Source organism: Balaenoptera borealis, assembly GCF_965194805.1.
Source record: "Balaenoptera borealis genome assembly, chromosome: 15".
Lineage (NCBI taxonomy): Eukaryota > Metazoa > Chordata > Mammalia > Artiodactyla > Balaenopteridae > Balaenoptera > Balaenoptera borealis.
The window spans coordinates 28941479-29225973 of NC_138871.1; the positions used below are offsets into that span (position 1 = coordinate 28941479).

The following is a 284495-nucleotide window of genomic DNA, read 5'->3' on the forward strand; positions in this document are numbered from 1 at the left end:
CCCCCCCCCATAACTCCCAAATCTTACCCACACCATTCCATTTCTCAACGTGTTTCTTTTTGAGGAGCTTTTCCTCTAAGAAGGAGGGGCTGTGTTACACCCCCACCCCACCCAGGACCCACCCAGAACCCACCCAGACTGCAGTGCCAAGGCACCAGAAGCAGGCCTTGTGAGCCTGGATACACACACCCACTTTTTCGGGCCCACAAAGACAGCAGCTTATGCAGTCAGGGAACAGTGGAGTAAGATGATGGAAAATGTGGATTTTGGAGTTGGACAAACCTGGCTTCAAATCCCAACTTTGTCACTGAACTTTTCTGTGACTTCAGATAAGTGGCCTATTCACTCTAAGCCTCAATTTCTTATAAATTGGGAATGGTCTCTTAAGTGAGAAAATAATACCTAATGGGATTCTTACAAGAGTTGAATGAGATTGAATTTTTAGCTACATGCTAGCTATTTTGGGGAGGAGAGAGGCTATTTACAATAACAGCATGCACCCTGGAATCAGGGGAAGTTGACAAAGAACAAGAAAAAGCTTGTAAGATGGAAGGTGTATGAACATTTTGTTAAGTATGTTTGTGCTGATTTTTAGGTAAAAAATATGGTCACTGTGTCTCTAGGTCTGGATTTTCCATACATAATTCACTGTATTTCAGTACGTAGTTATCTATATTCTGTTGTTTCACTTATTTCTCCTCAAACTGTAAGCTCCTGAGGATATAGACATTAATATCCTCAATTTACATATAAGTAAATAGAGCAGGAGAGGTTAACAAACTGCCTAGGTTCAAATCCCCTAGCTATTTGACCTTTAGCAAAATGTGTTTTAATTTACATTTATTTCCCTGAAGACTGTTCAAGTTGAGCATCTCTTCTTAAGCTTATCAGCCATTTGGATATCCCCTTTTGTGTGAAGCGCCTGTTCCAGTGGTTTCCTTATTTTTCCATTGGGTTACTATCTTTTTCGTATTAATTTGTAAGAATATTTATGTATAGATAGAGATAGATATTTTGGAATCAAGTCTTTTGTTACAATATATATAGAAGCAAATATCTTCTTCCACTCTGCGGCCTGCCTTTTCGTTCTTTTAAAGTTTTCTTTTGGTGAACAAAGTTACTGATTTTAGTAAAGCTTAATCATCTGCTTTTGTGTCTTTTAAAAGAAACCTTTGCCTATCCAAAGTCATGAAGATATTCTTCTGTTATTTTTAAAATTCTTTGTTATTTTGCCTTTTATGTTTAGGTCTGGAATTGATTTTTGTGGAGGTGTTAAAAAAAAGACTTTTCAAGGATGAGTCAAAATCTGAAGCAATAAAGGAAAATATTGATTGATTCAAATACACAAAAATTTAAAAATTAATTATAATAATGGTTTGTAACTGTACTTTGTTTTCTAAATGATTTGAGACTAGCACATTTAAAGAAAAAATTATTAGTGTAAAAGCTAGTATTACTGTAATTTTGATTTGTAATTCCAAATCTTGTTTTCTACATAATTTGAGATTAATGCATTTAAATAAAGTATTAGCTTATGTTTTGGGGCACACACCATATAAAGATGTAATTTTGTTACATCAGCAACTTAAAGAGGGTAGGGATGGAGCTGTGAAGAAGCAGAGTTTTTGTATGTTATCAAAATTAAGCTGGTATAAATTCAAATTAGAGTGTTATAACTTAGGATGTAAGTTAAATGTAATGCCCATGGTAACCACAAAGAAAATAGCTATAGAATATACATAAAAGAAGATGAGAAAGGAATTTAAACATTTCACTACAAAAAATTGACTAAACACAAAAGAAGACAATACTGTAAGAAATGAGGGACAAAAAAAGCTATGAGACATACAGAAAACAGCACAATGACAGAGGTAAGCCACTCCTTATCAATAAAGTAATAATCAGTTACTTTAAGTTACTTTAAATAGATTGAACTCTCCAGTCAAAAGACAGAGATTGGCAGAATGGATAAAAACACATGAACCAACTATATGCTCTATACAAGAGACTCACTTGACAAGCAAAGACATAAACTGGTTGAAAGTGAAAGGATGGAAAAAGATATTCCATGAAAATAATAACCAAAAGAGAATAGGAGTAGCTATACTAATATCGGACAAAATAGACTTTAAACCAAAAAAAAAAAAAAAAGGTTACAAGAGACAAAGAAGGACATTATATATTAATAAAATATTCAATACAGGAAGAAGTGTAATAATTATAAACATTTATGTACCTAATGACAGACGATCAAAATATACAAAGCAAAAATTGACAGAATTGAAGGGAGAAATAGTTCAACAATAATAGTTGGAAACTTTAATATCCTACTTACAATAATGGATAGAACAAACGGAGAGAAGATAAGTAAGGAAATAGAAGACTTAAATAACACAATAAACCAACTAGATGTAACAGACATATACAGAACACTCTACCCAACAACAACAAAAAATTTAAAAATTTTGTGCATCAAAATATGCTATAAACAGAGTAGAAAGGCCACACAGGATGGGAGAAAATATTTGCAATTGTGTATCTGATAAGGGATTAATATCCAGAATATATAGAGAATTCCTAAACTCAACAACAAAATAGCAAACAACCTGATTCAAAAATGGGCAAAAGACTTGAATAGACATTTCTCCAAAGAATATATATGAAAGAACAATAAGCACATGAAAAAATGCTCAACATCACTAATCATTAGGGAAATACAAGTCAAAACTACAGTGAAGTACCACCTCATACCCATTGTTATCGAAAGAAAACAAAACAAAACAGAAAATAACAAGTGCTGGCAAGGATGTGGAGAAATTGGTACCATTATGCACTGTTGGTGGGAATGTAAAATGGTATAGCCACAGTGGAAAACAGTATGGCAGTTCCTCAAAAATTAAAAATAGAATTACCATATGATCCAGCCATTCCACTTCTGAGTCTATACCCAAAAGAACTGAAAGCAGGGTCTCAAAGAAATACTTATACACCCATGTTCATAGCAGCATTATTCACAATAGCTAAAACATAGAAGAAACCCAAGTGTCCATTGATGGAAGAATGGGTAAGCAAACCGTGGTTTATACATACAACGGAATCTTTTTTCTTTTTTTCTTTTTTTACTGAAGTATAATTGAAAATGATCACCACAATAAATCTAGTTACCATCTGTCACCATACAGAGTAATTACAATACTATTGACTATATTCCATATATATATATATATATATATATATATATATATATATATATATATATATATTCCCTATATATAAATATATTTCCTGAATATATTCAGGAAAAAACGCATACACCCTTTTTGGCCAACCAAGCAAGCCGGAAATGCAAATCAGCACTACAAAGAAGTCTCACTTCCCATCGGGCAAAAGGGCCATCCTAAAAAAGTGTAAAAACCAGAAATGCAGGACAGGCCAGGGAGAAAAGGAAGCCTTGTTACACTGATGGGTGGGATGTAAATTGCCAACGGCCACTCTGGAGAAGTGTACGGTGTGTCCGGAAACATCTAAAAAACACAGCTAGAGAGCATAGGGCACTTCCACTCATGGGCATATAAATTGGGAAAACTAAAAATCAACAAGACACAGGCACCCCAAAGTTTAGGGCTGTGACTAACCTATTTTATAACTGGAAGTTTGTACTTCTATTTATTTATTTATTTATTTATATTTTTGGCTGCATTAGGTCTTTGTTGTGGCACGCGGGATCTTTTTGTTGTGGTGCGTGGGCTCTTCGTTGCAGCGTGTGGGCTTCTCTCTAGTTGTGGCATGTGGGTTTTCTCCCTCTAGTTGTGGCGTGTGGGCTCCAGGGCATGTGGGCTCTGTAGTTTGCTGCACGCAGCCTCTCTAGTTGAGGTGTGGGAGCTCAGTAGCTGTGGCGCGTGGTCTTAGTTGCCCTGCGGCATGTGGGATCTTAGTTCTCCAACCAGGGATCGAACCCATGTCCCCTGCACTGGAAGGCGGATTTTATACCACTGGACCACCAGGGAAGTCCCTGGAAGTTTTTACTTCTTAATCTCTTTCACTCATCTCCCTCCCTCCACTCTGGAAACCACCAGTTAATTCTCTGTATCTCTGAGTCTGTTTCTGTTTTAAGTTTATTCATTTGTTTTGTTTTTTAGATTTTACATATAAGTGAAATCATATGGTACTTGTCTTTATCTGACTGACTTGCTTCACATGGCATAATACCCTCTAAATCCATCCATGTTGTTGCAAATGGCAAGACTTCATTCTTTTTTATGGCTGAGTAATATTCCATTGTATATGTATATATACCACATCTTCTTTATCCATTCATCTATGGATAGACACTTAGGTTGCTTCCATATCTTGCTGTTGTAAATAATGATGCAATGAACATAGATGTGCATATATGCTTTCAAATTAGTGTTTTTGTTTACTTCAGAAAAATACCCAGAAGTGGAATTGCTGGATTGTATGGTAGTTCTATTTAAATTTTGTGAGGAATCACCATACTGTTTTCCATAGTATCTGTACCAGTTTCATTCCTACCAAAGCACATGAGGGTTCCCTATTCTCCACATCCTCACCAACATTTGTTTTTGTTGTCTTTTTGATAATAGCCATTCTGCTAAGTGTGAGGTGATATTTCATTATGGTTTTGATTTGAATTTTCCTGATGATTAGTGATGTTGAGCATCTTTCCATGTGTCCGTTGGCCATCTGTTATGTCTTTTTGGGAAAATGTCTATTCAGGTCCTCTCATCATTTTTTAATTGGGTTGTTTGTTTTTTTGCTATTTAGTTGTATGAGTTCTTTGTATATTTTGGATATTAACCCTTTCTTGCATATGTCATTTGCAAATATCTTCTCCCACTCAGTAGGTTACATTTTCGTTTTGTTGATAGTTTCCTTCACTGTTCAAAAACTTTTTAGCCTTATGTAGTCCCACTTGTTTATTTTTTCTTTTGTTTCCCTTTCATGAGGAGACATATCCCCCCAAATATTGCTATGTCAAAGAGCATACTGCCTATGTTTTCTTCTAGGAGTTTTATGGTTGCAGGTGTTACTTTTAATTCTTTAATCCATTTTGAGTTTATATTTGTATATGGTATGAGCAAGTAGTCCAGTTTGATTCTTTTGCATCTAGCTGTCCAGTTTTCCCAGCACGATTTATTGAAGAGGCTGTCTTTTCTCCATTGTGTATTTTTGCTGGCTTTGTCATAGATTAATTGACTGTAAGTGTATGGGCTTATTTCTAGGCTCTCTATCCTGTTCCACTGATCTATCTGTCTCTTTTTGTGCCAGTACTATACTGTTTAGATTACTGTAGTTTTGTAGTATAACTTGAAATCAGGGAGTATAATACTTCTAGCTTTGTTCTTCATTCTCAGATTGTTTTGGCCATTCAGGGTCTTTTGTGTTACTACAAAAACTTTAGAATTATTTGTTCTAGTCTGTGAAAAATGTTGTTGGCATTTTGATAGGAATTGCACTGAATCTGTAGATTGCCTTGGGTAGTATGTCATTTTAACAATACTAATTCTTCCAATCCATAAACGTGGTATATCTTTCCATTCATTTGTGTTATTTTCAGTTTTTTTCATTGATGTCTCAGTTTTCTGAGTACAGGTCTTTAACCTCCTTAGTTAGATTTATTCCTGGGTATTTTATTCTTTTTTATGCAATTGTAAAAGGGATTGTTTTCTGTATTTGTCTTTTGGATACTTCTTTGTTAGTGTACAGAAATGCAACAGATTTCTGTATATTAATTTTGTATGCTGAAACTTTGCCAAATGCATTGATGAGCTCTAGTAGTTTTCTGGTGGCGTCTTTAGGATTTTCTATATGTGGTATCATGTCATCAGCAAACAGTGACAGTTTTACTTTTTCCTTTCCAATTTAGATTACTTTTATTTCTTTTTATTGTTTGATTCCTGTGGCTAGGACTTCCAATACTGTGTTGAATAAAAGTGGCAAGAGTGGGCATCCTTGTCTTGTCTCTGATCTTAGAGGAAATGCTTTCAGCTTTTGACCATTGAATATGATATTGACTATAGGTTCATCATATATGGCCTTTATTATGTTGGGGTATGCTCCCTCTATACCCACTTTGTTGAGAATTTTTATTATAAATGGATGTTGAATTTTTTTTTTTTGGATGTTGAATTTTGTCAAGAGTTTTTCTGCATCAGATAATCATATGATTTTTATTTTCAAATTGTTAATATGGTGTATCACATTGATTGATTTGCAGATATTGAACCATCCTTGCATTGTGGAATAAATTTCACTTTATCATGGTATATGATTCTTTTAATGTATTATTGAATTTGATTTGCTAGTATTTCATTGAGGATTTTTGCATCTATGTTCATCAGAGATATTGGACTGTAATTTTATTTTTTTGTGGTGTCTTTGCCTGGTTTTGGTATCAGGGTGATGCTGGTCTTGTAGAATGAGTTCGGAAACATTCCTCCCTTTTTAATTTTTTGGAGTAGTTTGAAAAGAATTTGTGTTAATTCTTCTTTAAGTGTTTGGTAGAATTCACCTGAGAAACCATCTGGTCCTGGACTTTTATTCATTGGGAGTTTCTTGATTGATGATTCAATTTCATTACTGGTAATTGGTTTGTTCATATTTTCTATTTATTCCTGATTCAGTCTTGTGAGGTTGTACATTTCTAGGAAATTATCCATTTCTTCTAGGTTGTCCATTTTATTGGCATATAATTGTTCATCATAATCTCTTATGATCCTTTGTATATCTGTAGTGTCAGTTGTAACTTTTATTTCTGATTTTATTTATTGGGACTGTTCTCTTTCTTTCTTGATGAATCTGGCTAAAGGTTTATCTATTTATTTAGCTTTTCAAAGAATCAGCTCTTAGTTTCAGTGATCTTTTCCATTGTTCTTTTAGTTTCTTTTTATTTATTTCTACTCTGACCTTTACTATTTCTTTCCTTTTATTAACATCTGGGTTTTTTTTTGTCCTTCTTTTTCTAGTTCCTTTAGGTGTAAGGTTAAATTGTTTATTTAAGATTTTTCTTGTTTTCTGAGGTAGGCTTTTATCACTATAAACTTCTCTCTTAGAACAGCTTTTTTAGTATACCATAGATTTTGGATCATTGTGTTTCCATTTTCATTTGTCTTCAGGTATTTAAAAAATTTCCTCTTTGATCTCTTCAGTGACCCATTGGTTGTTTAGTAGTACTTTGTTTAGCATCCATGTGTTTGCATTTTTTGCAGTTTTAAAAACTGTAGTTGATTTCTAGTCTCATACTCTTGTAGTCAGAAAAGATGCTTGATATGATTTCAAGCTTCTTAAATTTATTGAGACTTGTTCTGTGGCCTAGAATTTGATCTATCCTGGAGAATGTTCCATGTGTGCTTGAAAAGAATGTATATTCTACTGCTTTTGGATGGAATGTTCTATATATATTTATTAAGTCGATGTGGTCTAACGTGTCATTTAAGGCCATTGTTTCCTTATTGATTTTCTGTCTAGATCATCTGTCCATTGGTGTAAGTGGGGCATAAAAGTCCCAAACTAGTATTATATTTTTGTTAATTTCTCCCTTTATGTTTTGTTAATATTTGCTTTATATATTTAGGTGCTCCTATGTTCGGTGCATATAACTTACAACTGTTATATCTTCTTGTTGGATTGTTCCCTTGATCATTATGTAATGTCCTTCTTTGTCTCTTGTTACAGTCTTTGTTTTAAAGTCGATTTTGTCTGATATAAGTATTGCTAACCTAGCTTTCTTTTCATTTGCATTTGGATGGAATACTTTTTCCATTTCCTCACTTTCAGTCTGTGTGTTGTCTTTAGATCTGAAGTGAGTCTCTTATAGGCAGCATATATATAGGTCTTGTTTTTGTATCCATTCAGCCACTCTATGTCTTTTTTTTTTTTTAAAGTTACTTGCCTTTCTTTTATTTATTTATTTATTTATTTATGGCTGTGTTGGGTCTTCGTTTCTGTGCAAGGGCTTTCTCTAGTTGTGGCAAGCGGGGGCCACTCTTCATCGCGGTGCGCGGGCCTCTCACTATCGCGGCCTTTCTTGTTGTGGAGCACAGGCTCCAGACACGCAGGCTCAGTAATTGTGGCTCACGGGCCCAGTTGCTCTGTGGCATGTGGGATCTTCCCAGACCAGGGCTCGAACCCGTGTCCCCTGCATTGGCAGGCAGATTCTCAACCACTGCGCCACCAGGGAAGCCCCACTCTATGTCTTTTGATTGGAGCATTTAATCCACTTATATTTAAAGTAATTTTTTTTGGTCATGCCGTGTGACTTGCAGGATCTTAGTTCCCTGACCAGAGATTGAACCCATGGCCCCTGTAGTGGAAGCGCAGAGTCCTAACCACTGGACCACCAGGGAATTCCCTAAAGTAATTATTGATAGGTATGCACTTATTGCCTTTTTAATTGTTTTATGGTTGTTTTGTAGTTCTTTTTTGTTTCTTTCTCCCTTTGCTCTCTTCCCTTTTGATTTGATGACTATCTTTAGTATTATGTTTGGATTCCTTTCCTTTGTTGTGAGTGTCTTATGGGAGTTCCCTTGTGTATAACTAATGCTTTTCTCTTGCTGCTTTTAAATATCTTTATATTTATGCCAATTATTTTATATCTAAATATAATTAAATATCTTTAATTTTTGCCATTTTAATTACAGCATGTCTTGGTGTGGACCTCTTTGGGTTCATCTTGTTTGGGACTCTATGCTTTTTGGATCTGAATATTTGTTTCTTTTCCCAGGTTAGGGAAGTTTTCACTTATTATTTCTTCAAATAAGTTCTCTGCCCCCTTTTCTCTCTATTCTCCTTCTGGGCCCTTGGAATGTGAATATTACCATGTTTGATATTGTCCCAGAAGTCTCTTAAACTATCCTCATTAGGCACTTCCCTGGTGGTGCAGTTGGTAAGAATCCACCTGCCAATGCAGGGGACATGGGTTCAAGCCCTGGTCTGGGAAGATCCCACATGCTGCAGAGCAACTAAGCCCATGCACCACAACTACTGAGCCTGCGCTATAGAGCCTGAAAGCCACAACTACTGAAGCCTGCGGGCCTATAGCCTGTGCTCTGCAGCAAGAGAAGCCACTGCGATAAGCCCACGCACCACGACAAAGAGTATCCCCCACTCACCACAACTAGAGAAATCCCACACAGCAACAAAGACCCAACGCAGCCAAAAAACAAAAAAAACAAACAAAAAAACCTACAGGAAGAATTATATTTCAAAATGAGACTTCAGAAGTAGCCCTAATTAAAGTCAGGAATAAGATGTATATCCAGTATTGTAGTGTCTATTTATCATTGTACTGGAGATACAATGCCATAAGACACAAAAAGAAAGATGTAAGAATTGGAAAGGAATAGATAAAATTACTCTTATTTGTAGACAATATGACTACCTACAGAGAAAATTCAAGTAAATTCACAGAGAAACTATTAAAACTAATCAGAAAATTTAGTAAAGTTGCTGGGTGTATGATCAATATATAAAAATTGGTAAATGTAAATATTATTAGCAAATGTAATAGAAAAATATATCTCATTCATAACTGCAACATAACCTATAAGGTACATAGGAATGAACTTAGGAGATGTGTGAAATATTTAAAGAGAAAAGTAGAAAACAGTATTGAAGGACATAAAATAAGACCTTAATAAATGAACGGGAAGACTCAAGGTCAAAAGATGACAACTATTCCCAAAATTATCCAAAAATTAAATGCAATTAGAATTTTTAAAAATCCCAATTATAGAGCTTGACATACTGATTCAAAAACTGTAGAACAAAACACCAAGAGTATCTAAGACAATTTGAAAAAAGTGAATAAGGTAAAGGAACTTACCTTACCCAATATCAACACTTCTAATAAAGCTATAGTAAAAATGTAGACAGATTATTTGGTTATGAATATGTATAAAGAAAAAAGGAGATTTCTTTTTTCAAAAGGGCATAGTTTTATGACCTCAGGATAAGGAAGACTTGCTTAAATACAAGAAACACAATAAATTTTGATACATTCAAACTTAACACTTCTGTACAATAAAAGACACCATAAACAAAGATAAAAGCCAAGTCACAAACTGAGAGAATATATGTACAACCCCCAGAGCTGACAGGGTTCAATCAGAAAATCCAAACCACTAGGGGTGACATGCCATAAGGCATTTATTATGGAAATTTGATCTTATATAATTATGGGAACTAGTTAAACAGTTCACATACAGCTATTGCTTCTGCATCTAGTACTGAGGGCTCAACTAGGCAAGGTAGGCAGTGAGGAATGAAAAGTGAACATGAAGTGGGGAGGATCGGGATAGCTGGAACCTTCGAGGAAGAGCTGAAGCTCTCAAGAAGAAACTGGAACTCACTTCTTTCTTTCACTCCCTCCAAGCCTCCAACTTCCATGATGCAGGAGATCAGTAGAAGAATCTGGTGTCTTTCATCCCAGAGCTAAAAATGCACCTAGCCCAGGAGTTGAAGAAGCTGAAGGAGGAGATCCAATGAGAGCTGAAAGAGCTGCAGACTTGGCTCTTGCCTCACGCCAGTAAAGTGAACCAACAGGTCCTCAACACTGTGCTTGAACTGCAATAACACCTGACCCTACAGCGACCTTCCAAGTATAAACATAGCTGCTTCACTTCTACCTTTCAAATATCATGGAAATTTCTCCTGTGGCCAACCCTAGCCCAGAACCATAGAGGAAAGGGAATTCTAGGAAGTATGATTCCAGCTTAGTTAAGGTGATACAGTCCAAAGCCATCACCGTCCACCCTTTGTCAACTTGGCATCCATAAATACCTGTTTTCACCAGACGTAACTTTCAAATAAAGTTTGAAAGCAAACTACAGCGAAATTCTGTTTCCGCTTAACATCATATACCTACCCCTGTACGATGAAAATATGTCGGAGCAATTGGTTATCCATGTGGAAAAAGAAAAAGTTCATTTCTAACCCTCCCCTGCCAAAAGAAGATACAAAGTCTGTAAGTTCATAGTTTTCATAGTTTGGTGATGTTCACCTCTCTTCTAGCTATGTCACACTGCCCCTGTGATATCCTGTAACAATTACTGATGAATAATGTTAAAAACTTATTTAGACAGTAGGGGGATGGGAAGGCGAAGGGAAATTTTGGTTAAAACACAAAAATATTTGCATTGAAATAAGAAGAAAAGTTTCGTCCTCATTCCTGCAACTGGTTGTGTTGTGTTAGCTGATATTTAAAAATACGCTTCCACTCCCCATTTCATATTCCCTGCCTGATGGGGTGACCCTTGTTTCTGCCAATAGCACTCCTTCCTGCATTAGTTTGTAGTAGTTTTGCTGTCAGTTTTAATCACAGGAGGTGAGAATACTTGGTAAAGAGACTCCCCTTTCCCCCCTTGATTGTCAGGACCAACCACCCCAGGCAGTACAATAACCTTCTTTGCCTGTTGATTCACTGGTAAGAGAAGCCCAAAGTAGCCAGGGCCAGTCTCAATTTACAGTTCAATGGAACCACTGCTATGTTTCCTGTGGAAATATTTCTCTTTGGGGAACTAATACTCTAGATTAACATAGCCCAAAGTTTCAGAGACAGAAAGCAACAATTCTGCTAGAGAAGTACTGTGTGCTATCTCATTTATACTCTGTTTCCTGACTCACGAATCCTTGCTTTGGGAGAAACAGCACCCTATGTCAGTTGCTCATTTAGAGCACATCCTGCATCCTGAAGGGCATTACCCAAGCCCTCAAGGTGTTGCCACCCAGCTGGAACCATAACTGAGTCTCCAAAAGACCATTCTACTGTTCTCTCAGGCCAGCTACTTTAGAGTGATGGGGAACATGGTAAGACCAGTGAAGACCATGAGCCTGAGCCCATTGTTTCTCTTCATTTGCTGTAAAAGAAATTCTTTGGTCAAAAGCAATGCTATGTGGAATGCCATGACATACAGATAAGGCATCCTGTATGTTCACAGATGGTGATTTTGGCAGAAGCATTGTGGGCAGGGAAGGCAAATCCATGTCACAGTTACTGGATATTCCATTGAGAACAAAGCCCTGCTCCTTCCTTTGTAAACAACCTGCCACCATGTGGCTGATTGATTTCCAAATTGGGAACTCAGTGTTGGCTTCTACTGTTGGCAGGTTGGGCACTCAGCAGTGGCTGTAGCCAGACTGGCCTTGGTGAGTGAGAATCCATGTTACTAAGCCCATGCATGACCTCTATCCCTCCCACCATGGCCACATTTTTCATGAGTCCATTAATAATAACTCTACCTACTTTGTCTTTGGTGACTAAGTACCATTACTTGGTCCCTGCTAACCTGGGATTTCATCATCCCCATTGAATTTGGGGAGCCAGATTCAATAGTGTAAATTCCTACCATTATTTTTGGCCTACATAGAATAGCCACCATAGAGCTCTTCAAGGATATCAGGGCTCTCCTTGTGAATGTGCTTCTCACAGGCTTGGGGAAAGGAGTGTCCTCTGGACTTTCCTGAGCACATTTTTTAGGAGGTAGGTAAATAGGTCTTATATGATAAATCTACTGTAGCATTCCAATCTTCCTTAGCCTTTGAATACTTTCTTCTACTGTATACCAAAGAAGTTTTGACATTCTAGCTTCCAGATTTCAATCAGCCAACTGAGCAAATGGTTGGAACCACTCAAGCTAACACATTGAATCAGAAATTTCTACATTAATAAATAAATGTAGCCTAATCTGACTTTATATTCCTTCCTTCCACCCTGAGTCTGCACCTTAGGGATCCATATCTACACATTTCCCCAGGTTTCCATTGATATAAATTGGCAAAGTCATGAAATTATTTTGGTGTATATCACACCTTCTCTTGAATCATGCTTTGTACTTCACCCTTTGGAGTCTGTTTGGACTTGAGCCTATAAGCAATGGAGGTAGATCCTGAGAAAAATCAATACTTCTACTTCAGGGAAGGCCACTACAGGCCCCACAGGCAAGGGAGACTTCCTCAGATAGGGGTGGAAGCGCCATTTCTACTGAAAAAAGAGGTTCAGCAGAACTTAGGGACTCAAGGTCCCCAGGTTCATGGGAATCTGTCAATACATGTCTCCATCCTAACTTTCATGGTCCCACTCCTTCCCAATCAACTACCTAATTTTAACAGAAGAGAATTCTGAGGACACAAGCCATAGTCCCTACATGGACCTTGAGATGGGAATGTAAAGCCCTGACTCATCATATTCTTTCCCCAAGTTCTTCAGGGCACTTTAGCAACCTACCAATCTCATTCTAATTGTTATGCTCAAGCAAATACTTGATCAATCAAAGTATTGACTTCTATAGGCACTTGATTGCAATTGTCTACAGGTGATTATTTTTTTTCTTTCCTTCTTTCTTTTTTTTTTTGAATTTTTTGGCCATGCCACAGGGCATGCAGGATCTTATCTCCCCAACCAGGGATCGAACCCACGCCCCCTGCAGTGGAAGCGTGGAGTCTTAATCACTGGACTGCCAGGGAAGTCCCTACAGGTGATTATTTTAAAACATTTTCTCCTGTTATATGCCATGGAGTAACAGTGATCCCTTTACCCCTGGTAACCCTTGGTGACCCTTGGTAAGGGTCATGTATGCCTTTAGATCTAATTAGATCACAGAATCAATTCTAGACAATTTAGACCAAATTTAGAGAACCCATCACTCACTAAGGTTCTGTTCTTCTTGGAACTATGTCTGCTAGCAAATTCTATTCCAGTCAGGATCCAGTCTGTGAAGCAGAACCACTAGGAGTGACAATAGGATAAGGAATTTATTATGGGAATTTGACTTTATGCAATTATGGGAGCTGGTTATAGAGTCTATGTGAGGCTGTTACTTCTTTTTCTGGGGCTGGGGAATGAAATCCCCTGGGCAGGCAGTCGAGAAGGAAAGATGGATATGAAGTGGGGAAGCAAGGACGAACCAGGATCCAGGAGGAAGAGCGAGAGGGAGCTGGAAACGGCCCCAATCTCACACCACCTCCAAGCCTCTAACTTCGTTGATGTAGGTGACCTGCAAAAGACTCTGGTGTCCTTTGTTCTAGAACTAAATACATACTTAGCCCAGGAGTTGGGGAAAGTGAAGAGGGTCTGGGGACAGATAAAGGAGCTTTGTGTCCAGCTGCTGCCCCCACCAGCAAGGGGAGCCAGCAGCTCAGCCGCGGCGCGTGAGCCACCCCAGCGCCTACCTCACACAGTGTGAACGTGCTGCCTGCAGCGTCACTTCTGCCACACAAGTATCATGCGGATTTCTCCTGTGGCCGAACCTAGCCCAGAACCATGTAAGGAAGGAAATTCTGGGAAATGTAGTTTTAGCTTAGCTAAGTTGACCCGGTACAAAGCCACGATCCTATTTATAAAAAGGTTTAAACATGTATAAGGGGCTTCCCTGGTGGCACAGTGGTTAAGAATATGCCTGCCAATGCAGGGGACACGGGTTCGAGCCCTGGTCCAGGAAGATCCCACATGCCGCGGAGCAACTAAACCCGTGCGCCACAACTACTGAAGCCCGTGTGCCACAACTACTGAAGCCTGCGCGCCTAGAGCCCGTGCTCCACAACAGGAAAAGCCACCGCCATGAGAAGCCTGTGCACCGCAACGAAGAGTAGCCCCCGCTCACCACAACTAGAGAAAGTCCGCGTGCAGCAACGAAGATGCAACACAGCCAATAAATAAATAAATAAATAAATAAACATGCATAAGATAAAACATAAATAAGTGGTACAAGTATAAAGACATTCTTGAGTATGATAAATATGACAATTAAAATAAGGATAAGCTCCGGGGAAGAAGAAGGGAATGGGACTAGGGAGGGGTACATATGCTGTTAATTTTCTGTAATATTTCTTAAAACAACTAGAGTAAAAATGTTTGATAAAAGTGGGTGGTGGTGGGCATATGGATATGCTTTGTATTATTCTCTATACTTGTCTATAGGTTTTACATGTAGAGAGGAGGAAGAGGGGGAAAATGGTAATAAGAATGATTGCTAATACTTACTGATCACTTAAGCTTTACACTTGGATTATCTCACTTAAGTAGAGAACTAGTTTCTTTCTCTGGACTGAGGGGAGAAACATAGCTGTAGACACCAATATTCTGAACCCTAGTCAGGACCCCAGGGCCACCGGGGACCGAGGAAGTTGGAGAAGGTATGTTGGGAGACCCCTTGGCTGCCCTTTCCTCCAACACCCTCGAGAATCCTTGTCCCTTTTCTCCTTTTCCACCTTCTCTTTCGCAGAGTCTCTCTCCATCCCTCTTTCTCTTTCATCTTGCCAAAGGGAGACTTTTTCACCCAGAAGAAAGGTGCTAACTAGGGAATATGGTGGTCATTGCCGCTGAGATGCAGGGCCCACACACATCAGGCCTCAAGTCCAGCCCAGCCTACAGGAAGAGAAGGCCTGAGGGCCACCTCGGGGGAAGCCCCACACCTCCTCCCACTGCCCAGCTGTCTCAGCTCCCCCCACACCTGCTTCTCCCCTCCTCTGCCCCTCCTGCACCCCCTTGCACCTGACAGGCCAAGAGCAAACAAGTTGTTGTTTGTTCCTCTCTCCCAGGAATGCACAGTGACACAGAAGAGGCGCACATTGCTCACACATTGCACTTTGCAGTTACCTACTGTTTCCTAGCTTTTTCTTATGTATGCTGCTTTTAAGACTTTCTCTGAAATCCTGTGCTCTTTAATTAGACTGAAGTCAACAAACATCTATTTGTTTGAGACCTATTTTATGTGCTGGGTTTATGAGGGGTGCAGAGGAATGAAGACTACCGTTTCTTCCCACTGGGAACTCACAATCTCATGGTGGGGGAGATTCACAACTAAGTAATGTGACTGTCAAACTAAAAGGGCAGATTCTATGTGAGTATGAAGGACAGAGATTAGCTATAGCTTCAGAGATCCAGGAAGGCTTCTTGGGGGAGGCTTTCCTCTGCAGATACTTCCAAAGAGAGGATAGCCTACAAAGGCAAGGAGTGGGGGAGATTATGCAAAAAGAATGTGCTGTGAGAGAAGAGAGAAGGGCTAGCTAGTATGGACCCGTGTGGACTCCCAGCTTTAAGGATGGGCAAAGGCAGAGGGAAGAAGCAGTGATCAGAGAGGAAGTGTAAGGACCAGGGCAGACAACCCTCATTCAGTGAGACTAGTATGTTTTCTACCCACTTAGAGTACTTTAGAGCTGGTTGGGGCCTCCGCAGCCAACTAGTCAAAGCCCTTTGTTGTACTGAAAGGAAGGACATTGAGACTGAACTAAGTGGGGAGAGATTTGCACAAAAGACAAAACTTGGTCCAGGACTCAGCTTCCAGCTCACTGTACACCATACCCCTGTGACAACCCCAGACCCAGGTCAGCAGCTTCTTTGTCATGTTACCCACCAGCCACGCCTACCACAGTACCCAGCACACAGTAAGTACACACATATTTGCTGAATTGAATTCTATTTCTCCTTTATTCCTCCAGTTTCTAAAGAAAGGAACAAGAAAGAGGGATGGTCCTCTACCAAACCCCTATTTATACCACAGGCACTGGGTAAGGGGTGTATCTTGTTGATCCCCATGATTCTGCTGTTATTCCCATTTTATAGATGGGGAAACTGGATCTTGAAGAGCTAAGATTTGTTTTACAGCTAGTGAACTGTAAGAATTCAAACCCAGGTCCATCTGACGCTAAATTCCACACTAAGAGTGTCAACTTAAATGGCTGAAATTGAATTTAATTGAGTTAATTTCTCCTCTGTGCCCCACAGCCCTTCAAGGGGGGAGGATTATTTTTTCCCTTTGGGGGTGCATGGGGGATGGAGCTGTAGTAGAAGGGTGTGTGTGTGTGAGAGAGAAAGTAAATCCTTTTAAAGACCGACTTGTTTCAACTACTTATAACTGACTGAACTTCCAACGCCAGTAGAAGAGGTGAACAAAGGTATCGGTTCTTTTTAAAAAGTCACTGACAGTCAGGTTCAGCCCGTCTCTGCATCATCACATTCAAACCTGGTCTGAGGGTCCAGAAACTCAGGGGTGTTGTTGAAATGGAAAAACACAGAAGGAGTTGGGTTATCATGTGTGTCATCTCTCCAAGTGTCTTGTAAGCAGATGGAGTTGGAGGGGGAGAGGATGAAAGAACCACCTAGAAAGCGGTTTCTGTGTTCAGAAGAAAGGAAAATAGAAATGATGGTGGTGGTGGTGGTGATGGTGTGTGTGGTTTGCAGGCAGATGTCAGGGGTGTTGGGCGGGGAGAAGAGGACAGACTTGTCACAGGCCCTCACACCAGCCCAGACCTTCCCTCATGCCCTTGTAACCTTTTTAAGGCTCTTCCACAAGTGGGCTTCTGGGGTTGTCACCAAGCCTCTGCCATCCCCTACTAAGGCTGAGGAGGTCAAGTCCAGGGATGCGGAGAGAACTGGGTGGAAGGGAGCATTGGCAGTCCTGGGAAACCTCACTTTCCAAGCCAGGTGCAGAGGCTGGTCCTTGCCACCAGCTGGGGGTCTAGGAGTCGGGTGGGGGCTCTGGCTGCCTGTTTGTTCAGCACTGAACTGAGGTTCCTGTTAGGAAGTTACCTTATTTGTGTTCAGACTGATTTGTTTGCTGTTCACACTCACATGGAGAGCTGCCCCTTGGAGTCCTGGCTTCAAACGTAGGCGTAGGCATGGGAAGTGGGAGTAATGGCCAGACTCAGAGCCTGCAGGGTCCAGAGAGTACTCTGGGAAAATCAATGCCTACAAGCTCCTGATGAGGAGAGGGAGGGTTGGAACCCACTGGAAGCTCAGCCCTGGCTCCCTGCTTTCCAGAAGAGAACCACATGGGGCTCACCCCGTGAGGAGTCCTAAGGCAGGAAGCGTTGGAGTTTGGCTTCCTCACTCACCAGGGGAAGTGCCTAGTGAGGAACAAAGTAACCTAATGCCAGGCTCCCACCTTGAAATGCTGATTTAGTTGGTCTGGGGTGTGCCTGGGGCACCGGGACTTGTACGACTTTCCCAAGTGATTCCACTGTGTGGCCAAGGTGAGAACCTCTGTTCTAGAGTCTACTAGCTTCTCAAACTTTAATGTGCATACACATCACCCAGGAATCTAGTTAAATTGTAGATCCACCTCAGTGGGTCTGGGTTGGGTCCTTACATTCTGCGTTTCTAACACATTCCCATGTGATGCTGGTGCTGTTAGCCTGGGGCCCATTCCTTGAATGGCAAGCCCCTAGACCTGCTTTCAACTCCTCCTTCCAGTTACCAGGGGGAAGGGGGTGGGGCCATGTCCCCAAGCTTTCTGCACCTGTTTACTCGGCCCACCCTTTCCCCACCACCATGCTTGGTAAAGTGATCGGCATACTTCACAGCCTCTCTGGCCAAGGCCAGTCCTCTAGTCATTCTCGGAGTCTAAGTGGACAAAAGAGATCCCTTACCCTACCTGAGACAAACCAATTCAACTGGCTGCAGCTGGGGAGTGTGGCAGAGGTAGGGAGAGGGCAGGAGCAGAAGCAGCAGACACATCCTTCTCTTGTCCTCTTGGGAACGCAGGCCCTACGGGCAGATAGGACACAAACATTGAGTGGTAGGGTATGTGTCCAAAGATGGCTTCCTTCCCACATGCTCTGTTTGCAGAGAGGCCTTGCCATTTCCCTAGCCCCACTTGTTGGATCTGGGCTAGCCCTATGACTTGTTCTGGTCAGTAGACTATGAAGAAAGTGACACTGTGTAACTTCTGAGGCAGGACCCTATGATCTGAAGTTTTCCCTTTCCCATTTGGGGTGCTCGCCCTTGGGATCCAGCTTCTATGTGAGGAAGCCCAAGCTAGTCATGTTGAGAGAATGAGAGAGTCCCAGCCTCCCAGCCAACCCTGCCAAGACACTAGATTTGTGAATAAAGCTATCCTGAACGTTCCAGTCCCAGCCACCATCTGATTGCAAGCCAGACCAGCTACATAATTTGTGGAGTCCAGTGTAAAGTAAAAACGTAGGGTCTATTGTTCAAAAATGGTGAAGAATTTCAAGACAGCAAGAGTAGAGCATTAAACCAATTGCAGAGTCTCTCTCAGCGTGAGGCCCTGTGCAACTGCATAGGTACCACACCTAGGAAGCCAGGCCTGATTGCAACCTCATAAGAGATCCTAGTTGACACCCTGTGAGGAAGAAGAACATCCCAGCTGAGCCCTGCCCAGATTCCTGACCCCTAGAGTTGTGAGCAGGTAAAATAGTTGTTTTAAGCCACAAAGTTTTGAGGTGGTTTGCTATACAACAGCAGATAACCAAAACACATTGAATGGTTTACTCTGGTAGAATGGGAGACTCATGAGAGGAGGATGGGGAAGGTCAATGATTTGGGAATCTCATGGGTTAAGACCAATGAAAAATGATAATGCTTGTTCACTAAACGGACAGATCTTTGAAGATGAAGACAGCTTACAGAATGCAACAGAGTCAAAAACTAACTACAATCCAGTGTTTGAAGGTGTCATTTCCCCACAATATGCTGACCTGACGAGGGCAGAGGAGGGCAGGGGTAGGACCCCTCTTGCTTTGCCTTTTCTCTGGGGCAGGCAGTGTGGAGGAGCTAAAGAAGAAGGGTCTTTGGAGTCAGACAGACGTAGGCTTACATCAGGCTTGTGCACATTCAAGCTGTGAGAGTTTGAGGGGCCTCCCACCTCCCCACCTGTCTCCATCCTGCTCCCACTACAGCCTTTCCCACCCCAGAAAATGGCAACTTCATCCTTCTAGCTGCTCAGGCCAAAAAACTTGGAATCATCTTTGGATCCACTCTTTCTCTCATCCTCACATCCAGTCCATCAGCATACTTCTCATAAGGCTCTACCTTCAAAATATATCCAGAATCTGACCTCGCCCAATCACCTCCCCTGATATCACTGTGCACCAAGCCTCCTGTCTCTTGCTAGGATGACTGCAATAATGACCTATCTGCTCCCCTGCTTCCACCCTTGTTCTTCTACAGACTTCAACTCAATGGTTCTGGTAAACAGGGTAAGATCATGTCACCCCTTTTCTCAACTCCACTGACTCCCCAAGTCACCCCAGGCAGGGGCTGACAAGGCCCTCCACTCTCTTTATTTCTCTAACCTCATCCACTACTGTTCCCGTGTCTCACCCTGCTCCAGACACACTGGCCTTCTGGCTTTCCCTTGACTAAATACACTCCTGCCTCAGGGCCTTTGCACTTGCTGTTCCCTCCTCCTGCTTGTCCTTCAGCTATCTGCATGGCTCATTCCCTCACGTTCTTTCAGTCCTTGCTGCAATGTCACCTTCTTTTTCTTTTAATTTTTTTTGGGGGGGGGCTGCATTGGGTCTTCATTGCTGCACACGGGCTTTCTCTAGTTGCGGTGAGCGGGGGCTACTGTTCGTTGTGGTGAGTGAGCTTTTCATTGTGGTGGCTTCTCTTGTTGTGGAGCATGGGCTCTAGGCACACGGGCTTCAGTAGTTGTAGCCTGTGGGCTCAGTAGTTGCGGCACATGGGATCTTCCCGGACCAGGGATCGAACCCATGTCCCCTGTATTGGCAGGCAGATTCTTAACCACTGCACCACCAGGGAAGTCCCAATATCACCTTCTTAATGAGGCCTTCCCTGCCTTGTCCTATGCTCCTTATTTCCCTGTACTGCTTAATTTTTCTCCATAGTACTTATTACTATCCAACAAACATATATTTTCCTTATTTATTTATTTTTATTAGCTCTTTTCAACAATAATGTAAGCTCCCTAAAGAGCAGAGGTTTTTTTTATCTGCTTTGCTTACTGATTTTTCTCTTGGAGCCTAGAACTGAGCCTGGCACAGAATGGTCAGCCCACAAATATTTGTTACATGAATAAACCAATGAGTGAATGAATGTAACTGATGGTATTAGCTTCACCTAATACAGCCCACTTTGTTGGGGTTAGTGAAATCTAAAACAAGTAATAAAGATACAGTTCCTGGCACGGAACAGAGGCTCATGGGACGTGAGCAGGGCAGGGACACATCATCAGCCTGATCAATGTCTGCCCCTATGGCCAGGTGTCCCTCTCAAGGGCTCTAAAGGAGCCAGGTGAGCTGCTACCAGCCTGAGTTTCTGGCCCAGGATTACCAGGGCTTCAGATTTTACTTAAGGAATTTGGGATAGGGATTGATTTAGGCAAATACATTGCCATATTTCTTCAAATGTCACTTTTCTAAGCAAAAATAAATACCTGATCTCAAGTTCCTGCAAGCTCTCCTTGCCACCTCTCCAAATCCTAACTCATCATTTAATCCATTGCCTCTCAACCTTTTTTCTGAATTTGGGAACACTTTTCTTTTGTAATGATTTTTTCCCCCCTTTTGGACCTCAGGAGCAGAGGGTTGAGGTAATCTTTCCTACCTGTTCATGGCCATTACCATCTGAGGTCCATACCAGATCCCACTCTTCTTTTTGTCTGTCTTTTCCTCTTTATCCTCATCCCCTTGCCAATTCCCCTGCTCCCCTAATAAACCATTTGTTATTGACTATCTATGGACCCATGTAAAACATGTAGGGCTGTTTTGTATATTTGTTTTTAATTTACATAAATGGTAAACCTTTCTTTTTCTTTTCCTCTTTACTCAAAACCATTTTAAAGTTCTCTCTTTGGTGCTCTATGGATAGAAGTTTCATTGCTTCTAACAGCTGTTTTCTAGTATTTCACATTGCAGATAAAAAGTCTGCTGTCAGGTTGATTTTTATTTGTAGAAAAACTTTTCTAATGTTAAAAAGCTTGGAAGATCTTTTTATTTATCATCAGCATTCAAAGATTTCACCAAGATGTTTGGGTATCTATCTTCTCTCAACATGCATGTCCTTCCAGCTGTAGGCTGCAGGCAGTTGGAAGGGGGTACTTTTGGCTGTATTGAGGGTGAGTTTTCTGAGAAATATTCCAGTAGGGACATCTGACAAGAAGTTAGGTAAGAGAAGGTGTCTGGGCTGGATTTGGGAGTCATCTGCATTTGGGTTCTAGTTTGAAAAGAAAAACATGGATGAATGAGATCAAAGATGGAGGAGAATAGGTCAAGTGGGGAGGTGAGTGGGTGGGGCTGCTGGAAGCAGGGGGTTATCATAGGGTCTATTATTAGGTAAGCAATTGTTTTCTTCTCCTTTTTTATTACAATAAAATATTTCAAACACTAAGAAAGTTATACATAAAAATATGATAAATACCCAAGAACTCAACATCCAACTTTATCGACTGCAGCTTTTGCCACGTTTACTTCAGTTTTTGTTTTTTTAAGTAAAACTACATTATGGACACATATGTAGCCCCTTTGCACCTCTCACCAGTTCCATTCACTGGAGTTAATTACTATTCTAACCTGGCGTTATCATTTCCATTCATGGTCTCATACAATTGCTCCATAGTTACTTACCCATAAGCAGTATATAGCATGAAATGTTTTGCATGCTTCTAAACTTTATATATGTGGCATCATACTGTACTTGTCATTCTTCAGCTTGTCTCTTTCACTCAGCACTATGTTTGTGAGTTTTATATACATAGCCATAGTTTATTAATTTTCATTGCTATAGAGTATTCCAAAAATGAATAGTCTACAATTTATTTTTCCATTACACTGTTAATGGACATTTATGGATCATGTGCTATGTGCTGGATATAGCAAAACTGTAGCAGTGAATCCGCATCTCAACCTGTGAAAAATCATGAATGCTACTTTACAGATAAGGAATATAAGGCTCAGAGGGGGTAAGCTACTTATCCAGGTGACACAGCTAGTACATAGTAGAAGGGCACCCTCTCCTCCCTCCAGGATCCTCTGGCCCTGATCTTGCATTGTCTCTTCTTCCGCAGGGAACTCATAGCCTCAGCCCTGGGGGAGGAGGTGCTTCTGGAGCTTTCCTGAGCTGGTGCTTTTCTGTTGACTGGAAGCACACCTGGACTTGGTACTGGGGAGGCCCTTGTCAGTGCTCATCACCTGGGTAGGCCCAACCCAGTGACAGAACAGGTACACTCACAATGCTGGCCCCTGGCCTGTGTGGGCAGCTGACAGGACACAGAATCAGTCCTGCTCCTGCTCTGGGGCTCTAGGTTTTTGGAAGGCAGGACCCCGTTTTCTCAGTCTCCTCAGAGCTTCTCATACAGTGCCCTGGAGAATTTAAGCCCTCTGTCCCCTCAGTGCTTTGTAGAGGTCTGGACATGCGGTCAGGAAATGTAGGCTCTGCTCTGCCCGTGTATCTAACTTGCGTGATGTGATGCAGCAGGCACTTAGGCCTCCTCTGAAGTGGGATGATAGCCTCGGGGGCACCATTTTGCTTTTTAAGTGCCTGTCCCTCCTGGGCTCTGTCCTAGCAAGGCCTGGGGAACGCAAGTAATAGGAGAGGTTCGGGGTGGGGGGCGGGGTGTGCTTGGCACTCAGGGACTGAAGGGCCAAAGGGCCAGGCCAGAGGGGTGTGTCATTTCTCGCGGCGGGCAGCAGGGGGCGCGCGCAGACCGTGGGATGGGGGCGCCGCCTCCGCTGGCCGTCCCCTGCAACCGCGCCTGCGGGGTCTCAGCAGCCCGGGCAAGGGCGCGCGAGGAGGCTGTGCGAGGAGGGAGAGGCCCCTCACCCGCGAGGCTAGGAGTTAGGATCAGCTTGTACACACCCCTCAGAAGCTCCGGGAAATGAAGCCCGATTCGGGAGGTGGCGCGCGGCGCTGTGCCCAGAGGGCAGGAGAGGGGGAAGGAAGGGCGTTAGTTAGGTCGGGTGCCTAAGATCACTGCTCTCTGGCTGGTGGAGTCAACGCTTCTTAACTGCGGGGTAGAAACAAGCATGTCCCCCTCCTCCCAGGGGGAAGAGGATAGTCAATTGCAGGAGATTCCCAAATGTTAAAACGAAAAAGACTACAATTTTCGTCTGGTTCCCCTCCAGACCCTGGGGCGCGGAGGTGGGGGGGTGGTGGGGGACGGAGGTGGGGGTACTAGGAAATCCACCCTCCTCCTACGCAGTCACACCTAGGAGGTGGCTGTGTGTCAGTGGGACCCATCTTCCTGCTCTTAGACCACAACCCTTGCCAGCCTCAAATGTGCTTCCAGCCAAGACCCTTCTGTCCTGACAAGATGGGTCCATAGACTTATTTTCCTTTTCTAATTCCAAACATAATATATACATTTTGCATAAAAATTAAACAATACCAAAATTACCATTAAGAAAATGAAAGCCCCTCCATAATCCACTAACAAAATAACCACCTTTTTTCAGGTTTACTTCTATTCCATACATATACTAACATATTTATTATAATGATTTTTACAAAACTCATTGAATCAAAGTATTTTAAACTGTTTTTAAACTTGCTTTATTTCTCACTTAATACATATTGGACACGTCACTGTGTCAGTGTATATACCTCCACCAAATTTTTAACAAATGGTTGCACAGCATGCCAATAGTTGAGCCAGCCCACCACTGATGGGCTTTAAGATGGTTTTCCCTTTCCCCTCATGGCAAGCATCCTTACAGGCGCTGTGCTCCCTGCAAGTACTTTTTAGGAGCGATTCTTTTTTTTTTTTTTGTCTGCATTGGGTCTTCGTTGCTGCGCGAGGGATTTCTCTAGTTGCAGTGGGCGGGGGCTGCTCTTCTTTGCGCTGCTCAGGCTTCTCATTGCAGTGGCGTCTCTTGCTGCAGAGCACGGGTTCTAGGCATGTGGGCTTCAGTAGTTGCGGCACGCGGGCTCAGTAGTTGTGGCACATGGGCTTAGTTGCCCCGCGGCATGTGGGATCTTCCTGGACCAGGGATCAAACCCGTGTCCCCTGCATTGGCAGGCGGATTCTTAACCACTGCGCCACCAGGGAAGTCCTGAGGAGAGATTCTTAAATGTGCAGTTCCTGGGATGAGAGAGAGGCTCATTTGAAATGGCTGATGTTGCTGCACTGCCCTCCACAGGCTGCACTGTCTGTCTGGTCGGTATATCCACCCATGGTGAGGGCAGGTTCCTGGTGGGTTTAGCCAAAACCTTACTTGAGGTGAGGGCTTAACCTCCCAAATCTTGGAACTTGCCTGAACTGGTCATTTCTGGAGGTTTCAGCAGCTCACTAAGGACCTCATGAGACGGTGAAAAGAAAGCTTGTTTGTTCAGTTCAGAGGTGTCAATAGCAAGAGAAAGGACTTCATAACCTTTCCAAGAACAGGGGTGATTACAAAGTGGCCTTACCTCCCAAGGGATCATGGTGGGGTGGAGGATAGAGCAGAGGAGCCAGTCAGAGGAGTGAGGAACTGGGTGGGGTTCCCTGGAAGAGAAACTGTGTCACTCCTAAGGGACCAGGGCGCTCCTGGGCACAAGTGCCTCAGGGACCAGCCCACTAACCTTTTAAGCTCCAGCTGTCTGGAGCGGGGGTAGGGGGTGGGTGTGGGCAGATCCGGTCCCTGGCCAAAACCACTCAGTTCCAAGAGAACATATAGCCTGACTGGTTCAAAGAGCCTCTGAGCTGGAGCAGCCCTGGAGGGCTTCCTGGAGGAAGAGGTTGGACGCTAGATGTGCCTTGGTAGGTGGTCAGGATTTGGACCCTCCCAGAAACCTGAGCAAAGGCATGTTTGTAGGAATGGTCAGTCTGCTCAGGGAACAGGAAGCAGCACGGATTGAGGGTGAGTTGTGGAAGGGCAGGAGGAGCTCTAGCTGGGGATGTGGCAGAAGCCAGTGTAGGGGTGAACCCTACAGCTCCCAGGAGAGGAATTTGTTCTGGGGTCCTAGACTGTCTTTCTGACCTCTGGGTGCCTGGAAACTCTGGCTTAAGAGTCTGGACATGTCCTCCAGGGCTCCTGGAGGCCTATCAAAGGCTCACTTCCCAGGGCAGCGAACTCAGACCTAGGGCGGCGGTTAGCGCCGGGCAGCGCGGTCTCCTGGACACCAGGAGGCGCCATCCCCTGCCGCGCGGGTCCGGGGCTGCTCCGCCCGGGGACCGCTGCATTTTCCGCAGTGCTGCTAGCTCCCTGGTGTTCCCCCCGGGCGAGGGGCCCACCACTCCCACACCTTCACTTTTGCCTCTTTTTCCTTCCCCATCCCCAACCGGGGGCTCTTTCCCCTCGCCCCACCAGGCAGATGGGGAAGTAGGGGTGCGAGGAGGAGGGTTTGAGCCAGGCCTGGGGGGCGAGTCATGGAGGGACTGAAGGAGACCGTGCCTGGGTTTCCTCCGTTCGCCCTCCCTCTTCCCCTTCCTCCGCCCTTTCCTCGTCCTCCCGACTCCACCCAAGCCCTGCTCGGTCTCCGTGCCCTCCTTCTTTTCCTCATTCTCCCACCATGATCTTTGGTACCAACCCAATTTTTACGGGAGTTGGTCCTCCACGTGTAAGCTCATTAAGGAAAAGATGCAAAATTCATAAATATTTGAAGGAAGAAAAAAAATCCATTGCTCCCCCGCCAGGTGCCTGTCGGCCCTGCTAGCTCAGCACCCCGCCCCCGCCCGCTCGCGAGCCCAGGCGGAGAGTCCCCTGAGGCGGGCGCGGAGGCCCTGGGCGGGGGCGGGGCCGCGGCCTTCCCAACCCGCGTCCGCGCGTCGCCGAGTCACGGCCCGGCCAGCGTCGCCGCGGGCGGAATAGAGGACGGAGGATTGAGGCGGCCGCCGCGTGTTTGTCCAGTGCCCGCCCCCGCCGCCGCCGGCCCTAATCTCCGATACACTTGCGAGTTGGCTTCCTGCCCCGGGGCCCCCACTCCCCGAGCAAACAGGGCGGGCGCGGCGCTGCATCCGAAATGTGGCATTTGAGCAGCGCAGCGGACGAAATCCGGAGCTCGGCCGCTCGGCTGTAATTGCGCTTCCCCGCCCTAATCCTCCGGCCCGGCCCCGCCCGCCGGCTGCGGCCCATTGATTGTTAGCGCAGGAGCCGGGGTCTCGGCCCAGCTCCGGGAGGGGCGCCCCACCCCCTACCCGGGGCCTAGGAGGCAGTCCGGACCCACCTACCCGTCCCCCATGTCCTGTCCCTAGCGCCCCTCTCTAGCCGAGGTCAGTCCGGACTTGGAGGTGGAGAATGTCCTTGGAAAGGGCATGGAGGTTGCCAGGGGAAAATGGGGGGGAGGGGCGAAGAGGGGAATACCCGCAAACTTGCCCCGGCCTGCCAGGCTGAGGGAGGTGAGATCCCAGATCGCGCCGGCCTTTGTTAGGTGAGGCAGGGGGTGCAGAGGACCCACAGGGGCCTGGCTGGGCTTGACCCCCTGAGAGCCCACTATGGAGCTGGGGATTGAGAGGCCCCTGTGTGCCCCAAACCACCCCGTAGGCCCCAGTGCTTCTGCAGTGGCGGGGACCCACTTCCTGGGGTCTGCCAGAGTGGCCTGAATCTCACTGCAACCGCATTCAGTCATCACTGAATATGGGGTGCAGAGTGCCAAGTGCTCCAAGCTGGGAAATAGACATGGTCTCTTCTACAAGTTCTTAATGAGAGGGGTCAGTGCCAGGGGAAGAGAGAAATAGCGTGATATGCGAGCCTTTGGGGGCAAACCCACTGAGGCCAAGTGATGGCGTTACAGGGACAAGACTCTGTTCCTCGCTGGGGTGAGTTTGCTTTCTTCCCAGCCTCCCATCCAGGCCCCCACAGTGCACCCCTTCCCCTCGCAGCACAGCCACCGCAGGCCAGGGAAACTGAACCTTGGCCTTCTGAGCGACCTCCCTGGGCCTATGCCCACAGTTCAAAGCTTGGCTTCTCTGTGCGGTGGCAAGCCTCGGCGCTCTGGTGGTGGTAGTGGGGGGGTTTGGTGGGAAGGGAGCAGGGGCCTTCTCTGACACCCTGAGGCCTCGGGAAGGAAAGCTAGGGCTGGGGCCGTAGGCTGGGCCAGAGTAAGTGGAGGTCTACAGAAATGGAGCACAAAAACAGAGATATAGGAGAGAAATCAGGCTGCGAGGACTTGACAGCAAACTAGAGGCTCATGCCTAGGTGCCTCCCCTTAATGCCCTTGAACGGGGCTGGGATGAGGGTGAGGCAAGTGAGGCACCACTGAGGGCACAAATTTAAGGAGGCACTCCCTTTCAAGGTCGTACACTCCTGAGAGGGAGTGTCTCCTTGCTTCACCCTAGTCCCAGGCCTGCCCTCATTGCCCTAAGTGAGCCCTCCCCTGTACAAAGGTGGCCCCAGTCACTGCCCATTACCTGCCGATTTGTCTCATAGCCTGACACCACCTTGATATCATCCTTACTATTCACTTGGTTCATACTGACAGTCTCTCAGCTGGGACAGAAGCAGCAGGAGGCAGGGACCTCATTCCTCAAAGCACTAGGTAGGCAGTAGGTGCTGAATAAATAAATAGCTGATGGATGAATAAATGACTGTATCTCCTACCCTCCTTGACCCCAAGTCTGAATTCTTCCCTCTGGACATGGCCAGCTGCAGTGGCCACCCCGCGGTTTCTTGTTTTACCTCGAACCCCGTTTAATCCTCAGGCCCTCTGCCTGAGAGTGAATTTGCACAATTGGTGTGTGTTTGTTCTTACATCCTCTGATACTAAGCCCTGCTTCTCTCTCCAGCCTGACGCTGACTCTCTGAGGACAGGGACCAAGCCTGGCCTGGAATTCCTTATCTGCCCTGCAGCACCCAGGCCAGGGTGGCCCTCAACATATGCTGTATGATGAACAGCCGGGGCCCTAACGCCCATCTGAAGACTTTGTACAAGTCCTCCTAATGCCTTATTTCTTGTTGTGGAGAGGGTGATCCAGGTCACATGTCTCTGTAGTGACAGAACTGAGCTAAAGCCAGGGTCCTGCATCCCAGAAGCAGTGGAATTTCCTCCTCCTGTTTTGTAATTTCATCAGGCAAATTATGAAGGTACAAGGCTCTCCACCTCATGCATTTAGGTACGGCCTGCTGGGGGCTTCTCAGCTTTCTCATATCATACCAGGTGCATGGCCACCAACTGTGATAAATGTGACAGAGCACGTGTGAGCAGGTGGGCTTGTATATAGTATCTGTTGGGTGTGTGTGTGTGTGTGTGCCTGGGAAAGTGTGAGGGTGTATATGGCTTCTGCTGGATATGAGCATAGGTTGGTGGGGGGGTGTTGGCTGCGTGTGTGTGTCTGTTGAGTGTGGGTGTGTGCGTAGTATCTCTTGGGTTGTGTCTATGTGTTGGTAGTGTTTGCTAAGGGTGAGGGCAAGTGTTGTCTGTGGGGTGGGGTGTGTCTGCGGAGTGTGTGCTGTGCTGGCTGGGATGTGTGTATGTGATGTCTGCTCTGTGTGCATGATGGCTAGAGGGCCTATAGGCTGTTTCATGATACTGCCTTCCAGAAGCCTCTGTGCAAAATGGCTGATGATATCCCCTGACCAATGACCCTGTGCCTGGCCAGAGGCTGCTGCCCCTAGGCCTAGGCTGGCTAGGGAGCAATGCACGGAGGGTCTGGGGAGTCCAGTGTCTCAGGAGGTCAGGAAGCTGAGAGACAGCAGTAACTACTGTGACCAGAGGCATGGAGACCCAGGCAGGGACAGGTGCTGGCTGCAATAAGTGGACAGAGGCCAGTGCCTGCAGGCCTCGAATCCTGTTGAGTACAGATGGCAAGGCCCCACACACCACACAGATCCAGGGTGGGGGAGGGGAGTGGACACATCAATCTGGGTCTCGATCCAGTCAACACATTCAGGCTTAGGACAATTCAGAAGGAGAAGAGCCCTGGGAGAAGGCTGAGCTCAGATAGTTAGGGCCGGTGGGGCAGAGAAGTGAGTCAGCTCTGAGCGCTAAGGAAGCAGGGGCTGGATCTCAGCCCCACTGCCGACCTGACCAGTGCCCTCGTACAATGTACAATCTGCCCAAGTGCACGCGGTGACCCGGGACCTTGGCCTGGGGACCTGCAACTTCTGCTTACTCTGGGGTAGAGAAGAAGAGGACGGCTTTCTCAGGCTTTGAAGGAGGTGGAAGGCCTGGCTGGCTGAGGAGGGGATGGCTTTGGGGCAGGATAGCTGGAGGCCTGTTGGCTGGGCATACTGACTCCTGGGTCCTGGGCTGACCTTCACAGGGAAGGCAAGGCAGAAGGCACCAGCAATCCAGAACCTCTCCGCTCCACAGAGCGCAAGAATGGCCACTCATTGCCCACGGAAGAGCTAAGACAGGGAATGGATGACAAAAAAGTAGACGGAGGGCTGACCAAAAAGGGCATCCAGAAAGGAGTTTGATAGAGGAGAGGAGAGAAGCCTCCCAAACAGTAATAAGAGTCACCAAGATGACCCACTCACTGGATTTGCAACCTCCGACTGCTAACTTCTGTCCTCAGTTTTGTCATCTGGTTTTGGGGGTTGAACTAAAACAATTTTAAGGTGCATTTCCCTGTGACTCTAACCACAGAGAAATGGCCTGGCCTCGGCCTGACCCAGTGACGGCTCACACAAGCTCCTGCCCTCAGTCACGGGGAGGCTGGGAGAGAGTGTGTGCCGCTCAGTGGAGTGGAAACCCAGCCCGGGGCCCAGATCTCGCTGTCTGGAACATCATGCTCACAAGTGAACAAAGACTTGAAAGGACAGTTACAAACTTTTAGCTCCAAGGAGGGCTGTGTCTTTCTAACTCAATTCTAGAATCAAATTTGGAGCTCACATCTTTAAGACTTCCAGGGCTGAGGTTCTGGGAAAGTCCAGCCAAACTCCAGAGCTGATGTGAGTAACCTGCGACCATTTCTTTGGTCACTGGGGCCTTTAGGACAGAGAAGGGCAAGAGGCAGAGAACACCAGACCTTTGGAGGTCGGGAGAATGTGGTGGAGGAGGAGGGAGCGGCTGCCTCAGCACTGAAGAGGGAGGGGGGAGTGGTGAGCGAGATTTTCCATCCCTTCAGTGAAACAAAAAAAAAAAATTATTTCTCCTATTTCCTTGGCTGAGATTAATGATAAACTGTCTATCCCCTAAAAGAAAATGATAAAGACTCTAATTTTACTTGGAGGCTCAGAAATGCCATTTCTACGCAAAACAGGGAGCCCATAATCAGACTTGAGCGGGGCAGAGCTTTGATAGAAAATGTTTTCCTCTCTCCCTCTATTTCTTCCCCTCCTTTCCCTGCGAACCAAGATGCCCGACAGCTAAGAACAATGCTCAATAAAGTGAAATAATATTTTAGTCAAAATAGGCCGAGACTGCTCCCAGCCAACTGTAAATTAGCATTTTGAGGGCAAATATGCAGACAATTTGAGATAATGAAGCCTGATTATTCAATCCAATGAATGTTAACTAGGGAGCAGAGGCTCCTCTGCCTTATCTCACTCTCTTCGATTTATTTTTTTAATCGTTTCACATTTGAACTCTATTTGTTTCTGTTTTATGTGCGCCCTCCCTCCCTCTGTCTCTGTCTCTCTCTCTCACACACACACACACACACACACCCGGTCTCCCTCCCTTCTCTCCCCACTCCACTCCCGCCCAGGCTGCAGAAGAGGACCATCGGAGATGGTCAGTCTGTCCACCCCGTCCAGCTGGCCTTCACGTTGGCTCAGCAAGCCCCGTGGAGCACCCACCACGTGCATGGCTCTTTGTGGAGTTGGCAGGGGGTTGGGGACCAGCGTGCACTAAACAGTTGATACAGCCGCTGCTTCTCAGAGCTTAGAGCAGGGCTGGGTACAGGATATGGGAGAGTCACACGCACTTATAGAGGAATATACCGGGGGCATGTGAGGTGCAGGAATCCAAAACAACAGGAGGAATGCCTTTTAAGGCCTTCAGTCACCCTCCCTGAAAGTTCCATGGGGAGCCCCCACCCCGATCCCAAGGAATCATGGAAACCTTTCTTAGATTATTCTTCATTCCAGGCAGGACTAACTTCATAATTTGTGGGCCCAGTGCAAAGCGAAAATGCAGAGTCCCTTGTTAAAAAATTATTGAGAATTTCAAGGTGATGATGGCAGAGCACTAAACCAAGCATGGGGACCTTCTTCTGAGCATGGGGCCTGGGCAACTGCACAGGCCATACATGTAGCTGGCCCTGGCTCCAGGAGCTCCTGGTGGAGGTAATCCAAGAAGGCTTTCTGGGGGAGGAATGAGGCCATTCTTAAGCAAGGAGTGCTGTTCCTGAGACCCTGGGGAGGGTCCCAGCTGACCAGGGCTAGCCCTGGCTGGGTGGAGGGGACAAGGCAGGAACCCCCAGCTCCTGAACAGCTCTCAGCACGGCTGTGTTTCCCCTTGGCAGTGCCTGTTCTCCAGCCCAGAAATGATGTTTACTTGGTGGTGGAGCTAACAGCTCCCACCTGGGCAAGGCTGCCCCCATGCTCTGTTGCTCACCTGAGCCTCGGCTTCCGCCTTTGACCTTGGCCCCGCTCTTTCCCTCACCAGTGCCTTCCTCCAGTTCCTGCCCCTTTCCCCATGGGCTCCTGCCCACGCAGTGCCAGGCCCTGCAGCTCCCCTTCCCTCTGTGCTCAGCGAGTGTCCCTCATGGTGTGTGCAGCAGGCAGTCTCCTCCCGAGCATGGCCCACCCCTTCTCCACCCTTCCCCTAAGCATGCCCACTCCCTGCCAGACCTCCTGCTCGCTGCTGCACACATCCAGCACGCTCAGACACCTCAGCGCCTCTGCTCATGTGGCTTCCTCACCCGGAGGGTCTTCCTTCAGCCCCCTCCCACCTCCCATCTACTCTATTTCCATCCCCTTCTTCATACCCAGCCAAAGAGCTTTGGTGTCAACCAACCCTGGTTCTGTGCCCTATTTTGCCCTTTACCTGTGTGTGCTCTTGGGCAGACTGCTTAACCTCTCTGAGCCTCAGTTTCCCTGTGAGTCAATGGGGATGTACTCAGCCCTGTCTTATGAGGTAGGTGGGAGGATGGAATGAGCTGTGCAGGGGGCTGGCCCTTGTGACGGTGTGAATATGTTAGCTTACCACTCTGGGAGGCCATAAGGTGAGCTGCCCTCTCAGAACCTCTGTGCCACTTGGAGTCCCCATCACACTATGTGGCCTGCAGTCTTGCACTGTCTCCTCCATCTGAGTTTCCCACAAGTGGGGTGGTGGACACTGAGAATGGGCTCCCTCAACCTCCCATGTCTCCTCCCTCCTTTTGCCTGGAGAGGCTGGGAAACTAAAACCTGCATTTCCCAGTCTCTCTTGCAGCTAGGGCTCTAGAAGTGAATAGGATTCCACCAATCAATTACATTCATGACATTTGGAAGGTGGATGTGCGGCTGAGGCTTTTTTCTGTCTCTGGTTGTTTCTGGGTTTTTGTTTGTTTTCTACAGCAGCTTCACATGGTCCCTTCTCTAGCTTCTGGATGTCAAGAGGCAAAGACAGTGGTGACAATGTCAGTAGTGACTTGATTCTGGTTTCTTGATCTCTGTATTTTAGCTACAGTGGTTTTGAACCCATTCAAAAGATGAGACCAATAGACAGAGGTTGTAGTGCCACTGGGGTCAGTTTAGAATTCTTCTGAAAATCACTCCTGGGTGTTCCGTCTCAAATTTACTATTCTGGCCCTTCCAGCAATTTGGAAAACACCTCATTCTCCGTACTAAATCTCTCCTTGGTTAAAATGTCCGAAGGGTTTTTCTACACAGAACCTTGACAGGCACAGGTGCAAACCAGGCCTTCTCTTTATCCTGCATACCCACAGCGCAGCAGCTACAGGGTCTCTGCCTCTCAGAGAAAGCCTTACCCTTCACACCTGCAGACCCAGCACCACATGGGCTTCATGTGCTGGTCATTGCCCGTTTGCACCTCCATTCACCTCCTGCCATTCCCCTGCTCTGCCCCGTATGCAGGGAGCTGACCCTGCAAATTATGTTTCCCAAGCTGCTGTGTCCACTGGTTTCCTGCTGGGTTCAACCAACGTGAGGCACTGGTGGGACGCTGGAGGGCGGGAGGAGGGAAAAGCCCAGAGTATTTCTCATCCTCTCTGCTTCCAGTGGCATCTATTCTGTGTAGCCAGCTTCTGCCAGGCACCACCCTCCCCCAAATGGCTCCAGCTCCCAGCTGTTGGCCCCTCGGAGTTGTAGCTCTGACCTGGCAGCCCCAGCCTCTGGCTCTGGTCAATACCACCTCCTCCCCTGATGGTCCAGCTCCGGGGTCCTAGCAGCTTCCTGCAACAGTTCATCTTTCAGTTGCCTCGCCCTCCCCCGTTTTCATCACTTCCAACACTCCTGTAACTGGGTTCTCGAATTAAATCCCCTCTGTAGTGAGCTATCTGGTGTGAGTGGCTTTTCCTGACTGTAACATTATTCCCCATACATGCCAGTAGTGGGGCTGAGGGCCCCGAGCCACATCTTCCCTCCTCAGGGACACAGCCTGTCTCTGGGGCCTGCCTGGCCAGCTTGTCCTGGTCCAGGCTGCAGAAGCATCTGGGCAGAGTCCTGCAGGCTCCCCTTCCCTAGCCGGGGAGTGGGGGCTGGGGGAGGAGCCAGGGTGAATGGCAGCTTTCGCCAACACCTCACTCTTCTTGACATGTTTACTCACAGGCTGTCTGGAAAGTGAGAATCCTCCCTAATGGATGTTTCGCCCAATTAAATAATTAACTCAGAGTGTAGCAAAGCATCTTCCAGTCCTGGAGGCTCCCCCATGCCAGGCCGTGGCTGCTGCCAGCCAGGGTCTGGCCACAGCAGAGACTAGGGAGGCTGGTGGGTGGAGCCAGAGGTTGGAGAGGGGAGGGAGCCCCAGATGTTTCAGGGCCAGGGTAAGGGAGAGGAGTGCCCTGGAGAGAGAAGGGAAGAGGAGTGTCTAGAAAAGGGAGGCTAAGGCTCATAGGAGGGGACAGCAGACAATAGGGTAAGGGACCTACAGGCAAGAGGCTAAGTACGCTGTGGTTCATTCATACTGTGGAATATCACTCAGCCCTTAAAAGGCATGAGATAAATTTATATGTACAGACAGCAAAAGATCTCTATGATATCATAAGCGAAAAAAATGCAGAGTTTAAGTACACACGGTTTAAGTAAAACAATGTGCACATGTGCACATATACCTGCCCATCTATGGAAGAGGGCCAGGGAAGTGCAACACACTGTTCTGGGGTGACCTCTGTGCCTGGGAGTGGAGGGAGAAGAAGGCAAGGTTCTTGTTTTACTCGGCACTCCTGAAATGCTTGACTCTTACAACCAGAATGTATTCTTATATAACTTCTATAATTAAAACGAAAAGAATATAGTGAAGAATACTGTTAGGAAAAAAACCAAATAGCTATATTTTTAAAAAAATGGCCCAGAGGAGGATGTAGAGGTTAGATAAATTGAAGAAAATAGATCCTTAATCCCAGGAAGTCTAGACTCTCGAATCAGTAGATTTGAGATTGAAAAAAATCATTTTGGCCTCATGTCATAGTGAGAAATAGGTTTTTAGCGGATCCCAGTACACACATGTATATATATCTGAAATTCCACAAAATGATATTTGCATTTAGTATATGTCATACACCATAGTATTTTCTATTCTTTTAAAATTTTCCCTTTAAAACTATTGGTTGTGATCCTCTAAATAGATTTCAAGCGTTAATGGGTTCCAAACTGCAGTTTGGAAAACACTGTCTAAACTGATGGGGCTCCTGGGCCCTCTTAAGAAAGTCTTGGCTGTCAAGGGTCCCGCCAGGTCTGGAGAGGAAGCGAAGAGACTTTTCTGTTTCAAGTCCTTGAGGGAACTGGGAGAGATGTTCTTTGCCGGTATGACCACAGGGTGGCAGCGCTGCCTGCATTCACTACCAACCCAAGCGTCAGCCCAGAAGTTTATCTTTAAAACAGAATTGAACCATCACCTATGCTCACCCCCACCTCCCAAGGGGCCCCTGAATCGAAAGACATTACAGGCAGGCCCCCATATAGAAAACAAAGCAAAAACTCAAGACACTCCACAGTGAGCGGCCCAGACTCCCCCTCCCCCCATTGGTGTAGCAAAGTCTTAAGAATGGAACCAAATCCCACCCAAGTTCAAAAGTGGCCTTAGGCAAGTTCCCTAACCTCTCTGTGTCTCAGTTTCTTCATCTGTAAAATGGGCATAGGTAATAATACCTCCTTCCCTCAAAGAGTTTCAAAGATCAAATGAGTTAATACGTATAGAGCCCTAAGAACAGTGTCTGCAGTCAGTAAGTGTAAGCTATTATCACACTTCTTTCCCTCCGATTGCTCCCACTCTGGAGATGCGACTGGCGGGCGGGCAGCCCTTTAGTGGTCAAATAACTGCAGACATGAATGAAATCCAGGAGAGTCTATTTCCAGCCTTTCCCTTCGGCTGGGCAATGGGCTGGAGCAGTTGGTCGGGGTGAGGGGTGGTGGAGTGTGGCAGGCACCGATGAGGTTGATAAGCCACGAGTTCCGCTCCCTTGTGACCCAGCCTGGGGGGCCTGGCCACTGACCCCTGACTCCTCCCATCCCCCCGCCCCAGGCAGGCCTATCTTGGCCAGCACTGCCCACCCCCCTCCCCTAGCCAGTGGGGCGGGAGACAGTCACGCCCTGCAGACCTGGAATGAGTGCGCCAACCTAAGGTCGCTTGGCAAGGTGGGAGCAGCCCGCCACTTCCCTCCTGCGCAACTCTGCTCCTCCCCTCCACCAGGTGCAGCACTCTTGCACAAGCTCACCTCTCCCCAGGGCTTTCGTCCTCAGGTCAGCCTCCTTCCTCTCTTCTCTGATCCTGCTAAAAAGCATCCAGAATGCACTTGGCTCCCCAAAGCCCTTTCCCTGACCTGGGTTAAGCCAGGCCCATCTCAGCCATCACTGGCCAAGAGGCCAGCACCTTCAACTTCTTCATCTTTAGAAACCTGAAAAAAGCATTCAAAAGGGCTGTTTGTTTGTTTGTTTAACTGTCTTAATGGAGACAAACAACACAAGGGTGGAACAAAGAAGCACCAGAGAACTAGCCCCAGCATTTAAATTTGAATAAATTGACATTTTTCTCTTTCTGGCATATAGTTTTATGGGTTTTGACAAATGCAAAGAGTCCTGTAACCGCCACCAAAATCAAGATATGGAACAGTCTATCACCTCCCCAAATTTCATCCTCCCTCTTACTTTACTCAGCTTCTCCTCCACCCACCCCCTTGCAGCAACTCATTTGTTCTCCTTCCCCGTAGTTTACCTTTTCCAAAAATGTCATATAAATGGAATGCTAGAGTATGTAGCCTTTTAAGCCTGACTTCTTCACTCAGCATAGCTCATTTGAGATTCGGTCATGTTATTGCATGTATGAATAGTTTGTTCCTTTTTATTGCTGAGTAGTATTCCATTGTATAAGTATGTCACAGTTTGCTTACCCATTACAGGTGACAGACATGTGAGTAGTTTCTAGTTTGGGGCTATAATAAATAAAGCTGCTATATGTATGTTGGTGTACAGGTTTTTGTAAGAACATGAGTTTTCATTTCTCTTGAGTAAATACCTAGGAGTAGGGTTGCTAAGTCACAGGCAAGTTATTTCAAAGTAAAGAGAACAAATCTCCTTCCCAGTCCTCTAGCTCCCCGGGCAGCCTCCGTTACATTTTTCTTTGTATTTTTCCAAAGATGTGTGTGCATGTGTGTGTGAGAGAGACACACACACACAGAGAAAACATATAATCTTTTTTTTAAAAATAGAAGTGATCAGATAATACACATATTTTGCTTTTGTTGCCTTTTTCACCTAATGGATCTTGAAGATTATACCCTCCTAATTCATATAGCTCTGTCTCATTCTTTTCTATGAGTACTGGATGTACCATACTTTACTTAACAACTCCGTATTGATGATTTCTGATTTTTTTTTTAAATTACAGTGTTTTAACAAACATCCTGTACAGGTTTTCCTTGCTGTCTGAAAGTAAAGTGTTCTTATGAAACCTTTTATAAGCTGAAATGGTGTAAAGTGAAGAAGCATATACCTTAGGACACATCTTGCTAACAGATGCACAAAATAAATGGAGATAAAGCACAGATGCTCACGGACCCAGTTCAGAGCTATGGCAGCTGATGCTGAGATGCTGAGAGTAGTTCCAGGGGAGGAGCTTGGTGGTGCCCCTCTTGCTGCTGAGGGTGCGAGCTGCCTCCAGGACAGCTCACTGCAAAACAAACGCAGAAGGCTATTTTCACTTTTCACCGTAAAAGGGGAACTCCTCTTCAAATTTCTTTTGGTTAGCAAAAACAGTTGCCAATGCCCCTCTTTCGTAAAATCGTAAGATCGAAGTGGCATGGGGTGAGCTTTTGAAAAGTGGGGGACACCTGTATATGCTTCTTGCGCTGTGGTTTGAGCACGACTACAGGATAACTCAAACGAGGAGTTCTTAAAAGAATAGTGTACATCCCAACTGCCAGTTGCCGCCTGCCTCCGCTCCTGCCTGGCCCATAGCAGTTTGGCCAGTGCCCCCAGCACACCAGTGAAATGGCTGTCACCAAGGCTACCACCGGCCCTTCACACTCATCCTCCTCGATTTCTCAGAGGCCGTCAGTGTTGCTGACACCACCCTTCTGTTTGAAACATTCCTTTCGGGGTTTCTGGTCTCTCTTGGGTTCCTTACTTGTCTGATGATCTCTTCCACATTTCTACTTCCTCCCCACAGCCCTTGCAGACATTCAGCATGATACACTCGGCTCTCTCCTGCGCCCCTTGCATCCCACCCCCATCTTCAGCTGCACTTGCTATCAGGCAGCTCCTGCTTTAAAGTCCACGGTTCTGAGCTCTGTTCTCAGCTCTAGTCAACTTCCTGCCCACATGGTGAGCCCAACATCCCAAACCTGACTCAGCATCTTGCTGCCCTCCACAGCTGTTCCTCACTTGCCAGCCCTGGCTTTATTTATGCAGCTGCCATGCTTCTAGGAAACTGGAGGGCTTTGTGTCCCCTCACTCTCTCCTCCTACTAATTAGTCACCCAAAGTTGCCCCTCGCATGATTCTTCCCCTTCTAATTCCACGACCAATCACTCTGGGGCTGGGCTTCCCTTAACAGTAAGGGCTGACTCTTACTGAGCACTTGCTGTGTCCCAGGCATGGTGCAAGAATTACCAAGAGAATGTAAACCTCACACAGCCTTCAGGAAAGATTCTATTAGCCTTTAAAGCTCAGATTCAGTAGCACATCTAGGAAATGGTGAACCCAGGATTTGGTCCCGAGCAGTCCAGAGCCTGTGCATGTGACTACATCATCGCACCACCTTACTCATTGAGATTGTTTTATAACAGATTGTCTGGCCTCCAGACCTTACCATATCCAACTGATAGTCGGCTCACAGATTGATATCCCTAAAGCCTTGCTCTAACTAGGCCATAACTTGGATCAAAACCCTTCACTGCCTCCAAATAAAACCTTGATGCCAGCCTTGCCATACAAGGTCCTCCATGCCCTGGGCGCAGCCTGCCCGTCCAGCCTCCCACACGCGCCTGAACCTCCGGTTGTCCGGGTGTGCCCTCCTCAGTCCCACGTTTCCATCTCGGCTCACGCGTTCCTTTGCTGGGAGTGCCATTGCCCTTCATTTCAGCCAGGTCAAATCCCTGCCATCCTTTATGGCTCAGCTAAATGTTACCTCCTCCGCAAAGCCTCCCACTTCACAAAGTAAATAGTGGCCATGAAAAGAGAATACCCTCAACTCAGACTTCTCTCCTCCTTACCAGCCTCTGTACTCCCGCTCTAACCAGCCCCACCTGCTCAGAGGTCTCTTTTAACGACTATGCTGGACTGAAACCAGTTTGATGGAAAAAAAAAAAAAAGGATATTCCAGAGTCATTTAAAATTCATTTGTTTATTTTTGGATAACGAATAGATTTATATTGTTAAAAATTCTGCAGATAGAAAGGGTACGAAATAAAATTCTCCCTCTCATCTCCCTGCCACCCAGTTCTTATGCTCACAGGAAACAAATATTATTAGTATCTTGTGCATTTTTTTCAGAGATAGTTGGTTGTGGTAGTTTAAAAATGTCTAAAAATTCTTTGACACTCCTCCTTTGAGTGTGGGCTGGACTAATTGACTCTCTTGTGGTAGTGGGTGGACTGCCAAGACTAGTTTGTAAAAGGCATTTTGGCCTTCTCCTTGTTTTGCTCTAGTGGATCTAGCTGTCATGTCATAAGGACATTCAAGCAAACCCTCTGGAGTAGCCTGCATGACAAGGAACTGAGGCCTCCTGCCAACAGCCATGTGAGGGAGGTGTGTTGGAAGCAGAACTTCCAGCCTCAGACAAGCCTTCAGATGACTGCAGTCCTGGCCCATGACTTGACTGCAACTTGACTCATGAGATACCCTGAGCCAAAAGCACCCAGCTAAGTACCCAAATTTCTGGCCTACAGAAATTGAGATAATACAGTTGATTGTTATTATTCACGGCAGTTATGTTCTATAAAGTCACCAAGAACACTGAATTTTCATATACTAAACCATTGCTCCTAGGGGAAATATAGTTAGGTTCCTGCAAACTTCTGGTCACATTTTCATCAACTGATCAATACATAACCTGTTTTATTTGTGTTTCTGTTTAAGGATACCTTAATTTAACATATATTGTTGATTCATTAGCACTGAATTTATGGCCAACAGCACTGCAACTCATGTCTGAACAAAGCTTCTCTCACACACGTGCTTCCTCTGTAAAGCACGTCACAGTCTTCTTATGCCTAAGGGAGCCATTTCAAACGGTGAAATCACCAAAAAAAAGCAAAAAATACAAAAAACGTGGCACTAAATAGACCAAGAAAAGGACACTTGTTTAAGTATAAAAGCTGAATCAGGACACCCTATTCAACCTCAGCTGGGAATATGCCCACAGGGCAACTCAAACTTTTTGCTGCTCTGTATATATATACACACACACACACACACACTCACACACACACACACACACACACACACATAAATGACCATGAAAGCACTTTGAGTATTGATTTTGGGATTATAAATTAATTTTCATGAGTAGGTGAGTTCACAAATACAGAATACACAAATAAGGAGGACTAACTATAAACAACTTTTGTTTTAGTCCACTAAGAATTGGGATAACGTACTCTGCAGCAGGAGATCAATAATATGCATACCCTAATATGTGCACTATGATCCCAGTTTTTGCCGAATAATGATAAATGCATAGAAGAGGATCTGGAATAAAAAATGCCAGTATAAGTACCACTCACTTTGGGTGAGTGATTATGGGTGTTCTTTAAGTGCCTTCGTTTCATGGCATTTTCTGATTTTTCCTGAAATAAGTATGTATTTCTTAGTTATAAGAACACATAACAGAGACTTCCCTGGTGGTCCAGTGGTTAAGACTGTGCGCTCCCAATGGAGGGGGCCCAGGTTCGATCCCTGGTCAGGCAACTAGATCCTGCATGCCACAACTAAAGATCCCGCATGCCACAATGAAGATCCCACAGGTTGCAACTAAGACCTGGCACAGCCAAATAAATAAATAAATATTTTAAAAAAGAAAACATAAGAAAAGAAAACATTTAAAATTATATTGTTAGATGTTGTGTTTGTTCCAATTAGTTACCAATTTTTAGATGAATATTTTGCTATAAATCCCATATTATTAGACATTTATTTGACCTAAACAATCCCTTTTTGGATATTTAAGTGATCCCATGCCATCTCAAACCAGATTACTTTTGGCCAAATTGTTTGGGGCCATATGTTATGTTACCTATTCTATCACCAATTCTTGTCCTTTATCTTCTACTTTCTCTCCCTGATTTCCCAGACCCCACTCAGGTTTCTCTCATTAAGACAAACAGCACTCTTCTTTCCCCAAGAATTCGTACATTCGCTACTTCCCCTTCCTCACTACCAAATTCTCCGTCCACTGCAGTGCACCTGCTGCCTGTATCCATTCAACAAAACCATTCCCTCCTCCATAGTCTCCTTGTGGTTAAGTCCTAGCCACTTCTCTGTACCTTTATTACCCTAGGACTTCCCACTGTTGCCCCCTTCCTCTTTCTTGAACTACTCTGTCTGGGTTTCCATGTCCACACACCTTCTCCCTACCTGTCTGCCCACTCCTCTGTGGCCTCTTTCTCAGGCTCTTCAGAGTGAATGATCTTGGGGCGTCTCTCTCCTTGGTCCTTTTCTCTCCTCACTCTACACCCCCCTCTCCGGGGAGCCCACTCACCATGGCTGCAGTCACACCTGTACGTTGAGGGCTCCCATGAGGTCCTGTGAGCTCCCTGCTGTCACGTCACACCTGAGCTCCAGCCTGTCTGTCAGCTGTCTGCTGGGCCGCTCACGTGGAGGTCTCACATGCACCATGCACTCAGTTTGTCCCATTATCTTCCTCCCCTAGCCTTCTAGTCTGTCCTTTCCACTTCCCGGTTCCAGATTCTCACACTAGGTACTTGGGAGTTCCCCCCGTCCCCTGCCCCCCTTCTTCAGACTCCACACAGTGTCCAGCACTCAGGAACATTCAATTAATACTCATTTAATGATTTTAATCAACCACCAAGTCCAGCTGATTCCACTGTCTGAATGACACTAAGACCTGTTGGCCCCCCTCCACCATCCTCTATTGCCTGTTATTTGTTTGTTCCTCCATTAGACTGTGGAACCCATCTCGGAGGTGGCAGAGCTGTGAACCCAGGACACTTTAATAAGATGCTACAGGAGAATGAAACCCAGCCTGCTCTTAGGGCACCAAACTGTGGGACCTGGCACAGGGCTTCCTCTTATGCCTCCCTGGCCGCCACCCTCCATCCAAGGGGAAGGGGAGCCTTTAAATCTGCGTGTCCTCAGGGTTGCACCAAAAGGGGCAGCTCTTTCTAAACACTCAAAGGCAAGATCCATCCACGCCCAGAGTCTGGTCCAGCAGGCTGCATATCCAACTAAGCCCAAGGAAAGCAGGGGACTCCTGCTTCGGGGAGGTCCCATTCTGCGGTGAGCCAGGAGAGGTGGGAGGAGGGGAGGGGAAGGGGCAGAGGGGCGGTGTGCCTCGTGGAGCAGTGGGTGCAGTGAGAATGGCCAGCAGCTGGAAGAGGGGGGAATGAGCGACTTCCTCACTGCTCGCAGACCTCCCTGGGGGCGGCCTTGCTGGTTGGGGCAAAGCAACCAAATTCAATGGAGAGATCCAAGTCCAAGTCCAGAGCGACTCAAGGAGCGCAGCTGCTCGAAGGAGTTGTAGTTCTTCAAACTACCAGCAGAGGGCGCGCTCAGTTCACCTCTGCTCCTTGCGGGAGGGGTGTGCCAGGTAAGATGTAATGGGAAGGTTCTGATAAGCTATTGAATGTGGGAAGCAAGTGTGAGAGAGAGGTTAGCTGACTTCCACGTTTCTTGCATGTATAACATCCAAAAGTCAGGAATGCAGGAGAGGAGCAGTGTGGTGGTAGTCAGGGAAGGTGAGTGGGGTTCTCATACCTGTGGAGTACGAGGTCCTGAGGGACACCCTGTGGGAGATGTGTACTAGGCAATTGATATACAATTCTGGAGTGGGGAGAGATCTGGGGTAAACATGCAGATTTGGGGTCATCATTGTGTACGCAATGGTGCAAGATCTGAAGTGGCTGAGATTGCCCAGGGAGCATGAGAAAGAGACAGCCGAAAGGCAGAGGCCTGGGGACCCTCAGTATTTCAGGGGCTGGGAAGAGAGGGAGTGGATACATCAGAGAGGTTGGAGAATAACCAAGGGATAATGTGGTAGATGCAAGGGATGAGACAGTTTAAAAGTAGATGAGTGTCCCAACTGCTAGTCCTCTAAAGAAGAAGCTGCCAGCCTGGTCCCAAGATCTTTTATGATGTATGGCCCAGAGAGTAAGAAAAGAGAGACAAAACCAAGAGGCTGGAGGGAAGGTGGGACCCTTAGGTTGAGAGGCTAAGTACCTAATAAAAACAGTACATTTTAAAAATTAGAGAAAGAAAATCCATGCAGGGTGGCGGGGCGGTGTCACTGCATTGGTGCTTAAGAAAAGCTTTGGGTTTGGGAATGTTAAGGTCTCCAGAGTAGCTCCAGGGTAAAAGAAAACTGGAGGAAGGAAAGAAAAAGGGGCTCTTGGAAAGTATGTTCTTCTAGTAGAATATAAATAGAAGTTTCTTCTTGATTTCTATTTGGAGGCCAGATAACACATCTTTGAATGAAACACATCTTTGAATCACATAGGATCTCAGCTTTATTAGAATTCATTAGACTTCAGCAAGCTAGAAATAGAAAAAAATATTCCTTTACACGACAAAGGGAAACTACCAGAAATCAGTAGCATACTTAATAGTGAATTGTTAAAAGCATTCCCATAAAACGTAAGACCAAGACAAAAATGTCCATTATCATTGCTATTCCTCAACATTGTACTGAAGGTCCTACTTTGACAAGAAGATACAAAGAAAGTCTACTTTTTGGAAAGGAAGAATCAAAATATTATTATTTGCAGATGTTGCTATTATGTACCTAGAAAAGAGAGTTAACTGAAAGACTATTATAATGAACAAGAGAATTAAGTGGCCAATACAATATCAACATACAGAAATCAACAGTTCTCCTACAGACCAACAATAAGTGATTAAAAAACATGAGTCAAAAGATACCATTTCCAATAGGAACTAAAACCTGAAACACTGTATTGTGACTTCCCTGGTGGTCCAGTGGACTCCACGCTTCCAATGCAAGGGGCAAGGGTTCAATCCCTGGTCGGGGAACTAAGATCCTTCATGTTGTGTGGTGTGGCAAAAAAAAACCCCAAAACTATAAAACACTGTGCATATACACCTTAAAATGGTTAAAACTGGTAATGTTATGTTATTTATATTTTACACAATAAAAAAATAAAAAACACTATACCTAGGATTTAAATTAATAAAAAAAAGAGCAACACCTATATGAAGAAAACTCTAAAGCATTACTTAAAAGAAGAAAAGCTAAACAAATGGAGAGATACACCACATTCCTAGATACTATTGTTGTTTAGTATTTTAATTATGTTTTTAAACCACACAAATTAGACATTATTAGAATTATTTTATACAAGCAACATTTGTTTACCTACTTGTTTACCAATTTCTTTGCTCACCATTCCTTCTTAAATCTCTGACGTTCCTTCTTGGATCATTTTCCTTCTTCCTGAAAGAGCATTCTTTAGTACAGGTTTATTCGTGCTAAGCTCAGTTTTTGTTTATCTGTATATGTCCCTAATTCACCTCATTCTTCAAAGATAGTTTTGCTGAATATATAATTCTAGCATGGCAGCTATTTTCTCTTAGTCCTTTGTATATATTGTTCTACTATCTTCTGTTCCCCACTCGTTGTTGATCAATCTTTGTCAGCTTAATTATTGTTTCTTTGTAGGTGATAAGACTTTTATTCCTGATTGCCTTAAGAAAACTTTTTTTTCTTTTGGCCATACCATGCAGTTTGTGGGATCTTAATTCCCTGACCAGGGATTGAACCCCGGGCCCCAGCAGTGAAAGCGCCGAGTCCTAACCAATGGATGAGTAGGGAATTCCCCAAAAAACTTTGTTTTATGGAAAATTTCAAATGTATCCCAAAGCAGAGAGAAGAGTTTAATGAACTTCTACATTCCCAATACCTGACTTCCAGAAGCATTTTTTGTTTTTGCTGGAGAATTTAAAGCAAATTTCAGATTATATATGGGTTGGCCAAAAAATTCGTTCGGGTTTTTCCATAAGATGCTATGGAAACATCTTATATGGATCAGATTGTGTCTTTTTAAAAAATATTTATTTATTTGGCTGTGTCAGGTCTTAGTTGCTGCATGTGAGATCTTCGTTGCAGCATGCGGGATCTTTAGTTGAGGCATGCGAACTGTTAGTTGTGGCATGTGGGATCTAGTTCCCTGACCAGGGATTGAACCCTGGCCCCCCTGCATTGGGAGCATGGAGTCTTAGCCACTGGACCACCAGGGAAGTCCCCAGACTGCGTCTTTGATAGATAAGGACTTTTTGCTTTATTTTAATGTTAATCTCTTAATGTCATCTAATTCCTCATGCATGTTCAAATTCCTCTGTTCCAAAAAGGTCTTTTACAATTGGTTTGTTTGACTCAGCGTTCAAAGTCCACTGTGCATTTGGTTTATATGGCTTTCAAATCTGTTTTCATCTATAATAGCCCCACTCCACCTCCTTTTTCATGTCATTTATTTGTTGATAAAAACAGGGTATTTGTCCTATAGAATTTCCCACAAACAGGATTTGCTGATTACCTCTTCATGGTGTCATATCACTTGTTCCTCTAGCCCTGTATTTCCCATAAATTGGTAGTTATATCTAGAACCTTAATTAGATTTAGGTTAAATTATTTTGGAAAACCTGCATAGGTGGCACTATGTAGCTCCTGGTGCATCATGACAGGAGGCACACTGTGTTTGATTGTTTCACTTTTTTTTTTAAAGAATTGGCTTTTTACTATTTTTTATTTTATTTATTTATTTTTGGCTATGTTGGGTCTTTGTTGCTGTGTGAGGGCTTTCTCTAGTTGCGGCGAGTGGGAGCTACTCTTCGTTGCGGTGCATGTGCTTCTCATTGCGGTGGCTTCTCTTGTTGCGGAGCACAGGCTCTAGGAGCACGGGCTTCAGTAGTTGTGGCACAAGGGTTCGGTAGTTGTGGCTCACGGGTTCTAGAGTGCAGGCTCAGCAGTTGTGGCACATGGGCTTAGTTGCTCCGTGGCATGTGGGATCTCCCCGGACCAGGGCTCAAGCCCATGTCCCCTGCATTGGCAGGTGGATTCTTAACCACTGCACCACCAGGGAAGTCCCTGATTGTTTCACTTTGATGTTAAATTTATCCGTTACTGAATTAGGGAGTGCAAAATGGCAATTTCCTTCTAATCTGTCATTCCTTCTCCATTTATTAGCTGGAATTAATCTATCAGAAACTTTTCTTCATTGACTACTTGATTGAAATGCAGTTGATGTACCCTCAAGGTGACTGATGAGGGGTGTGTATATGTGGGATTATGACATTATGGAAGTTTCTGTATTCTATGTGCTTCAATATACAGTCATTATTATTTATTATTTTTGATGCTGAAATTATTCGATCTTTAGCCAATGTCCCTTCAAGCTGCCTCCCATGATCTTTTAAAAATTCCTCAGGTAGTTGTTGACAACTTCTTTACTTTATGGTTCAATAGATCTCCTAGGTTCAACTTGAACATTTCCTGCCCTAGAGCTGGAATCATACATTTCTCCAGGGAGCCCTGGTTCCTTTTTGTGAGAGATGGTATTTAGAGAGCAAAATTTGGTCACTAAAGGTGCTTATTGCTACTGGATTCTCATTTCTTCAGAAGACAGAGCTGGAAAATACATGTTATTTTTTAAAGAAGTAAGCCCTGAGTTCATATTGATATTTCCAATTCAATTTTAAGATTATAAGATTTTTAACTAAACTTAAACAATTTTTAATTTCTGGCTGCTTTTACAACTCTTTCTTTGTCTTTAGTATTCTTCACTTTCCTTCCAAGCATCTAGGGGTGGATTTCTTTTTATTTATCATGCTTGATATTATGCTGTGCATCCATCCTGTATCTGTGTATTCATATACTTCATCAGTTCTGGAATACTCTTCCTCTATCTCTTCATATATTGCTTCTCCTATAGTCTCTCTATAATGCCCTTCTGGGATTTCAGTTAGACAAATTACAGGCCTTTTCATTCTATACTCCAAGACTCTTAAAACCTCTTTCACATTTTCCGTCTCCTGTTTCTCTTTGCTGCACTCTAAATAATTTCTTCAGCTCTTTCTTAACTATATCTCTTTTCAGCTGTGTCTAATCTGTGGCTCAGCATACCCAGTGAAGTGCTTTTTTATTGTAGTATTATTTGTATTTTTTTAACATAATATTCTTTTCCATATTCTTTTCCATTATGGTTTATCACAGGATATTGAATATAGTTCCCTGTGTGGTATTATTTATTGATGGAAAAACTGAAGGAAGATTAAATTCCACCACTGGGGAATGTTTAAGTAAATTATTATATGTACATAAAATGAATATTATGAAGTCATTTGCATGGTATTGATAAAGTTTTAAAAATAGTGTACAAAATTATCTTAAATAATTTTAAGCAAAAAAATCAATATATCAGTTATATACAACTTATCTCAATTATATATAAATTATGCACAGAAATAAAAGTGTGATCCATTGAAAGTAGGGTAAGAAAAATAGATAAGACTGTGGTCCTTGCAACACAATAAGGCAGTGAAAAATAAATGCAATATAGCTACACAAATCAACACGAACAAATTTCATGACCATGAAAAAGCAAACTACAGAAAAATACATGCAGTATGATTTTATAGAAAAGTCAAGACTAAATGAAACAACATATTGCTTAGAAGTGGGTTCCAGTTTGGACCATGTGGAATTGCTTAATACATATGTGGTAAAACTATAAGGAAAAGTGAAGTGAAAACACAAAATTCAAAACACATTAATGTTGTTGGGAATGAAAGGGCTGGGATCTGGGAAGGGCAGCAGGGATTTCAAAAGTTCTGGTTTATTAACTGGGTGGTGGATCCACTGATGTTTGCTTTGTTTTTATCCCTTGTATTTTAAACATATGTAATAAATATTCTTTTATAATTATTCAGTATTTAATAAGACCATATGTTTAAAAGAATAAAAGGAGATATATCACAGTGATATTCATTACTGCATCTGGGCATTTTGATTATGTATGATTTTTTCCCCCTCTTCTATATTTTTATATGTCATTAAAATTTTATACAGCAAGAATGTATTACTTTTATCATCAGAAAAAATCTCCTAGCTAAGTTGGAAAGTTGGCAGGAAAAAGAAGAATGTTTTTAGAAATGAGCCTCATGGACTTCCCTGGTGGTCCAGTGGTTAAGATTCCATGCTTCCAATGCAGGGGACAGGGGTTCAATCCCTGGTCAGGGAACTAAGATCCCACATGCCGTGAGGCACGACCAAAAAAATAAATAAATAAAAATTAAAAAGTTTAAAAAAAAGAAATGAGACATATTGGAATGTTAAAAAAACCCCGAAAATTTAGGTGAGATGTTTTACTGTTCCTCATGCATAAGAAGAAAACAACATGTTTTTTTTTTTTTACATGATGGCAATAATATGTACCTCACAAGATTATTGCAATGATCTCAAAGTGATGACACTTAGAGAATGCTGCACAGTATTCTACAAGTATTAATTATTGTGAAAAATGAATTAGAAAGACTAAGCATAGAATTGTTCATATAGAATTTATAAAGCATTCTCTAACAGTAAAATTTGGGAGATTTTATAAATGTTAACAAGATATGTATAATATCCTTCTCTAGAGATTTAAAAGTAATTTATTATGGACAATTTCAAACATACCTGAAAAATGGGGGAGAACAGTTTAATGAATTGCCATATATCTATTACCCAGAGCCAACAATTATCAAAATTTTGTCAAACTTGCTTCAGCTTTTCCCCTTGTGTGTGTGTTGATGAACTATTTGGAAACAAAATTTAGACCTAATGCATCGCTAAAATATGTGAACTTTTTCTTACATAGACATAATGCCATTATCACATTTAACAAAATTAACATTAATTCCTTGGTGTTCTCTAATATCAGGTCATATTCAAATTTCCCCAATTTTCTCAGAAATGTCTTTTCATAGTTGGTCTGTTTGCATTAGGATCCACATACTACATTTAGTAATTGTGTCTTATAAATTTTTCTTAGTCTAGGGCCATCTCTCCTTTTTTTCTTTGTTGTTTGTTTTTCTCGTGACAGTGACATGTTGAAAAAACTGGATCAGTTGTCCTGTGGAATGTCCCAATTTTTGTTTTTATCTCTGACCTTCCTCGTGTTGTGGTATTGTTTAATTTTTTTTTTTTCTGTCCTGTGTTGCTGTAAACTGGAAATCAGCTCTGAAGGCTTGATCAACTTTGGGTTCTTGTTTTGTTGAGACCACTTTGTACACAGGGCTGTGTACTATTTATTGCATCACATCAACATGCTCATATTGTCCATTTGTTCCATGTTCACTGTTTTCTCACTTTAACAATTCCATTTTTCTTTTCTAGAAGCACTAATTTTTTCTATTCTATTTTGTCCTTTTCAAAAAATTCTATCTACATATTTAATTTTTTGGCTGCACTGGGTCCTCGTTGCTGCGTGTGGGCTTTCTCTAGTTGCAGCAAGCGGGGGCTACTCTTCGTTCCGGTGTGCGGGCTTCTCATTGTGTTGGCTTCTCTTTGTGCAGAGCACGGGCTCTAGGCACAGGGGGCTCAGTCGTTGTGGGCTCAGTAGTTGTGGCACGCGGGGCCCAGAGCTCGCGGGCTTCAGTAGTTGTGACGCGTGGGCTCAGTAGCTGCAGCTCACGGGCTCTAGAGCTCGGCCTCAGTAGTTGTGTTGCACGGGCTAAGCTGCCCCTTGGCATGTGGGATCTTCCCGGACCAGGGATCAAACCCGTGTCCCCTGCATTGGCAGGCGGATTTTTAACTGCTGGACCACCAGGGAAGTCCTATTTTGTCCTTTTAAATAGTCTCTTTTCTCTTGCTCATTTGTGATTCCATCTCTTATTTCCTTAGACATTTCATACATAGGAGTTTCCATTATGTAGCTGATAATTCCACTTTAATTGAGAATCTACATCTGTTGTTTATTGTTTCTGCTGACTCCCACTCTTCGTGGTTTGCGTGGTACTCTTTGACTGTTTAGGTGAATAGGGATGCTTTCCTCCAGAAAGGGGCTGGCTTTGCTTCCAGGAGAAACTGTGGGCACCAGGGCCTGGAACCACCTTGGTTCCCTTATAGAGTCCTGGCCTTGATGTTGAGCCCTAGGCTCGGGTGCCCACCTGCTTCAGTCCTGCAGATTTATTGAGGGCTGCTGTTGGCATTTGGCTCAGGCAGCCCTGACTTGAGTTCCTATCATTTACCTTTCTGGTTTGAGCTTAAGGTTTTTGCTTCTTTGTGTTTTGTTTGGTTTTGTTTTTCTTTTCTTTTTTGAGATTTTTCTTGTTTTTAAGTGAGCTCAGAAAAAATTCATGTTTTATGTAACCTCTAGTTGTTTTGTAGTAAGAGGGCCCTTCATAAGTATCTAGTAAGCCACACTCCTGGAAGGAAGTGGGAGCCGACAGCACAATTTGTAGAATTAAAATGTGGAAACAACCTGAATGTGCATCAGTAGGGTGACAATTTAATGAATTATGGAACATTGCTACAATGGAACACTATGGAATAGTTTAAATCAAGAAGAGATGGGGACTTGGCAGTCCAGTGGTTAAGACTTCGGCTTCCAATGCAAGGGGTGCGGATTCGATCCCTGGTCGGGGAGCTAAGATCCCACATGCCTCGTGGCCAAAAAACCAAAACATAAAGCAGAAGCAATATTGTAACAAATTCAATAAAGACTTTAAAAATGGTCTACATCAAAAAACGTCTTAAAAAAAATAGAAGAGATGGATCTACCAGCAATTCCACTCCTGGGAATATGTCTGAAGAAAACAAAATTTGAAAAGATACATGCACCCCAATGTTCATAACAGCATTATTTACAATAGCCAAGACATGGAAACAACCTAGGTGTCTATCAACTGATGAATGGGTAATGAGATGTGAGATAATATATATATATGGAATATTACTCAGCCATAAAAAAAGAATTAAATTTTGCCATTTGCAACAACATGGATGGACATAGGTCAGAAAGAGAAAGACAATACTCTTATGTTATCATTTATATATGGAATCTAAAAAATAAAACAGACGAGTGAATATAACAAAACAGAAACAGACTCACAGATATAGAGAACAAACTAGTGGTTACCAGTGGGGAGAGGGGAGGGGGGAGGGGCAAGATAGGGGTATGGGATTAAGAGGTACAAATTACTATGTATAAAATAAATAAGCTACAAAGATATGTCATATAGCACAGGGAATATAGCCAATATTTTACAATAACTTTAAATGGAGTATAATCTATAAAAATTTTGAGTCACTCTGTTGTACACCTGAAACTAACATAATATTGTAAATCAATTATACCTCAATAAAAAAAGAGATGGATTTATGCATAATGACTGGAAAATCTCTTATACATGTTTAATGAAAAAGCAATGTGGCATTATCCAATTTATATACTAGAAAAAGTCCAAGTCAATCTATATGGAGGTACATAAATTTAAAAAGCCCTTGAGGAAGCCACGGCAGTCTGTTAATAAAAATTACCTCTGGGGCAAGAAGAGGCAGGGGTGGAGGCTAAGACTGAATTTTACCCTTTATCTATATCAGTATGGTTTTGATTTCTTTCTTCTTTTGGAATAATAGAATGTACTTACATATTATTTGTGTAAATTCCCTTTTAAAAAGGAAGTTGTTGGCTGTGTCAGTTGCCTCAGAGAGGCCAAGGAAGGACTGCAAAGTATCTACTGAATTTGGCAAATTGGAGGTTATTGGTAACTTCAGGACGAGCTGTGGGTGAGGTGGACGCCAGACTGCAGGGGTGGCGGGTGGGTGGGTGGGAGGAGGCAGGAAGCTCACCTGTGAACAGAGTGAGACAGGCAAGGAAGCCACCATATAGGAGCAGAGTAAGTAAAGGTCCTAATAGGTTCTGATAGGATGGAGTCTGAGAGGAAAGACAGCAGGCCGAACAGGTGTGAGGGGCAAGGTGTGGTCCTAAACAGGCAAACAAGGAACCAGAAACTGGAAGTCTGAAGGATTAGGAACAGGCTGGGAAGGGTAGATGGGTCAGGATGATTTGTTGTGGAAGCTGTGAATATTATTCAAGGACGTTACTGGCTCGTTTCTCTCTGAGTGTATGTGCTTGTGTGCGATGGTTGGGGGCTGACGGTGTTGGTGCCTGATCAAAGGACCCTTCCAGAGCAGGATTAGGTTTTTTTTTGTTTGTTTGTTTGTTTGTGTTTTTTTTGGCCGTGCTGTGTGGCATGTAGATTCTTGGTTCCCAGACCAGTGATGGAACCCATGCCCCCTGCAGTGGAAGCACAGAGTCCTAACCATTGGACTTCCAGGGAATTCCTTCCTAGCAGGATTGTTGAAGTTGGGTGGTGGACCTTGTTTGGGGCAGGTGCAGTGGAAGTTTGAGGGGTCAGGTTGAGAGTGATACTCCTTGGAGCATCCAATAGGAGGGAATGAGGAAGGAAAGCACCTAATACTGTACCTGGCACATAGTAGATACTCAGTGAATACTGGTGGACTGTTGTCAAGGGATAGAAGCCTCAATAAGATTGAAGAGCAAGCACTGAGAGACTAAGGGTACAAGAGTTGGAGGGGTAGCAGGTTGGTGTCAGAAAGTGGGATGTTGAGAGGCCAGGGTTTCAACAATGGTTTTGTGTTGGCCATGACAATATTTTAGCTATGGCTTGATGGAATGGGGTGGAAGATAAGGTCTTTTGAAGAAATCACAGGATAGTGAGGGTTTTTGAATGCTGGGAGATCTTAAAATTTGGAGTGCCCTCCTTTGCCTACCAGGGTCTCAGATTTCCAGGCTGTGGTCTCCGATCTCCCTACTCACTGGTCTTTGATTGCACATTCTCTGCCTGTGCCTTCACTCAGCCTTTTCAGTTAACTTCCTGGCTGAGTGGGAACCTGCCTGAGCTCCTGGGTACCCCAAGCAATGACAACAGCCCAGTTGTGCTCTTCTGTGTCTCAGGATCTGCCGTCACCTTACTCATGGATCTTCAGCCTGTGCAGGAGCTTGTCCTCGAGTCCTGAGCATCCTGTGAGGATGTGAACACATCTATTTGCCCACTCAGAGAGAAAAGGAACATCATAGTTAGAAAGATCAGGTATTTTACAATTGTTCAGACGCTATTGATTTCCAAAACTTTTTTATAAGCACCGTTTTTTCTACCCCTCACATTATCCCAGGAAGTTAAACTAATACAGGAGATATGAGCAGAGGGAGTCTGGTGGTGGGGACAGGGGATGGCACATGACCACGGAGACATAATAGGCCAGGTTCTGAGCCTTAGATTTGCTGAACCAGACACTTGAATTTTGTGAGATCCCCAAAGTGAGCATTCTCACCAGGACTGATTCACACTGGCCAAATTGATAAGGGATTAATGTACAAACCAGATTTAGAATTTTACTTACAGTAAGGAGTATATTTTTCAAAATATACTCCTGTATCTATACAAAATGCCTCCTGTATTTATACTCCTTCCCCAGAGGATTGCACCCAGACTCACGGCTTGAAAAACCACCTATGCCCTGGTGACTCAGATAGGTATCTCTAGCCCCAGTCTCTCCCCTTACTTGTCTATCCAGCTGTCTAGCTTACCTCTCCTTCGAACTGACTAATAGACATCTCATGGCTGCCCCAGTTCCTGCCAAGATGGGAATTCACTTGAGCTGCTGGCTCCCTTCCCGAGCTCAACACAGGAGGAATTATAGAGAGAAATATGAAATCCTGGAAATAACAACAAAGAAGAAACCACTGGGGAGCTAAACGGCTACTTAGAATTGGACTGTGTGTTTGTGGTTGTGTGTGTGTGTGTGTGTGTGGGTGGAGGATAGGTACAGTCCAAGGCAAGGGTAGCTGTAACCATAAGGATAAAAGAAAAGTGATGGACTTTTTAAAATTTATTTTTTGCTTTTTTTCCATTATAGTTTATTACAAGATATTGAATTTAGTTCCCTGTGCTCTACAGTAAATCCTTGTTTTTAATTTTATTTATGGTAATGTGCTGTTTAATCCCATACTCCCAATTTATCCCTCTCCCCCTTCCCCTTTGGTAACCATAAGTTTGTTTTCTTTTTTTTAAATCTTTTCTTTATTAATTTTTATTGGAGTATAGTTGCTTTACAATGTTGTGTTAGTTTCTGCTGTACAGCAAAGTGAATCAGCTATATGTATACATATATCCCCTCTTTTTTGGATTTCCTTCCCATCTGGGTCACCACAGAACACTGAGTAGAGTTCCCTGTGCTATACAGTAGGATCTCATTAGTTATCTATTTTACACACAGTAGTGTATATATGTCAATCCCAATCTCCCAATTCATCCCACCCCCCATAAGTTTGTTTTCTATGTCTGTGAGTCTGTTTCGGTTTTGTAAATAAGTTCATTTGTACTATTTTTTAGATTCCACATATAAGTGATATGATATTTGTCTTTGTCTGACTTACTTCATTTAATATGATAATCTCTAGGTCCATCCATGTTGCTGCAAACGGCATTATTTCACTCTTTTCCATTGTGTGTGTGTGTGTATATCTATATCTATATCTATATCTATATATATCTATCACATCTTCTTTATCCATTCATCTGTTGATGGACACTTAGTTTGCTTCCATGTCTCGGCCATTGTAAATACTGCCGTTATGAACATTGGGGTGCATGTATCTTTTCGAATTAGAGCTTTTGTCTTTTCTGGATATATGCCTAGGAGTGGGATTGCTGGATCATATGGTAACTCTGTTCTTAGTTTTTAAAGGAACCTCCATACTGTTTTTCACAGTGGCTGCACCAATTCACATTTCCACCAACAGTGTAGGAGGGCTCCCTTTTCTCCACACCACCTCCAGCATTTATTATTTGTAGACTTTTTGATGACGGCCATTCTGACTGGTGTGAGTTAATACCTCATTGTAGTTTTACGTGCATTTCTCTAATAATTAGTGATGTTGAGCATATGAGTGTCGGCCATCTGTGTGTCTTCTTTGGAGAAATGTCTATTTAGGTCTTCTGCCCATTTTTTGATTGGGTTGTTTGGTTTTTTGTTACTGAGTTGTATGAGCTATTTGTATATTTTGGAAATCAAGCCCTTGTTGGTCACATCATTTGCAAATATTTTCTCCTGGTCCGTAGGTTGTCTTTTCATTTTGTTTATGGTTTCCTTTGCTGTGAAAAAGCTTATAAGTTTGATTAGGTCCCATTTGTTTATTTTTGCCTTTATTTCTATTGCCTGGGAGACTGACGTAAGAAAACATTGCTATGATTTATATCAGAGAATGTTTTGCCTATGTTCTCTTCTAGGAGTTTTACGGTGTCATGTCTTATACTTAAGTTTTTAAGCCATTCTGAGTTTATTTTTGTATATGGTGTGAGGGAGTGTCCTAACTTCATCGATTTACCTGTGGCTGTCCAGCTTTTCCAACACCACTTGCTGAAGAGACTGTCTTTTCTCCACTGTAGATTCTTGCCACCTCTGTCAAAGATTAATTGACCATAGGTGTGGAAAAGTGATTGACTTTTTGCTCTTGCCTCTCCCACACCTTTGCGTTGGACAGTCATTGCTTGTCCTTCGCTGCAGAACTGCAGATGCAGTGGCTCAGACCACTGGTCAGGGTGTCTGTGGGGATGAGCTCAGGGCAGCATAAAGCCCTGCCGGTGTCAAGAGTTGATAAACTGGGGGAACAACTGTTTCTGAGTAATCCCTCACTCCTCCACCCTTTGTCCTCCAAACCCCCAGGCTGGCCCTTCCAATCAGTAGAGGCAGCTTCCTTTCAACACAGGGGCAAATGCAAACAAGCAGGAGTGATGACCTGTGATTGCGTGATGCCTGGGGTACTCCACTCGAGATCTGAGGAGTCCCTGTCCTCTCCTTGAACTTAACAGGCTAGCAGACACTGAGTGGCCTTCTGTCTTTCCCTCAAAGTCAGTGTAGGACAGAGCAGCCAATATCCCCAGGGAATATGGGCTAACAAGCCAAAATGTTGAGATACTCAAAGAGTAAAATTCAACCAAAAGAAAAATAAAATCACAACATGTAAGATCAGAAACAGCAGGACAGAAGCAGAAATATTCATTACAGATGGGCCAAGAATTTCAAATCAGTTCTATAAATACACAGAAGAGATATTAGCAGTGTAAAACAAAAACAAGAAAAAATTTGAAAGAATCAAAGGAAAAAGATAATAATTGAAATAAAGAAAACAATAATTGAGATATATAACAGATAAAAATAGATTAATTAGTCAGAATATCATATTGAGATATGAGTCCAAGAAGGACTCATTGAAGAATGAGGAGATAAAAAATAAAAGTTAAGAAATAAGGAGGAAAGAAGTAGAATGCCCACATCCATATAACGGGAATTCAGAAGGAGAAAATGAAACTGAAAAGAAGAATATATTTGAAGAACAATAGATCTACATTCTTCAGATTTAAAAAGGATGAATGACCTCAGATTGAAAGGGCCATAGAGTGGAAAATAAAAGAGAGAAGGGAAAGCCCACATGAGATTTAAAAATAAAAAATAAAAATAAATAAAATTTTAAAATAAATTTATAAATAAATTTATTTATAAAAAATTATTTATAAATTTATTTATAAAAAATAAATAAATTTTTTAAAATAAAAAAATTTAAAAATACCAAAGAGAAAATTCTAACAGTGTTAAATTGATATTAGACCTCTCAGTCACAGCATTGGGCACAAGACAATGGAGTAATATTTGTTAAGTATTAAAAGAATATAACTTTGAACCTATAATTTTATATCCAGCCAGCTTGTCTTTCAAGTGTGAAAAGACTTTAAAAAAAAAAAGATCTCAGGAAAGGGAACCCTCCTGCACTGTTGGTGGGAATGTAAATTGGTGCAGCCACTATGGAAAACAGTATGGAGGGTACTTTAAAAACCAAAAATAAAGCTACCATATGATCCAGCAATCCCACTCCTGTACATATATCTAGGAAAAAAGAAAACTCTAATTTGAAAAGACACATGCTCCAAAATGTTCATAGCAGCACTGTTTACAACAGCCAAGACATGGAAACAAACCCAGTACCCATCAACAGACAATTGGCTTAAAAAGATGTGGTCTATAACATACAATAGCATATTACTAAGCCATAAGAAAGAATGAAGTATTGCCATTTGCAGCAACATAGATGGACCTAGAGAATATTATACTTAGTGAAGTAAGTCAGAGAAAGATAAGTATTATATTATACCACTTATATGTGGAATCTAAAAAAATAATACAAATGAATCTATATATAAAACAGAAACAGACTCACAGACATAGAAAACAAACTTATGGTTACCAAAGGGGAGAGGGAGGGTAGGACAAATTAGGAGTACGGAATTAACAGATACAAACTACTATACATAAAATAGATAAGCAACAAGGGTTTACTGTATAGCACAGGGAATTATATTCAATAACTTGTAATAACCTATAATGGAACATAATCTGAAAAAAAACCCTGAATCACTATGCAGTATGCCTGAAACTAACACAATATTATAAATCAACTATACTTCAAAAAGAAATTCTCAGGCAACAAGGCTTCAAAATGCTTGCTGTACTAAGAACCACATTAAAAAATGTCTCTAGGGGGGACTTCCCTGGTGGCGCAGTGGCTGAGAATCCGCCTGACAATGCAGGAGACACGGGTTCCATCCCTGGTCTGGGAAGACCCACATGCCACGGAGCAACTAAGACCCGTGTGCTACAACTGCTGAGCCTGCGCTCTGGAGCCTGCAAGCCACAACTACTGAAGCCTGTGTGCCTGGAGCCCGTGCTCCGCAACAGGAGAAGCCACTGCAATAAGCCCACGCACCACAACAAAGAGTAGCCCCCGCTCACCACAACTAGAGAAAGCCCGCACACAGCAACGAAGACCCAATGCAGCCAAAAATAAATAAATAAATAAATAAATAAATAAATAAATAAATAAATAAATAAGTATCTGCCTGCCAGTACAGGGGACATGGGTTTGATCCCTGGGCCAGGAAGATCCCACATGCGTGGGTCAACTAAGCCTGTGCATCACAACTACTGAGCCCACGTGCCACAACTACTGAAGCCCATGGGCTCTGGGGCCCTCGTGCCGCAACTACTGAGCCCGCACGCTGCAAATACTGAAGCCCGCGCACCTAGAGCCTGCGCTCCGCAACAAGATAAGCCACTGCAATGAGAAGCCTGCACACTGCAACGAAGAGTAACCCCTGCTAGCCGCAACTACAGAAAAGCCCGCATGCACCAACAAAGACTCAGCACAGCCAAAAAAAAAAAAAGTTCAGTCCCAGAACATTTCACTGGTGAATTCTATTAGATAATTAAAGATGATATAATATTATCTTTCACAAATTCACAAATTCTTTCATAAGACAGAGGAGAAGGGAACACTCCCCAACTCATTCTATGAAAACAGACCCTTATGAACATACTTGCAAAAATCCTTAACACAACATTATCAAATAAAATCCAGCAACATATAAATAGAGTTATACACCATGGCCAAATGGCCTTTATCCCAGGAGTGCAAGGTTGGTTTAACATCTGAAAATCAATGAAGGTAAATCACCATATTAATAAAATAAATGACAAAAACCATAATGTCATTTCAGTAGATGTGGAAAAAACATTTGACAAAATCCACCATCCATTAATGATAAAAGCTCTTAAGCTAGGAATAAAAGGGGACTTTCTCAACGTGATAAAGTGTATCTAACTAAAATCTACAGTCAATTTTTTAAAAAATTTATTTTAATTTTTTTGGCTGTGTTGGGTCTTCGTAGCTGCACGTGGGCTTTCTCTAGTTGTGGCGAGTGGGGGCTACTCTTTGTCGTAGTGCGCGGGCTTCTCATTGCGGTGGCTTCTCTTGTTGCAGAGCATGGGCTCTAGGCATGTGAGCTTCAGTACTTGTAGTACACAGGCTCAGTAGTTGTGGCTTGTGGGCTCTAGAGCACAGGCTCAGTAGTTGTGGCCCACAGGCTTAGTTGCTCCACAGCATGTGGGATCTTCCTGGACCAGGGCTTGAACCCATGTCCCCTGCATTAGCAGGCGGATTCTTAACCACTGAGCCACCAGGGAAGTCCCTACAGTCAATATTAAATGTCGTGGTGAAAGACTGAATGTTTCCCTATAAATTCAGGAACAAGGCAAGGATACCTGCTGTTGCCATTGTTTTTTTTTTTTTTTTTTTGAGGCTGCACCGGGTGGCATGTGGGATCCTAGTTTCCCAACCAGAGATTGAATCTGTGCCCCCTGCAGTGGAAGCACAGAGTCCCAACCACTGGACCTCTAGGGAATTCCCTGTTGCCACTTTTAATCAACATTGTGCTGGAGGTTTTAGTTAGTGTGATAAGGCCAAAAAGTAAAAAATAAAAATGAAGCAATTCACATTGGAAAAGAAGTAAAACTGTCTTTATTCAAAAATGACACGATCCTGTATATAGAAAATGCTAAGAAATTCACAAAAAACTACTATTGTTAAGATGGTTATACTGCCCCAATTGATCTACAGATTCAGTGCAATCCCTATCAAAATCCCAGCTGTGTTTTTTGCAGAAATTGACAAGCTAATTCTAAAATTAATATGGAAATGCAAAAGATCTAGAATAGTCAAAACAATCTTGAAAAAAAAAGTTGGAGCACTCACAATTTCTGATTTCAAAACTTACTACAGAATTACAGTAATCAACACAACATGGTACTGGCATTAAGATGGACATATAGACCAATGAAATAGAATTGAGAGTCCAGAAATGAGCCCTCACACATAAGGTCAATTTAGTTTTGGCAAAGTTTCCAAGGCAATTCAATGGGAAAAAGATATTCTATACACGTGTTGGCAAGGACGTGGAGAAACTGGATTCCACATACATACGTGATGGGAGTGTAAAGTGGTACAGCCACTTTGGAAAACAGTTTGGCAGTTTCTTAAAAAATTAAAAATAAGCTTACAAATGAAAACATATGTCCACACAAAGCATTGCACATGAATATTCGTAGCAGCAATACTCACAATAGCCAAAACTAGGAAATAATCCAAATGTCCATTAACAGCTTAATGGATAAACATAATGTGATTTATTCATGCAATGGAACACTACTCAGTGATAAAAAGGAGTAACTACTGATTACTGACACACACTATGACAGAGATGAACCTCAAAAACATTATACTAAGTGAAAGCTAGACACAAATGACTGTATATGATATGATCCCATTAACACGAAGTATACAGAAAAGGTAAATCTATACAGACAGAAGTAGATTAGTGGATGCCTGGGCTGGATTTAGGGGTGGGGATTGACTGCAAAAAATCTGGATTGTTGTAATAGTTGCATAACTCTATAAATCTACTAAACATAATTGAATTATGTATGTACTTACATAATTACAATGGGTGAATTTTAGAGTATATACATTGAACCTCAGTAAAGCTGTTAAAAAAAAAGTATCATAGGTTTAGGGACCAGAGTATTGGGATAATTTAGGGACATTTTATTATTGTAGCTGGGGGAAAATCTGAGATAGGTTCAAATCTGAGGGCTATATTCAACTATACACCTGTGACAAAATGAATAATGGCCCCAAAGATATTCAGATACTAATCCCTGATACCTGTGAATATAATTTTACACATATAGCAAAAGGGACTCTGAAGATGTGATTAAGTTAAGGATCTTGAAATGGGAAGATTATTCTGGATTATCCACGTATGTGGGCCCTACATGTAATCACAAGTACCCTTATAAGAAGGAAGCAGGGGGTGATTTGACTACAGAAGTAAGAGATGTGAAGATGGAAACAAGAGGCTGGAGGAAGGGGTCAGGAGCTAAGGAATACAGGCATCGCCAAAAGCTCTGAAATGCAAGGAAGTAGATTCTCCCCTAGAGCCTCCAGAAGGAACACAGCCCTGCTGATGCCTTGATTTTAGACCAGTAAAACTGATTGCAGATATCTGGACCCTAGAACAGCAAGGGAATACATTTGTGCTGTTTTAAGTCACCAAGTTTGTGGTAATTTATTGTAATGGCTACAGGCAACTAATAAAATATCCAACCTCAAATGTATTTGATTTATATTTTATAAATTAAAAAAAATTATTTATTTATTTATTTATTTATTTTTGGCTGTGTTGGGTCTTCGTTTCTGTGCGAGAGCTTTCTCTAGTTGCAGCAAGCGGGGGCCACTCTTCATCGCAGTGCGCGGGCCTCTCACTATCGCAGCCTCTCTTGTTGCGGAGCACAGGCTCCAGACGCGCAGGCTCAGTAGTTGTGGCTCACGGGCCCAGTTGCTCCGCGGCATGTGGGGTCTTCTCAGACCAGGGCTCGAACCCGTGTCCCCTGCATTGGCAGGCAGATTCTCAACCACTGCGCCACCAGGGAAGCCCAATATATTTTATAAATTTTGAATTCGCTGCAAACACTAAAAACTTTAAAATTTCATATTATAATCTGAATTTTTTTTTAATTGGAAAATTAGGCAGCACAATTCCCCATCAATATGGCAGAACTTACTCAAAACTTACCCGTTTCCTGCACCCCATCCCCACCCAAGAACACCATCAGTGTACCTCCCAGTGTCTGGATTCATCTGTCTGGATTATAGCTTGTGCACAGCCTCACAAAACAGCCCCACCGATGTGCTCTGGCACTGCCAGTGGGGGCCCCTCAGGGTCTCCGTACTGAAGAGGAGATTCGCCCTGGAGTACTTCTGGCTGCCTTCCTGGCTCTCCTCCCAATTTCCTGTGGGTAACTGTTTTGACCAGTATATAGCCACACCCTTGCCCAAAACTCTGGAGACTGCCTGGTCTGAATCATATTTGTTGAAAATAAACATTTTCCTAATCCACAAATAGTTTTGCATTGCCCTTAGTAGAAAATCCCAAATCCTTAAAGTGGCCCACAGGCTCCTGCCTTTCCCTCCTGCCATCCCACTCTGTACTCAGGCCACACCAGCCTTTTTTTAATGTCATAATTGTTCCCAGCAATTCCCTGCCTTGGGCCTTTGCACAAGCCCTTTCCTTTTTATGCAAACTGTTCTGGGATTCCTTTCTGCTTCTCACCTTTCTTGGGTCTCACCTAAGGCAATTTCCTCAGGGAAACCTTCCCTGACCAACCGAAATGAAGTCTAGCTATATTCCCTATACTGTAGACTCCTACATATAAAGCCCCATAATACAGGCTCCCATATCCTATGCCATCCCTTCCCAGTGCTTACTGAAGTTTTCAGTTTTGTATTTTTGTGGTTATTTAATATCTCTTCCCTCACGAGAGTTCCTCCCTCCGTGAAGACAGCTTCTTGAGAGGCTGTGTCTGTCCCTCATTTGTTGAATCAATACATGAATGAAAGGGAACCATTTACAAAGACGCTTTTCCCCTCCATCCCCGGCAGTATAAAATATGCAGAGATTCTTACTGTTTTAAACCTTTTTATTTTAAAATAGGATGTTGGATATATCTTTATAATTTGCCTAACTAAAAGGCCTAGGGCTTAAGTGTTTTTCTAAAAATAAATGAGAAGTTAGTCACCAAAGCTGAAGTCGAGCAGTATAAAGAAACTCTGGCACTTGGAGACCACAGGTCACCCTGGATGGAACTGAAGGTCTGAGTGACCCTCAGACTCTCAGGCCAGTAGTCTCTGCCGGAAATTTTCCTCAGCATAGGGCCAGTGAGACTACAGCTCCCCTTTCCTCAGCAGCCTGCAGCGCTCACGGCCTTTTCTCTGATATGCTATGACTTCATCTCTATTAATGGATATTTTAGGCTCCATCCCAAGTGGTTTGCTGTTTTAAAGCAGAAATGAACATCCTTTTACAATGTTCTTTGTACATTTATGTGAGGATTTCCACAGTGTAAATTCCTTGAAATGGACTTGCCAGATTATAGGGATAACTTGTTTTAAATTATTGATAGATATTGCTGAATTGGTCTCTAAAAAGGCTTTGCCAGTTCATACTCACTCCAAGGGTATCCTTTCGCCCCCCACACTGGGTATCACTTTGTATTAATTTACAATTTTAAGCTACCAATGAGGTTAAACTTTTTTGCATATGTTAAACTGCCCTTTGTATTTCCCTTGTGAACTGTTTATTCAAATTCTTTGAGCAGTTGAGATGGAACCCCAAATATAAAAGTAAACTCCTATATTTTATTCTATTACTTGAGTGGGGTTTTTAATGTGTAGATCTTTAATCTATCTGACATTTTTTTTTAATGAGTTGGAATTCTAACTTTGTATTTAATATTTATGACTTTTTTTTTTTTACAAGTGGGAAGTAAAGTTGTCCTTTTCTTAATATTTAAGATATCATCTTTATCATAGATTAAATCCTATGCACATGTAAGGCTATTTCCAGACTTTCTATTCTGTTCCTGCTGACTCTATTTGTCTACTTCTGGCTCTATCCTACATTGTTTTAATTATTGCAGCTTTAAAACACATGCCTGGTACCAAGTAGGCACTCAACAAATATTTGTTACTCTCTAAATGTACTCTTCTGAATATAATTTAGAATCAATTAGTCAAGTTATTTATTTATTTATTTATTTAAAAAGACACGTTTATTCAGCGTCATGATCAGACTATTACATTTAGCAATCAACAGCATGGGTGCAAAAAAAAATCTACATTAAAACCCTTTGTTGAAATGCTTTACACTTTCCACAGAACAGAAACTAAAATAACCTGTTATACAATTAGTCACAAATACAGTCCTCGAGTTTTTTTTGCCCATACACATGAGTATTGTCTAAGACATGTCTTCTTTGTAGCAGCTAGGCCCTACCACCACTGTGCTTGGCTGAGTTCACAAATCTGTTGTACCCTGTAGCTTCCCTGTCACTTCTCTGGCTCTCCTCTCCTGCTAAGCTTTGTTTCCTGGCAGTAATTAAAACCTTCTGCCACTGCCATAGCTACTGCTGCTGCTGGAACCACCATAGCCACCTTGGTTTCGTGGTTTGGCAAAGTATTGGCCTCCACCACCACAGGGGCCAGAACTTCTGCCTCCAAAATTTCCTCCTTTCCTGGGTCCAAAATTTAAAGATTGATTGTTGTAATTGCCAAAATCACTGTAGCTTCCACCACCTCCAAAATTGCTTCCATCATTACCAAATCCATTATAGCCATCCCCACTGCCACCATATCCACCACCACCGCGGCTGCCACCAAAGGCATCTCGACCACTGAAGTTTCCTCCACGACCAAAGCTGTCATTCCCACCAAAACCACCTCCAAGACCACCACCAAAGTTTCCAGAACCACTTCGACCTCTTTGGCTGGATGAAGCACTAGCCATCTCTTGCTTAGATAGAGCTTTCCTTACTTCACAGTTGTGGCCATTCACAGTGCGGTATTTCTGAATGACAATCTTGTCTACAGAGTCATGGTCATCAAAGCTTACGAAAGCAAAGCCTCTCTTTTTGCCACTGCCTCGGTCAGTCATGACTTCAGTCACTTCAATTTTCCCATACAGTTCAAAATAATCTCTTAGGTGATGTTCTTCAGTGTCTCCTTTAATGCCACCAATAAAAATCTTTTTCACAGTTAAGTGGGCACCAGGTCTTTGAGAATCTTCTCTTGAGACGGCCCTCTTTGGTTCCACAACTCTTCCATCCACCTTGTGTGGCCTTGCATTCATGGCCATATCCACCTCCTCTGCAATGGCATAGGTGACAAACCCGAAGCCTCTGGAGCTCTTGGTGTTTGGATCCCTCATTACCACACAATCTGTGAGCACTCCCCATTGCTTAGAATAGCTCCTCAGACTCTCATCGGTTGTTTCAAAGCTCAAACTTCTGATGAAGAGCTTCCGCAGCTGTTCAGGCTCTTTGGGAGACCCTGACGTAGACATGATGTCAGTGGAGGGGGGAGACGTCAACGATGCTCACTTGGCGGCGTCCATGGGCAAAAAGCCGTCAAGTTATTTTAAAACCCACTGAGTTTCAATTCTTTTACTTTCAAACTCCTTGAGCATTTTTATTTTAGGCATATCTTTTATTGATAGCATATATTTTCATTTAGTTTTTTAAAACTGTATCTGAAAGTATTTTCTTTCAGTTGGCAAGTCTCTCCCATTCAATTATTGTTATGCAGATAGATTTAGTTGTGTCATCTTTTATAGATTCAGATTGCTTTTTAATACCCCCTCATTTTCCCTCATTTGCTTTCTGGTCTGTGTTTTCTTTGTTGTTTCTCCCCAACCCCAACAATTTGAAAAATGTATAATTTTTAGAAATTAATCTTTATCTTTTTACTTATAAATAAATATCCTTAAGCCTGTGTAACTCCAAAGTCGCTCCTCTTAGAAACCTAGACACCAACAGAGCAAGACAAAAATTAGAGATACTGATGATCTAAACAATACAATTAATAAATTTGATCTATTAGGTATAATAGAACCCTACACCCAACAGAGAATTCACATTTTTTTGAGCGCCAGAAGAACATTTAAACTGGCCAGAAGAAGCTGTAATAAATTTCATAGAATCAATATCATACAGACCATGTCATCTGCCCCTAATGCACTAAAATTAGAAACTAATAACAAAAGTCGTGCTTAAAAACACATGCCTCTTGCAATTTTGCTGGTTCTGCTGTCCCCTCTGATCTCTTCTGCCTGCCCCTCCCTCGTGGATTGCTAGGTGGCTGTGGGAAACTTGAAATTCTTCTCACTCTCCCCAACAATTCAGCTTCTCTAGCCTCTCCTTGAAAACTCAAACCAGTGTAGCATTGCCCCTGTGGACAGCAATGAGAGGCTGTGGTAAGGATATTCTACACAGCTAGGGAGGCCAGGCAAGGCTGGACTGCATGAGAGATGCTGAAATGATATCAACAGAGGAGCAGGAGTTACCTTGGCAAAGAGGAGGGAAGAGTGTGCCAGGGAGAGGAAATAGCAGGTGCAAAGGCCCTGTGGCAGGAAGGAGCAAGGTAAAATACAAGAGATGGAAAGGAGGCCGGCTTGACTAGGCCACTACGAGTCAGGGAGAGGCTGTAGAGGTAGGTTGGCACAAGATCATTTGGGCCTCACTGGCCAGGCTGAGGCTGGCTGCCCTTATTCTAAGAGCAATGAGAAACCATTATGACTTTTTTTTGTTTTTGTTTTTAATTTGTTATTGTTAAATATAACACAAATTCAGAAAATCATATAAAGCAAGTGTATCATTTAATGAATTACTGTCAAGTAAACATCACAGATGGGAGAAAACTAAGGAGACATGATGACCAAATGCAATGTGGGATCCTGGATTGGATCTTGGAAAAGAAAAAATGATGTCAATGGAAAAACTGGTAAAATCTGAATAAAGTTTGTAGTCTAGTTAATGATATTGTACCAAATGTTGGTTTCTTAGTTTGGACGAATGTACCTGTAAAATGTTAACATTAATGGAAGCTGGGTTAAGGATAAATGGGAACTCTCTGTACTATTTTTGGAGCTTTTCTGTAAACCTAAAATTATCCCCAAAGTTAAAAAAAAAATTAAGCTGACAAATACCAAAAACATCCTCAAATCCAGAAAATAATGTAATTAAAAAATCTAACCACCTCACATACTTTTGTAATACTTTTCTCCTGCTGCTTTTGGTTTCATTTGACCATGTCTTCACATAACAATGATTTTGTAATATTTTCTAAAGATAGAATGAAAGGTCTTTTCTCCTTCAGACTGTACTACAAAGCTACAGTAATCAAAAGAGTATGGTACCGGCACAAAAGCAGAGATGTAGATCAGTGGAACAAAATAGAGAGCCCAGAAATAAATTCATGCACTTACGGTCAGTTAATCTACAATAAAGGAGGCAAGAATATACAATGGAGAAAAGAGAGTCTCTTCAATAGATGGTGCTGGGAAAACGGGACAGCTACATGTAAAAGAATGAAATTAGAACATTTTCCCACACCATATATAAAAATAAACTCAAAAGGGATTGAAAGTCTAAATGTAAGGTCAGAAACCATAAAACTCCTAGAATAAAACATAGACGGAACACTCTTTGACATAAATTGTAGCAATATTTTTTTTTTTTGGCTCTGTTTCCTGAGATAAAAGAAATAAAAGCAAAAAATAAATGGGACCCAATTAAGCTTAAAATCTTTTGCACAGCAAAGGAAACCATCCACAAAAAAAAAGACAACTTACTGAATGGGAGAAAATATTTGCAAATGATATGACTGATAAGGGGTTAATATCCAAAATACACAGGCAGATCATACAACTCAACATCAAAAACAAACAAACAAACAACCCAATTAAAAAATAAGCAGAAGACCTGAACAGACATTTTTCCAAAGAAGAAATGCAGATGGCCAACAGACACATGAAAAAATGCACAACTTTGTTAATCATCAGGGAAATGCAAATCAAAACCACAATGAGACATCACCTCACACCTGTCAGAACAGCTATCATCAAAAAGACCACAAGTAACAAATGTTGGTGAGGATGTGGAACAAAGGGAACCCTTGTGCACTAAATGTACAAGTGAAAAGGTAAGTTGGTGCAGCCACTGTGGAAAATGGTACAGAAGTTCCTCAGAAAACTAAAAACAGAACTACCATATGATCCAGCAATTCCACTCCTTGGTATATATCTGAAGAAAATGAAAACATTAATTTGAAAAGACATATGAACTCCCAGTGTTCATAGCAGCATGTTTACAATGGCCAAGATATAGAAGCAACCTAAGTGTCCAACAATATACATACAATGGGTGCTCGCTTCGGCAGCACATATACTAAAATTGGAACGATACAGAGAAGATTAGCATGGCCCCTGCGCAAGGATGACATGCAAATTCGTGAAGCGTTCCATATTTTTTAGACATTTCTCCAAAAAAGATATACAGATTGCCAACAAACACATGAAAGAATGCTCAACATCATTAATCATTAGAGAAATGCAAATCAAAACTACAATGAGATATCATCTCACACCAGTCAGAATGGCCATCATCAAAAAATCTACAAACAATAAATGCTGGAGAGGGTGTGGAGAAAAGGGAACCCTCTTGCACTGTTGGTAGGAATGGAAATTGATACAGCCACTATGGAGAACAGTACGGAGGTTCCTTAAAAAACTAAAAATAGAACTACCATACGACCCAGCAATCCCACTACTGGGCATATACCCTGAGAAAACCATAATTCAAAAAGAGTCATGAACCAAAATGTTCATTGCAGCTCTACTTACAATAGCCAGGACATGGAAGCAACCTAAGTGTCCATCAACAGATGAATGGATAAAGAAGATGTGGCACATATATACAATGGAATATTACTCAGCCATAAAAAGGAATGAAACTGAGTTATTTGTAGTGAGGTGGATGGACCTAGAGACTGTCATACAGAGTGAAGTAAGTCAGAAAGAGAAAAACAAATACCGTATACTAACACATATATATGGAATGTAAAAAAAAAGAAAAGAAAAGAAAAGAAAATGGTCAGAAGAACCTAGGGGCAAGACGGGAATAAAGATGCAGACCTACTAGAGAATGGACTTGAGGATAGGGGGAGGTGGAAGGGTAAGCTGGGACAAAGTGAGAGAGTGGCATGGACATATATACACTACCAAACGTAAAATAGATAGCTAGTGGGAAGCAGCCACATAGCACAGGGAGATCAGCTCAGTGCTTTGTGACCACCTAGAGGGGTGGGATAGGGAGGGTGGGAGGGAGGGAGATGCAAGAGGGAAGAGATATGGGGACATATGTATAACTGATTCACTTTGTTATAAAGCAGAAACTGACAAACCATTGTAAAGCAATTATACTCTAATAAAGATGTTAAATATATATATATATATATATATATATATATATATATATATATATATATATATATACATACAATGGAATACTACTCAGTTCTAAAAAAGAATGAAATTTTGCCTTTTGCAACAACATGGATAGACTTGGAGGATCTTATGCTTAGTGAAATAAGTCAGACAGAGAGAGACAAATACTGTATGTTATCACTTATATGTGGAATCTAAAAAATACAGCAGACTAGTGAATATAACAAAAAAGAAACAGACTCACAGATATAGAGATCAAACTAGTGGTTATGAGAGGAGTAGGGGTAGGGGTAAGATAGGAGTAGGGGATTAAGAGGTACAAACTACTATGTATAAAATAAATAAGCTAAGAGGATAGATTGTACAGCACAAGGAATATAGCCAATATTTTATAATAACTATAAAAGGAGTATAAACTTTAAAAATTGTGAATCACTATGTTGTACACCTGAAACTTATCTAATCTTATAAATCAACTATATCTCAATAGAAGTAAATAAACTAATTAATTTTTAAAAAGTCTTTTCTTCAAAATAACAGGTAAAACTAAAACCTAGTGTTTAAGGATCGCACTTGGGGGATGTGTTAGGGACGTACACAGCTCAGGTCCCCTCAAGGAAGGACATGTCTCATAAATTTCCTCCCATCTCTGATGGTTATCATGACCTTGACACTTTTGAAGGGTCCTACTCAGGTATTCTGAAGGATGCCCCTCAATTTGGATTTGTCTGTTGTTTTTCTCTTGTGTAGAAAGCAGCTATGAGTTTTTAGAAAGGCACAGAGGTGAAAAGCCCTTATTGCGTTGGGCACATGCTAATCAATATGATTTATCACCAGGGATGTTAATCTAGATCACTTGATTAAGGTGGTGTCTGCCAGGTTTTGTCACTGTAAAATTTCCATTTTTCATACTCTATTCTTTGAAGGTGAGTCTCTGAGTCCAGTCACACACAAGGAGAAGGGAATTAAGTTCCACTTCTTGGAGGGGGCAGTATCTATCAGAATTCTTCTGTAAGGAAGATTTTTCTCTTCTCCTCATTTACTTATTTATTCATTCAATCATTTATTGATATAACTTTAGACTTATGGATATTTATTTTATTTTATGGGTTATAATCCAATACCATTGTGATATATTGTATTACTCAAATTGTTCCAGCTCTGGCCACTGAGAGCTCTTTCATGTTGGCGTCTGTGCTCTTTTGACACTACCCCTCTACTTCCCCTGCTTTTCTTCCTGAGGATTTCCTTGTTTTCTGGCTTTACAAAATCATACAAGCTCATCTTGTATTTTCCCTGCCCTAGTCCTAGAATCAGCCATTTCTCCAAATAAATCTCCAGGGAAAGTCTGAGGAGTGAAAAGAGAAGAGGGCTGAGAAGTAAACCAATGTTAAGAAATGGGGGAAGGAAGAGAAGCCCCTGAAGGAGACCTAGAAGTAGTGAGTGGAGGAAGAGGCAGGAGCAAAAGCGTAGATGAGCCCAGGGACTTCCCTGGTGGTCCAGCGGTTAAGACTCCCTCTGTGCTCCCAATGCAGGGGGCCTGGGTTCGATCCCTGGTCAGGGAACTAGATCCCACATGCTGCAACTAAGAGCCCTCATGCCACAACTAAAAGATCCCGCATGCTGCAACTAAGTCCCGGCACAGTCAAATAAATAAAAAAAAAAAAAAAAAAAAAAAGAGCAGGCCCAGAGGCAGAGAGTGGGGTTGAGGGAGTTTGGAGAAGGGAGTGATTAACTACTGAATGCCAAAGAGAGGTCAAGTAAGATAAAGACTGAAGGAGGGTCCTGGAATTTTGCAATCACAGATGGGGTAGGAGCTTGGAGAGCCAGGCTGCTGTGGTTTGGGGTGTGAATGAGGAAGAAGGGGATAAAGACGAGGAGGGTAAATCATCTTCAGAAAACTTGAAGGAAAGGAGGACATTGTACAGACTGATAGAGAGGGGGAGTTGTTGTTTTCTCTGTTTATATTGGGAGAGACGAGCATATTTATATGATGAGAATGAAGGAGCCAGTGGAGAAGAAACACAGAAATGAAGGAGGAGATGGAAGCTTAGAGTGCCTCAAGGCACAGAGAGGAAAATGAAGCACACAGGAACACCTCTTTCTCTGAGATAGGAAAAATGCAGGTGGGCATAGGTTTGTAGGTTTGAGGTAGGAATCTGGGAATGAATATGCATGCACACTTTTTATGTAAGATGCATGTTTTCATTTCTCTTGGGCATATTTCCAGGAGTGAAATTGCTGGGTCATATGGTAGCTCCCATGTTTAACAATTTGAGTAACTGCCAAAATGTTTTCCAAAGCAGCTGTACCACTTTATATTCCCACCAGCAATGTATGAGGGTTCCAGGGTCTCCACATCCTGACAACACTTGTTACTATCTGTCTAGAGGGAGTGAAGTGGTACTTCATTGTGGTTTTGATTTATATCTCCTTAATGGATAATGTTTTTGATATCTTTTCATGTATGTATTGGCTATTTGTATATCTTCTTTAGGGAAATATCTATTCAAATCATTTGCCCATTTTTAAATTGGGTTGTCTTTATTGTTGAATTATGAGTTCTTTAAATATTCTGGATACTAGCCTCTTATCACATATATGATTTAAAAATATTTTCTCTCATCCCATAGGTTGTCTTTTTACTTTCTTGATGGTGTTCTTTGAAGGACAAGAGTTTTTAATTTTCATCAAGTCTAGTTTATCTATTTTTTCTTTGGTTGTTTGTGCTTTTGGTGTTGTATCTAAGACGGCTTTGCCTAACCCAAGGTCATGAATATTTACTTCTACATTTTCTTCGAAAAGCTTTATAGTTTTAGTGTTTATATTTAGGTCTATGATCTATTTTGAGTTAACTTTTGTGTATGGTGTAGCGAAGGGGTTCAACTTAATTCTTTTGCATGCAAATATCCAGCTGTCCTAACACCATTTGTTGAAAAGACCATTCTTTCCCCATGGAATGGTCTTGGCACCTTTATTGAAAAATCAGTCAGCAATAAATATAAGGGTTTATTTCTGGAATCTCAATTCTTTTCCACTGATCTATGTCTATCCTTATGTCAGTTACCCCATTGTCTTGATTTGTAGTAAGTTTTGAAATCGGGAAGTGTGAATCCTCCAACTTTGCTTTTCGTTTCCAAGACTTGTTTGGCTATTCTGGGTCCCTTGCATTTCCATATGATTTCCTGGATCAGCTTGTCAATTTCTGCAAAAACAGCAGCTGCGATATTGATGGGGAATGTGTTGAATCTGCAGGCCAATTTGGGGTGTATTGGCATCATAACAGTATTAAGTCTTCCAATTCATGAAAGTGAGATGTCTTTCCATTTAATTAGGTCTTTGTTAATTTCTTTCAATGATGTTTTGTAGTTTTCAGTGTACAAATCTTATACTTCTTTTGTTATATTCTATTCATTTCTAAGTACTGTATTCTTTTTTATACTTTTATAAATGGAATTGTTTTAATTTTATTTTTAATTTTTCATTGCTAGTTTTAGAAATACAATTGATTTTAATATATTGATCTTGTATCCTGTAACCTTCCTGTACCCATTTATTAGTTCTAATAATTTCTTAGTGGATTCCTTAGGATTTTCTATTTACAAGGTCATGTAATCTGCAAACAGAGATAGTTTTACTCTTCCTTTCCAACCTGGGTAGTTTTAGTTTGTTTTCTTGCCTAATTGCCCTAGCTAGAACCTCCAGTACAATGTTAAATAGAAGCCGAGAGTATGGCTGTTGTTTGTAAAGATGTCAATTTTTCTCACAACAATTTCTCTCACAATTCCAAAAAGAATTAGAGCTCATATGGATGAATACACAGGTGAGAGTAGCTATAAAAATCTCTGAAAAAAAAGAAATGAGTAAAGATTTTCTCTTCCACTGTATAAAGCATTTAAAAGGCAACAATAATTAAAACAGAATAGCACTGACAAAAAGATATAAATCTCAGTGGACTAGAGTACAAAGTTCAGACTCTGTCTATAGTATGTATATAAAAACTTACATGAGAAAATCAGTGGCAAAGGGATAGGGTTTTTCGATAAGTATTGGGAAACTTGGATAGCTGTTGGGGAGAGAAGGTTAGATTTTCACCTCAAATCATTCACCAAAATAGTTTCTAGAAGAATTTAAAGAGAATGAAAGAACAAAGAAAAAGCCAAACAATTTAAAAACTAGAAAAACTATGAATGGATATTTATTGGACCTGTGAGTGTGGAAGAACCTCAGCTTGAAACAATGGAAGAAATTCAACGATTTGACTACTTATGTCAAAACATATTTGCAATAAATATAAAAGACAAAGTGTTATTATTAACATAGAAAGGGTTAATATAAATTGATAAGTTAAGGCTTCAAAGAAAAATGGACATAGAAAATAGACAATTCAGGCAATAGACAATTCATTAAAAGAGGAAATATAAATGACTAATAACTGAAAAAATGTTCAATCTAACTAGCAATCAAAGAAATGCAAATCAAACAATAAGGAGGTACAACCTTTTGCTTTAAGCAAAGATTTCTAAGATGATATTACTCATCACTGCTTAGAGTATGTTGAGATACCTCTCATGCTAACCTTATGAAGTGATTTCCCATCATTAGGCCCATTTTATAACGTGGAAACTGAGACTCTGGGGTTCAGTAATCTGCCCAAGCTCATACTGCTAGTAAGTGGTGGCACGAAGATTTGAACCCGGGCTGTGTGACTCTATTACAGTGAGGGGCCTAGAGAACAGATGTGGGAGGGAGGGCGAAGGACAGGAGGAAATGTAGCTTGAAGAGTCAGGCAAATATATTTGAAGTGCCTGTCTGGAAGGGTTATGATATTGCAGAGGGAAGCAATGAGTGGAAATTACACAAAGGACCACTCTTTCAAAGCAAGAACTGTCCCTAACGGACTAGAGAGGCCCAGGGAGGCGGTGAACACATCCAGCCCTGGGGAGGAAGAGGAAGTAGGAAGGTCCTCTCTGTAACCCTCACATCAAACTGCAGTGGGTGGGGATGGGTGGTCTCATCTTCCAGAGGAAAAAACACCTCTAGGTAACCAAGACCTCAGTGTCTTCAGAGTTTCTGCTCTTTTCTCAACTGCAGACAGCTAGCAGAGCCTGCCCTTTCTCCTAGGGCCAAGTGACCTGCAGGGAAGCCTTTCCTGGCTTCACTGCCCTCTTGCAGCTGCAATCCCGGGCCAGCAGGAAGCCTGACCTTGCCCAACTATGAGGGCCAGGGCAGGAGGAAGGAGAGCGGGAGTAGCCCATCTGAGTTCTCTTTTGCCCTTTCCTGGAGCCTTGCCACTCCATGGGGGAGGCAGAGGGAGGCGGGAGGGAAGAGGCAGTCTGGTCATGTTGAAGAGCTGAGAAACAGATGAAACAGAACCATTAAAGGACAGTGACAAATATGTTAGTTGTGGTTTGGTAAAGATATCTTCATTTGCAAAGCCCCTGGGGAATCCATTCTCAGGGGCTTCATCCTGACTCTGTAATCTTGGGTAAGTCTGTTAACCTTTTTTGTACCTCAATTTCTTCATCTGTAAAATGGGTATGGCAACATTTCCCGCTTTATTGACTTCAGATGATGTAGTGCTTAGATGACCAACAAGCTAGCGTGAGGGCAGAGTACCAGAGGCAGTAGAGTCACTCAGACCTGAGTTCAAGTCCACTCTTTGCAATTTTTCAGTTAGAAACTTGGGGAAAATCATCCAAACTTTAGCTGCTTTAGCTTTCTCATCCGTGAAGCTGAGAGTAGCAACAGCACCTGCCTTAAATGGTTGTCTTCAGGGGTAAATGAGATAGTACACATAAAGTAGATGCTAGGACCAGGATTCCACAGCCCACAGGTTTAACCATTACAGTACAGTTGCCTCACAACCATAATGCATATAAAACAACAACATATAGTGTAGAGAAAAGACTGGAAAGCAATACAACAAATTGTTAACAGTGTTTATTTCTGAACAGTGAGATTCTAATCTATTTTTATTTCCTTCTTTATATTTTTCTATATTTTCCAAATAACTTATAATCAGAAAAAAAACTATATATGATGTTCAGATGCTTTGAGATCATTTGTGATGGCTTCCACTGCGTTAAAATCTTTGACAATATTTTCTCATGTCATCTTCTCAGCAACTGTTTAAAGCAGGAATCATTATCCCCATTTTCTAGATCAGGAAACAAGGCTGAGAGGTTAGAGAGCTGACTTAATCTTCAGGTCTTCTTGCTGCTAAGTGGCAGAGAGCCAAGATCCATAGGCAGATCTGGCCGTCTCCAAAGCTAGGTGCTGTCCACAGGGATGCTGGGCTATGGGGCTCAGTGTGGAGAACTCCTCCACCCCATTCTGATCACAGTTAAGGTGGAAGGTTGTTAGGATTGAGCCTTGGTGCATATGCTCCCATGAGTCTCAGGTGCCCGGTGTACAACCATATTCCTGGCAGAGGACATGGCCCGGAAAGTGGGATTTTGGCATCCTCTTTTCACAGCATAAAAAGTCAAGATGTACTGTGGAGAGTCTCCCCAAGAAGAAATAAAGGTTTCCACTATCAAAGTATCCAACAGAGGAACTAAAAAAAAAAAAAAAAAAAGCATAACTACATAAGATTGAGGGAGGGAAGTGGGTGTGAGATAAATCATTACCTATCACAGGAGGAAGACAATAGATAATGGCCAGTCCTGATAACTCTAGATATAGTTATGTAAGCATTTTATGTAGAAATATGGAGGTAACTACCAGGCCTGAAAACACAAATGGCTATAAGTGGTTATCCCTGGAATGAGGGGTGGAAAGGGAATTTTTTGCTTTTCTCATAAGCGTTTCTGTCCCATTTGATTTTTTTACTTTATTATTTTGTTTTTAGCTGTGTGTTACATGTTTTTTTAAAAATACTATTTTTAATACAGGCTCTGAAAGTTAAAAAGAAAAGTACAGACTTTGGGGTCATCTGTGTGGATTCACATCCCACCTCTGCCAGTTACGGATCTTGGGCAGGTTAACCTCCCTAAGCTGCAACTTTACCTTCCTGAAAATAAGGATAAAAACCATACTCACCCCACAGGGTTGTTTTGGGGATAAAATGAGGTAACGCATGCAAAGTACACGGACCAGCATTGGCCGAAATTCAGCATCTGTAATTATTAACCATTGTTATCATTACTAATAATAAACCAAGCGTGCAAGTAATACCCAGGGCTTTGCACATAGTAGGCACTTAATGGGTGTAAGTAATTGTTTAAAACCTCCACCAGCGCCTATAATTTCCCCCAACTCGTGACGCATAAGCCCCAGCGGTCCGAGTGAACACTTAAATACTGATGTGGTTACTCATTTATTCATCACTCTGTTCTCCGCCGCAGTGTCCGCAGAGGGCGAGCCCAGCTCCCTGGACTCCCGCGCCAGGCTCTGGCTGCACACGTGATTCCTCCCGCGCGCGGAGGTGGGAGACAGCGGCAGCTCACCCGCTTTCAGGTCGCTGATGCGGGGCCATCACGTGGCGTAGCGTGAATCACTTCTGGTTTCACGCTGGCATCTTCCCAGGCAGGGGCGGGCTGGAGGAGGGGGAGTGCCGCTCGAGACTGGGGAGCAGCCCGGGTCCGCATCGCTCCCACTTGCCAGCGCCAAGGGGATGGCCATGCCGGGAGGGACGGGGCGGGGCAGTTTTAGGGCGACAGCTTTCCGGAGCAGGGACGTCTTGAAGGACGACTTGGGATTGGCCGGGAGACGCGGAGCGGGCATTTCATACCCGGCCGAGGGTGCCGCGCTGCCCGCAGGCGAGGCGGGGTTTCCTGGGGACCAACGCGGGAGCCCCCCCCTCCCCCCGCGGAGGCCTTGCGCCCCGCCCACGGTCCTCGCGGCGCTCAGCGACCCTCCAGCTCCAGGCTGGTCTGCAGCAGCCCGGGCGAAGGCGTGGGGGCCACCGTCCCCTAGCTCTGCCGCACCTCCGCGCGGGTACGGGTTAGGTCGCGAGTCGCAGGACGCCGGCCGCTAGGCGGGGCGGGAGGCGGGGCGCTGACGTCGCGGCGCGGCCGGCGGCCGGGAGGCGGGGAGGCGGCGGCCGGCTCGGCCCAGCCCAACCCGCAGCTGCGGCGGCCGAGCCTGTGGGCGGCGGCGGCGGTCCGAGCCGGCTCCTGACTGCCCTCCGCCGCTGCCCAGTTTCTCACTTGGTCCGGGTGTCCACGCCTGGTTCGGCCAGCCCTCACCCGCCGCCGCTTCCCCCGCCATGGCCCTGGTACGGGGCGCCGAGACGGCGGCTGGGCCCTCCCGCTGGCTACCCACGCACGTCCAGGTGACGGTGCTGCGGGCCCGCGGGCTGCGGGGCAAGAGCTCGGGCGCGGGCAGCACCAGCGACGCGTATACGGTGATCCAGGTGGGCCGTGAGAAGTACAGCACGTCGGTGGTGGAGAAGACGCCGGGATGCCCCGAGTGGCGCGAGGAGTGCTCCTTCGAGCTGCCGCCCGGCGCCCTGGACGGCCTGCTGCGGGCGCAGGAGACCGACGCGGGCCCGGCGCCCTGGGCCGCGGGCTCCAACGCCGCCTGCCAGCTAGTGCTTACCACCATGCACCGCTCGCTTATCGGCGTCGACAAGTTCCTGGGCCAGGCCATGGTGGCGCTGGACGAGGTCTTCGGCGCAGGCCGCGCCCAGCACACACAGTGAGTGAGGGGCGCGCGGGAGCGGAAACGGTTAAGGGCCTTGCGGGGCGTGGCTGGGGAGACGCAGGACCCCGAACCTCGGCCTGGGCGGTGCGCCCTTTTGCCTAGCGCTGAAGGGCGTAAACCGACAAGTTGGTTCTTCGCATATCGGGGTCTCCTTCCAATCCCCAAATGTGCGCTGGGCTGTGCTTGGCCGCTGGTGGGTCCTTGGAAGGCGGGGGGGGAGGTGAGAATGGTGGCCTACTGTTAGGAGTAGATTGTCAAGTAAAGTTAGGAGTGGGATCCAGAGGCTCTTGGACTGTGGGAACCTCAAGAAGGAAAATCTTGGGGCCATTCCTAGGGCCTCTGGCCCTGTTTCACTTTCCTCGAAGGGGAGGGGAACTGCCTTCGGGTCCACACCAGGCCTGCAGGGGAATGGGGAGGCCCTGCCTCGCCCTGTGGGGGAAAGAAGGTGCAGGGTTGTCCTCGAGGAGGGCAGAGGTTGAACGGAGGCGCCCCACCAAATCTAGAGACTGCAGAGGGGATCTGCTTCTTGCCTGGTACTCGGATGCCCTCTGTTGCTTAGAGACGCCCCCGATTCTTCCCTTCTGTGTCTCTGGTCTGAAAACAGGAGACCCTCTAAGTAAAGGAAGGAAACGCTTTAATCAGGCTTCAAGCATCTTGCTTGAGGTGGAGGCAGCACGTGCCTAATGGACAGCAGGAGACAATCTCCCAGTCACTTAAACCTAGAAGGGCCAGAGGGTTTACCAGTGGGTTTTTAAAAATCATTTATTTTGGCAGCGTTTAACTTTCCCTGTGTTAAGATCAAGGCTTCAGACTTGGAGCCTCATTTCCTGTTTTGGGCTTGGGCAGGATCCGGAAGCCTGTCCGCAGGGCTGACAACCTGCCGTGGGTCACTCAAGTGGTTAACTGGGGTGACGCCACCCCTAGGCCCATGGGCCCTGGATGGGGAGGGTAAGGGGTTGGGGACAGTTGCTGGAAAGGTTTACCCAAGTGGAATGGCATCCAACTGAGTAAATCTAGGAAGGCTTGCTGGAGAAGGATGAGCCTGGTACAGACCCAAATGAAAGCAGGATTTGGATAGAAAAGGATCTGACCTTGAACATTTCAAAAATGTGGGTAGAGAAGGCCTTCATGGCCCTTTGCAGCCTAGGGTGGGAAACGGGTTAGCACAGGGCAGGTTTGGGCAGGGCTGTGACTTAGCTCCATCTCCCCCTCCCCTGGCCTTCTCTCCTTCTCTCATGACTTGCTGTTTGGTTGCTGGGTGTGGATCATGTGGTATAGTTTGGCCCTTGTTTTGTTTTTTTCCTCCCCTTTTCTGTCCTCTCCCTCTTGCCTGGCTCAGGGAGCCCAAGGGGGTGGGGGTGAGGCAGAAAGCTCTCCTCTGGCTCTCCTAGCCCTTTCTTCTTCTGAAGAGGCTCCTGTCCCCAAATTCATTCCACCCCTTTCCCAGTCCTTCAGTCTCCACCTCTCAGCTAATCTGACCCGACTGGTAGATAACACATCTCGGTCTGGGGGTTGAGGGGGGGGCACTAGAGGGGAGACTAAGGGGCAGACAGAAAAAGTCTCAGCTTGTGGGGAGGGGCTTCTGTGAGGTCAGTGACTTGCGCGGGGGTGGGGGAGGGGCTTTGATTTTTTTTTCAGTTCCTGCTCTTGCTTTCTTCTTGGCCTCTGGATCTTCCTTAACTGAGTTGTCTATGTCTGTCGGCCCGTGTGCGCCTGTTTGCAGCCAAGGACAGTCCCCTTGATCTGAATGGGAGCCTTAATTTACTTTCTAGAAGTCATCTTTTCCACCAGGATCTTTCCACACCCACCTGGCTGCCTTTCCTCTGATGCATTGACCTGGGTTATTTATAGAACCTGGAGGGGGCAGGAGGAGGGGGACTTGTAGTGGGCAGCAGAAAAGTCTGTGAAATCAGCCTGATCTTTTAGTTTACTGGACCAAACAGCATGCCCACTGACAGAGGGTGAGGGCTGCTGCCCCCACTCCGGTTTGCACCTTCCACCTCTGGCTCTCATGGCCACCCTTGGTGGCCTTTCCTGGAGCACCTTGGTGTGAGCTGCTAAGATAGTGAGTCTGCACATTTTCCAGTGGGGAGAGGACTGGCGTGTGCCCTCCTCAGCTTTGGATAATGGTGGCAGAGAACTCCAGGAGAGCACATGATAGCCCTGTGTTGCCCAGACAGAACTCCATTGGGAAAAGGCAGCCTCACGGTTAAGAGGAGGGGCCTGTTTAGTTGCAGATTCCCTTCCAAACCTGCCACCTTGTGGCCAGTCAAGTAAACTCTTGGTGCCTCAGTTTTCTCATCTGTAAAATGGGGCTAATTTATACCTTGACAGGATTGATGTAATGGATGAAATGAGTATGTAATTAAAGCATCTAGTGCAGTTCCTGGATATGGCTGGTGGTCAGTGAACAGCAGTGATGGTGGAGGGAGGTTTTAGTAGCCTGGTAGCTGTGATCTGGGAGATGTCCCCTGTCTCAGAGGAGCCTCTCATGTGATAGGAGGAGGTAATACAGAACTTAGCATAGTCCTGGAAAGCCCCAGGACTATGGTGGCAGGGTACTCACAGAAGTATGAGAGCTCCTCATGAAATGAACTGGCCCTTCACAGCCCTCCACTACTCTCTTTGCTGCCAGACGCTTGAGAATTGGGGCTCGTCTTGTGAGGCCTCTGCAGTTCTGAAGCCACGCTCAGATCAGCTTGCAGCTTTGCAGCTGTCCTCTGTGGCAGGGCAGCGTAGTGTTTAAGAACGTGGAGACTGAGGTTTCACTCCCAGTTCTATCACTTACTAGCAGGCAAGTTACTTAACCTGTTTCCTCATTTCTGAAAAGGTAACACATGATAACAATCATAGAGTTGTACAAATTAAATAAGACAGCATCTCTAAAAGCCTTAGTATCATTCTAGACACATAGCAAGCTTTCAAGATATTAGTGTTGGGCTACTCTCAGGGCCTTCCTTATGTGAGGGTGGTGATGATGGGGGCTGGGGTTCTAGGTGCCTCAACAGCCCCTGAAGCTCCTTTGTTAGTGGGGTGCTCTTTGAGGTGAGGGATTTCACTGGAGGCTTCCAACTGATTGAAGAGAAAATTGTCAAAACAACATGTAATGTAATACACAAGGAAACTAATTATAACCGTCTCCCCTCAGTAAAGCCATACACGGATCATCATGGGTCTCAAAATCCCAAGAGCTGCTTCTTTCTTTCTTTCTTTATTTGGCCATGCTGTGCTGCTTGCAGGATCTTAGTTCCCCAACCAGAGATCAAACCCGGGCCCCTGCAGTGAAAGCGCCGAGTCCTAACCGTTGGACCGCCTGGGAATTCCCTCTTTAGCTTCTTTAGATGCGTCCTTTGTGGTTTTTACTTCAGCACCATCCATAGTACTCCCCAGTGTGTGCTCGTGTGGAGTAAAATGGTCCCTTCTGTAAATAGCCCCCTTCCTGGGCCTGTTGGATGGATGGTTAGAGTCTGGCCCCTTGGGAAGGCCAAGTCTGTGGGCTCAGTTTGGGTTAAAACGTGACCATGGGCAGGCTGCAAGTGTGGCCCCCTAAGAGGCTCTGTCAGCCCTGGTCAGACCTGTCTCATTGATTTTATGAGGGCCTATGGGAGGCCTGTGGCTGAGGAGGACTTAGGTTGGAGACCAGAGCTTTCTGCCTGGCTGGTGGTGGTGGCCTGAGACCTCCTCCAGGAGGGTGGGCTTGGGGGCAATGGGAGAGGCAGCTGAGGCGAATACAGCCTACTGGCCTAGGGTAGACCTAAAGTGGGCATGGTCTTTGAGGGCTTCCATCTGTCCCTTAGCCTCCAGATGGCCTGTGCATTACTGTTGTAGGTAGATGGTGCATGACCCACAGCCTTATCATGTTTCCAGATGTGACTGCTCCTCAGGAAGCAGCTGAGGCCACGAGGGTCCTTGGCTTTGGCTCCTGCTCCAACCCCCGACCTGGCTGATGGGGAAGTCTGCTTTGGCCGCCGGGAAAGGTGTGGCTGTACTTAAGAGCAGTAGTTAGGACGGAGGCTGCATCTCCCTGAGTTATGGGGCAGTTTTTATCTGGGGTTGCTTGAGCAGCAGCGTCTGGGGAGTGGGGAGTGACTCTGCCGTCAGACTGACCGGCTTACCCTTCCCTCTGCATCTGGCCCCGTTCTCCCCTCCCTGCAGGCAGCCAGGGACAGGTGCAACTCAGCAGAGCTCCATCCTAGCGACCTTGAGGGCTGTCCCTTTCTTCTGATGGGGGCTGTCTACCCTCTTTTTATTACTGCCACCCTGGTGCTGTGACGCGCTCTCCAGCGGCGCTAAATGGCTGGTCTGGCCTTGTCCAGATGTTTCCCCTGCCCTTCCCACCCTGTGCTGGGACAGATAATTAACACAATGACAGGAGCTCTGTGTGCTCTCTGGGAATCAGTACCCTATTTTTTCCTGTGCAGGGCCGACCTCTGCAAAATAGTGTGGTCATGAAGAAGCTTTGCCCTTCCCCACAGCCAAGTAATAAAAATAAGTCTGTGATGTGGGTCCTTTATGCACCTGGCAGTCCTGTTAAGGAAGAGTCTGATGGCTCTGCCCTTACTGAGCTGGCCTGTGGGGGTGGCCCTGGGCCCAGGTCTCTCCGCAGTGAGCAGGATAAGCAAGTTCAGCTCCCAGGAAGCAGCGCTGCAGAGTTGCCGGGAGGGGCTTTGTCACGGGCCACCTTGACCTTCAGCTGACCCTGGGGGTGGTGAGGGGAAGCACAGCCCTTAATCATGGAATTCTGATGTCAGAACTGGAAGAGTGCTTAGAAGTGTGGAAATTGAGGCTGGGGAGGGAAAGTGACAGGCTCTCAGCTACTCAGCAGTTAGGGAGGGTGGGGCTCTGTGTGGTTTCTCTTAGGCCCTGACAGCCTGAAGAGCTGTCGGATTTGGGATAAGGAAGAGATGGCATTTGGGAACCTGAGCGCATCCCAAGGTTTCTGTGGAAGTGCCTGAGGGTTTTTAGGGAGAGAGGGACATTTCAGCTGGGAGGGGGAGGGAGGCTTGGGGCTTCTCTGAGACCTGGAGGGACGCCTAATCCACAGGCCTTTCTGCCTGGGCAGAGGCCACTGGTTGGGTGGGAAGTTCAAAGGAGGGGAGGACATGGACACACCAGCCCGCATGCCCAGAGGGTGCAGTCTTATTAGGAGGACGGACCCCCACATTTGGAGGAAGGGCCATAGCCAGCGGCCGTACTTCGGGGCCTAGCCAGGGAGCGCTGGAGATGCTCAGAGCAGACGGAAGCCCTGCGCTCAGCTCTGGTCAGGGAAGGCCTCCCTGAGGAGGAGGTGTACCCCGGGCCTGTCAGGCTGGCCATCAGAGATCCCGTCTGCCACCCCACCTTCTCTGAGTTCCCCTGTGGACAGCGTGTAGCACTCCTTTTTGGAGGATTGTCATTGCCTTGTTTGTCTAGCATATCATTTATTAAGCCCTTTTTAGGTGCTGGCACTGTCCTAAGGATTTGACTTGCATCAGCTTATAGCAACCCCTGGGGGTGTAGGTATTGTTACTGTGTTCAACGAGTGAAGAAACTGAGGCTGTCACATAGAGGTGAAGTGACTTTTTTTTTTTTTTTTTTTAATTAATTTATTTTTGGCTGTGTTGGGTCTTCGTTTCTGTGCGAGGGCTTTCTCTAGTTGTGGCGAGCGGGGGCCACTCTTCATCGCGGTGCGCGGGCCTCTCACTATCACGGCCTCTCTTGTTGCGGAGCACAGGCTCCAGACGCGCAGGCTCAGCAGTTGTGGCTCACGGGCCCAGTTGCTCTGTAGCATGTGGGATCTTCCCAGACCAGGGCTCGAACCCGTGTCCCCTGCATTGGCAGGCAGACTCTCAACCACTGCGCCACCAGGGAAGCCCACTTTTTTTTTAAAGATTTTTTTCTTTTGATGTGGATCATTTTTAAAGTCTTTATTGAATTTGTTACAGTATTGCTTCTGTGTTATGTTTTGGTTTTTTGGCCACAGGGCATGTGGGATCCTAGCTCCCGGACCAGGGATCGAACCCGCACCCCCTTCGTTGGAAGGCACAGTCTTATCCACTGGACCACCAGGGAAGCCCTAAAGTGGCTTTTCTAAAGGCACACAGCACATGGCAGTCAGGATTTGTACCGAGACAGCCTGGCTCCTGGTTCTGTGCTCTTCGCCACCATGCTGTAACACCCATCTGAGCCTTCTCCCATGTTTCCCAGGATTCAGCTTTGCATGGAAGTTGGTGCTCAGCAGCTGCCCTCCTTAGGGTTCCTCTCTCCTCCCCAAAGCCCATCTCTGTGGTTAGGCTTGGGGCCTCTGGAAGCATGACCTGCTTCTCCTGTGTGAGGCCTTGGCTGGTAGGGGTAAGTGCATTCAGTCTGCAGCTCCATGTCTGGTCATATCTTTCTCAGGGGATGGGGGTGTTGCCTGCTACATTGGGAAAGAGGGTATCACTGCCACTAGACTGTCTCACAGGAGCCATTGGCTTGTGCAGTAGAGCTGGGCTTGGGATCATCAACAGATATAAGACTTCCTGACCTTTCCCAAGAAATCACATGCTTGTTTTACTGTGACAGAACACTCTGAGCCATCCATCCCTCCTCCTACAGTCATGCAGTGGTTTGCTTTTTTTTTTTTTTTCCCCCTTTCTTTTGTTCAACATCTAGGAAGCAATTAGTGGGCAACCACTGTGCCTAGGTCAGGGATTTGGAGGAAACATGAGAAAGAAATTATATAGCCCTTTCCGTAGAAGGGCAAAAATATGTTTGAGACAAGACTTAACCCAGGAAGGATAATTAACCAACAAAGCAGCATATACAAAATATGAGAGAAGGAAAGGGTCAGAAGAAGGACCAACTCACCAGGGTTGGAGTGATCAGGGTGGGCTGCCTGTAGGAGGCTGGACCTTGAATGACAGGTGGGGCGTGGTGGGGGCTGGGTGAGTTTCTGGGAGGGAGACCCAGAAGGGAGGGAAGGAAGGGAAGGTGAGTGTGGTGGGGCTGAGCCAAGAGAGGGAGTGGAGGGGAGCCAAGCTTCGTTTCCTATGTGCTTCTCTCAGCAAAACAACCTGACTTTCTTTACTTCTTATTTCTTTTTGAGTAGTTTACCTGGTTCAAAATTCTAAAGATACATAGGGTACATACACAGTGAAAAATCTCCCTTGTCCTGCCCTTGAGTCACCCAGCTCCTCTCTTCAGGAGCAGTCAATATTACCAGTTCTTATATGCTTTTAAAAGCCAATGCGTTATAGATTTCTTCTCCCTCTCCCATTGTGTTTGCACAAGTGCAGCCTTCTTCACACACACAGGTCTGTACCTATGATAAGTCTGGCTTCCCCACACAGGGATATTATTGCTTCTCTCCACCTGTTTCAAGTCTGAACTGAGACCCTGGCAGGAAGACAGCCACTACTTAGTTTTGTCCTCCGTGACTCAAGACCCTGTTTGGGGTGAATATGGGGTTAGGAGCAAACTGGGGAGGGGAGTTTGGTTAAGTAGAATTTCTTCCTTATTCCCTTGTCTCCCCTGGGAGAGGTCATCCTGCTGGTTTTCTCCTTTCTCTTGGGCAGGGTCATCACTCTTTGGTCCTGGGCCACCTTGCTCCCAGGGGGCTGATGACAGCCTATAAAAGGCCCTGACAGACAATAAACCCAAATCTTTACATGTGGATTGGCCTACTTTTCAGAGTGCTTTCCCAGCATCACCTCACTTCCTTCTTCCCTGAGGGCAGGGAGGGTGACCCCCATTTTTACTGATGTGAAGACTGCGGTCTCAGGAATGGAATGACCGATCCAAGGTCACATGATTCATTCGTGGCAGCCAGATTTCTAACCTCCCGAGCCCAGTGCTTTTTCCCTACATCATGCTTTCAACTATACATACTTCTATTGCTGTGTGGTTAGACTTGTCTCCAAGCAGGCATGGGTCCCTGGCCTCTGTCCGAGGCAAGCTGACAAAGAAACAAACCTTTGGAGCCTACAGCAGCGGGAGAGATGAGGACTGGCTGAGATGTTTGTGCCCAGGAGGGAGGGAGGCTGGTCCTGGCTGGGGTCTGAGGGGAGCTGAGCAAGCCATGCCCATGGAGCCAGGGGTAACTAATGAAATGATGGTGCTGGGCTCCAAGGACTGTTGGTGCCGGCACAGAGCCAGAGTAGGTGACAAGAGGCCTGATAAGAGGCACTGTCCTCTCCTGCAGTTGTGTCTGGCTTGCAGTTTTACCGTCGATACCAAATCAAAGGCAGGGTGAGGTTGTGAGTGTTGGGAGCCATAAGGGATTGGCCTGCGGCCCACACATCTCCTATCTGATCGTGTGTGAGGAGAACTGCCTGAGTGGGGGATTTGGAGAGGAGGGAAGGCATCTAGATGGAGGAGCCTCTGGGGAAAAGGCTTTTCCAGCTGTCTCTTCAAACTCCATGTAATACAGTTTTAGTTGACATTTCTCCCTCTCCCTAACTAGCTTATTTTATCACCCTTCTTTTACAGAGGTGAAGTGGGTGGTTGAAAGCCACTTTGTAAGTCAGATCCAGGACTAGAACCTGGGTCTCCTGTCTTCCAACCCTTGCGTTTTTCCACTATTCCTTTAAAATAATTTTTTTTCCATTTATTTTTGGTACTGAAGCTAAGCCCTGCCAATGCCATCTCATTTATCCAGCAGGTGTTAGAAGGTATTCCATATATCAGGCCCTTTCCCTGGGTTGGGGGGCATAAAAGGTGAGTAACATTTTGTGCAGTCAGTAAGCAGTGAGAGCACAGGTGGAGTGGCTCTGCCTGAGTGCCACTGCAGGGGACGAAGAGGGGCACTTGGAGAAGGGCACTCCGGCCCCTCCTACCTTCCCCATTGCTCCTGTCCTAGTTTAGGCAGGTTTTTTTTTTTTTTAAACATCTCCTCTAGACTGTTAGCATAGCTGCTACAGCTTTTTTGTAAGCCAGAATGCCAGTTTATTAATTTGTGATGAGAAGTAACTGCTGAGGCACAAGGAGTTGCCTGGGTCAGCCTGGCCGTGGGACCTGTCCTGGGTTGGCCGGCTCTGTGCTGGTTTCTGCTGCCTTACCTCTCTGCTGCCCCTTTCCCTGCTGTCCTGGGCTCTTCCTACAGCACAGCAGCCATAGGTCTTATCCTTGTTTCCTACCCTGTAGTGCTCTTCCAGGCCCAGAATAAGGCTACAGCTCTTTAGCGTGCTGTTTGGGGCAGTCTCCTCTGCTCCAAAGCACCTTTCTGCCCATCTTCACCTCTCCAGCCCTGGGCATCTGTGTATTCTGTTCCTCCCACCTGGAATGTCTCTTCACCTGCCTCCTTGCCTCCTGACCCATTGTTCAAGGCCCAGGATGAATGTTACATCTGTCAACGAAAATCATCAATAAGCAACCTATAATAAGAAAAGAAAAGAGTTTTATTTGAGCCAAACTGAGGACTAGCCTGGATGCCCACTTCCCAGATTACTCTGAGAAACTGCTCCGGAGAAGCATGGTTTCCAGCACAGTTTTATATCTTGTCAGAACAAAGAACATTAAATAAGTCAGGGTTACTGTACATTTCAAGAGAACACACACACACACACACACACACACACACACACACACAGATCAGCATCATGTACACAGCAAGTCAGCATGGCCTTGCACCTGGGAAAGGAGTCTTATCAAAGGAGTACCAGCATTGGTGTCCCAGGAAGATAAGCATTTAATCTTTATTTTTAAAGAATGGACATTCTTTACTTTTTGTCAGTGTGTCCTTTTCTCTAATAATTAAAGCAGATGTACAGTGTGTGTTTGATAGGCCACAAACAGGCTATTTTAGTTAGCATAAGATTCAAGTTAACTCATAGATAAGCCAGAATGACCTCCCTATATCTCAATATGTGAAAATTTCTTTTATCATGTCCTTCCCTGCTCCTCCCGAAATTGTCTTCCCTTTAACCTTCCTGTGCATTTTATCTGTGCATTTTTGTGGTGTTAATCACCTTCTTCCTTTATTTATGTGGCTGTCTTATTTCCCCACCATGATGTAAGCTTCTCGAGGACACTCCCTTTCTTATTCTGGCAAATACTTGGGAAACGTTTTGAGCCTGGCTGAGGCCTCCTCTGGTTGGATGGGATTTCAGTGGCGAGTTCCCTGTGCCTCTGAGACTTTGTGAGTGTCAGGATGGGCTGTCAGGATCTCACATGCCACGCCCTGTGCTGAGGCTACGGAGATGAGTAGATAGTTAGCACAAGGCTCAGGGATTCAACCAGGAGCAGGGCTCAGTCATAGGACAGGGAGAAAACAGCCTGTGTCCTGGCCAAAGGCTACCCGCTGGCCTCCACAGGGATCTAATAGAAAGACCCTGTTAGTCTCAAGTGGGACCAGAAGGGGAGTATAGATGAGTCAATACGTGTTTCCAACCATCTCCAACAGATGCGGGTGCTTTTTTTTTTTTTTTTTTAATAAATTTATTTATTTTATTTTTGGCTGCTTTGAGTCTTCGTTGCTGGGCGCGGGCTTTTCTCTAGATGCAGTGAGTGGGGGCTCCTCTTCGTTGTGGTGCGCGGGCTTCTCATCGCAGTCGCTTCTCTTGTTGTGGAGCACGGGCTCTAGGTGCGCAGGCTTCAGTAGTTGTGGCACACGGGCTTCAGTAGTTGTGGCTCGTGGGCTCTAGAGCGCAGGCTCAGTAGTTGTGGAGCACAGGCTTTGTTGCTCCGCGGCATGTGGGATCTTCCCGGACCAGGGCTCGAACCCGTGTCCCCTGCCTTGGCAGGCGGATTCTTAACCACTGTGCCACCAGGGAAGCCCCACGGGTTCTTTTTAAAAAACATAATCATGATGCTTGTATCACACACAAAATCAACAGTTCCTTAATAACCATCCAATCAACATCCAGTCCGTATTTAAATTCCCTTAACATCAGAACTATCTCTTCATAGGTGGTTTGTTGAATCAGGATCCAAACAGGGCTCCCTCCCGTACTGTGCCTGGTTGTTAAGTCTCCCAGGGTAACAGTTCCCTCTTGTTTCATACCCTTACCTGATGGAGGAGCTGAATCACTTGTCCTTGAGAACATCCCACATTGTAGCTGATGGGTTTCTGCCAAAGCAGAAATTGCGGGGCCTTGGGAGCCTGGGGAAACGGGGACAGGGTGAACAGTCTCTGAAGGCTTCAGGCCTTTTGAGAGCAAATGATTTCATCAATACAGCGTTGCTTGAAGTGACTGATGGCTGGCCGGCCTGGATTAGGAATTTGGGTTAGACTGTTAATGTCCATCAGAATGTTATGGACAGATATCTTGGTGTCTTCTCCCAGAGTTTTCCCCAGCATCTACTTTTTGAGTTGTGGTCTCTTCCCCTCTGGAACCCTGCAGCCCCTATTTGTACTGAGTGCCTAGAGAAGCTGGATGGGGAGAGTGAGGCCAGGAAAGGAGAAATGGATCAGCATGTCTTTCCTTCACGTTGGTTCTTCACTTTTCATTCTAGAAGATTCTCCAGCCAGTACACTGGGCAGCACAACTGTCTTCTCAGGGCCTCTTGGCTTCCTTTGTCTTGGGGTGGGGTTCAATTCCTACAACCGTCAGATTTGCAAGCGCGCCACCCCCAGCATGGTGGGAGCTGTTCCGTAGCCTGAGGTAAGACCTGTCTCTGAAGAGGCCAGGGCAGCCATGGCCAGAAGAGAGAAGCTGCAGACCTGCTGGGCTACGGCCATAGCAGGTAAGGCCCAGGTGAGCACCAGCCCAGTTAAGCTGGAGATGGTGGTATTGGGGACATGAGGAAAACAAGCTACAGGAACAGCCTGCTCCCTGACTGGCAGGTGCACCCAGCTGTTTTTGTTTCTCCGGAGTCACCTTCATTGGCATGCAGGGTGTTTGAGGGTCAGACTGAGCACTGTGGCGTGACGCTCGGGAGCCGCAGGGCCTTTGGCCAGTTTCTCGCGCCTTACCAGGCCCCTGGCAAGGCCCTCTCATACCCGGTGGGACATGAGGTGCAGTATCTGTCATCTGATTTGAGATCTCAACCTGGGAGCCGTGCGTTGGGGCAGGAAGGGGAAGACATGCACTCAAGCGTGTGTTTTGCAGTGAGCCTTACAGAGGCAGCACATCCCAAGCAGTGAGAGTGGCGCCGCCCAGCTCCTTCTCTGGGAACTACGTTCAGCGCCTCACATCAAGCCCTTGCCTTAGCTTTGAACTGTATCTGTAAGCGTCTGTGCTTTATCTTTATTTATTTTGTGCATCCGTTAGCAAGATGTGTCCTAAGGTAACTGCTTCTTCACTTTATGCCATTTCAGCTTACAAAAGGTTTCATAGGAATGCTCCACTTTTGGATAGCAGGGGAAACCTGTAACTTTAAAGTTCAAAGTAGTGATGAGTATAAACAATATTTTGCGACATCTGCAGCAACTGTAATGTGGTATGAAAATATCGGTTTCTCTTGGTGACTTATTCATAGGTACTGCTGCTGTACCACTACTGTTGCAAAAATTCATAATTGAAAGAAATACTAAATTTCAGTTAGAGATTAGGGGAAATAAAGATGTAATTTTTCTCCCGTCTAACACAGACCCCCTGTTTTAGAGAAATCCTTTGGTTGGGCAGGGACATGGGGTTTCTGGGCCCGGGTATGTGGTGTGTTGTACTTGCAGAGGGAGGCATTCTAGTGCAGTGATCAAGGCCGGAGGCCCTGGAGACAGGGAGCCTGGGTTCAAATCCTGGTTCCCTGTGTACTAAAAAGAAGCATCTGACTTAACCCTATGGACGTCTCTCTGCCCTAGTGTTTGCATCTGCAAAAATATATAAGAACTAACATTTGTGTGGCGCTTCCTGTGTGCCAGGCCCTGTTCTGAGTGCTTCACATGTAATCTATGCAATTGTCAGAGTGGTCTTGTGAGGGGATTGGACACCCATTACTCCCATCTTATAGGCAGGTGTGGAAATGCAGAGAGAGACTGGGTGACCCACTCCAGGTCGCTCAGCTGGCGTGTGGTGGGCTGGGGCTTACACCAGGCAACCTGGCTCCAGAGTCCATGCTGGAGCCACTCTCGAGGTCTGCTTCCCACACCTGCCTCCTGGGGCTGTTAAGAGGATGACTGGGATCTGATTTGGTGTGTTGAGTGCTTAGTATAGCGCCTGCACACAGTAGGTGCTAAGAGAGAGGTATGGTTGTTAATGGTGATAAGATTAGTGCCCTAGTGATGGGCTAGAGTGGGGTCAACACCTGACCTCCATTCAGGAAGTGGGCACTTCCCAGATCTGGTTGGTGTATTCTGTCAGGGAAGTTACTGAGATTCTTTGGTGAGGAATGGGGGATGAGGGCTTCAGGGTTAAAGAAGGTGCCCTTTTGGAACTGTCTGTCCCCATGAAGCCTGGCACATGGCTCCTTCCTTTCTGGGGACAGGGGGCACCCTCTTTGCTCTGGGAGCTTCTGGTCTCACAGTTAAGACCTGTGGGTTTGTGATGATAGAAACATTACACAGTTGTTCAGTTGTGAACAGGGACAAACAAGTTGCTAAGTTAATTCATAGATTAATTTGTTAGTTCATTGAAAATATATTTGAGTGTCTGCTATTTTACGTCTGGTGACACACAGACGAGCAGAATAAAGTTCCTGCCTGTAGAGCAGGGGAAGACAGACATTAAACAGCCGTGTATACATACATCATTTTACTGTGTGGGATACACACACACACATACACACACACACACCCTGTGTCAGGTAGTATTAATTATGCTAAAGAAATAAACTGGGTAAGGGGCAGCTGTAGTTGGGGTACTCAGGGAAGACTGAGGAGGTTCAGATGAACTGAGACCTGATGTGAGTGAGTAAGTGAGTGAACTGTGGCCTGAAGATCTGGGCCTGTGTCTCAGGCAGAGGGAAAAGCAAGAGCAGTTCGCTGGAGATGGGAACACTGAAGGCCAGTGTGGGATGAGAAATGCAGAGAATCAGAAGAGCCAGCACCCAAAGGATGAGCCCTTTCTGCCATGCTGAGGAGTGGGGTGTGATGTGCTCCAGTTTCACCTACCTGCTGGGTGAAGCATGGATGGCAGGGAGGCAGGTGAGCAGGGAACTGTAATGTTCAGCAGGGAGATGTTGGTGGACTGTACTATAGGGTGACAGTGGTGAGAGGGGTTGAATTCTGGGTATGATTGGTTGGTAGAACTAAGTTTAGATGTGGGGTGTGAGGGGGAAAAAGAGACAAGGATGGTTCCTGGGTTAGGGGTGTGAAATAAATGATGTGTGGAGGCTTAGGAAGGGGCACCATTATTTGGATCTTAAGCTGAACTTTGCACTGATAATGTTACCGAACTGAACTCAGGTCTGCTTGCCTGACGCGTAGCAAAGCCAATCTACTGACACTGAGTTGTGGTGAAGGAAAGTACAGTGTTTATTTGCAGGGCACCAAGCAAGGAGAATAGGCAGCTCATGCTCAAAAGACCTGAACTCCCTGATGGCTTTCAGGCAAGGATTTTTAAAGACTGTGCTAGGGGAGAGGGTCGTAGGATGCCTGATTAGCTCATGGACCTTCTTCTGGTTAGTTGGTGGTGAGGTAACAGGATGATGTTTTGGGAATCTCAGTCATCAACCTTCTGGTTCCAACCAGTCTGGGGTCTACATGCTTGTGGTCAGCAAGTCGTCACCATCCTCTACCAGGTTGGGGAGGGGTCTTAGTTTCTGCAGAACGTCTCAAAGATAGGCATCAGATTGTTATCTACATCCCTTCTGGAGGAACTCCTGAAGTCTTGCAGCTCTGTTGTTCTAATCATTAACTACTTGAGTCTGCTCTTTGGAACTCAGGGAAGGCCTAGGAGACTAAAGCCTTTTTTTCTTCTACAAACAAGAAACAGGGGGCACAGAGGGGCTTTTGTGTCCCAGAAGGCCCTGCAGAGTCCTGCTTGGTTTCAGCTTCTCTTTTTCTTTGATACTCCTCAATCCTGAGGGGAACAGGGGCAGGACAAGGAAGGGAATAAAGTTTTGGATAGAGAGATTAATCATAAACTCAGCAGGTTAACTCAGTTTTAAGGGGACCAGTTTCAATAAGAACTGGAGACAAGTCAGGTGTGTGCCTGGGCCTGGGGCTCTCAAGGGCCCAGCACCCCCAGAGTGACAGGAGCCACCTGGCACTTAACATGTGTGTGTTTGACATCTGCCCTAGGTCTGCTTCTCAGAGTGTTGAACTTTTTCAGTTATACTATGTGGCAGCTGTTAGCTAGCCCAGCTCTGTTTACTGAGAAATGGGTGGAGAGCTGGGTATGGTGGGCCTGGGAGCCCCACTAGCAGGAATAACTAGGGCCATAATCTTGGTAACAGGTGAGGCAACTACCTCCTCCCTTTATCCCCCCTTTGTCCTCTGCCCCTGCAGAGGGTGGGGGTGGGGCTGGTCCCACAGGGTAGGAGGCTGAGGGCTCCTAAGTCCACACTGGGCCTGCTGAACTTTGTCAGGCAGAGGGAGCCTGGGGGAGGTACGGCGGCTGAGCAAGGGCCCTTTTAGAGCTTTTCTGTGGTTCTGCATCTGCTGGGGGAGGCTTGACTGCTCTCAGACGTGGTTTTAATGGCCTGGGGACCGGACAAAACCCTGAGGTTCCCTTAGTGACCTTTCAGGGCTCCATCCTGCTGGGATTGTGCCAACCCTTTGAAGGGGGTTCTGGCCTTCATACGCCACCTCCTTGCCTCTTTGGGCCTCTGTGGTGTACCTTTTCCAGCCTCTGTCCTCTCAGGGTGTCCGGAGGCCCAACGTTTGCATTCAGCTTGATGACAAATGCTGTCCCTCGAAGGTTAAGACCGTGGGCTGGGAGTCAGGCATCTTCATGTTCAAGTCCCGACTGTATCCCTTACTAGCTGTTTGACCTTGGGCAAGTCACAAACCTTCTCTGTAACTTAGTTTCCTCATCCACATAGTGGGGATAATGGATCTCATCTCCTGGACTGTGTGGATAGTAAAAGAGGTACAGAGTTTGGCACACAGTGAGCATGCAGTAAGTCTAGCTCTGCTGATTCTCTAGCACCAGTCATTTGTCCCGCCTCTCAGGTGTGGTCCACAGGCCAGCAGCCCTGGCATCCCCTGGAAGCTGGGTAGAAATGGAGCCTCTCAGGCCCATCTGCACCCATTGCATCAGAATCTGCATTTTTACCAGACTCAGCGATCCGTTTGTACTTTGCAATTTGAGAAGCGCCGTTGTACGTCACTCCTGAAGAGCAGCGTCTGTAGCGGCACATACCTCTTCCACGCAAGGAATTCTCTCTTACTGCTCCTTTCCTGATGGAGCATGTCTTGGCTGCAGTCCTACCTGGGACAAGTCCCAGATAATGATCATCTTTGTCAAAACCTGTTTCCTGAGCACATGCTTCCTGGGCTTTGGAGAGTTCAGGTGCTCAGGCAGTGCAAGGGTTGAGGTGGGCGCCATGTAGGTGGAACAGTTCAGTACCTGCAGTGAAGGATGTGCAGGTTGTTGTTTTACATGCTGTCGGGGCCGAAGAATCTAGGCTTTGAGAGCTGAGTGGGTGTCAGGGAAATTGCACTGGGGCAGAATCACTGTCCTTCCTGTCCTGGTGAGTGCTGTTTCAGAAGCAGCTTTGTGGAACAGAGGCCTTGTTCATTTTAGCACTCTTTTTTCATAGAAAGTACTTATTGATGCCTGGCCCTCCCCCATGTATGTGTTCCTTTGATAATTTGTCCCGGCTTGGGGGGAGGGGGGGAGGGATGAGCGTTTCTAGGGTCAGTTCTCTCAGAAGAAGTGGGTTCAGTGGACTTTGGAAGGCAAGCCTTGGCTGGGCAGGGGAGAGACGCAGGTTTCTTCTGTGTAACAATTGAGTGTCCTTGATGATGCACCCAGGTGGAGGGAAAGTTGGCCTCTGATCCATGAAGGGATGTAGAGCAGGCAGGGGACCATCCTACTGTGGTTCTCACACTGGGTCTGGTGAATTCAGTCACCTGAGGAGGTACTCCCTTCCACCTTAAAATATAGATTTCTAGGCCTGGCCCTTCTAATTCAGTAGGTTTTAGGTTGTATCTTAGTATGAATAGATAAAAAAGAAATCCCACACTGATGCATGCAGGTTCGGGTGCCGCAGCTCTAGGGCTCTGAAGATAAGTCTGTCTCGTGAGCCACCATCTAGATATGTGCTGGGGCCGTGGTCAAATCCTAATTGGTTCTGGCCAGGTCTCAGCCACGGATGGGAGTGACAGGCCTTTGTCCACAAGCTGTTGGTTGTGTGGCCTTGCCGTTGCCATCTCAGCCTGTCACACTTCTGGGAGAAGCCCTGCTCCAAGTAGCTGGCGGGGTCCAGTGAGTCCTGCCCCTGACCGATAGGGAGACAGATGGCGACAGTGACTGAGGGTCCAGAGGCAGGTCCCAGCCATTCTCAGCCTCACTCCGCTCTGGATGGGGGAATCTCAGAAAATGGTGAGGAAAGTCTTCTTTTCCCTCCTGGCCTCCCTGAAAAGCAAGTCCAGAGAAGAACCCCAAATTCCCTGGGGAAGAGCAGGAGAAGCAGAAATGACCTTATGGGGAGGGGGTTGGGAAGGGCAGGGGACAAGGATCCTTTGGGCCGAGGACCTGAGCCTCCGCTGGGCTAGTAATGTAATGCATCCTCTTTCATCGAGGGGTCGGAGGGAGAGGCGAGGAGCCCATTCTGTCTCAGCCAACTGAGAGGATAAAATAGGAACGGGAATTTTCTTTTGTCTCTTTTTCCTATTACGACAGTAATATATGGCTCTTCTAAAAAATTCAAACAGGACAAAAATAGGCAATGCAGGAAGTGATAGTTCCCTGCAACCTCACCCCGCAGAGATAACCACTGTTACTGCTGTGGTGTGTGGAGTGTGACCAGCTGGGGCTCAGGACCCCTGACCTTATGCCCAAGTGAAGGATGTCTGTGCGTGCGGATTCCCGTCGCTCAGGGCTTGGTGGGGTTGCGGCTGGAGTCCATATACTTCTCTTTGCCCCACCTCCCAGAATCTTTCTGTGCTAAATGAGGCCCAGTCCAGGTTTGGGCAAGGTGACTTGGCCCTGAAAGAGTTAAAGGGTCAGGCCCAAAGTGGACGTTGGGTTGCGAAAGCAGGGGCGTGAGGATGTTGATGGTAGCTGGTTTGTCTTTCTATTAAATGTCTCCTCGCGCCCCCAGACACATCCTCACGCGCATCCCGTCAGTCTGTCTCTCAGCTCTCTTCCCCGCTCCCTGCCCCTCCTCCCCATCTTTCCTCCCTGTGCCTGCTTATCGCAAGAGCAGCACGGAAACACCCACACACCCTCTGAGCATAGCCCTCCGCCCTCCCTGCTTGTGCCACCGTCTCTCCTGACCCAGCCTTACCAGGGAGTGGTCTCTCAGGTTTGGGAGGGAAAACCAACAGCCCAGGCTCCCTTCACTCAGGCCATCCAGTGGTCCCCAAGCAGAGGCTGGGTGCATAGCCCGCAATGGGCACCCAAGAGGTTAGTCATGGTGGACTCTTCCAAAGGGATGCAATTGGAAGTGTCCCTGGGAAGACCTTTTCTTTCTTTTTTTTTTTTTTTTTTAAAGTCACAGCATTTAAACCTACCACCACTACCAAGCCCTTGCAGTGACTTAATTCTGGACATTTGGATGTGCAGGGACTTTCATACAAAAGATCTCCCACTTAATGTCCGTGAGAAGCTCAAGGAGCTGGTGTTGCGGGGTGAGCAGATCCTAGGTGGGAGATGACCCCCATAGCACGGACTGAGGCGTGTGGGGTGTGGTACAGTGTGTAGTGTTTGTGTGGGGTGTGGGGTGTGTATCCTCTGAGGGACTTGGAGCCCTTCAGTGACCAATTTGACCACCTCCACCGGGCTTTATTGCACGTTCATGCTTGGTTGGCTGAGTCCAGAATTCTGTGCTGGAAGCTTTTCCCTCAGAATTTTGAAGGCATGACTCCATGTGGTGCCCAGTGTTGCTCATGAGGACCTGATGCTATTCTAATTCCCGAATGTGCAAACCTGTCTCCCCTCTTTGGAAACCTTTAGGGTCTCCTTTTTATACCTGGTGCTCTGAAACCTTGCAGTGATCCCTGCTGGCTGGGTCTTTCCTTGTTCATTGTGCTGCATGCTTGTGGGCCCTTCTGTGCCGGTGTGCATGTCCTTCAGGAGAACTTTCTTGTATTGTTTCTTTCATGATCTCTTTTTTTTTTTTTTTTTTTTTAACATCTTTATTGGAGTATAATTGCTTTACAATGGTGTGTTAGTTTCTGCTTCATAACAAAGTGAATCAGTTATACATATACATATACCCCCATATCTCTTCCCTCTTGCATCTCCCTCCCTCCCGCCCTCCCTATCCCACACCTCTAGGTGATCACAAAGCTCTTTCATGATCTCTTGCTCATTGTGTTCTCTGTGTGCTCACTGTGTCTTCTTTTTTTAATTAATAGAGTTTAGTTTTAGTTTTAGGTTTACAGAAAAAACAAGTGGAAAGTACAAAGAGCTCCCGTATGTATTCCCTCACACCCGCTCCTGCTCTAGTTTCCTCTGTTATTAACTTCTTACATTAGTGTGGTACATTTGCTATGATTGATGAGCCAATAGCAATACATTATTATTAATTAGAGTCTCCTTCCTGGCTGCTTGTTCTTGGATAAGTTACTTCACCACAGAGCTTTGACCTCCTGATCTGTAAGATCCCAGGTTTGCTGTGCGGTGTAAATGGAAGGGAGATGAGCACCCCCGCATTCCTTTGTAACACACGGTCGGTTGATGCTTACAGATGAGTGAGTGCTCTTTCCCTTCCCTGGGTCTCTTGCTTAAGGCCCCTTTATGCCTTCTTGTCTGTTCCTCCAGCTTGCAGAGGTGTTCCTGGCGGGGCTTGGGGTGAGTAACTGAGCGGGTGAGGTGTGTGTGTGTGTGTGTGTGTGTGTGTACATGCACTAGTGTTCCTGGCCCTGGGCCTCTGGGTTAACTGTTCTTTCCTGGACTCACTGGTGGCTCAGCGCAGAGCTTAGGCTGGGACTAGCCAAAGGAGATGATGTAAATGGGAAAATGTGGGTAGGTGCGTCTGTACCTGGGGCCTGGAGTTGAAAGGGTTCCTCCCAGACCCGGCCTTGCTGCTCTGGGCCTCAGAGTTTCAGATGTGGGGGGCTGGGGCAGGGGAGGTCTCTGAGCTCCAGGGAAGGTGCCGGGGCAGGAGGGTCACTTGGCTGCCCTGCCTGGTAGTGCTGAAGAGCTTCCCCTACGCGGGATGTGGTTTCCTTCATCATGGAAAAGTTGTGGGTAGTTTCTTAGCTGTTCCTGTGGCCTGGAAGGCGGCAGGGCTTAAGTGTCAGAGCAGAAGCCTGTGCGGGGAGGCTGTCGTGGCTCCCGAAGCAGAGAGGGGCTCTGAGAGGTACCTGTGACCAGAGCCCCGGCACCCCCTTCTCACAGGTGGTACAAGCTGCACTCGAAGGCAGGCAAGAAGGAGAAGGAGCGTGGAGAGATCCAGGTCACCATCCAGTTCACGCGCAACAACCTCAGCGCCAGCATGTTTGACCTGTCCGTGAAGGACAAGCCTCGCTCCCCCTTCAGGAAGATCAAGGACAAGATGAAGGGCAAGAAGAAGTTTGACCTGGAATCCGCCTCTGCCATCCTCCCGAGCAGCGCCCTGGAGGACTCCGAGCTGGGCAGCCTGAGCAAGATGGGCAAAGCCAAGGGCTTCTTCCTCCGCAACAAGCTGCGAAAGTCTTCCCTGACCCAGTCCAACACCTCGCTAGGCTCGGACAGCACCCTGTCCTCAGCCAGTGGGAGCCTGGCCTGCCAGGGCCCCGGGGCCGAGCTCCTCACCCGCTCGCCCAGCCGCAGCAGCTGGCTGTCCTCCGAGGGGGGTGAGTGGTGGGGGGGAAGGGGAGGGGAGGGGGAGAGGGAAGGGGAGGGGAGGGGGGAGAGGAGGGGGAGGGGGGAGGGGAGGGGGGAGGGGAGGGAAGGGGGGCGGGGAGGGGAGGGGAGGGGAGGGGAGGGGAGGGGAGGGCGGGCCCCCCCTCAGGTGTAGGGAAGGCCGGGGACCGGGCAGCGGGCTTCTAACTCGGCGTGTGCTTCCTTTCCAGGCAGGGACTCTGCACAGTCCCCCAAGTCGCTCACCCATAAAAGGACCTACAGCGATGAGGCCAGCCAGGTGCGCGCCGCTCCTCCCCGGGCCCTTCTTGACCTTCAGGGCCACCTTGACGGGACCTCCCGCTCCTCTCTCTGTGTCAACGGGAGCCACATTTACAGTGAGGAGCCCCAGGGGCCCCTGCGGCACCGCAGCTCCATCTCGGGCCCATTTCCGCCCGCCGGCCCCCTGCACACTGTCTCCTCCCGGCCCTCTGAGGAGGGGCCGCGCTCTGCGGACGAGTCCTGGGGCAGAAGCAGCCGCCGCACCGGCAGCTCAGAGGCGGTGCCTGGACAGGAGGAGCTAAGCCCGCAGGTGCTGGCCGTTGGGGCCCGCTGCTCTGGAGAGGAGGAGGGGGCCTGGCCCTCAGAGGGGAGGCCGGTGCAGGTCGCCACACCCATGGTGGCCTCCTCTGAGCCTGTGGCCGAGAAGGAGGGAGCCCGGAAGGAGGAGCGGAAGCCCCGGATGGGCCTTTTCCACCATCACCACCAGGGGCTGAGTCGGAGCGAGATGGGGCGCCGAGGCTCTTTGGGGGAGAAGGGGGTTCCCACTCTGGGGGCCTCCCCGCACCACTCGTCCAGTGGGGAGGAAAAGGCCAAAAGTAGCTGGTTTGGCTTGAGAGAAGCCAAGGAACCAACTCAGAAACCCAGGTACGTCTTTGGCAAGACCAGCTTTGATCCCTGGGATGGATGCTGGGGTGTTTGCACCGAACCCCGGGGCAGGGAGGATGGAGCAGGATGGAACCCTTGGGCAGGCTGCTGGGGCTCTGGCTTTGCATGGTTGAGCGGGAACCCTGTCTCCCTAAGCGAGGCTTGTTGTCTGTACGTGGATGCAGGTGAGTTGAAGGGCACAGCGCTCTGGGGGTCCTGTGGGCCTCACTTCCGGAGTTGGCACACCCATCCCCTGAGGGAGGGGGAGGGATAGGACAAAAGCAGGAAAGGCCGTTTGTATGAATTCTGTGCTTCCCAACCTCTACCTCTTGCCCGCTGGCCTCAAGGTCACCCAGCTTTGGCAGGTAGAGAGGTGGGGACCGAGGACTCACTTCAGACTTCCCCCACCCTTTCTGAAGCTAGATGACTTCCCACCAGCTGTCCCAGCTGGCTCTGTGCTCTCTTCTCTCTGAGAGATGGGAGTTGAGTAATTGTCCACCCCCTCCCCTATACACTCACCCCCGGTTGCTCCCCGGCCTTGGCCAGAGGCTGTGGGCAGCTCCCCTGAAATCTGTGATCTACCCTGTGTCCTTGGAGACTCTTGGGGCTCTGGCCCTCTCTGGTGTCTCTTGGTCTTGGGGTATGGCAAGTGCTGATGGCAGCTGCTCTGTTTTGAATATGCTGAGTCCCACCTGGGAGAGGAGTGCAGGAGTCCTTCAGCCTAGGCCTGGGACAGAGTCCCTAGCCCTCACCCTGGCCCTCTGACCTCCTCGTAAGTTGGAGCCAGCGGAGGCTGCTTCACTGTCCAGCAGGGCCCAGGGAGGGGCTCCGGGCTTTGGCCAGGAGCAGGTGTCCCCCGCCGCTGCCAAGGGCCCAGGGCCAGCCCTGGACAAGAGCATCTGTGACAACCCCAGCCAGTGTGGCAAGGGCGGCCGTTACTGTTCTCTCAGCAAGCCTGCCTGTCCCCATCGGTGGATATGTGGGCCGGAGGCGGGGTGGGAAGAGTGGGCGCAGTGGTAAACGGCCAGGAGATAGGGCAGAGGGAGGGCCCCTAAACCTCTTCCCCAGCAGAGGGGAGAGGACTCCTGAAGTCCTGGTTCTTCTCTTTCCCTGTGAAATTCTGAGTTTGCTCAGAGGAGCAGGGAGAGGAATGCAGGGCCTTTCAGGTTTGAGCCCTGGCCGTCTGGCAGCTCTCCGTACAGCCTCATAGATGGGTGTGTGGGGTGGCTCCGTCTCTGGGTGATGTCTCCCCTGCTTAGGAGCAGCTTCGGTTCCCCGCTGCCCAGCCCTGCTCACTGGGGCCCAGGGGAACCGCTGGCTACCTGCAGCCTAGAGGAAGAAGGGGACGGGCCTTTCTCAGATGCCCAGGCTGAGCTGGTGGCCCTGTGACAACTCAGAGATTGTAGGTGGTGTGGTGGAGGGAGGGGCACAGAGCATGGGCTCAGCGCTCTTGTCCATGGGGTGTCTCTGGGCCTCTTCCAGGATGGGATGGATGTGGGGGACATTCCTCTGTGAGGCTGTTTCTAGGCGAGTGCCAGGCTTTGGGCTCAGAGGTCTGCAGGCCATGACCGAGTGATGTTGCGGTTGCCATTGCTGGTGCTTTTACAGCCTCTGTTTTCCTTCTGTTTCTCCATGTCTCCTGATGGCCTTTCAGAGGCAAGAGAAGTTGGGTGATGGATGAACATAAGGAAGCTGAGGGTTTTGCCCTTCTCGTACTTGAATTCCGAGCTCGTCCTCTGCAGGTTGGGGGGCAGATGGGGCCTCCTGCCCTCCCTGGGACCCATTTGCTTACAGTGGCTGAAGGGCAGACTCTGTGGCCTTGCGTCCAGGCGGGGTGGGAGGGACTGTTCTTGGGGTGCAGTGACCTGGCCTGCAGAGGTGTGAGACCTGGACATTGAGCCCTGTCAGCATCACGCTGGCCCTGTGTGCCTCGGAGGGAAGGGCTGGCCTGGAAGAAACCACCCTTGGTGCTTGCCCAGAGGTCTTGGGGCTTTTGAGGAGAGAATAAGAGGTGAGCTGACTTGCGGCAGGAAGCCATAAGTTGGACACCTAGAACTGGAGTGACCGACTGTAGCTGCGAGACACCCAAGGGGATCCTGTCCACAGGCCCAGAGGTTTGGGTGCCTCTGCCCTGGGGCTGCCATTGCAGATTGCTGGGTGTTCCTCACTAGGCAGGGCAGCGGCGCCCTCTAGTGCTCCCACATGGCACTGAGGCCCCGTGCAGAGGCCAGAAGCAGTATGTGCTGTGCGCAGTATCCAGAAAATAAACTGTTGCTGTTGGAGAAGGCAGCAGCTGGGAGAGGAGGAACCAGAGTCTGAGAGGCCAGGAAGATGGTCCTCCTGTTCCTCCTGACCTGTCCCTCATCTGCCAGGTCCCATGACTGTTACGCTAGCCCCCACCAGCATGTGGGCGGGGGGTGGGGGGGAGTGGGTGGTTGAGGTCTGGGCCACAGAACTCATCCCTGCTCACCAGCCCTGCTGTGAGCCGTTCACCCTGAGCTGCAGCACAGGTCACTTTAGTGTGTGTTTAGGACCATCAAGACCATGTGTGTTAAAACCGCCAGTGCCAAAACGAATTGTCTTTGTGTCTGTCCCTTTCTGACCCTTTTAGGGTATGTATAAGCTTCCTGAGAGCAGGTCATCTCAAGCTCCCCTGTTCCCTCCCCTCACACTAACCATAGAACTTTGTGCACAGTAGGAGATCGAATGTTAGATACAGACATTTTTTAAAATTGGGGGTAAGCGTGGCCCAACACAGAGGCAAGTGTATCGTGGTGGCCTTTAGCAGACTCTGCATCTGCCCCAGCCCCTCACCAGGTGGTGAACAGTGAGGTCCTGATGAGCCTGGAGTGTGCGCTGGCTGCGGAGAGAGCTGAGGGTCTCAGCGGCGTTCGCAGTGGTGTAAATGCGTAACTGTGATGTGTGCCAGTGACTTAGAGTTAGTGTGGCCATAAATCCTGTTTGTGCCTGTTTTCCTGGCATCGTTAATAGTGCCCCTTTACTCTATTAAAAACATTCTGGTTTGGAAGATAAATTATGTGGTCTTCCTACTTAGAGCATGCAGGGCCCCACTGTGTCACCTCACTGTGCCCAGATGAAGGGAGAGGATGTGTCCAGTCATGTTTCCTGGACATCGGGGCACATCTCAGACACCAGGAGACGGAGCCTTAGGAGGGCTGGCTGAAGGCACTTTGGCTGGGGTGGGTATGCCTGAAAGGCTGGCTTTAGCCTTTTCAGGGAGTGCCTGTGGGAGAGTCTTTGCAGATCCACGTGCCACCTCTGGGACCAATGCATGGAAATAACAAGGACACATAGCTCATCTCAGTCTAAGGAAGAGCTAGCTGTTCACCCGTGAAACCTGGCCCCTAGCTACAGAGGTGTCCTGGTGTGTAGTGAGTTGCCCAGCAACGGCTGTGTTTAAGAAGAAGGGGGGCTGTCGGAGGGAACAGGTGATAGCTGTATTAAGTGGCAGGTTCCTCCAATTGCTCTAAGGTTCTTAAGCAACAGTAAGGCCCTGAAGTTTTATTCTGTCAAGTCGAAGGGGCAGAGACATTTGGACTTCTGATTTCTTTCCCCAACTTTTGGTCCTAAAAGAGAAGATAAGTCAGCATATGTTGTAGCGCCTGCTGCTTGGCGGGGGGACAGCAATGTGCTGGGCTAGCGTGGTGGGTTCTGTCCTCTGAGCATACCCTGCAAAGATAACCACACATGGGAATGTGTCTCTGATCCGATCTGTGCCAGGTGGAATGGTAGGGAGGGGACTCTTTTTTGTTTTTTGGCCGCGCCGCACAGCTTGTGGGATGGTAGTCCCCTGACCAGGGGTTGAACCTGGGCCCTCAGCAGTGCAAGTGTGGAGCCCTAACCACTGGACTGCCAGGGAGTTCCCAGGAGGGGACTTTTTAAAGTAAGAACTTTCAGAATGTGCGCCTGATGTTGAGCAAGGGTGGGGGAGGCGTGGGGGCAGGGGGACGTGTTACTGGGTAGGAGGGATGGTCAGGAGGCTCTCAGAGGTTGTGCTGGCTCTGGGGAGGCTGCCAGGCTTGGCACCTGGGGCACACCTTCCTCCAGGGAAAGCCCTTTGCTGGTTCCATACCAACGGGTTTGTGTGCACCTCTGGGTAGCCAGTGCGGGGAGGGTTGCCAGCCAAGCCTGGGGCTCTCAGCCCTTCCCCTGCCCTCCCCTGCCCTGCGGTTCTGACAGTCAGCCAGATTGCTGCAAGACTGTAAGAGTGAGTGGGGCCAGGCTGGGGCTGAGGGACGTAGAGCTAAGCTTGGTGCTATTTAATGTTGATGGAGCTGCTTCCATCTGACCCCTCTGTCCTCTTGTCATACAGGGTACTGGGGAGAGACAGCTCAGAGTCCCCCAACCCTGTTCCTGGGGGCTGAGTCCTGCCGGCAGGCAGGGTTGGGCTGTGTCGGGAGTGGGTGCTCCAATGGTGGGGGTGGGCTGAGGGCAGGATCTTGACCCACATGGTGGTGGTACATTGCTCTCCTTGGTCCCCAAGGTAGACATATCTCGATGAAGGGAGAAGGGACCTTTGGAGGTGTTGGGACTCTGGGCCCAGGATCCTCCCTCTTTCAGTGTCTCTACCGTGCCTTGACCGCAGAGGCAGAGCTGTTCTGGGAAGCCCTGGTGCGGTGGGAGAGGACGGGACTTTTTATGCCCGCCCTGGCCAGGAGTTATTGTTGGGCAGAAACGGGATCAGGAGAGTCTCTGGAAGCTAGATTCTTAAGAGAAACCCAGGGGTGGGGACCTGGCTGTGTCTCGCCTGTGAGGCTGGGCTCATAGACTCCAGCCTGTCTGGGTAGCCCGCCTGTGCTGCTGGTTGAACTGGACTCCTTCCCACTGCCTGCCCCCGGTGTCTGCGGATGAGCGGGCCCTGCCTCTGCCCAGCTCTGTGTGGGACCTGCTCCATCTGGCCCCTGGGTTCCCAGAAGAATCCTGGCTCCAGACTTCTGGGCCTCTTTCCATAGGTGCCCCTCCTACCCCAACCATCATTCCTCGTGGGCTGATTGGTGAGCCTGGCTTCTGGGACCTCAGGGCTCGCCCCGAGCATTTCCCCGTGGGAAGAAGCAGCTTGAGTGGAGAAGATGAATGTGTAGGAGTTCTTCAGGATGTTTCCACCTGGGCTGGCAGGGGTCAAGGAATGGGGGTCTTGGGGCTTAGAGGGGGGCTGAAGATGGGGGTCAAATAGCAGGCAAATCCAGGCCACTGACAGGCCACTGAGGTCTGGACTCAGCTGCAAGGAGCCGCGAACCATTGTCAGACTGCTGAAAGCAGGGGTGTTGGGTCCCCCTTTTCCCCTGCACTGTCTTTCTGGACTTCTGTCTGTGTCCTGGGGTTGTCCCGGGGAAGCCAAGAGCTCTAATTTTAGAGTCTATTCCTTCCCATTCCCCTCGAGTCAGCTGCGTGCTGTAGATAAGGTACAAGTGCAGGACATGCTCCCTCCAAGAAGACCCTGGAGGGGACATCTGAAGGCCAGCGCGTATCTTGGGGAGTGTGAGTGTATTATCAAGGAGTGGCTTTCCCAGGGGGGCCAGGGATCTGTGTGGGGGACCCTGGGAGGCCCCTGGTGACATCCAGAGTCGCTGCTGCCGCCTCTGCTGCCATATCCCAGCCTCTGTCCCCCCAGCAGCGTTGCTTCCAAGGCTGGCCTGTGGGTGCCCTTGGTGAGGGAGGCTGCCTGCCACGTGCCAGGCCAGGTGGATGCCTGACAGCTGACATCCTCAGCAGCGCCGTGTCCTCCTTGGCCGGTTACGGTACCCTTCCCAGAAGCGAAAAGGCCACGTCCTCTCCAGCTGACACCTTGCCATGCCTGTTAACAGCCCCGTCATTACCTCCCACTTGTGCAAGGGCTCAGGAGAACCCAGGCTGTTTCAGGAGTCAGAATGTCGGGCACCAGCTGGGTTCTATTAGTGCTGGCTTCATCCAGCCAAATACCTGGGCCTTGCTTTTCTCTGGTCTCTTTATCCTGTCCAAGCCAGCTGGTATTTTCTTTCCTGTGTCTCAGTCCATAAAGGGATGTCAGGTGCTTTCTGGTTGGTTCTTCAGGTGTCAGTCTGGCCTCGAGTAGTCGTCAGCATGGGGTAGTCGTTGGGATCCCTCCTGTAAAGCGGGATTCTTGCTCCTCGGGGTTGGTGTGAGGACCAGATGAGCTCTGTCTAGAGCCTTCGTCCTTGGGTGACGCCTCATCATGTACACGTCGGGGTCTCCCCTCCGTCCCCTGGCCCACGTCCCCGAGCCCAGCCCGGGGAGCACTGTGGCACCTCTTCCCCGGGCAGGCGGGGGGCAGGGGTGTGGTGTTCAGCAGGGGAGTTTGCAGTCTCGGCATTAACCAGGAGGCTCACGGTTTTGTCTCCCCCCACAGCCTGGACGTGTCTCCTCAGGTAGAATCTGACCCAGCTGCTCTTCCTCACCTCCTCCCCTGCTCCCCCTGTGCTCCGGCCCCCCCCACTCCTGCTCCCACCGCTGCTCCCATGCTAAGCACTAACCTTTTTGCAGCCACCTCCCCCGCTGCTGCCACTGCTGCCGCTGGCTGCCACCGCCATCCCTGAAGCCACCCCATGGGGATTCTTGGGTCTTACCAACCCGTTCCTCTCCTCCCTGCAGAGCAACCCTTTCTTCGAGGAACTCATAGCCGACATAGCACTAAACTCTCCTTCACCTGCTCCCTCTCTCCCCAGTGCCTCGAGGGCCAGCCCCACTCCCCTGGCCTCCCCTGGGAAAGCCCCGCCTGAGTGGGACGACACCTTCAACATCTTTGCTGCCAGCAGGCTGCGTCCAGAGGCCAGGAGTGAGATCTTGGCCCCAGCAGGAGTGGGGCTGGAGGCGACTGGGCAGCAAGACCCAGGCCCTGGGGCCGTGACAATGAAAGCAGCTGAGCCCCAGGGGGACCCTGGGGGAGGAGAAAGAGGTGGGAGCAGCGTGTGGCTGGAGCCCAGAGTTCCTCTGGACTTGGGACTGGACCATCAGAGCACGAGTGTGGTTGACCAGGGGCCCCTCGGGGCGGAAGGGGCCAGCCTGCCCTCCGCGTCAGCCCGGCCGCGCCCGAGAGCCTCAGACTCTGAAGCAGACAGGGAGTTGCCAGCCCCAGGAGGGGAAGCAGGGCAGAGTCTGGCAGACAGTGCGACGTCTCTGTTTAGCTCCCCAGAAGTGATCAGTGTGTGGGAGAGGCTGCCTGGCCCAGACAGTGCCCCTGAGGGCCAGGACGAGGAGGCCTCCCAGGGTGGCAGCCAGCTTTTCCATGAGCTCGACACAGTCGACGATTCCTGGCCGTGGGATGTGGTCACCGTTTCTCCTGCAGCTGAGGCTTCCTCACCCGTCCTGCGGGGAGAGTCTGATGAGCCGCCCACTCCCCAGATGCAGCCAGAGTCACCAGAACCTGTGAGCCCCAAGAGGCGTGCGGGGCTTCCCCCACTGGAGCCGGAGTCAGAGCCCAAACCTGAGTGGGTGTCGGACAAGGGCCTGCAGCCCAACACACCACCTCCCAAGCCACCGCGTCTCTTCACACCCTCAGATTCCCAGGAGAAGGAGGCAGCGATGGAGGAAGAGAAGGAGAAAGCGGCAGGGGGGCTGAGTAGCAGGGGGTCAGAGATGGGAGGAGAAGATGTCTTCCCAAGTGCGTTGACTGCTGGTCCCCCGGAGGCCGAGGAGGATGAGGGCGAGAAACCCGAGTCGGAGTCGGACAGCCGCTCTGGAGCCACGCTGGGTGGGCCAGGCCTGGAAGATCTAGCAGAGGATGCCAGCCCTCCTGTGTCTGGGCCCTGCCTACCTCGGCCCACCAGCTGCCCTCAGGATCCTGCCCCGACACCCTCAAAGACCTTGGCTCTTCAGAGTCAGCAGATCTGGGGGGCTCCAGAGAGAGAAGAAGGCCCTGAGGCTCCTGAGGCCCAGAGCCAGGAACCAGTAGGAGAGGCATGTGGGTTCCTGTCAGGCAGCTCCCAACAGGCTGACTTGTGGGTCTCAGAAGAGGATGCCTTGAACCCCTTCTTGCCTCAGGGGAGCCAAGATCCCCCCAGCCTCCCGTCCACATCCCTTCCAGGGTCCAGGGACCCTTCCGTCCACTGTGGTCCTGAAGAGCTGCCCACCCCCGCAGAACCTGCCTTTCCGCGGCCCCCTCTCCCACCCTGGGCCAGCCGCCACCACGGGGGGCCCAGCCCTCCGTGCTCGCCCCTGCCTGGAGCCTGGCCCCTGACCTCTTGCTCCCCGCCCCCCGGGGAGCCAGCCTCCCCCACTGGGGGGAGCTCCCCCCCTCCACCTGGGGAGGACCACGCTGCAGTCACCCCAGCCTCCCCGCTTGCGCTTCTGCCCTTGGAGACACGCCCAGTTGAGGAGCCACAGCCCAGTGCCAGGTGAGCGGGCACCCAGAAACCACTCTCCAGGAGGAAGGGGGGCGCAGAGCAGCCCAAGGGCTGAGGTGTTCACATTCCAGCTTCAGCTCCTCCAGGGGTGGGTGAAGGGTTCCTTCACCCCAAGGCAGGACGGCGGAAGCTTTGGAGACACGAGCCTTCCGTGGTACTGGCTCTGAAGGTGCTTCCTCTTGGGACCTTGGACCAGCAGGTGTCCCCATAAGCCAGGGGTTTGGGGGATGATGATGATGATGAGGTGTAGGGGGTGAGGAATGAGGTGGGGAGAAGTGATATGGGCCAGCAGGGGAAGGGGGATGCGAGCTCAGGTTCTCAGCACAGGAGGGCCTGGGGCAGTGCAGCTTGTCAAGTGGCGGCCCTTGGGGGAGCAGACTGTGGAAGGCAGAGAGCCAGAGGGGAGGGACTGGTCCTGAGGTCAGAGAGGAGAGCCAAGATACCTTTAGAGGACAAAAGAAAAGCTAAGATGCTCCCCACATACGTGACCCTCAGAAAAATGTTTTTTTTCCTGACCCCAGCAGGTGCCTCATTGGTTTGCATTTGTGCCTTTCAGGGGGTGGTCCCGACGTGCTTAGGACTGTGCTGAGTGGACAGTGGATGCCTGTGTGACTGTGGTCACTGTGGCATTGGTCTCTTTGGGAAGAATTATGAGGCCATGACCTCACCGGGTGGCTGGTGATGGGTGACCAGAGCTGAGGCCTGGAGAGACAGGTCACTGTGGGGAATGGCGTATGGCTTAGCCGGGGCAGCAAAGTCCAGAGGGAGTCTAGCACTTCAGGAGACCTGAGTGAAGAAGTGGGGTGTGGGGAGGAGCAGAGGGGCACAGGCTCCAGCACTGGCCTCTGGGAGGCCCCCAGCCCACCAACTCATACCTTTGGTCATCCAGATTCACTGAGTGTCGACTGTGTGACAGCCACTGAACAGAGATGAAAGACACTGTTCCCACTGTATTCCCAAGGAGTTCCCAATCCAGATGGGGAAGACAAAAGTGAACCGGGGAAGGGAACCCCAGGGGGCCAGTGCTGATAGGCGAAAAGTGGGTGGGAAGGAGTCTGGGCTGCTCCCGATGGCTGTTCCAGCGGGAGGCGGTGATGCTGATCCCAGAGGTGAGAGAGAGGAGGTGGTTAGGGCTTCCTGGCTCTGACGACGGCATCCTCAGCTGGCCCTGCCACATTCCAGCACCACTTCTAATTATACTCACCACTTTCTGGAAGTTTTATTCTCTTCAGAGTTGGCATCACGTCTGTACTTGGCAGGTTCCTTCCATCTCATGACGTTGATGGGCCAAGGAGAGCTGTCCCCATTTATCAGATGAGGAAATGGAGTCCATGAGAGCTGCAGGGTCCAGGGTCCCTCAGATGTGGGGGGGGCAGTCAGACTGAGAGCCCAAGACTCCCGGCCCCCCACCCCGGTGCTGGGGGTGTTTATGCCGCACCGGTATTCCTGCCCTCCCTCAACACAGCCCAAAGGTGGCATGAGAGCTGCCTTTACATCCTCATCCTTAATGTAAACTCCTAGATGGGCAGGAGGGGCTGGGATGTGTTCTTTTCCCTACCATCTGCCCCCGCCTGGGCTCTCTGCCTCTCCTCCCAGTTTGTGACACTGAATCCACAGCCCTGTCCTGAGTATCAGAGCTGGCTTCTCTGGGTCTGGGTGGGCCTCCCTTCAGTGGTGTTCGGGGGCCTTGGGATAAGCCGTTTTGCTTCCTCCTCCTGAATGGTCCACATCCTCTGTGAAGTAAGTATAAATTTAGGAGGTCCCCTAGAGGCAGGTTAAGTTGATTTGGAGGCTGATGCTTGCAGTTTGGGTACTCATGACAGGTACAGGGTGCTGGGGGATCCCGGAGGAGAGTCACCTTAGTCAGCGTGGGGGAATCAGGAAGGTTTCCTGGAGGAAATGGACTTGCACAGCTTTGAAACATGAGTAGGCGTTAGCAGGCCAGCAGGCAGAGGCGCAGTGTTCCAGACAGAGCAACAGCTTTTACAAGAACCTAAAGATGAGAGAGAGCACGTTTTCCTTTGGCTGGAGTGAATGAGGGAGTAGGGGGCCAGGAAGAAAGGGCAGGGGCCAGGTTGTGTTAGAGATTGTGTTTTCTTACCTTGATAGGGAGCCACTGGGGAGGCAAGACCATTATCCCACAGCAGAATGGAGGAGTGGTTGGAGGTGGGCAAGATTGCCCGGGAGGAGCTGATTTAGCAGTTGGGTGTGGCTGGAAAAAGGTTTACCCAACGCTGGCTTGGAGAGGAGGGGATAGTGTGAGAGAAGGTGAGAAGGTAGCAGGGCTTGATGTTTGTCAAGGCTGAAGTGGGAGTGGGGGGCGTTCCGAGGGGTTCCCAGGTTTCTGACTAGAGCCGTAAGAGGCTAATGGTGCCTGGCACTCACCGTGAGGGAGTGTAGGAAAGGGTAGGCAGGCTGGAGGGGAGTGTGGATTCCGCTGGAGCCAGCCTGCAACTGTCTGCCTAGGCCTAGAGCTCAGGGGTGAGGTCTGGGCTGGAGATGGAGATTAGAGGTGGAGGGGAGAGAACCCAGGAGCAGACCCTCAGTTGAGCCTGGGAAGGATGTCAGGTGTCAGGAAACCAGACGGAGGTCTTGGGGAAAACCAGGGAGAAGGAGAGCCGTCCAAAGGAAAGAGTGAGTGAGCAGTCCAAGGGTCAGCTCTGCAGAGAGGTCAGTGAGGTGAGAACTGAGGGGTTGGTGGCCTCAGCAGGAACACTTGTGACGGGCCGGTGGGGGCCACTGTCCTAATGGGTGGAGGAGTCAACGGAAGGTGGGAACTTGTAGACACAGAACGCGGTCCTCATGCTCTGGAGAGGCTGGGTGAGAAGGAAGAAGAGGTGGGGATGACTGAGGGTGATGGCTAGGCGAAGACAAGGTCAAGGGAGGGTTTCTCAGGCCTATGTAAATGCTGATGGCAAGCAACTGGTAGAGGTGGGCGAGTGACCAAGCACCCCAGTTTGCCCAGGTCTTCCTTGGCTTTAGCACTGAAAGTCCCACATCCTAGAAATCCCCGGTCCTGGGAAAATTAGGAAACTGGGAGGATTGATCATCCCCCTAGAGAAACGTTACAATAGAGAAGAGGAGGGAGGGGGGCTGTCTGGAGGGGGTGGCTCTGGCAAAGACTGGGATTAGGTACAGAGAAGTCTGCAGGACTCTGCTGTCCCTGTGAAGGGCGGGCGGGGGGCGACCCAAGGGAGTGAAGCGGGGAGGGGCAGGCGGTGGAGTGAGGAGAGCAGTGAGGGCAGGGGTGCGGAGGGGCAGCCGCCGCCAGGTGGTGAGACCTGCTGGCCCCACAGAGAAGGTGGCCCCCCTTTCCTTGTGCCACGCATCCCTCCCCGTAACGCATCTCCTGTCTGTCTTCACAGTCCCCACCCTGTGAAGCCCCTCAGTGCTGCCCCAGTGGAGGGCAGCCCTGACAGGAAGCAGCCCCGCTCCAGTCTGAGCACAGCCCTGAGCAGCGGGCTGGAGAAGCTCAAGACGGTCACATCTGGCAGCATTCAGCCTGTGGCTCCGGCCCCCCAGGTTGGCCAGACTGTGGACGCCAAGAGGCTGAAGGTGAGGCCCAGCAGGGTCCCTGGGGCGTCAGAGCAGACGTGTGGTGCTGTGAAGAGACGTCAGGTGTCTCGAGCTCAGGGGCCGGGTGCTGGGCAGGGTGGAGCAAGGAGCAGGCCTGGCCCCCCCACACCAGAGCCTTGAAGCCAGTTAGGCTGTCCCTGGCATTGGGACAGAGGCAGCTCCTAGGGCCTGTGTGGGGAAACGGGGGTGTTGGTGGGCAGGTGGGCAGGGGGGCCTGAGGCTGTCCTGCTCACTCCTACTCCCTCTGGCCTCAGGACTCCGGTGTGCTGGACCAGTCGGCCAAATACTACCACCTGACCCACGACGAGCTCATCGGTCTGCTCCTGCAGCGGGAGCGGGAGCTGAGCCAGCGGGATGAGCACGTGCAGGAGCTAGAGAGCTACATCGACCGGCTGCTGGTGCGGATCATGGAGACCTCGCCCACACTGCTGCAGATCCCCCCTGCTCCCCCCAAGTAGCCCTCTTCACCCCCCTCCCCAGAGGCTTGGCGCAGACCCACTACCCAGCAGGGCTCGCGCCCTCCCTCCCTCCCTCCCACTGAACTCTCACCTGGGTCTGGGTGCAGCCTGTCCTCTGTTGTCACCCCTTGTTCCCCCTCTCCCCTGCCTCAAACTGGGGCTGCTGGCAGGGGAGCCCTTTGGACTCCCATTGGCGCCATCAAGTTCTGTGCACAACTTGTGTCTTTGGGAGCCCTGAGTCTTTCCCATCTGCCTATTTTCATACCCCTTAGCTTTGGGGGCTCTAGGGAATTGGAGCAAAGAACTTAGCCCTCAAGAGGGAGCAGGGGTGAGCTGCAATTCGATGTGGTGGTATCTGGGACATACTTTATTACCCGCATTTCTTCCACGGCTAAACCCTTGTCCTCTCCACCTCCCTCCAGCTTCTGGAGGTCTCCTAGTAGTACTGGGGCTGTGGCAGGGACCAAGCGCCCAGTTCTCTGTGAGTTATGGGCAACCAGGGCACCTACTCTTCAGCCTCACGTCCAATTCCCCTAGGAGCAGGGAGCCTGTATGGTCTAGTCTTGTCTCTGCCGTGTCCCAAGTCTGATTGCTTTCAGCTGTTTGCTGAGCGAGTGCAGCGTGGATGGAGGGAGATGATGAGGGCCGCTCCCCGCCCTCATCTTCTGACTTTTGCATTGAGTGTCATGTGTGAATGTGTGGAGAGCTGGGACAGGAGTGGGGAGAGCACCTTCTCACCCACCTCCAGGCTTTGGGCTGCTTATGTTTGGGGATCAAGCCTCCAGCTTTGTTCTCATTGCCCGTCCAGATGCCAAAACTCTGTGCTGCTGCAGGGTTTGAACTTTTGGAAACCAATTAAAATGTGCCTTTTGTGGGTAGGGTCAAAAGCCTCTGGAGGTAGACGTCTCCCCCTAGTTGGCGTCCCCCTCCCCTCCTGTTGAGCACATGGGGTTGGATCTTTTGGGGCCCTGGCAATGGGAAAGGAGGGTGGGGGCAGCCCTGCTGCATGCTCTGCCCCTCCCCTAGAGTTAACTTCAGCTAAGGTTCCGGCCAGGCTGCTGCTGCTCCCTCAGCATCCCTGCCTCCTCCTCCTCCTCCTCCCTCAACCCAAATTGAGGAGGGTCCTAGGACAAAAACTACATTCTGGGAGTGGGAGGTCCCCCTCTGCCTATACTTAGGAAAAAGCCTTTCTTGCCTCCCATTCGCCCACTAGCTGCTGACCAGCCTGTCCCTTCTGCTCCACGTCCTTGCCTGGCTTGGCTGCAGTGCACTTTGAAACAAAGTGTCTGTCCTTTGGCCCGGCCCCTGGTTTGCTTGCAGAAAACATGACAGACTTGCCCACGGCATCTGCAGGGAATCTTTGGTGGCTGGGGGGTACTCTGCCTTAGCGTTGTGGGGTGAGGAGGTGCTGAAGGGGCATGCTTTTGGCCCACCGAGAAGGTGAGAGCTCCTCTGTGACTACCTCTTCTTCGTGAGACGGCCTGTGGGGGTCACTCGGACAGCCATGGAAAGGGATGTGCTCTCTGGCTCATGTCTTCCTTCCACCAGGATGAAGCCGAGGAGTCCCACCCATGGGGGAAAGCCCCTGTCATGTTATCTACCTTAAGAATCACTCGTCAAAGCTGAGGAGTGTTCACAGGTGCTCAAGACTTTGGTCATGTTTTGGGAGGGTCCTTGGGGGTTGGATGGGTGTCTCTTCAGGAGGAAGGGGATCACTCCTCCACTAGGTGTTCCTCTGGGCTCTGTTCAGTCTCAGTCCTGATCCTGGTCTTCCACTCACCCTTGATTATGGGCCTCCAAAATGCCCAGGGCAGGGGTGTCTTCAAAGAGTTTTGAGCTGAAGCCCAGGGTTCTTGTGGCTGTTTTTGCTCCTAGCCATAACTTGGAGGAGAGCTGCAGGTGGGGTGGGCAGGGAGCAGGCACAGTTCTGCTTTGCTGTTTGTCTTCCTAGTTGTAACGCCTGTTTATAAAGAGCTTGTTCTTCATGTTTTGAGCACTTTATGAAGAATAAAAAATTAACATACTGCAGGTGGCTCTGTTGTGTTACTGTTTTGATAAGTGTATGAAGGAGGCTTCCCGGAGGAGAAAGCAGCCTTAAATCAAGATGATGCGGTTCTCGGATGATACCGCCCCTGCCCTAACCTCAGGGGAAGCAGCACAGCGTTGCTGAGTGGGCCGGGCTCTGTCTTTTCTCACTCCCGGGAAACCCACATTTACTGAGTGATGTGGGGAATACAGAGGGATTTTAAAAGACTTGATTCCTACTCTCAAGCCACTTAGTCTAGTAGGGAAAGAAAAGATACAAATCCAAGATACAAATGGTTTCTTCACGGCCAGCTAGACTTTCTCCAGCTAGGAAAAGTCCGTTTCTTGTGGTTTGACGTGCATGAGGAACTGACTGCTACAGATCATGCAGTGTCCAGAAGGCATGAGCTAACCCAGCACTTCACCATAAGCCTAAGGAGACTCAAAGTGCGGGGGTGGGGGGCGGTTAGGTTCCTAAGATCAAAAACCAAACATTTCTGCTGTCCTCTTGGGCAAAACAGGCAGCTGTCCCTCAGTCATTCCAGTAACCCTTCCCCCCCAGTCTGGCTCACTGACTAGATATTTCAGCTAGGAATCTGCTACTCTAATCTGCAGGGGTGTTTATTATCCCTGCCTAGTGCCTTGCTCTACAATCTGCAGTACTCCCCCTTACCTAAAGTCCTTGTAGCTGGTGCTTGTTAAGCACTTCTGAAACTCCTCCCCCTCCCCCATCCCAGTTTTCTTCCAGCCCAGGAACTGGGCCCAGGAGAGATCTTCGGTTGGCCAGAGGAAGTGAAGGCTGCCAAGGCTCTTTCTTAAGTCCTTGCTGTTTAACTCATACAGCAACAAATACTTGAGTCTCTGCTGTGAGCCCTCTCAGCTAGCACTAAGGACTTCGCAATGAATCCAAAAGTCACAACTCCTGCCCTGTGGACCTCACACTAGGAAAGGCATATAGTCAAAACCACAAATAATTATAAATGCAAGGGCTGCGAAAGCAAAGTGCTGGCAGCTATAGGAATATGTGGTGGATTTTGCGGAAGCAGGGCGAGGATTGGCAAATGCAATATTTAGGCTGAGACCAGAAAGAGTCAGCATCAGGCTAAGATCAAAAAGTTAAGGGCTTTTGGGTCAATGGCGCGGCGAGCGCCCACCATGCTCCAGGAAGTGAGTTGGAGAGCAAGGGGCGAGGGGCAGGGTGGCGACGGAAGGACCTGCATGAAGATTCTGCAGTGCAATTCTTCGCACAAAGTTTTCCAGGATTACCCTATTGTCTGGAGTCCTTGCCCATCTGGTCCAAGGGTCGGACCCACTTCAGTAGGGCTCTTCTGGACTGCAGCTCCAGGAGCGACGCCCACCGCAGCAACTCAAACTTCTAGGGGCAGGTAACCAGCGAGGGGTCGCCCGATGGCCCCCTATCGAGACCTTAAGAGTCGTACACGCACACTCCTCCCGGACTACCGACGCCTGCAAAATTAGCGGCGGGAACCGAGACCCGGTCTGAGTCGGTGCAACTCCCCGCAGTCTAGGGTTGTCAAGCTCCGTGACAAGAAAAACTACACTCCCCACAACCCCTTGCGCCTCCGGTTTGCTGCGGTTGCTTGCGGCCAATCGGGAGAGGCAGCTGTGGCGGGGGCCGAGGAGGGACATTTTAAAAGGGCTGGAGATTGCGGGCGTCAGTGGCCATGGCGGATACAGCGACTACAGCATCGGCGGCGGCGGCGGCGGCGGCTAGTGCCGCTAACGCCTCGACCGATGCACCGCCTTTCCAACTGGGCAAACCCCGCTTCCAGCAGGTGAGGACCGGGCTGTGGCTTGAGGGTCGGTGGGTAGCATAGGGAGGGCGAGCAAACTCCTCTCCAAAATCCTCTTTAGCCCTAGGGTCTCCGACCCGCGGCCACCAGGGAGCCTGCAGCTACTGCCTGGGGGAAACCTCGGCCACAGCCGCCTTTTTCCCATTGGTCAGCGGGGTGGGCGAGGGCTCCCACCTTGGCTCCCTATTGGCCATCGGCGTCGTCACTCCCCATCCGCCCGCGCCCTCCAGGCCTTCCCGCCCGAGGCTCTCTGTGATTGGCCACTGCCCGCCGCGGCCCGGGATCCGAGCTCCCGGGCCCGAGCCGCTTGTGCGGGGTCTCTTGGGCAGTGCAGCCGCCCGCTTCAGGCGGAAAGTTCGAGGCCCTGGGTGAGAAGTTGGCATGGCCGAGATGCCTTCTAACTTTTTCCCCGGGTGGTGACCGACATTCTTTCCGAGCTGCCCGCGGAGCCTCTGGGCAGCATCCGTGCCCCGCGGCCCCGCTCCAAGCCCTCCACCCCAAGCAGGGTCCGCGGTGGGGATGGGTGAGGGCCGCGAGCCGAGGGGTACCCGCCGCCCGGCGACCCCTCTCCCCTCCGGCGGGGGATTCACTGACGCAGCGAGTCGGCCGGCTGGTGCCCTGCCGGAGATGGAGCGAGGACGTTCGGGGAGAGCCGGGGGGCCGAGGAAACGCTGTGTCATCCCAGGGGACCGCCGGGCGCTCGGAGGGTCCGCGTCCCCGGGAGCCTGCCCCAACCCCCTACCCCGCTGCGACTTCCACGGAGCACTCTTCTCTGTCCGACCCGATATGGCTCTTCGGGGCACGGTGACAGTCGTCCTTTTCCTTCGGAACCCCAGACAGGGCGTCTCTAACTCGCCCTCGGCCCAGGAGACGGGGATAGGGTCCGCAGCCGGGACGTGCGGCCCGGGCTGGAGGCTGGGAGGGGCCGTTCCCACGCCGCCTTCCCGGGCCCCCGCTGCCTCCAGCGCTGAGGAAATGGACTTTGTTAGGAAAAGGGGCAAAGAGACTCGGCTGAAGTGAACCAGGCTTGCCGAGGGTGGGGGGGCAGTGGAGGCAGACGGAAAGAAGTTTGCAGGAAGAAAGGAAGTTGTACAAAGGTCGGTGCAGTGGTTGATTGGTTGGTTGTTTTCATGATGGTGGGAGAAGGACTGGTTCCAGCAAAGTGGTGCACTGAGCTTTGCTGATAATTAAGGAGTTGCGCTTATGAGCCTTCTGAGAAAATGTCCCCACTGTTTTTAAACAGGACTTTAATTCTTTTAAAAAATAAACCATCTCAGCATGTAGGTATCTGAGGCGAGACTGGTGTCATCCTGTCAATGCTGGGTGCCACCTGGAACTGCCTGTCAGGGGTTCCTCTGCCTGGACTTGAGTGACACTTCATTAGCTGACCCCCGTCTCCGCCCTCCACACACATTCTGTTGTACTAGTCCTTCAAGACTCAGGCCCGCCTCCTCCTAAACACTTCCTCCCTTCTTCCCCTTACCCCCTGGTGGGACCAGGTCTCAGACTCCCTCCTGCCTGCCTCTTTGGCCACCCCAAGTGGGATCCTCAAAGGTCAGCCTTTACAACAGTCTGCCCTGTGGTTCTCTAATACTTCTCTGTGTGATTACTTGGTCTCCTCAACATTTGTGAACACCTTTTGAGAGGAGGGGCTGATTATGCCCTTCCCTTGTCTCCATCCTACCCTGAGGTGGGGCTTGGCACATAGTAATGTGCTGCATAAAGATTTGTGGGTTCATTTTTTCCCAGTACCTGTCCTGGGACATTCTGTCACACAGCAGATATTTGAGAACCTCCTAGTGGCTTTAATGACTGAGCCCTTTGCTGTGATCACCGCTGGAGCCATAAATGCATATTTGGGGCTACTGTTCAGGCAGCCATTGCTGGTACCTCCTTTTGGCACCACTCCTGAGGGCAGCAAGTGTTTGTTATATTTGCTTTTGAAGCACCTCTCCCCAAGCATAGTGACCTGCATAAAGCACAGTGCATGTGGTATTCATTCATGTTAAGGAACTTCCCTTTCCTCCAGATCTGCTCCTCCACACGACTCCCTGGTTGTGCAAGCAGCCCAGCCTGCCACCCAGATGACTCTCAAGAAACTGGGAGTCACCTGTATACTTGCCTTCCTCTCCTTCACCCTCTAAATACAACCAGAGGCCCAGGGTTCTCATCTCAGATAGCTCTCAAATCCACTTGTCTCCACTGCTGGAATCCTAGACTGAGCCCCCATCATCTATCTCCTGAGCCACTGCAGAATCCTCCTAACAGGTCTCCCTAGTTGCACTCTGGCCCCCTTCCAATCCCTTCCTTTTCCGCACGGCAGAGTCCCAACAATGCAGGTCTGATCAGGTGACGCCCCACCCTCTCGCCCAACACATATGTTCTTAAACACCTTCCAGTGGCTTCCCCTACTTCTGAGATAAAGACCTCTGTTTGGAAGGCCCCAAAGGCCTGCATGGCCCACCCCTGCTGACCTCTTCTTCCTCCAATGGAAACCCCACGCATCCCCTTGAATCCTGCTTCCCACCACACTGGCTACTTTCAGCCCCTTGAACCCTGAGTGGTTCGTAATCCAGGGCTCAGTCCCAGAGCCCAGTCCAGGGACACCACTCTCAACCCCCAACCAGTATCACCGCTTTCTGCAAGACTGGGCAGGGTCTTTCCTTACTCCCTGGGGTCCCCTCAGAACCCTTCTTCCTTTCATTCCTCAAGGATCTCCCTGTGCAGGGGGTAGTAGGAGGAGGGGCACTGAGCAGTGTCAGAGGGTGGAGAAAGATAGCTTGCCTCGATGGGCTTTGGTCTGTTACCGTCTTTCTCGCCATAAGATGATAATGCTAGCCAAGCATCGTTCTGACCTTTTTGTGCATTGACCTATTTAATTTTCATGATGACCAAGTGAGACAGGTACAGTTATCCCATTTATTATAGGTGAGAAGACCGGCACACAAACAGATTCAGTTACTTCCTAGGCAGTCTGGCTCCAGAGTCTACGTTTGTCTGTTTATTGTCAACTTTTTTATTATGGAGGCTTTCAAACATGCAAAAGTGGAGGCAATTGTCAATGAACTCCTGTGCACCCGTCACTCAGTTTCAACAGTTGCCAGTGTGAGGCCCACCTCATTTCACCTATATGCCCCCACCCCAACCAATGAATTATTTTAAAGCAAAGCCCATTATTTCATTGTACCTGCTGTAGGTATCTCTCAAAAGTAAAGACTTTTTTGGTTAGCTTTTCTAAATAAACTGTAAAATTTTTGAAAAAATTTTGTGTGTACAGAAGTCAAGTAGCAGAATTCCTGTATAACCCTCACCCAAGTTTCCCCTAGTGTCATCATCTCAGATTACCACGGTACATTTGTTAGAACTAAGAAACCAACATTGGAACATTACTATTAACTACACTCCAGACTTTGTTGGATTTCACTATTTTTTACACTAATGTTATCTTTCTGTTCCAGGATCCCACATTCCATTTGGTCGTCATGTTTCCTCAGTCTCCCCTCGGGTCTATGACAGTTTCTCAGACTTACCTTGTGTTTGATGACCTTGACAGTTTTGAGAAGTACTGGTCAGATATTTTATAGAAGGTCCCTCAATTTGGGTTTGTCTAGTGTCTTTCTCATGGTTAGATGGTTATGGGTTTTAGGGGGAGAATGTCACAGAGGTGAAGTGCCTTCTTTTTCACATGGTATCAGAGGGTTTTTTGATTAGTTTTAACATAACCATCATACCAGTAACACACCTAAAATAATTATTTCTTAATATCATCAAACCAGTCATTATTTGTCTTAGTCTGTTTGGGGTGCTATAACAAAATACCATAGATTGGGTAGCATATATACAACAGAAATTTATTTTTCACAGTTCTCGAAGCTGGAAGTCCAAGATCAAGCCACTGGCAGATTCACTGTCTGATGAGAGTCAGCTTTCTTGTTCATAGATAACATCTTCTAGCTGTAACCTCCCATGGTAGAAGGGAGGAGGGATCTTTCTGGGGTCTCTTTCACAAGGGCACTAATCCTAATCATTAGGGCAACCTCATCACTTCCCAAAGACCCCACTTCCTAAAACAGTCACCTTGGAGGTTAGGATTTCAACATGTGACTTTGGGGGTGGGGTGGGGACAAGCATTCAGTCCATTGTACTATTCACATTTCCCTGATTGTCACATCATTTTAAAAATAATTGGTTTGTTTCAATCAGGATCCCACAAGGCCCACGCATCATATTTGACTGATAGGTCCCTTTCATCTCTTCTAATCTATTGGTTCTTCCCTCTTTCTTTCTTTCTATTTGTTGAAGAAACTGGGTTGTTTGTCCTGTACAATTTCCCTATTCTGAATGTGACTGAAGGTATCTCTGTGGTATAAGTTAAGATGTTCCTCTGTCCCCTGTTGTTCCTGTAAACTTCAAGTCCATACTTTTAACCACTGCCCCATATTGCCAGGTGAAGGGAAGATGGCAGGAGAGCCTGGGGGAGCTCTGTGAACTAACTGCTCCCTTTCCTCCTCCTTTTCTGCTCATTTCCTTTCCTGAACCCACTCTTTTCTTCCTTCAGGACTGACATGGTTTTTGGCAATTTGGGGCCCCAGGACAGGAAACAAACACACATGATTCTTCCCATTTGTGATTCAGTCTATCCAGAAATAAGTTTGCTTTATTTTTTTTTAAACTTCCTTGTTTCTTCAGAAATCTCACTTATCTGCTATGACGACTGGGGGTATGGGTGTGCTGTGTGTGTCCTGGGTCCAAAATCCACCAAAGCCTACGAGAGCAGAGCAGGTGGGTTGCATAAGGCTCTCTCTGGGGTCCAGGGAGCTTGTGGGCCGGAAAATGCACTCTTCACTTCAAGACGGAGAGGTTTGTGTGGGCCGAGAGTCAGGAGGCAATGGGGAAGTTTCTCATATAGTTTGCCTGAAATAAGTTCTAAAGTGAAAATGCCTTGCAGGTAGTTATACATTTACGTTCTGTAGGCTAGAGAGCGACTGTTTCCCAGGGCTGGTCCTGGGGCTTGTTTGTGCTGTGGACACGGTCAACACCTTCCCGTCCAGTGGCTCTCAACCCCTGCTGCACAGTAATCACCTGGGCAGGTTTCTAAACAGACACCGATGCCTGGAGCCCACCCCAGGCCAATAGCATTCGAACCCCTGGGTGTACCGCCTGGATTTTAGAAAACCCAGGTGATTCAGTGTGTAGCCTGGTTGAGGACTACTGAGCTGGTCCAGCCTTTCCGCCTTTGGGCTGCAGGTTCAGTGATTTAGGGGTCTGGGTGCAGGCGGGCTGTCGGTTTCTTCTCAGGCCTTTGCCCTCAGTTGCTGCTCCCGAGGCAGCTCTCTGGCTCTGCTGTCCTGGGCCAGGCCCCAGAGTTAGGAAGGCAGCAGGCCTCGAGCCCCTGCTGAGAATTAGCTGGCTCACCTTTCTTGTGAAGGGAAACGGAAGGAATTACTTGGCTGACTCATTCTTCCAGTGAAGCAAAAGGGAAGGAAAAACATCCACTGATTATCTGATGGGGTAAAAGTGGGGTCTGAATTTTGGAGGGCATAAAAAAGGTCATACATATTAAACTATTGAGAAAATAATAAAAACTAACCAGGCCGAGAAGGTAGAAACCTTCCCTGCTGTGTCGTGCATCAGGCTGGGAAGACAGACACATAAAGGCAGCTATAAAGAAGAGTGCTTCTGACCAGGGCCTGCTCAGCCCTGAGGTATCCCAGCCACCTCCTTCTTTGGGTAGCCACTCGTTCGTACTCACTGAGAAATCACATTCTCCAAGGTCATAGATTGCCAGAAACTTTGCTGTTTAAAATGTATCAGTAGTGTCGACTTAAAAAAAAACAAACAAAAAAACCCCACAAAAACACAGAATGTAAGAACTGTGAGTTGAGTTTATTTAGTGTCTTACTGAGGACTATAGTCTGGAAGACACCCTCTCACAGAGCTCTGAGAAACTGCTCTGAAGAGGTAAGGGAGGAGGTCAGCATGTATATGATTTTGGCAAAGGGCACTTGTAATCAAGCACACATCTCAGGAGAAGGTTGCTGCCACGCATGAGGAACAGATATCTTAGTTAATGGTTTTAGTGCTTTTCTAAGTATGGGAAGATGCAAGAATCCACGTTCATAAAAGATTTCTCCTGAAAATATTTAACTCTCTGAAGGCCTGTTCTGCCAATTTTCCCAGAGCACAGAGAGCCTCCTTCCTGATCTCTGCCCTGAACTCCTTTCAGGGTGTCTTGAAGGTTAGGGACTGCAGTGGCTAATGGCTCAATCCTTGTAGAACCAGGTGACAGTAGGAATGACACATCCCCCTTTTGATTGGTGGGCCTATGGCACTTTGACTCAGAGAATCAACGCAAGTGCAGAGCTTCAAATAAGGAGCTTTAACTTTATAGTTTTCAAAAACAAAAAAAAACCCTACGTCTACTTCTCAGTCCAGACCTATGTGGACCCCCTTCCCCACAGCCCTGCTTTGCTTCCAGCCTGTTAATGTACTGCTTCATTTAAATTTTACTCTATCTTTCCCCAGAATTCTGCACTAACTCAATTTTTTCCCTTTGTTTGACAAAATGCCTTATAGTTCCTCTACTTTGTGGCCTCCCTCATTGCAGTGAGTCAGTAAGCCTGACTTTGTCCCGGGGTAGTGGGGGAGGTTAGTCTGATTGGGTTAGGACACGTATGCCTCGCATTTCCAACTCAGAACCCCTTTCTTGAATCTCAGGCCTATATGTTTAAGTGTTTGTTGAGAGGTTACATCTGGAAGGCCCTTTAAGTATCACAAGTGTACATGACCAATCCAGAACTGTTATCTTCCTCTCCACTAAATCAGTATGCTTCTTGCTTTCCTTATCCTGGTTAACAAGCATTAGTGTCTGACTAGAGATCTAGGCATTACCATGACTGTGTTATTCCTCATTCCCCCCAGTCAGTTAACCTTGCTCTACTCCCAGGACCTAGCACAGTCTTAGGCACATGGTAGGTCTTCAATAGCTATTTGGTGAATGACTGAAAAAAAACACAGGAGCCTGGTGCAGTTTCTGACCCGAGCCTTCATGCCTTTGAGCTCTTGCTGATACCCTTCTCTGCTAGGTAAACTCATCCATCCACTCATGCCAGCTCCTCTGGGAAGCTTCCTGACTCACTAGGGAGAAATAAACTGTGTCCCCTGTGCCCATTCTGATGCCTCATTTAGGCAGGGATCACAGCGTTTTATAGTTATCTGTTTACTTGTTTGTCTCTCCCGATGGTCTCAGCTCCTTGCGGGCTTGTCCGTTGTGGTGTTCCCTCAGCTAGTCCAGTATGGGTTTGTAGGTATCAATGGAGCAAAATGTTTTACTTAGGACTGTCTCCCAGTGGCGGTGGTGGAGAGTAATACAAGAGGGCTAGCAGGGCTGGGACAGGATGAAGGCAGTGACAGACCACAGGGCAAGTCAGAGGCTGGATGTTTGCACTGGGTCATGTTCAAGAAGCTGCTTCCCTCAGGCCGTTCTCCTTCAGGCCCTCACCTCTGCCCCTGCTGATCTTCTTCCCTCCTTGGGCTGCTAACTGCCATACTCTTGTCCCTTTCAAATCCTACCCTCCCTTCAAAGCCCAGCTGGGCCTCCATCACTCCAGGAAGCCTCCAGGCCATTGGCTGTTCACCGGCCCACTCATTCATTCCTGTGGCCAGTGTGTTTGTGGAGCCTCTTCTAGGCGTGTAACACAAGACCAGGAGCCAAGGAAGATAATACAGAAAGAATATCCAATAGCCCACATCCTTCAGGAGCTTATAATCGAGTAATAGACCAGTTTGTATTTTAATTTAAATATATATTTAAAAAATAGGATATTACTTATTTATATTATACATAATACTGATTTTTTTTTCATTTTGAAAGCAATATAAAAGATATGGAAATAAAAATCCTATTACCGAGAGGCAATCTCTGTTAACATTTTAATATATTTTCATCTAGCTTTTTAAATAATATGATTTTGAAATCCTAATTTTGAAACAGTTTCAGTCTTACAGAAAAGTTGCAAGAAGAATACAGAGAAATTCCATATACCCTTTGCTTAGATCCACTAGTTTTCAACATTTTGTCACATTTCCTATATTATTCTTTGTCTACAGATGATCATAAAGTCCAGAAACACAGCAAATATACATGTTACCAAGAACATCTTCAATCTGTAAACAGAATAATAGTGCCTACATTTCCAGATTTTATTACCACCCTGTGTATTTACACGTTATTTATTTACTTTAATATTTATTTATTTATTTATTTTGGCTGCACTGGGTCTTAGTTGCAGCACGCGGGATTTTTAGTTGCAGCATGTGGACTTCTTAGTTGTGGCATGCATGTGGGAACTAGTTCCCCAACCAGGGATCGAACCTGGGCCCCCTGTGTTGGGAGTGCATAGTCTTATCCACTGGACCACCAGGGAAGTTCCTATACATGTTATTTTTTCTCAACCATTTGAGAGTAGATTATATTCATTTATCCCTTAATACTTCAGTGTATCCTTAAGAACAAGGACATTCTCTTACATCTCTTAGTCTGTTTGGGCTGTTATAATAAAAATACCATAGACTGGGTGCCTTATAAACAACAGAAATTAATTTCTCCCAGTTCTGAAGTCTGGGAAGTCCAAGAATAAGGCACTGGCAGATTCAGTGTCTGGTGAGGGCCTGATTCCTGGTCATAGACAGCTCACTGTGCTCTTACATGGTGGAAGGGGCAAGGGATTTCTCTGGAGTCAGTATAACGGCATTAATGCCATTCATGAGGGCTCCCAAAGGCCTCACCACCAAATACCATCACCTAGGGACTTAGGATTTAACATATGAGTTTTTTTTTTTCTTAAGGGAACTTTATTTTTATTTATTTATTTATTTTTGGCTGCATTGGGTCTTCATAGCTGCGCAGGCTTTCTCTAGTTGCGGCGAGCGGGGGCTACTCTTCGTTGCGGTGCGTGGGCTTTTCATTGCTGTGGCTTCTCTTGTTGAGGAACACGGGCTCTAGGCACGTGGGCTTCAGTAGTTGTGGCACAAGAGCTCAGTAGTTGTGGCTCACGGGCTCTAGAGTGCAGGCTCAGTAGTTGTGGTGCACGGGCTTAGTTGCTCCAAGGCATGTGGGATCTTCCCGGACCAGGGCTCGAACCCATGTCCCCTGCCTTGGCAGGCGGATTTTTAACCACGATGCCACCAGGGAAGCCCTAACATATGAATTTTGAGGGGACACTAATATTCAGTGTATAGCAATAACCACAGTACAGTTACTCAGGAAATTTAATTTGAGTACACTACTTTTATTAATCTATAATCCTATTCCAATTTTGTCAGTTTTCTCAGCGATGTCCTTGAGTGCATTTCCCCCTCTAGTGCAGGATTCAGTCGAAAATCATGCGTTGTATTCAGTTGTCTTGTCTCTTTAGTTTCTTTTAATGTGGGGGCAGTTCTTCAGTCTTTCTTTGTCTTTATGACATTGACATATTTGGTGAACAAGGCCAGTTATTTTATGGAATGCTCCTCAATTTGGGTTTGTCTGATGTTTCCACATGATTAGACTCAGTTCCTTCAGAATACTATGTGAGCGTCCATTTGCCTCTCGTTGGTCCTTTAAACATGCCCCATCATTTTGGGGTGTGGCACTTCATTACTTTCTAGCACAACAATAGTCTCATCGTATACCTTCCCTGCCCCAGCCCTGGAATCAGCCACTTCTCTAAGGAACCCTGGTTTATTCTAGTGGATGTCATCCCGTCTCTTTGCTATCCATTTAATATCCATCTAGCTCTATTTATCTCCTGTCTATTAGGTTGGAATCATGCATTTTACATGCATTTCACAAATCATAAGCATTTTTGCATGTCATAAACATTGTCTGAAAACATGATTTTATTTTATTTTATTTAGTTAGTTTTTAACAGTTTTTTGGGTTCTGTTTTTTAAAATTATTTATTTATTTATTTATTTATTTATTTTTTGGCTGTGTTGGGTCTTCGTTTCTGTGCGAGGGCTTTCTCTAGTTGCGGCGAGCGGGGGCCACTCTTCATCGCGGTGCGCGGGCCTCTCACTGTCGCGGCCTCTCTTGTTGCGGAGCACAGGCTCCAGACGCGCAGGCTCAGTAGTTATGGCTCATGGGCCCAGTTGCTCCGCGGCATGTGGGATCTTCCCAGACCAGGGCTCGAACCCGTGTCTCCTGCATTGGCAGGCAGACTCTCAACCACTGCGCCACCAGGGAAGCCCTGAAAACATGATTTTAAATGGCTGTGTAGTGTTCGATCACGTAAATGGATCGTCATTTTAACAATCCGCCTTTATAAATAATGCAGCCCTGAGTGTCCTCAGCGTATACCCCTGACCACACCGCTGAACGTCTCTGATTGAGCATCATGTATAAGTTGGGAAATAGTTTAGGCCATTTGAGTTATAAGAGGTTAGAGAAGCAACTGTTTTAGTGAGGAATGGTGTGGAAGCTTGATGGGTCTGTGAAAGGCTGGGGGTGCCATGGTGAGCAGAGAGATGGAGGTGGCCTGGGGCCTGGTGTGTGCAGGGGACCTGTTGGTGACCCGGCTCCTACTCTGGTCTTTATTGGGAAGCGGAAGGAGCAGAAATTGGGTGCAGGGTCTGGTGCCCCAGTGAGAAGGGAAAGGAGTGTGGAGGCTTCTTCCTCCACTGAGCGGGGGATGAGCTTGGAGAGCTGTGGGGCTCCAGGGAGGATTTGGGACGCAGCCTGAGTGTAGTGAGGCATGAACCCCCGGCGTTTGCAGCTTTCCCCTTTGTCCCCTAGCTCGGTGCCTTCTCTCCTCCCCTTGAGCTTGGCTTTGCCAAGCTGGCCCTGTCCTGAGGGCACAAGGCCCAGCAGCAGTGTTGCTCGGTTTCTTTTCATTGTGCTCTAATGCCTGTGGCCTGTTTAGCACAAAGCCCTCCTTTTCCAAGGCCCCTGCTCTGGGGCAAGGATGGGGGAGCTGGCCCCTTGTCCTGGGCCTCACAGCAGCAACGGGGCTATGGGGGAAGGAAGGCCTGAGGGCTGCGTGCTGGGCACTACCGTGTTTGAGTTCCACCTGTGGGGAGCTTTCCCTGCGGGCAGAGCCTGTGCTGGACTTTGGTGAGGGACCCTACCTCCCTCGAGGGTCCTAAGTAAAGCAGAGAGGCTGTGGTGGGCAGGAGAGACTGGGAGAGGGCTGGGCACCAGACCTCCCCTCCAGCCTGCATGCTCAGTGGCACCCGGGAGCTGTTGAAAGGCTTGGCGTAGATCTCAGGGCCTTGGGAGGAGAGGGAGGAGAATGGGAGGCACGTGGAAGAGACATTGGGACAGTCACTGAGTGTCTTAATGGTCTTTCTGAGTTGACTTTAGAAAGCCCTCAGACCTGGGAAAGCTGCCCTCAGGTCACTGAGAAGCAAGGCCTCACTGGTGTTCCTCACCCGCACGGGGAGTCCTGGGGACTGTGGGACACTGAGCTGTGGGTGTTGTTCCCCATTGTCTGGAGGACGGGGTGCAGAAACTAATCCAGTCTCCTCTCCCACCCCTTCTCCAGACATCCTTCTACGGTCGCTTCAGGCACTTCTTGGACATCATCGACCCTCGCACACTCTTTGTCACTGAGGTAAGTCATGGCTGCCAGTCTCAATGGAGGCCCCTTGGCCTTTATACCTTGTGACTTTGGAAGGTCCATAGGTCATCTGTGTGTTTGCCTTATACACATTATCTCATTTCATCTGAATCTCACCACATCCCTTCAAGGTAGATATATGTCATTATTATTATTTCAAACTTCAATAAAATTATTACCAAGTACATGGATTATATTACAAAAGTTCATGCAGTACAGATGCATTTAAGTAGAACAAAAAAGGATCCTTCGTACCCTCTCCCTACACAGTTCCCTCCTCTGATAGGTAAGGCTGGGTATAAGGTATAATTTACCTTTTATGTGTGAACCATCCTGTGAGTTTTGACAAACATATTGAGTCGTGTCCACACCATGATGAAGATGTAGAACGTTTCTATCACCCTACCATATTCCTCATGCCCGTTTATAATCCATCGCCCCCACCCCATGCTGAGCCCCTGGCAACCATTCATCTGTTTTCTGTCCCTGCTCTTTTGCTGTTTCTAGGATGTCATATGAGTGAAATCCTACAGTATGTAGCCTTGTGTGTCTGGCTTCTTTCCCTTAGCATGGTGCTTTTGAGATTCATCTATGTTGTTGCATCTATCAGTACTTCATCCCTCCTGACTGCTGAGAAGCATTCCATTGAGAGGATGGTCCAGAATTTGTTTATCCATCCACTTGTTGATGAACACCTGGGCTGTTCCCATTTTCTAATTATTATCAATAAAATTGCTCTGAGCATTCTGTGTGTGGACGTATGCTTTCATTTCTCTTGTGTGAATAACTAGGACTGGGATTGCTGGCTCATATGGTAAGTGTGGTAAGTATATGTTTAGCTTCATAGGAAACTGCCAAACTGTCATTTAGAAATTGCTGTACATTTTACATTCTCATCTACAATGTTCTAGTTGCTCTACATCCTCACCAATCCTTGATATTATCAAATTTAAATGTACTGTCAGATTTATTTGAGCCATCCCAAGAAGTGTGTCTTTATATCCTTTGTATTGTATTTACAGATGTGTACAGGAATGCATACACATGTAAAGCAGCAAATATTTATTAAGCATTTTCTGTGAGCAAGGCAGTGTCATAAGCATTTTACATGTATAAGCTCGTCAGATTAACTCAAAGCAACCCTATGAGGTAGATTCTATTCTAAGTTCCATTTTACAGATGAGGAAACAGACAGACAGAAGTTAAGTCTCATGCACATGGTGCTGGCCAGTGATGGAGCCAGGGTATGAACGCAGGTAAGCTTGTCTCCAGAACCCTTTGCATTCCTGTTCAGGTAACTCAAGTTTAGGGAACCCTCCCAAGATTACTCAGCTGGAAGAAGGCCTGAGCTCCCACTCTGGGTCCCCACATACCCTGAGGCAAGTCATTGAGCCTCTGAGTCAGCCCCCTGAGTAGACAGCACTTCTCTGCTCATCTTCTCTGTGCTGAGCATTGGCTTGCTTCAACTCTTGGAGGGAAAAGAAGCACACGGCCTGCTAGGTACCTGGACCTAGAACCATTCCCATTGTTCCTGGGAGAGCAGCCCAGTAACAGGCAACGTGGGAATTACCCTGATATGTGATTTCCTCCTGTATCCCAGGAAGGATGAAGGACTCAAGTATTTAACTGGCTGACCTTACCTCTGGATGTACTGCCTCTTAAGGGCAAGGCTATTGTACTTCTGGGCCCTGTCTAGATTCTCCTAAGGAGTAATCAAAGTGATTCCATAAAAATTTGGAAGAGCTAACTAGAACTAGAGAGCTACTAGAACTAGAGAAACTACTTACCTAGCCTAGGTTATGTGTCTTTCTTGAAAGCTCCCAAACGGTGCACAGCTAGATAGAGTTGCAACACAAATCCCAACATAAATGCCAGCTGCTTGATGGAGGAGGCAGTGAAGGCCAGTGCTTATTAAGGGTGGACTTCGAGGCACGTTGAGAGGTGGTGGAGGGAGCCTTGGGAGGTCCGGAGGTTCTTCAGGGCTCCCCTGATGGACAGAAGCAGGCAGGGACTTTGGGGACGGATGGGCAGCGCAGAGCAGCGCGCCGCCTGTGCTGCTCACGGCCCCCCCTCTCCAGTCCCCCCTCCTCTCATTCCCAGACCATTTCATTTTACTGCTCTCTTCCTGTACCACATTTTCGTCTTCAACCCTTGCATTTTGAAAGGTCCCAGCATTCTTGGGTATCACTAAACCATCTTTTTCCTATTTCCCCATCAGTAGATTTAAAAATCTCATACATTTTTTTTTTACTATTAATTGAAATGTCAAGGAAACTTAACTATTTACTGACTAGCAAATAACCAGTGCAACAGAAATTTTAGACTATTTTTCAAATTTCACATGTTTCTTCCCCTCATCAAAGGTTCTGATAGGCTTCCTGGAAAGAACTAGATCTCTCCCTCCTGCATCCCAGCTGGGAACTGTTTCCAATACTACTTGCTGGCCTTTTGGAAATTTTCTGCCCACAGAAGATCTTCTAGGCCCTAAAAAATCTGGAAGGGCCATGAGTGGGCCCTTCATGCCCTCCCTGGCTCTAGTCCAGGCAGGTTGCTTAGCAAAGCCATGTGCATGGAAACAGTGAGAAATTAGAGGCACCAAGAGGAAAGAATCTCTTACCTGAGCCCCTCCCCCCAAAACTATGGTGCTACCAGGAGGGCCAGTTCCCCCTTCTGCTGGGCTCAGTCCACAGACCATGGCTTATGTCTTCAAAGCACTGTTTCTCTCCCAGGGCCCTTGGCTGGTGTCCTGGGAGGGAGCGTGGGGTGGTGGCTGCCCAGGGAGAGGAGATCTGGACAGGCCTGTTCATCTGTGAGGACGGGAGGAGAGTGGAGAACATGAGGAGGTGGCTCTGGAAGCCAGAGTTTCCTGGGGTGGAAAGATCCTGGGCAGCTTGAGCCTTCTGGTGACCCGGTTCTGAGGGGCATTAGCTGAGTCAATGGATAGACTCATCTTGAGAGAGTTTTGCAGCTACTTGTTTGCAATTTATAACTGACCAAGCTTTAAAAAGATTCCAACCCTTGTATGTGTAATGAGGTGGAGCAAATTTTATTCACCATAATTTCTCTTAGGAAGAAGGCTGTCATTGTTCTAAGAATGTCTTGAGCAAGGCTTCAGAAAGGGAGGAGGTTGCCTGCTTGACAGAGGGGGAAGAATTGTGCTTTTTGATCCTCCCAAAGAGAGGAGAGAGAAGGAACAAGAGGGGAAAACAGTGGGAAGGAGAGCGAGTAACCATGATGAACTGAAAGGCTAGTGTCTGGGGGCCCTTTTGAGATTGGTCATACATGCTTGTGAAAGTTGCTGTCCCCTCCACCATCATTCCTGTGATATTGTCATAAAATCTGCCTGGTTCCTGAAGTCCAGCAAGAGTAAATTCTTTGGAGGGATCTTGAGGGGCTGTGAGTCTACTGTCAGGGGGCTGTGTGTGCAGGATTGGGCCTGAGGAAGGAAACCACCAGGACCTGGCAGAAGCCCTAGCTTTGTCCTTCCACATAGGTCATGGAATTAGATTTAGATCCCTAAGGGCAAGGCTGTACCAGCTGACATCTAAGTTACTTTAAATTATGAACTGAAGATGAAAGGGGTTTGCTATTCTGAATTCAATAATTATTTAAGAGAATGAATGGTTGGCAGATTATCATTCTGAAGGACATAGAAACCCAACTGAAACAGTGTTAATAACACCAACTCATTATTGGTATTGGTGTAGTAATCTGAAACTATTTTGGGTGTATTGTAGGACAGAATAAATCGTTGTACTGATGTTGGGAACCAGGGTTCTCACCGTGGGAGTAGGGAGATACAAATATGGAGTAGGGGAAAAGACAAAAACTATGTGATGTTGTATTTGAATTGGAGGTATCAATATGAACTTATGATTTACACACACACACAAACACACACACACACACTTACATTTATATTTCTCAATTTCCTGGCTCTGTTCACTGAAAAGTCCATGACACCCCAGTAACAATGAACACACTTAGCACTCAGATCTCGGTTTCTAAATACCATTACTTACAAAAAGGACCCAGGGCTTCTTGGAGAGATGGCCAAATCCACACCCAAGGCAAAGAGATCTGCTACAGAAAGTAAGAAATTGTTCATAGACTGATGGAGACACAGGAACAGGAAGTGGCTGCATCCCACTAGCCACATTTGGGACAATTCGAACATTACGAAAAAGAAAAACAATGGATTATAATACATTGAATAATAAGAAGAAGAATCCATGAGTCCATAGTAAAACTAAAAATGTGAAAGAGGGAAGCTCATATTCACAGAAGAATGTCAGCTAATAAATGTAGGAGGAAATAAACATTGTGTAATCCTCAACAAAATCACTGATTTTGACAAGGATCATTAATGGATGCTATTTTCATAGAGTCAAAGTTGTTGGGAAACAGGATATTCGTATGCTTTCAGGTAAGTATCACCTCCAAATATTATTTAGCAATTCCTAAGGGGAAAAGGTACCTTTACAGTGGAGAGCTTGGAGGACACCCCTTTAACCGGGTGAGGCAGCATCACTAACAATGAAAACAACTGATATTGTGGGCCTCTTGATGTGATGTGGGTAGTAATCTCTAAATATTAAAGTCTAAAGAAGAAAATAAAAACTGCTCATTATCTCACCTGCAAGAAATAATCACAATTAACATTCTGGTATATGTATATGTACAAAATTAGGATGGTTTGTATAATGTGTGTATATATATAGATATAGATATATATGTATCTGTATCTCACTCTATCTCTGTACAGACAGTCCCCAACTTAAGATGGACTTTATGATGGTGTGCAAGCGATACAATTCAGTGGAAATCATACTTCGAATGGTGAATTTTGATCATATCCTGGGCTAGTGATATGCTGTACAATACTCTCTCATGATGTTGGGCCGTGGCAGCCACAGGTCCCAGTCAGCCACGTGATCACGAGGCGAAACCACCGATACACTTAGAACCATTCTGTACCCACACAACCATTCTGTTTTTCACTTTTAGTACAGTATTCAATGAATTACATGAGATATTCAACACTTTATTATAAAATAGCCTCTGTGTTAGATGATTTTGCCCAACTGTAGGCTAATGTAAGTGTTCTGAGCGTGTGTAAGGTAGGCCAGGCTAAGCTATGATGTTCGGTGGGCTAGATGTATTAAATGCTTTTTCAAATTAAGATATGATATTTTCAGGAATTCCCTGGTGGTCCAGTGGTTAGGACTCCGTGCTTCCACTGCAGGGGGCACAGGTTCGATCCCAGGTCGGGGAACTAAGATCCTGCATGCTGTGTGGCATGGCCAAAAAAAAAAAAGATGATATATTCACTTATAGTGGATTTCTTGGGATGAACCCCATCATGAGTCAAGGAAGATCTGTGTGTGTATTATGTATATATATGTATACATACATAAATATATATATTTAAAATCATATATGATATATGTATACATGATATATATATTTTTTTCATGTAGCATATCATGAACATTTTTCCTTGTCATTAAATGTTGTTTCAAAATGTGTTTAATAACTGTATAGTAATCCATCATGTGGCTATTCTCTAACTTAATCATTTTCTCAGTTGACCATTTGGGTGGTTTCAAGTCTTTTGCCATTATAAATAATATTGCAATAAATATCCTTTGTACATAAATTTCCCCATATTTCTCTTTATTTCCTTTGGATAAATTCCTGAAAGTAGAATTTCTGAATGAAAGGCATTTTAAGGCTTTTGATATATATTGCCAAATTGCCCTGTAAAGTGTACCAACCTGTACCAAGATTATATCAGTTTATGCTCTCAGTAGCAGTAAGTAAGGATGTCCATTTAAATGCATTCTAGACAGCATCAGGTAGTCTAATTTTAAAATTTTTAATGGAATTTTTAATTTAAAAATTTCCAGATGTCAGTACCCTTATACACTTCAGGTTTTTGCCCATCTGTATCTGTTTTTGGCATACTTCTTACATTGAACACAGACTTTTTATTTGCTTTTATCATCTATTTCCAGGCCTTTATAATTTTGGGAAATCATGTCTTATAGTATAAATAACCATCCCTGTTAGACTTTTAGGTCTAACAGGTAGGTTGTTTCCTACTTTTTGCTTTCCTGCAAAAACTAGTCTCCGGCAAATCATTTTTCATTTCTGCTAAATTTATTTTTTAGAAAAAAATTCCCAAGAGTAGGGTATCCAGGCTGGAGACCATGATTGTATTTATAGTTCTTAGGGTAGCTGGACAGATTTATTTTCTAAAGGTCTGTACCACCTGTCACGCTGCCAGAATTATATGGGTTTACCTCACATCGGTGTCCTGAACGTGACCAGAGGTCGGCCACAGGGAAACAGAGCTCTCCCCATGTGTCCCTGGTTTCCCCTTCCCTTGGGCCTCCCAGAGGGTAGCTCATCGTTGGTGTGAGCCAAGAACCAATCTCAGCACAGATAACCCCGTGGGTCCCCAGACCGCTGGGAGGGAAGATGAGAGAAGGGCTTGAGACTCTGCCTGCACAGAAATCATTAGCTTTGGCCCCCAAATCCCACTGCTTGGGAGCCACAAAGAAAGGTTTAAGCTGTGGTTGCAGACAAGGTAAGCATGCGCGGCCCTGCCCTTGTCAGATGCAAGACTGGCCCACGTGAGAGCAAGCAAATACTCAGCGATCAGGGCAGGACGTGAAGTAATCTGCAGGCCCCGCCCCCCGCCCCCGCTGCCAGTTCATTCTCCCCTGACCATTGACACTCCCCTTCCTTCCTTCCTTCCTCCCTCCCTCCCCCCCCTTTTTTTTTTTTGAAGTTCTGCAAGCTTTGAGACTCCCAAACTTTTGACTGTCTGAAATGCCCCTGTTCCAATTGTACCGCTTTCGCTAAACATGCTCTGCAATTTCTCTGTGTGCAATTTCTCCTTCCCTTTCTTACATGGGGTGCCCGGCCCCAGTAGGCATCAGCTTTTCAGGATGCAGGCATTGCTGTGGTTGCTCTGGGAGACCACCCCTCTCTCAGTTACCGACAGTCATGAGGACAGGAGGCTCTTCTGTGTTCATGTCTCATGGAAATGGCCCAGAGCTGGGATTGAGGGGACTTCGTGTTCCTAGGTGCCACCCACCCACTCTGTGACCCTGGGTGCCAAAATGCGCTTCCCGCTCACGCCCCAAATGCCCCAAATTCCTTTCAGAGAAAGGAATGCCGACATGGTTCTGTAATATTCACACACAGGGGTATTCTCATCCACATCCTGTGTGAACTGGGCATGCATGGCCTCTTGGAATCCCAGGATTCTGTAAAACCAGCATCATCATCGAGGGACTCTGGCCTGCTGCTTTGGAACCTGGATCCCTAACCCTGACCATACCCTTCACTTCTCCCCCCCAGCAGTCTCAGTCATTCATTTTTGTTAAATGCTCATTATGTGTGGCCCTGTGTTGGTGATGGGCTGGGGTAGGTGTGTCCTGCAGTTCTGCAAAGATACCTAAAACCGGTCCCCTGCTCCCCGCACCTTGCAGTCTCTGACAGATAACATGGACACACGCTGGTAAGTGGTCAGGGACCTCAGAGAGGTGCAAACCAAATGCTCTCTGGCTGTTCAGAGGACGGAGAGAACATTTCTGGAAGATTCCTGGAGAAGATGGCCCTGAGCCTTGAAGGATGGATGGGGATGGGGATAGACTGTTGGGGAGGAAGGATGTCCTCCTCCCCAAGGGTGGTGGGGGGAACAGTGTGGGCAAGATCAGGAGGTGGGAACCTGTAGGTACCACCTGGGGAGTGGGTCCTTTATCAGAAGTGGGGGTGAAATGTTTCTGGGGGTTCCTCACATCCTGACCAGGTGCTGTCACTCCCATCATATATTTTAACATATTAAATATTATAATAAATATTTAAATCATTTTGACATCCTCCCTAGACAAGCATGGATTATACTCAGTCTGCATTTAGGGGCTACAGGGTACCCCCTTCCTTCAAAAAAAGATTAGCTTTGCTTCTGATGACTTTCCTCATCTTTCTTTTTTGTGCCTTTCCTTCCTGTGTCCCACCATCCCCATTCCTGTCCGGCAGGGTGTCCTGCCTCTCTGCCACCACCCTAACACTCCATGCCTGCCCTTTTGCTTCCTTCTTCCCCTCAGGGCCTTGGGGTGGGACCTCTGTTCAAATTCTCTGCCCTGAAACAGACCTCCCAGGTGCCTGTTTCCTGAGGGAGTTTCCGGAGACCATGCCCCATCAAATACACGTGCTGTGACACTTTCTGGCAGTCTGGTGATGGAGTCTGGGAAGCAACATTGGGCCGTCCCTCCCCCAGCCCAGGGCTCCAGAGAAGGGCCTGCAGCCTTGTCTCCAAGCCAGCTGGGCCCCTCACCATCTTTGCATTGAGGGCCTAGCTGCCTGTTTGTTCCTGGTTGAAAAGACCTCCTACAAAGTTCACCCTGCCGTTGACCTCCAGCTTTCCCCATCCCTCTCAAGCATCACAATGCACTGGGGTGAGAGGAGGGTTTAAAGCAAACCTATCCCTCAAGTCTCCCTGAAAACCATCCCCTTCTCTGCTGTGAAGAGTCCAGCTCCCAGGACAGCCAGCCCTCAGGGACCTCTCAAGACAAGTGGCCTGGGGCCTTGCCTGTCCCACAGAGGCGCTAGGAGCCCCAACCCCTCAGCCTCTGACCTGGGGGGCCAAGCTGAGGCTTAGCAAGGCCCAGAGGCAGAAAAGCACATTCTAACTTTCCCCAGTCCTGCATTTGCAGACTTGTCTTGAGAAACTTTGGATTTGGTTCTTTCTCTATGCATGCCAAGATCAGGGCTCTTTGGAACTTACTCCTGAGACAAGAGGCCTCCCTTTGATGACCGTGTCAAATGAGATGGAATCTGGCCAGGTTCTTAGAGGAACTCAGGAGAATCCCTGGAGTGGGAAAATAATGAGAAAGCGGGGCCATTCACCATTCAGGGTGGAAAGTAGAACATTCATTGTCGGGGCAGAGGCTGAGGCTGGGAGGAAGCAGGCTTGGGGTGGGGAGCTGGCCGCATTACTAGGAAGTTTTGGGGGGTTGCAGGGACAGCAAGGGTCTGACTAAACTCTGGGCTCGAATACTAAACCGCTCACTTTCTGTGTGACCTTAAGCAAGTTAAAACCAACAATCAACAGGAAAAACAAATGTATTAAGTCTAGAAGGAAAATCATCACTTTTGCAAGTGGTATGTTTACAGGTGATTAAAATTTTTTTGTGTGCTTTCAATTTTTCTGCCGTTTTCTCTAAACAGCATGGATTACTAGTATAACTGGCAAAACAAAAACAAAAACCACAAAGCTATCTGTACTTTGGAAACGAACAATTCTGGGAAAGGACTCTGGAATTCAGGGATTGGTATGCATGTATTTGAAAGGGGAGAGGCAGTGATTTCCAGCAGTCAGGCTACACCCAAGTAAGAAATTTTCCTGGCCCCCTGACAGCCCGGCTGGCTTGTCTGGGCTGGCAGTTAGTCCTGCTATTTCAGTACAGCAGGTGGCTGTACATTCCCCATGCTATGTGACCACTGTCAGCCTGCTCAGCAAATGCCCCACGGGGTGCCCTCCCTGGGGCTGCATGCTGCCTTTAGACCAGGGGCTTCTGTTGAGGTCTCTCTGCACTCCCGTCCTTAGCCAGGTTTGTCCCTTGGTCAAAGGGGAACACGGTGGCTTCCCTGGGTTTCTTCCCCCACGATGAGCATCCCTGATGCCTGGGTTCCTCACCTGACCTTGACATAGGCTGCCTTCTCTCACTGTTGTCACTGTTTGTTGTTGATTTTTTTTTTTTATTGTTGATGTTTTGAGGTATAACATACATACAGGAAAATGCACAAATCTTAAGTGTATGGCCTAATGGATTTTGACATGTGTTTATACCATGTCACCACCAGTCAGATCAAGACATTGAACATTTCCATTATTCCAGAGGGTTCCCTCATCCCCTTTCCAAGTCAGTACTACCCCCACCCCCGCCCTGCCCCAAGGTAACACTATAATGACCTCTACCACCATAGGTGCATTTTGCCTGTTTTTGAATTTTATATATACTTTATTTATTTATTTAGGCTGCTCTGGGTCTTAGTTGCGGCACGTGGGATCTTCATAGTGGCATGTTTAGTTGCGGCATGAAGGATCTTTAGTTGCGTTGTGGCATGCGTGTGGGATCTAGTTCACCAACCAGGGATCGAACCCTGGCCCCCTGCACCGGGAGCGTGGAGTCTTACCCACTGGACCACCAGGGAAGTCCCATGAATTTTATATATACTTTTCTGTGTTTGCCTTCTTTTGCTTATCATTATGTGTATCAGCCTTCTGTTATTATGTAACAAATCACCCCAAAATTTAGTGGCTTGGAACAACAAAAAGCAATTCTTTTGCTCACTGATCTTCAGCTTGGGCAGGGCTTAGAGGGGATGGTTTATCTCTGCTCCATGCAGCTTCGGCTAGGGCAGCTTGACTGGGGAAGATCCTTTTCAAGATGGCTCACTTTCATGGCAGGCAAGTTGGTGCTGACCTTTAGCTGGTGGCTTAACTGGAGCCCCAGGCCCTCAGTTCTTATCCACATGGGTCTCTCAGTAGCCCGCTCGGGCTTCCTTACACTATGATGGCTGAGTTCCCAGAGAGTGAGCATCCCAGGAGAACAAGGTGGAAGTGCAAGGCATTTCTATGACCTAGCCTCAGCGGTCACACAGCCTCACCTTGGCTATACCCTACTGTTGAGGCAGTCACAAAGGCCTGCTCAGGATCAAGGGGAGGGGACATAGACTGTACCTCTGGATGGGGCATGTGGGAAAGTTCTAGAAGAACATGGGGGATGAGAGATATGGGGGTGCCAATCCGGGGAAGATTCATCCACATTGTAACATATATTTGTAGTTTGCTTTTTTAAATGCGGTATAATATTTCATTGTGTGCATATACCACAGTTTACTTATCTAATCTATTACTGACATTTGAATTGTTTCCAGTTTGGGGCTATTTGAAGAGTGCCACTATGAATATTCTTATACAAGTCTTTCGGTGGATAAAGGCTGCCTTCTCTCACTGTTGCTGTCTCTTTAGCTTTTAAGATTTTAAAAATCATAACAATTCCATCCTTTTATTTTTTTCTTTCCCCATCAGTTACTGTGGCCATATGTATTTTAGTATGTAAATCTCTGCTAGTGTTTTTTAAATGTTGGGAAGAAATTATATAAGTATTACATAAATATGTTCTCTTTATAAAAACATTCAATATTACAATTAAGATTAAAGTTCCTCCTGACACCGATTGCCAAGTCTGAGCCCTTTCCTCCTACCCCGAGGTAACCCCTGTCACCAGTTTGGTGGGTCTCCTTCTAGAGCATTTTTGATGCATTTTCTCACATAAATATTCTCATAGGAAATACTGTTTTCTATGTGTGTGTGTTTTGTTTGTTTGGTACAACGAACGGCATCATACAGCTCTGCAGTTTGCTTTCTCACTTAAAAAAATATCTTGGAGATATGGCCATGTAGATCTACTTTACTTTTAAACTGCTGAATAATGTTCCATAGTATTATCATGCCACTGCCATTTAGCCATTTCCCTATGAAAGGACATTTAGGCTGTAGCCTTCTTTAATGTTTTGCGTGAGTCCCATGAACTGGAAGGCAGGCCTTGTACACTGTAAATATAGTCAGTGCTTGATCAGTACTGATGCACCCCTGCAAGGAAAGGGTTGCCAGAGCCCTGAATGTGTGCCCCTCAATGTCCCTTTTCTTTGCCTGCAGAGACGTCTCAGAGAGGCTGTGCAGCTGCTGGAAGACTACAAGCATGGGACCCTGCGTCCGGGGATTACTAACGAGCAGGTAACTCTGCTAGAGGTGGGGAGGGAAAGGAAGGTGGCAAATTCATCACCCCTTCCCTGCAGCCAGAACCACTTCTCTTCCCTTCAGAATCCACTTCTACTGCTGTTACATCCCTTGTGGACTTCTGGCTTTTTGGAAGGGATATTCAAGTCTCTCCTGTAACCTGGGTCTGGTAGGGAGGCTGATAAGGCTAGAGAGGCCTAAGGCAGTAGTTTGCTGGAGCTAACATGTGCATCTTTTCCCAATTCCACATTCAGTGACATCACAGTGATGGCTTGAAATCATCCACAATAGGAGAACTTACGCCATGGAAATTGGCAAATACTATAAATCAGGACTTTTTTTCTCAAAGAATCAAGTATTAAACATTTGCCAGCATACCACTACCCAAGAGTTCAGAGGGTGGGAAAGCTAGGGGAGGATGGTGGGGAGGAGGCTAAAACACTGTAATTTCATTTTTTTATATCATGTAAGAACTTGAATTAGAACCAATTGAAATGCTGATGGTTTTGATTAGTTTGGGGGAAGGGTAGGGAGATGTAGTTTAGAGGGCAGCTCTAGAGCTCTAGTGACTGTAGAGACAGATGGTTGATGTGCTGATGTTTTTCTTTTTGTTCATAAGCTTTATTTTAAAATCTATTAAAAATTAATTTCACAGTTTTTTTCAAAGTAATCTATGTGCATAGTTCAAAAAGTCAAATAGTACTAAAACACTTGTAAGGAAAAATAGTATGTTGCCTCATCCCTCCTCAATTCCCATTTCTATTCCCCAGAAGCAAATACTGTTAGGTGTTTCTTCAGTTAGAAACCTATATTTCAAACTAACATGCTTATCTATACCGCTATTTCTCAAGTAGTTCTTTTGTATTATCTATTACGGTAGTTGAGGATTCAGCTCTCTTATTATTCACGCCCCTAAACACATTTCTCTCCCCTACCCTCATCATCCTCCCCAAATAGTTATCATAGTTTTGGGGTTTATGGATATTCAATATTCACATTATTACAATTATATGAATAATATTACAACTTTGTTGTACATGATTATGTTTCCTCTCCTTTTTGACTTTATGTTTTACCTGGATTTAATAATTGCCTCATTTTTTCTCATTAACATAGTTTTCCTTGTACCATCTCAAATTCTTACTGCACCCTGTAGCAGCCTTTTGATATTTCCAGTGCCTCCTTTCAATCTGAAGACTCCTGTCCTTCAGTTCCATTATTTTTCTCTGAAATTTTCATTTCTGGAGCCCACCTCCCTCCAGCTCCAGGCCTTCCGCTTGGTATACACCTTCATTTTGGTGGAACACCTCTTCTGGTGGCTTCCTGAAAAAAGGCAAATGGGAAGAAAATTTTGAATCCTTTTAGATCTGAAAAAAGGGTAATTTGTAATTGTAATTCTGCACTCAGCTTTAACTGACAGTTTGGCTGAGGAGAAAATTCCAATTTTTAGGTTGATAATCATTTTCCTTCAGAATTTTGAAGATATTGCTCTTCTGGCTTCCAGTCTAGCTGTTGAAAAAGCCAATGCTATTTTACTCCTGATTCTTTGCAAGTGACCTGTTTTCTCTCTTTGGGAATGTTTAGGATCTTCTCTTTATCTATACAGTTTATTTCTGAAATTCCACAATGCCATCTCTTTTAAAATTCATTATTTTGGGTTCCTGGTAACCTCTTTCAATCTGAAGACTCCTATCTCTCAGTTCTGGCAACTTTTCTTATACTGTTTCTTTGATAATTTCTTCTCATTCTGGAATTCCTATTAGTCAAATATTCAACATCTTAGATTAACACTCAGATTTTCTTATCCTTTTTTTCTCTCCTATTCCTTCACTTTGTCCCTCTGCTTGGCTTTGCAGGAAATTTCCTTGAGTTTATATTCAACATGTCTATTGAATTTCTAACTTCAGCTAGTATAATTTTAATTTCTGAGAGCTATTTGTTTATTTTCTTTGTTCTTTTTAACAGGATCCTCTTCCTGTTCTGTAAATACAGTATCTTCTCATTTGTCTGCATCTGGAAGCCAAGTAGGGGAAGGAGGCTGGAGTCCCAATATTCACTTTGCAGATTTTCATTAATTTCCCTGCTTTTAGCCTCACCTGCTCCCGCTCTCCACTGGGCTGGTTTTCCCAAGTCTGGAGTCACTTGGATTCAGTTTCTCCAGAAGGTTGATAAACTTCCCTTGTCTGGGGGATACAGGTGAGGGTGGTAGGAGTCACCTAGCTGTGCGGGGAAGGCCGAGGGGTTCTACTGCTTTGAATACAGATTTTCAACCAAATCCCTGTGGTTAGCCCTATGATTAACTCTTTGTTCCTGGGGTGCATGGTCCCTCTAAGTCCTGAACTTTGCTGGTGCCCTGGGGGTGGTGGCCTGGCTTCTTTTTTTTTTAAGATTTTTTTTGTTTTTGGTTTTTGATGTGGACCAATTTTAAAGTCTTTATTGAATTTGTTACAATATTGCTTCTGTTTTTATGTTTTGGTTTTTTGGCCACGAGGCATGTGGGATCTTAGCTCCCCGACCAGGGATCAAACCCGCCACCCCCTGCATTGGAATGTAAAGTCTTAACCACTGGACCACCAGGGAAGTCCCATGGCCCAGCTTCTTAAGTGTGCCTTCTGCAGGCATTGAGGGGAGGCTTCCTCCTCTCTGCTGGATCAGTTACTAAAACTCTACTCATTCTGCATCCAAAACATGTTGCTGTCCCTCCTCTGCTGTTGTCTTCTCTTCTGTTCCGTTGGTGACTCTGTGAGACACCGCCGCTGCCTTCTAGCACCTTTAGGTACAAAGCCCAAGCTGAGGCCCTGTGCAGCCACATGACACACTGGTACCTGGCGGGGTGTTCCATAGGGTGGGTAGCTAAGCCATCAGCCCTCCCCAGTCCAGTTTGTTTCACTCACTATGTATGGAGCACCTACAGGCCAGTGTTGGTGCTAGAGCCTGGGGAGAAGCTAGAGGAGGATCCTGCCTCGTGGACTCCCCAGAATCTAGGCAACGACAGTGAAAACACATGATGCTGTGGGAGAGCAGAGGGAGGAGTAACCTGCCCAGACTAGGGGAGTCTGGAAGAGAGTTCTAGCCTGAGATTTGAGGGATGAGTAGGGTCTGGTGAGGAGGAGGTGGTGGATAGGAGGAGTCCAGGTGAGGAATCACATCATGGACATAGAGAGAATGGGGCCTCCAGAGGAAGGGACAGGCGAATGTGCTGGACTGCAGCCCACAACGTGGAGGGAGGGCAGAGGTACCAACAGAGGCAGCCCCTTGGCCGGATGTCCTTGTGCGGGGCCCTGGAAGTGACGTGAGCTGCTGCAGTGCTGGTAAGGCAGGGTCCATCTTCAGGTGTCTGCGTTGCCTGCTGAGTTGGGGGCAGCCGTCAGCAGGGAGGGCAGGCTGGGATCTCCCCATTCCTGAGCGTGGTGCTGCCATCTGGCCGTGGGCACCGAGGAGCCTGGGTGGTGTGACCTGACACGCCCCTCTCTAGGCCAGAGTAGTCCTCAGACTGTGGCAGTTCCTCGTGGACCTGTCAGGGGTGGTCCAGCCTCTAGGCCCTTCCTGATCCTGTGTCTGCTCCCAGCCCAAGCTCCCCTCTAGCCTGTCTTCACCCCTTGGGACTCCTTCCTGCTTTCAGAGTTTGGGGAATGAGGCCATGTTTCCCCTCTTTGCTCCCTTCAGTAGCTTAAAGCTGCCTGTCTTGTTTTCTGGGCCTCCTTTGTTTTCCATCCTGAAAGCCCCCATGTGCCTCCAGGGAGCTGGGAGGAGGGGAGAGGGTGGGGGTCCCTGGCACTAGCTGTGCTTCCCGGTTCTGGCTCACGTTGGTAATGCCTGCAGCGTCCATCTGGAGGCTGGGTAGCACAGTGCTCTAGGTGCGAGCCTGCTGCTGAGTCCCCCTAATAAGCAGATTGCCCGTCCCCCGCCCTCCTGGCTCCCCAGAGCACTGGGATTGGGCTCTGCTGCAGATCTCACAGTGCTTCCCTCCCTGGGCCTCATCTGCAGAGCCACAACCCCTCTGGCTTCCAGAGCCACAGGAAGAAACGATGGGTGGTGACATACCAGCTCAGGATCTGGGGAAGCCTCAGCGGTCGGGAATTCATGAAGGCCCCATTCCTGGTTCAGGCTGGTCCTGCTCAAGGGTCATGCCTGTGCTGTCTGAAGAGGCCCAGGATGGTGCTTGACCTCATTGTGGACAGCGGCCTTGTGTGTTCTTGGGCTCTGTGCCTGCCCTGATGTCCTTTTGCGGGTGTGTGAGTCAGAAGCCCGTGGCTGTGTCTTGATGCCTGTGGGCCTGTCCCGATGTCACGGGCACCACTGGGTATCCTATGCACTAATTTGTTATCTAACCTGCCCTCCAGTTACAACATCCCACCAGGGGGTTTGTGCAAGCAGATTGATAGTTTATTCTCCCCTGATGGCCTTGGTTAGCGGGTGACTGATATCTCCTCCGGAGACTGTTAACTTGTTGAAAGGTTGCTATACCGATGAAAAATTAGTCCTGAGGATAAAATAAAAATAAGTATAATTTACTCTTTGGGCTTGACAGGTAGAAATTTGATGGGCTAGGAACCCTAATAAGGACTGCAGCTATCAGTTAAACAACAAAGCCATAGATGAGAGCAAAAACATAAGCCCGGGCAGCTAAGTTTCTGGACGTTTGCTGTGCTGTGTGCATTTTATATGCCAGGGCCTTGCTGGAATGGTTTGACGTGGATGGAGATGGGTGGAGTTCAATATGGAACGTTCCCCCATGGTAATGAGCCATCAGTCACCGCGAGCTCACCAAGGGCCAGGAGCCGTGTTAATATTTGCACTTTACAAGTGTTATCTCAATTAATCTTCACAGAAATGCTGTTTGGTAGATGCCTATATTAGCCCCATTTTAAAGGTAAGAAAACTGAGGCTCAGAGAGATTATATTACTTACCTCAGGTCACATAACTAGTATGTGGTGGGACAGGAACGCTGGGCCTGGAAGATCCAATGCCCATCTCTCACCCACTATCTGAAGGTGGATTTGGAAGGGAAGGTGATACCCTGGAGTGGAATGTGTATGCTAATACGGGGCAGAGTGAGTGGGTGGGGTAGGGGTGCTGTCAGAGGAGCTTAGTGTGTGTTCACGTCTCGCAGCCCTAGTCACACTGTGCGGTTAACCCTGCCGGGCCAGGTCATGGGCATCTGCGGGGCACCCGGTACGTGAAAGGCGCTGCGGCAGGTGGGCGCGGGGCAGGTGCCTGCCCTTACGCAGCCAGCTCCCGCGCAGGCGCACAGGTAAGCAGGCGCCTGGAGGCAGGCTGGTGGCGAGGCGCTTTGGAGTTACGCTATGGTAGTAGGAGTTCAGCGGTGAGAGACTCCTGAGAACGCAGGTGCTGAGGAAGGGCTTCATGCAGGGGAACGCAAGTGGTTGGATGTAGAACGTAAGGAGAGACCCAAGGCCTGGGAGGGACGTCTCTGTAAGTCACAAAGGCCGAGAAGTAGAGTGGAGAGAGAGAGAGAGAGCGTGATGAGAGAAAGAGAGAGAGAGAGGGAGAGAAGTTGAGAGAGGAAGCTGGGAGGTTTCGGGCCAGATTGTGAAAGTTTTGGAAACCCAGAGAGGTGCTGGCTGTGTTGTACTGCAGCAAGGGAGGAGCAGGACCGTGGAACTGCGATCAGATCATTCTGTGCCAGGTAGATGGCGAGGGGTCACTGCCGATAAGGAAACCAGCTTGGGAGCGACTGGGGTGGTCGGAGTGAGGGGGGCAGGTCTCTGCGGGCCACTGTAGGCTTCTGAGTGGCTGTTCTGGCCCATCATTACACATTCCCCAGAGGCTGGGAACCCGCCCACCTTACTCCGAGCCTACGCAGCACCCAGCATAGCATATTGTTTGCTCAGAGGCCCCGTGTAGGATGGATTCTGCCTGCAACCCGCCAAGAAAGGGCAGCAGAGATGTAAGAGATCCTGCCAGTCTCCTCCCCTGGCAGAGCAGAAATGGGGTCAGCTGTGTTTGGGCTTTGCTGAAAATAGAAGAGAAGATACTGGAGAGTTAAAAATACTTCCACCCTGAATCTTCTCTGGGTATCAGCAGGATTGTCAGAAGCTTGGCCGACATCCCCCTCTTACCCTGACCCCTAGCCAGAGACTTCTGGGGTCCTGATCAGCACCCAGCCCCTCCGGGGCAGCTACAGGTTGGCCCTTATCGTTAGCACAAAATAGGCAAGTGATTAGTTATTAGCTGAAGCATATGCATGATGTGCTAGGAGTTGTACTGGGTGCTGTAGACTCATCTCTTGGCTGGGTCATTGTGGTGGCCTCCTGGGTGGTCTCCCCATTCTACCTGGGCACCCTCTGCTCATTCCCAATATAGTACTCAGAGTGATCTGTGAGAATATACATTACACGGTTCTCTGCTCCAGGGTTTCTCGGCCTCAGCACGATTGGCATTTGGGGCTGGATAGTTCTTTGTCATGGGGGCTGTCCTGTGCACTGTAGGACATTTAGCAACACCCCTGGCTTCTACCCACTGGGTACCAATTAATGACAACCAGACATTTCCAGATGGCCCCTGGTGAAAAATTGCCCTCCTGTTAAGAACCACAGCTATAGTAAAAACTCAGAGTAAAAGCCACGGTCCTTAGCACAAGCTGCAACACCCCAATTCCTCTCTGATTTTGTCTCCTACTACTCTTTCCCTTATTCAGTCCACTTCAGTCACACTGGCCTCCTTGATGTCCCTCAAACATGCTGGGGAGGCCCACTCTGCCTCAGGGCCTTTGCACTGGCTGTTCTGCTGGACAGAATAATCTCCAACCAGATATCTGCATGGCTCACTCCCTCCTTCAGGTATTTCCTCCAAAGTCACCTCAATGAAAACTACCCTGACCACCTTACTATACATCATCCTACTTGAGAATTTCTCCGGGGAAAGAAAAGTCAAGGGAAGCAAAAGAAGGAGCCACTAGGGTCAGAGGCAGGACAAGCGATGGAATTTTGGGGGGCCATGGCCAGTGGGGGGGATCCAGGGACTAGAGGTGCTTCTGGGGGTGGGGGAATGCAGCCTCAGTGTCTCCCCCTTCCCTCTACCACCCCAGCTCCAGCCCTGGTCTTTTCACCCCTCTCCCCTATGACAGGAGCTGTGGCCCTGGTCATGTCACTGTGTTCCTGTGTCCCCTGAGTATTCCCCATCCTTCACCCCTCCTTTTGCGAGGACCCTACTGCAATAAATTTTTTTAAAAATCCATCCTTGCTGCTAGTACACACTCCCTATCCTTACCCTGTTCTACTTTCCCATGTTTCTTGAAACCCTCATCCTTCTAACATATGAGAAAATTTACTTTTATTATTTTTATTGTTTGTCCACACAAGCATGTGAGCTCTACAGAAGCAGAGATTTTTGGTCTCTTTTTTCACTGATATATTCTTAGTGCCTAGAGCAGTGCCCAGCAAATAATAGGTGCTCAATAAATATTTGTTGGATAAATGAATTTTCTTTAATTGTCACAAGAACCTTGAAAGTAAGTATTCATATTCCTATATCACAAATGAGGAAATGGAGGCTCAAAAAGATTAAATAAATTGCCCCAAATCACAAGTAGGAGATCTGGAATTCCAATTCCCAGAAAATGGTTTGACTGCAGTGTCTGGCCTCTTAAGAGAGAGAAGCTGTGTGTACACGAAAGTCGTGACTGCTAATGTGTGTTGTGTAGCAGAATGAGCGGGGATGTTCTTTCTCCTTTCATCTGTAGAACTGGGGAGTACCTTTGCCCCACATAGATATGCATTTGTATCTCTTACCTGGGAGTAACCATGGCAACAAAATTAATGGAGAGGATTAATGGGATTGGCCCAAATGATAAATTAAGAAGATTTCTTGTTGTTTTATGGAGGCCTCCTCTGCCTTACAGAAGGATCCCCTTCAGGCTCTGTTTAATTACCTTCTGGAGGTTGTTTTAAATAGGCTCTGTCTTTGCTGCTTCAGAGGTTTGGAGAAGCAGCTTGGAAGGAACCAGACTGGGGAGGGGAAGGAGCCAGACTGGGGACAGGGCCTGGGCAGTGACTCCTCCATCTGGGGTCTGGGCACTAGAGGTCTCTGCCCTGAGAAGGCAGGGCTTCTCCTCCTGAAGCTTGTTTGGGGCCCACCCTCTACCCACCCCTTGGCTTCTACACTGGGTTTCTGATAGGTTCAGATGGCAGCTCAACTGAGACTTAGGCCATTTCTGAAATCAGCAAACTTCTGCATTGTTCCAGCAACCTTTCACCCAACTGTTTCCCCACACCCTCTGTGTCCTCATTCTCCAAGTTGAGAAATCAAGAAAGGTCCAAAGTCTCACATCCACACTGGTTTGTTGCTGCAGCCAGTAAGTGCTAAGGGATCAGGGCTGCACTTTTTAATGTTCAGCCGGAGGCACAGAGAGAGATGGCTGAGCCCAAAGGAGATCAGGTCACACTGAGGAATTGTACTTTAATTTTATTTATTTATTTATTTATGGCTGCGTTGGGTCTTCGTTTCTGCGCGAGGGCTCTCTCCAGTTGCGGCGAGCGGGGGCCACTCTTCATCGCGGTGCGCGGGCCTCTCACCGTCGCGGCCTCTCTCGTTGCGGAGCACAGGCTCCAGACGCGCAGGCTCAGCAGTTGTGGCTCACGGGCCTAGTCGCTCCGCGGCATGTGGGATCTTCCCAGACCAGGGCTCGAACCCGTGTCCCCTGCATCGGCAGGCAGATTCTCAACCACTGCGCCACCAGGGAAGCCCGGAATTGTACTTTAAAGTGGAGCTGCCTTGGTGGGCTGACAGAAGACGCGGGGGCCTCCCTGTCCTAGATTCTCAATTTGGATGGACTGTCCATTGCATCACCTTTGGCCTCGCATCAAATGCTTTACGTTCCAGGACTATCCTTGCTTGTAACCTGTTTGCAGGGCTGGCTCATTAAACTGCAAGCTAGCAACCAGCTCTTGGCTTGTGGGTGGTATCTGCTGCCATTTCTGCATCCAGCATCCGACCCATGGGTCCAGCAGGTCCCAGGGAAAAGCCCAGACCCAAAGAGTCAGACCCGAGTCCTTGTCCTGTGCTCTCTGTAAGCTGGGCCTGGCATCATCAGACGAGAAGGGACTCTGGAAGGACTAGCTTCCACCTCCTGTATGATTAATTTAAAAAAAAAATGTAAGTCTAAGGAGTGAGGTGACTTGCACAGGAAGACCATGTGAGTTAGTGGCTAAGCCAGGCCCCAGATCTGCGACCCTGACTATTGTTGCTGCAGCCTGGAGATGGGATGAACCCAGATGAGATCAGGTCATGACTAGGAAGTTTGGTTTAAAATGGAGCTGTCCCTCTCACCTCACCCCAAAACCTCCTGAGGTGGGAGCACTGCCAGGTGCCATGAGAAGAGCCTCAACACTACTTAGTGCTCATTCCTTCCTCTCTCCACTGGAAAGGCTTCTCTGACCTCATGGGAAACAGTTTCCCAAAACCCCAAATGGGTTACCTTAGTTAGGGTTATACTAACTGCTGTAACGAAATGATCTCAAAACACACCAGCTCAAATAAGATAGACGTTTATCTCTCTCCCATGTAATAGTTTGAGTTCCAGGTGGGCAGGTGGCTCTGCTCCACAGGATCATTCAGGAACCCAGGCTCCTGCCATCATGTTTCTCCACCATCTCCTTGGGTCCTCCTCTCTGCACAGCCCAGGCTGTGCTGCAGCCACATCCTTGCTCTGGCTCACAGGCAGGGGACAGCAAGTATAGGCTGGGAGGTGCTAGCCAGGGAAAGGCACATCTCACTTCCCCTCGGATGCCACTGGAGGACTCAGTCACATGGGTAAGCCTAACTGCAAAGGAGGCTGGGAAATGTAGTGCAGCAGGTCAGCCACCTGCCCGCTACCTTTCTATTACTGTGGACGAAGGGGCATAGGTTTTGTCGGAAAGTTAACAGTCTATGCCATAGGGGTCAATAAAGGGCTTGGAGGTTGTGCCTGCTATTTCTATTTTTCTAGTGGTTACTCTTAAATTTTTAACAATCATTTTTGAGTAGGTAACACGTGAACAATCTACGGAATTCTAAAGCTATCAAAAAAGTATAGAGGGCTTCCCTGGTGGCGCAGTGGTTAGGAATCCGCCTGCCAATGCAGGGAACACGGGTTCGTGCCCCGGTCCGGGAAGATCCCACATGCCGCGGAGCGGCTAGGCCCGTGAGCCACAACTACTGAGCCTGCGCGTCTGGAGCCTGTGCTCCGCAACAAGAGAGGCCGCAACAGTGAGAGGCCCGCGCACCGCGATGAAGAGTGGCCCCCGCTTGCCACAACTAGAGAAAGCCCTCGCACAGAAACGAAGACCCAACACAGCCAAAAATAAATAAATAAATAAATTTATTAAAAAAAAAAAAAAAGTATAGAATAAAAAATAAGTTTCCCTTTCCCTGTCTCCCAATTTCCCACTTCTTCTCCCTGGAGTAACCATCAGTTTCTTCTGTATCCTGCCAGAGATATCTGCATACATTTATCCTTTACCTTTAAGTGCTAATGATATAATAGTGATAACTCCAGGGACATTCAATGGAGCATGGTTGTAATAGCAAAAAATGGGACAGTCACAAAAGGACAAATATTATATGATTCTACTTACATGAAATATCTAGAGTGGTCAAATTCACAGAGACATAAAGTAGAATGGTAGCTGCCAGGAGCTGAGGGAAGGAGCACTGGGGTGTTAGTACTGACTGGGTACAGAGTTTCAGTTGGGGAAGATGAAAAAATTCTGGAGATGGTTGGTAGTGTACAACAATGTGAATGTACTTAATGCCACCGAACTGCCACTTAAAAATGGTTAAATGGTAAATTTTATGTTATTTATATTTTACCACAATAAGGAAAAGATGGGAAATAGCTTAAAAGTCCACCAATAGGGTGCAGTTTACAATATATTCATTCAACGTTTCTGTTAGGAAGAATAAGGCTGCTCTCCATGCTCTGATGTGGAAAGATCTCCACATATATATACTAGATGCCTAAAGGGACAGAACAGCGTGCACTGGTATGCTAGCATTTAGAGATGGCGCATGGGGATTTAAGAGTGGGGGTTATGGAACCCGACTGCTCGGGTTCAAATCCCAGTGCTGCTGTGGGATTTTGGGCAAATCACTAACTATCTCAGTGCCTCGGTTTCCACATCTATAAAATGGGAGATATACTAGTCCCTGCCTCATAGGGTTGTTGAGGAGATTAATAAGGTAATAATGTACAAAGCCTTCAGAAGGGTGTCTGACACACAGCACTTATTCACTAAATGTGACTGAATGAGTCTGCATCCCAGGTCACGAGCTATAGTTCTGGCTCCACCTCCGAGACCCTGGGCGTGGCTCTGAGCTTTACTTTTCTCATCCGTCCTATGGAAACAGATTTCTGAGTGTGAGACTCAAATAGTTAATGGGACCATTGCCACTTATCTGTGACACTAGCCTGCCTGGGCCGTGTGTGGAGGTGTCATCGCGGGTGGAGGAACACGCCTGCGAGCTCTGGGCTTCTGGCCTTGCCTGCTCACGCCCCTGCTGAACTTCTGCCTTTGCTGCCGAGCCGGTGCTGCCCGAGTCTCCATCACTGCTGTCTGGGTGGGGGCGGAGAAGGCAGTCCTCGAACCTGAGGGACACAGATGCAGCTATGGATTACAAGGGCTGCTTGGCTGGACTTGGGTGGGAGGGGGGGAACAGGTCCTGGGGAGGAGCATCTGCCGCCCGGCTGCAAAGGGAAGTTCTGGGACCTCAGATGATGTCAGCCAAACTTCTTCCTCTTCTCGTGCCTCAGGCCTGGCTGTCACCCTGGCCAGACCAGACATCGGTGTGCTCCAGAGGGCCCCTGGAGAACAGGGGGGACACAAGTCTGGAGGCAAGGAGGCTTGGGTGCCCATCTCCGTCCTGCCACCAGGCCCCTGGAACCATGGCTGAGTCACTTAGTCTCTCTGAGATGAGTTGCCTTGTCTGGAAGTAGTCTACCCACCTCACAGGGATGTTGTAAGAATAAGACAATAGAGATGAAGATATTTTGAAAAATAATTAAGTCCTTTTAAAAAATACTGCTCATTTGACTGACTTCCCCTCTATGTTAGGCATTTATGGAGCATGATCTAGGGGCCAAGTATTTCAGCTATGCGTGTCTCAGTGAACCTCTGTATCGGTCAGTATAAGCCAAGTGCTGTAACAAACAACCCCTGGATTTCAGGGACTTATACAGTAAGGTCTGTTTCTCACTCGTGTCAGAGTCCAGTGCAGCTCAGGAACTTGGCACATGCCGTTGTCCAGGGGCCAGGCTCCTTTTACCTCATGGCTTTACTGTCTTCTAGGGCCTCATTGTCCTTCTCTGGATCCTCTGTGGGAGGCTTTGGGGCCAAGCCTGGAAGCGGTGAACTCCACTTCCACCCACAGTCCATTAGCTAGCACCCGGCCATCTGACTGTGGGGGAGGCTGGAACGCATAGGCTTAGCTGTGTGCCCAAAGTGAAATGCCAGCTGCCAGGAGCACCAAGCATAGTCCCCGCCCTGCCCTTACAACACCCCATTGTACTAATGGAGAAACTGAGGCCTGGAGGCAAAGTAATTTGCCCAGGGCCACACGTCCAGTAAGTGATTGGAATGCAGGCTGCCTGGTCCTAACACCTCTTTACACTGTTCTTTAATGTCTTAGATCAGTGTTTTCAGCCCAGGCTGTTCATCAGAATCATGGGGATTTTTTTTCTTTATTTATAAGAATTGTATGAAGAGATCTTGAGTTTTTTAAAAAAAATAAATAGCTTTAGATTTGCTGTGTGCATGGCTCTGGGAGATGGTGGGGGCCGGCACTCAAAGGCAGGCCCCTGCTCTGAGGAGCTGGGCTATGACTGTAACAGGGTGAGGGGACCCGGACCCAGGAGGTTCTGATTTGGAGTGGAGAGCATGGGGTGTTAGGAGTCTGTGCCCAGGGCCTGGGGTCGCACCTGGGATGACGCTGGGACGTGGTGGGGTGCACTGCAGAAGACTCTTTCTGAGCAAAGAAAGATCAACCTTTTATCACTTTTTTTTACCTCTCTGCTGTTATGCTCTCACATACCGTCTTTGGCTAACAGTGATTCTACATTTGGTTTTTCTTTCTTTAGTCCCCTCTGTTCCTCAAATATAATTAAGAAAAAAAATCTACTGCCTCTAATCTTTCTGGGTCTGGAATAGCAGACAGTCAAATATGTTTGAAATGTATCTAAAATCAGAGTGATTAGGCTGTGAATTAGGCTTAAGGGACTCTGCTGTTAGTAAAATGCATGAACTTTAATACAGATGGTCCTTGACTTACGATGGCTCAACTTACAATTTATAGACTTTATGACGGTCTGAAAACGATATGCATTCAGTAGAAACTGTACTTTGAATTGTGAATTTTGATCTTTTCCTGGCTAGTGTTACGTGGTCTGATACTCTCGTGATGCTGGACAGGCAGCAAGCCGCGTTTCCCAGTCAGCCACGAGATCGAGAGGGAAACCACCCATACACTTAGAGCCATTATGCACCCACACGACCAGTCTGTTTTTCACTTTCAGTACAGTATTCAATGAATTACATGAGATATTCAGTACTATATTATAAAATAGCCTCTGTGTTAGATGACTTTGCCCAACTGTAGGCTAATGTAAGCGTTCTGTGCACATGTAAGGTGGGCCAGGCTAAGCTGTGACGTTTGGTACTTTCGGTATGTTAAATAATTTCAACTTACAATGGGTTTATTGGCACATAACCCCACTGTAAGTCGAAGAAGATCTGTATATCAATTTTATAACTCTATTATTGCTACCCAGTAGCATTCTGCAGCTTACTTTATATCGCAGATGACAACATTGACGTATAAATGAAACATAACTATTCCGTTATAAAACTTTAAACATCAATGCTGACCACGTCTCCCCTCTTACCTCATACCCTTCTTGCTCCGTTAAAAATGCACTGACCTTTGGTTTGCCCACAATGTAAAATTTTACTTGCCATATTTTCTTGATTCTAAAAGGCTATTTTATCACATTTTATCATCTCTTAAATGGGATGAATCTTTTAACTGATGGACATCTTGGCGTTATGCCACTGTTTTCTTTATTTTTTTAAATTAATTAATTAATTAATTTATTTACGGCTGCATTGGGTCTTTGTTGCTGCGTGCGGGCTTTTCTTTAGTTGCGGTGAGTGGGGGCTACTCTTTTGTTGCGGTGCGCGGGCTTCTCATGGCGGTGGCTTCTCTTGTTGGGGAGCACGGGCTCTAGGCACACGGGCTTCAGTAGTTATGGCACACGGGCTCAGTAGTTGTGGCTCGTGGGCTCTAGAGTGTGGGCTCAGTAGTTGTGGCACATGGGCTTAGTTGCTCCGCAGCATGTGGGATCTTCCCGGACCAGGGCTTAAACCCGTGTCTCCTGCATTGGCAGTCAGCTTCTTAACCACTGCGCCACCAGGGAAGCCCCATGGTTTTCTTTCTTACTGGCACATAATAGTATGTCTTAGGATCAACGATGTCTTAGAGTCAATGAAATGCAGTATTTTTATCATTTGAAGGAATTGACAAATTGTTCTCCAGCCCGTCCCCATGCTGTGCTGGAAGAGACAACCTCCTCATTCATTTGAAAGCACACAACCTTCTTATAACAATAACAAAAATAGGAATAATAATATCTACAAGATTGAGCACTTGTAAAGCACCTACTGTGTGTTCAGCACTGCTCCAGGCACTTTTCATATGCCTCTTCAACAATGTTAGAGCACAGCTATTATCCCCATTTTACAGATGAGGAAATTGAGGCTCAGAGGTAGAAGTGGCAAATTCAGGGATCCAGGCAGTCTGTGTAGCTCTGAAAAATTATGCTGTGCTGCCTCTAGTGATTCTGGGAGACAGCTGAAGTATCTTCATTTAAATCAAGGCTTCTTACCTGGCCACACCTTAAGATGAACTAGGGAGCGTTAGGAAAATGCTGGAAGAATTCTTCAAGTAGTTTTACAGCACAGCCAGAGTTGAGAACCCTTGGTTTAAATAATCTGTGTGAGATCCCCCAGCTCTGCTGTTCTGGGATCTCTGGCCTTCCTACCTACCCCCTGATGCCACCCCGCCCCCAGCCCAGGGTAGCTGCCAGACCTGGGGCAACCAGGACAACCTGAGCCTCTTAAGGCCTTTGGAGCTGGATCCCTTGGTTAGAAAATGTGGCTTTGAGACCTTAAACTGATATGTGCTTTTAATCTTTGTTTTTTCTTTTCTTTTCCTTTCTCTCTCTCTTTCCCTTCCTTCCTTCCAGCTCTGGAGTGCACAGAAAATCAAGCAGGTAATTCAATTTTGGATTCTTTTCCTTCCCTTCTGCTGTTCTCAGAGACCCTGCCCTGCCCTGCCCTGCCCTGGCCCGAACCCCCTTCATTCTTCCCCAGCACCAGGGTCTGAATTTCTGAAGACAAGAGCTCAGGCCAGCCCGCCTTTCCCTGGGCCCCCTGAGCTCCTTCCCCATGGGCTCCTTCCACAAAACCCTTACTGTGGGCCTGTTGTGTGCGTGGCGTGGGGACCGAGGGCCTGCAAGGTAGACATGGTCTGCTCTGTGCTGCATTCAGCTTTGAGCACTAGTTAGGAGGAGAGGCTCTGTTTATGGCCCATGTTTGGTTTTCTCTTGCCCCGAGTGGTGGGAAGGATTGACTGGCCACAAGGCAAGGTGGGATACAGCCATTGGCCACCTAAGTCTTCCTGGGGGAGCTGTCCTCCCCCTCCCCCCTCCCATGTCCCATCTCCCATCTCCCTCCCCAGCTGTCACCCTGTGCTCTGTTCCCGGCTCTTGCCAGGCTATTCTACACCCGGACACCAATGAGAAGATCTTCATGCCCTTTAGAATGTCAGGTAAGCCCTTGGGAACCTCTGGTTCTGCCTAGCCTGGGCCGATTACAGTGGTCACAGCTCCAGGAGTGTCCAGATGCGCTTGGCCTGAGGGATGTACAGAGCCTGTTACACACACGACCACACTCGCACCTGCATGGTCACTTTGCCTCAACTGTACAGGACTGGCCAGCCTATGGAGCTTTTAAAATGTGCCTGTCTGCCTTTTCTGCCGGAGCAGCTGGGGTAGAGCCGAGGCCTCCACAGGTGAATCTGGTGCCCCCAACGCCAGGTTACAGCCCACTCACTCAGCAGCAGCCCCAGGGTGACGCCTGCTAGGGCAAGCCCTGCCTTCCATGAGCCACTCCTCTCTCACCTGTGCACACTGCGTGCCTTCCTTTCAAGCCCTGCTCCTACTCAGCCTTTTCATGCAGTTAACCCCCAGACTAACTCCCTTGTCTCTGATCCTACTTTTAACCTGCCCTTCTGAATGTATGCACTACATTTGCACCACGACACGCACAGGGAGGCGGATTCCCGTTCTGTGGAGACCAGTGGGCAGAGAGGGTAATGGGGGAATGGGTATAAGATCCCTGCCCCCAGGAAGCCCCTGCCCTGTGGTCACTAGGGGGCAGCTCTGTTGTGTAGAGCGTAATGGCCTAGAAAGCACTCGCCCATACACTGGCTGGGGCCAGCGTGGCTGTCCTGCCTACAGTTCTGAGAGGCTAAGGGCCTTGTCCAGAGTCACACAGCGGAGGTCAGACTCACACCAGCGTGCTGATACCTCCTCCACGCTGTTTCTCAGTGCGACGGAGTGTACCCCCCACCCCTGAGTCACAGGGCGGGTGGGAGGGCTGGTGGCTGCTGCCTTGGGAAGCCCTCAGGCGGCTGGAGGAAGGGTCCCTACCAGTGGGTGTTCTCAGTGCAGGAGGTTAGTCAGGGTCCCCACCCTCAGCGAGCGTGAACTCCTGGGGCTGAGAGAATAGACAAGCACATGATGTCACTGTGCAAACGGGCAGTTAGTGCCCGGTGACCCCTGCTTTGTCGTGAGGAACTGCAAGGCGGTGACGGCTCTTGTAGCTGCGGCTGTAGGTCCTCCCCAGTGCCTGCGTGGGGCCATAGCAGGCTCTCCTCCTGAGACTGGCTTATTCTGCGATTCTCTGATCAGTCTTTGGGCCTCTCCCTGGAGGGGTGTGGGTAGGAGAGTGGCGGCTCATGTGTACAAATATGCACACGCAGGACACCAACCTTTGCTCTAGACGTAACCCATGCAAGTGTGTTCCCTGCTGCTGGGCCACCAGCTGACTGGCTGCCGTAAGTTAGCGGCTGGGACAGGAGGATGCCCACCTACAGCAGGGAGGCTGGGGGAGGGGGCCTTGCCATAGCCTGGGGGCCCTGAGCCCTGGGGAGACGGCCAGGGCCCAGCTGCACTTCATGCCAGCCCTTTCCTGCTCTGCTGAGGACGTCCAGCTGGGGCCCTAGAGAGTCAAAGAGCTCTGGCACTTAGAGGCACACATCTCAGGTGGGTAGGGAATGTCCTTGCCAGAAATGGTCATGAGGCTGGGAAAGTAAGGGTGTGTTTTAGAAAGACAGGCTGAGGGAAGGAGGAGGACATCGCAGGGCCTCCAGAGACATTGTGGTGAGGCTGGCGGGGCTTCGTGCCTCCCGGAGGAAATGGTGGGAGGACCACCAAGTGCAGAGTGGCGGCGCCCCTGCCGCGGGCGCCTCCTTCAGGAATGGGGCCCTGGCTTTGGGGGCGAGTGAGGGCTGAGGGGAGCAGAGACAAGGAGGTTGGGGGACACAGGGGAGCCCTCTGTCTTGGGGAGGGCTGGGCTGGGAAAAGGTCTGGGGCTAGAGGTGCCTCCCGCTTAACTGGCCTGAGCCCTCTCACTGGGGCCACTGCCAAGACCAAGGCCAGAGGTCTCTCTGGCCTCCCAGTTGAAAGGCAGGTGGGGCAGAGTCAGGTGGGATTATAAAACCCGACTCTTCTCTCTGTCCTCTCACAGGTTACATTCCTTTTGGGACGCCAATTGTAAGTATTACCTTCAAAGGGCTTTCTTTTCTAAAAAAAATTTTTAATGTATAACTTTACATCGCTGTTCATAAATATTTGAGTTGTTGATTTAGGATAAATTCCTGGAGGGGACTCACTGGAGAAAATCTCATATATTTCTTTTTAATTCTCTCTTTTTTTTTTTTTTTTTTAGAAGTTTTATTTATTTATTTATTTATTTATTTATTTACTTATTTATTTATTTTTGGCTGTGTTGGGTCTTTGTTTCTGTGCGAGGGCTTTCTCCAGTTGCGGCGAGCAGGAGCCACTCCTCATCGCGGTGCGCGGGCCTCTCACTGTCGCGGTCTCTCTCGTTGTGGAGCACAGGCTCCAGACGCGCAGGCTCAGTAATTGTGGCTCACGGGCCTAGTTGCTCCGCGGCATGTGGGATCTTCCCAGACCAGGGCTCGAACCCGTGTCCCCTGCATTGGCAGGCAGACTCCCAACCACTGTGCCACCAGGGAAGCCCCTCTTTTTAATTCTCTTGATGTTTATTGTCAAACCTCTTTCCATAGAAGGTGTGCCAATGTACACCCAACAGGGCCTCAAAGTGCCTTCATTCCTGTATATTTCCCATTCCAAGTATTGTCGTTAATTAGGACATGCTGGTTTGATTACAGGGAAGTTTTCCCAGAAAGCTTGGGAAGTCGGAAAGTAAGGGTGCCTTCTGAAAACTGGAAAATTCAGCATTATTTTTGTTCTGTTTTGAAATCAGGATTAAGCTTACTGTTAATCTTTTTATATTGGAGTAAAACAAATGTACAGAAAGGGTGCATTTGTCATAAATGTACAGCTTGATAAGTTTTCACAAAGTGAGCTCATCTAAGTAAATATCACTTAGATAAAGATACAGTGCATTACCAGCATCTCAGATACCTCTTATGTACCCCTCTCAGTCACTAACCTCACAGGGAACCACTTTTCTGGCTCCTTCATTATATTCTCATTTTGCCTGGTATTGAACTTTATATAAATGGAGTCACTTATATAAATGTACTTTTTGGGGACTTGGCTTCTTTCACCCAAGTGTTTATGAGACTTATTGTTATATGTAGTATTAGCTTGTTCTTTTTCATGGCTGTATAATATTCCACTGCTATAACTATATTGAAATTTCTTTATTCATCCTACTGTTGGTAGACATTTGGGTTGTTTCCAGTTTGGAGTTTACAACAACATGCTTTGAACATGATTGTACAAGTCTTTTAGAGGATATATATAGAGATACACACACGCACACATACACCCACACCCCTACACACATCCTCTTGCATTGTACCTAGCAGGCTAAAGAGATAACAACTAAATGCGGGATGTGATCCTAGAATTGGGATTGGGATCAGGGCAGGTGTATGTGGAAAATGGTATTGCAGTTTCTTATAAACATACACCTACAATGTGAGCCAGCAATCCTACATTTAGGTATTTACTTCAAGAGAAGTGAATACATATGTCCACACAAAGATCTATATATAAATGTTTATAGTAACTTTTTTTCATCTTAGCCTAAAGCAGGAAACAGACAAGAATGACCAACAGCTGTTAAAACCACTAAGTGAAAAACTGATTGGGAACAGGATATTTACCTAGTCTGAAAGTTTCCTATATATTTCATAAATATCATTCATTCTATGCTTATTAATTGGCAGCCTCCTGTAAATAAGAGTCTTCCCTTCTGCCTCCCACTTTCTTGTTTTTTAAAACTATCAGTATGGTCTTGTATATTTTTTGTATTCAGTGGATAATAATTTACTTTTTTCATTATTCATTTTTATATACAAATTGTGCCAAGTTTGACCAATAGAAACCCTTTAAAGCAATTTCAGTGTCCATTTGACATGTCTTTTTTATGCTATGAGTATGTACTTCAATACTTTCTGGCACAATGTATGGATATTCCAAACTCATCTTGTAGTTTCTCTGCCCCATTTCTCCAAAGAGCCCTGGTTCCTTTTAGAGGGGAATGGTATTTAGAAACCAAAATCTGGAAAGTTAGGTGTGCTCACTGTTACTGGCGTGTCATTGTTTCTAGGCCCTCTTAGCAGACAGAGCTAGGACATACAACTTTTTAAAAATCATGACTTCATACTAATACCTCTAATTCCAATCCAACATCTCAGAGTTCTTCCCCTCCTTCCAGTCTATATCTACATCTTCCTTCTCCCTGAATGAGAATACTACAACAATGTATTTATTCAGTTACTAAATCTTATATATACAAATAAAAGAATTTCAGAATTGCTACATTAATGCCACTCAAACATGTATTAATCCCCCCCTTCCCCCCGGCCAAATGTATTAAGTAAAGCTTGAGATTTCTTTGAAGTTCTTTTTGTCCATTGAATAGATCCTACTGAGAGTATATAGTCAGAGAACTGTGTTCAAAAGTTATTTGAATTAAAAAAAAAAAGTTATTTAAATTAGTTATTTTCTTCTGTGTGTATATGTTATTTATTTGATATACAGTTAGGTTTATTCATTTCTATTGCCATTGAATTTCAGATGTTTCCCCATTCTTATTGATTTATTTTGGGAACTATATAAAATGTCAACATAGTTCAAAAGTCAAAAGCTATATAAAAAAGGCATAATAAAAGTCCCATTTCCCTCTCTATCCCTTCTACCTCCTTCTCACCCATCCTGTCTAAGTAAATAATTTTATCCTTCCTATTTCTTTTTGTAAAAATATGCAAATACAAATACATTTCCCTTTCTTTTTTCTATAAAAGTTACCATACTATATAACCCTTTTGCGCAATGTTTTTTTTGCTTAATGACATATCCTGGAAATCACAGTGTATCAGTTTATAGCTATCTTCCTCATTCTTTTTTTTTTTTTTTTAAATAGCTGCGTAGTAGTATACTACATGGAAGTACCATAATTTATTCAACTATTTTTCTACATATGGACATTTAGACTATTTCCATTATTTTGCCAATATGAATAATGCAAGAATAGTCTTGTGCATATGTGTTTTGATATTGTTGGAGATATATCTTGAGGGTAACTTCCTAGCTTCTATGTAAGGACTAATTAAATAGACATTTCTGGCAATACTGGGCAAGAAAAAAGAGAGAAGATACAAATAAAAAATACTAGGACTAAAAAGTATAATAATTACAGATATAATAGAAGTTTAAAAGATCGAAATGCATTGAACAATCTGGGGCAGTAAATTTGAAGACTTAGAAAAAATGGATACATTTCTGAGAAAGTACAGGTTACCAAAAACTGCCTAGCAAGAGGAAATATAGAATTTGAAAAGACCTGTAAATAGAAAGAAATTAGATCAGTTGCTTAAAATATATACACCAAAGAAGTAACAAACAAATCAGAAATCACCACTAGGCTCCCATGATCTTTCAGGTGACTACACTCAAAGGAATAGCCAAACTCAATCTTTACAAAACTCTTTAAAGAGAATAAAAAAAAAGGAAATATTCCCCAATTCATTTATGAGGCACTTTGAGACCAATACCAAAGAAGTAAGTATAAGAAAGAAAAATTATAGGCCAGTATCACTTATGAAATTACACATAGTCTAAATGAAATAATAGCAAGTTGAATCCAGCACTGTATTAAAATATATCAAAAAAGATTTACCAAAAATGGTAACATTAGAGAATGTATTAATATAGTTCATCACATTAACAAATTGAAGGAGAAACATGATGATCTCAGTAGATACAGAAAAATCATTTAATAAAACATAACTCCATTTATAATTTTTTTAAAAGAGAAAGTTAGATCTAAAAGGGAGCTTCATTAACTTAATACAGTATCTGTCAAAAAACAAAAAACAAAAAACAAAAAAAACCCCAACCCCATAGCAAGAACCATTCTTAAAGATGAATCAGATAAAGGTAAAATCTTAATGTCTGGGACACGGTAAGAATGCCTGATAGTAGTGCTTCTATCCAGCATTTTCCTAGGAGACTAACAAGTACAATAAGACATGAAAAAGTAAATGACCAGTATTAGGATTGGAAAGGAAGAAACAAAATTTTTCATGAGAATAGGCAAACTATTGGAACTACTATTTTATAAGATTTCTGGATATAAGACAAGTATACAAAATAATTGCTGTATGCCTATAAACCTATAACAAACATCTAGAACATGATATTTTTTTTAAAAAGAAAGCATTTATAATAGCACTTAGAATGATAAGTTACCAAAAATAAATTCAAGAAAGGATGTGCAAGATCTTTATGGAAAAACTTATAAAACTTTATTGAAGGACATTGGAGATCTAAATAAATGGAGAAATACATCACCTTGGGTGGGAATATTCGTTATCATGAAGATACCCATTTTCTTCTAATTATACTCAATAAAATTCCAATCAAAATCTCAGCAAGATTTTTCATGGAACTTGACAAGTTGATACTAAAAATTATGTGAACAAGCTAAGGGCCAAGAACGGCCAAGACAATTTTCAAGAATGAGGTGGTGGGACTTCCCTGGTGGCACAGTGATTAAGAATCCACCTGCCAGTGCAGGGGAAGTGGGTTCGATCCCTGGTCCGGGAAGATCCCACATGCCACGGAGCAACTAAGCCCGTGTGCCACAACTACTGAGCCTGTGCTCTGAAGCCCGCGTGCCACAACTACTGAGCCCACGCCCCGCAGCTAATGAAGCCCGCGCGCCTCCAGCCTGTGCTCCACAACAAGAGAAGCCACCACAATGAGAAGCCCGTGCACTGCAACGGAAACCCAATGCAGCCAAAAAAAAAAAAAAAAAAAAAAAAGAATGAGATGGTAAGAGGAGAGTCACCCCACTAAGTAGTATAAGACAGTTTGGTTTTGGTTTGGGGATAAGCAAATAGATCATTGCAACAGAATAGAAAGTCTGGAAACATGCCCATACCCATATGGAAGCTTGATATTTGACAAATCAGTGGAGAAGAAGGATGGACCATCTAACAAATGGTGCTACCTATGTGAAAAAGAAATAAAGTTAGATTTCACCTCATACACAAAACACATTAAATATGAAAAGAAAATATTTGCAGCATTGTTTATAATAGGAAAAAAAAAGGAAACCACTGAAATGTCCTTCAAGAGAATGGATAAATATTCATGATTTAGTCATGCAATGGAATACTTAACACAGGAAAGAAAATAATGAACAGGGCTACATTTATCAATATTGATAAATCTCAAAAACAATGATGAATGAAAAAACAGTAGCAGAGTAATAATACTGTCTGATGTCATTTATATAATGTTTTAATACGCAAAGCAATATTATATATATATTTATGGGTATATTTTTCAAGGATCCATAAAAACATTCATGGAAACACTTAGCAGCAGATTCATGATACTACTTACCTCTGGAGAGAGAGAGAAGGCAATGGAATCTAGCAGAACAGGAGGTGCTTCATTTGTATCTGTTATGTTTCATCTTTTAAAAAGATAAAATTTTCACAAAAATTTGATAAAATGATAAGATTTGGCAGTATGTGGATATTCATTGTAGTATCCTCTAGACTTCTCTGTATGCTTGCAATGTTTCATTTTATACATATATTTTAAATATATATCAACATGTATAGGGAATATCATTCTCATCACTATCCTTTTGTAGTTTCCCTGAAACTTCTACATTGTTCTGAAATATTCTGAGAAAGTATTATGTTTCCCCCACTGTAATTGTGTGCGTTTAATTTCCTTGCATTTCTTATAGTTTTTGCTGTATATATTTCAGTGCAGTGGGGTTTGGTGTGTTCATGACATTTTTATCTTCTTGATGTTATAATCTCCACCTTCCCACCTCTCTCTCTTTCTTTCACGCACACACACACACACACACACGAAATATCCCTGTTTCATTGAATTCTATTTGTCTATTGTTGTCTTGAATTCTATTTCATCTCATATTAATATTTCTATTCCCATTTTGTTTATTTGCCTTGTAAATTATTGCCTACACATTTATATCAGAGTGATATTTAACTTCTGTGTATATGTCACTCGTAGACAAAATTGAGCTGAATTCTACTTTTCTTTACCCAGTTTGAGAAACTCTGTCTTTAACTTTAATAATTAATGGAACGCATTCATATTTATTCTGCCACTGGTTATTGTGAGCACTTATCCCAGCCATCAAGTAGTTTGTTTGTTGGTTTTCTTATCAAGTTTGTTATTGTTTCCATTTATTTTCCTGATTTGTACTAGAGTGGTAATTTTCATTGGTCCTTTTGATTTCTTAAATAGTTTGGAAGGGGAGCATACTAATCCTCTCTAATTACCATTCTCCTATAATATTTTATGGAGAGATTTCGCTGTATCTACCTTATCAATATCAATAATTGAATAGTAAATAGGACCTCCCCAACCCTACCCATAAAGGAAGAGACTTTTAGCATACCGTTTTACCTTACTCTCTACTCTACCATTTCACCCATACACACCTGTCAAGATTTTGGAAATAATCTGGAATCTCACCAGTTTTTTGAATCCTTGCTTAACACCTATATTAAACTTCACAATTTTTTAGGCTTTTCGTGTGTGTGTGTGTGTGAGTGTTCTCTATGTTTTGCTAGAGTACTTCTTTGAATAATATTGAGTGTGTGGGCAATACTTTCTGAGTCCTTGCATATCTGAAATGACGTTTTTTCCCTCTTATACATGAACAATAGTTGGCCTGATTCTCTTTTTCTTTATGGGTAAACCTCCCCCATTCCCTTTGGGATCTTTTGGTATTTTTTCTCTTTATCTTTGGAGTGCAGAAATATCTTTAGGATTAAAAAAAAACTTCTCCATGTATTTTATAAAATTATACAAGTAATACATGAATATGTTCTTTGGAATTCAAAAATATCACCAAGAATTTTTTTAAAGAATATTTTTAAAGTTATACAAGTAATACATGAATATGTTCTCTCAGCTCAGAATTCAAACAATGCAAAAAAAAAAAAAAAAGTAAGTTCCTCCGACGACCCTCAACTCCAAATCTATTCCCAGAAGTAACCTCTGTGAGAAGTCTGGTGTGAACTTTCAGGCTTTTTTCTAGGCATTTGCAAAGATATGAATCATCACTAAAAATTTGTTTTTAGATAGATATATTTTATAAGTAAAAATACACTTATTTATCTGCAAATAGCTTAATTACACTTAGCAGTTTGCCTACATAAGGATCCCCTCCCTCCCTTCCTTCCTTCCTTCCTTCCTTCCTCCCTCCCTCCCTCCCTTCCTTCCTTCCTTCCCTCCTTTCTTAGTTTTTCCTGCTGAGTAGCATTCTCTCCCATAGTGATGGATTTAGATTGTTTCTGATTATTTGCTATTAGAAATAACAGTGCTGTGAAAAATCCTTATAAAGTTCTTTTTGCACAAGTATGATGATTTCTTAAGGGCCCATTCCAGAAACTGAGTTTGCTGTGTAAAAGGCAATGCACATTTCCCTGAACACCAAAAAGATCTCACTTCTTTTCATATATTTATTGGCTATTTACATTTCCTCTTCCGTGAATTAGCTGTTAACATTCTTTGTCCATTCTTCCATTTGCTGTATTTTCCTAATTGATTTGTAAGCATTCCTTATATATTTTGGATATTAATCCTTTGAATTATATATATTGCAGATCTCTCTCCCAGCTGTTCTTCCTTTACTCTCTGGTGTCTTTGTTGTAGAAAAGTTTTAAATATTAATTTTTAAAATATAATGATCTTTCCTTGGATTGAGTTTTGAGTCTTGTCCCCACTTCTCACCTCCATCTCCTTTATTAAAATAACTAGATTTGTGAGATTTGTGTCTGGGAATCAGTTCTTAGATGTATCTATCAATTCTTCTGTTTTCATTTTCTAATTTATTCATTTTTGCTCTTGTTTTTATAATATCCACTTTTCCTCTTTGATTTGTTTGTGGCTGGTTTTTTAATCTTTTGCCTTGAATTTATTCTTATTTATTCTCATTCTTTCCTTCTAATGAAGCTGTTTAGGGCTCTGAATTTGCTTCTGAGTATATCGAATACTTGGCTATGTTTAATACGTTTTCATATATAGTGATCTATGTTTTTATTTTCTAAATAAGTTTGAAATTATAGCTTTGAATCCTCTTTAGTCTGTTAGATAGTCAGAAGAATGCATTTTAAATTCCAAATGACTGGGTTTTAAAAGGATATATTCTTTTTTTATTATTTTCTAGTTTCTCTCATTTTCAGAGAGAGTGACCGCTACAATTTTGCCATTTGAGATTTATTATGGTTTTCTTTGTAGCTTAGTATATGATTATATCAGTTAGGAGTAGGACCACTTGTATATAACAAAAAGTTCAAAATAACAGTAACTTGAACAAAATAATTTATTTCTCTCTCATACCAAAGAATTTTGGAGGTAGGCAGATCCCCACAGTCATCAGGAATCCAGGCTTCCATTTTTCTACACCATTCTCAGTGCTGCCTTCTAGTGTCAGTCACCTCATAGCCCAGAATGGCTGCTGAAGTTCCAGTCATCACAGCCACATCCCAGGGAGGAGAAAGAAGGGAGAAGTAAAAGGATGTACCTCCTAGCTGAGTCATTTCCCTTTAAGTAGTCTTCTTCAAAGCATCACAGAACAGTTCTGTTTATATTGCATGTAGAACTTAGCTGGATATATAGTCAATCCCTAATTATAGGGATTCTGTTAGTGAGAAGGAAGTGAAGAATAGCTATAGGTAGGCAAACAAGAATCTGCCATAGTAATTTTAATAAATATTCCATCAATGCTTAAAAATAAAAAGATATATCTTTTGGCAGTATCATCTCTCCCAAGCCAGAGAAGTTGAGTTTGGGGCTTATTCCTCATAAGAGGCCAACTGGACCCTTTCAAAATTAATGGCTGCCATCAACTGGGATAAACTAGCTAACCCAAGGGATGCCAGCACTGTGTCTAGTTCACAGGTGTTATTGAGGACACCCCATATTTTTCCACTCTCTCCTCTTCGTAAGACAAATCAATCACTTCAGGGTCACTATGGCCTTCTAGGCATCATGGGAACTTGGGTGCTGATCCACTCCCGTGTTGTTCAGGGGTTTACTGCTGAAGTAGACGCTGTGAATGTCCTATCAGGACCAGTCCTCTCCCAGCCTGGAGCAAACATCCCTCAGTGGATAAATGTGTAGAATGTGCGAATAGGAATCCCGGGAATCTGAGATCCTGTATGAACACTTGACTGAGGCGAATGGGCAGCATGACCTGGGATGGCCTCAGTGGCAGCCAGAGCCAAAATGACAGGCTCACCTAGCCTCACTTCCTAGCCCCGAATAGTTGTATTCCAGGATTCAGAACAGCTGGGCCAGAGGCCAGGTCCCAAGAGGAGCCACTGGTCGTGGAGAACCTGTAGCCTTCCATCCAGGCACTTTGACGTGGATAAGCAATGTGAGGACTCGTTGGTCCCACTCCCTCCCGGGGCCACTGCCTCGCCCAGTAAGGAGGGAGCACTGTGGCTGTCCCGGCACTTCCACCCGAGGCCTGGCTCCCACCAGCCACATCAGCTCCCCTAAGACCCTGCTGTCGCCGGGTAGCGCTGAACATCTCAGCAAACGCCTGGTCTGAAGGCGAGTGAAGGTTCCAGTCCATGCCTTAGGGAAGCCCCTGCTGCGATAGAATGGGTAAGAAATATACACATGCAGAAACCACTAAAATGCTTACCAAAATAGAAATGGGGTGCCAGCGAATGTGCTAGAACTGGGTCCCTGAGTGATAAAGGGAAGGAGTGAGTAAGGCTGGCAGGTGCCTCGACTAAGATGCTTCTGGAAGCAACATCTAAACTGCCTCCTGCCCGGGTGAGCATCCCTGACTTGACCCCCCACGCTGTTGTCACCTTGCCTGAGAGTAACCCCGCCCCTACCCTGCTCACTCCCAGAGCTCAGGAGAAACGAGCTGGTTTTTTCCCAGAAGCTGGTGCCAGTTTAGTCAGCAGATTTCACAGATCTACTGGCACCCATGTAGTGTCTTATTTTAAGCTTAACATTTGAAGATGGAAACTTTTCCCCCTTTGATGTGTGGCAAAGAGATCCCAATTTATACATAAGCATGGCGGCTAAAGCCAGTGCACCACCAAGGCTGTTCCCGAGGCTGGTGCAGTTCATGGCTCCTCTTTTTCAGGTACCTTCCCAGAAGAACCCCACCAACCGTGGTCACTTCTTATAATTGGCATCTCAGTTCCCATGTTTCCACTGAGAGGTGTGCAGCCCTGTCCTCTCCGGGCATGTGTGGCTGGGGAGAGGCGGGGCCAGGGTCCTGGCCCCCATCCCGTCCTCTCTGCATTTCCCCAGCTGCCAGCCTTTACCCTCGGCTCCCATAATGTCTCAGGGCAGGGAGCTGGGTTTCTCTTGTGGGCCTGAGGTTCTCCCAGGTGACATCGTGCCTCCCCTCTCAGGCCTGAGCTCCCTGACGCTGCTGTCTTCCTCTCCCCTCCCCCTGTCATTCTGGAAGTCTCAGAACTCAAGGCCAGAACCCCCCTATCCAGCTGGGAGACTGAGGAGGGCAGGCTGGGAGCATCCTGTCAGTGAGTCCAGAGGCCTCGGGTTATGTCCAAACCAGGTTTCTGTCTTGGGACATTTGGAGCTTGGACTCTACTCTGAACCCTCTCATTTTAACACTGCAGATGATCGTGTGGACTTAGAAACCCCATTTCTCCAAAAGTGCTGGTGTAAGTCAAGTCATCTCTGTGGGGAGGAAGGGTGGACCATGGAGGGTTCACTTATGTGAGGATTTGGCTGAGTCCCAGGGCCTTTCTGACACCTTCCAACCCTCCTCGTCCCAGACTCGGATACCAGTCATTTTGGCTTAATTTATACCATCCAAGAGTTGTTGCTCATTAAGCTGGAATTGCCAGTCAGGGACAAACATTCATTTGACAAAAGATATTTTCTTTAACTGGTTGGGATCCTTTAAATAACAGCACCCCTAATGCACCGAAGTGTTACTTTTCAGATCATTAGCTATATAAATCAGAAGGTGGAGACAAAGTAGAAGGAAAAAACAGGCAAATTGTTGAGTTCTGGGGCCCATGGAAGGTCCTTTGCAAAGTAAGAGGAACATTTTAGAATTGAGTGAGTCAGTGTGGAGGAAAAGGGTATGATGCCAAAGGACTGTTGCTTTGCCAGCGAGGACTCCCAGGTATTTGAGAAGTGAATGTCATCTGGTCTCACCCCTCTGAAGCTTCTGGAAGCTCTCAAGGAAGATAGAATTTAAACAGATATTTACTACTGAGATGAATACTGCAAAGAAGGCAGGCAGGGTGCTGAGAGAGCATATAATCTAACATCATGTTGAGGGCCAGGGCAGGCTTCCTGGAGGAAGTGACAACTAAGCTGAAAGCTGGAGGATGAGGAGGGATTAGCCAAATGGAGATGGGGTGGAGGGTGGCAGGACCAGTTATTTCTGCCATTATTTTGCCAAGCAAGGCAATTCTGTACCCTGTGGTCTTCCTCTGACTTAAGTTTCTCCACCCAGTTGTTTTGGCACACACCCTGTTTCCCCTCTGGATTTTTAAAATACTTTTAAAAAGTCTTCTTTTCTTATCTCTAAGTCACTTTCTTATGGGGTAGGGGGTTGCTCAGTTCTGAGTCCCAATATCACAGTGCACAGAATTGTGACCAGAGGCCTTGCTTCCTTGTCCTTGTCTTCAACTGTTCGTGTCCCAGTTCTGGCCAAGTAGATTGAGATATTTGGTGGTGCCTCTCTCTCACACTGAGACCTCATCTCTCTGCAGAGGTTAAAACACTCTGACAACGGAGGCCTGAAGTGAAGATGTGAGTTTTCTTGTGAGCCAGTTGCCATATGGGTGCAGTTGGCCCCATTCCTGATTCTGTCCTGAGACGAGGCTCAAACACAAACTTCCCTTCTTCCTGGACTAGCCAGGGAGGCCGCAGAGTTGGGCCAATGGTCACCAGGTGGAGTGGGTAGATAAGCTAGGCTGCTCAGGAACCAGTATCACTAGGGAAGATATAATTCAAGGTGCATTAGTAATGGTAAAAAATTTTTCTCAGGGAAGATAGCATATTCACTCTTCATATGTAGTAATCCCTGTATCAATCAGCTCTTGCTACTATAGTGCTGTGTAACAAACATCCACAAAATGTCAGTGGCAGCCATAAGCATTTGTTCTTAGGGATCTGCAGTTACCCAGGGTTTGGCTGATCTAGACTGGGCTTGACCGAGGCAGTTTTGCTTCTCACTGCAGGTCTGGGGTCAACTGGGAGTCAGCTCACCCAGGCTGGACTCTGCTCCTCACATCTTATCCTCGGATGAGGACGCTAGTCAGGACATGTCTTCTCTTGGCAATGTGAGGAGCACAGAGGGCCAGCAGAAACATATGAGGCCTCTGAGGCCTGGGCTTAGAACTGGCACACTGCCACTTGCTCCCACATGCCATTGGCCAAAACAAGTCATATGGCCAAGCAACACCAAGAGCATGGAAACAAATTCCTCCCCTGGCATGGGTATGGATGCAGGGAGGAGTGAAGAATTGGGACCAAAACTCAATCTGCCCCCCTCTCCAAAGGCCAATAGCCTCATGCAATCAGACTTTAATAAAAGGACGAAGAAAGAGATGGGTGACGGTGGTCATTGTCACAATCCATCATGGATCTTTTCTCTAGCCGAGAATGAATTAATGTTCTTAATAATGAATTAGCAGTGTTCTTCCAGTGTGTGGTGTGGGCCCAGCTTTGTGCTGAGTGCTTTGGGGGACATCAGAGAGAAAAGCCCTAATTCTACCATCAGGAACTCACTATCCTTTATGGGATAAGCCTTGTGTTCAAAGACAAGACTGGGGCTAAATGATGCTCAATTGTGAATGTAGACTGTGGAGTTCAGAGAAATGAGAGACCAGCAAAGACTAGAAAAGAATGAGATAGAAGGAAAGGAACGATACTAACATTTAACAACACCTAGTGAGCACGTGCTGCGTGCCAGACACTGTGCCAAGTTCTTTCCACACCTTACTTCCTCTCTTGATCATCCAGAGAGGTACCAGGATTGTCCCCATTTAACAGATGAAGAAACAGAGGCACAAAGAACTCAAGTAACTTGTGTGTGGTCACACAGCCGGTAAGTACTAGAACCAGGATTTGAGTCCAGCTCCTCCCACCACCAGAGCCTGAGCGTTGATCATCAGGGCCCATGACCGGCCACCCAAGGGGAAGGGGAACCAAAGGCAGACAGATGTGCGGAGAGGACAGCTGCCAGGGGTGGGAGCTGTGGAGGGGACCCCAGTCGTGTTATGAACTATAAATGGGAGCAAAGATAGGATGTGCGATTTGGCCGAGGTCCTGCAGCAAGATAGGGTGCAGGCTGGGCTGGGAATTCTGGCTGTTGGCTCTCCTTCTACGTTCCCTGGTCCCAGCCGCTTTCTGGGCTCTCTCCACCCGCCACGCGGCCACGCCTGAAGCGTCTCCTTGGAAGAGGTGCAATCCACTGGCATTGAAGCCGGCGGACTGGCTCCCTCTCTCTATTCATCTCTTTCCTCCTTTCCCCTGCCATGTTCTGGAAAGGGCAGCGTGAGGGAATGTGGGCAGGTTGCAGCAGAGATATACATCTGAGAACTGAAGGAACATTTATTTTTAATTTAGACTTAAAAAGAAAAAAGGAAATTATAAAATATCTGCTCTTGCTCCTGGGATTGTGCAGATGGTGCTGCGTGTTGCCTAATAGGGAATGGGGCTGGCACCTGCGTGCTCGTGGCCCCACCAGCCTGACTGTAGGACCTGGAAGGCAGGATCCCTGTTCCTCTTGCCTCAGCCTCAGATGGCTCCCTGGGACCCCATTTGGCCAATGTAGCATGGTGGTCCGCTGCCTTCTCACCTCACCCTCCCCGGACTCCCGTCTGCTGATTTCCTTAATAACCTCCTTCAATGAAGCCAGTCTCTCAGCTGTTCCTGCTCCCACGAGCACACACGTGCACACCTCAGCTCCATCCTATCGCCTCCTTTGGCAGATAGCCAGACCTCTCCCTTCCTGAACTCCTGCTTGGATGTTAGAATTTATCAATTTTACACACACCCAGACAGCTGTTTAAAGCATCTTGTCATTTTCATGCCCAGGAGTTATAAAGGGCATTCTCATACATGTTCCTGTTTGGTCCTTGTGTTTATTGTGGTTAGATGCTATATAGTCATCTCTTCTGGTAATCTCCACTGGGAGCGGTATGGGACTCAGTGCATAGAAGATGCTCGAAAATGGGCATAGAATGTGACTCTTCTTTTGTATTCAGGCAGGTGATCTGGAGAAGGAGCCCCTAAAATCAGAGAGTTGGGGCCCCCAAGCCAGGAATCAGGAGACCTGACTCTTTCTCTAGCTTGCTTTAAAGCCTTGGGCAGATCACTGAATTTCTCTAGTCTCTGTTGCCCCATTTGCAAAGTATAGAAAGTAATCTCTATTTTGTCTGAGCCCCAGAGTTTTTTTTTTTTTTTTTTTTTTAGGGCATTATCATTTCTTTTTTTTTTTTTTTAACATCTTTATTGGAGTACAATTGCTTTACAATGGTGTGTTAGTTTCTGCTTTATAACAAAGTGAATCAGCCCCAGAGTTATAATAAGGATCATGGCAAATGACATAAGGAGAAGTGCTTAGCAAAATCAATCAATCAATTCATCTCTTTAAGAAAGCATGCGGGGTCAGAGGTCCCCAGCATGGACATCAGGCCCGTGTTTGGGCAGAAGTTAGGGACAGGAGGCTGGTCAGGTTGGCCAACAAGGTGAAAAACTCACTGGTTACACTTTGTGTGTGTGTGTGTATTGCATAGCCTGGGTATTAGTTTGGTTTAGTTTAGGGCTACGGTTTGTTCTGAAAAAAACTTGATATCACATAAAAAAATGCATGCCACAAGAAAAAACAAGTAAGATGACCTGGCCTGGGCATCTTGACAGTCAGTGCAAAGAGGGACACAGTTGAGTGCCCAGTGTTTGCAAGACAGATGCAAACCAGATGTTCAGAAGTATAAATTTCTGATCCTGAGACCAGAAAAATTTCCTCCACGTGGATTCATGATGGGGTCCAACGTAATGAGCAGTGAGTGTCCTGGACAACAGCTGTCTGGTAAATACGAGTCCCATGGGCCACATCTTATGACGGTCCTGGTGACCCAAGCACTGTTCAGGGGGCGCAAAGGGGATTGAGGGGGAGAATACAATGTAGTTCATAATATACCAGTGTTATATAAACCAACGGATTAGGGGGAATGATGTGCTGAGTTCCCAACAGTGGAAAACAGCTTTTATTTCCTCAGGCTTTGTGAGGCAGTCAGACATGCACATGTGTATACATACATCCACATGCATGCAAATGCACACACACAAATTCAAACACACACTTGCAGGCTCATGCTGTCTGTTCCCAGCTTTAGGCCTCTCTAGGCTCAGCTTACTCTCTATGGTCTGGCTCCTGACTGGGGCGCTAGGATGAGGCCCTGGGTCCCCTGGGGTTACTTCTTGGCAGGACTGGTGGGAAAATTCCCTTTACAGACGATGGGACCATCTGTATTGACTTCACACCTACTACCTGGAACCTGAGAATAGAATTTAAACAGAGACAGGACCTCCAAGGTCAACCTCTTCGCTCTATAGGGGAGAAAGCTAGAACCCCAAAGGGGCATGTCTTCTGCTGGAGATCACACAGGGATGGAGCCTAGGCTAAGACCCAAGGTCTCCTGATTCTCACTCCAGCACTCTAAGCTGTCATTGCAAAGAAAAATCAAGTTGGGATCTTGTTTTGGGGAGAAGAATATCATAAGGTAATTCTTCATTGGACTATGGAATGGATTTACATTATGTAATTTTATTCAAACTGATACGGGCCAATAAATATAACTGTGTGTGTGTGTGTTCGCTGTTTTAAAACATTTTAATGTTTAAAACATGATTTACTAATGCTGCTAAGGATGTCTAGAATTTGATTTACTGCATAGAATTGAATGTTTACACATTCCTTACAGAAATTCTTGCCAAAGAGCCATTTTATCTACAAGAATAATAAATAAGTCAATATGTGGATGGCTGTGCACATTTTTTCCATATACAGCAGCACTTGGTAGATGTTATTTTGCACACAAGCACTCAAAAGGTAAATTTGAGAGACACACATGGATCCCCAAAGTCTAAGATTTGGTCAGTGTCAAGATCAGGCAATTAATCTTGACTTAAACCAAAAAAACAAAGTCACTGGTCTCGGGTTAAAATGGCGAGTAGGCCTGCCGTTGCAGCATCAAGCAAGTGGCTGGAGGGTATTCGAAAATGGTATTACAATGCTGCCGGGTTCAATAAACTGGGCTTAATGCGAGATGATACGATATATGAGAATGAAGATGTAAAAGAAGCCATAAGAAGGCTTCCTGAGAACCTTTATAACGACAGGGTGTTTCGCATTAAGAGAGCTCTGGACCTGACCATGAGGCAGCAGATCTTGCCTAAAGAGCAGTGGACAAAATATGAGGAGGATAAATTCTACCTTGAACCATATCTGAAAGAGGTTATTCGGGATAGAAAAGAGAGAGAAGAATGGGCAAAGAAATAATCATGTAGTCTAAATCTGGATGCAGCTATCCTAAAGTATTTTTATGAAGTTGGTTAAACCTGAAATGTACAATGTAGAACTATCTGGGCTGTAAATGTATTACTTTAAATAAATCTCTATTATAATTAAAAAAAAAAAAAAAAAAACAAAGTCACTGAGTCTAGGTCTTAGGTGATATTTGGGCTTTGGGACTAATGGATCCACACTTATGTAACCAGACTTGGTCATATGTGTGTATTTGTTCATTCATTCGCACATTCAACAAATACTTATTAGACATCTATGTTTCATTCAACAGCTTAAACATAGTGTAGGTGTTGCTTCATGGGGGCCCAGAGATAATATATAAATTTCCCTACTTGTCTTTGTAAAGCACTTAAGGCCTTTGAAATGATTCTTATTGAATCCTCACAAAAATCCTATTGGATGGCTAGGGTGTGAAGGAGCCGGGTTAGCTGGGTGGAAGTAAAGGCATTCCTTTTGTTTGCTGGTTTGTTTTTATTGTTCCCCTGCCCACCAATTACGAAAATATGCATGTCCACTGTTAAAAAGAACACAGAAATATTCAGAAGAATGTGAGAAAGTACCATGTTACCCGACCTCCAGGGACATCTACCTGCTGTGCTACAGATTTTTTTCATGCCTGGAGATATGTATATGTATGTGTGTTTGTGTATGTGGATATATCTGGTGAGATTTTTTTTTTCTTTATAAAAATGGGATTATGTTGTCATATAATTCTGCAACCAAGTTTTTTCATCATACATCATCTCACTGTGGGCAGTAGTTTGAATATACTTATCATACACATCAGTTTGTACAGATCCAGCTCACTTTTGTTCGTGGCTGTGTCATTTTTCTTTGCAAAAGCGTAGGGCGTTTCTTTTGCCTTCTTCAGCCTTTTCTCTCTCTCTCATAGGTGGTTGGTCTTCTCTTGCCCAATCAGACATTGGCGTCCACTGTCTTCTGGCAGGTAACAGTTTCCCTGCAAGCAGAGGGCTCCTGAAGGGGGCACCCAACAAGTGCTGGTTGGAACACCCTGCCCCAGTGTCTCCTCTCCATCCAGGCCCCTCGGGGAAAGTCACCCCACTTCCTACTCCTCCCTAACCCAGAAGCCACTGGGAGAAACCCCAGGACTTTGGGCCTGCAGCCCAAGTCTTGGGCCATTACAGGTGCTCTGACTTTTGCACAGAGGTGATGAGGGCTGGCGGGTGCCCTCACCTGGATGCTTGTCCCATGGCCAGTGACCTTGAGCCCTACAGCCTCATTTTGACATCAGACTTACCCAGATCTGTGGGGAAGGTAATCCACCCCCAACTCCAAGGTAGTGAGGTGGGTGAAAAAGCATCACGGACCCTGGTCTCTGCCCTTGGAGACAGTCTGGGGCATGGCTCTCTGAAAACAGTAGAAGCTCGGTATGTATCTGTGTAGAGAGAGAGGGGCAGGAAGAAAAACCTGTCTGTCTTCAGGAGAAAATGTCAGAGTCTTCCTGAAAAAAAAAGCTCCTAATAGTGTCTGTGTCTGGGCTCTGCGGGTGGTGTAGGGCACTGGGCTGGGGTATTCTGAAAGAGGCTCAGAGCTGTCGGGCATTCCAGGGGCTTAATGACTGGCTTCTGTCCAGTCATTAATATAAAAAGGGTGATGTGGCAAAGGCAGTGGGGCCCATCTGGGGCAGTGAACACCAGAATTTTGGGAGAGGTGGCCATCTCTGGACTGAGATGGATAGCTGGCCTGGGTGGGACCAGTGTCTTGGTTTGCCAGGAACTGAGGGGTTTCCCGGGACCGGGGCCTTTCAGTGCTAAAACTGCACCGTCCTGGCGAACCAGGATGGCTGCTCACGCTAACTCAGGGGATGGATGGAACTACCGTGAACTACACACCCGTGTCTTTCTGGAGGGGTGTGGCCTCCCAGGTCCAGGCCTGCTTCCAGGGAGGTGACCACACCTTTCCTGACTTCTCCTCTCCCCCCATTGCCTTTCAGTGGCTGAACCAGAGCCACAACGCTTGTGTCAACTATGCAAACCGGAACGCTACGAAGGTGAGCATTGCAGACCACCGCCCGGTGTCAGGCTTCAGGCTGGGGTGACCCTCTCCCTCACTACAGTGTGGCATGCCACCATCAGGGCTTCTGCTCTGGGTTTTACTGCCAGGCCTTCAGGAGGGGCCCCGCTGGGGAGGGGCTGCTCACGTGAAGCGACGGAGGCCCAGGACGTGGGAGTGTGGCGTGCGCGGCCGAAGGGATGAGCTCCGCTGGCTTCAGAATTCTCCTTGGGCAGCGCTTATACCCAGATCTTGGATCAGGACAGCATCAGCCACGTGGGGACTGACTTCCTCTAAACTTCCTCCAAGCTTGCCTGGAAGCTGCCTCAGTGCCCCAGGACTGGCGGCTGCAAAGCTAAAGGGCTGCTCTTGAGGGTGAGGGGTCTGAGAGGACTGGCACGTCCTCCCCAGAGCCCCCTGCACTCCTGGGACGAGCTCACAGTGGAGGTCCAGCCACCCTTCTCTTCTCTAGGAAGCGGCTGGGCCCCTGCTTCGCTGGCAAGGCTGCCTTTCCCCTTGGTCCATTCTCCCACATTTCCGTCCAAAGGCAGCAGAGCAGAGGAATCTAGCTCCCCTTGGGGGGCTGTCAGTTTGGGGAGGAGAGGGTCTGGACATTTACAACTTTGGTGGGGAGTGATAGGGGAGTTATGAGCTGTCCTGGATGGTAGGAACTTCAGGGCCTGATACTCTGAGGACCTTCGCCCTCCTCCCATCTAAACCTTCGACCCATGCCTTGCTCATGCTTCACACACACACATCTCTGCTTAGATGGCTCCCATTCACCTTAAACCAAATACCTCCAGAATCGCTGTCGTAGTTCCTCAGATCTTCCTTAATTTTCCGTGTTGCAACCTGGGATCCATTTTCCCGTAGAAATATTTAGCAACTGTCTCCTACTGGCCTGGAAGCCCTGCATGGGAGAACCAGCCAGGCTGTGGCCACCTTGACACTGCCATGTCCCCCGAGAAAATGCTCTGGGTGCCAAACAGCCCACTTGCAACATTTAGCCTTCCTAAACTGGGTCTGCTCGCCCCAGCCGTAAACGGCCCACTTTGGCCCTTGCTATTTTCTACCCGCAGCCAGCAGTGTCTGCCAAGGACCTTTCTAGAGCAGGGCAGAAGGGCCTTCGGCGTCTCCCCGGACATAGCTGCCCCGTGTTTCCATGTGCGGAGCTGCGTTCAGGGAGGCCTGGATCCCTTTGGCTTCCAGAGGCCTTCCTCCTTCCCTGCCCCTCCAGGCTGGGGGGCAGGACTTCCTCTTGCTGGTTGGGGCCGTTTGCAAGGGTGGAGGGTGGGAGCTTGGGACACCCAGTGGGCCTGAAATTCTGTCTCTGTCTTCCAGCCTTCACCTGCATCCAAGTTCATCCAGGGCTACCTGGGAGCTGTCATCAGTGCCGTCTCCATCGCTGTGAGTAACCCCACACTCCCCGCCCCCTGAGCGTCCTCTCCATCCTGCTGCTCTGTGACTGCCCCACCCAGCATCTCGGGCCAGACCTTATCTGAGGGTCAGGGCCGGGCAAGGGGCATGGGAGACAGGGTTTCTGGGTGGGGGCCATCAGGGCCGTCTTCCTAGGCAGAGAAGAGTAGACCCTGGTGACGCTTTCATAGAGGGAGAGCACAGGCCAGTGCTCCAGGTTTGGGAGAGCAGGCGGGGAGGTGAGGCAGTGCCCGTGGGCCACGCGAAGGGCTGCACACTCCAGCCGGGGGCAGGATGTCTGCCCTAGAGGGGCCCGTGTTTACCCGGCACCCTCCTCAGAGGAGCTGGTCTTCATGCAGCCGATGCAGGAGTGGAGGGGCTCTTGATCCATCCCCAAGGTTGGCCCAAATGTCAGCTCCCCTTTGCCCTTTGCCTGAGTTCCCTGGGTCCCCTCTTGGTGGCCTCAGTCATGTGGTCACATGTCTAAGCCTTCCTGGAGTCCTGTGAATTCCTCAAGACAGGGGCAATAGGCTCATTTTGAATCCCACAGGGTTTTGAGAATATAGCAGCTACTAAGTAGGGGAGGTTTATAGACTGACTGTGTGAGGGTGTAAGAATGTATCCCAGGTGACACAGCAAGGGGCCTGGGACAGAGCCAGAGGAGAAGCCCAAGCTCCCGAGACCTTGGCATGTTCATCCCACCCTGTACCTCCATCTGGTCCTCTCTCCATCCTGGCTGGGTGGTCTCCTATAGCCCGCTCCAGAGGTCAAAAGTCGCCTCACAACTTCATTACACGATAAATACATGTAATTGGTGAGAAAAGTAATTAGGAAATACAAATTAAAAAAACATTCACATATAATAAAAAATTCACATCTAATAATCTTTTTGTAAAACCCACTTTCTCATCTTTCCCATGTCATTAAATAAACGTTGTAGTTGTTCACGCCTGTGTACTAACACATTGTACCTACTGTGTACCATCATTTATTTCACTGCTCTCCTAAGACAGGGATTTGGGGCTGTTCTGAGATGGCCTCGTTTACTCTGCTCCCATGTGGACCAGGTTCACCTCCAAACAGCTGTTAGGTGGGGGGGGTCCCCACTTCATGCCCAAGATCACTCTCCTTCCCTGAATCCTTATGTCTTACCCCAAGCATGAAGCCAGAATTGCCAAATCTATTTAGATCGCTCATCAAGAGACTGCTAACCCCACCCTGGTGGTCCTGCAACCCAGCATGAGACTTCATTTGAGGGTCATACAAACTGGGGATCTCTGATTCTGGGGGGTTGCTGGCCAGCATCAGGGGCTCTTGTGAGAGAGGAGAAAGGCTCTGTCGCCTCCTTCCTGCTCCTTATGACAAGAGGAGCCCATCACTTTGCCTAGTTTAGCAGCTTGAAAATCCCATGTTCCTTCTTGGAGATTTAAGGGACGGTGTGGAGGAGCTGGGAGGAGGAAGGCCCACGGGGAGAATCCCGAGCGGCCTTGGTTCGGACGCGCTTGAGTGGAGGGGAGGACCGTCCTGCTGGGACATCCTCCTCCTGCAGGCCTGGGGCTGCGGGGACACGGCTTCCTCCCAGGGCTCCGGGCTCTCTGCGTCCGCAGTCCTCACTGTCCCACCCTTGCGGTCCTCAGTCATTCCATCCCAACTGCTTCATAAGACCAGAACCAGCCCAGCTTGTGGGTTGGGGGTTCTGTTGCCCAGGCTGCAGAGTTACTGGGGGCTGGGGGCCCTCCAGGGCTCTCAGAGCCACGGTCATACCCGCAGGGACGGGGACTCACGCTGGGCTGTCATGGCCCCCAGGGCGTGTGCCTTGCTGGGGACACCCTCCTTCCCCCTCCCCACCTAGCTGCAGAGCCCTTCCAGGAGGTGTTTCCCCAGCCATGCCAGCCCCAAGTCTTAGAAGCTTCTGTCCTTCTCATGCACTCACTCAGTTACGCCCCATGTCCTGTCCACTCATTGTTCTACTGGATTTCCAGTTAACCAGGGACGGGCCCTGTGTCTTCTCCCCCACGGAGGAGGGTGCGGAGCAGTGCTCCATAAATACTTGTTAATTAGGTTGCTGATCGATTGCTGGCCTCAGGAGGCCCCTCTGCGCTCCATCCGCCCGGGGCTGCGTCCCTCTGCCTGACGTCTGCGCACAGTGAGGGTCTAACTCCGGCAGATGGAGTGGAGTTTCTGACTTGGAAAATTTGCAGCTTGCTTGCTTTTCTTTTGTGTGTGTAAATCACAAAACCTCCAAAGAAAGAGGCTTTATTTTATTTTCCTTTCCCTTGTTCTCTGGAAGCCCAGGCCCCGCGGCCTCATTAACTGATCTCTGCTTCAGTTAGTGACAAATCCCCCCCCCCCCAGGGTGAGCCTGTTAGGAGGAGATGACCTGCAAACAAGTGTCACGGCCCCAGTGGTTGGCCCAGTTCTGGTATTAATTAAAATGAGTCCCTACAAGCAGGTGGTGTGGATGGGGGCTGACAGGCCAAGGGCAGATCCCAGGGATTGAGGACCCGCTGGAGTAGAGGCCAGGCCCTGGGAGTCCAGCCTCCTCTCCGGACCCGGGAGAGCCCTTTCCCCTCTCAGAAGAGCCCCTGACCTTGGGCGGCACCCCCCAAGAATCAGGGATCCCTATGTGCGCCCCTAACTGCAGTCTCATGCTGGTGGCAGGACCACCGGCAGGGGGTTAGCAGCCTTTTGGTGAACCCTCTAAATAGATCTGGCAATGTCTGGTTTCTTGCTCGGGAATAAAAAAGAAATTTCGTCTTAAGTTATTTTTGAAATCTAGCAGTTTGCTGTCTTTTAACAAAGGAAGTTCTGTCAGCGCTTGCTGTGCTTTAGTTCGGGCTTTTGTGTTGAGCACGTCTGTGGTCAACCCCGCTGAGCCCTGACTACCAGGGGGAGACCCATTCTCTCCCTTCGGGGGTGCAAGTGTGCCGGGCACTTTGCAGGTGCTGGGGGGTCGCACAGACCGGTGTGTCCTTCAAGATGCCGAGAGGGGAAGCTGAGGAAACTCTGTGTGTCACCAGAATTATGATGAGGTGACTTGGGTGAGGTGGGACCCAGGGGAGCGCCCCCTAATTCACACAGGGCTGACTCTTAGAAGACAGACTGGAGAGAAGCGAAGGCAGGGTCCGGTGCTCCAGAAAGAGGGCACAGCACACAAAGAGGCACGCAGGAGAAGGAGAGCATGACAGATTCCGGAAGCTGTCAGAAAGTGAGTGTGGCTGCCGTACCAGGAGTGATGGCGTCGGGGTGACGCGGAAGCGGGAGGGGGCGAGGTAGTGGGGGCTGGTCATGAATCATCATGGGTGCCTTGTCAGGAGTTAGGAGAGCCATGCCAGGAACCCCTGCCTGGGCTCAGGGACCCCGGGGTGTTGCAGGGGGTGCAAGCAAAGAGGGCTGGGGGGAAAGTTGTGGGGGGGGTGGCCGGCCCAGCAGATGGACCACCCTTGTGGACACGGGGTCCTGGATGAGAGTGGACTTGGGGCTGGAGAGGAAGGCTCAGGGCTGAAGTCCCACATGAACGGTCAGGAGCTGGATGGTGGAGCCAGAGTATGAGAGTCGCATCCTCAGACACTTCACCTTCAGCCAGGTCCACGCTGGCCGAAGACTTTCCCTGTTGGAGAAATGCTGACCTCTATTCCTAAAGGGCCTGCACCCTGGAGGGTCCTTTCTGTATAGGATGCAGTGACCGTGTGTTACGCTAGACAGCAGGGCACAAGGAGGTATCCCAGGGGATCCCCGGGCTGAACCCCTCCCCCTCCCAGCTCCCATTGCTTGTTGGAGCTCCATGTCCCTGTGATAGTCAGGCTGGCAAATAATCATAATGGCTAACACTTGTGGAGTGCCTGCAATGTGCCAGGCACCGTTTAGATGTCCATCTCCTAAGGCACACCCTGAGCTACACCCTCAAGCACAGAGCGAGCCAGGTGCAGTCTTGCAGAAAGCCCAGGAACCAGGTACGAAGGTGGGTGGAAGTGCAACCCCTCGTTACTCTTAAAGGGCCCCTCAAAAATGTTCTCCCGGTCCCCACTGTTCTCAGGGTACCTGGGAGGGACTTGTCTACCAGGGTGCGTGGTAACAGTTCCTCCAGCTGGAAGCCAAGAACACTGCTTGGCTTTTCCCACCTTCTCACGCCACAGGGGAGCAGGAAGAAAAATGTGTCCTTTGTCAGCAGAATAGTGTCTGATTAAGCCAGCTCTGTCACTGACTTCACCTCTGTGCCTCAGCGTCCTCATTGGTGTCCTCACCTGGTGTCTTCTGTGGTCCAGGGTGTAGCTCATGGTGCCTCCGTGGTCCAGGGTGTAGCTCATGGTGCCTCCGTGGTCCAGGGTGTAGCTCATGGTGCCTCCATGGTCCAGGGTGTAGCTCAGGGTGCCTCTGTGGTCCAGGGTGTAGCTCACGGTGCCTCCGTGGTCCAGGGTGTAGCTCACGGTGCCTCCGTGGTCCAGGGTGTAGCTCACGGTGCCTCCGTGGTCCAGGGTGTAGCTCAGGGTGCCTCCGTGGTCCAGGGTGTAGCTCATGGTGCCTCCGTGGTCCAGGGTGTAGCTCAGGGTGCCTCCGTGGTCCAGGGTGTAGCTCACGGTGCCTCCGTGGTCCAGGGTGTAGCTCATGGTGCCTCCATGGTCCAGGGTGTAGCTCATGGTGCCTCTGTGGTCCAGGGTGTAACTCATGGTGCCTCCGTGGTCCAGGGTGTAGCTCATGGTGCCTCTGTGGTCCAGGGTGTAGCTCAGGGTGTCCTCCCTGATCCAGGGTGTAGCTCATGGTGCCTCTGTGGTCCAGGGTGTAGCTCATGGTGCCTCCATGGTCCAGGGTGTAGCTCATGGTGCCTCTGTGGTCCAGGGTGTAGCTCATGGTGCCTCTGTGGTCCAGGGTGTAGCTCATGGTGCCTCCATGGTCCAGGGTGTAGCTCATGGTGCCTCTGTGGTCCAGGGTGTAGCTCATGGTGCCTCTGTGGTCCAGGGTGTAGCTCAGGGTGTCCTCCCTGATCCAGGGTGTAGCTCATGGTGCCTCTGTGGTCCAGGGTGTAGCTCATGGTGCCTCCATGGTCCAGGGTGTAGCTCATGGTGCCTCTGTGGTCCAGGGTGTAGCTCATGGTGCCTCTGTGGTCCAGGGTGTAGCTCAGGGTGTCCTCCCTGATCCAGGGTGTAGCTCATGGTGCCTCTGTGGTCCAGGGTGTAGCTCATGGTGCCTCCATGGTCCAGGGTGTAGCTCATGGTGCCTCCGTGGTCCAGGGTGTAGCTCACGGTGCCTCTGTGGTCCAGGGTGTAGCTCACGGTGCCTCCGTGGTCCAGGGTGTAGCTCATGGTGCCTCCGTGGTCCAGGGTGTAGCTCATGGTGCCTCCGTGGTCCAGGGTGTAGCTCATGGTGCCTCCGTGGTCCAGGGTGTAGCTCATGGTGCCTCCGTGGTCCAGGGTGTAGCTCATGGTGCCTCCGTGGTCCAGGGTGTAGCTCATGGTGCCTCCGTGGTCCAGGGTGTAGCTCATGGTGCCTCCGTGGTCCAGGGTGTAGCTCAGGGTGTCCTTCCTGATCCAGGGTGTAGCTCAGGCCCAGCTACTCTTCTCTGAGCCTGATGGAGGTAGGAGGTCAACAGCCTGAGAATCCAGACCAGACTGTTGTCTCACTGCTTTCACTCTGTGGGGCTTCCAGGTTGGAGGGCCCATGGTATGGACCCTGTATCAGAATCTGAAGTGTTCCAGAAGCCTGCAGATGGTGATGCTGGCAGTGGCAAGTCTGATGAAAATATCGGCTTCACATCTATTCTGGGGAGGACAAGTTGTTGTCCCTTCCTAGATGGAAGGGGTCTGATGTAATTGGCTTTCTAGCAGGTGGCCAGCAGGTTCTTGTGGGGAATGGTTCAGGGGTCAGTGTTGGTCACTATTGCTAGCAAAGAAGCCACACAGCTGCAGCTGGAGCTGACTGGTGTGTGAACCCGTGCATAACTCTGTCCTGGCTACCTTGGCCCTTTGCTCTTGAACCAGTTGCCAAGTGACAGTCTGGTTGGGGTTGCAGGACTGTTGACCTCCATAGAGGGTCAGGGCCCACTGGTTGTTACCAAGAGTTTATTCCACAACGCATGCCCTCTGGTGGGCATTTTTGGTACCTCACAATTCCTTGACCTGCCCCAGCCCTTGCTCCACCAGGGCCCACAAAAATCCCTGACCACATAGTTATATTATTATCCACCACCCAAGAGTAGATCCTAAATTCTGACCTCATGCCATCCCTCCTTTCAGGCATGCCCCTTCCATTGTTCTCCAGGGCCCCTTGGACCCCCTTATGGCAGGTGCCAGTAGAGTCTGCAAAGCCAGCTGCAGACAACCTGGTATTTCATGCTTCTGAAGCCTGCCGAGTCCCCCTCCCTTCTTACCTGGCTGCATCCTACTCTCCCTTAAGGCTCAGTTGGGCATGCCCTTTCTCAGAAGCCTTCACAGCCCTGGGGGGCTGCCCCCTCAAGGCCCCTCCTCCTGGCAGAGTGGGTGAGCCATACGCCCAGGTGACCTTAGACCTGTGCATGCAGCATCTAGCCCCAGAGAGCTGTGCTTGCTGAGGAGGACAGCAGCGGCTGCATAAGGCGTCTCCTTCATGGCTCTTTTTTTTTCTGCCTCAGAAATCAATCAATCACTTGATTTATCTAGAAACATTTATTAGGCACCTACTCATTTCACCAGGCACCAGAAATTCCGTGAGGAATAAGAGAGTATACACGGTCCTTGTGCCCAGCACTTAGAGCCTATTGGGAGAGATGGATATTTAGTAAAGAGTCCACAGGTAAAAATATTTCTGTGCAATTCTGTTTCTCATAATATACATGTGTTACTTTGACTCCCAACATTTTAAGAAGTAAGTGAATATACTTAGGGACTGTAATAGGTACATGGAAGGAAGAGTTCCAGGTTCTGTGAGAGGCTGCAAAAGGAGAGCCCCGAGTGAAGAGGAGGCCTCTTTGAGGGCTTGATGTTCAAGCTGAAAAGTGAGGAAGCCAAGGGACAGCAGGGCTTTAGAGAGAGGGAGGGAGGGAAGGAGAGAGGGAACTGGCTCGTTGGAGAGGCAGGGCGGCGGCAAGGTGGCTGGAGCCTTGCAAACACGGCCTGGAGGTCATGCAGGGCCCTGCGGGTCTTAAGTGCAGTGAAGCCACCGAAAGACTAATGCGCGTTGGTATCCAGTTTTGGAAGTCCACTCTGGCTGCTGTGGATTATACAGTGGATTAGAGGGGCCAGGGGTGCGAGTAGGGAGCCCAGTTAGGATGTGGGCAGCTGTCCAGGGAGAAGTGATGGGTGCTTAAGCTAAGTGGTAGGAGCAGAGAGAGAGAAGTAGCTGTGTTCAAGACACCCAGCAGGTAAAACAGGGAGCTCTGCCCCGTGGGCTGGATGTGGGGTGGCAGAGGCTCCTGTCCAGGTAGACTTCTGGGTTTCTGGCTTGAGGAGCTGAGCTGGGAATGGGAGAGGCAGACCGGGTGTGGGTGAGGAGGAGAAAGATGACCTTCATTTGTGGTGTGTGCAGGTGGAGTGCCTGAAGTCCATCGAGGGAGAGGCAGGCCGGGTGTGGGTGAGGAGGAGAAAGATGACCTTCATTTGTGGTGTGTGCAGGTGGAGTGCCTGAAGTCCGTCGAGGTAGAGGCATACCGCAGGGGACCAGGAATGTGGGCTGGAGTGGAGGACACAGCCTGGGTGATGCAGGCATTGCCCCAGTCCCATCTGAGGTCTCCTCTCAGGCCTTGCAGAAGCTAGGCTGGTGTTGGCCTGGAAGGACCTTCATACTCAAGGAGACAGTTATCAGCCATGTAGCACATGACACTGGAGCTCTTGTGGCATGGAGCTCCCACCCTGCCCCAATTCTTGGTACTGGTCAGCACTTATCTCCACCACAGCGGATGGCCAGGGAGCCAGTCCTCCCTCCTCTTCCTCTGACCTTCTCAGCTGCCCATGGCAAATTTACCCTCCTGGGAGCCAGAGCTTGGAGAGAGGTAGCCAGAGAATGTCCACTGCTTCCTCTGGCCAAATCTGATGTCCCATGGGTCCTGGGCTCTGGCTTCTCCCAGGACCCCTTGTCTGCTGGCCACATGGGGAATTCTTATGCAAAATCTGCACCCCCGTTTGTGTTCCTCTCCACCAAAATACAGCCCCTGTTTGGTTAATTTCTATTTTGTGGCTTATCTGGATGGAGGCTGTTAAAACAGACCCCGGGGGACCCTCAGCAGTGATTGTTCCATATCTCATTATCTTTCCTGAACCCGATTGTTAGCTCAGATTTTTCTGATCGCTAGCTGCTGTTCGTGATGAGTTGTGTGCCATTAATGCCAGCTGGTTCCCTTAAACAGGACCCACCATGCCAGGGAAAGTGAGCTGGCATTCGGAGCCACCAGCCACTTGGCTTTTTAATTTTAATGGGCTCCACCAAATGTTCCAGGCCAAAGGGTCCCCAAGGAACCAGAACAGACAGGCTCCCAACCCAGTCAGCAGCCCACCCTGGTTCCTTCCGAGGCTGTGGCCATCCTAGCTGTTGGGACAGTAAGGTCTGGATTGGGGGCCTCCGCTGTATTCATGCCTTCTTGCCACCAGGCGCATCCTTGATGAGTAGACGGCGTGACCTCACTGGCTCCTAGCGAGCTTGCAGTGACACATGTGCCTGGGCCTTCTCCCTACTTTGCTGGTCCCAGCCCCTTCCCTGGGCTCAGGCGTGTGGGCTGTGCACTTAGAAAAGTGTGTGTGCCTCACTAAATCTCACCCGTCCATGTTGGGGAGACCCTGGTGGCTTCAGGAAAGGGGAGGCCAGAAGAGACCTGGGACCCGAGAATTGTTTTCTCTCTTCTTTCCTCCTCCCTACCCTGGGCTCCCACCTGGGGTGGGAGAGACAGGCTGGGTCATCACTCTGGGCTGTGCCAATCCTAGCCGGTGGGAAGAACAGCCAGCCAAGGAGGGGAAGGCTCGAGGGCAGTGGGCATGTCTGAGTGTTTGCTACAACCAGGGACCACTATTCCTTCCCGCCCTCCCACCACCCTCCAGCCTGGCCTGCCCTCAAGAGGCTGCTGGGGAAGGGTTCTAGCTCCCTGCTGGCTTCTCAGAGGACTCCTGCTCCCCGTTCCTCCAGCACTCCCTGCATCTTTCCAAACAAATGTGGAGGGTTTTGAACCCAGACCTTCTATTTTCTAGCTGCCGAGGGCAGAGGGGGCTCAAGACCCCTATCTTCTCTGCCTGGAGCTGCCTTGCAGTCATCTGGGTCCCAGCCCCAGGCTGGTCTTTTCAGGGAGGCTTTTGCTTTGCAAACAGCCAGTTTTAAATGGCTTGTAGTAATTTTAAAAAATGGCCTGTCAGACATTCCTCACTGAGATGGAAGACAGTCGGAAAGTAAAGAGCACAGTGGCTGAGAGCAAGGCTTTGGAATTAGCAGGCCCTGGTTTGAATCCTAGTTTCACCTGCCTCATAATAATGTCTGTCCTGGGGCAAAGTTACTTAACCTATCTGAACCTGTCTGAACTTCTCTGAATCTGTAAAAAGGGGCAACACGCCCTATCTGTAAGCCTGGTAGTGGGGATTTAATTAAGATGTTTCAGGCGCTGTGCCCAGCACTTGGCCTGGTATCTCCGCATGCCCCTTTCCTCTTCCTCAGCGCTAACGCCCGCCTGTGTGTCCTCTGGCCTCCCTCCACGATGGCACCTTGTAGGAACATATTCCCTGGTATTTTGGGGGGTTGGGGGAACCCTTTCTGAGTCACAGAGGTAGTCACTTGCTGCTGAAAGTGGGGAGACCCGGCCTTGGTGAGTTCCATCTGAGCAGCAGGGGCCCTGGAAGCAGGGCCACAGGGCCCAGGGTGGGCGGGCAGCACCCCCCAGCCTGCCCCCACCCCCTCCACTGAAGTGTGTCCAAGCTGCCGCACGTCTCTGTGCCTCCCTGCCTCCCCTTGAGCAGGCAGAGAGGATAAGAATTCGACTCTGACCACCAGCTTGAGGCTTCAAATGGAGGCCAGGCACCTGAGGGCCCAGGCCGGCTTTGCCTGGCAGCACTCTGGCTCCGCGGGGTCCTGGACCACCCAGGGGCTGGCGGGCTAGCACTTCTTATCTTCCCAGGTCTCACAGTTACGGCCTGGGCTGGGCCATTCGTGCCGTGCCTGCCCTGATTTGACTGCTGTGGGCACCCTGCGGCCCTGGAGGCCTTCCCAAGGTTCTTCATCTTCCCCAACAACCCAGAGGGTTGAGGCCAGAGCCAGGGTGGCCTGCTGAACCACCAGGTGTGCCAGGCCGAGAGCAGGCTGTCCCCAGCCCCATCAGGTCCACAGTCCCACAGGGGAGGGCTGGCCCTGGCCGCAGTTTGGGGGAGCAAAGGCCTCTATACACCCATCTTCTGGTCTGGCCACAGACATCCTCTTTTGTCTCCCTGTGCCTGTGCGAATGCGGTTTCCCCACCGAAATGTCCTTCTCCCCAGCCTAACTCCACCTTCCTCTCCTCCAAGAAGCCCCTCTTCCAGACTTTGCTGATCTCTCCATCCATTCACTTCTTTGTCGTTTGTTGCATTTATTCCTCAGCCACTGCCTTACTGAGCATGTACTCTGTGCCATCCCCTGCCCTAACGGCCAGGCATACAAAGATGAAGAAGGCACAGTCCCTCCCTCTCAGTCCGGTGGGGGCATTAGACCCACAAACAGGGTACTGAGTGCTGGGAAGGAGGGGCCGGTGATGCGCAAGGGAGCGACTTTCTGCCTGGGAGAGGTGACGTCATTCTTACATAGATTCATTCATCGAGGCCTCTTACATGCCAAGCTCATGCTAAGCACTGTTATCATTCTTATAACAGCCCTGGGGTGCTGTAGACGTGACTGTCCCTTTTACAGATAAGGAAACTGAGGCAGAGAAAGGTTAAGTGACTCCCAGTGTTAATGACACTGGAGGTGGCGCTCAGAGCTGGGCCTTAAAGAACAGGCGTAGACTGAGCAGGGGAAGGAAGGGGTTCGGGGCATAGAGACCAGCAAGGGCAAAGGCCCTGAGGAGGGAAATGCACGTAACATTTCAGTTGACTGGACTCACGGAGAGAGAACGTGGGTGTTGGGGGAGTGGGGAGGGGAGGTTATGGAGGCCACAACTGCTGCATGGAGGAGACTCACCGACTTGCACAGGCCGTGGGGAGGAGCCGCCATGGCGGACAGGATTGGACCTGTGTTCTAGGGAGACGAGGGTCGGCATGGGGGATGGACTGGAGTGGGAGTGCCCAAGGCAAAGGCAAGGGGGGCCCAGGTGTCCTGTGCTGGGTGAGGGGAGCTGGAGTCTGAGTGAAGACGGACAGGGAGCCCAGGATGTCCGATGCACTCCCGTCCTGCTCTGGGCGGCTCTGCTTACCTCTCCAGTCACCTGTGAGTCCCCCCGTGCTGAGTCCTGCCTGTCCGGCCAGGCCCATGCCTGGGTCCACAGGGGGGCACCAGGCGTGTGGTACTTAAGACGCTGGGTGGGAGTGAGGGGCATTCTACACGTCACTTATTTGCAGATTATAGATTCTTCTAACAGCAACCTCCCCACCATCCCTTTTCCTCTCCCCAGAGAGGCTGTAGGTGTGCACGTGTGTGCGTATGTGTGTGTGTGTGCGTGTAGCTGATGCTTTTCCTCTCCCTCTTTCTCATGGGCCGGTTAACTGGGACGACGGGGCACTGATGCTTTAAGGAGCCACCCTGGGGCTCGGCAGCATCAGGCCACGCTGAGGATGCAGGGTCTGGAGTGCTGTTCCAGGGCAAGGTGGTGCCCCTTCCTCCCATGGGCCGCTGCAGCACCACACACTCTTTCTGTTTTCTCTTTCTAAGGTGGGCCTTAATGTCCTGGTTCAGAAAGCCAACAAGTTCACCCCGGCCACCCGCCTTCTCGTCCAGAGATTTGTGCCGTTCCCCGCCGTAGGTAAGCCTTGCACAGCGAGGAGCGTCTGTGCGTGTGTGCACAGGCGTGCGTGCACCACCTGTGGGCGTGTGAGGCGGCCGGGCTCTGGGGGAGCTGGACGGCCCCTCCACACCTCTCCTGACACTGGGTGGGGGGGTGTCTCCTGGCTGGGGCGACTGGAACAAAATGTGTGTAGGTAGAAGAAAGGGTGACTGGGGCCCCACTGACCAACTCTGTGCCTGAGATTCTGCTTTTAGCACAGGGATTCTTAACCGGGGATCCCTAGACCCCCAAGGGGTCAGTAGATAGAATGCAGTAGGTCTCGTGGACTTGGTTGGGGAAAATATTTATACTAACCTCTAACTGAAATTTAACATTTCCTTCCATTATGAATGTAGGCAGCAAATCACAGTAATAAGCAGGACTTGTGTCTGTCACTAGTAGAAATCACAGATATTTTCATGTCACATTACAGTTGTTACGAAGATCTTAAAATATCATTTATGCTCAACACTAATTCAAAATTATATTTAATAGATCCACCAGTAGATCTTGTTTTTTAATTAATTAGTTTAAAATCACATCTATTACTGTATCACAATTGAAAAAATATTTTGATAACTTATTTCAATATAATCCCTTTGTAATCCTACATATTTTGTTTTATGCGCTTAGAGACATTATTTGGAGAGGGGTGCATAGGGCCTCACCAGCCCGTCACAGGGGTTCCTGACACAAAGGAAGGTTTAAGGCTCCCGCTAGTCTGGTGCTCCAAGCCCTTGTGTGGTGGGCCCTTTACGTTTCAGGGGCCTCCAATCATATTCAAGTAACTGTGCGTGCACGTGTGTGTGTGTGTGTGTGTGTGTGTATGTATTTGTGTTTGTGTGTGTGTTCGTAGGGGCTTTCGCCTGCTTTCAGCAGAGTCTTTGCTGGTCTTGGAGCCCTGAGCTTACAATAGATGCCCCAGGCCTGGGCCCTGAGATCCCACAAAGCCCAACCTGGCTCTTAAGAAGCCTACACCTTATTTGGAGAAAGGGCACAACAGTGAAAACTTTTTTCAAAACTAAAAAGAAATACACAGCACTGACACTGAAAGAAACACAAGGCTGACCACCATTAGTCATCAAAAGAGAAGGAGAAGCAAGTGCTTGAACCATGACACTGAGTTCCCCATCTCATGCCAGAAGACAAAGCTGGGGCAGGTCCAGGAGGGGCATGAGGTCCCATTACCTCCCTGGTACCAAGGCTCAGCCTGAAGAGCCAGGCATGAGACCCAAGCTCATGGTCCCAACCCTGTTCTTCATCTCCAGGGCTCAGCTTCCCCATCTGTAAAATGGGGGCACCAGTACCTACCTTCCTACAGCCTTGAGCTGAGGATCAAATGAGACCACAGACCAGTTCCATTCATAGGAAAGTGCTTTGAAGCACCTGAAAAGCCCCTGTGAGTAGGTGGGAGATCATTATTGAGCAGCCCCACCTCCTTGTGGGCCCAGAGGCTAATGAACTCCCAGGACCAACCACCCGGCTGTTCCTCAGCCGACCCAGATAATTGCTATAGCAACTCCACACTTTTAATGAACTCTCAGCTATTTCTGGTGTGGGCCATTAATGGAATAACTCTTTAGATCTGACTTTGTTAAGGGGCCTAATTGAGTGAACACAGCTGCCGATCTTGCGTTCCTAGCCATCCTGAGCTGGAGGGTCAGATGCAGCCTGAGGAGGGGGCAGCTCTCAGCTGCACTGGACTGGATTTTGGTCTCAGCTGAGATGTAATCTGTCCTTGAACCAAAATCAGATAAGAACTCCACCAGGGTCCCATTCCAGCCTTGCTTGGCCAGCTGTCTGTCTTGCTGTGTGACCTTGAAAGTGGTCTTAACCTCTCTGGGGGCTCTCTCAGGAGGAGGGCCCCTGCTTTCAGGTTTGACCCCTTCTGTCCCCCTACCTGAGACTTTCTGACCTGTCCCTCTTTGGGCTCCAGCCGATTCCTCTCCTATTTTCTTGTCAGGGAGGAGCTGCAGCCCCTCACGCTGGTCCAGCCATTATGGAGGGTCTTGCCATCCTGCATATCCCTAGCCAGTTGCTCAGGGTATACACGGTGTGGTTTGCAGCCCTGATAGTCGTGGCTCGCCAGGATCCTGAGAGCTGCAGGCCCTTTCTGGCTGCTTCCTCAGGCCCACTGCCCAAGTCCTGGCTGTGTGCCTGCCTGCCTTCCACCCACTGCCCCTTTCTCTCCTCCCCCACATGCGGGCTTCCATCTCTCTGGCCCCCAGTGTCCATCCCAGGTCCACCTGCAAATGGGCACTTGCCGACCCTCTGGGTGGACGCTGACACAGTGGTGTACAGGGGGAACAGGCATGCACCTCACCTACCAGGGGCTTAAAAGCCCCCTGGTCCTCTCAGGCCACTGACTAGTCCCCGCACTTGGCCTCTCTGCACCTTACCCCCCAGGGCCTCCGGCCAGACAGAGCATCTGTCGGCCCAACAGCACGCTGGCAGGGCCTACGTCCCTCCAGGTGTCCACCTCTGCTTCCCATGGCAGGCAAGACCAGGCTGCGCCAGGCCACCATTAAGGCCACTGAGAAGCCTGCGCAGGACTTGGCTTACCTTGTAGAGGGTCCTTTGGCCCTCTGGCCCTCTGGCCCCCTGGCCTGATGGAGAGACGGGACTCACGGAGCCCTGAGTGCACACGGGGAGCAGGTTGATGCAAGTGGAAGTGATCAGATGAAGCCCTGGTAGTTGGGGGTGGGGGCGGGGGGGTGTGGAGCAGAAGGGGGTCTTCAGCTCAGGGGAGAGCAGGTTCTGGAAGGGCCCTGTGCCCTGTGCTCAGCGGCCACACCCCTCCGCCCTCTCCCCTGGGCGGGCTGGCACTCTGGATCTGGGAAACGAGGAGGCTGCTGGGGTCAGCTACTTCTTCCCGCTGCTCTGCCCTCTCCTGCTCCAGCTTGAAGTCCGGGAGGTGCCCCGCTGCTGCCCAAGAGAGAGGCTCGAGACTTCCGGGCACAGGATGCCTGATTCCTGCACCTGACTCGGCCACTCCGACCGCTCTCTGGCCTCAGACCAGACCCTGTTTCAGCCCTTTCCAACGGGGGCCTCCGTGACAGTCGCTGCGGGCCTCCCGTGGGTTTGCAGAGCCCGGTGCGTCAGCAGCCCACGGCTCTCCACATCTCCCCCGGCAGGCCTCTCTTCCCCCTCAGTTCTCCTCATTCTCTCTCTGGGAGGACCCTCTGGCAGAGTGAGCCATCCCCGTTTTACAGAAGAATAGACAAATTCAGGCTTGCTGAAAGTTATCCTTAGCTGGCCAAAGCCCAGGCCTCCCAGGCTCCGGCCAGGGCTACTTCAAGTTCACCTGTATACCTCCTTCACCCCTGCAGGGAGAAACTAACTGAGGGATGTGGTCCAGGGGCAGCTGGGGCTCCTCAGCGTCCCACCAGGAGCACTCCACCAGTAGGCCCCTGGCTTTTCAGCTGGGGTTGTGTGCACGTGTGTGCAACTGATGTGTGTGCATGTGTGTGTGCTGAGTATCTGGGAAGCCCCGAGGATGCTCACTGCAGCCAATTCTCTCCCTCAAGGTGGTTTCAGAGCCTTGCTGTGCCCTGGTCTAGGACAGCAATCATGTGGGAAATCTCAGTTTCTATTTATACACGGAGATGTTAGGAAAGACGGTGAGCCCAGGAGCATGTGTGCTGGCATTGGAATTGATTGGGGACTGGTAATTAATTTGTTTAGACCTTAATTAATTCTTCAGTTCTTTCTTATTTGTGGACTGTCACGCTTAATTGTGTTCAGGAGTTCGAGCTCGGAGCAGGCCCTCCATTAATTGATGTGTGGTTGCTGTGAGGTGGAAGTTAATGGTTTGGGGAGCTGGGCAAACACTGTAATTAAAGGTCAATCGAGGAGGCATCGGAAAAATACCCCCGCCCCCAGGTCCAGTCACCAGTCTCCATGAGCGGAGCCCATTCCAGGGGAGGCAAGCTCCACAGACAGGTTTCCTGTGAGGCCCTGGGGTGGGAGCTGGAGGAGTGGCAGGCAGGATGGAGTGGCAGGTCCCAGGTGCCATGATGCGGCACCAGGGAGAGGCACAGACTTATCTTGTGAGGCATGGGCAGGGCGGAGACTATGAGCTGGAGCTGAGGGCACGGCTGGGTACCCAGGCTCTGTGTCTGTGTATGTGGCGGTGAGGGCCGGACAGGAAGCTCTGAAGGTTGCCCCCAGGCTGCCTGGCTGGATCCACGTGGACCAGGGGACAAGCCGCGGGTGTGCTAATAAAGAGCCCCATCTGGGCCTGTGCTTCAGCACCGCTGGCCAGCTCCTTGCACAGGGAATAAGCTTCCTGCATGGACCGGAAATGGCAGCCTCATCAGCCCTTTGTGGGAAGTGACTTCCTCCTGCGCGGTTGGCAGCAGTCCTTTACATCAAATGTCACAGCTCACTTCATCGCCATGAAGAAGTCTCTGTGTCCAGAAGTGAGTCTGCTCCTCGGGGTGTCTGGGCAGTCTTTGGGAGAGGTCTTCTGCTCGTTCACACCAGTGTGCCCCACCTCTGCCCCCGTCTCCACGCTTCCCTTCACGCCCAGACCATGGGTCTTCCTGGCATTGATTCCCCCTTCACTTTACCACTCTTCCCCTGGTGCTCAATCCACCCTGCTTTCTTCACCTGGGAGGTGGCCCCGGCAGTGTGCCTGAGCCTCAGGGGTCAGTCCCCAGGCCTCACCTCCTCCACCCTTCATCCCTGTGGTTGGAAGACAGCAGAGTGCACCTGTGTCTGCTGTGTCCTGGGCCTCGTGATTTATGCTCCTTCTGTCCAGGTCAGTGAAACTTAATGTGGTGTCCACAGAGCTTAGGGTATCCTGGAGGCCCTCAAGCCGCTTCCTGGACCTGGCCCTGCTCTTGCTCATACCCCATCACACTATGGTCAGTGTTGTGACCTCCCTTCTGCCCTCTCGCTGGGTCCCAGGCCTTTGCACGAGGCCCTGCTTGACTGGAGTGCCCCGCTCTTCCCCACTACCTCAATTCCACACTCTGCCTTCTCTTGGCTGCCAGGCCTTCGTTTCTCACTTCAGACATCACCTCCTCCAGGAAGCCCTCCCTGATAGCACCAGTCAGTTAGACCACAGCACCCTGTGTGCCTATGTCTATCCTGGAACTACCCATTTTGTTTCCAAGTCTCCCTCCCTCATCAGATTCTGAACTCCCCAAGACAGGGACTAGACCTCATTCATCACCAACCCCCAACCCCCCCTCTGTGCTTGCCACCCAATGTTCAGTGTGGGTTTGTTCAGTGAACAAATGAATGCTTTAGTAGAAATGGTTTGAAATTGGGCGCCCAGTAGTAAAACCCTACCCTGATGACATTGGTGACCACATTCTGTGGCTGCTTGGACATTTATCCTGGTATTTTTAAAAAAAATTGTTCTTTGAATGTTCTGTTTTCTTATACAAGTTTTCCCTATCACTGTCATTCACTCAGTCAGCAGGCCTAGGGTGGATGACCAGGTCATCCTGGGCACATTCTTCAGCCTTTCTGGGTTGGATCTGGAAGGGTAGGCTGGACTGGGTGCCGGAATCAGGGGCAGCCCGAGAACTGGCCTGGGGCCCCAGTGTGTGTCAGGCTCCAAGTGGACGGGGCCAGTGGGACCAAGTCAACCAGAGGGAAGTCTCCAGGGGTGTGTCCTAGGGCTCTGCCTTCAGTCTCGTCCCCTTCAGTTATTTTATAACTGCTTTGGTCAGAGGAGGCCTACGGGTCAGACTCAAGGAACAGGGGTAGCAACTTGGCAGTGATTATGAATTCACAGGCAAGAGTACCAGGATCCAAAAAGATCTCACAAGGTTTGATGTAAGGCTTGCTGTTCAAAAAATGCGGCTGCAGAAGTGTAGAGGTGCTGAGACCTGATTTGACCAGAGTACTTAGGATAACGATCCGGAGATTGTGTGGGCTGTATGATCGGAATAGGTCTGCCGCATGGTGTGTGGCTCTGAGACTCCTTCTGGCCTCAGCTGCATTATTAGAGATCGAGTGGCCAGAACCAAGGAGTCTGTTTAGTTCTGGATCCCACACATCCAGACTAGCACTGATACGTGGAGCCAAACAAGAGTAGCAGGATCTTCTGAAAAACTGACCGTCTGTTAATGGAATGAGCTGCCTGACCCCTGGGTTAGGGAAGTGTCTGAGTAGTAGCCTGGTCCAAAAATCTGAGAGGGGCACTTATGTGTGAGCAAGCAACTCACCTGTTCTGGGCAGCTTGCCCAGGACCTGGCATATACATAGTAGGTGCTCAGAGAATGCTTACTGAATGAATGGCCTTCCAATTCAGATATCCTATAATTCCTGAAATACAGAAGGCAGAGAAGTCCAGAGTCAGAGGAGGTGGAGAAGCATGAGGCAGGGGAGGAGGGGTTATGAATGTGGAAGGAGCAGGCCTGGTTGGGGTGGGCCAGGCCTGCTGAGGAAGGGGGAGGGGAAAGGGCATGTTGGGGCCTTGAATACTAGCTGAGAGTTCGAGCTTTAGCTTGTGATTAATGGGGGACCATTGAAGAATCTCCAGCTAGGGAGTAGCTGTGATAAAAGGGTGCTTTTCAGAAGATGAATGTGTTAGCGGGAATCTTTTATTCAGAGATCCCTAACTTCAGAGTCAGCCTATACCTAAATCTACAGGCTGATTTTCCAATCCAGAAATTCCCAGTCCTGAGTTTGTGACGCTTCAGTATAGGTTGTGAAACTCCCCCCAAATTCTCAAGCTATTTAAAAGAAAATCTGTGCCATATAGCACTGCCTCTCGGGCAGAACGGTGGGGAATATCATGAAATCAAGGAAATATTAAGGTGTACATCCCCATCTGATAACCATCACTCCTCTAAAGACAGAGGGGCTATATAGTCTGGTGCGATTCGAGTGTCTGTGTGTGTGTGTGTGTGTGTGTGTGTGTAAGGTGATGATGTACATAAATGTCTGCTTGTAAATGCATAGACCGTGTCTGGCAGGGACGTGAGAATCTGGCTACAGGGGTTGCCTTAGGGGAGGGGAGTGAAACTAAATGGGAAGGAGACTTTTTTTTTTTAATAAATTTATTTATTTTATTTAATTATTTTTGGCTGCATTGGGTCTTCGTTGCTGCGCGCAGGCTTTCTCTAATTGCAGTGAGCGGGGCTACTCTTTGTTGCGGTGCGTGGACTTCTCATTGTGGTGGCTTCTCTTGTTGCAAAGCACGGGCTCTAGGCGCGCGGGCTTCAGTGGTTGTGGCTCGCGGGCGCTAGAGCGCAGGCTCAGTAGTTGTGGTGCATGGGCTTAGTTGCTCCGTGGCATGTGGGATCTTCCCGGACCAGGGCTCAAACCCATGTCCCCTGCATTGGCAGGCGGATTCTTAACCCCTGCGCCACCAGGGAAGCCCAATCCTAACCTTACTTTGTATTATTTACCCTTTTATGTGATTTGGATTGTTTACCGATGTACTTGTTACCTACAAAATAAAAGAGAGGGAGGAAGTGGAGTCTGGAGAACTTTGTTCAATGTCAACCAGGAGGCAAGGTGGGAGCTCAAGTCTCCTGGGGTCCACTAGAGTGTTTTTGTTTTTGTTTTAATAAAAAATCATTCTATTTTTTTTTCTGATAATACACGATTGTGATATAAGTTAAACAATCGCCCTCCTCTCCCCAGAGATTAGTTTGGTATATATCCCTCCAAATTCAAATAAACATCTAAAAGTGTAGAAATCTCTGCCTATTTATTGTATCTATCTATAATATAAATATGCCTATATAAATATATATCTAATACAAATGAGATCATACTGTGTATACTGTTCGTAAATCACTTTTTAACCTCACAGTAAATTTTGGATGTCTTTCCATGACAGTCATAAAATCCCAACTTATCCTTTTAACAGCCACAATAACTCATTCTGTGGCTGTTTTTTAAAGATTATGAAATATTATTTCAAACACATGGAATATTATAGAAAATAGAGAATAAACTATTAGATGTACCCAAAGCCTTCTGTGCCCTCTGCCTTTTTGATTCTGGTTTCCTCCTTCTCTCTGGAGGAAGGCTGTTGACTTGCATCCTCCCCATTTGTGTTTTTATATTGTATATTATGTGTATATACCATAAACCAGAAATTGTATTGTTTGTGTGTTAAGTTTACATTAACTGTGTTGTGTTGTACATAGCCTTTTAAAACTTGCTCTTTGGGGCTTCCCTGGTGGCGCAGTGGTTGAGAATCTGCCTGCCAATGCAGGGGACACGGGTTCGAGCCCTGGTCTGGGAAGATCCCACATGCTGCGGAGCAACTAGGCCCGTGAGCCACAACTACTGAGGCTGCGCGTCTGGAGCCTGTGCTCCGCAACAAGAGAGGCCGCGATAGAGGCCCGCGCACCACGATGAAGAGTGGCCCCCACTTGCCGCAACTAGAGAAAGCCCTCGCACAGAAACGAAGACCCAACACAGCCAAAAATAAATAAATAAATAAATTAATTAATTAATTAAAAACTTGCTCTTCACTGTAGTTTTGAGATTTATCTGTGTTAATACATATGCATTCATCTCAGCTGCTGTAGGCTGCGTGAGTCTTCCACAGACTAACTGGGGACATCTAGGTTGTTTCCAGTTTCTCACTATTATACGTAGTACTGCACCAGACAGCCTTATACACATGTCCATGTGCACATGAGTAGGAGCTTCTCCAGGCCATAGCTTTTCAAACAACCACCTGGGGAGCTTTAAAAAGAAATGCAGACATCTGGGTCCTACCTCAGATTTGCTTCCAGTTGTGTAGCCAGTGTTGAGAATCAACAGTCTAGGGTCTGTACCTAGAAGTGGAATGACCATGTCAGAGGGAATGCCCATCTCTACCTTTACCAAATGAGCATACTGGCTTTTACTCTGCCTGCAAGGTTTGGATTTTTGTTTCCCTACATCCTCTTCAACATTTGGTATTATCAATCTTTAAAAAATTTTTGTCCATCTGAAATGGTTCTTTTCTCATTTTAATTGGCATTTTCCAGTTCCCAGTATGGTTGAGAATCTTTTCTTAACTTTATTGGGCATTTGGGTTTCCAAATAGAAGAGAGAGAGAGAGAGTAGATTCCTTTTCATACCGTCCACAAAAACAAATTCCAGATAGATTGAAGACCTAAATGTGTAAAGTAAAATGTTAAAGCTTCTAGAAGGAAATATAGATGAACATTGGAGTAGAAACATAGAGTTTCCTTTTTTTTAAAAAAATTATTTATTTATTTATTTTGGCTGCGCCGGGTCTTAGCTGTGGCATGCGGAATCTTCACTGCGGCAGGCAGGATCTTTAGTTGCGGCATGTGGACTTCTTAGTGTGGCATGTGGACTCTTACTTGTGGCATGCATTCGGGATCTAGTTCCCCAACCAGGGATCGAATCCGGGCCTCCTGCATTGAGAGCACAGAGTCTTACCTACTGGACCAAGTCCCAGGATAGATGACAAAAAAAGTATATAACAGAGAGAAAAGGATTGCTTATTTGATAATATATGTATATTAAACTGTATGACAGCAGACACCACCAACAGTGAGACAACAAGCCACATGCTATTTGTAAACCATTAAACCAATGAGGATTAGTCTCCAAAACATATAAAGAACTCCTGCAGATTGATATTTTTTCTTAGATTCAAATATCAGTCTTTGACTATTAATAAGTTCATGTTCATTGATTTTTAAAATATTTTAAAATATTTCTTTTATGAATTTTTACTTGAATATTTTTTGGTGATTTTGATCACTGTATCTTTTTCTTTAATTTTTGTTTTATATTGGAGTATAGTTGATTGGCAATGTTGTGTTAGTTTCAGGTGTACAGCATAGTGATTCAGTTATACATATACATGTATCTATTCTTTTTCAAGTTCTTTTCCCATTTAGGTTATTACAGAATATTGAACAGAGTTCCCTGTGTTATGCAGTAGGTCCTTGTTGGTTATCTATTTTATTTTTTTTTAACATCTTTATTGGAGTATAATTGCTTTACAATGGTGTTGGTTATCTATTTTAAATATAGCAGTGTATACATGTCAACTCCAAACTCCCAATCTATCCCTTCCCCCATCCTTCCCCCCAGTAACCATAAGTTCGTTCTCTAAGTCTGTTGATCACTATATCTTTTTCTTAATAATTGTTAAAACTCTTTATGCATTTTATGATTGTTTTTGGCTGAAAGTAACAGAAACCCTCAACTCAAACTGGCTTAAATAATAAAGCCTCTCATTACTTTACAGAGGTCAAGTCTCCGGTGAGGCATCCAGGGCCATTCCTTCCATCTCTATGCTCTGCCAGGGGCTTCATCTTCAGGCTTGCTCCCTTCATGGTTGTAAGACGGCAGCCTCAATTCCAAACATCAGATCAAAACCCACCACTGCCCAGAGGAGAGGAGGCTCTGCCCGCCACCTCTGCTTAAGTGGGAGGAGACTTTTCCCAAAGTCCTGCAGACATCCCTCACTGGCTAGGCTCAGTCACATGTCCCTTCCTAAATCAATCACTGGCAAGGGAGGGGTTATTATAATTAGTTTAGACTGATCTTTTGGGGGTAGAATAGCTATTGGGAGTCAGTCACCATGACCCTCCATAGATTAATATTGGTAGCCCTTTGTCATATATAATAAATATATTTTTAAAGCTTCCCATTTCTTATAATATTGTTCATAAATAGGTATCAAATGCCATGTTTCTCAATTCTAAGATGCCTCAGTTATGAGGCATTAATCTAATAACCTTTCAGAAGAGGAGAGGACTATATTTCATATTCATTTGAAGGAGTAAACAAGTGTTCACTACACATTCACTCCAAGTCACTTTTTTCAATACCACAGATTCTGAATCTCAGCCTTTTCCACATTTTACAATTCTCTTTCGGGCATTGATTGTTAAACACAGCATCATGGCCATCACTGCTTTTCGTAATCTCTGCCTGTAATCTTGACCCTTTTAGCCCCTTTTAAATTGACAGTATAATTTTAAAATATATGAAAGATTATTGGGATTATTTTCATTTACTACTTTGTTATACTTGTGGTTTCATTTTATTCTTTACTTGAAGGAAAAAAATATTCTTGAAGTTAATCAGCTTCTTCAGGAAGTTTCTGAAACAGATGCCTAAGTGTAGGACCCATGAATAGGTCACACCAACCCCTCCTGGCTTTAAAATTTTTATGATCTACTTCAAGAAGATTGGCATTTTCTTTTCAACTTTTAGACAAGTAAAGCATGGTTACATTCTCATTGTAAAAATGCAAACAGTATAGAAAAATTTAGGGTAAAAAAGTGGAAGTTCTTCAATAACCCCTAATTCCCAAATTTGGTTCTCTTCCCCAAGAGGATTACTCGGTGAGGTGTGACCCTTCTAGAACATTACCCAAGGATTTATGCACACACGTGCGTGTACCGGTTGTGGGGTTTTACGTTCAGTAAATCATCCTGTACATACTCAATAACTTTGTTCACATAAGTTTGTTTTGGCGATCTTCCCACGTGAGTTCCCTAATGGTGGACATTTAGGTTGTTTCTAATTATTTGCTGTTACAAACAGTGCTATAATTAACATCCTTGTAAATGTCTCTTTGTGCATATGGGCAAGCATTTCTTTAGGGTAGCTATCTATGGTTTGGCAATTTCTGCTGCCTTTAATTGCATTGCCTGGTATCTGGCAGACGATCTTCTGCATGTACAATAACTTTTCGTGTCCATGCTCCATTATAGTGTAAGTTTTAAAAAGATGTTTTAGGCAACAATTAGGAATCTAAGTTTAAGTTCAAATTCTGTGTGGATCGCTGTGGGCAGCTGAGGTGACAGTTGCATGAACAGATACCTCTACACGTGGCTAAGTTCACCCGTGCACAGACAGCTGTGATGAAGAGCAGGTAAGGTTCCCCCTGCAACATGCACTGTAAAGCACATGGTGATTTTTATAATGTTAAAATATGCATAAATGCCTCTTAGAGCAGATGAGTTATGGTATTTGGTTTTCCCAGATGAATAGCCCATTGCTCCACCCCATATTTAAATGGCCCTTTCCCTGCAAGTCGATACAACTGCATTAACACAAATTCATTTCCCCTACAGCTGGGGGTGTTTCTGGACTATTAACTCCATTGATCTATGCCTCTGTTCCGGTGCTAGTTCAAGGGGTAAGCTCCCCTGTAGTCATATTTTTGAGAACTTACTTGCACACTTGTCTTTCTATCTACTGCTCTTTCTTCCCCCCCACACTGTGCTTTTCACACAGGCGCTTCATTAGCTTTTCACAATCTGCATGATTTTGCATCATGATGTGTCTGATGTGAGAACATCTGCAGCAGGCAAGAGCATATTTTCCTCAGGCCTTGACACTGAGCTTGCCATCAGCATGAAGCAATCTCTGTCTCTCTCTTTCTCTCCCTCTCTCTCTCTCTCTCTCTCTCTCTCTCTCTCATCCACTGACATCTCCTAGCATCACTGCTCCAACATCAGTTATGCTTGAGTCTTGAATGGTGTCAATCTGAGTTGAAAGTGTGCCAGCTTTCTTAACATTATCACTAACAGACTGCTTAATTAACCTGCTGATACTGTCAATAATGGATCTTGCTGGTGTGCTAGAAAGGAGACCCATAGCCCATGTTTGGTCTCTCTCTCTCTCTTTTCATTTACTTAGTCTCTCAGTGTCTATGTCTCTGGAGTTGGACTTTCCAGGAGTGGGATGAGAAGGACCTGGGAGGGTTTGAAAGGATTACAGTGGAACTGAAAGTTCTGGAAGAGATCATGGAAATGAAATCACTAAAACAGGCTGGCATTCTCATTGCTCAATGGCAGGAATAGCTAGTAACCGGTGCATACAGCAAGTGCTTAATAAATGGATAACCACTGTACACAGTCAACAGAAGAGATTACAGGGCATGTGCTGTCTGTGTAAGCAGTAAGAACTGTGGGTGTTCCAAGGGAGGAGCCTGGGGTTGCCATCTTCTGAGGTGGCTTTCAGCGTTTTCTCTTTCTTTCCAGCCAGGTAGCTCAGATGAGAGGGGGACATTGTCATCCCCAAAAGCGTCCAGGAGGGGAGGGAGGCTGGGTTTTCACTTCCTTTAATGCTTTGTCTTTCATCTCAGGTGGTTTTGTGTTTGAACCAAAGGCCTGCTCTGTCCTTCTGAGGCCACATCACACATTCGGAAATTTCAGAGAGCAGGCGAGATGCCACCATGAGCCTGGGGCAGCTCCATCACCTTGAAAACCATGCTGTCTCTTGTCTTTGTCTCCATCACATGCACACACACACAATCAGGCTAGATATGTCTCAGCCGCCCCTGGCTTCCCTCTACCTGGAGATCCTGTAAGCTCAGACAGCACCCAGCGATCCCGTGGAGACACTAAATGCAGCCCCTCCTTTTACACTTGGGAAACTGGGCAGGGGGTGGGGTTTGCAGAGTCAGCTGTTGGCTCCTGGCTTTAAGCAGTTGCTCCTCCCCTGGACCACATTCCTGTGGCCTTGCCTTTCCTGGAATGGTGGTGGTGGTGGTGGAAAGGATTCTCAGAGGGCAGGGATTGATGCCTTTCAGGGCAGAAAACCCCAATATTCTCTCCAAAGAGAGACTATTATTGGGTCTCCTGGGTACTGAAGGCCTGGCCGTCCCAGGGGTGCGATGGGTGTAGTACATGCCTGCCACCACTAGAGGGCGAGTCACTAACACACAGGCCAGGTGCCCCTTCCCAAGGCCACTCTGGGGGCCCTGGGGCTGTCAGGAGCTCACCTCTGAGGGCGGGGAGGGGGAGATGCAGAGTCAGGATTGGAACCCAAGCCCAGCTGGCCTGAAACCCAGGCTCCCATTCTCTCTTCCTTTACCTCAGATTCACCTTCCTAACTCTGTCAGTCTGGATGTGTGTGTAAGACAAGGGTTGGTCAACGTCAGCTCTACTGACACGTTGGGCTGGAAAATTCTTTGTTCTGAGGGCTGTCCTGTGCCTTGTAGGATGTTTAGTCGTCTTTGGTCTCTAGAGATCACACTAGATGCCAGTAGCAGCCCCCCATCCCCCAGGTTGTGATCATCAAAAATGTCTCCAAATATTGCCAAATGTCTCATAAAGATGGCCCCGGTTGAGAGCCCCTGTGTAAGACAGGAGAGCATGCCTGCTGTGGAGACAGGAGGAACTGATGCCGAAAAGGTCTGCGCATGGTTCCCACTGCTCCTGTGTGTCGTGTGGAAACACGAGAGCTACTCAGAGATGGCATATGTGCTGTAAATACATTTCGAAACTGTATTTGGTCTCCTGCTTTTCTTCTCCGAAGACTGCAGAGTATCTCAGTCTTCCTCTCTGTTTATTCCACCTCCCCACTTTACTGAAACAGGAGATTGAGGCTCAGAGACCCCCAGGGCCTCAAGCCACCCCTCACCTGCAGAATCCTGTCCCCCAGCTGCAAGCGCCCTGGACCGCTCTGCTCCCCGGTGTTGGCTTGCGTACCAGGAGCATCTGTGGTCCTCCTCCCACTCCACCTGCCCACTGGGCCCTGCCGCCCTCCAGCTCCCCAAACCCTGGTGTCCCCCCCCCCCCACTGGAGGGAGTGGGGAAGCAGCAGGTGTTGATGCTAATCAGCGTTCACAGCCCAGAACTGCAGTCGCTCCCAGGCTCACACACTCCCCAAAATTAAACACTCATTATACAAAATTAATTGACATTAATTAGCAAAAATTAAAACTTTAAACACAGCAAGGCGCTTTTGGGGGAGGAGTGGAGCAGGCGGGCTCCAAATTTGTCACCCCCCCGAATCCCCACCCTCCCACCACCCCCAAGTCCCCCCACTTCCATCCTGGAACAGGGCTGGAGGAGTTCAGGCGAGGTCAGCACCCACACCCGGCCCTGAGCCCAGGGCCAGCCACGTGGATCCCAGGGGGGAGGAACCGAAGGAGGCTCCCTGTGCCAGTCACCAGCTGATGGGTGACCGCCCAAACTCTGACACACAGTGCTGAACTAAGGAGCCAGGAACCCTCCCCTCAGCCCAGGTCCCCATGATCTCAGCTGAGATGGGGAGGCATGGCCAAAGGAGGAAACCCAACCATGTGAAGCAAGAACGTAGAAGGTATGCCTTTAGCCATGCCTGACCCTCACCCCACCCCGCCCCAAACTCTTCCGTCTCTTGGGTATCCGAAGGATGAGGCACTGTAGCCTTTCAGCTCTGTCCCGCTTTGTTGTGTGACCTCAGAGAAGTCACTCCCCATCTCTGAGCCTCAATTTTCCATCCATATGATGAGGGGGCGGTGCCGGGTTAGCACTGAGGTTCCTGCCTGCTCTGGCACCTGTTGTCAGGGAAGCAAATCTCTGGGAACTTGATTCACTCTGAGGAGCGAGGGGCTGGCATTCAAGAGGATGCCCGGAAAGGCAGCCCAAGGGACTGAGGTGCTGATGGTGGAGCATCAGGCACCAGTGTGGGCGATGCGTCTTCAAGCCCCAGAGCCCTCCCAGATGGGCATCCGCTTCGCCTGCCCGTGGGGCCTGCGCCTGAGGAGAGGAAAGCAGCGTCCTTGATAACTGGCCGCTCTCTAAGCCCTGAATAGTTTCCCTTTCCTTCCTAACAAACACTGGTTATTTTCCACCTTTGCTCTCCAGGTTCCCAAGGGCCCCCAAATCCTTCACCAGGCTGATAGGCAGCAGAACCACACCTTCGCCCACTGTTTGAACAGACGTGGCATTTATTCAGAACCTTTGTTGCTTGGTGCGGGTGGAGCCCAGTGATCTCCTCCGCAGGGTAGAATGCCATCCTCCCCCCTCACTCCTGCTCCCTGCTCCCCTCTCTCTCCAGCCAGCGCCAATATCTGCAACGTGGTCCTGATGCGGTACGGGGAGCTGGAGGAGGGGATTGACGTCCTGGACAGCGATGGCAACCTCGTGGGTTCCTCCAAGATCGCAGCCAGACATGTGGGTCGTCTGGGGGCTCGAGGGCTGGTAGGGAGGCTGTGGTCGGTTTTCCCTAGACATTTTCATTCCCCAGGGGCTTGTGTCCTCAGCACCCTTGCCTTGCCCTCTTGAGCTCTCCTCCTCACCCCACCCCCATCCCCACCCCCCATCGGTTTGAGCCCCGGGCCTCAGGTCTGGCCCCGGCCACACCTGCCCACCAGACACCCTTGCTTCTCTCCAGCCGCCTCATCACTACTGGGAAACATCCCCATCTCTTGTCCCAGCCCCTCGGGACGTGCTTTCTCTGACCTCTTACTTGGTAAGGGCAGAGGAGACCCCCCCAGAGATTTCTTTCCCTTCCCCAGGACCTAGGGCCTGGGGCCTTCATATCCTCCTGGGTGAGAAGAGGACGCCTAGAAGCTGATGGTTTGTGGTTGTGTGCTCACAGGCACTTCTGCAGGTGATACGTCACCAGGGAGTGAGCTTGGTCGAGGCGGAGGGATTTCGGGCTTGCAGGAAGCCACGGGCGTGGTTTGGGGAAGAATGTTTTGTTACGAGAAGGCCCTCTTTCACTTCTGGTTTCACCAGACTCACCCATCTAGCAATTGTAATTTAAAAAAAAAAAAAAAAAATTCCAGTCTGCTTGTATATCTCCCTGTGCTTTCCAGCCTTCATCCTAATGGCAATTAGTGGCTTGTCCTGCTCTGGCCTCCAAGTGCTGGGTCCCCTCTGCTCCAGCCCTGTCCCTCATCAGCTCCCACGTGGGCCCCCACCGCACCCTGTCACGGAGGCCTTCTCCATAAGCCTCTGATGTAGGAAGACCCTTCTCTTGTCCTGGTCCTTCCCCCCACCACTGACTGATCTCAGGGAAAGTAAGTGTCTGTCCAAGGCTTGTGAGGGGCAAGGGGCTCGGGGGTGCCAGTGCCAACGCCGCATCCTCTGCTTTCTGCACAGGCTCTGGGCCCCCTGTCATCCCCACACCTGTTCAGGAGACTGGAGGGACCTCTCCCAGGCCTTCCTGAGGCTGGTCATGAAGAACCCAAGTTCCTGGGAGAAATGTTTAGCCCTGAGCCCATCATCAGAGGGGATTTGGCCTCAATTTCCTACATCCCCCTAACCTCCTATCCAACTCTATCCTCTTCCCGACTTGCTGTGATGGAGACCAACTGTGATAACGCCTCCTCGTGGTCCAAACAGCAGGGAACCCCAAGCTCTTCTGCAGCCCTGGGCTTCCCTTGTCCTGGCTCTATCAGCCCCTTGCCATTTGGGACTCCAGGGACCCGTGGGTTACAAGCATTCCTTGAGCCTTCTCTGAGGGCTGGGAGCCCGTGGGGTTAAAGGAACTCATCACAGTGACCATCAGGGTGCAGAACTGCCACTGAGCTGTGCCTTGACCAGCACCCCCCCTCCCCAGGAATCCTGAGGGAGCCCCCAGAGCAAGGCCCCAGGCAGACCCCATATGGGGACAGCAGCCACTCAGCAGAAGCATTTCCCACTTACAAAGCTGACCTCTTGTCATTAAGAAAGACTCTCATCCAGAGCCAGGAAATGGCAAGATCCTCCAAATCTTTGTCTTTAAGGGAAAAGAAAGTGAGTCCCAGAATCCCTCTTCTCCCTGGGCACCAGGAGCCTCACGCGGCGCAGCAGGCCACAGCTGTCTGTTCTGGCCCTTCCAGTGCCTGCTGTGTTTTTAGAGCATCTCAGGTCCTCCATGTGTTTCCTCTCAGCCGCTGTACCCCGCCACCCGGTTCACCTCCCTGGGCGCGGGCCCCTTGCTGGGTTGCCTCCACTCCCCCACATGTGGCAGGTGATGGGGATCCGCGGTGGGAAGATGGGGTGGCTTTTTTCTGTTGTTTGGAATATGGCTTCGTGAGCGATTCCATGAATTATTCCGTTCAGCCAGATGTGCTTAACAGTGGTACATACACCTAGGGGCTCCGGGGCTGCGTTTGCTGCCCCGAGGCTGTCCCACCCCGCTCACCACAGCCTCTGCTTGCCCCTCAGGCCCTGCTGGAGACGGCGCTGACGCGAGTGGTCCTCCCCATGCCCATCCTGGTGCTACCCCCGATCGTCATGTCCATGCTGGAGAAGTGAGTTGGTGCCCAGGACAGAGGCCATCGTGGCGGAGAGGGTGGGGGAAGGGGGACCTGCTGGCCCAGGGCAAGGGTCCTGGTTTGTTCACACTCTCCCTGGCAGGGCTGCTGGAATCATCCTGTGAGAATTCATGGACTTTGGCTGCTCAGGACCCTGTGCTAAGTTCTAGGAGGGATGTCCCGATGGACAAGGCTGGCCCTGCCCTGGAGCTGGCGGTTCTAGAGTGTGTGTCTGTGTGTGTGTGTGTGTGCACGCGCTCTATTAGTGCACAGCACAGGACCAGTGGTGAAGAGAGAGTCTGAGGACTATGGTGGGAAGACTAGACTTGGGCCCAGCGCATCCCTTTCCGGCATCTGCCATGAGGCAAGTCACCACCTCACCGAGCCTCAGTTTATTCATTTAGACAGTAATTGTACTAACCTCCCTGCCGCCCTCAGAGGGATGTTCTGAGAACACATTTGTCCTGACCATAAAGAAATAAGGAGATACAATAATAAGAACAATGATGGAGTGATTCTATTAATTAATGAGTGTGAAATTGAATCATGAAGACGGGAATGCTGCTGGAAGGAGAGGCTGAGGAGAGGAGGGAGGAAGCAGGGCTGGTTTGGGCAGGCCCTGAGGGTTGGGGAAAGTCTAGGAGGATGGCAAGGAGCAGGGAAGGGTTCCAGGTGTGGGCAGCAAGATGAGCAAAGGCCTGGAGGTCTGGTGCAGGTAAAAGTGAAGAGATGATCGCTTCCTCCTTGCCGGGGGCCCAGCCTGGGAGGGGCACCTCAAGGCAGTGGATGGGCTTGGGGGCTGTGTAGGATAAGGACGGGGTTGGGGGCATTCCCTCTGGGGCTCTGGATCAGGGGCTTCTCCCCAGTTTGGGGACCTTCTTATTCCCACAAAACAAATGACAATAACAGCTAACACTTGACAGCTAAGCACTGGCTGCGTCCCAGTCTTCTCCCAGCCAGGTCCCCCCCAAATGCCATCTCCTCAACGAGGCCCTCCCTGACCACCCCATCGAGATTACAGCCACCAGGACTTCTTCCCCCGCTACACTGCCTTATTTTTACTCACAGCACTTATCGATAGCTGAGATTCTTTATCTAGTTATATGCTATCTGTGTGCTTCATTAGAATGTCATCTCCATGGAGGCAGGTCAATTCCTTTTGTTTACTGCCCTGCACAGCATCTAACATAGTTCCTAGCACATAGTGATATGCTCAGTGTTTGTTGAATGAATGAATGATCTCATTTAACCTTCACAACGGTGCAAAGAGGTGAGCATGATGTCCCCATTTTACAGATGAGGAAAGGAAGGCAAAGAGAGGTTATATCATCTGCTTACAGTCACACACTAGGAAATGGCAGAGCCAGGCAGGGCCCAGGAATATGGCTGCAAAACTGGGCTCTTCCTACCACACTGGCTGCCTCTTGGATTTTTGGATCACAGCACATAATCAGCCTGTCTTTGGAATCCACCCCGCATGGAGACAGGAGAGGGACAGATTTGGGGAACTGGCCTCAGAAAGCCTGTGTTTTGATAAGGGCGGGACCCACACACAGGTCAGCTGCAGGTGGGACCCGGCAGTGCAGGAACAGGGTCAGGGTGACCTTGAGGGGAGGGCTGGTCCACAGGAAAGGGGCTGCAGCTGGCACTGAGAGTAAGATAGGATTTTGGTGGAAGGGAGGGCTTTCTGGGCAAGGTGTGGGCCTGTTGCGTGGACCTTGAAGAGCGCAACCCAACAGAAGCAAAGCACGCTCTCTCATTGGGCCTGCTGATAAGGGGCCCTGTGTCCAGCTGAGGGGATGATCCCTTCGTCCCCTGGAAGAGTGGGGGAGATGCATAGTGGGCGTGGGTACCTGAGCAAGGGATGGCGTGTTGAACACTGAGACTTAAGAAAATTAATCTCCTCTGGAAGTTGCAAAAATAAACAGATCCTGGGAAGCGATTGCTTTGGTGCCCCTGAACCTTGTATACGCAGCTCTCTGGTGAACTGAGGCTGTCCCCAAATACCAGCGACTGCAAATGCACACAAGGACACCACTGGGCAAATGAGGAAGGGAGGGCTTCTGTCTTCAAGGCTACTGAATCTTGAACCTGGAATTTGCTGGGGAAAAATGTGGTCTGTGATGCCTTCTGGGTGCCATCTGAGCTGGGTTTGCAGAAAGTGGAGTGACGGTTAGTGTCCCATTGGTTGGGGGCTTAAACTTAGCTTTGGGAGGCTTGGGAGGTGGGGTGGGATTGTTTTAGTTCTGAACGTCCCAGCCTGGAATCAGCCTGGACTGCGGGTGCCCTGCATCTGGCTCAGCTCAGGGTCAAAGGAAGCCCCTCGGGTAGGTAGAAGAGGGTTAGCCATTGGTCTCCTGGAAGCCTTGTATTTAGTTGGTCCTTCCCTGAAGCTTGTGGGAGGGTCTCTGAGGAGGAGAAAGAGTCCAGCCTGGGTTCCCCCAGGAATATCAAGATGAACAAGACTCAGTTTGCACCTCAAAGCCATAATTAACCTCATATACATGGTGTGGGGAGCTGCCAGGCTGTGAGGTGGGGGGGCAGGGCAGGTCCGGCACCGACTGAGACTCCTGGCAGGAGTTCTGGCGGGCTGGTCAGTTTCCCACCTGGAGAATGATGGCACTGCCCCCCTCACCACCTTGTCCACTAGAGCTTGGCACTTTGCACCATCCAGCGGGCCCCTGGCTCTTAGCTGGGCCCCCCCCCACCGCCGCCGCCGAGCACCCCACGGCCTTTCCATGCAGGGTGCTAATGGCAGGGCCTCTGCTGAGGAGGCTGATGGGGGAGGCAGCCTTACCCTCGACCCTCCGGAGCCCCGGTTGTGTGAGGGAGTCAGGAGAGCCAGGGAAAAAAGACAAAAGAACACTTACAAAGCAGCCTGCTTGCAAATTAATGGAGCGCAAAAGTAAAACTGCTCCAAGTGCTGAGGGAATGCACGGCAATGGGGAGACAAGCTGTTGTGTGGCAGCGAGGCTGGCTTGGCCCCGGCCTCAGTTTCTCCTCTCTGGGAGGACCCTGGGTTTCCTGCTAGGATAGGAGAGTTGGGGGACGTGTTCAGGTGTCCCTGTCTCTGAGATGAAAGGAAAAGGGTCTCCCGTCAGAAGCCGAGAATCCTCCACTCCGCCGCCCGAGCAGGGCTTCTCTCTGAGGGGTGCACACCCCTCCCCTCACTCTCCACCGCACCTTCCCTCAGGCCCAGGGCTCCACTCCAGCTCCACTGTCCTGGGGAGGAAGCTGGTTTTGGACTCAGGGCCCGGAGAGCAGCCCCGCGCCCCCCAACTCAGAGGCAGCTGTGGGGGGTCTCTCCCCCAGCTCTGCATCCCTGGCCCTGGCCCGGGTCTGGACTTTTCTGCCCTCCCAGGCTGGGTCTCAGCTTGGTCAGGGTTCAGGCCACACCCTCCATGGTAGCGCCTGAGGCCGCTTCCCAGCCTCCCTCATTCCCGGGGATCCGGGTCTTTCCTCTCTCCCAGGCATTCGCACATCTCTCCATCTGCATATTTTAACTCCCCCAGCTGCCTTTCCAATTCCTCCCTGCCATTTCCCTCTCCTCCTCCCCTCCCCCTGTCCTGCTGTGTTCACTCTCCCGCCTGGGCTGGGACTTCAGAGGCTCCTGTTGGCTGCTGTCTGAGCCTTCCTCCTTCCTGAGTGGGGAGCACAGGCCTGGGACTTTCTGGATCCCTTTCACAGTGGAGACTTCAGCCAGCCACCCGGAGAGAGGAGCCAAGGTCGCAGCCCCACGTAGAAGGGGTCTGTCCGGTGTCCCCACCAAATGAGTCCATGTCCTGCCCCTCACCTGCCAGGGAGGGAACCTCCCTCCGCGATCCTCCCTCGGGGCTGTGCCTCCAGGGGCCACACACCCTCCTGTCCCCTCCCCCCTGCTCTGGCCACCCTCAGGGACTGAGGTCCCAGTCGCTGCCACGGGAGCAAGAGTACCCACCTTCTGGTCCTGCTGGAGAAGTTAATCTGAGTTGAAAACATCTCAGGACCCATCTCAGCCTTACTCCCAGCCCTCCATGACTCCCATGGAAGCCCAGGAGGCCTCAGGCTGAGTCCGTGGGGAAGAGGGGGGTGAGGCTCACCCGGAAGAGAGGGAGAAGATGGGGGCACTGGACCAAGGCGGAGGGGATGCCAGAAGGGCTTGAGTTTGATTTGGGCACCTTTGTCCCCCTGTTCTTCATCCTGTGGAAATTCCCCTCCCCAATAGCTCAGTTCAGGCTTAATTCAACAACTGGACAGATCTTGCGGTCTGGGCCAGTGGGAAGGGCTGGAGGATGACCCAGCCACCAAGATCCTCCCTCCTTCCTGCTGGTAACAAGGGCGGTAACAACAGCAATACGAACACACCTCACTGAGCACTTACTGTGTCCAGGTCTTTTACTTGCATAGAACTTACAAGTAATTGGATTGTTATTGGTACCTTAGTAGGAACATCCTGGGCCAGAGTTTCCCAGAAGTGTGGTCTGGGGATCACCTGTTGTAGACTCATGGAAGGTTTCCAGGTGTAGTACCAGCTGAATCAGGATCTCATGGGGGAGTCTGCATTTTTTAACCACTGCCTAGATACTAAAGTTTGAGAACTGCTGCTCCCAGTTTTGCTGTCGCCTTAGAGCCAGCTGCTCTTGGGATTCATGTGCCAGGAGGTGAAGGTGGTGCGGGGTTTGCCTGCCCGACACTGAGGCGCTGCCCCCAGAAGAGCCTCTCCCCTGCCTGTGGCCACAGCAGCCCTGCCCCAGGAGGGCAGGGGCAAGAGCCCTGGTTATAGCTTCTTCCCACCAGGAGCCGGTCTCAGTCCGGTGGAGGCTGACGCTTACTGAGGGCAGCACGTGTACCCACCCAACATCCCTTGGCAAATAATCTGTCTTGCTGACACATCCCACCCCAGGCCTCCCCACGTAGAATGCCTGGTGGTCTTCCCCAGGGCCTGGTGGATTATACAGAACGAAATGTTCTGACGGACAGCACAGTGAAGGTGGACTCGCCAGCTGCTACGGCCTCCACTCTGTCTGGAGAGGCCGTATCGTCATGGGGCTGGGGGACCCAGGGCCCTGGAGGGAGGCTTTCGTACCCCTCTCCTGCCCAAGAATCCCAGCTCGGATGCTCACCGCGGGGAGGGGTGCCAACTGTGAACCGGTGGTGCAGCGGGCAAGGGGTCCTTAAGGCAGGAGCCAGAGCAGCTCAGTGACAGCACTTTTAGGGAGTCAGAGGAGCCCAGACAGCAGCCCTGCCTGCCTCCCGCAGACTTGGTCTTGGCCTTGGGCAAGTCACTGTGGCTCTTGGATCGAAGGTGACCAGGTGGTCAGCAGGGTGTGTTCTGTTCCCGTACCCAGAAGAGGTCATCCTCTCCTGGCTGTGCGTGCGTGCGTATGCGTGCTTGTGCGTGCATGTGCATGAATGTGTGTGTGGTTTGTTCACTATTTCAATATGTGCTGCCTTCAAGGCCCATCTTCCTCCGCTGTGTCCCCGCCTGGGCCCCCCAACCCTGCACAGGAGCAGGGGCCGACAGCCTCCTCTATTGTCTACCCCACACGTGGCCTTCTCTGCGCAGGGCTGGATGCACGATGGGGTGGGTGCCCCACAGGTGCTCATTTATGATTTACGGTTGAGAATTTAAGCGGCAACGTCCTTCAGGGCAGGGCCTGGGGAGAGGGCTGCCACCGGGGGACGGTCCCAGAGACAGAATTCCTCCACAGCTACTTAGCTACGGGCTGGGCCTGGCCTTCAGACCCAGTGGGACCCAGTGTGGTGGCTAATGGCCAGCTCACCCTGTCTCCGGGTCTCATGGGGCCCCCCCTTCTCTCTCCCCCACAGGACAGCTCTCCTGCAGGCGCGCCCCCGGCTGCTCCTCCCCGTGCAAAGCCTCGTGTGCCTGGCAGCCTTTGGCCTGGCCCTGCCGCTGGCCATCAGCCTCTTCCCCCAGATGTCAGAGGTCAGTGGAGGGAGGGGCTCAAGGGCAGGACAGGGAGGGTTGCCGTCTGGTCATTTATGAACCAATACCTACTCAGTGCTGACACCTTAGCACTGCGCTAGCTAGGTACTGGGGTTAGACCGTGAATGAGACGGGCCCAGGCTCTGACCTCTCAGGGTCAAGGGTCAAGCAGTGAACACAGCGATGAAACGGAATAGCAAGTGAAGGGTGAGCAGTGTTAAGATGGGAGGAGTTTGGCCGTGGGAGGAGACAGTAGGGGCCCAAACAGAGCTTAGAGAGAAGTGGCATTTCATGGGGGCCTGAAGGATGGGCTAGAGTTGGCCAGGTGTGTAAGAGGTGAGGGGACACATAGGCTGAGGTCACCTGGTGTGAAGGGAGGCGGCACACAGCTGAGGAAAGCCTGCCTCTTGGGCAGAGAGTGGGGAAGATGAGGTGGGCCAGGTATGGGGGCCTGACGTCGGGGGTGCCGGGAACTTGGAAGCCAGCGCAGTGGGTGAACGTTACCAGAAGAGCTGTGCAGAGCAGGACCACAGATTCCTGGTTTTGAACGGTCCCCATGGCTGTATGGTGAGGCTGCGTTGGAGCTCTGGAGAAGGAGCCTTCAGGAGGCGGTGGCGGGAGTCCAGCGAGAGATGATGGCGGCTTGGACCAGGCTGCTGGCAGCGGGCATGGAGGGAGGTGGGTCCTTTAAGAGAGAGTTGTTAGGAGGCAGCTTCATGAGGATCTGATGAAGAACTGCGTGTGATGGGAGGACAGGGAGCCGGCAGGATGTGCGCCCGGCTTTCTGGTTTTGAACAACCCGGCAAGATGGAGATGAGGAGGGGCCGGCGTGCAGGAGGACAGCATGTGGAGCTGGATGGACACGTGGGGTTTGAGGAACCTGTGGAACTTGCGAACAGAGGTGCCCTGTGGAAGTTGGCTTTGGGTCTAGAAGCCAGGAGAGAGGCCTGGGCTCGAGGGACAGAAGTAGGAGCCCCCAGCATAAAACAGTGATGGTGGGTGGGATCAGCCAAGGAGCGTGTGGAGAAAATAGGCCCTGGGGAGGGGGGCTGTCCAAGGACAAGTGGCCAGGGAGGTAAGGACAGAGCCAAGTGAGACTGGAGTTGGGGGGCATCCACAGGGTCAGACCCTCCCGAGAGGTCAAGCTCCATGGGGTTGAAGAGCGTCCATTGGTGTCTCAGTTCGTGGAGGCAAACTCCATCCCGAGGGGTGGAGCCCAGCTGGGGGGTAAGGAAATGGGGTGGCAGGCTGACTGTTTGGTCTAGAGGCTTGGTACCGGGGGAAAAAAGAGAAGCAGACCCAGAGCTGGAATGAGATGTGGGATCAAGAGAGGCTTTCATTTATTTTCACTCTTTTAAAATGGGAGAGACTGGAGCTTGTGTAAATGCAAAGGGAAGGCACCAGGAGAGAAGAAGGACACTGGAGGAGGAGGACAGAGGGCAAAGTCCATGGAGAAGAAGGACACTGGAGGAGGAGGACAGAGGGCAAAGTCCATGAAGTGGGGGAGTCAGAGCGCAGGCAAGGGGTTCAAAGGATTCGCCTGGGTGGGGGAGACCCCTCCCCACTTTAGCAGAGGGAGGCAAATGTTGGTTGGGGGGTGGAGTTCGGGGGTGGGGAGGTTAAGGAAGTTGATCTGATAGCTCCTGTGTTCTCATGACTGAGCAGAAAGGAAGGAGGCGGGTGGGAAGGGGGAGGTCAAAGGTCAGAGGACTATGGAGAAGGCTGGAGACCTTCAGAGGGGAGAACGGGAGAGATAGCGGACTAAGGAAGTCAGAGATCCTGGTGGGCAGTGCCGGGGGTCAGTGGAGGGGACAGCTGGGGGTGGACACAGGTTGGGGGGGGTAGCCAGGGCCTGTCTACCCAGAGGTATGGGGCCTGCTCCAGTTTTGTCTGGTTGGGTGAGACATTTGGGAGGCTGGTAGGAGTTCAGGAGGAGCAAAGGACCCCAGAATCTTAGTTGGGTGGGGGTGAAGAAGCATGAGCAAGCCGAGTGGGAAAAGCAAGGTTTGGTGCAGAGGCAGACCCAAGGAGGGCAAAGAATGACCATGGTAACTGTAGTTACGGAACTCAAGGGAAGATGGGGGCTGTGGCTGCAGATGGACGCTTCTGAATCTGTGACCGCAGGACTGACCCTGCGGGGCGGGAGGGGTACAGGTTCCTCCAGGGAAGTTGGGGAAGGTGAAAATAAGGGTCCTGGGGTGTTACACTGGGACTGTGAGGACTGGAGACCCAGGGTCTTAGAGTAGGAGGTAGTGACCCGGCCTCCAGGCCCCGAAGAGGGTGAGGACTGGAGTCACTTGCCTCCACTGAGCCCCAGAGTTTCAGGAGGAAACTATAATGGGATGGGGCTCCTATCTTGGGGGCCAGGCCAGTGCACACAGGATGGGAAGCTCAGCAGTGTCCTCATACCCACAGGGCCCAGCCTTGCCATGGAGCAGGGATACCCCACCCCATCCTTCCCCTCAACCCAAAAGCTGAACAGCTGTATCCTGATGCTTGGGGACTCCAAATAGAGCTGGGGGCTCCAGGTTGCCTGGAAGCTCTGAAGACGAGAGGGAGGGCACTTCTTGGCGGTCCTGGCCTCCCCACCTGGAAGGCCTGGGCCCGTCACTCCCCAAAGCCACTGACGGCATCTCTTTATAACAGCTGGGCTGAGTCTGCAGTTCTGGGCAAGAGTCAGAGTGCCCCAGGTGCTTGCAAGCACCACTGTGTTCAGAAGCTTCAAGTAGCTCCCATAGCTCTACCTGTCTGCACAGGAGACGGAGCCAGGGCAGAGAAACCCCATGAGCCTGTCCCACTGGAAGGATTTTCAAGGTCATCCAGTTTACCACCCTCCTGGCTCTGCTGGGGCAAATGGAGACCCAGAGCAGCCAAGGGCCCGGCCCAAAGTCACAGAAGCCATGTGCTAATATGGAAGGACACCCCAGAGGCTCACTCCCAGACCAGAGCTCCCAGGAGATGTTGCATCTGCTTGTTCTGTAGGATTTTCTCTTCTCACTCTTTTCTCTTCGCCTACCCTGAGACAGTGGAGAGAGGAGGGAGCTGGGGCCTCCCTGTGGTGGGGAAGAGCCTAGGAGTGCTGTGGGTCTAAGGCGGGTGTTCCTTTGGGGCAAATAATGGAGAAATGGCCACAGTCCCCCCACTCGGGCCTCCAGCTGTGGCTGCAGAGAGGTGGTCTAAGTGAGCAGCCCCGGCCTAAGTGAGTCAACGTCCAGGCTCCTCCCTTCCCCCATGTCTGCCACAAATAGGCATGGAAGTTAGTTCTTCTGGGTGTCTAACCAAAATCCTTCTCGTTGCAACCCAAGCCTCCTTCTCTAGGTTGGAAAGAATATAGTCACTTTGTAATAAGTCTGTTCTCTGGGAAAGGAGGGTAGGGACGTGATCGTCAGAGCCCCCTCCTCACCTGCATCAACCCCAACAGGATGCAGGCGGGCCTGTGCATAATGGGGTGTTTGGCTGAGAGGACCTCGTTCCCCCATTCTTCCTCCCAATTAATTCTCTCTAACGAGGCGCTGCTTCTGCCATGTGGGGATCATGTCTCACATCCCAGAAGCCAATGTGATTCGCCACAATAAGTCTGGACCTGCTTGGGCTGACCCAACCTTGCCAAGAGCCACCAAGGTTGTCAACAGGAGTAATCACTGGAACGCTAATTAATTAATGAGGTGACTTGGAGATGGAATTTAGGAACTGGTTCCTAGAATGGCTGGCCTGCAGTGATTGGTGTGGGGTTTCCAACCCACTAACCCCAGAGGTTGAAGAAAGAACTTCAATCCCCTCTTCAATCCCTGGGAGAGAGTTTTGGGGGTGTATTTTAAGATTTTTTTTTTTTTTGATGTGAACCATTTTTTCAAGTCTTTATTGAATTTGTTACAATATTGCTTCTGTTTTATGTTTTGGTTTTTTTGGCCGTGAGGCATGTAGGATCTTAGCTCCCCGACCAGGGATCGAACCCACATCCCCTGCAATGGAAGGTGAAGTCTTTTTTTTTTTTTTTTTAGAGGGTGGGGGTGGGGAGGGGGAATGAGGAGGTTAGTTTGTTGGTTTTTTAAAATTAATTAATTAATTAATTTATTTATTTACTTTTGGCTGTGTTGGGTCTTTGTTTCTGTGTGAGGGCTTTCTCTAGCTGCGGCAAGCGGGGGCCACTCTTCATCGCGGTGCGCGGGCCTCTCACTGTCGCGGCCTCTCTTGTTGCGGAGCACAGGCTCCAGACACACAGGCTCAGTAGTTGTGGCTCACGGGCCCAGCTGCTCCGCGGCACGTGGGATCTTCCCAGACCAGGGCTCGAACCCGTGTCCCCTGCATTGGCAGGCGGATTCTCAACCACTGTGCCACCAGGGAAGCCCAAGGCGAAGTCTTAACCACTGGCCCGCCAGGGAAGTCCCCCTGGGAGAGAGTTTTGTCCGCGCTTTTCAAATTAGTATTTCTGCCTATTAAAATGGTGCTAATTTTAAAACTAAAATTGCAAATAATTATAATAGCTACCATTTGCTAAACATCTACTAGGCCAGGTAGCATGCCGGGAACTCTGCATGCCTTGTATTAAATCTTCCTAATGCCCCTCAAGTCCAAGGTATTACTGTTTATCAAAGGGTGTTGCCTAGACAGTTAGATGTGTGTGTCTCAGGCTCTGGGGCCAGATTTTGGCTGGGGAACATGGAACCTTTGATGCATGGGGGGGACTGAAGTCCTGGAAGGGTTGAGGTCTCTGTAGGAGGAAGAAAAGCTGTTAAAAAAGGGCAGGAGCAGGCAGGGGAGAGCCCCGACGAGCAGTTTCATGGACACTGGGGACAAGGGCATTTCAAGGAGGAGGGGGCTCCCTGCAGGTGAGCTGCTGCCGAGGGGACGAGAAGGAGTTGACAAGACTTGGCAACCGGGGGGTGTGGCTGGACGAGGCAGTCGAGGAGGCAAAATGGCAGTCCGGTTTCTCTCTTTGTTCAGAGAAATGAACTCAGGGATGGGAAGCCATTGGAGAACAGCAAAGAAAATTTCACTCATTGGTGGTCTGTGAGATGGGGGGTTGGGGGCCTGGAGAAAAGGTGGTGATGGGGAAGCAATCACACAGCCCAGGGTAGAAAGGCATGGCCTCCAAGGGGTCCTGGGGTCCAGTAAGTACAAGGGCCTGGTTGACTGTGGCGGTAAAACGCGTATCCAGAACATGACAGTCCTGTGAGGTTCGTACCAGTATTATTCCACGTTTGCAAATGAGAAAACTGAGGCACATCAAGGTTAAGGACCTTGCCCAAGGTCCGAAGTTAGTAATGATGGGTTAGGCTCTGTACCCACAAAAGGATTCCATAACCCTCCTCAGCCCACCCCCATCTCGCTATAAAATGAGAAGGCCCAAGTCTGAACCCCAGATGGCTCCTTGCTAATTTATCGGTAGGAACATTTCAGTGCCCTCACCCAGCCCTCCTCCTTCATGGGGAATCCATGTTCAGGTTCACAGGGACCTTCTGAAGTAGGTGTTTGTGCCTTTGTTCTCTAACCCAGAGCTGAGGCAGGAGGCGGGGGTAGGGGGTCTATGGGCCAGCAGTTTGGGTAGGGAGCCTCCTTAGGAACTTGGGTGTGAGGACAGGGGAGCAAGGTCTGGCCTCCCTTCTGAGCCCCGGTCCTGTCGCCGGGAGTGTGGGGTCTGCCCCGGTGGACCCTGTGACCTTCAGATTAAGGCTGTAGGGCATTGGCCAAGGCCAGCTCAGCCAGGCATGGACGGACCCGTCTGCACCCAGATACTGGGGTGATTTCCCCTTTTTCTTGTAACTTGGAGGACCATGTCATAGCCCCCTGTTCTCAGGGAGCCTCTGTTCTGGGGGTGCAGACAGAAGCCAAATAACCAAGGAATGTCAGGTGATGGTACAGCTATGATGGGAAGGAGAGGGCTGTGTTGGAGCTTGCCCAGGGCTGTGCTGGGTCAGGCGGGTTGCAGAGGCCTCCCTGTGGCATGTGGGGCCTGATTTGTGGTGACCTTTCTGGCCCTGCCCTCTCTGGAGATTGGGGCTCTGGGCTCCAGGCCAATGTGGTCATCTCTGTCCTCCCCCAGACATACACACGCGTGCGCACGCGTGCACACACACACACACACACAAACACACATGCTGGTGTCTCAGCTTCCTCGAGGGAGATGTCCAAGGTCCAGTCTCTGGGCCCATGGGCTTGGCTGCCACAAGAGGCTGGACCTGGGGACGGTGAATGTCCCTCCAGTTCTGACAGCCGGTGTTCCCCACCTGGGAGCGCTTCCAATCCCATTTAATGAACCTCGTTAAGGTTCAAGAAGCAGTACCTTGGCCAAGTACCCTGCCCACGGCCCTGCCTGTTTCCCTCTCTCTTTGTGCCTCTCTCCCTCGATTCCTCTGGGCTCTCCCCCACCCCATTCCCCTCTCTTTCCCTCGCGATTCCCCCCGGGAGCTCTGGGAGGGGGGTAGGCTGGGGAACTGGGCTGCACATACAAGCCGGTGCCATTGTTCGACAATCTGTTTTTGTCTTCATCTTGTTGGCAGGCGGCAGGAGAGGAGCAAAAGGTTAATGAGACACTGTGCAGCGGGATTACCGACGGCGAGCGGCGGGCGGGCGAGCCAGCCATGGTGACAGGGAACTAATTAGGAGCAGTTTAACAGGAGGAAAAAGTGAAATCTCCTCTTCACCAACTGTCAATAATTAGCTGATTTGGTGAGGTTGAAATGTGCCCACAGGAAAAGTTGGGGCTTTTCTGTGGATGAGTGAGGCTGTGGGTACGGGGGCCCCTGGGGGCTCCGCCCTGTCCCTAGGTGGGGCTCAGGCCGGGGGCCGCCACACATGCCCCAGGTCTGCCCTCCTCCCGTCTGGCTGGCATCCCCCAACCTGAACTCTCTGTATGACCTTGGTTTTCACCCTAAAGACCTCAGTTTCCCCTGCCATAAGATAAGGCGTTGTACGTAAGCTTTCTCCTGGTTCTGCCCATGAGGATTCTGGAAGTGAAACCATGAGACTGGCCCCTGGTACTAGAGCAGGGAGAGCCGATGGCGGGCTGTGTGACCTTAAGTCAGCTGCTGACCCTTGGATGCCTCTCCGGCAGCGTGGCTGTGCCACCCTCTCGGGCCAGGTGTGGCTTATGAATGGTGCTGAATGGCGAGTGGGCAGAGCCTTCCTTGGAACATGCCTTCTAGCCCCTGGACCCTCATTCAGCTCCTCTGTCCTCCCAGCAGCAATAGGGGCTGAGGTGGGGGCACTGGCAAGATGGGGCCGGGCTGCTGCTGTAGGGCTGGGGGCTCCTCGAGTGTGTGTGTCTCTCCCCCTGGCACCAGTTTTGCGGGGTCCACGTGAGGCCAAAGAGTCAGGTTCACTGGCAGCAAGGGTTGTTGCCCTGCAGTTGTCTATTGTCGGCTGTTGGTTTGCTGGCCTCTGCCCTTTGGCCTTCCCTGACACCTCAGCAGAGGACCCCCTCCCCACCCTCCTTCTGCCCCTCCAGCTTCTGCCAGACACCTTGACTGGAAGAAAAGGCAGCATCTGAGCCCCCCAGGGCTTGCTGCTCAGAACCTCCCCTGTCAGCCCTGCTAACCCCCCAAGCCCCTCCCTCTCAGCCCAGCCCCTCCTCACCTCAGCCCTGGAGGGTGCAGAGAACCAGAAACCTAAGCCCTCCTTATGTCCTCACACTAGTCACCCTGGCCCCAGCAGTTGGCTCTTAGAGGTCACACGCATGCTGTAGATGAGGTATCTGAAGGTCCAGCTGAGCCATGCCCCTGCTCACTCCACTACCTCTTCCAGCTCCCCCTTCCAGCTTCCATAGTTACGAAACAAAGAGGCACATCGTCCCTGTCCCTGTATGTGGAAAGAATGTGGGTACTCCCAGTGGGTACCAGAACCTCCACCATCTCTCTCCCCATCACCAGCCCTGAAGAAAATGGTAGTTTTGATGAACCAGCTTGGCCAGGAGCTGTGACCTAGCAGAAGCAAATGTCTCCCCCAGCTTGCCTCCATTTCTCTGAGAAAGCATTTGAACTCCCAACCAAGAACAGGGAAGAGTTGGGAATGACCTCAGGTCCACATTCAAGCTGTTCTAGAAGAGGTCCCTCCTCCAGGAAGTCCTCCCTGATGAGCCCCCCTAGGATCTGTCTCTCCCCACACATGTAGACTCTGGTCGCATGTGTTTCCTGCGTCCCATCTCCCTCCCCAGGACAACAGTTCTTTCTCCATCCCTTGACTCGTAGGGTGTCCCTAAGGCTGAGAACTGGCACCATTTATCAACACCTAATACAGAGCATGGCTCACCTGGGCTCACCTTGACTTCATTGCTTCCTGCTTCTCCCACTCTTCCAGGGCTGATAGGAGACCAGAAGCAATGTCTAGGGGGTAGTGTGTCCCTCTTGAGTCCACAGAGATTCACCATCTCCCAGAGCACGTGGCTCCTCCCCTCCAATCTCAAATCCTTCTCCTACTTTGCTTGGAGATGCTTGTTTGGGGCTTTTCTCCTTTACTGCTTTAATCAGTCCCTATTGAACTCTGAAGCGGGCTATTTTTGCCATCAGAAATCTGCCGCCTCCCTGCCCGCTGCTTTCTTGGAGTTTGCCCACAGGACCCCCCAGGAGGGACGGATGGGAATGGCAAAGCCGCTTGGAGCCCAGGAACGCCAACGCCACCTGTCACGTTGCCTGTTCCACACACCCCCACCCCAAACCTGCGCGTGCATGCAGGCCCACACACGAGCACGTGCACAAACATGCGCACACATGCCCCGGTGACAGGCCTCAGCAGGGCCACCTCTCAGCCCATCCCTCCCCAGTTCTTTCTAGGACCTTCTAAAACACCTAGCTGAATAGAGGACAGGGAGGGAGGAGGCTTGGTTGTGCAAAGCTTCTGCTGAGAGGATTAAATGCATCAGTATGTGTGAAGTATTTAGAACGTGCCTGGCCCACAGCAAGCGCTCGGCCCTGTGAGCCGTGAGGAGACACAGGCGAGCAAGACCCAGCCTGCCGGTGGGATAGCCACGGGGTCCTGCCTTCCTTTAGCAGGTTTTCTAAGCCTCCAAAGGGCCTTCTCATCCATTTCTTGGTATTAGCCACATCCCAGCCCCAGGAGTAGAAAAATCTTTCCACCTCACACGTGGGGAAACTGAGACCTTGAGAAGATGGAGGACAGAGAATGATTCTGAGTTTGGTCCACCAGAGGGCACCCAGGAACAGTGCAAAGCTCCAAAATGGGGGGAGGGGGTGGTCCGAGCATTCAGTGGGTGCACATCGCACAGGGGGGATGGAAAAGTATAAAATAAGGGTCCCTGAACTTGGGGGGTGCCGTTCAGTTTGATTCAACGTTTACCAAGGGCCGACTATGCACATGGCACAGGGTGAGTGGCTCACGCTGGGGTGCGGTGGGGGGGCCCCTGTATTCACAGCTGGCCTGCAGCTGCAGGGGTGTAATCGGCCGGGGGCACCGGAGGCAGCAGCAATGGATTTGGTCTGCGAAGATCAGGGGAAGCTTCCTGGAGGATTAGGCCTCAAAGCCTACACGTACAACGTACTGGGCATGAGAGCAGCCAGTGGGTGAGGAAGCTGGAGGAGGTCGCAGAAGACCCTGAGTGTCCAGCCAAGGAGTCTGACATTCACTGCGAAGGCAGTGGGAGCCCAGAGCCAGCACCAGAGGCCTGCCCCACGGATCTAGGCTCAGGCCTCAGCTGCTCCCCAGTTCCTGCCTAACACTCCTGTCCTCCAAGGACACGCAGGATAACACTCAGGCCTGGACGTGTGTATCTGAGCAGGACCTGAGGCCCGCCTAGCCCTGGTGACAGAGGGTGGTATGTGGCCGCCCAGTAGGCAAGTTGGTTCCGGACCTGGCAGAGGCCTCAGGCACACAGGGTCAGCCAGGTGCCGGCCTGGGCTTTGGACCTGTGTCAATGTTGCCACCACCTGCGGACCCTCAGAGGCCCAAACCCCTGGCCAGGAGCAGGAGGCCGCTTTGAGCCATGTCACAGGGTCACGCTGAACACCCCACCCCCCAGCCCAATGCCTTTGAAAAGGAGGCAGAAAAGCCACCAGAAGAAAGGCAAGTAGGAGGAACTTCTTTGTAGTAGGTAAAAGCCCCTGAAAATGGGGCACAGGCCGGGGATCCAGTTTCCTGTTTATGTCTCGGCACCTTAGCTCCAGGTTCAAATATGTAAACTATCTGCTGGCTGCTGGCTGCAGGTGTGTGTGTGCTCTGAGGCTGCAGAGGCAGAGGTGATCCCAAATGCATTCCTGACTCTGGCCCCCCACCCAAGATGAGCCAGGAGACAGAGGCAAATAGCTCAGGGTTAACCCTTCCAGCGCCACAAAGGAAGCCCTTCAGGCTGTTCTAGGGGGCTCTGGGGCCAGCTGGGCCTGGGGGTGCTCCAGAGAGGCTCGTGCTTTGTGTTTGCTGCCTCTGACCTTAGATGCAACCGGAAATCTGGGGCTATCTGTGACAAGGGGCAGCAGGGTCTGAGCTGGGTCTGGAGGCTGGGGTTTGGGGCTCTGATAGGGTTAGGGTTAGGGTTAGGGTCTGAGAGGGGAGGGCATCCGGGTGAAGCTGTCTCGGAGGCAGGGTGCAGGTTCTGCCTGGGAGTTAGAGAGTGCTAGCAGGTCAGTACTGCTCATGTCATGGCAAAGCGAGCTGTTTCCAACAAGCCCACGTCTTCTTGGCACCCCCAGTTCTGGGGCTGGGGGGTGCCATCAACCAGTGCTGATTGATCACTTCAGCCAGGGCTCTGGCTCCCCATCCCAGACCCCGCCTTCCCTTGAGGTCCCCTGATGACTGGCCATCAGGCACCTGGGGAGGAGTTCACCAGATGAATGGAGGGACCCACAGGTTCCTGCTGGCCCCGCACTGGCTGCCGGGACTGGGTCACCCCTTCTCCCTGTGGCCACTCCTTGCCCAGCCTTCCTTCTCCTTGTCACCTTCTCCCCAGAGGAGGCCCCTCAGAGCTCATCTGTGGTCAAGCCCCTGCCCTTGGCCTACTACCCTGGGGCTCTAGTCTTTTCTGGGCTGATGATAGTGACCCCTCCTTGCTGCATCCACTCCTCTCACTGGGCCTTGGGATCTCCCTCTGTCCACAACCCACCTCTGAGCCACTGTGGCCACCACACCATTTGTTCTGCTGCTGACACAGCACATGGAGCCGGCTTCTGCTTCTTCCCTTACCCCAAATAGCAGGGGGACCCCAAGGGAACACACACCCTGTCCCTACCTCTGGGACCCTGAAGCTTGTTAGTTGCCCTCACTCAGTACTTGAATCTCATTCATTTACCAGCACAGCCCTGGATGTGATTTCTGTGGCGGGGACTCAGGCCCCCCACACCTCAGAGAGGTGATCTTCAAGGGGTAGGCAGCATGGGGGTCCCTGCCCCAGCTTCCTCCGCTGAGCCCAGCGGTGAGGACCCTCAGTGGTCCCGACATCCATGAGCCCTCGAGACGGTGAGCCATTGGCTCAACCCCCAGCTATGGTCAGAGAACTAGAGAGGTCTTAACGAATGACCAGTTGAATTGGCCCAGGATGGCAGTGAGAGGCTGAGTGAGGGTTAGGAAATCTGGACTCTAGGGGGTCACCAAATCCCACCAAAATCCCTCTGCCAAGACCAAAGCCTCTCAGCCCTCACCGAGGCCACTTGGAAACTCTGTTTGCCTGGCGTTGCCGTGCTGCCTGTTGTCTGTGGTGCCCTCCGTCACTGCCACCGCCCCTTGGGCTGGTCCCCCAAGGCCGCCATCATGGGCTTGTTCCCTATACCCGCCCCTCAAATGTGCCTGTTCCCCAGGCCTGGCGCCCTCCCCTGCCATCTGCTCTTCTGGGCAACTCCTCCGCTCCGGGGCTCTGGCTGCGCTCACATAGCCAGGGCTCACGCTTCTGCCCAGGCCCCTGCCCAGAGCTCCGCCCCCGAGACCTGTCTGCCTCACCGGCTTCTCAACCTGGGGGACCCAGGCCTGCCACCCTCCCACCCTGACCCCCTCCCCCCATATTCCCCTGCCTCTGAGAACGGCGTCACCAGCCACCCAGGCTCCTGAGCTAGAATTAGGAATCATCCAACGCACAGTCATCCTCGACACCTCCCTCTCACCCCCACGTGGAATTGGTCATCAACTCCTATGGATTTCGTCTCAGAAAGGATCCCCACACCCTCCTGTCAGCCCCCACTGGCAGCATCACAGGGCAGGACCTGCCACCTCTCTGATTCCCTCAGCTGCCCCCTCACTCACCTCTCCAGTCCATCCTCCGTGCTCACCACCACCAGCGAGACAGGGATCTTGGACCACCCCTGCTCAGAATCCTTCCGTGACTCCCCATTGCCCTCGGGTAAAATGCTGACACCTTCCCGTGGCCTACAGGGACCTGCCTGCCCCAGCCCCACCTCCATTTCCTGCCACATTCCCAACCTGCCCAGCATTGCCCACACCAGACATGCCATGCTGGCCAGCTTATGCTTTTCTCTTCCCCAGCAAGCTTTTCCTGCCCTCTCTTCTCAAAACCTTCTGTTTCTTCCTGGCCTCCCTCCTCTGAGAAGTCTTCCTTCCTTGTTCTTTCATCAATGCACGGTAACCCCCACCCCCTCCCAGTTTCCATGGCACTTGGTTTGTCTCTCTGGGATCCATCTGCTTGCCTTTCTGACTCCTTCCCTAGACTTGAAGCTTCTCAAGGGCACGGGCTGCTCTGGTCCATCTCTGTGTGCCCAGCCCTGGTGTATGGAGTTGGCAGCTATGAACATCTGCTGACTTGAGGGCCGATGGAATTGAAATGAGAGGAAAAGCCTTAGATGCCAGCTCTGTCCCTAAACGCCTGCTCCTGCGTTGAGGGCCTCGTCCACTGCCCTCCCCCGCAGCCTTCCCATTGCCTGTGTCTCCCCCACTGCTTCCCTCCTACCTGCTGCCCTCAGCACGGTGGCGAGCCTGGGTCTGCAACAGCCCCGCTGGGAGGGTGAGGCCTCGGTCTCCACCAGGGCCAGTGCCCTCCAGGGAACGGGCCGAGTAGGCCGTGGCCCTGGCCCGTGGTCCTCCACTGTGGTGGTGAGCAGCCTCTCCGATTTTAATGCGGGCCTCAGTGCTTCAGTGAAAGCCGGCAAGGGAAGTTGCTAATAATGGCACTAAAATAAAATATGCTACATCTGTTATGGGTAGCAGAACAAAATTAGCTGCTCACACCTCTGACATCCAAGATGTCTTAACTTAAAATACTCCTTGGCTTACTTTACATCATTTACTGATTATATTTAAAAGAAATACAATTTTGCAATTACTGTTCTTTCCAGCGTGATATCTATGCATCATTTTACTTTTATGTTTATATATTTCTCCTTCATTAGTGCAGTCTGAAGGGTGATTAGGATTCTTCAAACATTTTACAGAGGTTAAACGTTGATTAAGATTTAATTATTACTGTAAATAGCTTGGAATGACATATGGTGCAAAAGCCTGACATATGTGCATTTGAATAAATGAAGTGCTATTTCCCAGGATGCCTCAGTAGCTGTTTAACAGCTTTCCCGAAGGGTTATGTTACACCTCATGGTAAGATTGCTGGGATGTTATATTTTGTTGGTTTTTGCAGCTGAAAGCTAAGAACAGTTTTCCAGTTTTTTAAAAACATTGAATATTTTAAATACCTAAATTGTTTTGCACAAATTTTTGCTAATTTGTCTAACTAGGTTAAACATTTTCAAAAGCATTTAGATTTTTAAGCGTGGGCGCTGTGCATTGTGTCAGTGGCAGCATGGGGACGAGGAGAGCTGGTGGGGTGGAGGGGACTCGGAGGCCGGCAGGGGTATGGAGGGAGGAGGTGGTCTGAGGAGAGGGGGTGGGAAAGAGGCCTGGTCCCTGAGCCTAGCTCTTGTCTCTTTGGCCCTCTCAAGTGGCCTGGGTATTGGGGTACCAGGGACTACAGGAAGAGGGTCCCCCTTCTCCAGGAACTTCACCGGGCCCACCAGCTGTTGTCCACACTGAATCCCCTCTTGTCTGGTCTCGGACATGACTGAGTTCTCTAAAAGCCCGTGCAGTCTACGGCACCTCCTGCCTACTGCCCAGGGTTGCCACGTCTTGATGTATAGCAGGTACCTGGGATGTATAGCAGGTACCTGGGACCAAGCTCAGCGAGCTGAGTTTCAAAGGCCCGGTGCTCCCTTGACTCAGTCCAGGGCAGGTGTCAGGCTGGGGCCCCCCACAGAGGTAGCACCTCCCTCCCGGCTCCCTCAGGTTTGGGGGCTCAGGTGTCCCCACCAGATCAGTCCCTGGAGCTGCAGATCAACATCTGGGCGGCTGTGGAGCCTCCAGGGGGACCCCAACCTCCCAGTACCCTCTGCCTCTCTTCCTTCCGCTCATTGATTCAACACTTATGAACACCTACTGTCTCCCGGCACTGGGCCCTGAGGATGCAGGATGAACAAGATCACACACTCGCTGCCTCATGGAGCTTGTGATCTAACACGGAGAAGGGGGAGATGAGTGATCGGGCAGCCTTGAACCACATGCTACAACGGCTATACAAAGTGCAGGGGAGACTGGGGCTGGAGAGGTGGCCGTACCCAGCCTGGATGAGGGAAGATGTCTAAAGCTGAGGGAATCGGGGTGGGGGAGGAGAGGACGTGGCAGAGGGGCAGCTCAGGCGAAGACTTGGGGTGGGGATAACCCAGTGTGTCTGAGGCACGGTGATAAGTGGGTGTGCCGTGTCTCCAGTCCAAGGGACTGGGTGGTGAGGGGGAGGCAGGGGCTGGATCTTGAGGGATCCAGGGATCCCACTGGGTCTGGGAGGGCAGTGGGGCCAACGAGCCATTTCATAACAAAGAGAGGCATGGCCAGACTTGCAGCTGAGAGGCTCCCGCTGGCTGTGGTGGGGGAGGGACTGGAGTGGGTGAGACCTGAGGGGAGGGAAGGAGAGTGGAGGTCAGGAGGCCCCAGGGTCTCCGGCCAGAGCACCATTGGGTGGCGGTGTGGTTAGCAGGGGTGGGGCAGGAGGAGATGAGGAATTCCATTCTGCTCTGGATGGGTTGAGTTTAAGTACCTGTGGGGCTATGTGCAGGCAAGAGGAAGCCTGAGACCCTGAGAAGTGTCCAGTGGGTGCCACACAAAGGGAGCTGGCAGTAACCTTGGAGAGGAGGATTGTTGTGGAGCGTGGTAGGAACAGAGGCCAGATTTGCTGCGGGTTGGAGAGTCAGTGGGAGGTGAGGAGGTGGTGCTGGCCAGTGTGGACGACGCCTTGAACAAATGTGGCCGCTGGAGGGGAGAGAGACCCGGTGGTAGCTGGAGCATGACATGGGGTTAAGGGGAGGTTCTGTGGGATGGGAGGTTCTCTGCTGATGAACAGGAGTCAGTGGGCTGAAAAGGTGGGAAGGAGGGAGGGCAGTCCAGCAGTGGTCTCCAGAGTGGGGTCTTCGGGGGGAGGGATAGCCGCAGCGGGGCAGCTGGAGGGCAAGTCCAGAGCAGAGTGTGGACACAGGTAGGTCGTGGGTTTGACGAGAAGCTGAGGGGTGTCTTCTGATGCCTTCTGGTTTCCCTCCGAAGTAGGAAGGTGAGTGGGGAGCTGAGGGTGGCGTGGCTGAGGAGAGCAGAGGAGGGTCCAGGTGGCCTCTGCGGAGAACGGGAGAGGGAGCTGACCGGCCATGTGGCCCAGGGGTGGGGATTGTCTGGCCACTGTGAGGGTCCAGCCAAAGTCAGGGGCAGTGAGTGTTGAGTGATCTCCGCTAGGTGGTCAGGTTTAAGTGGAGAGAAGGTAGATGCATAATTGGGTTCCTCCAAAGCAGGGCTTCTGCCAGTCTAGGCCAGAAGGGCCTTGCAGCTCGGAGAGGCTGAAGTGGTTGGCCCTTCGCGTCCGGGTTGGAGGGAGAGGATGTGAAGACTGAGCCGTAGGGAGTCTGAGGCTGGGGTCTTGGTGGTCCGAAAACGGATAGGGAGAGTGAGTGGGGTGCTGGAAGGACAGGGGATGGTGGGGTCCAAGAGGGCAGGGTCTGGATTTAAGGAGTCTGGATGGAGCAGCCCTGGGGGTGACCAGGCCCAGGGTGTGTCCTGGGAGTGGTTTATGCAGCATCGGGGACAAGGTCCTTGGAGATGAGGGAGACAGAGAACTCAGAGGGTAGGACGTTCCCCCACATGGACGTGCTGGCAGAGGAAGAGGCATGACCTGGGCTGGAAGGGGTATCGTGAGCCCCTGGGCCGAAGAGCAGTAAAGAAGGAAGACGTAACATTAGGCAGCACACGTGGGCCCTGGCTGGGTGCCGGGGGCAGAGGGGAGAAGTGTGGGCACCAGGTGGTCCTAACTGCTACTCCCAGCTCCCCACTCACCCCTTCCCTCCCATCCCCCTCACCTTTCCTCTCTCTGTTCTCACTTTCTTCTCAGATCGAAACGACCCAGTTAGAGCCTGAGATTGCCCGGGCCACGAGCAGCCGGACAGTGGTGTACAACAAGGGGCTGTGAGCGGTGGCCGGCCGGCCTGGGGAACGGAGCGTTGTCCAGGCCGGGGGTTGGGGGCAGGGAAGGAGTCCCATGGGCTGCACCTGCAGGGAGAGGCCAGCTGACCCCCCAGTCCTGGGCTACCTGCGGGAGCCCTCCCCCCACAGTGGTAGGGAGACTAATCTATTCACACTTTAACATAAGGGAGAGGAATTCTGACACATTTACTATGAAAAATAATCAAGTGCATTTCTGGGCCTTACGTGGGGTTGTCAAAACTCTACTTAGCACAATTATGTGTGAAGCTGAAAACTTGTAGAGTGCCCACGGGGTAGGATTAGGATCCTTTTATACTTTGGTTTCTTTTTTCTTTTTCTTTTTTATCAGAATCAAGCCTTGGTTGCAGCTGCCCGGATGCAACAGGTGGTGGGAGGAATGGGCCTGGTGGCCTTGGTGGCCTGGCTGGTAGATTTAAGATACTACTGTGGCCAGGCCCGATAGCTCCCTGGGCTGGGCTGGGCTGCGCTGGGCTGGACTAGGGAGGGGAGGGGAGGAAGTCTACACTTCACAGGATGAACCAGCTGTGACTGAGTTCCTCAGGAGGTGGCCCAGGAAGTCAAGGGGCACTGGAGGCCTCTAGAAGATTCCTTGGCCAGCTGGCTCTGAGTGTGGCCAGCCTTCATGCCACACCTGCAGAACCAGTTCCTCTGCATGAAACCCAGTGACACACTGAGGCTGGTGTCACCCTCCACGGAGCCCTGATCCATGTGAGACCCCGAGATGACCCCAGCTCCAGGCAGGAAGTCCTGAGAAAGAACGAAGCTTGGCGGGAACCGTGGCCTGCACTCTGCCCTCTGCGGGAAGAGCTTCCTTCCAGGCACAGGCTGGAAGCTGGGCGTTGGGACTGAGGGTAGGGCTGGAGGCAGGCTGACTGCTGTCCTTTCCAGCCACTGGGCCACCTGCCCCAGCCCACCATTTCCTGAGCAGGAGGGTCTCGTGCCTGAGAGTGCAAAGCCCAGATCTCTAGGCATCTACCTGAGAGCATCAACCCAGGAACAGCAGGCCCCAGCTCTGGCACTAACGGGCTGTGTGACCTTGGACGTGTCCACTACCTTCGCTGGGTCTCCACTCCCTGTCTGAAACCAGAGGACTGGATTGAGGGGTTCCCACCTGCTCTTCCAACTAGACTTTGTCTTTGCCTGTCCTGCTCAGGTGCTGGGTATCCCAGGCCTATCCCCAGCGTGGACACTGGACTGGGAATGGGGCAGGCTCCCTTGGAAATGGCCAGCTGTTGGCCTCAGAACCTGCACCTTGCCCTTCTGTATGTGAACACACATTCCTGGAGCACTTGACCTTTGCCAAACACTTTACAGGTCTGAGGGAAGAGGCAGCGTGCATGCCTGGGCCTGAGTGTGGGCCCACATGCTCATGCCGCTGCCTCTCACCCTGCATGGGCCTCCGAGGCCCCTTGCTGCTGACTCTCATTTGCAGGCGAGGAAAGGGGAGAGGGCTACAGGAGCTTTGCAGAGGAAGCAGGGCCTGAGGTGGGGGTGAACAAGATAAGCCCCCTGACCCCCATCTGAAAGGCCCAAACAAAGAGGAAGCCTGGGCCTCCATGCATCCCTCAGCTGACCCCGACTTGAATGGAGCCCTTGATATGCAGCCAAAGGGCCTCTGCTTCCCTGGCGACTTCATCTGGGGAGAGACCTGGACGGAGATGAACACATGCACTTGCAGGAAAAGGCTATTGCAGGACGGCAAGGGCGTGGCCATGGGTGGCTCTTGCCATCTTTAGGGCAGGGTAGTTGTGAGGTGCATTGATACCACGCACTCCTCAGAAGCCCCTGCTGCCCTCACCGCCCAGGCAGGCCCTGGTGCCCCCCCCCCCCCGCTAGCTCTGCAGGATGCTGCCCTGAGGGCTCCCCACTCTCCTAAGGAGCAGCCCACCCACTGCCCATGAGGAGCAGAGGGGGTACCACAGTGTTGGAGGGGCAGGTCGTTTTTAGCTAATCCTGCCATAATGTGAATGTGCCAATGACTGGGGGCTGGGCATGTCTGGGTCCTCTTTGGAAAAGCTCACTTCAAGCTCACCTTGCCCCACCTCTCATAGGGTCTTGTTCTTTTGCACTTCACCTTGGGACCAAAACTGACCACCCCAGCTCTACTCCCACCCCGTCCGGGGTCCTGGCAGAGATGGGGTCTTTCCAACTCTGCCTCTGTGCTGGTTGCCCCTGCCCAGCCCCACCCCTGCCCGAGTCTTGGGAGCCCTGTGGCCTCGGCATCTCATAACCTACTTACTTTGTCTCCTGGATGCTTTCGGTCATGCTCTGAATGCAATTTCACGTGAGCTAAGGGGGTTTCTCCTGGGAGTGGGAGGGGTGGGTGGCAAAGGATCCTTGTAGCTCAGGGTAATTGTGACGGAGGTTCAGGCGACCATGCTGTTAAGTCCTGGTCTGGCTGCAAAAAATACCGTGAGGGGAAACTTTTGGCCAACATCCGTCCTCTACTCTGCTGAGGACAGAGGAAGGGAGGCCTCGTGGGCAGATTGGTTCATAACTAGGGGTGGTGGGAAGGCTGAGCCGGGATCCACTGAGGGCTGGGCCTGGCCCAGCTGTGCCAGAAGAAAGGGCACACCTGCAACTGGCTCTCTCTCTAGCCCTGGTGTACCCTCCTCTGGTCACTTCAAACGTTCCCTCAGGCTTGGGGATGCCCTTCTCCTATTCCAGAGAGCAATCTGAGAGCACAGGAACTAAAAGCCCAAGATGTCAAGATAACCAACAGACCCCTTTTCCAATTCCTGACTGTGAGCCAGCTGGTCTCCTGTCCTGGGCCTCTAGCCTGGGAGCAGGGTGACGTCCTGAGAGGACAAGGGCAGTGGACGGAAGCAAGGTGGTTTTCTAGCCCTGGGCCAGTGTGAGTGAGTCACCAGCACACATGCCTTGGCCACTCCCAGGGGACTTCGCAGTGTCTTTTTAACCTTCTCAGAAAATTTCTCAATCTCTTGTGATTTATGTAATACTAATGAGCTGTGGGCAATAAATGATGGATTTAAAGCATCAGGGCTTGGCTTTGTGAATTGTGGGTGGGGGAGGTAGGGGTGGGGAAACAGTGGGAACAAGCCAAGAGCTGACTGAGGATGTCGTGAGAAGGCCCCTGAGGAAGGTGCAGACCCAGGTTCCAGGAGGGCTCAGGCCTGCTAGGAGGCCCAAAGGGAAAGAGAGACAAAAGGACGGAGGGGCATGTGACGGCAGGAGGCGGGACAAAGCGGGTGAGCTGAAACGCTGCAGAAAGACCCTTTACAGAGTGGTGACTGAGTGGAGGGCTCACTAAGGGCCCCGCTGCAAGGAAGTGAGTAGAAGAGGGATCTTGGTAGATCCTCGGCTGCTGATGTCCAGGGGACTGGGGGGAGGCATGGGAGGGGCATTCTGGACTGCCTGGGGGCCCGGAGGGACTTCACAGGGAGAAGAGGTTTGAGCCCAGTGGAAAGGTACCTGATATTGGCAGTGGTGTGTGGCACCAGCCCTGGGAACGCTGCGCCTTCCTAACTCCTCCACAGTCCCTCAGGGCCGGGCCTCGGCCACCTCCTGACAGCTCTGGCTCCTCCAGCTCCAGGCAGCTCCCAGAGTTCCGGAGGGAGTGAGGCCTGGCCTCGTCTCTGGGACCTCCAAGCATCTTCCAAGCCTGCAGGGAGAAGCTGATGGCCTCCTCTGCCAGGAGGACCGTGTAGTGGAGGCGGGGTTCATGGCTGGGGTAGGGCAGACCCGGGTTCCAGCCCCAGTTTGGCCCCAGCCCGACTGTGACTTCTAGCCAGTCACCTCCTTTATTCACCCATTCATTCAGTCGGATGTTTATGGGACATCTCCAGCAGAGCCTTGGTGTCCCTTAGCTGTAAAACGTGAAGAACAGCATCACTCGGGGGACCGGTGTAAGGACGGAAGAGACCAGGTAAGGAACGCACCCAGACGCTTCTCCCACACCTCCCAGGTGTCGGGGGGCTGCCGCCTCCCTTTGCCTGGGCGCTGGGCCTCCCTAGGAGGGTGGGAGGGGGGAAAGGGATGGGGGAGGGGTCCGTTCTCGAAGTGATACTTTTAGGTCAGGGGGCTTCTGGTCTCTGGGGAATTTCTTTGCTAAGAGCCTCACTGGCCACGGCCCCCATCCGGATGGAAATCCTTGACTCTCAGAAAAGACACAAATCCCTCCTGGGAGCTGTTTGTTGTTTTTAGCTAGTTTGGGGGCTCAGCTTCTGCCTAGCCCGGAGATCATTAACACTCCAGGAATGTGGCTTCCCCTGGCCCCATCCCCATCCGCTGGCCCCTAGGGCCTCCCTCCTCCCACTCAGGCCATGGTTAGAAGGAGAGTCAGAATGCTAGCGGACGAGGGCGGTGATGAGTGACCCTTTCCCGAGGCCCCGGGGAGCCGGCTTCCCCTGTCCTCCAGAACTGCTGCCGCCCCTGCCATCTCACCCATTCCGCTGCCATTGGTTAGGCCCCCAAACAGGAGAGTCTCAGCCGTTCCCTGAAAGGCCTGACCCGCACGTGCTTCCCTGCAGTACCAGGTGTCTCTCTCAGGCAGTGGCCCAGAAGTGTTTGTTCTCCGTGTCCCATTCCGAGGTAGGTGCTGGCAGACTGTCCAGGTCAGAGCCCGGCTCCTTTCCGACAAGGACACCGCCTCAGCCAGAGCAAGAATCGGGAGACCCACCTCAGCCCAGTCCCCTGGGCCTTTCAGAAGGGTAGAGAGGAGGAAGGAGAGAACAAAATGGGGAAAGAGGAGGTGTACAAATGGGCAGACAGACAGAGACACCAGATGTCCCCCTTGAAGACCCCACGCAAATCCAGCGGGTAAATGAGGGAAGGGGGCTGCCATCAGTCCCCAGCCACCTGAGCTGGTTCCCCTCCTCTTCACATGTGAGCATGGCAGAGGGAGGGACAGTACAGCAGGGCCCTCGCTCTCCAGAAGTGAGCTGCAGGAAGACACTGGAGACATAAGTGAGCCAGGGGCTGCAGCGCCAAGGAGGCTGGGAGCCACTGGAGGCTTCAAGTGGAGAAGTAGATTCATCTGTCAACAGAGTGGAGTGTAGCGTGAAAAGGCAAGACTGCTGGGGAGACCAGGGAAGAGACCACTGTGGCAGTCAAGGTGAGGGAAGATGGGGCCTGGACCAGGTGGTGGGATGGGGATGGAGAGAAGTGAAGAGATTCAGAACTGCTTAGCTCTTGCCGATTGATTGTGGAAAGGATGGCAGAGAAAAGTCAAAGATGGCCCCAGGTTCTTGGCTTGGGCAGCTGAGGACATAGATGGTGGTGCCACTTCTCAGGGCTTAGGAACAGAGAAGGAAGAACAAATCTGCAGAGAAGATGGTACATTCTGTTCTGCAAGTTATTAGAGGGTCCTATGAGATAACCAAGTCAAGATGTCAGGAGACAATTGAGTGTGCTTGTCTGGAGTTCAGGAGGCAGGGTGGGACCGGATGTGTAGATTGGCATGTTATCCATTTATTGAGAGTACCTGGAGCTAAAGGAACAGAGGTAACCACCTCTGTGACTCAGGGGGAGTACGTGGGGGGTGGGGAGAAGAGGAAGACTGGTTTGGAACCTCAAGGAGTCCCCATCTGTGAGGCCTGCTAAGACTCTCAGCTACAAGAAAGGTGTTGTGGGCTGAATTATGTCCCCCCAGTATGTTGAAGTCCCAACCCCCAGTATCTCGCAATGTGACTCTATTTGGAGGTACGATCTTTAAAGAGGTAATTAAGTTAAAATGAGATCAATTAGGATGGGCCCTAAGCCTACCAATATGACTGGTGTCCTTATAAGAAGGGGATGTTTGGACATAGAGGGAGAACACCATGTGAACATGAAGACAGCCACCTGCAAGCCAAGGAGAGAAACCTCAGAAGAAAACAACCCTGCTGGCACTTTGATCTCGGACTTCTAGCCTCTAGAACTGTGAGAAAATAAATTTCTGTTGTTTAAGCCACCCTGTCTGCAGTGCTTGTCATGGCAGCCCTAGCAGATTAATACAAGAGGTAAGAGGAAGATAAGTAGAGTGTGGTATCCCAGAGGACAAGAGGTGAGAATGCTTCAAGTAGGAGAGGTTGTCCACATATTTAACAGGTGCTGAGAGTTGAAGGAAGATGGAGACCAGGCTGTGTCTCTTGGAAGGACCTGAAGAGAATGGTCTCAGTGGAGTGTGGTCGGGGCAAAAGCCAGATCTCCATGGGCTGAGAAGTTAGCAGGACTCCCACTGACTGCCAACGCAGAGAATTCTTTAAAGAGATTTGGTTGTGAGTTGGGCAGAGAGACATGACGATGGCTGCAGCATCACATGGGGCTAAGGGAGGGCTTTAGAAGGGAGACTCTCGGGCAGCTCAAAACTCTAAAGGGTGAGAGTGAAAGAGACTGTAAAGGCAGGAAAGAGGAAGACCCACCCAGAAGTGAGGTCCCCGTAGGGGCAGGCAGGATCTTGGCTGATAACAGGAGGCAAGTGGAGAGAATGAGTTGGATGCAGGCAGTGTGGGTCTGAGGGTGGGAAGCGGGGGCGGGGGGGAAGGCTAGCTTCCCTGGCCCCTCCAGATCCACTCTGCAACCTTCTCCCCCCACTCTCCGTCCCAGGAGGCTGACTCATAGCACTCGCTGTTTGGCTCCCGCCATCGGGAGTCAACGGCAGGAAACTGGAGGATTGGAGGAGAGTGAGACTGGGGGCTTTATTCCCCCTAGAATCCCCTGCAGGCTGTGGGTCTCTTGCTCCTAAAGTCCACAGCTCCTGTCTGGGGCCCTCTCTGTCTAGCTGTCCTCTCAGGTTCTGTCTGGCACCTGCTCCTGCCCTTGGCCCCTTCAGGCCTAAGGGCCACATGGATTCCCAACGGTTGCTAGTCTTGGAGTCCTGCAACATCTCTTGTTGGTTTCCCAAAATTTGTTGGTTGCCCTTTATTCAACTCTCCTCAAAGCGCTTCCATTTGACGAGACCATCTCTTTCTACTGGGCCCCTGACTGATATGAAGGTGTTCCCTTCTAGTGCTTCTAGGTGGAAGTAAGTTCCTCTGCTGAGGGTAAGGGGGAAAATGAGGTGTGGGGGAGAACCTTGGGGAGAGGTTTGAGACATTCCTGTGGGGAATGGGAGTGGACTTATTAATAGGGGTGAGGCCTCAGCTGAGGGGTGCCATTCAGCCCGCTTGCCTGATGTCCTCACAGACTCAGCTGCAAGGGCAGATGGGGAAAGGGGTTCAAGCAAGTCTGTGATTTCAGGCAGGTGCAACTAAGGAACGGCGGGACAAGGGGATGTCATAGAGAAAATAGAGGGGCCCATGAGGTCAAAGCATGGTTGTAGAGGAAAACTGTGTGAGTGAGAGGAAAGAACGTGTGGTCTGAGAGGAAAGGACATCTGAACGTGCGATTGGAAAGAAGGCGCAATCCTGGGCTCTGATACACCCTGAGAGTGGGCGGTGATGAGAAAGGAAGGGGGTGAGAGGCTGGGGTGCTGGGTGGGTTGTCCGTGTAGACCCTCAGGTCTTGGGGAGACAGGAGGACCAGGAGCTGGTAGGCACAGTCTTTGACAAATGAGGGGGCTGACCGGGACCTGCAACCACACACCCACACACACCCACACGGTCACACTCACATACGCACGCCCACAGCCCTCCCAGACGCTCCCAGACACCCTCACACGCACTCACCCTCACACACGCCCCAGACAGCAGATGGGGCGCTTGGGTAATTGGTTAAACCTGTTCCCGATGTCTGGCTCCGCACTGGCAGTGCCTGTCTGACGGGAAAGCTGGCTGGGCCCGCAGCACTCAGCCTGCTGGCCCCCCCGCCCCTCCCCCTGGGTGTCTGCCCCAGAGCAGGGGCTCCAGAGAGGCCTATGGGCCCGGCCCGGCTCCCTCCTGGGCAGAACCCAGTTCACGAGGCGAGGGTTCAACAAAGCTGCACGGGAAGCTCTTCCAGCACCAGTGAGGAGAAGCTGATGTAAACCAAGTGTCAAGATGCTGAGAGCAAGGGCCATGGCTGCAGAGTGCCCACAGGAACCAAGCCCAGAAAGTCCCATGGTCAAGGGGACATGAAAAGATCATTCCCTGAAAGGAAGGCATGCAGCTTAGGCCACCAGAGCTGAGGATAGCTCCCTGTGTTCCCTCCACTTCAGCCACATGCAACGTGGGGTTCTCAAGGTGCTCGTCAACAATAGCTCGGCCGGTGGGGCTCTGCTGGGCCCAGGCCAGCCCCAGCGAGGGGCTATGACCGAGCCAGCTTGCTGTCCTCGTCCTCACCTCTGCAGGGCCCTGATCCCCCGGGGGGGAGGAACGGTCGGGGGAAGGAAGGGAGCATCATTCCTCGGCTGCTTCTCCCCTTCCCAGCTGCATCTGTGTCTCTTCGAGAGAGACTTTGGTTTGTTCCCTGGAGAGGGCCCAAAAACTCCCAAATTAGCAAACCTGGCAAGCCCACAGCTCAGAAAATAGTTCATCCTGATTCCATGTTTTTCAGGCTCACAGAAGCCTTTATTAATGAAGTCACAACACCAATATTTACCGTCTGCGGGGAGAGGCACAACATGAGGGCATGGATGGGAGTGCGGCGGGGACTCCCGCCCCACCCCTTGCGGGCCTGGCCTAGGAAGATTGGCAGGTTTCTTTGGGTCTTTTCCAGCCCTTTATCTGGATGACAGGGGTGCTCTGCTGTGATCTTCCCGCACTCCCTCCCCCACCAAGTGAGAGAGAGGAACAATTTACCCATTCCTCCGCCCCGGGATGGTGCCAAAAAGATGCCTCCTCTTCTTACCTTCACCCCACCTGTGCACACCTGCTCCCCAGAGGCTATCCAACCTGCCCGGCAGCGAGAGTCCACTGTGAGGTTCAACTTGGACTTTCCTGGTTGATGTCTGGGGAGGGCGTTGGGATGGGACACAGCCCGTTGGTTTCTAGCATTGACTGGACCCAGGAGAGACAATGACAGTCCCAGCAGCAGGACCTCCTGTGCTTGGATCCCTGCATGTGCCCCAGGCAACAAGGCTTGGCCTTTGACATCTTTCCAATGACTTCAACATTGATCAATCCCCCCACCCCCCAGGACATTCTAGGCGCCAAGAATAGGATAAGTAAAGGCACAGCACAGGCCAAACACGTGGCTCACTGGGGGACAGGGATGACATGGGTGAGACTGAAGCAGAGGGCACCAGCAGCAAAGGAGGAGAGGCCAAGGGTGGGAAAGAAGGGAGCGGAGTGGGGGCCTGAGGAAGGGGGTGGCGTGGTCCTATCTGAGCTTGAGGAAGAGAACCCTAGCCGCAGCACGCAGGTCCTCCTTTGATGTGGGCTTCATACTTGACATCTGCACAAACCTCATTATGCCTCCCACCGCTGCCCTCCCCTTGCAAACCCCCGGGATCCATGTACACTGTTTCCCAAGGTAGAAGAAACCTTGGCTGTTTGCGAAGGTGGGCAGTCCTGGAAGAGAGCAAGTGGGGCCGTGAGTCCGCTGTGAACACGTTGGGTTTGAGGTGCTGGGGGGCGCGGAGGGCAGCAGGCAGCCGGCTCATAGGTCTGCAGCTCAGCAGAGGTTGGCTGGAGGCGCTGGCTGGGAGGCAAAGGGAAGTCCTGGAGATGGATGCAAAGGCGGGAGGAGCACAACTGACCCCGAGGTGGACAGAGGCGACGGGACAGGGATGACTGGGGAGGACTCAGAGAGGCGGGAAGAGGCGTCAGAGGTACCCGAGTGAAGGCAGGGAGGGGCGGGGGAGCCCGGGAGGGAATGGCCAGAAGGTGCGGAGCAGTGAAGCCAGACAGGAGGTGTGGAGTCTGGCCACAAGGGTGGCAGTAACTGTGGTTGGTGGCGGTCATGAGCATCAGCCCAGTGGGGAGGCAGAGGAGGGACAGCAAGGGGTTGGGTAGCACATGGGAGCTGAAGAGGTAGAGGCAGTTCTGGACATCGTAAGGGAAAGGGTGTTAGGAATACGGGTTTTGTTTCTTAGGATGGATGAAGGAAAACATGATGTGTGACAAGCAGGAAAGACAAGTGGACAAACTGGAGGCGGATGAACTAAAGAGATTAGCGGGCCCTGCCTTGAGCTCTTTGCCAGGCTGGGAGGCCCTGAGCCCTCGGGAACCAGTTGCGAGCTCGGCCTCCAGCCGGGGTCCGAAGATTTCATCTGTAGCTTTCATCTGCCGGGAGGGTGAGGGGGGGCTCTCCAGGGACAGGTGAGCATCCTGGTGGGGCCAGGACCTGCGGCAGGGACCGTCAGCCTCTGTGAATGGTGCGCCCTCCACCCAGCCCCCAACACTCCCCGTTTCCTCTGTTTTTCCCTCAACTGGAGAAGCCACCAGAGCTCTACGCGTGGGCAAGTACGGACGCTCTCTCCTCCCCGACCCACCTGGGCCTGATTCCCACTGCTCATTAAGTTTGGAGAGACTTGAGCATAGCCTCCCTCAAGACACAGGGTGGTCCTTCCCTACATCGAGCCTCAGGTTCTCTTGCTGTGGAGCTGAAGCTAGAGACCAGGGTCAACCACCAAGAAAGGAGAAGAGTGAATGGATTGAGGCTCCAAGGCCCCACCCCAGGCTCCCAGGCCCTGAGCAAGCTTTGCTCTGCCTGTCCCGCCAATGGCCCTCAGAGCCAGAATCTACCACGCCAGGCTCGCAGGCTCTGGGGCTGGAGCTGGATGCCTGTGTCATTAAGAGAGAGACTTTTATTATTCCCATAGGGAAGGGAGACACAAGGGGATCACTAGGAACTACAGCGGGTGCCTGGAAAATAAATTAAAACAGAAACGCATCAAAACAAAAAGGACATAAGAGAAATGGAGAGTGGCTGGGAGGCTGCGGTGGCCTGCAACCCGCTCAGGCAGGCAGGCTCTCTGAGGAGAAGGTCGAGCAGTCCCGGGCCTCAGCCAGCCCATTTCTTGTCCCTCTGTCGGTGGTGGCCCCAGGCTCCAAGCCCTCTGGGGCCGTGACCTGAGGCCTCCACGCAGCCTGGCCAAGGAGTGGCCAGAGTCGTGCTGGGCCCGCCGAGGGGCCTGGCCAGCAGCGAGCAGCGCTCCGCCCTCGTGGGTCTGTGACCGCCCACCCTAGTCATTGGAGGTGACGTCGATGTCCTCCCCGTTGGCCTGCTTCGTGGCGATGCGCCACCGGTTGATGTGGTGGGAGCCCTTCTTCTTCTGCTCCGACTCGGGCCCCTCTTCCTCCAGCTTCTGCCGCTTGTACTTTGTCCTCCGGTTCTGGAACCACACCTTCACCTGGGCCAGGGAGGGAGGGGCACAGGTGAGAAACACCCAGGAGGCCCCCAGAGCGGCCACCAGGGCCTCAGCACTCAGGCTGAGCTGGGAGCCGGAGGGGGAAACCGAGGCCAGGGTTGCCTCCTTTGGCCGGTGCCACCTCATGCGTCTGGAGGTCTGCCCTTCCAGATGCAAATGAAGGGGGCCAGGGAGAGGGCACAGGGGGCCAGAGAGCGGCCGTTTTCCTGTCCCCTCAACAGAGGGAAGGGAGGGGGTCATGGAACTGCCAAGCATCCTGGTTCCTGCAACCACAGGAACAGAGAGACCTGGGTCTCTACCAGTTTTTAGAGAAGAGGTGAATAATTACTCCTTCTCAGGGTTGATGTGAACAGGAAATGAGGGAATATACAAGAAGCCATCACACGGGCTCTGATGGCCTGGAGTGAGCCCCACCCCCCGGGGCAACGCTGTGCTCTCTGTGGCACAAAGAGGCAGAGTGGACACGGCTGCATAACCAGGAGGTGGTGTCCACACCAAGAGCAGCGCCCAGGACAGCCAGAGCGCTCCTAGGGTCACGGACCCTGCTGCTCGAGGCTCGAACTTCTCATGCTGTCTAGGTTAGTCTGTTCCACCAGAGGACCCCATCTTAGCAACCTCAGGTGGAATTCCAGAGGGTCTCTGGAAGAAGGTGGTGCCGAAGGGCAGGGTTATGAGGCATGGATGGTTTCCTGAAATGACAGCACATTTAAAAAGCAGGTAGGTTTAGCCAACGGCAGTTGGAGTGATCCACGGTGCCCATGCCGGTGGTGAGCGGTAAGTCATGTGTGTGGAATGAGGATGAGCACCTCGGTTTGGCAGCAGCAGTGAGTGCTGAGGGGAGATCCTTGAATCCCGGGCAGGCCTAAAGGCAATCCTCAGAAACACTACCCACTTCTGCCCCTGCTCCCTGAGAATGGGTGAAAAGCACAGGCCGTAGGCATAAAGCCAGGCAGTGACAGCCAAAGCAGGCCTGGCATCCAGGCCCAGGGAGTAGCTTCGTGCCCAGGATGCCCCACTCTCACATTTCCCAGACACTCCCCTCTGTCCCCTCCATGGAGCCGACCCAACCCAGGGCTCCTCCAACAGCCCACCCCTCCCCAGGGTTTCCATGGTACCATCTGCCTTGCCCGTTAATTTTCGAGCACGAGGATAGGTGTGAGGGCAGCCAGTGGTCAATGACACACAGAGCAGCCAGCCAGGGACAGGAAGACATGAGGTACCTGGCCTTGGTGGACGGTGAGGGAAGGCCTTCTTCCCTCATTTCCAGAGCTGGCTTCAAACCCATTGCCTGCATGTCCCAGCTCAGATAGATGGGGAGGATGGCAGATGCTCCAGGCGCAGGGCTTCTGGATTCCATGCCCACCTTTCCTTGGGCACAGGGCTAGCTGGGCCCTGGGTGGTTCTCGGCACAACCATTTGGCAGCCAGCCTGGCCCCTGCCCCCCGCCCTGGAGCCCACTGTGACTGTGCCAGCCCGTAGGCGGGTGAGCTCGGCCAGCCTCCTGTGCAAGGCTTGTGTGTGACTCAGGCCTGGGGCGGTGTTCCTGAGAGCCCGAGGGGCTGGCTGAGGGCTAAGCGTGGCCAGCCTGGTGATGCGTGATCTGGGGCAGCACCAGGGACACAGGGCCCCTTTCTGCACCTTCTCCTTCCCACACACACTCCCCAGTCTCCTTTCAGAAGGAGACTCGCCTCTAGTGGGATGGACCTAGGCTGCTACTCTTGCCCAGCCTCACTGGTCCAAAGAAGGAAAGCTTCTTGGGCACAGGGCATAGGGTATGTTTTCACACCAGGGCTGGCTTCCTGGTACATACAAATGAAAAGCAATTCTGAATACTTTCTCCATGAAAACTACTAGGGTCAAGGAGGCAACTCTCTAGAAACAGGGACGAAAACTCTCTCCCCAGGCAGCCTGGCTATCTTCCGGAGAACAGCCTTGGGCTGAGTGTCCAGATGCTGTTTACAAAGACTGTAATAACAAGGGGATGCTTATGACTTAGTAATATCAGTGAAAACGACAGGATGCACAGTTTGGGCACAGTGTGATCACACCATGGAAAAACAAAGCCTATGCATGGGGAAAAAAGACTAGAAGGAAATGTACCCAAAGTATGGGTGACTTGTCTTTCTTCTTTCCACTTTTCTGACTTTTCTTTAATGCATTACTGATAACAATTATCAGTAATTTTTTTATTTGGAAAAAGTAAAGGAACTGGGCTCTGAATGTAGTAAGAGATAAGAGTGACACCCCAGCCAGGCAACGCTGGGGTCACTCCAGAGCCCCTTCCCTAAAGGACAGAGGACCTAGAAAGGAACCAGGTCACATAGCGTGGGTACCAGCGCAGTGGGAGCGGCCTTAGGAGGCCTGCTTATTCTTCACTGCCTCCCCTCAACACCGGCACGCTACTCACCTTTCAAGTCCAGGGCACATTTGGGATGCTGGCTGGAGGAACCCCTCACCCATCTCTGAGCCCTCTGGGTTTGGGGAGAGAGAGGTCCCTTGTGGCCGCCCAAGTCCCCACCTCACTCAATGTCTCTCAGTTTTTCTGATAAGCGAGATCCTTCCAAGAGTCTCCACTTTTGTCTGAGTTACACCACCTGGAATACTCTTGCTTAGTCTTCGAAACCCTGCTCCCTTGTTCCTAGACTGGATGTGCCCCATCACCTGTCTGTAACTCCTTAGTGCTTTTATCTGCCTCAGTAACAATGACCCCAGCAACGTGTTAATTTATTTGCTCAAACCTCTGTCTCCTCATCAGATGGTATGGGAACGGGGAGAACGAAAGTGGTGTGTTAGCTGGCTTTGGAGGCCCAGTGGGCATGTTCCAGGTATGTTCAGCCAGTGGGGCAGAGGTGAAGTGACCTAGCCCTATGCTCTAGGAAAGAGGCGCTTGGGCCAACCTGGAAAACAGGAGAAAATTAATGGTAGAGGGATTGAGGTCTAATTGGAAAGGGGGTTTTGAAAGTGCTAACTGCTGCAGAGATGGGATCCTTTTTTGGCTTAGTTCAGTGGACACTTCTACAAGAGGGTCAGTTCTTAATTCTTCATGCTGTGGATTGGATTAACCACTTCTGGGACGGGAGGTGGAGAGGAAGATCCATTGTTGAGGGGACAAGGGTCAGCTTGAGTCAGGTAGGATAAAGAAGGTAAAACTGCTGCGGATGAATGAATGAATGAATGAAGGCATTAAGGCATTAGCAGATTGATCACCGTATGCATTAATGAATGAAGACGTGCATGAGTGAATGGACAAATGAACTTACAAACAAGCAAACTACAACTCGAGCCAGTGTTTCAGACTTTACCTTTGAATGAACCAGGTTTGGATCCCTTCTTTTCCACCACTCCCCATCTTAGCCCATCCCAAATGGGAAAGTCCATGGCTCCTGGCCCCTGCATACTTTCAGGTGAATACCTGTCCTCTCATCAAGGAGTTCAAAAACCTCTATCAAGGGGCATTTGAGTCTTGTAACTCTGATACAAGAAGTTCCTCCTTATGTCCTACTGTTGTCTCTTCTGTTTTAATTTAAGTCTGTGTCCTCCTATTCTGTCATCCTCAGACACAGAGAAAGTCCTCATACTAGAAAGAAGCTTAGCGACATCAGTCAAGCCACTCCTCAGCCGGCTCACCTCCCTGCCCTCTCCACTGGGATCCACTTCCTAACATTTGATCACGTGAACTGCTCCCGCTCTCAGTGTCAAGCCCAATGCCATGCTAAGCTCAACCCTCATCCCACCAAACTGAGGTTACCTCTGACTCCCCATCAACTAGAGTCCTAACTCTTCCTGAGCTTTCTTGGTTCCTCCTCTCTCAGTCTGCCCTGGATGCTTGCCCTCACTCTTAGGGAGACATCACAAGATTTGCCTGCTCGCTCAGGACCACACCCTCAGAGAACCATTCCAGTCTCCCTTATCTCCTGCCTCCCACTGGCCTCCTGGAGTTTCAGAGGTGCAGAAGTTCTTGGAGAAGAGCCAAGACTTAGAGAAGGGATGAGTCCATCTCAGAACACACAGTGAGCTAGCAACCTTTCCCTAAAATTCAAGTCCCTAGGGTATCTCCCTCTCAGCCATCTCCCAGAAGGCAGATATTCCAGGCAGGAACTCTTCTTACCATGCCCCTGGGGGGAAAAACCCATAGGCAGGTGACCACACATTCCTGCCTCCTAAGACCCCACCACCCATGCTCTCGGGACCCAAGAAGGTAGCCAGACTTGACAGCTCCTGCTCCGTCTTAATCTCAAAGCCTCCCCTTTCTTCCCACCAACCTACACATCCCTCCAAGCCTTGCATGTCTGCGGCCTCCCAGGAGACTTCTACCGATGCAGCTCTCCCCTGACTCCCTCAGTCCACAGCTGTGGCTTCAGTGGGACTCCAGTCACCCACCCCTCACATGTCCTGGCACTGCATGAGGAATCTGCAAGGCCAAGACACCACATTTCTGCATGCTTTTCCCTCACAGTTTAGCTCAGCTAAACTGAGCCAGGGAAGGTCAAGAAACACCTCCTGAACTGTTCAGAGCTGGAGGAGCAGCTGGAAACACTAACCAACCAATCAGCTGAAGCAACCAAATGCTTTCTCTCACTCCCCCCAGAACTAATGTGCCCCTCCCCACACAGGCACAGAAGCTCACAGAGGCACTCCGTGCCGTGTACATATGATAGCACCTGACCTTTGGGCATTGATCACACTAAGCCCACATGTGCTCCACATTTTGGGCATACATATGTTACATACACCCATTACACACACACACACACACACACACACACACACACACACACACACACACTCTCTCTCGGCTCTGATCTGACCCAGGCCCGAGTCTGCCCCACCAGCCACCAGGACTGAAGCTTAGATGGGCTTCACTCCAGTGAGACTCCTGGGCTGCACAACAGTGAGAAGCAAATAATTAGAGCCAGAAGGAAGACCTAGCCCTTGCCCAGGGCCCCTCCCTCCACCTCCTGGATTAACCCACGGCCATCCCAGCACAAATACCCCACACGCAACCAAACTATAGCCCTACCCCAACAAAGCATCTCAGGTTGCCCACCCCCAATATCCCATGCTAGAGCTTTGGGCATACAGACACCCCTGAAATCTGAACTAAGACCCCCACACCAATCTGCTTAACCCTCCCAGAAGTTTTATCCATGAACTGGTAAATAAAATTCGACCATCTAGATCAACAATCAGCTAAGAGAGTGTAAGGGAATGATAGAAGGAGAGGGACAGAAAGGGAGCAGTGACAGCAGAGAGTGAGGGAAATGACTGATAAAGTTAACATATGGATAAAGTATACAATCAAGAGAAACTTGCCCGTTCATTCAATACATATTTATGGAGCATCTACTTTTTGCTGGTCACTGAGCTGGGCCCTGGAGCACAGCAAGAAATAGGAAGGCTTGGCCTCTGCCTCCCAGAGCTGAGATGCTCAGGCCTATTTATTTATTTATGCTCAGGCTATTGTTTATCAGGATCACCCAGAGAGCTGTTTTAAAAATGTTCCTGGGTCCCATCCTGGAACTCCTAGGAGAATCTCCTGAGCAGGGTCCAGGAATCTGCATTTTAAGATTTCTTTGAGAGACGGATGCAACCAGTGTACAGACTGACATTTTGACATGGAAGATTATTAAACAATAGCAAAGTCCTATAAATATTATGATATGCGGGAGATATGCTGTGAGTTCTGAGAACCTGGAGGAGGGGTTATACAGAAATACAGAGAAGTAGAATATAGATGAGCCAGAAGCTCAGGGCTGAAAAGAACCCTGGAGTTCATTTCATTCAATCTTTCAGATCAGCAACTGAGGCCCAGAAAAAAAAGACAAAGTGAGAGCTGATGAGATGATAACCATTACAGACATATGCATACACTGTCAGCTGCTAAAGATCTATAGAGATGGACGTTTGAGATGGATGGTAGATATACAGAAGGTAAAACAGAGTAGATGATAAAGAGATAATCAACAGTTGGGTAAATAGGAATTATTGTTAAGAAGAAGATAGAATTAATAAAAAATAGGAGATATAAATTAACCAGCTTTGCAGAGGCAGTTTAATGAAAGCAGACAGAAGTACACGGCTAGATATAAAATAGCTCTCTGTGAGAGATGAATATAGATATTGACAGTAGAAGTAGATGGCAGGGGGCTGATGGGAGTGACTGATGCTTGACAAATAGCTGATAGCTAGAAATGACAGGTCAGCCTGCCTGGCAAATACAGAGAGATAAATAGATAATTAGTTAGTTATATAGCCTAGGTCTTAATGATAGTTAAGAGAGGGACAGAAAGACAGCTCTGCTGATGAAAAAGACTGAACTAAGAGTCAGGAATTCCAGGTTTGGATCTTATTATAACACTAATTTGACATATTACTTTCAACAAAAGGAAGGGAAGCACTGGGGATGAGAATTAATCTTATTTGAGTTCATATTAGGTGCCTTTAATCCTTAAACAATCTATTTTATGGATGATGAAAACAGAACTCAGAGAGGTTGAGTAACTGGCCCAAGGTCACACAGTCAGTTAGCAGGGAGGCAGATACTGAAATCCCATCTGCCTGCATGGGGTGCTCTGCCTAGTTCATCTCTCCATCTCAAAGGCCTCACCTGGAAAGTCAGGACTCTACAAGGAGGTTTCTCAGGCTTAAATCGCCCACAGTTCTATTATTTTGTTTGTTTGTTTCATATGCTTAACCAGCTCATTTATAGATGGAACAAGATTAGCCATGCGTTTTGATCGTTAGTGAAGCTGGATACATTTTATTTTCTATCTGGTTTTGTTTTAAATATATGTTTAAGCACCTTATAATAAAAATGAAAGAGAAAATCATTGGGTTTACTAACTGGCATTGTTAGGAGCAAATATTGACAAGCAGATAGGTTCAGTTGAAAGAAAGTCAATTAAAAATGCTCTGGCTGAGGTAAAAAATTGAAAGTTTAAAAACAATGACATTATTTCAACAAGTGTTAATCTGTGGGTGGTGGGCTTATAAACGGTTTTGTTTTCTTACACTTCTGCAATTAAAATTTATAACTAATACTTTTAAAATGAAGTTAACTATAAATACCATTCTTAAATTGACACCTTGTTTTAAACGACAATTTTAAAACACTGTTTGCCAAGAGGGCAAAGGGGGTATTATTTTATTAACTTCTTTTTTAAAAAACATATCTTTCTTTAAAACGTTTTTAAAATTAAGTCCGTTGTTTTGTAAGCTTTATCTCTGCAGTTAGAACAGCCCAGCTAGCAAATCTGAAAAAGCCCGGGTCCTGCCGCGGAGATGGGAGCAATGCATTGATGAAATAGGGCATCAGATAGATAGGACAATAGATACCAAAATGCGACGTGAGCGGCAAAGAGTGAGGTCGGGGCTGCAAGATGTTGGGGACGAAGTTTGGGTTTGGACTCCCCCACGACGCCTTCCATCTATCCTCACTGCTACCCGGGAGACCTCAGGCTGCACACACACCCCACCCCCACCTCCAGCCGGACGCCTTCTCACTGTCCAGGACTAGGGTGGAGGATGGTGGTGTAAGAGGGGCGAGGCGAGCAGAAAGGGGAGCGGAAGATGAAATGCCGGCGGGCGAGAGCTGCTGGGCCGCGCCAGCCGACCTCTCTCTTTGCAAATCTGGGCTCTGTCAGGGACAGAAGGGAGTTAAGGTCTCCCGAAGCCCATTCAGATACTGAAATCCGCCTCCAGGGCAGCAGCCAGCCACCCCCGCACGTTGGACTCCGGGCGGACTAAGAGCTTAGCGGTGCTTCCAGACAGCATTTATTTATGGCAAAGTCTTTACTTACAATAAACCCAAATCTGCCTCCCTATAATTCCTTTCTAGTTCTTTAAATTTTTTTTCTAATTATCAATTACAAAAATACTACGTGGTGATTGTAATTTCACCCAGTTCAAACCCCTTCAACTCCATTAGTTTATTCCCTCCCCAACTCAACAGCCCTTCAAGTGATTGGAAACAGGTCCTGAGTACCAGAATCTGCTCTCCCACCGTTCCCAGGCCCCGCCAACGCCCGCGCACACACGCCACAGTTTCAGAGCCCTGCCAGCCGGGCTGGGCAGAGATCAGTGCCCCCCTTGGACCCCCAGCAGGGCTGCGCGCTCCCGCCTAATCCCTCTGTTTCTGATGTTTATAGCCTGAGGACACGTGGGCTTTCTCTCCACAGCACACCCGCTGGGGGACAGCGAGGCCTCCGCCCGCTTTGCCCCTGCACAGCAGCGAAGCCAGTGCGAGACAGGCCTGGGCACCCCACACACCCCTGAGCGCCCCCGGAACAGTGGCGGGAGAAGGGCTGCAGTAACCGCAGGGCTGAGACGGCGCCAGAGGGCCCGGGTGGGCGCGGAGTGACCGCGGCTTGGGCGCTCCGCGCTCGGCCGGCTCCCGAGGGCGCCAGCCGCCTCCTGGCAACTGGCACCTCCTATGGGCTATGGGAGTGGGGTCGGGATAAGGTTTGATCCCAACCTCCCGGTGGGTCCTTAGTGCTTAATAAAAGTCCTGTGGCCTCTTCGAGGCTGCATACAGTCGGAGGGAAGACAGGCGTGACGGGGGCGCCGCAGGGGTAGCGGGAGAAGCTGGGGAAGGCTGGGGGCGAGGCCGGCCGCTCCGGTCCCCCCTCCACCTGGCCCCCGGGCGCAGCGCGGATCGTTACCTGCGTCTCGGAGAGGCTGAGGCTGCCGGCCAGCTGCTTCCGCTCGGCGCCCACCACGTAGTGGTTCTTCTCGAAGGCACGCTCCAGTCGCAGAAGCTGCGAGGGCGAGAAGGCCGTGCGGATCCGCTTGGGCTTGCGCGCGAAGGGGCCGTGCAGAAGCAGCCCGTCCTGGGGCACGTCGCTCGCTGCGGCCGCGCCGCCGACGGCAACACACGCAGATACAGACAGAGAGAAGGGCGCCGTGAGCCGCAGCCCGGCCAACGGGCCGCCCGCGGAAGCCGGCCAAGCTACCCCTTGCACCGCGCTCTCGCACACGCCCCGGAGCGCTCCGATGCCCTCTCCAACCCTTGACACACGCACTTCTCCTCTTTCCCTTTTGCCGCCCCTTCCGTAAGTCCACTCCCCTTCCCAACACCTCCCGGCTGAGGGGGCCTCGCGGAATCGCAGCGCTGCGGATCACTGTTAGGCCAGGAGGTGGGCCCAGGCCTGGTGAGGCCCAAATCCACAGTGCCTGGAGCAACCTAAGAGGCCAAGGAGTGGGAAGCTCTTTTTGTCGGCTTGCCCCGTCATGTCTCCCTCAAAGTGGACCAAGAGCAGAGACGGGGCTGGGTGTCAAGAAAGTGGTAAGGGGAAGAGCCAGGTAGTTAGGCATCCCCCTACCAAATACAGATTCAAGAGGGTATTCAAGAGGGTATCCCAGGAACTCTCCCTTCACACCTGCTTAAACCAGCCTTGCAACTAAATGCTCAGGCTACTAGCCCATAGAAAATTCCTTCCAACAAGCCAAGGCTCTGCCTTGCAAGTGGTAAAAATAGGCTATGGGCTAAGTCAGCATCCAGGCAGCACCTGGAGGTCTAAAGTTAGGTTTCTTCTTCCCGGCTTTCCCACCTCTCTCCCCTCAGGCCTTCAGGTAAAATCGTCTTCCCACAGGAGACTTACTGCTCTCTGGTGGAAAAAGGCCTTGCTTCATCCCTGAATAATCCCCTGCCGAAGAAACACGTGTATAAATATCTAGATGTCATTTTTCTCTCTAATATATATAGATATAGATATATTGGTTTCTGCATGGGCGTGTGTAAATACATGCTCCAGCCTCCCTACTGTCTTCTTCTCCCATCTACCATACAGGATTTTCAAAGAGTGCAACTGTCCCTTGGCAAATGTTGGCCATCATGGGGACTCAGCTCGTACATGCGGGAGGAGGGGCTGACATTGGGCTGGATGGGGCTGAGGTGGTGGGGTCAGGAACTACAAAAGTGAAACTAGCTTCCACCCACAGCCCCAGTCTCAGTGAACCCCCCACTAGGTCTTCACACCACCTCTGGCTTGGTTGCACATGCCAACAAGACTGGAGACAGGCCCTGACATCATCCACGGAGCCTCATGCAGTGGCACATAACAGTACCCTGACCCACCAACAATGCAGAGCACTAGATGAAATGTTTTGACAGTTAGTTGTTGAGATTGACTGATCCAATTAATTTCTTCAGAAACGGCCCCTGGTTTGACTCAATTTGATTTGTTGTTTCATTTTTTAAGACAATTGTTTGGATAATTCGGTTGAGATCTCCCATCTCTGGAAATATCTCTGTAAGTGAAGCAAGGGCACATAATTGAGATGCTATGGCTAAAACTCTCCAGGTAACTGTTCATATCCCTCTGCTGGTGGAAACTGCCTGACATGACTTTCTCCACGTCCATGGGCTTTGGACACCTACACAGGCAAACTTTATTGCTGGGGTTTTCTGTGGAACAGCATTGCCTAGGAATGAGGGGCTAGTGCCTGGGGGGAGACAGAGTTGCCTGAGAGGCAGAAGCCACTAACTTCCAGTCACCTTATCCATTTCAAGTGGCTGGATCTGTGCTTTTATAAAAGTGAGTGGGGTCACATCATAGGAAGATGGAGGGAGGACACCCTGCCTATTGGGCCCTTCAAGGTGGGGGCAGATCCAGGGCTCTCAGGCCTGACAGAAGGAAGAGAAGTTTAGCTTGCGGTGGTGGAGGGGACAGATGATCAGGGGAGGTGGTCTGGCAGAGGGGGGTAAGAGGGAGAGAAAGGAGAAGAATGATCCAGGTGGGAATAAGAAGGATTAAAGCCTCAAGTGAGGGCCAGTGTGATAGGCCGGAGATAGGTGAGAGAGGTGGGTGGGAAGCAAACACTTCTTGCTGATGTTAAAATAAATTGCCTCAAAAAAACAACAGCATTCTGAGCTCAAGTCAAGTACCAACAGTGGTTTCCTCTGGACAAATGAGCTGAAGAGGGAGAGAAAGCCCACCCCTGTGATCACAGGGTTTGGCCTCAGCAGCCTGACTGGCCCAGATTGGTCAGAAGTGAAGTGGCAGCGTGGAGAGACCGGGGAGTTGTGAGAGAATGGGATGCAGAAGTGTGAAGAGTAGTGTGGGGCTGAGAAAGCAGGACTGCAGCCTGCCTCAGGGTGTGTGATTTGATGGCTATTTTGTAATTTCGTGGTGTGTGTTGGTCACTTGTGTGGTAGAGTTCTCTATGTTTGTCTTTATAAACCCAAAGTGGAGGACGGAAGCAACAAGCTCCTCCTGACATACACGTCTCTTTGCTTCAAGTCAGGCTATTTTAGGGGAAAGGTAGGTTGCTTGAGGTCTCCCTCAACTGGAGAGAGAATAGCCCCAGTTCATTGTAATGCCCTGAAGGGACAGATAGCATGTATCCTGTAGTCTGTGTTCCATGTGCAGAAACACAGGGGCCCTTCTGACCCAACCAAGAAGCAGAGGCCAGAAATAAGTATTCAAGATGTTGATTAGTGATGACAGATTTGATTTCAAAAGAATCAGGGCTCTTTCCTGTAAGGAACAGTATGTTTAGTACAAAACTGAGAAACTCACCAATAGCTGCATGTTTGTGTAAGAACTAGGGTGGTGCCTATGAGCCTGGGCCACTCTCACTCTGACCTATGGAGAGGGGGCCTCAAACGTCCCTACCAAGGCTTCAGTTTCCCTTAATTGGATCACAAGGGCAGAACAAGCTTGGGACTGGGTTGCGGTGTGGCCTGTTTAGATGCAGTAGTTCTGGGCTCTGAGAGCGGGCTGTCAGTTTCAGACAAGGACAGGTGGAAAAGTGGAAAGGGGCTGGCTTAGCCTTCCCTGGAGCTAGTATCTGTACCCCACCCGCCCCGTTTTCCTCCAGCCTTCTCTGCGGGCCCCTTTAAGGCACTGGCTGGGACCTAGCAACGGAGGTTCCCAGGAGTGAGGCGGCAGGAGGTGGGAGCTAGGGATTCGAAGGCCCGGGGCTCGAGCTGCAGTCCCTCCTGGAGAGGCCGAGGCAGACTGGGGGCTCTGGGCCGGATGGCGGGGCGGAGGGGCCTGGGGCTACGAGACGGAGAGGCCCGCCCGGCAACGGAGATAAACTCTTTCCCCCTCCTCCTGCCGGAACAAAGGCGCCCTTTGAAGCACCGGCCCATTACCACCACCAGTCCCAGAGGGCCTGGTCTCCCACGGCCCCCTCCCGACGCTGCTCCTCGGCCTGGAAAGTTCCTGCTGTCCGGGGGAAATAGTACCGAAGTGCGGCTAACTCGTTGTCTCCGCCAGCTCCTCCCCTTCAGGCCTCGAAAGCCGCCCCCGTCTTCGGCGTCCCGCCGCCTGGTCCCGACCATCCCGCGCTGGCTTCTCCTCTCCCACCGCCTCGCTCAGCGAAGAAGCCGCTTCCCTGCGCGCCGGGACCGCGCTGCTGGAGAGCGCTGCGCACAGAGCGCAGACGTGTTCTTTTTCGTTCGTGTAGGGTTTCGCTTCTTGCATTAAAACGGGGCTGAAATGAGCATCGCAGAGACCCGGTTCTCTAGAAAACGCGGCGCCGGAGGGCCTGAAATGGCTCGGCTCGTAGCCCCGAGGGCCCGCGGGATCGCAGGACTCGAGGGCGCCCGGGCCGCAGGGGTCTGCCCCGACGATGACCGGCCCTGAAGCCAAAACTTCTTAGGATTCGAAAAGTCCTTAAGTGCCCAACGGATTCCGTGTTCAACAATGCGACCACATTTGGCTCCATCTCCGCGTCCAGACACAGTTCTTGGGAGAAAAATGCAACCGTTTTTGCAACTCGACAACGTGCCCGCCGGGACTGACGGCTCAGGGAGCGGCGGCAAATTCCGAGAGGGTTTTGCGGAGGATTTATTCGGCCTCGCCTGACTGGGGATGCTCAGAGCTGGAGTTGGATCTCTCGCAAGGCGCCCCCGACGCTTGGCGCCCCCGGCCCTCGCACCCTAAGCCCGCGCGGGCGAGGCCAGAGGCGGGAAAGGTAGCGCGGAGGGCGTGGAGCGCCGGGTCCAAAGCCGAGGGCGTCGCCGGGAGGCCATCTCCGAGTGAGCAGAGACCACAGGGCTCAGGACCAGCTCTGCCCTCTTCTCCGAGCCCCTGTCTCTCTACTAGCCTCTTAACCGCTGGTCCCTCCGTCGCCCCGGGCCCGAAGGTTCACAAACAGCCGCGACTCTCAAATTGGCCCGCGGTCGCGAGGTTTAGAGACCCAGGCCGGGGACCCAGTCCATAGAGGACCGAGGTGGTTTGCTCAATTTTAAATACTATTTCATTTTACCAGTAAACATATATTTTAATTGACAGGTTTCTTTCCCATAGCGGCTGACACCATAGGCTTCCCCCTCCCCCCCCCAATGATTTGGGCAAATCTTTGAAATCCCCAGGGCAGACAAAACTGCCCACAAAGATTCTTGCTCAAATAATTACATTATCTTATTTTGTGGGATCTGTTGGGTCAGTATCCTTTGGCCAGATGGGACTGAGAAAATTGTCTGACAAATCGGGGCCCGGGAAAGCGGCTTTCCGTGAAACAGTTAAGCAGCTATAGCGAAAGCTTCAAGAGATCATTTTTTTCTGTTATCTAGATAATTGTACCCAATATCCAGTTCATTTTGACTGTGTACACCCAGTTTACCCTCGGATTAGCTCCAGGAGCCAAAGCTCTATCCACATCCTTTTCATTTGTTTTGCTAAAATCAGGGTTACCTAGCTCTGAGTCATGGAACCTCATAAGACTGAGGTCCGGTCTACACTAACAAAATAAAACCGGAAACTAAACCAATTACTGCACAAATTAAGGACACTCCAAAAAAAAAAAAAAAAAAAAGAAGAAGAAGAAGAAAGAAAAGAAAAACTCCAACAAATTCAAAGAAGAAAACGAACTCCAACTAATGGAACTCTTTCTTTTAGAAAAGTCACATCATTGAAACCTGTGTGTGTGAGAGAGAGAGAGAGACAGAGAGAGAGAGAGACCGAGACCAGTGGGGGATCTTTAGCAAACCCACTGCCCGGTGCAGACTAGGGGGCTCGGACTGCCTAGGACCTTAAAAGCCCTCTGCCCCCGCCCCCTGCCTTGGAGGACTGCTGTTGGTCCCCCAGCAGCCGGTGGGTTCCCGGAGTCGGCGAGTGGCGGAGGAAGCCAGTTTGCTATTGCAAACCTTCCCACCCTAGGTCCGAGAAGCACCTGTGACTTGGAGAAGTCGGGTCGAGGTTGCTGACAAACATCCCAAGACAGCAGAGCACTCAACACTGAACATTAACTCTCCAGTTTGCCCTCCCCTCTGCCCCTTCTTCCCACAGACCCGGGGCACGCAGGTGGACTTTCCCCTGCCTCCAAGCGCCGGCGAAGGCGGATCCCTGGGAGTTGGTGGTGGAAGTGCGAGCGAAGTATGGTCCCAGGTCCATCTGGGTCGGAGGCAGGGCGGCGGGCGCTGCGCTCTCTGGGATGGGACTGGCTCAGCCAGGAGAGATTAAAGCAGGCCGCAGAGAGGACCAGGAGAGGCTCCAAGGATGAGCCCGGGCTTGGCGTCCTGACCAGCATCGTTCCTGGGAAAGCCTAGAGGTCCCAACCTGGTTCTCGGGGAGGGAACCCAACGCGGCAGAAGCGCGGATGGATCTGGCGTGGCTCGTCCCTGCTTAAGAATCGGCCTTTGCGGACCCGCAGCCTCATCAGCAACAACTTCTGAACGGCCCCGCACGCCCCCGAGCCTCCCCGCGCCACCTCAGCACGGGCGCCGGCCGGCCGCCGAGGCGGGCACAACGTGGGCACTCACCCTGAAAGCGGTGGCCGAAGAAGCGGTTTCGCAGCACCCAGGGATAGAAGTGCAGAGGGTCCCGGTGCTGGGCGCCGAAGAAGGAGTGCGGGGGCTGCAGCGGGGAGGCGCCCAGCTGGTGCGCCGGGTGCACGGTCAGCGCAGGGTGGTTCATGGCCTCGGGGAACACGAGCTCGGGCCCGCCGTAGAGCGAGCGGCCGGCGCCCGCGGCGGCGGGGAAGCCGCTCACGAAGGCCGCTTCGGCCGCGCCGGGGTGAGGGTAATTGAGCGCCGTGGGCCGGAGCGGCTCCTCCGAGGCGGCCGCCGCCAGGGGATGGGAGCCTGCACCCCCGCCGCCAGTGCCCCCGCCGGTGCCACCGTCCTTGGCCACCAAAGACTCGATGGTAAAGCCGCGCTTGGCTGTGGGCTGGAACATGGTCGCGGCCGCCAGAGCCGAGCGAGGCAGCCGGGCGCTGGGGAGCGCTCCGCGTCCTGGCGCCGCCGCCGTGCGGGGTGTGCACCCAGCCAGGCACATGCACACACACCAGCACCCCTCACCTCCCCCGCTCGCCCGCCCGCGCTCAGCCCCTGCCCACGAGCCAGGCGCGGAGCGGCGAGGGGTGTGCGAGCCAGTGAACGGAGAGTCGGGCCACGGCGCGCAGCTAGGCTCGCCGGCCTCTGCGGCCGAGCGGGCAGCTCCCGGCGCCGGCACTGGCGCGGGCTCCGTGCGATGCTGCGAGCTGCCTCTACGGCCTGGGGGCTGAGCCCGGCCCCCTCCCTCCCGAGTCCAGCCAGGACCGACCCCCGCCCCCGGCCCTCCCAGCACTGTCCAGCCCGGGCTCGGCCACCGCGATGCGAGGCGAGAGTTAGCGGGCACCTGCCCCGAGCCCGCCCATTGGCCGCGGCTCACCTGCCCCAAGGTGGGGGGCGGGGCGGGGCGGGGCGAGGGACAGCGGGTGGGGACGGAGCCAGCAGTCGGAGGCAAAAACCGGACTGGAGCTTGTGCGGGGCGATCTAGGCCTCCTCCCCATCTCGCGTCTTCTCGCATCTCCGCCCTTTAGCAGAGTCTGGCTGCCGCCGCAACCGTGTCAACCCACGCGGGAGCCGAAGGTGGCGTAGAAGGGGCCTGGGGCTTGGGAGAAACTCCAACCCCAGTCCCCAGTGTGTAAATCAGTCGAACCCTCTCCAGTTCGTCCCGGGATGTCGTTTCAGTTCGCAGATAACTTGGATCCGAGTGGAATGTGGGTGTTTGGAGTCCAACAAATAGGTTCTCCCGAGAACCAGCTCCCTGCTCCCCTGGCCTCCAGGACCCTCGGGATCACCCACCATCCGTCTCCTGGGCCGCAGTCTGAAGCCGCGGCCTTGGTCGTGAGATTTCGCGTTTTCTGGGTGTTATGGGTGACAGCTCCGGAAAGGGGTCGCGCAATTTTTTTCGCAAGGGCCCGGGCCGGGGACAGCGCTGGAGGAGCTAGCGGAGCGGTCCCCCTGCAGTCATCAAGCTGCAGTTCTCAGGGCTTGGAAGGAGCTCCTTGACCAGCCACAGACACCGCGGCCGGCTCGCAACGGGACGCAGGGCGATCTGCTTTCCTCCTCTTCTCTGGTCATGGGGCTCAGGTGCAGGCGGGCCAGGCCAGGCTGGGGCCTTGAAGGCACTGCCTTAAATTGGAGGTGGCCGAGCAGTCTAAAGCCATCCCCAAGAAGACATACCGGCCGTCCCAGGAACATAGCGGCCGCCTGGCCTCCCCCGACCCCCACCTTCCACCCGCGCCCGCGGAGCAGCGGACTACTCCAGCCAGTTTCCATTTCGTGCACTAATTCCCCGGGGATAAGAGGGCAGTTGGGAAGGAGAACCAATACTCAGAAAACTTTTTCATCCGGGCCTTCCAGGCCGCAGGAAAACACCGCATCCAGGCCTAGGAGGGCGTTAGGCGGTGATAGGGAGGCTGGGACGGGGACTCTGACAGCGCACTACGAGAAGGGGACTGCAGGCCGATCCGCTTCCTCGCTGCTGCCCGGGTCAGTCAGAGCGGCCTGGCCGCGGCCTGGGTGCGCGGATCCAGGCCGGGCCTCCCGGCGCCCCGAGGCCAGGAGGTCCTCGTTCCGCGAGACTCTACAAGAACTCCAGGCCGGGTCTTGGGAATGGCCCGCCTGAGCGCCCGGAGCCCCGGCCCAGGAGAGCGCTCCGGGCGCCCTTGTTGCCACAAAGCGGGTTAAAGTCTATTTTCCACTCGACTGCTCCGAAAAGCCCCCGCGCCGAAACCGTTCCGGCCCCCTTGGGCTAGGTGGGGAGGGGACATCGAGGGGGTGGGGGTGAGACTGCCGCACCCTGCAGCCGTTCGCGACCTGAGCAGACCCGGGCCGAGCACCTCGGAGGCGCCCCAGAAACGCCTGAGGAAGGAATCATTAAGGAATTCGTGGCGAGAGCCTGTGTCTCTTTTGCTGGCCTCTCCGGATCTCTCTGGCTCACTGTGCTGGTCTCTCCCTCGCTCCCGTTTCTGTCTCCGGCTCTCTGTCACTTTACCCCTTTCCTGCTTCCCTACCGTCACCCCACTTTTCCTCTATTTCTCCCCCCTCTCCCTTTGCCCCATCCTCAGTCCTAGATAAGGAGAAGCTCCCCAGAGTGGGGAAAGGGACCTAACCAGGCCATATCGCTGGGGTGGCGAGGGTGCGGAGCTGGGCAAAGACATAGAGCGAGATTTTCGTTCTATATGGAAGGAGACAACGGGGATTTTGTTGGAGCAAGGTCCCCACAGGGGCGCGGGTTTAGTTGGATAAGCATTGCCTGGGCCTGTGCTCTGGTGGCGACAGACCGAGTGCTTGGGCCTGTGACCGAGAAGACAGGAGCCGGGTCTTGTTAAACTCGGCCCCAGGGCCTCGTGCCCCTAGCAGGAGGTGAACCTCACCTGTCTAGCTGCAGGCCCCCACCTCCTACCCCACCTCGAGGCTGGACATTGACTCACTAAATTGGGCAGGTAGAGGAGCTTGGAATCTACTGGGCCATTTCTAGACATATATACACTGGCCACATCTACTTTCATCGTCTGGCTCTGGCTATACATCTCCCTATGTAAATCCATGGACCTTTATAATAACAACTCCTTCCCTTGTTGTGGTGCTTTCCAAATACTTTGACATCAGCTGTCTGTCGTTAACCCTGTTTACAGATGAAGAAACAGACTGCACAGGACCAAAGACTGAAGTTGGTCATGGTCTGGGTAGAGGTGGGACAGCTCAATGGTCCTGGCCTGGCCCAGGTTCCGCCCCCATTCTACCCCCAAGCCCGCCACTGCAGCGTACTCCCACAGGATTAGTGATGGGGTACCCCGGTGCCCTGGGTGATGGGAGTTCTACTGCCATTTTTCCTCTCCTTACCCTCTCCCAATGCCCGTTTCTCTCACGTTCCTTTCCTGTAATTCCATAATTTCTCTCCCCTTCCCTCCCTCTGCAGATGTTCATCCTTTACCTGATTTCCTCTATTTCTGCTCCTCTTAATGCCTCTTTCCCCGTTGTCCCTCCCCTTGCAGTAGGTTAAGAGAAGAATTTGTCAGCCTCAGGAGGTCTCTAAGTCTCCCACTGTGTTCTGGATCCAGCATCAATGACCCCCACCACGCCCCAATCTGTTCTTGTGCCGGATCCCCTGCTCAGTCCCTGCCAAGCTCTCAGATGTTTCCCATTTCGATCTCTCCCCCAAACAGCTGACCGTGTACATGCCTCCTCTCCTCACCAGTGGACAGCCGCCCATCTTAACCAAACACCTGCGGCCCCTCCCCCACCTCTGTTCCCCAGCCGTTCCTCTCCACCTCCCTGTTCTCCCTTTCAGGCTGCTGAGTTCTGCCGGAGCCCCCAGGTTGATCGTGCCTCCCTCATGCTGGAGCGCCCTAAAGTCCCACACATCTGCAGGCTGCTTACTTTTCACTCTGCACCTGCCTGAAGCCCAGCCCCTTCCCTGGGTTCCCATCTCCCCAAACCCAGCACTTTGGCTTTCTGCAGAGGAGCCTGATGCTTACTCAGAGTATAAGACCTGGACCATCTGTCCTGGTTCTAGCCCCACATCAACTTTTCTCCTCCCTCCGTCTCTGGAATAGCCTGGGCTCAAATCCTGACTCATTCATTTACTAGGGGTGAGACCTGGGGCCAACAGTCTTGCCTCAGCTTGCACATTTGTGAAATGGCAAGCCTTATATGGGACCTCTGTGGGTATTAAATGAGATCTAAGTTTGTGATGCGCAGGACCAGTGCCTGACTCCAGAGAGGCGCTCGGTAAATGTTACACTCTCTGCCTTTGCCCATGTAGGAAGCCTGGGAATCATCCTCCACTCCTCATTCTCTCTCATCCTCATCCTTCCAGTCACCAAGTCTTGAGGTCAAGCACTTCGCAAATCTGTATCCTCTCCCTTTTTGCTTCTTTGCTGGCTAACTTCATTCTTCACAACTCAGTCCAGCTCCTCCCAGAACCACCCCGCAAACCCTCATCACCTCTCACCACTCTGTCATAGCTTTCACCTGCAGGGTGGCGCTGTCTGTGTCTACATCTTGTGGACAGATTGGTCCAAAACATCCCCAGACATCTCCCTTTTACCTTCCATCTCTCTCTTTCCTCTTCAGCCTACTTCATCTTCATGTCTCCCTGTCCTCATGCTTCCCTCACTCTGTTAACTTTTCTTCCTCACCACCAAGTTTCTTGAGTAACTTTCGTCTCTCTCCAGATCCCTTATTTCCCCCTTGACTCAGTAAGCCTTTGCAACCTGGCTTCCATCCCATCATATTAGGAAAATGGCTTGCAAAAGCTCCAAAATTTTTATTATGGTGCTATTACAACAGAAACATGTGCTTATGGAGACGATAATAAGCACAACCTTGTGGCATTATTGTCACACTGAATGAGTTATAATCCCCACCCAGTGGCCTTAGAGCAATGCCTAACATGTAGTAAGCACTTGATAAATGTTAGCTATTATTTTATAGAGCTATTCTGTCCAATATGGACGTCATGTGGCTGTTGAGTGCTTGAAATGTGGATGGCCCAAATTGAGATATTCTTTTTTTCTTGAGATATTCTATAAATGTAAAACACACACCAGATTTGGAAGGCTGAGTGTTGAAAAGTATTATCATTGTTATTAATATTTTTATCATTAATATTTTCTATGTTGATTACATCTTACAATAATAATATTTGGGGGTTAAATAAAATATATTATTTTTTTATCAGTTTCTTTTTACTTTTTAAATGCAGCTACTAGAACATTTAAAATTACTTATGTGTCTCACATTATATTTCTATTGGACAGAGTTGCTATAGAAAATACAAGAAATCCAAAAGAGAGAGGGATGGTAAATGGATGTGGGGGAAGGGAAAACAGAGGTCTTATAATTGTCAAATCCTCCTACCCAGAAACAGCATCATGAAATTCTTATAGTATATCCTTCCAGTTCTGTCTATATGCACCTCCCTTAAAAGCAGGGCGGGGGGAGTCATACTGTACACAGTTTTGTAATCTGCTTCTTTATAACCATCACAAGCATCTTTGTATCCATTAAATATTCTCTATTGTTGACATTTATGCTGTTTACAAATTTTCACTATTTTAAGCAAAATTTTGACCAACAGCTCCATAGCTGTATCTCACTATATGTCTCTGAGTATTACTTTTCTATACAAATTTCTAGAAGTAATATCTAGAAAAGTAATTTCCAGATATGCAATATTTTAATTCTTTTGATCCACATTGCCAGTTTGGCTCTGGAAATGTTGTACCCATTTATTCTCCTCTGAGAGAGTTTAAAGGTTTCTCTTCATCCTCTGAAATGCTCATCAGGACTCCTTATTTCCAAATCCCACTCTTTCTAGTTGTAATTGTCCGTGGTCTCTTCACATTTGACTAACTTCAACTCCCTTTTCTTTTGGAAACTCTCTCTTCCCTTCACTTTCTTAACAAGGTACCTGCCTAGATCTGCAGCCTCTGGGACTAGCTCCTTCATGGGCTTCCCTTTCTTCTCCTAACTGTGGGTGTCCATTAGGCTCCCTTGTCTATTCCAGCCTTCCTATCTATCTACCATCTATCTATCTATCTATCTATCTATCTATCTATCTATCTATCTATCATCTATCTATCATCTACCTATCTATCTGTCATCTATCTACCTATCATCTACCTATCTATCTCTTGTCTATCTCTCATCTATCATCTATCTACTATCTATCTATCATCTATCTACTATCTATCATCTATCATCTATCTTTTTCTATCATCTATCTCTTATCTACCTATCATCTATCTATCTCTCATCTATCTACCTATCATCTACCTATCTCTCATCTATCATCTATCTATCCACCTATCTATCTATCTTCTGTCTACTATCTATCTGTCTATTATCTATCTACTATGTATCTATCATCTATCTACTATCTATCATCTACCTATCTATCATCTATCTATCTATCTATCATCTGTCTATCTACTATCTATCTATCATCTCTTTTTCTATCATCTATCTATGTATAATCTACCTATCTATCATCTATTTATCATCTATCTATCATCTATCTACCTACCTAACTCTCATCTATCTCTCAATCTATCATCTATTTATCTATCTATCTATCATCTATCTACCTACCTATCTATCTCTCATCTATCTATCTATCTATCATCTATCTCCCTAACATTATTTACTCCCACAGCTTCAACCAATACCTGATACAGACCCCTTTATGTGTTTGTAATACCAACTCTTTATTTTTCCCCAGATCAAGTCACTAATTTTTCAAATGTTTGTGAGATGCCTTCCCACAGGCTCCTTAGACACTCACAATACCCTCGAACTGAGCTCAACATCTTCCCCACCAAATTTGCGGCTCTGGCTTAGCCTCTTCTGAATCGACCCCACCTTTCTCCAAGACACCCAGCAGCTAGGAGGCATCTGTGATATCTTCCTCTCGGTCAGCACCCTGCACATCCAGGCTTTGCATCCATTCCTTCCTTACAGTTCCCCCTGCCACTGGCCTACTTCTGGCTCTTGTTACCTGTCCCCGGTGATCCTCTTATGATAACCATTTGTGGTCTCTCCTCTCTACGATTCATCTTACACATGGCTGCCAGATTTCTACAACACAACTCTATCCCGTTAAAATGTTTTCACACAACTGTGGGACCCAGGCCAGTTTCTTTACCTCTCTGTGACTCAGTTTTTCATCTGCAATCTTCAGATAATAATAGTACCTGGAGAGTTGTCGACAGAATTAAAATGAGGTGATTCATGTATAGCTTTTAACACATAGAGTAAGCACTCAATAAGCATCAACTATTAATGTCACTATCTCCAATAAAGTTCAAACTCCTTAGCTGGGCATTCAAGGCCCTTCATGAGCAAGTCCTTACTAGATCATGTCCTCTGTTCACCTATGGGGAGCCACACTGCAGCAATACTGCTGCCACCCAAGGCCTTTATCCAGAGACCTCTTGCTCTCTGTGAACTCCCTACACATTTCCCGTGCTAGCCTTGCTCAAAAATGTTACTCTAGAGGGCTTCCCTGGTGGCGCAGTGGTTGAGAGTCTGCCTGCTAATGCAGGGGACACGGGTTCGAGCCCTGGTCTGGGAGGATCCCACATGCCGCGGAGCGACTGGGCCCGTGAGCCACAGCTACTGAGCCTGCGCGTCTGGAGCCTGTGCTCTGCAACAAGAGAGGCTGCGATAGTGAGAGGCCCGCGCACCGCGATGAAGAGTGGTCCCCGCTTCCCGCAACTGGAGCAGGCCCTTGCACAGAAACGAAGACCCAACACAGCCATAAATAAATAAGTAAAATTAAAAAAAAAAAAAAAATTTAAAAGAATCAGAGCCTCTGTCCAAAGTGGCCCTGAATGATTTAAAAAAAAAAAAAAAAATGTTACTCTAGAGCCTATGTCAGTCCATCTTCCGAGAGGAGGAAAATTGTCAAAAGTGCATGAAGTCAACTATATAGAATGCCAACTTCATGAGAACTTCATTGATTGTGTTCACTGCTGTGTTCCCAATACCCAGCATAATTGCCAGGCATATAATAGATGCTCCTTCAAGACTGTTGACTGAGCATATCAATTTGAAAAACATAATTTAAGATTATGTTTGTTCTGAGACAGTTTTAAAATGTAAATTTTCATCACCGTAGAACATAATAAAGAGATGACCCATGCTCTTTGAGGCCTGTGATGAAAGGAGAGTTGGACCTAGGCCTCTTCTTGGAAGATTTCTTCTTCAGAGCTTCCAACTGATGGGAGAGGAATCCCAGACACTTTGAACTTGAACCCTGCCCAGTAATTGCCTGAACTCTTGAGTGGGGAGGACTATAAATTTTCCAGTGTGTCTCTATATTGTAAAATGTGTGAACTTGGAGCAAATATCTCTTTCTTCTGGGAAGACCACTTTGATGGCTGCCTTACTTTTGCAAAGACAAACAAAAGACTTAATTCTTAAATGGAGCAATTAGAGATCCCATGACTCAGTGTTCTGCGTAATGATATAAACGTCTTCTCTCTAATAGGATGGTATCTTTGCAGATTACTATTACTTCAGGGAAATGTTTCTTTTCAACATATGGGTCTAGGCTGCTCTGTCCCTGAAAATTAGAGCTCTTTCTTGGGAGTGTGGATGTGTTCTTATTCAAACAGTTGTTCCATAGAACTGGAAAATGAAGGGCAGGGAGACCTCTATCTTCACCTCCCACTGATAGAGGGGCCTTGACCAGAAGTGCCAAAACCCACCCTGAGCTATTGATTCTGCTGAATACCCACTCAGAATATCAATCCAGAAGGAATATTTTGACTTTTTATTATAAAAACTTGCAAACATACCCCAAAGTAGACGAAATAGTATAGCCCACCCATATTCCCTGTCACTTAGATTTTACAATTACTAACATTTTTCCATTTTGCTTCATCCTTTTTTCTCTGAAGTATTTTTGAGTAGATTACAGGTATCATGATATTTCACCTCTAAATATCTCACTATGAATCTCTATGGGGAATTCTTTTTGAAAAACCAAGACATTTTATTATGTGAAATTTCAAACATACTTTGTAGAGAGAATGGTATGATGAATCTCCACATGTTTATCACTCAACTTCAATTATCAATCTTTTGCCAGACTTAAAAACATCTTTTTGAATGATGGCTGAGTTGGCACAAAAATAAGGAAAAATTCTTAATTGCCCAGAAATTATAGAAACTTGAATTGAGACAAGGAAGTGAGTTCTGAAGCTGGAGTTTATGTTGGAACAAATCCCAGTTCACTGGTGGTCCAGAACTTGGGCTTTAAAGGGCCACAAGTGACAGGGGGACAAAGAATAGGACAGGAAGTCAGATCAGAGACCTTTGAAAGGTGACATCTTTACTGAGTGAATGAGAAAATATTTCACCTGCCACAAAAGGAGGTGGTAGACATATGTATATGGCTTAGCTTTGGCTCTGTGTGGAAGGGAAAAAAAGAAAACATGTTTTCTTGAGAGGTCCGAACCACAGCCCTGGTATACTTGGATTTGGGGCCAGAAGTTTTAGAAGGCCCTAAAAGATCCCAAGCTGAAATTTAGTATCCACTGGCAGAGGCAAACAAGCTTCTTTGGAGGAATATACTTGAAAGCCAAACTTTATTTTTTTATTTTTATTTTACATTGGAGTATAGTTGGTTAACAATGTTGTGTTAGTTTCAGGTGTACAGCAAAGTGATTCAGTTATACATTTCTATGTATCCATTCTTTTTCAATTTCTTTTCCCATTTAGGTTCTTGCAGAGTATTGAGCAGAGTTCCCTGTGCTAGACACAGAGTTCCCTGTGCTATATCCTTGTTGGTTATCTATTTTAAATACAGCAGTGTGTACATGTCAATCCCAAACTCCCAGTCTATCCCTCCCCTTTCCCCTTCCCCCCAGTAACCATAAGTTCATTCTCTAAGTTCATTCTCTAAGTCTGTGAGTCTCTTTCTGTTTGAAAGCCAAAGTTTAAATAACTTCCCCAGACAAAGTTCCAAGGAAGCTAAACTCACAGTCAAAAATCACAAAATACACAGGGAAATAAACTACCATGAGAGTTAGCAGATACTACAAACTACAAATCGGACCTGCAGAGACAGCATATGTTAGAACTATCAGATATAGAATATAAAAAAATTATGTTTAATATGTTTTTAAAATAAAAGAGTATTAAAAAGAAACTAAAAATACCTAGCATGGGTGTGGAAAATGGTACAACTTTGGAAAATTATTTGGCAGGTTTTCTTTGTTGATTTTTTTGGCTTTTTTGGCCATGCCATGTGGCTTGCAGAATCTTAGTTCCCTGACCAGGGAGTGAACCCAGGCCCCGGCAATGAGAGCGCTGAGTCCTAACCACTGGACAGCAGGGGATTCCCTTGACAATTTTAAATAAAATTAAAAGGTACCCATTCAGCCGTTCTACTCCTCGGTATATACCCAAGAGAAAGGAGTGCATATGTCTACAAAAAGACATTATTCATAATCATCAAAACCTTGAAACAATCTACATGCCCATCAACAGTAGGGTGAACAAATAAATTATTAGATTCATACAATGGAATTCAATAAGAATGAACAATGGATCATGTAACAACATGGATAGATCTTAGATATATTATTGGGTTGATAGAAGTCAGAATAATGGTTACCTCTGAGGGATTCCTGCCTGGAAAGTAGCAGAGTGGAACATTCTGAAGTCCTAGAAATGTTCTGTATTTAAATTTGGGGACTTCCTTGGTGGCGTGGTGGTTAAGAATCCGCCTGCCAATGCAGGGGACACGGGTTCGAGCCCTGGTCCGGGAAGATTCCACATGCTGTGGAGCAACTAAGCCCATGAGCCATAACTACTTAAGCCCGCACGCCTAGAGCCTGTGCTCCACGACAAGAGAAGCCACCGCAACGAGAAGCCTGAGCACCGCAATGAAGAGTAAAGCCAGCGCGCAGCAACGAAGACCCAATGCAGCCAAAACTAAATAAATATTTAAAAATAAATAAATAAGTAAATAAATTTGCTGGTGTTTACATGGATACACACATATGTAAAAATTCATCATGAAGTACACTTAAGATTTATGCATTTTACAATATGTAAATTATACCTCGGTATACACAGAAGGGACCTAGTCAATTTGGAAAAGTATAAGGGAGAAATATAAACTAAAATCACTGAAATTAGAAACTCAATTTATAGGAAATTAGTAGATTAGACATAACAGAAGAGAGAAATCATGAACTGATAGGCCTAAAGAGTTGAAGAAATACAGCACAAAGAGAGGCAAAGATGTAAAAATTATTGAGAAGTTAAGAGATATGCAGGATGGTCCATGAAGATTATATCTAATCAGGATTCTAGAAGTAGAGGATAGAGGTCATGGGGCAGAGGCATCATTTGAAGAGCTAATGGCTAAGAATTTTTCAAAATCGATGAGTGACACCAATACTTGGATTAGGGAAGCCCATTAAATTTCTACAAGATAAATAAAAGAAATCCACACATATAGACAATGTAATTGCAGAATACATAAGGAAAAGAGATCTTAAAAGTAGCCAGAGGGAAAAAACAGATTATTACAAAGCGATGACAATAGGGCTGACAAGCGACTGTCAACAATGTGTGCCAGGAGAGAGTGGAATATATCTTCAAAGTACTGAGAGAAATTAATTTACAATCCAGAATTGTATTGCTAGCAAAAGTGGTCTTTCAAGAAAAGGAGTGAAATAAAGACATATAGGGGCAAATCAAAAATGAAAATTTCTACCAATCAACTTTCACTGAAGGAATTTCAGGCAGAAGGAAAATTATTGCAGAAGGAAAGTCTGAGATGAAGGGATGAATGGTGAGTAAAGTTAATATGACAAATACTGACTGATTCAAAAATGGGCAAAGATTTGAACAGACATTTCTCCAAAGAAAATATACAAATGGCCAACGAGCACATGAAAAAATGCTTAACTTCACTAATCATTAGGAAAATGTAAACCAAAACTACAACAAGACAGTACCTCACACCCATTAAGACGGCTACTATCAATAAGACAGAAAATAACAAGTGTTGGCAAAGAAGTGAAGAAATTGGAAGGCTTGTGCACTGCTGGTAAGAATGTAAAATGGGGTAGCCTCTGTGGAGGACAGCATAGCAGTTCCTCAAAAACTTAAAAGTAGAAGTATTATACGATCTAGCAAGTCTACTTCTGGGTGTATACCCAAAAGAATTGAAAGCAGAGTTGTGAAAAGATATTTGTACATCCATATTCATTGCAGCATTATTCACAATAGCTAATATGTAGAAGCAATTCAAGTATCCATCAACAGATGAATGAATAAGCAAAATGTGGTATACACATACAATGGAATGTCATTAAGCCTTAAAAATGAAGGAAATTTTGCAATATGCTAGGACATGGATGAACCTTGAGGACAATATGCTAAATGAAATAAACCAATCACAAAAATTAAATACTGCATGATTCCACTTATATAGGATACTTAGAATAGTCAAAATCATAGAGACAGAAAATAGAATGGTGATTGCCAGGGACTGGGGCGAAGGGAAAATGGGGAGTTATTTTTTAATGGGTAGAGAATTTTAGTTTTGCAAGATGAAAAGAGTTCTGGAGATGGATGGTGGTGGTGGTTGAACAACAGTATGAACGTACTTAATACCACTGACCTGTACACTTAAAAAGGGTTAAGGTGGTAAATGTTATGTTATGTGTATTCTACCATAATAAAAATAATTTTTAAAATAAATACATAAATAAATAATAAATAAACAAATGATGGCATAGCAAGTAGTGTGTGTATATCCTAAAATATGTCTTTCTGGCAAAATAAAAACTTTGCAACACACCAATCTAAAATATAAATATTGACTATAAAACCTTAGTGTTCCTGTATAATTTGTAGGACTAAATAAACCCTAAATATTGAACAATAGCACATTAGTTGGGGTGGAGTGGTAGCCAATTAAAGCATATTTGGATCATGTATTTTTCTGAAGAAAGGTAAAGAGAGTGATTAACTTTAGATATTTAGAAGTTACATATGCCTGATAAGATGTCTAGGGTAACCACCAAAAGAACAGAAACAGGGTATTATTTCCAAATTAGTAAGAGAGGAAAAAATAGAATTTTCAAAATCTAGGATGAAAGATAATTAAAGAACAATAAAACGTCTTCTTAATAAAAACTGTAGTCAGTGGGAAAATCTGAAATCCATGGTTTCTAGGCTATTGCAGTAGAATGCCACTAGGCTGAAAGAGCCCTGCTCTGGGACATTAATCTGGTTAGAAAATAACTGAGAAAACATGGAAAGTGTCATAACAAGAAGTGTTAGAGAATCTGTCATTGGCATTCTCTTCCTGGAGATGGAACACAATCACTGAGCAATTCTAAATAAATACTTAAATCACAGGAAATTAAAACGTGATGTCAAAACAAAAGTTTGAGTTTCTATATTTCACAAAAATTTCTAAGAGTTCACCATCAAATTATGATGCCAATAGTACTGTGAGGAGTAATCACGTATTTCACCGTCAAGAGTTAATCAGGATTGAGGTGAGGATTGGTATAGAGAGTAACACATTTCAAGCCAAGGTTCTGTACATGGTTTGAAATTTATGAAAGAAAGTAATAGGCCTTTTCAATCTGAAACTACCTTCAAAGTACCAAAACTTCAAGGAGAATTAAAATATTCTTTTAAAACCTTTGTATCCAGATTGCTGATAGATGGGACAGAGCATTGTAAAAGATGTGCTAATTTTTACCCATTCTATGGAATGGGTATTTTTGTTACTCTGCTAACAAGAATTCAGGAATGAAAAAACCTGAAAAAATTACTCGAAATTTCAGACAACCAGAAACAATGTGGTATAGTTTTTTAGTAAACATCTACTTTTTGGTGACATTGTCTCTTATAAACTTTTATTTGATTAACTGAAGCATAACGAGGAAAGTAGAAGATATCTACAGTTGAAAATGAAAACTGTGTATCAAGGGGATAGGGAATCTAATTTGTGAACAAAAGGAATTGTTTTGAATTGGAAATCAAAAAGAAATATCAACTAATTTAAGTTGGTTTCTACAAACTGTGCACACTTACCATGAAACTTAAGCAAGTTGCTTAATCTTTCAGTGCCAGCTTCCTTTTTTGAAAAATGGGAATAAATCATAGAACCTGCCTTGAGTATATAAATGCAAAGCACATAAAATAGTGTCTAGCACATAGCAAGTATTTAGAATTATTAAGAAAATAATATAGACATTGTTTCCTTAAATTACTCATGAGATACAATAAGACAACTGATGGTATAATAACACTAAACTCTCAACCTGTGCAAGCTTCCCGCAGAAAATGTCCCAGGCCATGTTAATTAAGCAGATGTTCCTGTGTGCCATGGCTGTGGATGAGATCACGGGGAGGCTCTTATATGGGATTATTATGGAAGCTGATTTTAATAAAATGCGTGGCTATATCTACATGGAAGCTGCTGACACCAGTGAAAGATTTAATGTTGTTGCCACAACGTTTACGGAGGATGATCCAAGAGCTTTATGCACACATTGTCATGTACGTCTTGGGGATTTAATGGTGTGGAGGTTTGTTGGGATTGAAAGAAGTCCGCAGTGATCTCAGTACTGTCAATTCTTTGCATGACACTCTTCATGCATCTCTGAAAAGCTGGCAAATATTCAAAACATTTGTAAGCGGAGTGAAGGCATAACATACAGGAAGCTCCAAGGTTGTTGAAAACATGTTGGATTGTTGGTTATGATTGAGGGACTTCTGCAGATTATTCAAACATGCGAAGTTGTATCAAGCTATTCTTGAAATGCGCAGGCGGCTGGTGTGGTGAGGCTGACTTTGGTTTCCAAATTTGAATTCATCTTTGTTTACAAATTTTAACAAATTTTAAACAAAGGGATAAGCACTGCAGGCATTTTTTTTTTTCCTAAAGAGCTTCCAATGAAGCTATAGACATTTTTCTCTTTGCCATCAAAGTTAGAAGCAAAATTTTATGGTTTATCATCTGAGAGAAGTGATAAATATTTCAAAACCATTTGGGATAGAATGGAGAAATTATGCCAAAAAGTAATCCCCAAGGATTTCAAAGTGGGAAAAATTGTTTTAAGAAAAAGGTCATGGTAATTCAGGTAAGACATTTCTGCTACTACATAAAAAAGTATAATAAATGTTTATTTCTAATAAATAGTAGTCATATTGCTAAATTTGTGTTTTCAAAAACCAGTAATAGCTGGTTAATAAAATGAAAGAAATTTCAGAAACACTATCTTGTGGAACAGTATATTAAATGAAGCTAAAAATGTGCAAGAATTTTCAGTGTGCCTGCCATGCCCACCCTTCCATACACCCCTACTGTCCTGGGTGAACCACAGGCCCTCCTGCTGGCCACAGCTGATTGGACTGAGGTGGTCACCATAAGCTTGCTCGTGACCTTGATTTGGAGCTGGGCTCAAACAATGAGATTGTCTCTCAGGCATTTGAGTTAAGTGACTCAGAGGGAAATGACACCTGGTAATGTGCAGAGGGGCAGAGAGTACAGCAATCCGGAAGGTGGGGACAGTGCCTGTAGCCCCTGAGGGCTGGGCCGCCGAGTGAGCCCAGGGTAGCAGCCCACGCAGAAAGGCCATCCTGGCTTCAGGCCGAGGGCCTGTTGTACTTAAGGTCAGGAGCACAGCCGTATCGTGGGACTGCTCCACCTGTGTCTGTCTCCTTTAGTCTCTGAGAGCACTCATCATGTTTTGTTATCTCGTGTCCTCCTACTGCAGATGTTCACCAGGCTTCTTGGTAAATGGATTAATAAGGATAAGAGGACAGTTAGGAAATCTGCTGGGTGAGAGATGTGATGAGTGTGATAGATACTTCAGGAGAGGACTCTCGACCTCGTACTGGATCCCCTGGCAGGTGGCCTTGAGTATTGGCGGCATCAGTGGCGGGGAGGGGCCTGGAAGAAGACCGTGAGACAGGCTTGAGAAGTCTCAGGAGCCTGGGGCTGAGGACAGGGGCCTGTTAATGTAGACACTCATCCCCAGGAGAGCAGCCCCGTGTGAGCCCAGTGCCTCAGCCCCAGTGCTTCACAGACATCGGCCATGTGGCCTCATCCACTCTTAATAGACCACAGGCCACCCAGCTAGCTGGTGTCCCTGTCCTCACACGCCGTACCCCTCAGTGCTTCTGCCTTCCACCTCCCATCAACGCGAACCCTGCTCAACTTTCAAGGCCTCTTCTAACCTCACTTCTCCCAGGCAGCCGTCCCCACCCTCCTTCCCCTAAATGGTGCCCTTTGGCGTCTTCAGGCCTCCACTCACGCTTGAATTTGTTAACTCAGGAAAGGCATGTGGCACAAACCCGGGACTCCCCGGGGCCATAGCATGAAAAGAACAAGGCAGCCACTGCCCTCGATTCCCACACCAGCCATTTAGGCCCTCCTCAACCCCCTTTTTGCCTCATTCCATGACCCGTCCCCCAATGAGAAAGGAGAGCCAGAAGACGTTCTTTTCTCCCACATCCACGTCTGGGTTTCCGGTCCTCCACCTCCCATGTCCAGGGGGCCTGTGGTTTCAGCTGTTCTCTTTCCTTCTGCCTCTGCAAAGGCACAGGATGCTTCTCCCAGGCTGCAGCCCATCCTCTCACCTCCACCCAGCCCCAGGGACACCCCGTCTCTCCCTGATGCTGCAGCATCAGCCTGGGCCCACCCCCAGCACCCGGTAGCCAACCACACTTTAACGAGCACATCAGTGCTCAGGTGTGGCGAGCCCACAACTCTCAGTAGGCTGGAGCGAGCCTCTCGTTATCCTAATGAGCCGGCTGGCAGCTCTTCTGGAGACCCCCTCTCTTTCTCAAGGGATCACAGACTTTGTCCTCTCAGTTACACCACTGGGTCTGCATTGCCCTTCCCACCCTGCTGCCACCTGCAGCTCAGGTCTGAACATTGCTGCTCCCGTTCCCTGTAGTCTGGGAGGCTGATTCCAGACCTTGACCAGTCTGATGTGCTCAGTGCTGACACTGCGGTTGGTGGAATTTCTGGTTGCTTAGACATGAACCACGAAAAAGGCCAGGACATGCTAAGCCAAGCTTTCTCTTGCTGCAGTGGAAGTCCTATCTCACTTCTTTCAGTGCAATGTGCTCTTCCTCCAGGAAGCCTCCCTGACTACTCTAAATCTAACTCAGCCTGGATCTACCAGTTCTCTCCAGAGAAGTCTGAAGCTCACAAATGATTCTGTAACACGTGTTCACCTTTTGCATCTCTGTAAGACCTTTATAAATGTATAGAATGATGTGATTATGCACTTTCCCAATATTCGACAGATATTTACTGATCACCCACTGTATGCCAAGCATTGTCCTTGGTGCTGAGGACAAAGCAGTGAGCGAAACAAAGCATGGTTGCCCTGTCATGGAGCTTAACTCGTAGCATGTTGGGTCAAACAGAGCAAGCAACCAGACATTGATGGTACAGCGTGAGCCGTGTTGAGCGGGTGGCAGGAGGTGTTTTGGGAGCAACATGGCAGGAGCGCAATAGCAAAGATGCCAACCATTTCTTGTTCCACCCAAACCCCGATCTGAGGAAACTTTGGTCCAAACAATCGTATTCTGCACTGTGTGAGCCATACAACCCCAAAATGAAGGAGACCCAACAAGACAGGCCCCTAGGCCAAGCTTAAGCAAGGGGTGGGATAGGTCAAGGGAGGCCGCTGGGGCTGTGAAGGATCAGGAAGACTTAGTCACCCAGGAGAGGAGAGGGAGGGAGTTTCCTGGAGGTAAGAGTGTTTGTCACGGTGTAAGACCTCCAGGGGTCTTACAACTGCCCTCACCGCAGCATGAGCAAAACAGTAGACATTTGATAGAAAAAACAGCAGAGCTACATTTGCTTTGAACAGTATAAATCCTTCCTTCCCTCCTTCCTTCTTTCTTTCTCTCTCTTTCTCTGTTTATTCTCTCATTACATTTAATTCATATTGCCAAGGAAATGAATTTTCACTGTGGAAAATTTTTAATATATTGTAAAGCAAAAAGTGTTACATAAAAATTCTTCAAAATTCCACCACTCAGATATCATTATTGTAAAAATCTTACTGTTATTAATATTAATAGTAGCTAATATTTATTGAGCTCTTTCTAGATACAAGGCCCTATTCTAAGAGTTTCCATGCATTATCCTCATGACACTAGTAGATGAGTACTCTTTGTAACTCAACCTAGCAGATAGATGAGGAGACTGAGACATGGTCTAAGTAGGAGACAAAACTGTGACATGAATCCAGGCAGGTGATAAGCAACTTGAATGATAAGCAGTGTTAGATTTTTGTTGTACATATTTATGGTCTTTTAAAAAAGATCATAATCAAATATGGACTCCTCTTCTGTTTCTTTTTACAAATATACTTTGAAGAAATTTCAAGTGACATATAGTCGTACTTAATATACTTTATATAGATTAAGTCATATATTTGTGTTGGAGAAAGTAAAAAATACAGATGATTGTAACAAGGAAAACAAAAATCATTTGTGATCCTCCCACCCGAAAGACTGCTGTTTACATTTAGGATCTATCCTCCATTCCTGGAATGAATTTAGGATTAGGAACATAGCTGCAGCTCCTAAACCACGCAACATCACCCAGGGAGCCTTTTAATGAGCTGGGAGGCCACGTTAGCATTCGGCAGTCGGGCACACACTGGAGGATGTGAATTATGTTGGAAACCCTGAAGAACACTTCTGTCTGATGCAGATGAATATGTTACAGACTGTAAGGTTAAACGCTGCACAGTCTTTATAAACACCCTGGTGGCAGCGGAAAGGGAGCTGGGCCAGGGGTCAATAGAGCTGGACTCTCCTCCAGAGATGCATGAGCAGGAGAAGTCACTTCCCGTCTGAGCCTCAGTTTCCTCATCTGTACAATGAGCTGCTACGTTTCGAGGAATGAGTGAATGTCAGCAGAGTTTCATTTCTGGGTTATCTGCTGCGTTTTGGACGATTCCTGACACAGTTCCCACCCAGCTCTGGCACGAAAGAGAAGAAGGCCAGTATTATGAAAGAAGCTGGGGTCAGGGAACACCAAAGGCTTAAGGATGCCCAAAGGAGGGTGTGAGCTCTATTTCCCTGGAGGGCTGGGCCAGCCGAGCCGATTAGGGGCCCGGAGCAGCTGTGGGCAGAGGGAGGCTGCTGGGAGTGAGGGGATTCAAACGGCTCTTTCCCACCCTCTCCCCCACCAGCCTGCTCTGTGTAAAAATTCCAAACTCCCAATCAAACCCCCATCTCTTTTCTTCTTTCATTCACCTGCCCATCTTCCTCTCCTCTTCTCTCCTTTTCTATCCAAACTCATAATTAATCGCTCAAGGCAAAAGTAATGAATGTTAATTGGCCATCTGTAGGAAGACTAATTAAAATCTACCACGCTGGGGTTTCAAACATACCTATAGCAACGGAGTGAATCGGGAATGAGGCGAGGAGGGACTGAGGTAACAGCTGAAAGACTGCAAAACACCATTGGGCTTAGGTGTGAGGGAACAACGCCAGAGAGGGGCTGAGATGCTGGAGAGAGGGAGAGAGAGGAGGGAGAGAAAGAAAGGGAGAGAGAGAGAGAGAGGGAGAGAGAGAGAGAAAGAAAGAAACTTATTTGATTTATTCTTACCACTGCAGGACCTGGCATTTTGTTGCTTTCTGTTTTGTATTTAACAAACACATTTATACATTTCCTTCTCACTGGACATGGCTTAAGGGGTGGCTGGAGTTTGTCAGCACACAATTGTCCCTCAGTCACAGGCCCGAACACACCCCTTTATTCAAGTACACCTGCATTTGTCAAAATCACACACACACACACACATGCTGGTTAAATCTCATGCACAGTTTTGCACAGGTTCAGGCTTGCCAGGTCATACCCTGTCTCATGTGTACACATGCACACCCAGTTATAAGCTGAGAGCAACCAGGGACGTGTGGTTACACACAATCACACGTAATCACGTCTGCACATTGCTGTATGCATACGTGGTTTAAACATACAAACCAACTGTCATGCAAATATAAATGCAGGTGTGCACTCACAGTAGTTTACACTTACACTCAAATTCACACAGTTGCCTTCTAGGTATATGTAGACAGACACCCAGACCAACATTTGCATGCAAACAGTGTTACCTGGCAAGTTTTACATCAAAACTTTTATACACAGGTATACACACAATTACACAAATTCCCCCTCTTTGCATAAGCAGAGCCAAATATTCAAGTGTCCATATAACCAATATTAATACTAAGGCGGCAAACAGTGACACACACACACATTTGGCTGGGGGCCAGGGCAGGCCAATGTGTGCTTCATATGTATCCATATATGTGCATACAGAGACCCTGGCCCCAGGAAAGAACACACCCTGCATGACGACCACTCACCCTCCTGAGAACACAGGGCTGGAGCCACAGACGCAAGGGCTTAGGCCTCATGTCCTCTCTCGGAACGCCCTGCTCTGAGCAACACAGGCACCTACAGCCTGCCGAGAATGTCCCAGCCAACATTTGGGCAGAAAGGATGGTGGATCTGGGGAAAGAGGGAGAGATGACCTGGGGGTCATGATGGGCTTTGATGAGGCAGGTCACGGGTGAGGCTGCCGGCGGGTGGGCTGGGTGGCAGGGCCTGTGGACTCCCCATATCTTGACAGGGTCAGTTCTGTGGGTCTGGGGAGGCTTCCACTAGTGGACCTGGAACTGTGGGAAGAGCTTTGACCCAGGGGCTGGGTCCCTTTGACCAGGGTTCCTGTTTTCTTAGGCTGAAAAGGCTGCTCTCCTTTCTGAATAGTTTCTGAGGCTGCTTCCTCATTGTTGTAAAATCCCTTTACGATAAGTTTAGATGAAAGCAGGAGGGCGTGCAAACACAAAAAAGAACTTCCTGACATAGCGGGCCAGGGATGAAAACCTGGAAAGGCTCAGCAAAGAGAAGGGAGACAGAGCTCCACCCGGGGGTCCTTACCAGAAAGGGGTAAGCATCCCTGGGCCTTATGCCCACTCTCCCTGCTCAGGATCTGAGGTTCTCAGACCTCTGTAGCCCAGAGTCAGTGTTCACATCCCCAGGCCCAGCAGGGAGATCAGCTGGGAGAAGAGCCAGCCAGAGCAGGGCAATGGCCTCGGTGTTTGCAGAGGGAGCTGCAAGCTGGGTGCATCCCCGGAGGTCAGGAGTCAGCCACAGGAGGACTCCCCAGCTATAATAAGAGGCTGCAAAGGATCCCTGAGATCCCAGGAGTAACAGACACGCATGAGGCCAGCACTCATCACCAGTCCTGTGGGATCCAGGGAGCTTGGCTACTTTACATCCCCACCTGAAAAGTGAGGACACCCAGCTGCTCCGACTGCCCAGGGCTACGCGGCTGTAAGAGGCCAAATCAGGCCACAGACGCCAAGTCTGGTGCTGGGCCTCTCCCCGTGCAGGCCGGGAGGGAGTGGGCCTGCTTCCCTGGGTGTGGACTTCCTGGAGAGCCTCCGGGCCCTCGGGATCTCCGAAGGCCTCAGCATCCTCTGGGAGGAGCAGGCGCACGCACATGCACACACTCTCACACTCACACACACAACCCTGTGACAGCTTCTACATTTGGAGCTGACAGATGTGCAAGGTAACAGCTCGGCACCACCGCCTGTGCAGCTGAGGCCCTGTGCCGGAGTGGGATTATTTCCAGCGAGGCTCAGGGCGGCTGCGTGAGCACACGCCCGGGTGTGTGTGAGTGTGTGTGGCTTCTCTTGCTCTCTCTCCCTCCATCTAAATCTGTCTCACTATGTTTCAGATCTCTCTGTCTCTGTGTGTTTTCCTCCCTGTGTTTCTCCATCTTTCTCTCACTGTCCTGTTCACTCTGCCTCCGTCTTTCACCCTCGCTGTGCGGTCTGGATGCTCCAGAGAGGAGACCTGCCTCCTCTCCGCTCCCTCACTTAGCCCGGTCCCCTTCCTGCCACACCCGGCAGGCCTCAAGGACAGACCCTTAGAGAAAGCCCACTTTGTTTCAGAGGACGATGCAGCTGTCGCTGCCCTGGGCGCAGGGCTCCTGCCCAGGGGGACAGAGTGGTGGAATCTGGAGCCAATCCGAGGCCGAGAGAGCAGTTCCTCCCTCCCCGCCTTGGTCACGGGCTTCAGGCTTGGCCTTCTCCTCCTACTGAGCCAGCTTACCCTGCCATTCATCATTTACGTGCAGGCCTCTTTTGCTTCCCAAAGTTGCCTATCTCCCTCTTGTTATTCCCAACTCGCAGCACAAGCTAAGCCTAGCCATGGCCCTGTGCTGATCCCAGATCTGGACTCACAATGACCCTGACCTTGGCCATATGTTGCTCACTAGTTCTGACCTCAGACTAACCCCAACCCTTAAGCCTGACTCTGTCCCTTGAACTTCCCCTTCTTTGAGGGGCTGGTTCCTTTGATCTCTGCCAATACCACCTGGGTTTGCAAGGTTCACAGCTCACTTTTTAAATTAATTAATGACTTTTCACAGCTCACTTTGTAATGCTGTAGCGCAAGTGGGGACATACCTAGATCCGCTGAACTGGAGTCTGCAGTAAAGGAGAAACAATGGGAGAGTGATTTTTTTTTTAACTCGCTGAGTGATTCTGACACAGGCCAGTCCTACCTATGTCCACAATACATACATGCGGGCTTTCCTTTAGGGATTCCAAGGGGCAATCCAAGGGTGGCTTGAACCCCCGCATGGGATGCCTGGGCTGGGTGGGGGCTTGTCTGCAGGGGCCTGACCCCCAGGCACTGGTCATCACACCCAGGCCTTTTCAAATGCTTCAATATACACCTGGCAGTGGGCCACGAGAGCACTGACTTGCTCACTCTCTCATTCATTTTTCATCAAACACTCAACAAGGTCCCAGTGGATTAGGTCTGGGTAAGGCCCGTGGGATACACACAGCCCCTTGAGCCTGAGGCCTTGGATCCCCAGGGTCAAGCTGGGCCTTGGAAGGGCAGGGCCTGGCAGGAAAGACCTCTGCAGCAGCTGGACTAAGACCTGAACCAGAGTATGGGCCAGACAGACTCCTGTGGCCCCAAGAGGAGGCACCGGGTCTGGAAAGTGGGAGCTAGGCCCCCCTCTTCCCTTGCCCTGGGGGTGGGGACGGGGGACATGGGCCTTGGGCTAAGAGACCACTAGACAGCTTGCAGGTCAGTCAGCTGAGGAATCATCTGAGCCCATGGAGTCAGCTGGGGGTGGGCCTGAGAGGTGGATCCCCCAAAGGAAAAAGGAAACTTCCATCTCCCTTCCTTTCTTTTCCTGACCCCTTCCTGAAAATCAAAGGTCAGGGCTCTCCCAGCTCACACTAAGGACAGTTAGGGCTGAGGGGATGGGTGAAATGGGAGACAAAGGGGGTGCTAGGGGAGTCTTGCTGGGAGTAACAATAATTTGGGTGGAGCTGGGGAGGTGGGCTTTACTTCAAAAGTCCCAGAGAACGTAGAGCATTAGCCCCGTCTCCCAGCACTGCAGGCAGAAGACCTTGGGATTGGGGCAGGTGAGCTCGGACGGCTCACTCCCTCCTCTCTCCAGGCACGCTTTGACCCTCCCCATGCTGGTCCCAGAGGCTCAGAGTGAATCCTCAGCTAACGTCCCTGCAAGCTGCCTAGTGGCTTCAGGTCCACTCCCCTTTGCTCCTCTACCCCGGATCACTGTGAGTTGCTCTGGGGGCCCCACCCTGGCGACTGGCAGTGCCCTTCGCCCACCTCTCTGTCACCACATAGGACCCCGGTGGTGAGGGCGCACGGCTGGGCACTGTGAGTGGGAATTACTGCACACGCATCAGCACAGGGGGCCGTGTTCCGTGGGGAGAGGCTGGGAGAGGGGAGGCCGGAAGGCAGTATCCCAGAGCCCAGCTCCGAGGTGAGACACGGGGAGAGCAGGGTGGAGCACCGCCCCACGGGGTGGTCCTGAGTGGTGAGATAGGAGCATCTCTGCACCTCCAGCCTCAGCTAACAGTGAACTCCAGCACCAGCCTGCATTTTATTCAGGGGACAAAGGACAGACATTGGGGGTGGGGAGGGAGCTTCTGACCAGCCCAGTCCCAGCTGGTCATGCTCACAGACAGAGGTGCTGGAGCTCCCTGGGGTGGGCCTGGAATATTCCCCTCACTCTCCTGCTCCCACAGGCCAGCTGCTGGCCTCCAGCTCAGGGATATTAAACACAAAACCGAAAAACTACCAGCTCGTTCACGCCACAGACAAAGAAACCTTGTTTGTCTTTCGGCTAATCCAAGGCCCTGCACGGCAAGCAGCTGAGCTCTGGGCACGTGCAGGCATGTATTGTGTGTGTGTTCGCGTGCACTCTTGTGTGTGGTGGCCAAGGCCAGGCTGTGCACTCTGAGAACACTCATGGCTGGTCCCTGGAGGCTGGCAGGAAAGTCTCCCTGCCCCAGTGGTGCAGGACCTGGGGAGGCTGAGTCCAGGCTAAGGAGCAAGACCTGGGCCAGAGCCCATGTGGCCAGAGTCCATGGATCAGTTAGGAGGCCTGGGAGGCCTGCTGGGGAGAGTGAGCCCAGCTCTTTCTGCCTCCCCAGCTCCCTGGGGGCCCCTGAGAGTCCAGAAGAGAGACAGGTCTAGGGTCTTTTCCAAGGCTCTTAAATCCCTGAGATCAGAGAGGATATGTCAGGGGTGGGAGGGCCTCGCCACCTTGTGGGGACATGTGGTACTCCTGATGAAGTCCTGGCCTTACCTCCTCGGAAATCTTGGCCAACCAGCCCTCTGGAGAGGGAGTCAACCCCACGGGACATCAAGTAGGGTTGTGCTTATTTACACCGCCCTTACACTCCCATGGGAGTCAACCCCACGGGACATCAAGTAGGGTTGTGCTTACTTACATCGCCCTTACACTCCCATGGGAGCAAGGGCCAGGCGAGGAAATCTGTCCCACACCCACCAGATAGGAGGGGTAGCCCAGGCTGCCCAGCCCCACCTGCAGAGGCAAATCTGATGCCAGCAGATGCAGCCTGACCACACTTGAAGCACCTTAGAGAAAGGTTTGTAGGAAAGAATCTTAGAGCTCATCTGTTCTAGGGAAACTGAAGCCCAGAGATAAGGACCTGCCCGAGACCCACAGTATCTCCGACACAGAGGGAAGTGGGGCTGAGGGTTTGACTCCAAGGCTCAAGCGTTTTCCTGAGGCTCTGGTGAGTCCAGGACCAGCTGTCCACACTGAACCCCAGTCCCACTGAGGCCTGGATTAGAGGCGGCGCAGTGAGAGTTCTTGCCACAGGTCAGCAAGGGCGAGGGCATCTGGGCCATGTGGAGATGAGGCTACAAATGGGGTTCCAGGATGATCTGGATCTTGATACTAAAAAGAAATAAATTAGCATTTGTGGGCACTTACTGCAATGCCAGCACTGTGCTAAACATTTACAAACATGAGGTCATTTAATACTCACAATGCCCCTTTGAGGGAGGCACCAATATAATCTACTTTTTTCAGATAAGGAAACTGAAGCAAGGGGAACAACTTGCCCTGGGTGGCAAAGCGGGGATCTGAGAACAGTGATTTTGACTCCACTGAGGGCAAAGTCTCTGCTGGACGAAGAAAGCACATGAGTTGCTCACTCTCTCCTAGGGAACCTAGCAGGGCACTGCCAGCTCTGGCCCAGGGCCTGCCTCCAGAGATAGGCCCTGCCACTGGTTCTCCAGGAGGCATGGCCTCGGTGCGCCCTCTGCCGTGCGTGAGGAGGAACAGAGAGTTCTGTCCTGCTATCAGATGCAGGGCTGAGTCCTGAGATGGCTGGCAAGGACCATGGTCTCTCTTCCCAAATAAGGAACAGGGACAGTGGGCTGGCTGGCTGTAGACCACCACCACTGCGGAGCTCCCAGCCTGGCCCACATCTACTGATCTGCAGAAGGATGGGTTTGGTCGCACCCCTGGTTTCTCAGGGCTTCTCCCTCTTAGAATCTTGTCCACCTCCCCCAAAGGCATGTTGGTCCTAAGTCCACCCCACTGAGGACCAGGACCGTGGGCCAGATGGACGTGACCAGGAGGGCCCACGACAGGCCCCCTTAAGAGCTGGGATCCACTCAGAGCATTGCCATGTGGATAAAGGGCAGAATTGGGAATCCAAGCGAGCCAGGGAAAGCACCCTTCCCCAAGGGCTGGGGTAGCTGTGAGTCAGGCCCTGAAGGCTGGATACTCTTTGAATAGGTCAAGGGTGAGGAAAGGGTAATAAAGACTGCAGTAAGAATAGGCAAAAGGATAAAGGAGGAACAGGTGTCTGGGCAAGTCACCTAGGCCAACTTTGTTTGAACTTGGGCTCAGTGGGGCTCAGTGAGAAAAGGCAGATAGCCCCAAGACAACACTGCAGGACATAAGGGCAGCACCCCAAGTTTGGATTAACTGCTTCAGCAACACCCCTTGGGTCCAGCAAACCAGGGACTTAGTCATGGGACCCGTATCAGAATCGAAAGCAGGCATTAATAAAGGACAATCCACATTTTATTTGTATCTGCCTTTAACATGTACATAAACTCTCGGGGCCCTTTCCCCCATCTGGTGGATACATGGTAGGTTCTGGAGGGAGGAAGCATCAGAATTAGGACACAGAGCTCACCTGAAGGTCCTGCTACCCTGAGCAAGGAGCTTCCCTGTGGGCTGAGACTTGCGTTGTCCTCCCTTCCCTGCAGGCCATCCGTGAATCTACATAGGCCCTCCTATTTGGCCCTAGCTCATCCCCTCTTCCCCATGGACTCTTCCCTCCTGCCATGGGCAGGAGACCCATCCTCCTTTTTTCAGTGTTTTAGCTTCTTGTCCTGTTTTCCCCATCCTTAAAATTCTATTCCTGGGGAGAGAGAACACCAACAGCCATAACTTGTCTCTCCTAAGCCTACTCCTAACTCAAGGTGGTCGATACAGACTCCTGAGAACTGGGAACTCCAGCCACCTGGTGCCCTCACAGCTGGCTGGATCCGAGGGCAGGACAGTAAGCATGAGTGCTTATCTGCGTAAGGCAGGGTTGGCAGTGCCACTGTGGCAGGATGTGGGGAGGCACAGGACTCCTGGGCATGCCTGAGAGGGGGAAGAAAGCCCTAGGAACCAAGGACATGGGCTTATTCATCGTAGAAATCGACATGGGCTCCAGACTTGAACTTGTCCTTTTGCAGCAAATTCAGAAGTTTCTGGGCTGATATCCTGCAATCCACAAGTTCCCCTTTTGTCTTCAGCTCCTGCAGCCTTTTTCGCACGTCTGGGTCCACAGAGGTCTCCCGGGCTAACTGTTGCATGTCTGTGTCCAGGGGACCTAGGGGATGAAGAGAAGATGAGGCAGGGGCCCCTGATGTATGTGTGAAGTTGGGTGGAGTCAGGTGTGGCCAGAGGCAACACCTCATCTTGGCTGACACATGGTCAGTATCACCAAGGCTCCACACTGTCACCACTGAGCTCCAGACTCAAATTCCAATGTCCACTGAACATGGTCCCTCTAGACCACCGAATCTACAGATTCACACTACCCTATCACCCCTTCCCCAAGCCCCAGCAGCCAAGTGCAGAGAGATACACCGTCCCTGTGGGAGAAGAAGAGGGAAGTGAACACCCAACTTCCCTGGGGGCTCCAGAGTCAGCCTGCTCCAGCACCAGGCCAACTCCCATGGCCCTAGGTGGCTCTCTGTGGGTTCCCATGAACCCAGGCCTCCAGCTCATCCTGACACCCAGCTCCAGTGGTCCCAGCAGCCCCAGGCAGTTCCCACAGCCCCAGGCAGCTCCTGGAACTCAAGGCTCCTAGAGGGCCCCTGAGAAGCCAGACCCCTGATCCACTCCAGCACCAGCTGGCTCCCATGGTCTCAGGTGGTTTCCATGGCACCAGGCTCCAGCGAACCCAGGCTTCTGGCACACCCCAGCACTAGCCAACTCCCGTGGCCCTACATGGCTCCTGTAGGTCACAGTGTCTGTGAACCTAGGCTTTAGGTGGGCACTCTCAAACCAGACTCCCAGCTGGTCTAGTGCCAGGATGACTACTGTGGACCCAGGCTTTGTACCCACCCCAGCAACAGGCTGCCTTAGGACTCTAGTGGCAAAACTGCCACGGACATCACCAGATGGCCCACCCAGAATCACTAAAAGAGTTGACTGGTGAAGGGCTCTGCCTACTGAACTCAGTCTATAAAGACTAGAAGAGGCGTCTACTTCCTCAAATGTACAAACACCAACACAAGGCCACAAGGATCATGAATAATCAAGGAAACATGGCACCACTGAAGGAAACTAATACAACTCTAATGACTGACCCTAAAGAAATGAGATGTATGAACTGCCTGACAAAGAATTCAGAATAATCCTCTTAAAAGAAATTCTGTGAACTCTAAGAAAACACGGACAGACACGTAAATGATATTAGGAAAACAATGCATGAACAACAAGAGAAGTTCAACAAAGAAACAGAAACCATTTGAAAAAAACAAACCAAAATCTAAAGTTGAAGAATACAATGACTGGACTGAAGAATCTGATAGAGTTCAACAGCAGACTCAACCAAGCAGGAAAAATTAGTGAACCAGAAAACAGGGCATTTGAAATTATCTAGTCAGAGGAGCAAAAAGGAAAAAGAATGTAAGAGTAAAGAAAGACTACATGAACTAAGGATTACCATTAAAAGAAACAATCTATGTATTATGGAGTCCCAGAGAGAAAAAAGGAACAGAAAGCTTAAAGAAATAATAGTTGAGAACTTCCCAAATCTCTGAGAAGAGATTTGCACATCTAAGTTTATGAAGCTAATATTTCAACCCCAAATTATCTTCTCCAAGACACCAGGACTAGATAGTTTCACTGGTAAATTGTCTGTTTTTTATGCCAATACCATAATATTTTGATTACTGTAGCTTTGTAATATAGTTTGAAATCAAGGAGAGTGATGCTAGAGAGTTTTGTTCTTCTTTCTCAAGATTGCTTTGGCTAATGAGGTTCCATACAAATTTTAGAATTGTTTGTTCTATTTCTGTGAAAAATGCCATTGGAAACTTGATAGGGATTGCATTAAATCTGTAGATTGGGTTGGATAATATGGACATTTTAACAATATGAATTCTTCCAATCCATGAGCATGGCATCTTTCCATTTTGTACCTTCTTCAAACTCTTTCATCAACGTCTTATAGTTTTCAGTTTACAGGTCTTTTACCTCCTTGGTTAAATTTATTCCTAGGTATTTTATTCTGTTTGATGCAACTGTAAATGGGACTGTTAATTTCTCTTTCTGATACTTCATCATTAGTGTATAGAAATGCAACTGAGTTTTTACATTGTTTTGTATCCTGCAACTTTACTGAATTTGTTTATTAGTTCTAACAATTTTTTGGTGAAGTCTCTAGGGTTTCCTATATATAATATGTCATCTGCAAATAGAGACAGTTTTACCTCTTCCCTTCCAATTTGGATGCCTTTTATTTTTCTTGTCTAATTGCTCTGACTGGGACTTCCAATACTATGTTGAATAGAAGTGGGAAGAATGGCTTCCTTGTCTTGTTCCTGATCTTAGTGGAAAAGCTTTTAGCTTTTCACCATTGAGTATATTAGTTGTGGGCTTGTCAACTTCCTCACAATGTC

General features: G+C 48.9%; 4 protein-coding genes, 1 long non-coding RNA gene and 2 pseudogenes across 19 annotated transcripts in view; 3 read left to right on the top strand and 4 right to left on the bottom strand.

Annotated features, from left to right (window-relative positions):
• Positions 1 to 23890: 23890 nt before the first annotated feature.
• LOC309611687 lies at positions 23891 to 26949 on the bottom strand. Its single transcript, XR_014234675.1, has 3 exons — positions 26865 to 26949; positions 25124 to 25199; positions 23891 to 24797 (listed from the first exon to the last, which is right to left on the bottom strand). It is a non-coding gene; the product is annotated as an uncharacterized lncRNA (long non-coding RNA).
• Positions 26950 to 52194: 25245 nt separating this feature from the next.
• Positions 52195 to 76748, bottom strand: LOC309611648 (heterogeneous nuclear ribonucleoprotein A1-like 2 pseudogene; annotated as a pseudogene). Of its 6 annotated transcripts, none has more exons than XR_014249758.1 (3): positions 76610 to 76748; positions 76203 to 76279; positions 52195 to 75318 (listed from the first exon to the last, which is right to left on the bottom strand). The product of XR_014249758.1 is annotated as a heterogeneous nuclear ribonucleoprotein A1-like 2 pseudogene (transcript). The 6 variants fall into 6 exon arrangements; XR_014249759.1 differs by having other exon boundaries at positions 52195 to 75336; XR_014249761.1 differs by having other exon boundaries at positions 52195 to 75717.
• Positions 76749 to 77157: 409 nt separating this feature from the next.
• RAB11FIP5 (RAB11 family interacting protein 5) lies at positions 77158 to 113868 on the top strand. 3 transcript variants are annotated; one of them, XM_082356303.1, is made up of 7 exons: positions 77158 to 77801; positions 97520 to 97549; positions 98099 to 98535; positions 98755 to 99448; positions 106132 to 107799; positions 111174 to 111363; positions 111639 to 113868. In XM_082356303.1, exons 1-7 carry the CDS (start codon positions 77371 to 77373, stop codon positions 111840 to 111842), a joined length of 3654 nt encoding a protein of 1217 aa, XP_082212429.1. In that variant the 5' UTR covers positions 77158 to 77370; the 3' UTR covers positions 111843 to 113868. The 3 variants fall into 3 exon arrangements, with proteins under 3 accessions (XP_082212429.1, XP_082212430.1, XP_082212431.1); XM_082356304.1 differs by lacking the exon at positions 97520 to 97549 and having other exon boundaries at positions 77165 to 77801; XM_082356305.1 differs by lacking the exons at positions 97520 to 97549; positions 106132 to 107799 and having other exon boundaries at positions 77190 to 77801.
• Positions 113869 to 113971: 103 nt separating this feature from the next.
• Positions 113972 to 232061, top strand: SFXN5 (sideroflexin 5). Of its 5 annotated transcripts, none has more exons than XM_082356401.1 (14): positions 115465 to 115663; positions 127204 to 127272; positions 139019 to 139096; positions 154339 to 154365; positions 154868 to 154922; positions 156905 to 156930; positions 174375 to 174428; positions 175437 to 175493; positions 176837 to 176902; positions 188691 to 188781; positions 204538 to 204653; positions 206637 to 206722; positions 212534 to 212651; positions 219152 to 220895. In XM_082356401.1, exons 1-14 carry the CDS (start codon positions 115553 to 115555, stop codon positions 219248 to 219250), a joined length of 1053 nt encoding a protein of 350 aa, XP_082212527.1. In that variant the 5' UTR covers positions 115465 to 115552; the 3' UTR covers positions 219251 to 220895. The 5 variants fall into 5 exon arrangements, 4 of the variants coding, with proteins under 4 accessions (XP_082212530.1, XP_082212529.1, XP_082212527.1 ...); XM_082356402.1 differs by lacking the exon at positions 219152 to 220895 and adding an exon at positions 228952 to 232061 and having other exon boundaries at positions 115474 to 115663; XR_014234648.1 differs by lacking the exons at positions 212534 to 212651; positions 219152 to 220895 and adding an exon at positions 200838 to 200902 and having other exon boundaries at positions 115432 to 115663.
• LOC309611667 (cytochrome b-c1 complex subunit 7 pseudogene) lies at positions 173109 to 173599 on the top strand (annotated as a pseudogene). The gene has a single exon. The product of its transcript is annotated as a cytochrome b-c1 complex subunit 7 pseudogene (transcript).
• Positions 232062 to 239650: 7589 nt separating the features above from the next.
• On the bottom strand, positions 239651 to 256057 carry EMX1 (empty spiracles homeobox 1). 2 transcript variants are annotated; one of them, XM_082357710.1, is made up of 4 exons: positions 254945 to 256057; positions 249834 to 249878; positions 248895 to 249079; positions 239651 to 240216 (listed from the first exon to the last, which is right to left on the bottom strand). In XM_082357710.1, exons 1-4 carry the CDS (start codon positions 255969 to 255971, stop codon positions 240049 to 240051), a joined length of 1425 nt encoding a protein of 474 aa, XP_082213836.1. In that variant the 5' UTR covers positions 255972 to 256057; the 3' UTR covers positions 239651 to 240048. The 2 variants fall into 2 exon arrangements, with proteins under 2 accessions (XP_082213836.1, XP_082213837.1); XM_082357711.1 differs by lacking the exon at positions 249834 to 249878 and having other exon boundaries at positions 254945 to 255676.
• A 25316-nt stretch (positions 256058 to 281373) lies between these two features.
• The window catches only part of SPR (sepiapterin reductase), a 5684-nt gene continuing 2562 nt past the window's right edge, over positions 281374 to 284495 (bottom strand). The window contains exon 3 of the mRNA XM_082358487.1: positions 281374 to 282193. Within this exon, the coding sequence (XP_082214613.1) occupies positions 282003 to 282193 (191 nt within the window). The 3' untranslated portion in view covers positions 281374 to 282002. The remainder of the gene's footprint in view (positions 282194 to 284495) is intronic.

Bases quoted from the DNA above. Each gene is read 5' to 3' on its own strand.
- EMX1 (XM_082357710.1), bottom strand. From the start codon at position 255,971: ATGCGAGAAGACGCGAGATGGGGAGGAGGCCTAGATCGCCCCGCACAA. The intron at 249,879-254,944 runs GTGAGTGCCCAC...TTTCTTCGGCAG, and splicing joins CTTCGGCCACCGCTTTCAGG to GGGATTATTCAGGGATGAAG. The intron at 249,080-249,833 runs GTAAGTCTCCTG...GCGCGGCCGCAG, and splicing joins CCTTTTTCCACCAGAGAGCA to CGAGCGACGTGCCCCAGGAC.
- RAB11FIP5 (XM_082356303.1), top strand. From the start codon at position 77,371: ATGGCCCTGGTACGGGGCGCCGAGACGGCGGCTGGGCCCTCCCGCTGG. The intron at 98,536-98,754 runs GTGAGTGGTGGG...CTTCCTTTCCAG, and splicing joins CTGGCTGTCCTCCGAGGGGG to GCAGGGACTCTGCACAGTCC. The intron at 99,449-106,131 runs GTACGTCTTTGG...CTCTCTCCCCAG, and splicing joins GAACCAACTCAGAAACCCAG to TGCCTCGAGGGCCAGCCCCA.
- SFXN5 (XM_082356401.1), top strand. From the start codon at position 115,553: ATGGCGGATACAGCGACTACAGCATCGGCGGCGGCGGCGGCGGCGGCT. The intron at 154,923-156,904 runs GTAAGCCCTTGG...GTCCTCTCACAG, and splicing joins CATGCCCTTTAGAATGTCAG to GTTACATTCCTTTTGGGACG. The intron at 212,652-219,151 runs GTCAGTGGAGGG...TCTTGTTGGCAG, and splicing joins TCTTCCCCCAGATGTCAGAG to GCGGCAGGAGAGGAGCAAAA.